This window comes from Stegodyphus dumicola, chromosome 8 (assembly GCF_044657685.1).
Source record: "Stegodyphus dumicola isolate Sdum_Otavi_A_Nest chromosome 8, ASM4465768v1".
Lineage (NCBI taxonomy): Eukaryota > Metazoa > Arthropoda > Arachnida > Araneae > Eresidae > Stegodyphus > Stegodyphus dumicola.
The window spans coordinates 59,012,729-59,301,086 of NC_140775.1; the positions used below are offsets into that span (position 1 = coordinate 59,012,729).

Consider the following 288,358-nt stretch of genomic DNA (forward strand, 5'->3'; position numbering starts at 1 on the left):
ACCAACTAAGACAACGTTTGACTGCCTTTGCTGCATTCGAAGAAGTGATGGAAAAACCGTCAATTGTGTTAAAGGGGAGATGAAAGAGAGCCAAGAAAAGATGTAAGAGACCGTCAGGCCCGTTAAAAAGATATGAAAAGGAGCCAAGAATCTGTTGAGAAAAAGTTGCAAGCTATTCAAGAAAGATGGAAAGGGCCGTCAAATCAGTTCAAGAAAAGTTTGAAGCAGATCAAGAGGAAATGAAAGGAGAAATTTCCTCCGTAATAGAAAACGAATTCGAACCTATGGAAGACAGAACTGACACGGTTGATAATAAAGTTGAAGAAATTGAAGAACTAGTTTCTGCTGCAGTACAACAAATCGGACAAAGAGTTACTGTTGTTGAATAATAAATCGGAGAAAGGGTATGCTAGCAAACAACAAATCAAAGAGAAAATTTCTATTGTAGAACAAAACCATTTGGCGACATTTTGCTTCGGTCCCTGTGTAACCGTAATTGGTACTGTAATTGAATAACTATATTTGATCCATAAACTGTAACCGTAGCCGGTCCTCATATGCCATCTAGTAGTTTCTAGAAATGGAAGGTACTAAGAATTTTCGACGGCTGGGGGGAAACAGTATAAGACTGAACATAGCATCAGCTCTCAGTTTTCATTTAGAGTTGACTGATATATGTTTGGCAGCTTGTACAGCTTGATATATATTTGAGTACTAATATACGAGTTTAACAGCTCGTATGTTTAACAGCTTCGCTTTTTATATGCACTTTGCATTGCATTGGGTTTAATGATCTTAATAGTTTGAAGTGTGACTGATTGCACTCTGTGATACCGTGAAAAGCTGTACTAGTGCTTTTGTGGAAAATTCTAGAACTGTATAAGTTCTAGAATTTATACAAGAATTTTCTAGAATTTTAAGTTCAGAATTTTTACTGTCACTTCTTTCTTTCCATTTTTTCCTCCAGAATGCAAATTAGCTCTCATGTATTTAAGTGGAGGTTTGGGATTGTGAAGTCAGAGAGTGTTCTACTTAGTGAGGGTCACGGTACTAGGATTGTTATTCTAAGTTGTTAAGAGTTCATGTCTTCGGCCGTGCATTATAATTGCCGATAGTATTTCACGCCGGTGAAGGTTTAAGAGCCAAATTCGAGGTTAATTTGCGTAGCATCTGGGTATTTGATATTTGGATTTAGTTTTGCAAAGCTTCTGTGGTACTTTTAAGACTTGGCAAGAAGTCGCTTACACTTTTATTGAGGATTACTTAGAAGTTACATTGAGTAAAATGTTAATTCCTTGCAGTGTTTTGGACAAAAAGGGTCTTTTATTCTGTCCATACTTATTTTTTCCATACAGATATCACACGAAAAAATCGTCCAAAATGGACTCGGGAACGGTGAAAATGGGTATTTCCGTTGAAATATGATACCCAGATTTTTCGCGATTGCAATACGTCCTTTATTCAGAACAAGGAAGAAAAAATATTTTCACATATTATTATTTTTTTCAAATATTATGCACGTCTAAGAGTTTAGATTATGTGCACGTCTAAGAGATTAGATATGTGTGGGAGGTTGACTGAACTTAAAACGAAAGTAGACAAGAAGAGTTCCAAATTCTCAGGGGAAAAGAATAATGTGTCATTGTGCAAGACGTATGTTTTTATAAGAATAATGAATAAGCAAACAAAAAGAACAAAGGAGCTCGCAAATTAGAAATAAATTTAACAAAGGGCATGTGCGAGCGCCCTAAAGCTCATAACTGGTGACGAGTTTTAAAACGCTATCAGTATATCAAGTAATGCAACAATAAAAGCAGTATTTTCTTTCTTTTCTCCCCCCCTCTTTTTTTTTTTTTTTTCTTCAATTGTTGATATATTTTATCACTAAGTATTATCTTTCTGCGTAATGCAACCCATCAATACTGATCTGTTTTAATATTCTCAAATCAAAAACTGATTAAGGCAAGAGAATGGGCAGTCACCATTGATAGTATTCGATACGCCTTCAATCGAAAAAATAAAAATGGCTGAGATCAAACTTAATATCACCGGAAATGCAAAACCAAGTCAGTCAACACCCGTAGAAGTAAGTTCTTCGACATTAATTGATTTTTACCTAAAATGCTTTAAAAATGTGTTGTATCCATATTTCTTTCTAATCCCGCAGGAGTAGTATTTTAAAAACCATAATGTAACTCTTTTTTTTATCTTTTATAAATAATGCATTTTTTCATATTTTTTTTAATTAATTGCTTTTAAACGTTGCTAAAATTACAGATTATTTACATAATTTATGTATTGCATTTCTCGATAAGAAAGTATATTAGTTTGAAAAAGTAATAAAAAAATTATAATTTAATTCAGTATTGCAAAATATTTGTAACTTCAAGTGTAATTTTAGACTCATGTTACATTTTTTTGCTAATTTGTGAGGAAATTATGTGCAGGTTTTGAGATGATTTTAATTTTAAAACACATTTGAATGTTTTATTTTGATATCTAAGGAAAGGCCTTTTATATGAGCAAAGTATCCCACCATGCAGGCATTTTAGCCTCCTGTAAACATACATTAAAATATATATACATAATAATTGCTTTTTTTAACTGTCAAATCATAAACTTTTATAAGAATAGCATTGAACATTATCCTAATCAGCTGTTTTGCTTAAGTTTTTGGCATTTCTAATAGTATTTAACCAAGTATTCAAATGAACCCATGCATCGGATTTAATTGAAGTTGTTTTATGTATCAAAAGATTAAAGAGATTTTATCAAGAGATTAACATAATAAATTTATAAAGAGATGATTTGTAAACAGAGGCAGGCAAGAAATTATTAATAGCATTTATAGTGTTGATTGATTGCATATTGTTTGATTATTTTGCTTTTGTTTGATTATTTTTGAAAAAAAGCCGTGTACTCTGCATATTTTTCAAAATATTAATATGGTAAATTTATCTAGTTGTAGAGAAATTAGGTAATTTTTGAAAGCAGGAGAGATGAAGAAGGAGCTATGCCCTCGCCGAGACTCGAAACACGGACCTCTCGAATACACGCCAAGCGTGCTGACCACTACACCACGAAGGCATGCTAAGAAGGTGGGAGAAATATCTTATATACTCCCCCTTTTAAAGAACGACTGGGGATTAGGTAAAGTACGCAAACGCCAAATCCTGTTGGTGGAGAATCATCCACCCTTTCAGTTCGAGCGCCACTGTAGAGACATTAGGTTATTTCGAAGTAGGGGCGATAAAAAATGAGCAATGCCCTCACCAGGACTCGAATACGCACGGAGCGTGCTGACCACCAAACCGCGAAGGCATACTAAGAAAGTGGGAGAAATACCTTATAAAGTGATAATTTGTAAACAGAGGTAGGCGAGAAATTATTAATTGCATTTATGTTATTGACTACTTACATAGTGTTTGAATATGCTCCTTTCTTTCTGACCTGAAAATAGAAAAAGAGCTGTGTGCGCTAAACATGGAATGAATGTTGACATTCTTCCTGTGTGTGTCTTTATGGTGTTTAATGGTTAACACATTCTGCTAACAAATAGATCTATACCTTGATTCCCAGCTGAAGTGCTTCTGATTTCCTACGTTTCTTCTCTCAAAAAATCTATACAAGTAAATTTTAATTTTGGAAACTTTTCCAAAGCATGGTTTCGCTATTGCAAAATTTTTTAATCTTTCTATAAGTTGATAGTTAGAAAATGAGAATTTCCTTTAGAAGACTGCAGTGATTAATCTCGTCTCTTAATTTCGCTCAAACAATTTTTATAAGAATATTTTGAAAATTTAAACATGTTATGCTCAATAACTTTCGTAAATTTGTATATGCAATACCTCTCATAAAGATCCAAGGAAATATTTCATAACTGTAGGCTATCTTTCTATTAAAATATTAAATGATTTAAAAATTAAACAAAACTTTGAAAACCATTTTAGGCCATTCGTTATGTCAGCTAGCTTTGGTTTGTCACCCTTACAGTCAATCACGAAGATGGTTTAATGTTGGCGACAATTTTCTCAAAAGACAGTTCTACCGCAAACCTATTTTAGCAAAACAACAGGAAATTTTCTGCTTCAGTAGTGGATCACCTTGTGTATGGATGGATGTGGGAGGTCGCTATTACGTCGGATGATATTGCATCGTTGTGACGCTTGTCTTGATGCTGTAATCATTATCTTCTTTTAACCATTCTCTTCAAATTCAACCCATGAATTCTACATCTCAGTGAATTTTTGTCGCAAGGCAGCGCAAAGACCAATTAAGCATTTTTAGACCTATAATTAAATCTTTAAAAAGCTCATCAATTCGAAGAAAATATTATAAATAACAGGGGAAAAAGTATTGTTTCAAAAATTAAAATTTCAAATTTCCTTTACCAGACTAACTTTGCTCATTTTATCAGCCTTTCAAATGAAATAATTGAAAATGTTCATAATTTATTTCTCTAAGCATGCAGGGCAATGAAACCTCTTGTAGCAAAAATATCGAAAAGTCAAACCCATCAGTATCACTGGGAACCCAAACCAAGGCCTTCCATTTCCTATCTGAATATATTAACCACTAATACCTCAAGAATGCATGGAAAGAATGGTTTTAATTCTTTAGAGCTATTTCCTGAAATTTTTATAGTACTACGATGAAATAGTCATGGTACTGCCTTTTCAGGTGGGGGGATAACACACTGTGTGAACGGATTTTTCGTCCATAAATTAATTACATTTTTATAATACTAAAGCCTTCACATACACTGCTCGACATTGAAAATGCAACACCAAGAAGGAATGGTCAGAAATTTATGCAAATTTTAGAGTAGGCGCACGTCACTGAGTTATGCGAATGATGATAAATGCGCGCGTGAAGTGAGATATAAGGGAAGGAACGTCCAGAATGGGAAATATTCGTGTCGTTATTTCTCCAGACGAATTATCGAAGAAAGTTGGTTTTTGTCCCTGAGGATACGTGTAATAGGACAGAATGGCCAGGCCGCCGTCAACGAAGGCAGTTCCAGTAGATAGACGATTTTACGTTCCAGCAGTTCCAGCAGATAGACGATATTGCAAACACTAGAATTTTCCTCAAGTCGAAGCCTTTTATTCTGTAACACCTTTTCATACTTAAAGAAAAACACTATTCTGAATCGACACAGATCTAACGCCCTCTATTATCTAACTTTATGTACAGAATATGTATCTACAAGTTGCTTTGTGTGCAGAAAATTTAATTCTTTAGAAAACAGCAAAACTTTGTTGTTTAGTAAAATTCCTATGCTATTTATTATGCTTAGAAGTATAGTCTTAATGCTTAGTAAATCATGTGGAAACCAGGTTTAAATGAATAATTATGAATTCGAATTTGGCATTTGAGTATTATTATATTTTAGTGATTCCCTAAAGGACTTTTTTATTAGTAGACTGTTGTAAAATATGCAAAGTAAAGCAAAATAAAAATGAAAAAAAAAGGTAATAGTAAAACGTAAATTAATAAATAATTTTCAATTGAGAAATGTAAACTCTTATATGCAAATACGAGTAGATTTAAGTTTAAAATGAAATGGAGAAAAACGGAATTATTGGAGTTCACAAACGATTATCTCTTACTTCCTTTGCTTTTGAAATCTTACGTAATGGAAGAAACACAACCATGGCTAACTGCCATGATTTTTTAATCGCAAAGCATTTGACAATGTTATCAAATATTTGGTAATGCTCATGATTATTAATCTTCACTCTATACTTTTACATATCGTTAAAGATACAGAAAAAATACTCTGATAAGGATAAACCTAAAAACCTATATGCATAACATTGATGGAGAAAGAAGGAAGCATTTCAGTCCATTAGTTAAATAGGAAGTACCTGCCAATGAAACTGTTAATGTATAACAAGACATTTCTTGTGCGTAAACTGACAAGTACCGCCGGTTGAAACCACTACTTTCCACGATTCGAAGAAACAAACAGATAACTATTTTAAGTTTTTACTACAGATTAATAGCAGCCAGGTTTACGATTGCATCGATCCATCTCGATTTCGATTTCGTGGGTGAATAGTTCACTAATAAAATCTCTCAACTGTCATTATATTTAAGGAAACTACTGGAGTTATTGACAACAGACCCACTTATGCTATTCAGCTCTACACTGACAGTAGCAGGAACAACAAATGACTTCAACGGCATTTGAGTTTTCAATTAAACTTGCGATACTGCTTTCGAGCTAAAAAGAAAAAAAATTCCGATTATTGCTCAGTCTCTCTCTTTCCTTGAATTACAGAGTGCAACAACTTAATTCCAGAATATGTATATAAAAAATGTTTGAAAAATATAATGTGGAATTATACAGTTGTGATGTTGGGAGGCCCCAACTTGTCAGCAACAGTAGTAGTGACTGCTATGAACTGGAAATTACACAGACTCTTAGGAAGAGTTTAACTCCCTTTTTATTTCACTTTAGAAATCACAGTTGCGTTCGCTTGACGCTCACAAACTACGCCGACCCGGCGGTGTAACAAAAATAGAAAAGTACAACTAAAAATAAATGACAGGATGCATAACTAACGAAGTCACTATCTACGAGGCTCTATAATTGTAACTATCTTAACCGCGTTCTAAGATACAGCTGAGATTCAGCAAACTTTCTGATTAAGAATTTGAAAGATTCAACGAACTGTCGAAATAGGCACACAGGCCGAAACGCGCAGTTCTTAAAACTTTCTACCAAGCAACCTTCACGCTCGTGATTCAAGAAGCACACCTACAATCTCGTTTCCCTTCTATTTAAACTCAATTACTTCTGCTAAAATTTGAATACTCTGCGCGTTCTACTACGATTTACATACTCTGGCATTGGCAATTCTAGGGAAAAGTAAAGGCTTGACAGGAAAGATAGCTTATACTTAAAACAAATGTTAGTTAAAATAAATATAAACCCTACATTTGCCGCTGCCAGAATTTGGTAACTTGGAAGCAGGTCCTAGAAACGACCTGTTGAAAAAGTTTCCACATTCTGATCTAAAACTCAAGAGCCGCGTTTACATAAAACAAACTGTTTTCTCAAAAATTAGAATCATTTCTGTAGATACATAAAATTACCATCTCTTCTTACAGGATCCTTTCTGGTCTTCAGCAATCAATCTTTTCTCTTCCTTCCAGCATCTGGAAGGAATAAGTATCAGTATCTTCTAAATACATTATGATTTACACTTTCTTAACACTGGATAAAGTTTTCGTTTTCGATCCTTTTATTTTCCTTAATTAACTGCTTAATTCACATTCATTCAAGTATTCAAACATGAATTTAACTTTACCCTGGCTCTCCACCATGTGTGGTGTCAAACGGGAATATTCGTGTTTTTGTATTACAACACTTCCCCTAACCACAATGATTTGTTAGAATTCAACGACCAAATAGACACACCTTAATCGACATACTGAAACTCGGTGAGCTATGTTTAACATTCTTAAAATTCAAGTGTAGGTGGAGAACCCTACAAAACACATTCATTCTAATCCCCCCTCATTCATCTTTAGACATGCAGGCTTTCGCTCTAAAGCATGATTTTATCTATCGTTTAATACTTAAATTTGAATTCCTTTCTTTTGAGTATTTACTTTTAGCATCTAAAATTTTATGCTTCCAGACTAAATTCTACTTTTACATAACTTTCAAGTATTTACGTATATTTACAAAATTCTAATACATATGATTTTTACAATTTACCATAAAATGAATAAGATAAAAATAAAGTTTTACTTCACGCTTTCTTCGCCAAGCTAGCGGCACTGAAACTAAATTTTTTATTAATACAAGAATACGAAGTTATTTTACTTTCGGCCAAATTTTGGCTTTAACATAACAGAATTAGTCTTTCGACCAACAGGAACTGCTTGCTCTTAGATTTTACACTTAAAGAAAATAATGCTTTTGCCTTAGCTAAATAAAGTAAAACAAAACTAAGTCTCAACCGAGACAAATTGACTTCCGTCAAAACATAGAACTTCGTATTTACGCATAACATTTCGGAACAAAAGAAAAAATTTATAGAAGATTTTAACTTATCTTTGAGTTTTCGATGATTGGAACTCCGACATTCTTTTCTGGCAGAACTGCTCCCACGTTATAGGTTTCATGGACGTCAGTCTTCTCCTTAACGTCCTCCGAGTGTCGTCCACGTTAATTTTTCTTTTTCGCCCTCTGCATGCTGGCCTCTTGGAACTGTAGTCTTCGTGTTCCTGTCTTTTCCGTTTTGCCCCTGGACGGCTGGTCTTGGTGGCCTCCGGTCTGGAATCTTGCTTGAATTTCTTCTGTTGGTGCCTATCTTTTCGTTCCTTCTTCTGTCTTTTTCTTGTCGTGAACGGCGGCCTTGTTTGCTCCTGACTATCTGGCCCTGGAAGTGGTTTCCTCGACGCCGACTTTCTACTGTGGAAAGTTGTATCTGGTCTTTTCCTATTTACCAAAGCTTCTTTACGCGGCGGCGTTGATTTCTTGCATTTCTTGAATGCTGGAGTCTGACGATTTTCCTTCCTTCTTTTCGGGACCCTGGAATGACTTGTAGAAGGGCTAGGTTCCTCTTCTGTTCTCTGCTTCTTGGGTGGTGGAGCGGGTGGCGTTACTTCTGGACCTTCCACTTCTTTTGCGCTTGAGTCCTGCAAGAAACTTTTAAGGATTTCAAAATCATTTTGATTATAATATTTTTTCACCTGGTCGGGACTTGCTTTACAGATTTCCCCTCTCTCGTTCTTAAGGTACAATATGACTCCCTTGAATTCTTAAATTACATAGGGGCCTTCAAATTCTGGAGCCAGTTTTGCAGTGAAATTGTCTGGGGCACTTGATAAAGAAAATTTCCGTTTTAACACTTTATCCCCAACTTTAAAATCTGCTTCACGGAGTTTTCGATCATAGTACAGTTTCTGTCTATTTCTTGCCGTATCCAAAATTTTAACAGCCTGATGAATGAGTTTCTGTATATCTTTTTGTTTGAATTCTTCCTCTCTTTGTTGCACAAAGAATAATTTATCTAGTGGCGTAATTAACTTCCGTCCTAAAAATAATTCTGCTGGAGTTTTTCCCGTAGTATTATGATTTGCTGTTCTTAAAGCATAAGCTAACTCATTTATGTAGCCATCCCAGCGCTTGTGATGTGTGCTAACATAACTTCGAATTATTTTTAAAATTTTTTATTAACTCTTCCTGCGATGTTTGCCTGTGGTCTATACGGAACCATTATGATATGGCGTATGCCAAGTCCAGTGCTAATGCTTTCAAAAATTTGGCTAACGAATTGTTTACCGTTATCGCTAATGACTTTTATCGGTGCACCGTATTTTAAAATGTATCTGTGTAAGAATGCATCTGCGACTGTTTTGGCTGACGCGCGTTTAAGTGGAACAATTTCTGTTCATTTTGAAAAATGATCTACAATTACTAAAAGAAAACGATTTTTATTTAACTCACTCTGGGGGAAAGGACCAAGAAGATCTGTGCCTAAAATTTCATTCGGAAATGTAGCGCGAATGCTATTTAAGTACCCGGACGGGCTGTAATTAATATCATTTATTAATTGACATTGATTGCAGGACCTGACATACGCAGTTACTATTTTGTATAATTGCGGGAAATATACCGCCTCGCATACCCTTTTTAAAGTCTTTCTGATCCCTAAATGACCCGCTGTTTTCGCGTCGTGTAATTCTTTCAAAATGCTTAATCGAATCGAGGCTGGGATGACTGGTTTGTATTCCAGATTTTCGTTTGTTGTTTTCGTATAAAATAATAAATTATCTATTATTTCATAGTTTTCTGCTCTACTTCTTATCGCATCGATATCTGTATGTTCAAAGCTTTCGGGGTCTTTCAAATATGCATAGATACTTCCAAATTCAGGATCAGCTTTCAGTTCAGCAATAATTGTATCTCTAGAATCTAAAATTTTTGAAGTCAACAAAGCGCATTTAAGTTCATTACCTTCATCGTCCAGTTTTATACGAGAATGTGCGTCAGCTACGTTGTTTTCCTTACCCGGTTTATATTTTATTATTAAATTATATGCTTGGAGTTTTAATGCCCATCTTATTAACCTGGGCGTTAGGTTTTTCCCCGAGTAAAGTCTACCAACAGCCGCATGATCCGAAAAGACTTACTGGCGCTTTGCCGAAATAAACTCGAAATTTGTGTACAGCCATTAATACGGCTAATGTTTCTCTCTCTGTAGCTGTATAATTCCTTTGCGTAGAGTTTAAAGTTAAAATGCCAAAGGATGGCCATTTTGCATGAGAACCGCACCTACGGCCTAGTCCGACGCATCTGCTTCAACTTCCAGGTTTTCGTCCCCTTCCGGGAATTTCAAAACAGGGGCATTGATGAGTGCTTCTTTTAACCTTTCAAATGCACTATTTGCCTCTGCTGTCCACGTAAACTTACTTTTCTTTCTTTTAATTACTAACAACGGTTCAACAATGTTCGCAAAATCTTTTATGAACGGCTGATAATAAGAACATAACCCAAGGAAAGAAGAAAGTTTCTTGGCGGTGTTGGGAGGTGAGAAATTCTTGATGGCTTTTATTTTTGAATCCTGATTTCCTATACCCTTTTGCGAAATTTTATAACCCAGATATTTAAGTTCGCGAACTTGCATTTTGATGCGTTAATTGTAAGACCGGCCTCTTTTAATAATTTAAAAACCTCTTCTAAATCTTTAATATGTTGTTCCAACGTACTACTCGTTATAATTATATCATCTAGATAGATTAAAGTCGATTTTCCTAGGACAGGCTTTAGAACAATGTCCATAGCTCACTGGAATGTTGACGGTGCCCCACACAACCCAAAGGGCATGCGTAAAAATGCATAAGTGCCCGATTTTGTGATAAACGCGGTTTTATGTATGTCTTGGGTCTCATAGCTATTTGATAGTAGCCAGACGTTAAGTCCAACGTAGTCATGTATCTCGTAGACTTAAACTTTCTAATAATTTCCTCTACAACCGGCAAAGGGTAAACTGGGAACTTAGTAACACGATTTAGTTTTCTGTAATCGATAGCAAACCTCCAAGCCTTTTTATCCGAAGGAGGAAACTCGTTCTTTTTCCCACATAGTATGACTGGACTCGCGTACTCACTATTTATGGGCGTTATTATTTTATTTTTTAACATCTCCTGAATATGTTCTTCGATGATTACGTCTTTTTGTTTGTCATAACGATATGGTTTAGTCCTACAAGGTTTTTCGGCAGTTAATTGTATCTGATGCGTAACTATTTGACAACTACCAGGCTTTTCTGAAAACAAGTTAGAAAAATTACTCACCACTTGCTGGATGGCTTGACTTTCATGGTCATTCAGATGGCTAAGGTCCACTTGCGGTTGTTCCACAGGTTCCACCACCCTCTGGTCCATCTCCAGCACAACGGAACTGTCTTGAAAATTCAATTTAGCCCTCGCGGCCCTTAAAAACTCCATACCTAAAATAAGAGGATTTTGCAGATTCTTCACTACAAAAATTAATACTTTGAGGCTTTCCTCTTTTACCTGTATGTTTAATGATAATTTCCCGATGCAGTGACAGGTTTTTCCTTGCGCCGCTATAATTTCCGTATTTTTGTTTTAAATAATCGTACCCTATAAAAATTCTTTTTGAAGAATGTTTCGCTCATAAAATTTCCTTCTGCTCCTGTATCGATGAGGGCTTCTACTGGTACATCGCCAACCAAGACTTGTATAATTGGTAGATGTGAGTTTTTTACGATGACCGTATTTAAATGTCTTTTTGAGGTTTTTTTTAAAACTTCCGGGGTTTGGACCCTCGCTTTCACAGGCCCCTCTACTCGTTTAAAGCTTTCCTTTCAAGTTCTGCCTTCTGGGTACGCGGATGTTTGTTTTCGAATTTTCTTTTTGGGCCTTGACTTTCGAGGTTCGATGAGTTAGCTTGATAGGTCTTTCCCCCATAAGAGCGATTTGTGTTTCCGGTCTGTTGATTTGAGGATTGCCTTCGGTGACTTTGAGAATACGATGCCCTTCTAGCTTTTTCCGCTATTCTGCGATTTTGGAACTTGACCGCCAACTCGAAGAGTTCCTGCAAGGTGCTTGGGTTTCGGATTTCGAAGTAATCTTGGACAGCAGGTAGTAATCTTGGTAAGATTATTTCAATAATCTCTGCGTCGGGTTTCTTCCCATACAGCATGTTTATCAGCTTAACTTTTCGCAGAATGAAGTCCGTCAAATCTTCTATATTACATTGATAAAAACTATACAGTTCGGCTTCTAGCTTTGCTCGGTATTTCACTATGGGGAAGGCCTTTAATAATGATATTTTGAAATTTTCAAAGGTACATGTTTGGCCTCCGAATTCCCCTAATAAAAATTTCCCTCTATTCTTCACCATAGTGAGATCTGTCCTCTTAGTGCAGATGTGGCAATGGCAACTTTTTGTCTTTCAGGCACAGGGTATAGCTAGAAAGGATTTTCGAGGCCTTCTAAGAATATCGCCACCGAATTTTTTCTGTCGAAATTGACGGTTGGCTTGATTGATGCTCTCATCGTCTGGACCATGTATCCAAATCCTTCTAATTGGTTCGCCATTTCTTGTTGTTGGAGTTGTACAGGAGCTTCGATCCAGTTTTCGGCCATTTCAGTTCGTAAAGTGTTCGGGCGCCAATGTGATGTTGGGAGGCCCCAACTTGTCAGCAACAGTAGTAGTGACTGCTATGAATTGGAAATTACACAGACTCTTAAGAAGGGTTTAACTCCCTTTTTATTTCACTTTAGAAATCACAGTTGCGTTCGCTTGACGCTCACAAACTACGCCGACCCGGCGGTGTAACAAAAATAGAAAAGTACAACTAAAAATAAATGACAGGATGCATAACTAACGAAGTCACTATCTACGAGGCTCTATAATTGTAACTATCTTAACCGCGTTCTAAGATACAGCTGAGATTCAGCAAACTTTCTGATTAAGAATTTGAAAGATTCAACGAACTGTCGAAATAGGCACACAGGCCGAAACGCGCGGTTCTTAAAATTTTTTACCAAGCAACCTTCACGCTCGTGATTCAAGAAGCACACCTACAATCTCGTTTCCCTTCTATTTAAACTCAATTACTTCTGCTAAAATTTGAATACTCTGCGCGTTCTACTACGATTTACATATTCTGGCATTGGCAATTCTAGGGCAAAGTAAAGGCTTGACAGGAAAGATAGCTTAAAACAAATGTTAGTTAAAATAAATATAAACCCTACACAGTTATGAGTTGAGTGCTTTAAAAATACTTCATTTAGCATCTGTTAATTGTTTAAATTACGTTCCCTCTTTATTGAAGCAAACTTAGAATTCATTTTCTGAAATACTGTTGAGTACATCTCTATAATTTTCTTGGATAATAATTATATTAGAAAATTTTCGTCTTTCAGAACAACTTTTAATTTTGGAAATAGTCAAAAATCAGGCGGAACCAAGTGAGAAGGGCAGGGTGATTCAATTTGCTTATTTAGCCAGAAAATGACCCATGAAGAACGATCTGCGTAACTGCGTATACAACGTACAAAATATAAAAAAAATTAGCAAAGTTTTTTCCTCGAATGATTTGCAGTTTTTCAGCAATTAATCTCACACCTGATCATTTGTCGAACTACAACAGCATATCTTGCACTTTGTTAATATTATCGTCCATTATAAATAATTATTGCATTCACCTTTGAATGCTGTCATTGTGCAAATGGTAGCATGTCCAGTAAGCATGAGAAAAATCTGTGGTTTGAATCCCGGCGTCTCGCTTCCTGTTTTGAAAATTATGATGTCTGTAGAGTGATGCTCGACCTAAAATGTGGAGAATGATAAAGCATCATACGCGAATTTAGTCGACTGTATCTTGTGCATTTCTCAAGTTGCCTTTTAAGTAAGGAGGAATATAAACAATCATCATATTTCCTACAACCCGCATGTGTTCTCATTGCGTATTCTAAATCGCTGAAAACGATCTTTTTGTGAAGCCCTTTTCTTTGTCCTAAACACATGTTTATATTGCTTAATAGTTAATCTAGCTCTGCATTCATACGATTCCATCCTACGTGGACTCCAGTGACAACGGCGTCGATTATAAATTAACAGCGGGGGGGGGGCACGGAAGAGAGGCTGACCAAACAAAATTCAGTTTGTCTGAAATTCCATAGCACACACGCTTTCTAAAGCCATCATCTTTGAGTCTTGGACAGCAAAAGGAAAATTTTCGCATGTCTGGGCCTGGTTTTTGATTTTCTGAAGATGTGCGAATTAGTACATTTTTTACACAGTTTCGAGCAGACCTCGCATAATAAGCAGCAATTTAGTCAATCCCCATCAGCTCTGGATATTCTCAACGGTGTTCAGATAATGAAATTCCTCCTGTTAGATATTGACGAACAAATAATTCGAATGACGAACGAATTTTGAATTCATTCGAGCATGGAAATGTTAAAGAAAACTATTTTTGAGTTTCAGTATCTTTCTGGGTCAGCTTCTGTGTCAGGAGTATTCTGAGAGGATAGAAATGCAGAAATCTTTTCTACATATTTTCGAGCAGTTGGCGACATTTCATTTAAGCGTAGCTAAATGTTAAAATTTTATTTTTGAATCCTTCCTTTATGTCCCGCTTCATCACGTAGTCGCTAAATTTAGAAGTTTATGCAAATTTTAGAGTAAATGCGAAGTTTAATTGAAAGTAAGAATCGTTGCCAGCATTAAAGTGCTGCTAACAAATTAAAATGTGATCACTAGATTGTTTTTTTACGGTTTTTGGTAAGCGTGAGTTTAATTAGGGTCATGTTGTCTGATCCAGTTAAGAGGAGCACTGGTGTCGTAGTCAGTTAATTTGTTGCTAGTGTAATTGGAGCGCTGGTGTCGTAGTCTCCTCGAGTAGGAGCGCTGCTGCCGTTGCCAGTTAATTTTTTGTTCCTTCAAGACAATAGTTCAAGTTTACAGTCAAATTTTAAGTCACAAATTTTAAGTCAAGAAGACTTAAAATTAAAAAGACAGGTAACATTTAAGTCAAGAAGGCTTAAAATTTGTGTTTGTGTTTCTTTAAATCCACAAGAGGGAAAAAATGAAATTAAGCTAATATTTTATATTTTGTATGTCTATTACAGCCAGAGTCAGTTTAAACTGAAGACAATAACTCAGCTCCGACGAACAGGTAACGTTTAAGACTAAAGTACTTGGTATAAGTACTCAATTAGCTAGAACAATACCCCCTTGAAATGTTATAAGATTTATAAAAGAGAAGTGATAGCGATGATATTTCCCCGATAGGAGATGAAACCAAATCTGGTAAGATAGAAATGAGCCAGATACTTATTTATGATTAAGCAGAAGATTTGCAAAAAAAGTCATCTCATTCTCAACTAAGAGCTCCGCAAGCTTCACACGAACATGGTTAATATATTCTCCCAAATTAGTTCATGATTTAGAATGACTCCGAAGCTCATAATACAGTCTCTAACCACCACTGTGCTCAAACTTATCATAGCCTTGACTTTCTTAATAAGGTATAGGAGACTGAATTATTTTTAGCTGCAAAGAAGAATATTAACAACATAACATAATATTTTAAATTCGAATTATAGTCAGATTTGTGAAAGGGAACCTCCGAAAAGAAGTCTATAATACACATGGAATTAATATTCACCTAGAAATTAAAAGATTGTTTCTTTTCTCACAACTCGAAATATTTTCTTTAAACGGTATCATCATTATTGTTTGTGTTTCTCAAAGCATTTTAACACATTAATTCTAACTCATTATAAAATCATTTTTAATCCTTTAATTATTCTTTTCTTGCGTTCAAAGTAAATTTTTGAGCATAAAATTTTCAGTTTTGACAGAAGTTGTTTGCAGATAACTGTTACATTATTGTGTTTACATACAGCGTTTTTTGGGAAAAATCCTTATCGATAGATAAGGATTTTTCCCAAAAAACGCTAAAAAAAGGGTAGATAAGATAGGATAGATAAGATTTAGGAAACAAATATATACATTAAGAATAAGAATAAGAATCATTGCTTTGTAAAAATATTTTTTTTTTGACTCAAAAATTACTTTTTTTTATTATATTGAAAAGAACAGTTGATCATACGTAACTAATGTATGATCAACTGTTCATTGATGAATCAGGGTTATATTTTAACGTAATGAATTGCAATGAAGAGTATCATTTGATTTTCTAACCAGTTATATTAAGTACCTTTCCTATCAAACCTCATTTCGTTTTTCTGCCAGAATGCAAATTTCCAGCACTCGCGATATTCAAACTAGGTAAGAGAAGGAAAAGGATTCTGGAGGGTGAAATCGGAGCGTGTTCTACCTGCTTAAAGACTAATTTTGATTCTCTAGCAATTAGAATTCTGCGGCGTTGCGGTATTCTTGCTCTTAGGCTTGTTTAACAGACATCGAATCAGAGCTAGCTTGCGCGATAGTTAAACTGTTAAGCCGTTAGGCTACACTTAACTTCATCAATTTTAAAGTTATTCACTACCTTTTGATTTTTGGCTTTTGTAGGCACGAGTTGCTGCTGACCGTTAAACTTTATTTGAGTTAATAAAGAGTTATATACACTCTTCTCCTTATATTCGGCATTAAAAGACTTTGTGATAATGCACTAACAGTCTTCAACTTCGCGTATATTTTATTTTATGATATCTAGGAATACACGATGTTACAATATATCAAGCGAATATTTGAAGAAAGTCATGTTTTCCCTACCTAATCATTTTTCAAGTAGAATTTTAATAAAAAAGCAGATGTCTTCATTGCATTTCTAGTAACATCTTAAAGACTGAAATGAGTATTTCATTACCATATTTGCACCTTCTGACTTCAGTTTAGTAAAACGGAAATATTCATAATTTATTACGAAGAAAAATTTATACATGTTATACTTTTGTTATATTTTCTGATTGATTTTCCTACCATTTTCTTCCTATGAAATTTATTTACTAGTCCAGTGCTAACATATATTACAAATGTTCGCCTTCCCATTGCATTTCATACCTGACAAATGCTTAGTTTAGAAAATTTTACTTACTTAACGTTTTGTATTACATTACTGAGCCGTAATGTATGTATAAGCACATAAATTGCATAAAAAATATACAGTTCTCATTAATTTATTTCAAATGTTTCTTCATACTCAAAACCTTTTCCACTAATTTTAAAATATTGTTAAATGGAATTCCAGCTTTTATAAAAATCTAGCTGCGGCTCCTGAACTTTCCTAATTTGTTTTAACCTAACGGCGGCACTTTCCTATTCGACATTGGCCGTTCCTAAGGTCAGAAATGGTGGCCATTTTATTGTGGAGGCAACTAAGTGGCCACCATTGCCTCCTATGAAGAGAAGAACAATTACAAAACCCCGACTTCTTCTGGATAGTAATAGATAATAGACTTTCCTGGCAACCACACATCTCTTCTTTAAAGTTAAGAATCAATAGACTGACTACTTCCATGCGATTAACAACCTCGTTAAGATGGGGGTATCCCATGTCACTTGCTTAGAATATGGTACAAGACAGTGGTGGAAAGAATTATTCTGTATGCACTTGCTATTTGGGGAACTAACATCTCTTCCCAAATGAGACGTTTACTACTCTCTACACAGCGACACCAGCTTCTTCTCATTTGCAAGGCTTATCGTACCACGTCCACGGCAGCCTTACAAATTATCGCAGGCATGCCTGCCGCCTCTGGACTTGTTAATTGAACGAGAGGCTGCTGTGGTTAACGTAAGCAGACTACGACACACCTTGAGTCTCTGGGGAAAAATTTATATCCATACTGATTATGAGCATCACATACCGCAAGCTCCCTGCCACCCTGCTAAAAATAACCTTGTGGACACTATCTACTTTAATAGAGCACAGGACTCGGGATTTGCAAATGGTGTTTTCACTGATGGCTCTAAATCTCCAGGGAGGCACGGGAAGCGGATTCTGTATACTTTCTGGAGGAGCTTTAACGTGTGAGTGGAAAAGAAAGCTCGCTTCTGAAAACTCGGTCTTTCAGGCGGAGCTCATAGCAATCAGAGCAGTTCTTCTCCACCTGAAGAATAATCCCACAGTGCCCAATATCATCTACGCAGACTCAGCCTCAAGCCTCGCTGCGATAGCTGGAATTCGTTCTCGCAGTCCTATAGTCAGCAGCATTAGAGACATCCTAACACGCATGCCTACTTCGCAAAGACCCTCACTCATCTGGGTGCCGCTTATACGGGATAGAAGGAAATGAGAGAGCAGATGTTGTCGCAAAGGAAGCAGCGGATTCATCCACTTTGCGAGAAGTCCCGACTCTTAGGCCAGTCTCGGATCTAAAGAGTCGGACATTCCATCAGCTCCTAAGAATATGGCAAGAACGTTGGGATCAAGCCTCCACAGGGAGACGTGTTTACAATCTCATTCCCAAGATCAAGACAACAATCCAAACTAATAGCAATTCCATGACGTATTTCTTCACTGGTCATGGGCCCTTTCCTTCATACCTCTGCCGCTTTGGCTTGAGAGAGAATGGTAACTGTGAATGTGGGGAGGAGGGTCATCTAGATCATTTTGTGTTCTCCTGTCCACACACAGCACTTAACAGCCTCAAGAAACCAGGAGCTAGATTCTGGCCAAATTGGTTCCTGAATTTACAAAGTAACAGAGTTGCCCAGCGGAAACTGAAAACAATAATTGACTACTGCACTAGCAATTACTCTTCTGACACTAGAAGATAGTAGTCATAAAAGTCTATGTAAGCTAGTTCAATATGTCAGCAACAGAGTATGTGATATGTATATTCAATATGTAATTTTGTATTTATGCTGTGTCAGGTTCTCATACATAAAGTTCGTACTGTATCTGAACGCTGTAATGTATCTGTACATGTTTATATCTTTTATTTATGGTACCTAATTTATACTAAGGATCACGCGTACCTCAACGGCATGCTTCTTGTAAACTTTAACTATCATGATAAAGTATATGTATGGGTGTATATATCATTATGAGTGAGAGTATGTACACTTTTATTAATTTCGGAATATCTATGTATGTAAGTGTGTACTATATATCTGCATACGAGTTTGTATTCATATGTATATACATATATTTTGATTGTACTCTTCTTCAAGTGCCTTGTATGCACATGTTTATATTTCTTTGTATATTGTTGTACTCTTCTTCAAATGCCTTGTATGCATATGTATATCTCTTTTTTGAATTTTATAAATGTCGTCTGCTCAGCCGGGGCTGCGGCCTGGTAGCTAGTGGTTGACTCCCGCCTAGTTGGTAACCAATTCTGCATGGATATATCTATACCTGGGTCGGAAGCCAACTCAGCGGTTTACCTCCCTAACCATCGTACTGTCTGGGCTTTTCTGAATTCTAATATGCGGCTCTTTCTGTCAGGGAATTTAGCCCTATCAGCAAAATACAAATAACTAAATAGAAATACTTGCATGAAATTAGCTGGGTTCACTCTAGGGATCTGTACGGAAATTGTTCAGCATTTATTATGATTATTCCGAACATTCTGTCTTATATCTTATGCTATTATTGTTGAGCTCCTTTCTTGATCTTTCTCGAAGCCCTTTGTGAAAGATTCGTCAAGACTTGCTGCATAGATAGGTATGAAAAAAAATAATGTTTCTATAGATATAGTACATATCATTGTTGGTAGAGAATGACTATTGTCAAATCGAATTCTTCAACAAAAACAGATAAAAAGTACCGAAACTGTTGATACTGGAGCTAGTATCACTCCTGCCAATGTATATTGAAAAACAGAATAATATAACAAGAATAATATAAAAGTAATTGAGAAGATCTGAAGGAAAAGAATAAGCTGATACATGCTTTCTTCTCTGTATTTGAGTATTAAAATTTAGATACACTTAAGCGCTGAAATATGAAATAACGTATTTAAAATAATGACAGAAAATAATCACAAATAAACAAAAAATATTTATAAGAAAACCTTCTATTTTACTCTTTTAAAAATCGTACAACAAACTTTCCTTAAAAACAGTTTTTCTTTGGTACTTCAGACTTTTATTCTCTTTAATTTCAAATTTTAATCTCTCTTACACTTGGTCATAAAATACTCGTGCATCATTACATTAACGTTAGTGCGAAAAAAACATATGCATTGATTTCATGAATCCTTATAAATATAAAATTCATTAATTTCGCACAAAATGTAAAATAAAAAAAAAAAAAAACATATTCGAAATGAAAAATCTGTATTTCTAGTGCACCTGTTCGCCTGCAGGACTACGTATGTTTAACAAATATTTGGTAGCTGTAGGCTTCACAGTCCTTCCGTTCTTCATTTTATATTCAGTTCTTCAATTCATGACAATTTCTTCATTTTATAATAATAATAGAGATTATAGCAATATGTAGTAGGAAGAAGAAGGAAGAAAGAAAAATACAAGATAGCTCCTCTTATAACGAATCCTCGGATATAGCGACCGGACCTTTTGTTCCCGCCCTATTTTCTGTATATTTAATGTTATTTTATGAGTTTATTGCTCTAACAAACCTTCAAAAGTATGAAAACCGGGTATAACGAACTGTATGGATATCTTCGACTGAAATCTTTAGTGTTTTTATATTTTACCATAATTTTGGTATAGTTTAAACGAAAGATTTGCTAATCCTTAAAATCATCCACATTTAGGGCGTTAGAGTACACTACGCATCCTTAAAGGAAACCCCTTTTTTTACATTACTTTTCTTTTATCTTCATTCTCCCTTTCCTCTATGTTCGAAACAAACCTTTTCCAAGAGAGATGTGAACACAATTTTAAGAGAACGAGGGTACAATAAGCATATCTTAAGACACCACATGACGTTGAATCAAAGAACAGGAATAAAAATCTCTGATTCAAACTCCTTGATTGACCTATCAGATAGAACTCTGTTCTAGTCTAATGCATTAATGGAAATTTTAAAACGCCTGTTATTCAGGGAAAGAGAAAGTAATGAATCATATGAGCTTTGGAGTATCCAATTTGTTCTTTTTTTACGGAATGAAATTTTGATCCTTATTGGTTTATTTGAGTACAATTGACCTACAAATTATACGCTTTGAATAAGGCTTTTGCATTTTTTAGGCCTTTCGCAAGGCACACGCTGCTCACCATTCAAATTGCTACACCAGGAAATGGCGGACTTTTATTTATTTAACATACACTGTATCTGAAAGAAAGACATGATTAAATTTTCAGATGGCTTGGGATACACAGAATGCAGAACGCAGTATACAGAGCTGCCCCTCTGGCAACAGGAACAACTGCAATCCGAATGGTCATCGAAGCGAACTGAACTTATAGCAGATAGAATTTAATAATTTCATTCCATGCGGCTTCTACCTTAAACCAGAGTTCACCAATCTTAGCGTTTGGTGAGTAGTGGCTTGCCAGTCTCTCGGCAACCCTTGACCACATATTCTCAGCTGAGAGATCTGGACAAAATGCTGGCCAGGGCAACAGTCGAACACTCTCTGTATCGAGTAAGGTCAGGATAGGACGGGCAACATGCGGTCGTGTATTATCTTGTTGAAAGATAGCGCCAAGCTAATCTCGAAGACAGGACACAGATGAGCCTTAATACATCAGAAATGCAACGGCGGCTGTCCAAATTGCCGACTGTAGTAAGAGGTGAATGGGGTGTGTGTACTCAGTGACACCCCACATCAAAACGCCAAGTGCTAGGCGCGTATGACGATGACGAATGCAAGCTGACAAGGTTAATTCTCCTTGATGCCCTGCCACATGGATACGTTCATCATGATATTGTACTCAGAACCGAGATTCATCTGAAAAGAACGATGCAGTGACACTTCTGTATCCAGTGTCGTCGTTCGTCATGCCACTTTAAGCGTGCCTATTTCTACTGAAGCTTCAAGAGGAAACCACAAAAATGATTGTCATGCTGACAGTCCGTGATGCTGCGGCGTCATCACTGCGTACAGATATTTGTCCTGCACACGAGCCAAGTTCCTGTTTCAGCGTTAATGACGTAGCTGTACGATGCCGCAAGGCCGAGAGGATAACAATTTCTGTCCTCTCGAGCCTTAGTGCCTTGCTATCCTGAGCGGCGTTCAGTATGGCCCTCTTAAACCCACTGACTCCATATTTATCATTCAGTCATGAGATTCCAACCAACACGAGCAACAAGTCATGGAACGAATAATCGTAGTTCTGACAGGCTACGATCATGCCATGGCCGAATTTCGAAATGTACTGCAAGGAGTTTCTCTTTCTTACCCAAGGCGTAACACGACTTTTAAAAAACAACCAACATTCAAATGCAAATTCCAAATGAGAAATTGGTGCAGTTTCATATTTATACACTGTGCAGATGGCGTTACTGATTCTGCTTTGTGCGATGCGCTAGAATGATAATTATTTGAATATTCCAGTATGTCTCTTTCATACAAAATTCGCTAATATTTTTGTTATTGATACTTAGTGTTTTTATGGAAATAATAATAATAAATGGTCAATTATAGAGAAGAATTAGAATTATAATATTTATGCTAAAGAATTTATAATACGAAATCATTAACCTGAAGTAAAAATGGAAATTAATTGTAATTAAGTGTTAATATGATTTTTAATTAGATTTATTTTAATTAGATTTTTATTCTAGACAATGTTATTTAGTTTTATTTTTTGGTGATTCTTCATTCATTTTTTTTTTTACGTTTTTCTAAGCAAATTAATTTTTCTTATCGAATCGGATATAGCAAACCACCAGTAATAGCGAACCAAACTTCCGGTCCCTTGAAGTTCATTATGTCTGAGTTTAACTGCGCTTATTTTCTTATATAAGAGTATACAAAAGTTCTGGAATAAACCTTTCTTAATGAATCAAATTTATAATGAAATGTTTTTAATTTCAGATAGCGAGCAGTCCAACAGAGAGTACGCGGCACACTCGTAACAAATCAGTTCAGTGGGCTGATTGGGAACTACAAGATGTCATGGAATTCTGTGCCGAAGGACATGCAGAGAAACTTGTTGATGACGCCTGTCAGACCGAAACAGAAGTGAGAATGATATTTTTTCTAAGCATTTCTATTTCATTCTGGATATGTATTTTTTCCGTTCTCTCTAGTAGGGATTAATTTTTACGGTTCTTGTTAACATTATGATTAAAAGTGAATCCAAGATCATCGTACATAAATACCTTTGTTCTAATATTCCCAAAATAATATTTCATATTTAAAGAATGCTGCGATTGAGATAAGTATAGATTTCAGTACCTGAAGTAAATGTGACACAAATGCACAAAATATTCGTAAAGATCTATTTAAGTTTTAATAATTAGTATTATTAATCTTAAATGTGCACTTTAAATCATATTTTTTTTACAATAAAAATTGTATTATTGTACGAAAAATATTTGCTTAAATATTTTTAATGTATTTTTTAAATATTTATTAATATATTTTTCATATTTTTATTAGTTAAAATAATTTCTTATTTTTTCTTACAATAATAAAACAATGCCAATATCGCCCCGAACAAGTGGCTTCTATAAAAATTAATATAAATTTTTATATTGTTTCCGCGCTTTTCTCACACAGCCATTCAATCAATTAGCTCTGTTGAATACCCAATAACATCTGATATTTTGCAATGTCAAGAATTCCTGAAAACTTTCACTTTAAAGCGGAAAAAAAAATCATTCTCTCGTGGATGTCTGGCCATTGTGGCTTTTGGGGCAATGAACAAGGAATTTCCAAATGAGGTGCCACTTACTATAACATCCTAATGCAGCCATTTCTTATTAAAGGATTAAACTATTTTTTAAATAAATTATTTACATCTAATATCTCACGAGATCTTCAGACTCTACAGCCTTAAAAGGTTGAAGAATATTAAGTCCTTCTCTTATTCCCGATAATCCAAGACACAATGCAGTTACGGCTTTCCGTCTGTCTACAGGACATGATTGATTTGTCGTTCACCTGCATCACATAGGCATTTCAAGCGATTCTATTTAGCTAGTTTGTGATTCTGGAGAAGAAATGGACAGCGACCACCTGCTCCGATGTGGAGCTTTTCGTGCTCTTACAGAAAAGTCCAGATATTGGGGAGGCAGCAACGCTCTTTAGGCAATGACTTCGGTCTTTTTGTAATTTCTGTTTTTTGTAATTTATGTTTATAAGAATTTATGCCTAGCCATTGGAATAAATAAGAATGCCTAGCCATTGGAAATAAAAAAATAAATGTATTTTTCACACAGAAAAGATTCCAACTAGTAAAATAATATGTATTATTTAATTAAAAACATTTTACAGCTTTGAATGCAAAATTCGAAGAAATAAAATGCATATAAACATTGCCAAATGATTAAGACGAATGTTGTTTTATTCAAAACGAAAATCTTATTCTTATAGTATTAACCCCATGATAGCTTAATTTAATTTTTGCTCGTACTTCAAAAGAAAAAAATACACTATACGGACAGCTTTTATGTTGCAATTAGTCCTTAAATTTGCTTTCAGAAATCTAGTATTACATCAGTCATGTACGTGGAAGAATGATCTAAATCGCTAAATTAATTCCTACTCCGACAATTTTTTATAGAAAGGCATGACACTCTGTGTTTTTAATTCTAATTTGTTCAGTAGCTGGAATTTTTACGCTTTGAAAATATTCAAAAAGTTATGTATTATTCTTACAGAGCTGACCCACACATAGTATTCATCAAATTCTGCAGTATGGAGTTTTGTAAATAGAAATTTATGCCATTTTTAAAGGTAAATAAATAATGAGGGGAGAAAAACTCAAATTCCATTGTCATAAAAAATTTGAGCAATTAGTGTTTTAAAACTATTACAAGTATAAAGTTAAAACACTTCATATTTTATAACATGACATATTTGCAACGAAAATTTTGATGACATAAAAAATTATTATTAGAACGTTTGCGTTTTTAACAGAATTTGTATTAATGAGCTTAAAATTATTGTGGGGAGTAGTGGATTAAAAAATTCATTGCCAAAAAATAAAGTCCATAACTATTTCTTTTTTTTCGAATACTCTATATGTAGAATGCTCTGTAAATAAAGCAAAATAATGCAATGTACGCAAGCCAAAATTTAAAAAAAATTATTTAAAAAAGTTAATTATTAAGAATAAGCTATTCATTTCCTTAAATTCAATGTCTTAATTTCTTTCCGATCATGTTGAAATGATATGGATGGGACATTATAACTGATGACTAAAATGCAAATCTTTATCATCATGATCATAAAAGTTCTAATTACGCATAAGATAAATGAAAATAATAAAAACTTGTATCAGAATATTGCGATAAATATTTAAAATGAGCGAACTCATTGCAGTTAGCACATGCTAATATCGTATTAAAGATGACGTAATAAAATATAACCTCGCATGTAAGGTTTGAACCTATTTTAAAGCTTTTAAAAAGGAAAAAAGAATGGCTTCTTATACGATAAGCTCACACATATACTGATATTTTAAGTTTGATATGTCAAAAGTAACCATGATTACGTATTTTAATGTAAAATTAAATTACAGAAAAATTACATATTATATTATTATAAACTTACTTTTGGTAAAACCTATAGCTGGAAGTATTTATTTCAATGAATACTTAAACTATTCAACAATATATCATGTTTTGGTTTATTTATTTAGTTATGACAAAGTACATTAAGGCTAATTTGCCTATCAGGAGAGATGCCTTCGCTTGGAATAGTACGATGTGCTAAATAAAACATTAAATTGCCTTTAACTACTATTTTTTTTTCACATTGATGAAGAGTTAAAAGTATGAAAAAAGAAACTGAAAGCTTTTATTTTAATATTTTTAGCCCTACGTGAAAGATGGAGCGATGCCTTTAATAGACAATCTAATTGAAACATCCATGGAAATCAGGTACGACTAAAATATGTCATTTTTGAATTTAAAAAAAATTAAATGCCGCATAAATTTGTTGTTGTGATTTATCTCTCTTTTCTGACAATAACATCAGAACAAGCCCACGAAATTCATCGTGTCAAGGAGTGTAAGATTGCGCTTGTCATTGGCAAGAGACTTGAGCACCGTACAGGTGACAATACGACTTTGCTCATTTCCGTCCCCAATTTTGATGGAGAAAACTCCGAGGATGGTCGAGTCCGAGGGTCTTCCAACCCTCTTCCCCTACTAGCAACCTCACAAGAGGGCATACGGCTCGTCGCATATTCAGAGTGCCCCCATGAGGCACAAACGCTATACATTTACAGACATCCATGCTTCTCCTGGATTCGAATCCGACCCTTCCGGTACGGTAGTCAGCGTTACTAACCACTATCCCTGTAGTGGCATAAATTTTCACTGCCTAGGCCTGTGATGACATAAGGTGGTTTCACTCTAGTAGCATAAATTTTCACTGCCGGCACGCATAAATTTTCACTTGCTTAGGCCAATAATTTTATAAAACGTGAAACGTTGTCCTGTCAGTAGTTGTAAGTTTTATAAGAGCAGTTAGTTTTTAAATGCTGCTCGAAAGCATATAAAAATTTAAGGCATAATTGCAGAGTTCCTTTAATGGGATATATGTATTCTATCAACAGCTGATACTGAAAAACAACTTTCTATCAACAGCTGGCATTTGAACTTCTGATACTACTATCGGTATTATTCATAAGAATACTAGTTGGGCCTCCCAACTGTCATAGTCTCGTTAACTATTATATATGGAATGTTCTACAGCGTTGCTCAACAATTTGTACGACATCTTATATTAATTAACCAGTAATTGTGATTTCAGGCTTCACTATAACTTCTCCTTTCCGTATGCAAATTCCGTAACACTAGTATGCAAATGGTTGTCAGTATTTAAGCTGAATTTTTGTTTTGAGATAGTATTTCTGGCATCCCGTGCGCGCTACGTGGTTAATTCCTACCAGTTCCAACAGTTCTAATTGTTCGGCATTGAGGTCTCACACTGATTCTGACACTTTAATTCTGGGGCGCCGATAGAGTTATTGAGCCAGTTTCCAGTGTAATATTTAATTTAGTCTTTAACTACTGCTCAAAATTCAATTTAAATTTGACCGTTCTATTTATTTACATCACTACAAGCTGTAGCTATTGTAGCACAAGAGCGTACTCTCATTTTCCTACTTCTATTTAAATGAAAAAGTTACTTTAATCTTTTTAAGACTTTGTCGTTGCTCGCAGGCATATAAATAATTCTCTTCAAGTCTGTTAGGGTTATGGAACTTAAGTAGTTTCAATAAATCAAGTGTAATTCTATAACTTCATTGCGCTTTCGAAGTCGTTTCGTCGTCTTTCTGTTGTGGTCTATCACATATTATTTATTGCATTAGAAATGTCAAAAGCATTTTCTTTTCTAGCTCAGATGAAGTCACATTTACGATGACCAGTCATCGAGACGACAGGTAGGATTTAGAAAGTCATCGGCGTTAGTGCATGGCTAACAAATTTCTGGGGTAATTTATGCCTGATGTAGGCACAGATTAGCATTTAGAAATTTCCCCGAGATTTAAGGGAATTAAAATAACTAACTGTTGCAACTGTCACTACGGATCACACATTCCCAATTTAGACAAAGAAAAAGATGGACGAATTTGTATCGAATTAGATGACAGGTTAGAATTTTTCCAATACCATTGAAAAGGCGACGCATTGAGAATTTGCAACGTCTCTGAAACATTGGATTTTTCATTTACTACCAATCTTAGCTACATTACTTTACACCCTTGCTATTACGTTGTAGTACCCTAGAATACCGAAATTCAGCTTAGCTCTTTCGTACAAAAACGTAATAAAGTAAAGTATTAAGATACAAAAACTAATTAATTCTGTCATTCATTTACTCAGATTTGCAATAAAACTACATAAGTATTTCCGCCCACGAAATATTTTATACCAAGGAACTGAAAATTTTATGTTTTCTGATAATTTGTTGTTGTCGTACACACAGATACTTTAAATATATTCTTTGAATTCAGTATAACTTGTGAAATTCCGCATAAAACAGGTACTTTATTATACTCTATCAAACCACTTACCAACCAATGCTTTTTGCAATGTTGGTGTTAGCGCAAATTCCTTATTATTATGGCTTACATAATTTTGCCTTATAACATTCTCGGATGCCTTAGATCTGAAAATCAACTTACCTCTCTTGAAGCCGAATGATTTGCAGTCAGATTCTTATTAATTCTTCCTGCATTTCCTATTTTGCCTACTTCACGATAACTTGGATATGAAAATAATTTAGAAAAGATTTGCATAAATATTTCGACATGTGCGATTTAGGGATATTCATATATTAACTAACATCATAACACACTGTTTCACTAATGAATTCATTTATACATCGCCCTCCAAAAGCTTAGGAACAGCATGTTTTTGAAGGGTCACCATTATAAAAATGTCAGTAACATTTAAATTCACAGTTGATATGCATGATTGTAACGAAGTTTAATAAAATATATTCAAAAACAATAGCTAACACTTTTATTTTATATAAAGGAACACATATAGGAGTTGTAGATAAAAGGCAAAAATTGTAAGTTTTGTTCACGCGTATTAATCTTCAATTATTATTAGCAATTTCGTTGACAATATCCAGAAGACTTTATCAATGTCCAGAAGGAGTCGTTTGCCAGATTCGTTCCAAGAGGATGGGGCGATAGGATGGATGGAAATGGGAATGTCAGAACCTGATGCTGCTAGACGTCTCAATGTCTCGCAGTGTGGTCCACCGACTATAAAATTAGTTTGAATCCGAGAATTCTGTTCTAGAAGACATGTTCAAGGCAGATATAGAGTTACAACACGTGCGGGAGATCGTTATTCAGCTCTTTCGGCCCAAAGCAGGAGTAACATTACTGTGCCTCAGCTCATGGCACATCATTTAGTGGCAACAGAAACAAGAATCTCAGCTCCTACAGTGCGCAGACGCCTGCACAATACAGGTCTGTATGCAAGACGCCCAGTTGTTTGTGTCCCCTACACCTGGGGACACAGAAGTGCCGGTTTATGTTGGGCAAGAGAACACGTCTCCTAAACCAGTTAATAATGCGCGTCTGTTTTCTTATAGACGAGTCCAGGTTCACATTGGAGAGTGATTCAGGTCGTCAGCTGATCTGGAGAGAACAACGTACCAGATACAACCAATCCCACATTGTGAAAGGCACAGTTATAGAGGTGGTGGAATAACGGTTTGGGTTGGGATCTCTCTCTGCGGTCACACTGACCTGTATGTGTTCCATGGAGGAACTTTGACCGGTGTGAGATATCAAGGCGATATCCTTGATCAATATGTTTGCCCACATGCAGCTGCTATAGCAAATGGAATGGGCAGCTCAAGCCACACAGCTTAATCCGTTAGAGCGTCTTTGGGACTATAGGAGACATGTGCTGCTTTAAGTCCTCCTCCAAGGTCATTAGATGAGCTTGAACAAGAATTAGTCCGTGTTTGGTCGATGCTTCGCATTTCTCTAACGGACAACTTAATTGACAGCATGGAACGCCACTATTGCCAATGTATTATAGTTAGGGGTGGACACATCCCTTATTAAAACCCATTTTTGTAATGTTACCTCACCATGTTTCCTCAAAAGAACTGTGATATACTATTTCTCCAAGGCTGAATTTCTCTGCCAAGAGTGCAATTTTGAGTTGTAATTCATGTGTGTGTTGAACTTAAGAAACATTCTAAGTAGCATTCATTAAATAATTGTTGAGATATTCATAAATCTATTCTCTAGTGTGTAACTAAATAATTATTATGTTTGATGCAATTATGTCGAATTTCTGTTATAGTCAAGTAAAAAAAAAAAAAAAATAGAACTTAGGAATGTGTGAAAATACTTATTTACGATATATAAAAATAATCTTTTGGCTAAAAAAGTTATTTTAATTTCCATTTAACGTAATAAATAAGTTATTATATAAATTCTGAAAAATAATTAATTTACATACTTTTTTACAAGTGTCGCAAACTGGGCATACTGCCAAATAAACGTTTATTTAAATTTTAAGACAAATAATTCATTTTGTTGACATATGCTGCACAGATAACAAACAAAATTATAAAGGTTAAAAAAAATTATATCTTCAAATTTTCCTTATAACATTTGAAGTTTATCCTTACATTTTCCTTCTACTATTATAATCATAGTTTTCTTGTTGTTGCCGGATAACAAAACTAAAAACTAAATCATCAGAGCTTTAATCAGGGACCTTAGAATACTTACAGTGGATCACATTTATTTACGAACACTGTTTATTTTTTTTTAATTAATTTGCATAGATCTCGCCCTAAATATTGCAACACAGACTTCAATTTGTTTTCTGATATATTAAGTTGTATTTATTTTAAAACTTGCTTGTTGTGAAATAAATATTGTTGAATGCGTACAGGTTCGTAATAGATTGAATACGCACAGCTCCTATAATAGGTTCATAAAATTTATTTCATCGAAAGAGACAAAGAGTTCTGGAACTTTCCACAAAAATAGTCTTATAGCTCTTCCCACTATCACAGAATACAATCATTAGTAAAGCTAGTAAAAACGTTAAACGCAATGCAATGCAAAGAGCATGTAAAAATAGTGTAATTTTTCCTAATAAATTATTTTTTCTCTATTCTAAGAGCGTATTTCTAAGGAAACGTTAAACACAACGGAATGTAAAGTTTATGTAAATATTCTACAAGTTTTTCTCGTTTATTGTTTTTTCTCTATGCTAAGCCTTGCTTGTTGTAAATTAAACATTCTTGAAATATTCCTTGCAATAAAACAGTTTGTTCAAAAAGTGTTAATTTTTTCCAATTGCAGGCACTTGCCTGTAAAGGCATTGGCCACTTCTAAGATCAAAAGTGGCGGCCATTTTATTGTGGAGGCACCTAAGCCGGTCACCGTTACCTCCTACGAAGGGACAGACAGTTTTACATCTATGGCTTTTCCGGAATTCGAACCCGGGCCTTTCGGTATCGCGGTCAGGCTCCCTTAACCACCATACCTTCTGGGCGGCAAAAAGCATTAAATAGTAATTCACATAATACTTCAGATCGTCAAAAGTTTTGTTGAAGTGATTGGATAGGCAATGCTTCTTGTTGTAATTTTTTGTTTTGTGAATATGTCAAGAAGCTAAAAATCAATGAAAACTTCTGTTAGAAATTGATTAAAACGTCTTTTTAAAGATGGTAAAAGTACTTGAAATATGTAAAACCTCCTTGATATAAAGCATTCGACTATCTGTGATGCAATAAAATGATGCAAATTGCGTGGAACCGTTGAAAAATGACCTGAATTTCGGGCCACATTCCAAGCTGACACCTAGAACTGCATATTTATCCTATGGAAAATCAAAAAAGAGCCAAAAAATAGTACTGTAAAATATTCAGCATATTTATAAGAATGGTTTGCAATAAAAGTTAACTATGAAGTTTTTAGAAGAGTTATTCAGGGCATATGGATACATTAGGCCAGGGGTTCTCAACCGGTGGTACGCAAGAGAAAAATGCGCAAAAAACCAAAGGATTTTTAACTATTAAATTCAAAAATTCAATACCCTAATATCCTGCATTCAATACCCTAATATCGTTCATTAAATACCCCAACAACCCAACATTTCATAATTTGTAACACTTTAACGAATTTTTGTTTAACAAACTCAACGATTTCAAAGCGAGCACTGATAACACTGTACGAAAAAAAAAAAAAAAAAAAAAAAAAAAAAATCTGAAATGTTTCAGATTTTAAATTACGTCCAAAGGGGCGTTTTTTAACATTTTGTGTGTTACCTTTTTTTATTAAATATCATGTTCCTCGCACTTAAACCATAAGATCCAGTGCAACAGCAATATCGCAAAATAGTTTTAAAACGAGCATATCTTTAGAATTTCCGATACAGAGACTCACGCGCTGGAGATAAAAATGTTTTTTCTGCACAACGTTGCCATTGCTCGCTTTGAAATCCTTGAGTTTGTTAATCAAAAATTCGTCAAAGTTTTAAAAAATAGGAAATCGATCATAAAACAAATTTCAAATTTCAAATTTGGTCTTCCACATGCTCATATTCGTTGGAGGATTACGTTATTCAAAATTCGATGACTCTATGTATCGTTGTTTTATCACAATACGAGAAATATACATACATTTATGCAGATTTTTCATTATTTAATTTCTTCAAATATAATGCAGGACTCTAACATTTTGTGGCAACAGTTTGAAAAGTGAACCGACATTTATGAGTCCGACGCAAAATGCCAAAACGAAACTAATAGTCCTTCGGGATTCAAATCCCTTTGGACTAAAAAAAAACCACATTTTTAACTCCAGCGCGCAAGACTATGTATCGGAAATCCTAAAGATATGCTCTTTTAAATAGTTTGTGATATTGCTGCTGAATAGAATTTTATGATTTAAGTGCGAAGAACATGATATTTAATAAATAAAAGTGACACGCAGAACGTTATTAAAACGCCCTTTTGTGCGAAATATAAAATCTAAAAGCTTTCAGAATTTTGTTTTTACTATTTATAATCAGAAATTGAACAATAGTCATTGTAAAATGTAGTGGTGGTACTAAAGGTTTTTAATTTTTGTTTAAATGGTACGCGTTAATTAAAAGGTTGAGAACCGCTGTATTACGCGATCAGTAAGAAGAAGTTCTTTGTCAACAAGAAAACAACAAAAATACTCTTGGCATTCGCAAAATCTATAATAAGCAACGTTTCGTCATATTGAAAAAATAATTAATAAACCTCATATTAAGATTGTTTCAATATGACGAAACGTTGAAAGTCAAAATTTAATCTTTTCTTGTCAGGTAAACGAATTAATATATGGCAAAAGCCGAATTTAGAATTGTATTCGAGAAATCCATTGCCTATGGTTATGCATGGGAATAGAAGCATAATACTTTGGGGATGGTTTATTGCTTTGGAAATAAGAAAGTTAATGTTTATGAAAAATAATGAGGATTAATATAAATATATAAATATTCTTAATGAAAAACTAAAAGCACTTTCAAGAAAACTTAAAATGCAAAATACATTCAAGTTCTATCAGGATAATGATCCTAAAGATGAGGCCACAAATATTCTCTTGTGGTTGTTATACAAATATCTTAAAATTAACAAAACTCCTGAATATTCTCCGAATTTAAATCCTATCGAAAAGGAATGAACTGAAGAAAAGAAATAAAAACCTGATATTTCTTCGAAAGTTTTACTAAAAGGAATTTGTATGTAGAAATTCAACATTTTTATGAGAAAACATTTGTTTAATCCTTGCCAAAACGCATGAAAAGTATCATTTTAGCTAAAGAATACTCAACGAAATATTGCATGCCGTTGTTTTTATGTGTTTATTAGAAATTAACTGTCTGTTTAAAGTGTCCGAATACTTATGTGAATTCTTTTTCGGAAATTTTTGAATAAATTATTTTTTTTACATTTTACTTCAAAAGTTCTATAAAAATCAGCACGTTTTAAACTAGAGGATCAATAACGTATGCGAAAAAAATCAAGTCATTTTGCTAATATTTTTAGTAGATATTTGTAAATAAAACAGAAAAACAGCAATGTCCGAAATAAATGTGAGCCGCTGTCTATTACACTGGTGTAACATAGTATTATACTACTTAACCGAACTTTCATATTTGCATATATAATTTAACCTTTTAATTATGTTAAATTTACATTAGTACTTTAATATGAGCAAATTTCAATCGTAGATTCACACTAACTTTATAGAAAAACTTTACGCCTTTCAAGGAAATTTAAAATAAGATATTTCGCGCAACATCAGAGAATATTTCGTGAAATATCAGAATATTTTAGTTCTTTCTAAAAAAGGGATTCATTCCAGTTTCTTTTTAAAGAAGGGTAAAGGAATTTCAGAACTGCTAAATTGATACTTAAATATAACCTTTTAAATGGAGAAATATATTTTGTACCTATGTTATATCTTTTATTGCAGTTGTATGCGATGTTTCCTTATTAGCTGTAAGACAAATAGCCTTCGTGTGTTTTTTCAATCCAGTTATAATTCCACTTATTTGCTACTAACGATGTTTAAGTTCAAAATCAGAAGTTGATGTCTATCAGATACGTCGAATTTTTCAGTAAAACCAACATCAGTCTAAGTGAATAATTTTTAAATTGCGCATTAAAATACAATCGTACTCCCATTCTTGCTTCTACTGCAGTTTTGGTTTCAGTTACCTGCAGTTTACTGTATCTGAAAAAAAAATTGCAAATTAAAGAACTATGTGTTTTATATGGCTTGAAACAGGCATCACTTGAGGAGGACCGTAGCACAATGAAATACAGCAGTCCCAAATAGTCTAATCTTGTTTCTCCAAGGCAATCCTGACCACAAACACAAATGTACATTCACGATTCTGAATTAATGAGCAATTGTGAGCCCAAATGTGTCTACTTTTATTTTTTGTGCAATGTTTGGACGATAAGTACGGTTTTATTCCTCCATCTTTCTTGAAACTGCATGGAACAACATAGTATATAAAAAATATGCTTTCACGAAACAGAGACAGTACATTATTAAAAGAATTATTGTACCTTTCTTTATTAATCTGTTTAATGTTGTTGAAGACCTACTTAAAAATGTTTATCAATTAAATTTTATTTATGGAGATTACATAAATACCACGTTATATGCAACTATTGGTATATTACAAGCAATTTCGTTTAACTGCACTATTTCATGGAATGTATTACTCGCGGCTACAAGCACGCAATCAAATTTATTTTCCATATATTAGATTATACCATGATTCATTAAAAAAATAGCCCAGTTTCAGTTAAAGAAATTTAAGACGTCGTTTTTATTATCATTTGTAGTTCCTTGGCTTCACGCAGTTCTCGAAGTCCGTCTCTAATTACCTGCACTACGATGGAAGAGGATGATGAAAAGCAAGCAGCTCTTTCCGATCTCATCACCCACTTGGAAGACACGGCTGCTTTGCTAAGAGAGTATCTACTTCCCCCGAAAGAAGACTTTTCAGGAAATGAAATCACTTCTGAACAGACAATATTTTTACTCAAATACCAAATTGTTTTGGTTCTTTTTATACAGGTAAATTGCATCTATCTTAGAAACCATAAAAGGAAGGGGGAAGACGTTGTTTTATTGATTTGCTAATTTCTGATCAAACATGAGTAAAAGCATTGGTTTTGCAGAGAAGATCTAATATATTTAATAATTACGTAATACATTGTTGAATACTGATTGGTCTAATTTCTAAAAATGTTTTGCAATTTGTATTAGCTAAAACTGTAAAGTTTTGATTCTTTCTTAAAATCATAGTTTAACTTTCAAGTTATGAACAGAATAGACTATTTCTTGGTAACTGGTGAGACATCATTACACCCCACTTTTCTCTAAATAGAATAAAATATTCAAACTTAAAATTGTTTATTGACCTTCCTTGCAAGCAGAGTTAGGGAAAATAAAACTTGCTGCAAGCTTCACTCTAAGTCGATGAACCGAACTCAAAATTTAGCTCAAATGGCTTAACACTTAAAAGCAAAAAGCAAAGGTAATAGGTATTTCAGTCGATATTGCCAACAACTCAGGATCTTGGATTGTTAAGAATCAAATGGACTTACCCAGATTCTTAACTCTAATCGTCTATTTCATTTTACGTATATTCAACAAAAGGGATACGGATGTGTTGCCAGAAACCTCAAAAAGAAAGCAGTATTCAGTGTCAGTTTAACTCTAAGTCTCATTCTTCTAAACTCGTTACATCTTACATACAAAATTTATATATATTGCAGACAGGGAAAAGTGAAATAAGAAATAAACGGAAACGAAAATTCTTTAGCTAAGCTAAAAGATTAAAATTATTTTCTTTAAATGACTGATTGCTCATTTTAGTTTTTTTTCTCGCTTTCCATAAAAATATATATTCAAATAACATGATTTTATTGCAAAGAAAAAGGTAATTTCAACAAGGACAGAAGGTGTATCCAGTTTCCTACATTAGACTAGTGGTCTCCATACGGGTTCATATTAGAAGTATACCAATGTAGTAAAGTGTCCCAGAGCAAATTAAAGTACAATGTACAATTTAAAATTTTACGTGTCCGAACAACGTAACCTGCCTGCAAACAGTATTTTGATATTTTAATCTCTTTTGTTTTATAAAAATAACCTAAAAATTTTCAATGTCATACTTTTTTAGAAAAGCAAGATTTTGCCACATCTGAATTCTATTCGATCATTTTTACTGTCATCTATGAAAGAATAAATAAGAATTGTAAAGTAAAGGAACAGCAATTTCATTTGTAATTTATTGACAGATTCTGTGTTGTCTATGTTGCCCATGATTAACAATAGGAAGTGTTATTTTTTCATTCTTCATGGAATGAAAATACATTGTTCTAAAGACAAGATACAAAAAAACGAAAGCTTTATCACAGAATTATGCAAATTCCAGAATATATACAGAGAAAAACAAAATGCAAATTTTTGCTATTCCCAGCTAATTGGCATAGTTTGGAAGTTTGATTAAATGAAGAAGATAGTTAAGAAATCCTTAATCGAAATCAGAAATCAGAAATCGGCTTTTAATGCTGCTTCCTATGTCACAATAAAGATTAAATGATGAAGATGGATTTCAGACGCTAATAATAACTTTGCGTCGAAATTATGAGTTTACTAAAAGTTTCATCATAAATATATAAGTAGTGCAATTATGCAGCAAAAACTCAAAATAATATGCGAGCTCGGATCGACTTCGGTGAAAACAGGTGGTAGAACATTGGGTTGCTTGTGGGATTGAAACTGAAGCACTGAGGCGAACCTCACAAACGTTGATGCATCGAAAGTCATGTGACCCGACAACGTTCTGCGAGAAACGTAAACAGATTTTTACCCAGTTTATGTTCGGCTGGCTGAATTTGCAGTTAAAATTTTCTGCAAAAACTGCCATTAATATCAAATTAACGTCGTGAACGCTTTCCATCGTGTCACTCCAGAGTTACTTGAATTAATAAAAGATACAATACGGTATTCAATGATTATCTCCTTCTGTTTTGACAGTGATGGTCAGGATACATTAAAAAAGTCTGGGACCCTATGCCCAGTGTTCTTTTAAGAATCTTTAACGTCCACATGCCTAATGTCGCTTTCATATGATAAAAAAATATTTGTAAAGGACATAAGTCCACAAATGATAAAAATATTTGTGGGTGAATTTAGGGGCCTTATTAGGGGCACCCTAAAATCTGAGGCCCTAGGCCGTGAGTCTAGGATATAATCAGACCTTGATTCATTACCGACAGATTGGAGGCAATAAGGCAATCGGTTGATCCTTCTGCCACTAGTGAACGTCACATAATCAGCTGCTGCACGATGCAATATCTGTGGCCGTTGATCACTTCTAGTATGCATAAGTACACTAAAGGACAAAACTTCATTTTTCAACATGCAACCATGAAATTGTAGAAAAAGGCTTCGTGTGATCAGTACAGTTAAAAGCAAACTCAGTGGAAAGGTAATGCATATGCAGATATGAGCACCAGGACGTAAGAGGGTACGTCAATGCATGCAAAATGCGAGGATTTAGCGCGAGCAATTCAAAGCAGCTTGAAAAGAAGAAGGGTGGGTGCATTTCCAGACATTCTTCTGCAAGGGAAAGTGAGACTGTATGTACAATATTGCTGCAAGAAAACAACAGGTTGTCTTAGCCGTCAGGACATTTAGAGCTACGGGACACCTACCTGTCAAGACATTTAGTCAACAGGTTACTAAGCCGACAATGACGTTTAACTGACACTTACCCAAAAATTATTTAAACTATCAATTACAAAATTTCTCGACTACTCCATAAGTCATTTTTGGTACGTGGTAGAAGTATGACTAGGGCCGTAGCTTGACGTCTGTCACCCGAGAATTTGGAACTGATAAAAGTATTGTTTCATGAGCTTGAAGATGACAGGTACAGCTGGAAGAAAGGCTGGTGGTGGTCTGCCAAAGAAAATAATCAAGATCAAGATCGTATATTTCAAATTTAAGGTAACAACTACGTACGAGTTTTTGCCTATAATTCTGGTAAGGGGTCCGTGACACTTAGCCGACGGGACACTTATCCGACACCAGTTAGCGGACAGGACATTTAGCCGACACTTAGCCTACAGGACATTTAGCCGACACGGACACTTAGCCGACACGGACAGTTAGCCGACAAGACATTTAGCCGACAAGGACACTTAGCCGACAGGGCATTTAGCCGACACGGACAGTTAGCCGACAGGACATTTAGCCAACAAGGACACTTAGCCGACAGGACAGTTAGCCGACACGACAGTTGCCGACAGGACATTTGGCCGACACAGAAACTTAGCCGTCAGGACATTTAGAGCTACGGGACACCTACCTGTCAAGACATTTAGTCAACAGGTTACTAAGCCGACAATGACGTTTAACTGACACTTACCCAAAAATTATTTAAACTATCAATTACAAAATTTCTCGACTACTCCATAAGTCATTTTTTCACCTATCAGTAAAATTCACTCTTCGATTCTTAAAGATCTCATAATGGCTATTAATTATTGTGTTAATTTAACATTGTTTGATATGTATCGTGCTGTTTGGTGTACATTGGCCAAACTGAAAAAGCGCTGAAATTTCTCGAAAATGAATAAAACAAAACCTTAAAGAATATTTTACTTCTAAATTAAACATTATGCACTAGTTTAGGGCTATAAAGATTAACCTAAGTAAGTATTTTAAGCGAGAGGCGTGCTCAATAAAATGTTACAGAATTTTTATCTCAAGAATGGTGGCATGAACTGCAAATTATAGAGGTCACAAATAATTTATACCTTTGCTTGTCTTAAAAATTCACTTTCTTTTAATTTTTTTAATAACAAAATAAAATATATTTGCTAAACTAACCCTCACCACTATATGTTTCCATAAAAAGTATAATTCAAGAATAACAATAATTTTTATTGCGTCATTCAGATTTTCTAATCAAGCGACGCAGTCGCAGTGCAAGTACCTAGGCCTTACCCTGTGTATAACATGTGAGGAGTGAGCATATCTCTTTCTGCAATAGCATAAACATGGCAATATTTGATGCGAAGCATACAGGTGCTCTAGAAAGAGCAGTGATGAAGAGGAAAACGAAAAGATAGTAGAAAGTTCATGATGTAGCAATTATAGTTAATGGGCATAAGTAGTATTGGATAGCTGATTGAAGATTTGTCTTGCAGAATTCCGCATGTAATTAGAAAAGTTCTTTCAGAGTATTCAGATTTTTTATGACAGGGAAAGGAAATTTCATTAGTGGGAGGAGCCAAACGATTTCGTAAAGGAAACAATGTAACATGATGTGATGTGTAAAATAGTAATGAAACGTAAAGGTATTAAAAATTTGAAAGCATTTGGAAGAGCGAGATTGGAAAAGATTAAGTAAACAAGAAAAATTATTAATGATGTGAAAGTGTTCAAAAGAACCCAGTTGATTAAATGAAGAAGCTTTATGGATAATTTTTGAAGATCTCACATTAAAATGTAATTGAGTGACCGCCGTACTTAGCTAAAAAAATTCTTTTTTCCTTTCGAAATTTCATTCATATTCCCTGACGAAAAATTTCAGCGCTTTATTAATTTCGTCTATATACACCAAACAGTACGATATATACATAGATCTTATAAGAGATAGACTAACCCAGTGGGCGGAGCGTGCGTCGCTCACATGTCCGCAAGAAAGAGTAGGGATGATCTGGCTTACTTTAACACGGAAACCTATGGCGTTTGTATAACATAACTGTTTTTAATTATTAAATGTGATACGTTGTATAAGTGATGAGATTATGTTTAAGTCACAGTGTTTGCAAACAAGATTTAATATATCTCATAAAAGTCCTTTTTACTGCATTTTGCGTATTTCTAAATTCTAAACGCAAAACTTATGAACTTATCTTTGTGAACAAATAACGTAAAATTATAATGCTGATAGCATATGATGCTTTGAAGCAAATAAGGTAAAATTAAACAAGATCTGATAATTTTCTTTGATTTTATGAGCATTTTCAGGCAGTAATTTTTAAAATTATTATAACATAACAAGACGATCATTTATGATCATTAATTATTAACATTACAAGATGATTATTTATTTTAGTAATTCATAAAATTCGGAGCATAAACTTTTTTGAGTGTAATGAGGAAAAAAACAAAGATAAACTCTGGAAGCACTCAGCAATATAATTTTATATTACGCCCAAAGGAGCGTTTTTGTAACGTTTTGCGTGTTACCTTTATTTATTAAACATCATGTTCTTCGCAAGTATACCACATAAAATTCAATTCAAGAATAATATCACAAAACATTTGAAAAGGACATAACTTTAGAGTTTCCGCGCTGGAGATAAAAATGTTATTTTCTGTACAGGGTTGCCATTGCTTGCTTTGAACTCGTTGAGTTCGTTAATCAAAACTGCGTTAAAGTTACAAAATTTGAAATGGATAAAAACAAATTCGAAATTAGGCCGTCCAGGTGCCCATGTTCGGGTGAAGGATTACGTTATTTAGAATTTTATGGTTCTAAATTCTGTTGCCTTTTTTCACAGTGCAAGAGAAATATACATGCATTCATGCAGATTCTTCATTATCTAATTTCTTTAAATATAATACACGGCGATAATATTTAGTGGCAACAATTTGCAAAGTGAAACGAACATTTATAGTGAAACAAAGCAAAATGCCGTTTCGAAACAAATAGCTTTTCTGAACTGCCGCCCCTTTGGGCTAATGAAATAAATTAACAATAAATAAGAAAACTTATGCAGAACTAGACATAAATTTAAAAAAATAATCACTAAAAATACTAGCACAATTAATTATTACAGTTAAATACAAATTTTAACATTAGAATAAATGCATAAAAATTATTAAGTGTTAAAAGTGTTAATCACTATGATGTATTAGGAAATATTATTGAAATAAAACTTCTTTGTAGAATATTATGCTATAATATTCAGATATAATTTTAAAAGAGCAGTACAAAGAAGAATTTTAAGCAAAGACTTTCAAAAATCCATTTTTTCGATTTTAGTATTTTTTACTTATTTATACCAATAAAAAACATAAAAATTGTAAGAGAAAATTGTTTGTTTGAATTTTTCTATTAGTTCAGATTTAAATTATTATTTTTTAAAAGAAGGAGATACAAATTTCCTTACAGCATAGGAAAACCTAAAAATATATCCAGACCTGAAAGCATGCAACAGCTTTATAATTATTTAGAACATTAATCATGCTTGATGAACATGCTAAATTTTTAAAAATCAATCTCAGTTTCAAAAATAAAAATATCTAAAAATTCTAATTTGTAAAATGAGTCGCTATCACCAGCTTTTTCTTGAAAATTATACGCGCTGCATACTCCTCCGGATGTGGGCAAGGTGACAGCCGGTAATATGACAAGGCAAGAAACAAAACCCATTTGGGTTGGTCTATTTCTTATAAGGTCCATGGATACATATCAAACAATGCTTAATTAACACAATAATTAAAAGTATATATGAGATTCTTAAGAATCGAAAAATGAATTTTACTGATAGTGAAAAAATAACTTAAATATTGATCTTACGGAGAAGTCGAGAAATTTTGTAATTGATAGTAACTTTGAATAATTATTGGGTACGTGTCAGCTAAACTTTATTGTCGGCTTTGTGTCCTGTGGACTAAATATGTTGACAGTTAAGTGTCCTGTAGCTAAATATCTTGACGGCTAATTCTCTGTGTCAGCAAAATGTCATGTCGGCTAACTGTCCGTGTCGGCTAAATGTCCTGTCGGCTAAATGTCCTGTCGGCTAAGTGTCCTTGTCGGCTAAGTGTCTTGTCGGCTAAGTGTCCGTGTCGGCTAAATGACCTGTCGGTTAAGTGTCCGTGTCGGCTAAATGTCCTGTCGGCTAAGTGTCCGTATCGGCTAAGTGTCCGTGTCGGTTAAATGTCCTGTCGGCTAAGTGTCCCTGTCGGCAAAATGTTCTGTCGGCTAAGTGTCCATGTCCGCTAAGTGTCCCTGTCGGCTAAATGACTTGTCGGCTAACTGGTGTCGGTTTAGTGTCCTGTCGGCTAAATGTCCGCGACCGTCTGGTAAGGCCGAAGGCCGCGCACTTTTGTTTAAAATTGTAAAGGTGCATTTGCGCCGCGCCCTCAAGCGATAAATGGTTGTGGTGGCGAAAGCCTCGAGGTCGAGCATTTTTTCTCTGCATCGTAGTTGGGAAAAGTCCTCTTACTAGTGGCAGAAATCCTCTCTGTAGATAATCGGAGATTATTCGCCAGAGCCAGTCACGTGGGAGGTCACCTTTTCAAGAACTGATCCTGTGAGGTGCTACTTGAAAACAGATGAACTGTGAAGCGAAATTGGATGAATTTTTTGAAAATAAAATAGAGTCCAATAATTTCTGCATGTGTAATGGGGATATTCACATCTAGTCTTCATTTTCTGCGATTTGAACTAGGCACATGGCTGCTTGGAATCCTGCTGTTAATTTTTCAAAGGTAGTCTTCGCTTTTTTAATTTTGTCAATATATAAATAACAGTTCCAAGGAATTTTTGAACTTTTTCGTCTCGAAGCCAGGCGACTGCTTCATTGAATTCTTCTGGGATTGTGACTTTGCTAGATTGAGATTTCTCACTGTAGATTCTTCTGGGGGGGTTCAAATAAGAATAATAATGGTGTTTGATGACCAATATATCATGCTGAAGACGAAAAGAGATCGAAACAAGACAGTGGGCAACACTGCTCAGCAACCGGACCACAGGTGTCTCGTTTAACTGTGGCCAAACGACTTCATAAAGATGGCCTATTCTCCTGCTATCTTGAACTTTGCCTAACCATTGACAGCAGCCCATTGGCAATACCGTTTACACTGGTATTGAGAACACAAAGAATGGACATCTCATCAATGGAGTAATGTCATCCTCACCGATGAGTCATTCCAGTCTGACAAACGATTCTCGGACTAGTTGATATAGAGAGCGGTAAGGATCCCACTAACATCAGGGAAAGAGAACGTTGGGGTGTGTGTTTTTTGGAGGGGTATTATGGAGCTCCACAATTGCACGGATGGAGCTTCACATTTTTGACAGATGTTTTCATACAAAAGATCATTACTATGATGAAGTTATTCTACCCCACATTCATCTTTCCTGGAGGTCCCTACTTTGTTTCTATGGATGACTATGCAAGCCCATACGGGACTATTGCTGTTGAGGAACTCAAAGTGAGTGAAAATAGCCGCGGAATGGATTGGCTAGCATACTGTCTTGATTTAAATAAAATCAGTATTAAATCAGACTGAATATGTGTGAAATACTTTGGGGAGAAGCCTGCCTGCACGATCGTATTCTCTGGAGGACACCAGGTAACTGAAACAGATTCTTCCTGAAGAATAGGAACTCTTACCAAGAACTGTTAGATAATTTGGTGCTGAGTATCTACGGACAATAGAACGCGACCATTGTAGTTAGGGAAGATCATTTCCCATACTAAGGCTCTTTGGCTTGTTGTTATCCTTCTTGGCTAGACAGTGTTTTATACCAACACTATTCTGTCAATAAAGCATTTTTCAAATCATTCCGTATCGCATGCGCCCTATTCATTTTTTTTTTTCTGTTATTATACTTTTCTCATCCTTTTAGTATTACATTGTGCCCTATGGTATAAATTTCGTGTGTGTCCAGTTGATGTTTTGCGAAATTAAGGCTAAGATGAAAGAAGATCTTTAAGTTTTGCACACTACTATATGTAATGATGGTATGTCGAGAAGGTGCTTCATCCCGCTGCACTACCGTATCTTCTGGACGTAACAGCGTCGCATAGAATAAAGCGCAGATTGTATAGCTACAATCAGCAAGCATACATTAAAAATTCTCTGTAGCACTTCTTTGACCATCCCTTTCTAAAGATTTCATGTCAGTGACAAATCTGTAACATATGACTGGTCGAAGAATGAACGTTCTGCTACCCCTTCGTTAATGATGATGAAGGGGGGAAACTTTTCTTATTAAAATAAGGATTATATGATAACCCAGAACAGAATTCGAGTGCTCATTGAATCAATGCCTCGTCGGAAATAACATTTGTGTTATAAGTGGTAACAATATAATTTATTAAACTTTTAAGGACGTGAAATCATTTGAAATAATAAATTCTTTTTTTAATTTGCAGTATTTTTTCATGATGTTGCATTTTTTCGGAGCAGCTGTGTATCCTGCCAGATATTTTTCTTTTTTGCTTTGAATATGAAAGATTCGCGTTTGCCTTTCTGGAAATGAATATTATTAAATCAGAATCAATATAAAATTGAATTCAACATAATTTTGATGTTAGTTATTCTATGCCAGTAAATTATTAGCACTTCATTTTATAATTTCGTATCATATATGTTTTCCAGAAAAGCAATCACTTTTTATAATAGAATTTGATTACTAAGATGGAGTATGATGTTCTTTGGTTATTTTTCAAGTTAATGTTATTTACTTTTTTCTGCATTATTTTCAGCTGGTCAGCATTTTAATATTAACACTGTTTGATCATTTGACTGACAATGAAAAGCAGACAGGGTATCACATATTAGTGAGTATGCATATTTTAATAACAATCTAGTTTCTTTTCCTTTGTTAAAAAGAATAATACAATAATCATAAGAGTAGTAAAATCCTATAAGAAAAAAGACAGAAACATTTTTAAATAGTATTTCGTCACATTATAAATCAATTGTTTTAACCGAAAATAGTTCATGTTCATGGTTTATGCTCAACTCTACTGGAAATATTTATTCATATGGAAGTCCTGATTTTTTAATGTCACTCTTATATATATATATGTATATATATATATAATATATATATATATATATATATATATATATATATATATATTATTTTGACTCAATAATAGTCAATAAACCTTTAAATCAGGATAATCTTTAAAATTCCTTAAACCAGGACAATCTTAAGACGCAATAACACGCCGAATAAATACTAATTCAGAAGTCAAACAACGAAAATCAGCGTTATATTTACAAAATTTTCACAGGACTAGTTTCGATGGTTTTACCGAACCACCATCCTCAGCTGCAAAACCTTGTTGTTTGACTTCTGAATCAGGAAAATCTTTTAAAATCTTAAGGGCAATCTTTAAAATTCTTTAAATCGAGACAACATTCAACACTTTTTAAATCAGGCCAAAAGTTTCTGTTGTGTAATTCAAATAATACATTCTTCAAAATTACAGTTTGTTACCTAACGTATCAAGACTCAAATTTTGAAGCATTTATTCTCAATGAAAACCTTTATTAAGTGTATTTTTGAAATCTCTGTTCACAAAGAAAACCTGTATTAAATGTATTTTTTTAAATTTCTGTTTTTTTTTTTTTTTTCATTAAACAAATCCATTTTTTCAGACGAGGAGTTGCGGTGCTATTCTACAAATACTAAATATGATGCTAGTGTCATTTGCAACAGGTAATTTAAGTTATTGCAAAACATTTTACAATTAATATTTTTTCCATCGATATGTTCGAAAATTTCATAAAATTGCTCAAGTTAAGTCGAAAAAAATTAAATTTTTAATTATTTATAAGTAATATGTGGCATTATAAACGTCTTTTATTAATTACGATAATGGTGCAAATATTCATTAACGTCTTCGTTTGGATACATTATAAATCACAATTACAAATATTATAAATGAAAGCAATTAGGTATATTATTAAAAATTTAACACCGCTTTATATCTTAAATACTTGAACACACACAAGAATTACACACGGATTCACTAAACTACACTAATGACAATTGAACTATATACAATGATTGAGGTATTTACAACGTAGCTCGTTATAACTATCGGTCCCCATTAACCTTTTTCTTATGCAGACTTTGTCCAGATCTCTCGCTCAAAACTAATTTTCAACCACTCCCTGATAAAGTTAGAACCCCCTACGCGTCTCATTGACTGACGTCACCCATGTCTCACACTCTTGTAATGCCAACACCTGGTAGATGGGAAATAAATATTTTGCTAAGACTAACGTAATCCTCCTTCCCAAATTTCCAGTTTTCGTTACAAATGCTTCAAAAAAAAATATCAAAAATAACTCAAAATTCGAGGAATTTTTTTTTCGCTAATAAATGATTAAATGTCTCAACTACTAATTTTTTACAAGTATTTTTAAATAGAAAAAATCTCTCTTCCTTGTTAAAGGGGGAAAAGTTTGAAAGCTTTATAAATAACTGAAAAGAAAAAAAAAAAAAGAAAAAAAAAAAAAAAGGAAAAAAAGAAAAAAAAAAGAAAAGAAATGAAAACTTTTGCCAGCAACTTTTCAATAACTACATTTTTGAAGATAAGTTTAAGAAGAATAAACGCACAAGGCTTGAAAAATCTAAAATTCTGCTTGGGGGGAAAAAAAAAAAAAAAAAAAAAAAAAAAAAAGTATATTTTGTTCATCTTTGTTTAACTTTCCCTTGATATCACTAGTTGGCATATTCTATACAGATTAAAGTGCTAAAGTTAAATTCTACTTATAAGTGTTAGGATATAAAAAAATGACAAAAATGAAATTAAATTAAAAAAAAAAAGCAAATTTAAGAAGTGAACTGAATAAAGGAATTAATTGAATTCATAACTTATAAGACAAAGTTCTTTTTCTTACACCTAGAAGGTGCGAAGGTATTTTCAATATAGGGTACGTATCAAATTAACAATAAAATATTCAGTTCAATAATCATAAATGATCCGAAGGATATTTAATGTGTTAGAAGAGTTTATATATATATATATGTGTGTGTGTATTTATATTAAAAAAATTTTTTTAGCTGTGCTGTCGAAACAAATGCTGAAATCCAAAGTGGAAGGAAAATTAATGGCACAGACATATCTTGCAACTGTAGTGACATTTGCAGGCCTTTACTTCATGATATATCGAATTGATGTAAGAATGGATTGGTTTATCAAAATTTGCACGCATAATGTTTATAAATTCTAATGTTATAATTAATTCTTTAAAAAAAAATCTTCGTAGACATATTACAGCTTAAATTATGAACTTACTTTCAGCATAATTAGCTTCTATTCGTAAGGGTAAAAAGGCAAATATTTTATCCTTCGAATAATGTCAACTTTTATTAAGATAATATAAATTTATCAAGAAATGCAAAGCAGAATTTTGTAATTTATACCACCGAAATAGAAATGTACTGTTGACCAAAATTAAGAGAATTTTCGCATTTAGTGATTTATCTCCAGATGCGAAGGGCGCGTTTTAATGAAATTTAGTATTCACATAGGTTGATATAAGGAAAATATAACGCAACCATGATGCACGCAGTCATGATGCACACAGTCCTGTTGAATACAGCCGAGCTTAAAGTCACTGTACACTGGTAGTTTGGCCCGGTTTCGAACCTTTGGCTGGCTGCATAAGTCATCACTTTCGCCAAATGTAACGTGGAAGCCTCTACAACAGCATCCCTTCAGTTAAGCAGATAGCGCTTCAGCTGTTTCGCTTTAATCAATTAAGTTCGAGAATTTCGTACACACGCATGATCGGATGCAAGGCCCATCGGCACAAGAACTCTAAAATACATGTTGCACGATTGTGGGAAAAATGCTAATAGAGGGTGTTGTCCGTTTTAACAATCACACAGCTTTCCCAACGTAGCTTTATACCAAAAATGAGGCAGTTTGTAAGTTTCTATGACAGTCGGTCCTTCTTTCGCAACAGTGCTTTTACGTTCTGGAAGGCGAAAATCGAGTTGCAATAGCGAGTTTCCTCCCAACGTGTGTTATGAGGTTTATATCTGGAAATCTGACTGGCCAAGCCATCTGGTTAACATCCTCAATTTCCATCAAATCACCCACCAAATTAGCTCTTACATGAATGAGCATTGTCATCCATAAAAATGAACTGAGAGACTCCTCCTCCTTTAAAAAGATAAACACATGACTAAGATTTTTTTTTTTTATGCCTGGGAGCAGTTATGGAACTTCTATCAAGGACGTGAAGCTTTATGAGTCTGCGCAACATGATTCCTGCCCCAGGCTATCAAATTTTCTCCGCCATTCCCTTTCTCGGATGTTAAGAGAGATAGCAAGTCTCTGATTTCCTCCAGGTGAACGTGGTCAATCCTGAAAGCTGAACCCAGACTCATGTATAAAGAAAATGGTCTCCCGTTGACGCTTGATTCAACTCGGTGTTCTACGTGTCATGTTAAAAGGGCTACAATCATGTTAAAAAGGCTACGTACAAAAATTGGATGTAGAAAGGAAAGGGACGTGAACAGGAGAAATCGGATAAACCTCTTGTTCGTAGTTTCAGGGCTGCAATTTGCCTTTCGCTCATTTGTATGGACGACAACTCTTATTCACATAAGGGGAATCTGGATTTAAAGATGATTTTCGGGGAAGTTAGAAGAATATTGAAAGATGAGTTAGGTAACCAAATCTTCAGCCTAAGCCTTAGAGAATATGTCTGAGACGCTTTGGGGAGGGCAACACCAACTTCTCATCTCTCTTCCGGAACATGTAAAAAGCATTGTTGCAGAAGTGGGACTGACAGTTATAGAAATTCGTAAACTACCTCATAATTAGTATGAAGTCACATTGTGAGAACTGAATGACTGTTAGATAGGATCATATTCTTTATTAGACCCTTTTTCAGTTCGATCTGGAAATTTAGATTTTAGACCTTCCTGCTTGATGAACCTTACGCCACAACTATGTATGTGTATCATGATTGTTGCATACTGTATTTTTTACATTGCATCACCTTATGTCCGTGCCGAATTTCATTAAAATCTGTCCACCAGTTCTGGAGATAACCCGAAAAATGAAAATGTGAAAATTATCTTATTATGTTAAATTATCTTATCTGCAGCACTTTAGCTAATTTTTATGACCTTATAAACAAATATCTACAGGTAATTTTTATCATCATATATTTTTAGATGAGCAGATTCATGCATACATACATATACAGGGTGATTCTAAATTATTTTTACAAATTAAGAGGGGTAATAGTACTCATCCAGATGAGCAATAATTACCACATAACATAAGGTCGCATTCCACTCTGAGAGGCAGAAAAGAGAAATATTAGAATTCCAACTTGAATTTAAAACAGTGTTGGGAAAGCGAAAGAACAAAACGAACAGTTGCACAATCAGTTTAGTGAAAAACTCACATCGAGTGCACAAAACAGATAAAACTGAAAACATGGCGTTCGAGTGTTAATTCGAGCTCAGACTTTGATGACAAACACTGAAATGCACATTTTTTGTTGGCAAGGTCTCAACGTCGCAAACGATTGCAAAAAGTTAATTATCTAATCAAGGACTGAATATTATCAACTAGCTTCAAATTCCGCTGTATGCCGAGATTAGCATGAAAAGTTCATGCTGTATTCCGGCTGTCAGAACTGTCCCATAGAAGGGTGCTTCAAGAAGAATGAGTGCAGCATAGTAAATCCAGGAGGGTAGGATAGAAGATGGCGGAGGGGGGAAAAATCTGCTACCTTGGATACTTGATATCAAGGTAATAATAGTTCCCCCCAATAGATAATTTCCCCCTAATAATTTAGATAATTAAGGTGTTGCAATTGTTTGCAAGGTTGAGACTTTGCCAACCAAAGATATGCATTTGAGTGTTTGCCATCAAAGTCCGAGCTCGAATTAACACTCAAAAGCCAAGTTTTCAGTTTTATCCATTTTGTGCACTCTCTGTGAGTTTTCACTAAACTGATTGTGCCACTTTTGGTTTCATTCATTCACTCTCCCAACACTGTTGTAAGTTCTGGTTGAAATTCTAATATTCCTCTTTTCTGCCTCTCAGAGTGGAATACGACCCTACGTTCTATCATAATTATTGCTCATCTGGATGAGTACTATCCCCCCTCTTAATTTGTAAAAACAATTTAGAATCACCCTGTATTTATGTATGTATATATATAAGCAAATATTAAAACATTTTTAGAGTTCAAAATTGCAGATCTTCCTTGTTAGTCTAGCCAATAACCAACAATACAAATAAAAATCAGCAGGTGCAAAAAAGCAGAATTAAATTACTAATATTTCACAGTATGATACCAGAATCTGTGAAAAAGTTAAAATTGAATCACTATGCATCTTTGACTGCAATCTGACCTCACAGAAAATATAAAAGAATAACACAAAATATTTACAGCCCCAAATTACCAATAGCAACTGGTACACCTGTGATGTCAAGTCCAAGATTAGCTTAGAAATTAACATGCCCCTTTTATTTCAAAGTAGCTTTCAGTTTCACAGAAATACTTGTATACTCGTTTGAAATTCTAACCATGGCATACTTGAGGATTATTTTCATCTTCCCATCATATAAAGTAAAATTATATATATTTTTTTAATTATAAATTGCAACAAAAAATCTGAGCTGAACTCAAGCTAAAACTACATTAAAGATACTAGTTGCAGATTTACTTAAATGGTATTTAGATATTAAAAACTTATAAATTTCTCAGACTAATGCCAGTTCTTGTTTACAATAACATCAGATGCATACTTGTTAAATTTGTAACCAACTAGTAAGAATAAATTAACTAACAGAGTAACCAGAATAAACATTTGAGCACTTGTTTTCAACCAGAAAATCTACCCTTTTCATCTTTAAATAATGTTAATGTGCATTTTTCTTAAAATGAATGTCCTAACATTTTAAACTATTAAACTTTATCAAAAAGCATCTTGTGTCAAATGTGTGATAAATGTAACGCTAATAAAGAAGCCATGGGCTGTAATTTATACATATATGCACACCATTTAATTTTAAAATGCCAATTTTAACCAATATTTTGATGATATATTTGACTTTTTATTCTATAATAAAATTATAATCTAAGATTCTTTATTTAATATTTGCTATTTCAAAACTTTTAGGTAATCTGGTTTCAAAATTCAAAATCATAATGAGTTCTTCAAGAGAGAAGTCGTTTCTAACTATTCACATTTTTTTTTTTTTTTTTTTTTTTTTTGTAGCCAAGAAGTTGGGAATTTGGAAGCTCAGACAAAATGGAAGACAAAATAGCCCTAACTCAATTCATAAAAATGCTATACCTGTCTGTATCTGCAGCAACTTTATGTGGTAAGAAACTGTATGTGTATTGTATTTAAAAAATTCCACACACAAAAAAATAATCTGATGGTAAATATATTAAAAAAAAAAAAAAAAGAAAGAAAGAAAGAAAGAAAGAAAGAAAATTTTACAGTTAGTAAAATAATTTTAATGAAAGGTAGCCTTTCAAAATCAAAGGAAAGATATTTTGATTAATTATAGCAACAGGATAGGGATACTTTTGTCAAAAACTTTCTGAATAAAACTATACTTCCAAAGGCATACTTTTAAATGAAACTAATAACACACAGGATGTAATAAGAAGTAAGGTATACGAATATTTAAGTTTTATTCATAACATTTCAAAAAGAAAAGTACTGAAAATTAGCCATGTAGCCACATAGTAAAAAAACTCAGAAATGAATAATTTAAAAAAACTATGCTTTTGATTTTCATTAAAATATGCAATCTATTGTTTCCCAGTTTATAGAATAATCCCAATCAGAATTAATTTTATAATATAAATTTTGCATATGGGCAATCAGAAAATTTTTCTGAAAAGGCAATACAAGCCTAATAGGCATTCATACTGTTAGACATATACACTGTATTTCTATTAGACCTTGTCTTTCATCTCTCGTAAAATCCCAATACTAGCCAAGTAGATATGATCACAGAATGTAGTTTATCCCATCTTAAAATTATGATTTCAAATGGTAGAATGAACTGATAAGGGTTTTTACAGTCTTCTTCATGTGTATCATGACTTTGATTAAGTCCTTTCTCTAGGTGCAGGTAATAATTAGTATTTTGCCACAAAATTTCCAATATCATACAGTTAAAAAATAAACATTCAAATCAAAAAGTAACTCTACTAAAGACATTCTCAAGACTTTTCTTTCCTTCTTTTTAATAATGCAGAAGTCAAAATATTTCTTTCTTTTCAATACTTATATTTTAACATCACAATCCACTTATTTTTAGGTGCAGCTAACATTCAACCAAATTCTTGGTATGTAACATTAATATTATGCTTTCAGGTAAGTAATGCAATCTTTAATTTTATGTGAAAACAAATATTTGTATATATTTCTTGCAATGGACCATGAAGAACTTGAAAATTCAAATTACTACTTGAAAACAAGAGCTAAAAATAGAATTGGTTAATATTATAAAAAAATGACATAATAGTGCTGATGGATTCATTATTAAAAGTCTGAAAACTACCAACATAATTGGTAGCCTAATAATTATTTACCATCAATTAAATCATGAAAAGATAAAGATTCAATCAAAACATAACCATAGACTGTTCATCAAACAGGTAACACTCTAGAAGGCAAAATTTTATGTGCAACCAGAAAAAAATAAAATTTTGATTTAATTTATTCATGAACAAATGCTATTAAAAAGTAATCTTAGAATCCATACAATAATCTTGATACTCTTAAATATGAAGGCTGACTGAACAGTATTACAATTAGAGAAAGCAGCTATCAAGTTGGCCATTCTGATTTCCAGCTTGGTAAGATTTAAATTTTTGAAAGTGTTTTATGGTCCTTTATAAGTATAACATACATAATAGGCAGTTTAGCCTAAAAAACACCCTTTGAAGATATCCCTTATGTGCTTTGGCATGTTCAAATAAAGAAACATATAATGGCCTGTAAGAGAGCTGTTTCATGGGGACAAAGAAGTCGTATGCTTCCATCTGTTAGATGATTCTTTTCTCTCAGCTTTATCTTAGAGAAAGATGAGAATTTTTTAGGTTCCACCAGTGTACATTTATGCATATTCATGTTAGTTTTAGTTATATGTCACAAAAGACATTTGAATTCAGGCTAGAAATATTATACAAATCACAATTTTTGTTACTCAGTGTTCGTATTTGCAAAATAGCAATATAAGAAATCTGCATGTTGAAATTAAAACAACAATTAACTAAATGGAAATAATAAAAGAATTCTAAAAAAATAAGATTATTGCTGCAGAGAGATGCGTGATACATAAGGTCTTAAGCTGTTATCATCCTTCAAAATTTAGTAACTGTACATAATTTTGACAATGCTACATAAGGTAACTTTAACAATGAATTTTCTATTGTTTTTTTTTTTTTTTTTTTCAAGAAATCAGCAATTTTAAGAATTTTGATAATTTTGTGATGCAAGTCATTTCACATAGTAGCTAGGATTTCATTACTTGGAAAAAGAATTTTTTTGTTTCTCAGTTCTTAAGAAATTTTTATTTCCTGAATATTTTGCAGAGATAATTGACTTAATTTAATTTGTGTTAAATTTTGACAAGAATAATCATTTTCTAAAATTTGATGACAAAAAGACCATTTATCCGTTTTAATAAAAAGATGTCACACAATGATGTGTTAGCATTAATATTAAGCTAAAGCAAATGTAGGTATTCAAATGCTAAATTCCAGAAATTTATTACTATGATTAATTCATCAGTGAATTTATACTGCTTTCAATACAGAAGAGTTAGGATAACTTACTGTGTTATAAATTGCATTTTCTAAAGACAGCTATTAAAAATCCTTCTAACCTCTTCAGCTTAATGTACTTTGTATTATATATCAAATAGACTGGCTTTTGATTTTAGTATCAATGGAATCCTATCATATTCTTTTTCTCCTTCACTAAAATTTCTTACTTATATATACAGACATGCCCCTTTAAACTGCAGATTACAGATTAAAACAGTTATATTGAAATCCAAAATATTTTGCCTAGCAATATTTAAAGAACCTTGAAAAGAAAGTATTACATATTTAAAATATCCTTACAGTTTATTATGCCATGGATGATCATTAAGCAATTAGAGCAATTTGATTTCACATTTAAAATTCAGCAATTTAAGTAATTTTATTTCACATTTAAAATTGAAGCTGTCTAAAACTGAAGTATAACATGACTGCAAGAAGCAATAAAGACAAATCTATCAACTTGTGTATATGCAAAACTGCTGTAAACTTTACAGTCAGTTTTTAAAATATGAAAAGCCTTACATATAAAGCATTCAATAAATAATAAAAACTCAAGTTAAAAAAAGTCTGATAAAATTCTATTCTAGGCTTAAGAATTTATAAGGCAACTATTTCCAGGAATCTACAAAACTCTAATGGCAGACCAATGCCATAGCATATCAAGATAAGTTGTAATCACAATTTCATGTTACAAATTTAGGTCCATGGAAGGGTTTTGCCTGCAAGAGGTTTGAGTCTGACACAAGTTCCAACTATATTGTTTACTTGCAATGGGTTGTTCCATAAGAATTGATAAGAATTCCAAAGTATTTACCTTTGTAATATTTTTTACTGAAGACTATATATGGCATGATTAGACATAGGGATTTAAATGGTAAGTATGCAATAACTGGAATAACATATGAAAAGGAAAGTGCGGTTGTTTTCTGGTTTGGGAAACTGCAAATGAAGGAAACTATGGATCTCAAGACTGATCCTTGTAGTACCCATTTAGGACAGACAAAAACTTACAATTAAATATAATGTTAATGCTTGATACCATTTTTATGTACTTCATTAGAAACACTTCATTTGAGAACATCCAATCATTTCAATCTATATTATGTTTTGCTTTATTAAATTCAACAATGCCAAAGTTTCAATTTTTTATCAAATTGATCGATATATGCAATGATTAATGATGAATTAAGGATTTGGGTCATCTGGGAAATATACTCAATTTATACCTGGCATTTCAATGAGTCAAAGATGATTTAGTAAACACATATACATTTCACATGTAAAGAAGCTAATATTTTAATGATAAAATTACCTAGACATTTATCCAGCAAGTTACTGTCCTTTTGTTTATGTTAAATCAATATTTTTCCTATGCATATTGCTCTAAATTTTGTAAGTATAAATAGTGTACACAAAAATATTTAGAAATTTTAAACTATGACAATTAAGTATAATGACTGAATTGAACTAAATATACAAATTTTATAGTGATTGAAAAGATTGAATTGAACTAGAATTACTAAGTATTATGTTTGACTGAATTTTAAAACAATAATATATATAATATGTGGAAAATTAAATATGGCTTGTAACTGTAAAGATTAAAAACTTCTTGAAGTAATCAGATTTATTTTAAAAGAAAATATAGTTTCAACATTTGAAAATGGTTTTGAAATACCTGCATTGAACAAATAATTAAAACCATAAGTATATGAATCTGAAAATAGATACTGCACACATTTTTAAAAATTATTTTATTTACACAAAATACACTAAATGAATTCATGTTTGTTACCAAAAAACAAAAAATTAGTTGACAAATAAATTAATTTGCATTTTCAGAGTCTACTCAATTTTGTGTATTTTGCATCTATTTTGGCACAAACCATTGGAAACTACCACAGTTACACAGTGCAAGTTCGCCGATCTAGTTCTGTAAGTCGACTAAAAGCAAGATAATATTCAACTTTCAAGGATTTTTGTAAAAATATGTAAATAAACCATATGCTTTTCTTAATTTTTTTTATTCTTATAATAAATTACATTTGAAATACAAAAGAATAGAGAAAACAGCATTGTGCTAAAACAGTTTCAAATACTTTTATATACATCAATCAAATCTTGAATTATACAAAGTTTAAATCCTTGATAAGCATTAGTAACATATAAAGTTATATTTTTATGAATTTAAGTATTTAGGTGAAGCAGTTATTGCAAATGCTTTTTAATTAATCTTCAAATAAAATATATTATGTAATAATTATAATTTTACAGATATATGTATACATAGATCTAAAAATTTAAAACTGTCTTCATACAGCACAAATCACAAAATTTTGCAACATCAAAACAACTTTAAAATACCAATATCATCTTTGAAAAATAATTACCTTATTTTTTCCCCCCCATTTTGAAATTTTTTATACATTTAGATTTCTAATTGCATAGAAAAGCCATTTGTAATGCATTTTTAAAGTTATCATAATTTAAAAAATTTTAAATATAATTACACCCTTTTTGAATTTCTTACAGATTTGTACAAAATAAATAATTCTGGAATAAAGTGTTTGCCTATAACACATTTACATTTATCACTTTTGGTTGCATTGATAAACATCTGCTTAACACTACAGTTCTAGCCAAATATGATCAGCTAGCATAAAGAATTTGAATATTATACTAAGGACAAGATATCTCAACTTTCAGTATGTAAAGCTGCAACAAATTCTTCTAATTTTTCTTGTATCTGACGCACTCTCTCTGCAAAGTAATGAAAATTATTATTTTCCTTACTTCATTCTTCAAAGTTGACATAAAATACTTTTAAAAGATAGCTAGCTTTCAGTAGATTTCATGTTTTAGAACTAAACATAAAAAAAAAATGAGAACTTACTTAATTCTTCAGCTAGCACAACTCTTCTTCCAGTAAGTAATTTCTTCTTTTTGTCAGAATCTTGACTATAATCTTCTAAAACTTGCTTAATTTCTTTTTCAAGCCTTCGAGCTATTAGAAAAGAGATGAAACAATTTCTATGTTAAATAATAAAGATTAATTTAAAATAAAGAACAACTGTAGAAAGTCAGTTATTAAAATTAATTTGGGGTTAGCATGATAAGTATTTAATAATTTGCAGGGAAAACATTTTTTCACACCCTCTGGCTCCCTCTCAAAAAACAAAAAATAAAAAAAGAGAGAGAGAGATCATGCACATAGATATGCATTAAATAATTTCACATTCAGTGAAAATCACTAATCGTAACTTGAAAGACAATACAAAATAAACAAAGTAAACTTTATGAATTAACAGCATCATAAAGTTCTGAACTATAGACTTTTAATCATATTATTACATACTAAAATTAATTCTTCGCAGTCTAAGTGCTGGTGATGCTATTACACAGGAAATAACAAGGTATTTTGTATAAATGTGTAAAATATATTACACAGGAAATAATAAGGTATTTTGTATAAATGCTATAAAATTTTATATCATGATACCACTGCAAAAATATACTTTATAACAACATTTGATTTCATTCCAAAAATACACCAAAGCTAAAATTAAGAACATTATTATGGATACTTAATCACTTTTCATTCTTGTGCCATATTGTGAGCAAAAATAATAATTTATAACAATTTTTGTATTCTAATTGATTATATGAATTCAAATCAGCAGTCAGAATTATTACAAGTATTGCATTTATTAATTTAAGATAACCTTTAATTACGGTGAAATTAAGGCATTTTTACTTAAATTTGGCTTTTCTCACAAAACTGCAGAACTCAAAAGCACACTTTACAGGAGATAAATGTGAAAGAAAATTACGGCAGTGGTGGAGGAGGATTACTAGAATCCATTTCTTAAACGATCCGAACCCGAATTATATCATCTGAACTTTCTGCTTCCTCATCATTACTAGAGAATTCTGATAAAGAACTTTAAGGACTATTAGAATCATTTATAGAAAATTCAGATTCGCTATCTGATCCAATATCAGAATTATATTTTGTTATAAGCTTTTCACTGCCACCCATCGTTCTTTTATTTCACGAAAAAATTGGGAAGTAATACTATTCGCAAAGCCTAATACAATGAATACGTGCAAACAAACATGTTGAATTTCTTCACCTAATGAAAAGTTGTAAAACCTATCTTATCTATCTATCTATGTAAAATCTATTTTTTACAATACAATCCCTCCTGGACTACTAGAGACATCTATTAGAAACACTGCAAAGTAACAAATGTGAAAAAGCCAGGAAAATTAGTGGATTAATGTAGGAAAGTACACTGCCTGAGCAGTGTACAAGCAAATAAAAAAAAAGGCCCTTTTCGCAGCACCCGAAATAGTTAAGTGGTTAACATACAAAATAAAAATAAAATTATTTCAGGTACTTAACATATAAAATAAAATTTAACCTATTAAACTTTCAGTATTTATTATTTAAAATTTTTATAATATGGTTACTATCAACAACTTGCGGGCAATTAACTAATAAAAGAAATTTAAAATAGCAAAAACAGAAAAAGACAAATATTTAATTTTGACAATAATGACCAAAGAAAAGTTCTTTATAAAATGTATTTAAAGTCTGCTAATTACCTGGATGTAAAATAGCTTATTATCAAAACAAATGACATAATATAAAAAGCATACAATTTCCAAAGAAGCACTGATTAACATACAATATGAAAATTAATTAAAGCCCCCCCCGAAAAAAAAGATGACCTAAAACAATATCATCGACATATTTGCTAGTGATATATGATAAGTTCATCAGATAGAATCTCTTCAAAACAAAAAGAATCCCTTTCCCTCCAAAACATTTTTGTTAAGAAACAATTTGTGGAGTTCTATTCACATAGAAATCTAAAATTTAACTACCTTCTGCATTCATTATTTGCTGCCTTAAAGCATTAGAAGTAGTCTGCAGCATTCTCTGTATTCTCCAGAATAAGACAACATCACTGCAATCAATCTGAAAAAAATCAACATCATCTTCTAATTCATGGAATAAAAAAAATCTTTATCAGATTAAAACCACTCGCACTTCATATATAATTCAGTTTTTCTTTAAAAAAAATCTGCCTAACCATTAATTTAAATTTTAGTGAAAATTACAGTTTATTGCAATTTATTAAGGTATATTTAAGTAAAATACACTAAAATACGGAATTCAATAAATAACATGCATTAAACATTTATTTAAAAAACATGTCTAGAAATATACAGTAATAAGATGCAAACTAAGTGTTCAAGCCTGCAATTTCATAATACATTCACTAAAAAGCTATACTAGTTAACAACTTATTTCTTTCTTCACATATGGATGTCTGTTATGAAGGTTTGTTGTGTCTGACAACAAATGTTACTATATTAAAATAATAATGGCACCACTGAAGAGAAGGCAATTTACACATGATGCTTACTTGAATTACAATTTCTAATAGAAATCAAATTAATGCAGGATAATTTAGATATTTTCTGGCAAAGTGGTGCAATATCATTACTTCCGAGGACTGAAGAAAATGGTCTGACAATATTGCTAACCTACATGACATTTTTGTTAGGAATTTTTTTATTAACTCTACAATGGATATAGTTTTGACATTAGATATTAGATACCTGAATTATGTGCAAACCCTGCATGCATTCTAGGACTAAGGACATTATCTACAAAATAAAGGGTACATCTCTCACTAAACTGGAAGAATGCAGAACAGCAACCTTTCCCCATGAAGCATCTGCAATTTGTAGTGTACAGGATGGAACTAAACCATCATTTAAATTTTCTTTGTGCCACCTATACAGCGCACATTGGTTCATACTAATTAAAAACAAAAATATTCGAGCATCCCTCGTTTTTCAAAAATAATAAGTTATTGTTGAATGGCAAAAAGTTAACACCTTTTTGATGGAATTTCTTCATAATCACATCATTTTCATATATTTGTCATGATTTTCCTCTTCTTATAGCATTATGTAAATGAAAGAAAAAAAGTAACAAGATTAAAAAATTTTAAACAGTTTGCTGCCTGAATAAGTGAAAAACTTACCTACAATGTAGCTACAAATTACCTAAATTTTAATAACCAACTGGCTGAATTAAAAATAGTTTAAGAACTGTTTCTTAAGCATTATTCTGGGGGAGGGAGAATCTTTCCTCTCAAACAAAATGTCAGTCATTTTTGTGAAATTTACTTAGCAGACTTTAAAAAAACATTTTTACAGATGCCAATATGCATTAAAAAAAAAGATAATTACAATAATGACCACCCCTTAAAAGTTATCAATCTTTCTCCTTTAAATTCAAAGTTAGAAAAACATTCAAATATTTTTCAAAGTTGGCAATGACTTTCAGATATTTTTAAATACCTTGAAAATTTCATTAAATTTTAAAAGAACCCCAAAAGATTCCCTAGATGAAAAAATATTGTTAGTAAAACACTACAAAAGTCCACTATTTATCTCAGTACTCATACAATGAAAATAATGCAGTAAACACAGTTGTTATATATTCATACAATAATATATACTATATGTTAAAAACACTTACATAAGTTACATTTAGGTTTCAATAACTTAGACTAAAGGTAATAAAAATACAACATGGAAACTACTTCATATTTAAAGATTGCTCCTTTGACAAAACCAAAAAACTATAACAATTCATGGTCTTTTGATTAATCATTTTTCTTATGAAAATAACAGAATTTTATTCTTTTCTCTCTCTCTCTCTCTATATATATATTGGGTTATCTGAAATCTTCTGTGGGTTTTTTATATTAACACAAATGAAGTGGTACAAAAATTTAAGAAAATTTCTTTGAATCACCTAAGCAAAGTTGAAAAAGTCTTGTGAATGTACGGGGTAACACAAAACATCCCACCTACACTCAAAGAGTTTTTCTCTGGTATTGTCAAAATGAAAGGCACCTTTATGATTCATCAGTTCTCAGCGTTTGCTTCAATTTCTGCTCTTAAAACTGCCACTTAAGAGCAATATTTTTCTGAATTTGTCTGATTTGAGGTAACAATTTATAGTGTACAGTTCCTTTGTAAGCTTCCATACACAAAGCATTACTTTTGGGGATGTAGCCTTCCTTTTAATGTTACTAATGTTTTTTTTTTTTTTGGTTTACTTCATGATCTTTTTTCTTGCAGTGTTATTGTATAATATTGTGGTAATAGTGATAAGGAGCACGCCTTGCACCCCTGTGTGGGTGCCGATAAATATGGCAACCCTAGGTAGAAGAGGAGAGACAGGCCGTTTGAGGAGTAATATGCATATTTGAATTCTTGAAATAAAGATAAATTTTAAGTGTAATATATCTGCTCAAAGTTCTTGAAGAATACAGAGAGAAGATTTAATGCAATATAGGCAACTAGAATTCCGTGGGATCTATAACAATTACCACATTGGTGACTGGACTTCGCTAAATCAGGCCATGTGAATAGTTCACAAGTAATTTAGATTTTGACAGATTGCCATCTCAAGACCTCTAAACCAGAACTAATCGATTTTTATCCTCCGAATCACAGATGAGTAGCAATTATAGTTCATTTTATCATTTTGTTTTCTATTTATTATTCATATTTTATTTTCTGTAGTAGAATTTTTACTTTCGTTTTGGCTTAAACATTGCACAATGTCTCATGTATATGCCGCCAAAATTCCGGTTTATAAACAGATCAGACCCAGCTTTATGGTTTGTTATGTGTGAAAGTACAAATATTGCATCATTAGTTCAGGATTTACTTATGAAACCAGACCCAACCAATCCTTATACAAAGCTTAAAATTGAATTAATAAACTGATCAGGAGAATCATCTCAGCAAGAAATTCTCCAATTATTATCTAGAGAGGAATTAAGCTCTCGAAAACCTTCGGATTTGCTTAGGAATACGAAACAATGAGCGGAATCCTTAAATGTTATTGATAACCTAATGTTAGAATTATTCCTTCAGCAGTTCAGTCTATTTTGGCAGCAGTTTCCAATTAGACAAAGTTGCAGAAATTGCCAAACAGAATCTTAAAAGTAAATCCAACCCCAGGGACTTATGCAGTTTCTAGTACAGTCGATCAATCTATTGAGGATAAATTGTTTAAGGAAATAGAAAAATTAAACAAGCGTATTGATCACATTTCCCTATCTCAAGATTGCTTGCCAAATCGTGGAGATCGCAATAAAGAAAGGAGCAGTTCCAAAAAGATAGATTATTCTGTTTCCTGGTATCATAGATATTTTGAAAAACGATGTAGAGAAGACAAGTGTATCAAAACTTGTTCATGAAAGGGAAATGAAACCAGCAAAGAACAGAAGTGACTTATTCTTTGCCTCAAATTTCACATCGCCTGTTCATTTGTGACTGGAGAACAAACGTCTCATTCGTGGTTGATACCAGCTCTGACATGTCCTTACTTCCAGCAAACAATTCACAAAAATGAAACTCTATCCAACAAACACTTCTCTCTGCTAATTCTTCAACTATCCATGTTTATGGTCAAAAAACACTTTCTTTGGACTTCAAATTAAGATGAAAGTTTGCTTGGACTTTTCTTATAGCAAATGCACCCATTCATGGAGCAGATTTCCTCTATTTCTTTGAATTGGTGCCTGATCTTAGAAACAAATGTCTCAAAGATTTAAAAACAAAGTTTCAGACTGTAGGCTGCGTGAAAAATCCAGATATTTATTCAGTAGAAACTGTCTTCAGTGACACACTTTATCACAAAATTTTAAAAGAATTCCATCCATTGCTAAATTACCAGATCCTAACCAACCTGTTAAACACAACATTGTTCACCATATCATAACAAAAGGTCCACCTGTGGTTGCGAAGCCTCATCGATTAGCCCCAGACCACTTAAAAACAGCAAAGCAAGAATTTCAAACTATGATGCAACCAGGGCATTTAAGACCGTCAAGAAGCAATTATGGATTCCCACTTCACAAGATTCCAAAAAAGGGGAACTTTGGAATGGAGACCTGTAGGAGATTATCGTACATTAAACCCACAAACGATATAAAAAAAATACCCTGTTCCATGCTTAGCTGATTTTACTGCCTCATTACATGGTACTAAAATTTTTAGTCATGTTGACCTGATCAAGGCATATCATCAGATACCAATCAACCCAGCCGACATTCACAGAATGGCCATATGTACACCATTTGGTTTATTCGAAAGTACCCATATGCAATTTGGTTTATATAATGCATATGCAACTTTTCAATATTTTATAGACAAAGTTCCACGAGATTTAGAAGGTGTTTATGCTTTCGTCGGCAACTTGCTCATAGCCTCTAAAGATTCTGAGGAACACTGCAGGCATTTAAAAGCTTTATTTTCAAAACTTCAGGAATATGGACGTTTCAAAATGCGCCTTTGGCCAAACATCTATTGATTTCTTAGGTTTTTTACCTAAGAAATCAATAGATTGTGAAAACGGGATTGAACCTCTTCCTGACAAAGTCAAATGTATTTTAGATTTCCCTTAACCTACCACCCTCACTCAGCTTCACCAATTTTTAGGCATGTTTAACTTTTACTGATGTTTCATACCTAAAGCAGCATGCATTCTTTCTCCTTTAATAAAACTGTTAGAAGGACATATCAATAAAAATAAACCTCGTTTTCGTGTTAAGGATTCATCCTCATCATTAAATTGGAATGAAAATACTGAACAGCCCTTTATTGCTGCCAAAAATGCCATTGCTCAAACTATCCTTTTGAGACACCCTATTCCTGGAGCCCAGTTAAGCATTTGGGTAGATGCTTCAGACTTTGCTATAGGGGGCACTCTTATGCAGTTGACTCAACAAGCATGGGAACCTACAGCATTTTTTTCTGTGAAACTAAACAAAAGTCAACAGAAATGGTCTACATACGATAGGGAATTATTTTCAATTTATTCTGTGATTAAGAAATTCCAACACATGTTAGAAGGCAGAAATTTTCAAATTTATACAGGTCAGAAACCGTTTTTAAGCAGAATCCTCACAAATGTTCACCTCGCCAATTAAGCCATTTTGATTTTATTTCTTAGTATTCTCCCGATATAAGGCATGTACAAGGTCCTAAAAAGGTTGTTGTTGAAACTCTTTCGAGAATCGAAATTGATTCTAAAGCAAAATCTCCATTACTGGATTTAAAAAAATTTTCCGAAGCTCAACAGCATGATCTGGAGATACAAAACCTTCTCAAAAACAATACATCATTTTGAAGATGGAATTCAAGCTGTCCCTATACTCTGATGGTAACATTTTTTGTAACATCTCTACTGACGTTCCTTGTCCATTTGTGCCAAACTTCTTTCGCAGATTCATCTTTAATCATCTGCATATTCTATCACATCCAGAAATTGCAGCTACTACAAAACTCATTTGTTCTCATTATGCATGGCCCGATATGAAATGTCACATAAAAAATTAGGTGAATTCCTGTGTTTCTTGCCAACAATCGAAAATAACCAAACACACTAAAACAACATTGGGGACATTCTCTCTCCCTGATGCACATTTTTCACAAATCCTTATGGATATTGTTGGCCCGATACCACCATCAGAAGGTAACATGTACCTTTCGAGTCTAATAGATAGATTTTCCAGATGACCTGAAGCGATTTTCAACTCATCGATATCTCGTTTTGGCTGCCCATTGGTTATAACAACTGAACAAGGCTCTCAAATGAGATCTGCAATGTTTGCAGAATTTACTCACATTTTGGGAACAAACAAAATCACAACAACAGCCTAACATTTAATGTCAAATGGCCTTCTTGAACGATTTCACTGTCATTTAAACTCCTCTGTGAAGGCTCATGAGACCAATAACTAGACTGAAACACTTCCAATTGCTCTGCTTTGTATCTGGACAGCCATTAAGGAGGATCTGCAAACATTTTGTGCAGAACTGGTGTACGGCATGACTCTCAGGCTGCCTGGTTGATATAACATCATCTAAGATACCTTCATACAACACACAATTTATCACCAATCTAACTGCATAGAATGCAACAATTAATCCCAATAGCGACATCTGCACATTGTCAAGTCAAGTATCATGTAAATTCAAACCTGCAATCGTGCACCCATGTGCACTTACGTATCGATCACATAAAGCCACCGCTGTACCAGCCATACTCAGGTCTGCACAAAGTGCTTACCACAATGGGCAAAACTGTCACAATTGAAATTAACAGAGTTAAATCCACTGTGTCCATAGACCACATCAATCTGGCCTATTTGCTTTCAGACTCTCATTTACCTGAACTGAAACCAGACTTCATAACAGTTCAACAAGATAAATCTAATCTAACAAACTCTAACACATGAATTGTCACGAGATTGGGAAAGTATGTGCACTTTCCAAAGAAACTTGCTTCTTATATTAAAATTTAAAAAAATGTTTGAAATTTGCTTTTTCCCATATTTATTAATATTTTACTTTTATATGTGTGCATATTACCTAGTCATGATGTTGAATCTCATTTTGAGTTTTCTAATTTTATATCCTAATTTTGTATTAAGGGGGGAGGGAAATACTTGACAGCACAGATCCTCTTCAATATTCATCTGATGCCATCAAAAGAACTGGGAGGAAACTCTGTGGTGATAGTGATAAGGAGCACACCTTGCAACCCCGTGTGTGTCGATAAATACAGCAACCCTAGGTAGAAGAGGAGAGACCATACCTGCTGTTCGAGGAGCATTATACATATTTGAAGTCTCAAAATAAAGATCGATTTTAACTGTGTAATATATCTGCTGAAAGTTCTTGAGGAATACAGAGAGAACATTTAATGCAATATAGGAAACTAGGATTCCGTAAGATCTATAATGATTACTACAGTATCCACTTCTCATTTCTAATAATGAGATATTTCAAAAAAAGTGATTCATATTTTTTTTTCAGCAAACAACTCCAAGCATATTCAGCTCTGTGAAAGTATAGAGTGCCCACATATCTTGGCAGCTTACATACCTAATTTTCTTCAAATTACCATACACATACATATTTTTGGAATTTTCAGTCTTTCTGATAGTAACATGGATTGTCAGCAACGGTTTTTTTCTTAATAGGTCCTTGTTTGCAAAGCATGTTTGTCTAAAGTGGGCATAATCTTCGAAACTGAAATTTTAAATTTCTCCAAACGTTTAACCACATGCATTTTACAAGCAGTCTGACTAGCACTTTTTCTTTTTTAAAATAAGAGAGCAAAATTAATCAAAAATGAACTTTTGAGTTTTCTATTCTTAGCACATCACTAACAAAAAGTTACATCATAACAACATGCTAGAATTACATAATATGAGCAGGAAAAAACTAAACATCCATTTCAATCAAGGCCTCTCATTATCAGTGATAACAAAAATTAGAAGAAAATGCACTGCAATCTGAAAACCACAGAACTTTTTGGATAACCCAATCACATTTGCTTGTTTCTCATTATTTCAACCAAAAGACTATATTAATGTCAAATTAATTGAAGGCTCAAGACAAAATTTTGTATGATGAAAAAATTAAAGTAATTTTTATTGATATCAGATCTACTATCCCTAAAACTATTAAGTGGTACAAATTAAAAAACAGTATAAGCTTGTAAAATTTAAATTTTGCAGATGTGCAATTTACAGATGACTGCTACTTAACTGCTTATAAATATACATTTTTGAGCTTGTTAAAATAAAACTTACTTCTGCATCTAAACTTTGGTGATATAAATAAAATGCTTTTTTGCAATCGGTGGCTTTTTGTAATGATTGTTCTAGTAAATGTTTTCGTTGTAGAGGATGCCATACTTGTTTGATCTGAAAAATATTCATACTTTCTTAAAGGAAGACTTTGGAATTATAATAATTTCATTTTGTTAGCTGAAAAACATGAAAAACAAAAGATCTATGAATTACATTTACAGAAAAATGTAAAATATGAAAGATGCAGATCAACCGAAAAAAAAATTAAAATATGGACTTCTGAATATACTCCATTGAATTAATCAAGCATAAAAGTACTAAGTGATCTACATCTGACTGTAATGATTCATAAATTGCTATAGTTAAAAATCATTTTAAAATGTATTTTCATTCATCATCTTATAATTTACAAGCCATATATCGAACAAATCATTTCCAAAGACACAGCTCTTAAAAAAAGGAACATTTTTTGTTAGTTGCTATTAATATTTAAGTAGCAAATATGACATTTTTTCACATAATATTAAAGAGGAAATTTAAAACTATGTTTTACACAGTTTAATTTGATTACCACTATTAAATTACACATATTGCATACATACGATTTTACTAACATAAAACATCTAAATGAGAGAGAGATATAATGTAAAACAAAGTATCAGGCAAAGTATATTTATTCAACACATTTCTGCACTAAGCTGTTTAGCATTACAAATGGAATAATAAAATAATGTAAACAGAGCAACGCAGCACAATAAATGTAATATTTTACAGTAAATTTTCTTTGAAGCAAAGATGCATTTAAATTTAAAAATAAAGAATCTGTATGTGTATTCATCACACTGCGGAAAGTTGGTGGTACCTAGAGCCACCAAATTGTGAACACATGTAGACTTGAACATGTGTACCTTATAGCTAAAATTTTGAATTTTTGATCAACTCAAAAGATTTAAATGCAATGTGTTGCCACTACCCAAACCAAATATTTTTTATCTTTTATGCACTAGTGTGTAGCAATTTGGCAAATGTATGCTATTAATTTTTCAAATTTAATCTGTTACTGATTAAAAAAAACTAAGAGATTGAAATATGAAAAAAAGCATTATATAAGATTTTTTTTTTCTTTAATAATATATTTGATTGATTTAAATAAAAATACATTTAATTTATGATAAAACTAAAATTTTTAATGTTTATGCAAACTTATGCAGTTTTTTAAAAATTATAAAAGTTTATATATATATATATATATATATATAGTAAATAATTGATGCAGAACCATCTTTCTTTTAAAATTTTTATGGCCTTTTATAATTTTGTGAAGGCAGATATTTCTTTGAGCTGTCATACTGTAATTTTAAGACTTCGGATACTAAGTCTTGTATAGCTCAGCCCACACTATAATTTGTTTTAATGCACAGATACAGATATACAGATGAGATTCAGTATTTATTATGTTCAGCCTACCCTGTCTATCCTATATCTCATGACATATTGTTAAGTGTATTTATTTATTTATTTATTTTAATTTCTTTCAGTGTTCTTCAAAGGAGATTTGCCAGATTTCATTGTGCAGGTAAAGAAAACAAAACAAAACAAAAAAAAAGGGGGGGAGTTTTACGACAGAAATAATACATATATATATTAAGATTGCTAGAGAATACCCCTTCTGTCCCTCATCATTGAATTCTTTAATAAAAACAAATGAAACAATCAATATTTGACTAACTGTACTGCTAATATAGACTAAAAGACAGAACATATAAAAATAATATAAACGAGAAGATCTGAAAAAAAGAAGCTGATCCATATTTCATTTGCTGTATTTAATTGTTAAACAATAAGATGATTTTATGCACTGAAAAATAAAGCGCTTTTAAACACTTTTTTCCACTTCTTTTCAAAGCATAATTTAAAGCAGCTGCAAGGTTAAAGGAATAATACAATAAGCTAGTATTCATTACAGCTTACTATATATATATATATATTTGCATCAAAAATATGCAATAGTTATATGGAAATTATTGATTAAATCAGGTAGTTAAAACAACACTTTTGGTTTATTATCAAAATTTACACTCATGGAAAATGAAGTTCCAGGTAACATACTTTATTTTATTACTGTTTCAAGGTCACAGGTAAAAGATGTACATGAAAAGCCATTTCAAATTTGAAATAAAGATACATTAATAATTGCTGTAGTCATCACAATGCTGAATGCAATCATGCAAATGTGCATGCAATGTGCTGTACAGGAGCTATATGTTATTTTGTGTGATGGCGTTCCATGCTTTCATCAGCAAAACCAGAACAGTCTCTGTTCATTGTAGATGATGCTGGATTCGTCATCCAATCGTGTCCCATATCTGCTCTATGGGAGGAAAGGCTGGGTAATCTTACATGTCAAGGCAACAAGACAACACTCTGTAGAGCATGTTGGGTGATAGCAATGATCTGGAAATGAGTGTTATCCTGCTGAAAAATGCCCTCTGGAATATTGCTAAAAAATGGCAGCATGGTCAGCAAAATCACTAGAATGATGTACAAATGTTCTCTCAAGGTGAGTGGAATAATGATGACAGAGTTCTCACTATCACAGGAAATTGCTCCCCTGACTATAACTCCTGGTACAAGTCCAACATGTTGTTGTTGCTGACAGTTTGGTTCCAAGTGCTCACCTGGGCTCCTTCAACTAACATACGGCCATCACTGGCACTAAGACAGAATCACTCCACCCTCCAATGAGCTCTAACTTGACACTACTGAAGTCGCTCATGGTGGTGATTTAGATTACTATAGGGCATCTGGCTTCGAACTGTCCCTCAAGTAACTGATTTGTTACAGTTTGCTGTATCACTCTGGTGCCAACAAAAGCTCAAATCCAAGAAATCTGCTGCAGATGCAGTGCAATGTGCAACAAATATGCAATGCATATATATGGCAGCTTGAGTGATAGCACATGTGCAGAAGACTGTGGCCTTCTTGAGACAGTACCTTTCTGTGAGCACTGATGTCAACATGTATGCACAATGGATATACCCCTGAAAATTTTTCTCCAAAATTGCAAAAAGAAAATCTATCTTCTTGTAAACCTTACAGTGCCTCATTCAAACTCAATAAGCTGCAGCTGCTACCTTCTTCGTCTCTTCAAAGACATTCTTAACTCATATCTCACTCACAATGCCTAGTCTGGAAAAGTTTACATTGCATATTCAAAGTGAAATGCCACACTTATTATGCGAAATTTTAATAGATGTCCAAACATGCCTCCCAAATTTCATTCTTGCTGGGATTTCCTTTTCCATCAGTGCATTTATTTAATTCTTATAAATTATATTGGCAGCAATGATTAAAATCATTACAGATTTTTCTTTTTTATAACAACTATTTTAGGCTGCCTGCATAAGCAGTTAGTATATTTAAATAACTACATTTTACTTTAAAATGAAATAGTTTAATGTGCTTTTCTGAAATAATTACAAGGCAGGAGAAACAGCTCTGAATATATTTATAGACTTATTTCTATTTTCAACAAGTACAAGCATTTCCAAACTTACTAAATCATAATCAGCTTCTATATCTGATGCTTGAAGATTCCGTTTAATTGTTGTAAGTTCATCTGCAGTTAAGGAATGACTTTGGGTCTAAAGAAAGAAAGAAATGAAAAATTACTTAAAATATCACCATTAAAGAATAAAATAAAAAAGAATACAACATTTAGTGATTATGAAATTATTCATATCAGAAAACAATTCCGACATCTGTGAGGTTAAGAGTTTAAGTACCAATACAAAATACGTAATGATCAAATTGCTTGCATAATACATCAATTCAACTGTAAAATAAACACTAAATAGGCGAACACTATAAAAAGTAAATTTATAGTCAACTTGGTTACTAGCTTAATTAGTTTGCAAATTTTAATTAAATGATGATCAAACAACAACCAGCAAAATGAGATTTTGATAAACAATGGCAGACGTGAAGAGAATTAATAACTGATAAGGTATGAATCCTTCCCCACCAAAATAAAAAAACACTATACAGTGCATGTACAAACTTACACAAATTTATTATACTTTCATTTGAAATATAATTGCTACATATTTAACAAAACAGCTGATGCTAAATTTAGCTTAAAAAAGGCAATTAAATAGTACATTAATCTCAAGAATAATAAAAATATTTTTAAAAAAAACAATATTTTGTTGAGAAATTTTGGCAAAAACAATTTGTTGTCAAGCGCAAGAAATAGGAAGAAAACTTCTACACACTTCTAAATTTTCCTAGAATCATGGAATCATATAGAAAGTTAGATTTCACTATTGATTTTTTTAAACTAACCAAAGTACAAATATTTGCATCACTTAAAACACTTCACCAATTGGAAGTGTATGTTCACAACCAATGGTTGCTAAAAGTGAAAACTTAAGTGGGCATTGTGAAGGACATATTTTCATGGGCTAAATGTGTAAAGAAATCCCAATTTCAAGATATATTCTTGAAATATAGAAGCGTTTGTTCACCATCTAAAATTAATTAACAAAAATATGAGGATATGTGAGATAACACTTCAGTATTTTTTAAGGAAGTTTTAGTTTATATTAAAATGGGAAAATTTCTTTTAGAACACCAGGATTTTAATCCAACACATTAAGAGAAACATTATTAAAACAGACTGAAATATATTTCACACCTATCTCTAGAACACTCTAATACTAAGCAATCTTCTTAAGACTTTACATAAATGCACAAATCATATATAAAAAGAGAGAAAGGATTTTTTTTTACTTTCATATGTAACCAAAAAAATTATGCACAGCAAAATTTTAAGAGCAAGAGATAATATAAACTCACATTATAATGCGCCTGGGAAAATAACTTTTCTATTTCATGTTTAACACTAGACCAAAGTTGTTGTTCTGGCGTTTTACTAACCCAATGCCACCAGCGCTCTGAAAATGAAGGTCCTTCCATCTCAGATATATAAGCTTTGGCTGCAAGAGATAGCTAAATAAGGATTCAAATAAGTACTAAAACTATACACAACTAATGAATTACTTAGAATTCAAAAAGCGAAATAGTACAGACAGATAAAATCAGACATTATAAGAAAGAACTTAAATTAGTATTTTAGACAATTTCAACAACACTACAAAAAATATTTACTAAACCCACATCCGATTAAAATTACATGCAATTTTTTTTTAAATTCACATTTATTAGACTTCCTTATTTACATTTATTGTTACAAATATCTTTTATGAATTTATTAACAACTGAAATTAGAGCTTAAATTTAAGATCTTAAACTAAAAATTTTAGGTGGCTAATCAGACTATTTCCTAAAATTAGGAATGTTTCTTCACTTGATGAACAAAGTTATAATTAATAAACACAGAACAAATCTAACATTAATTTAATGCTAAATTTTAAAGCAGTTATTACATGCACTTTGCTTTTACATTCATATTTAATATCAACCAACAATACATATATTCTTAAAATATGATTTATACTTATAAATGTTAGCCATACTTTGCATTAATCTATCCTTTAAACTAGATTCCAAGAATTTTACAGCACTATCCCATTGCTGTTTATCAGGAACTGCTCTGTCTTCAAGTGCATTTAGTTGAATGATACGCTGAAATGAAAATTATTTTTAAATGCAAAAAATGTTTAACACCTAGAATAAATAAACCAAGAATGCATTAATAACATAATGCTATTGTAAATTTCATATATTAATTAAAAATAACAGTAAACAATTTTAAAAACATACATATTTTTAAATCACAACTTGAAAAAAAACCTATGATTCATCTCCATGTCTGCACATTCACACTATATTCTCATCTAAACTTTAAAGTCATTTCAAGAATTTTACTGAAAGAAGATGCTGAAGAACAGCATTTAGTCTTAAAAATATGAGTAAATATTCCCATTATTATAAATCATGTTTTGGTTTTGTGTAAATTTCTTTTACATTCTCTGTTCATATAAACTCATTTATCTTTATAGTTATACAAAAACTGTTTGCAGCTAGTTAGTAGTTATGAGAGCATTTAAGATACTATTTAAAAAATTTAAGACCCTGGTGAGAAAAGTAGCAATTTTTTATCAAAGTTCGGAACTTCTACAGGGAATAAGAATGACAGTATGAGAAATCCTGCAAAATGTAAAACTGTTTGATATAATTTTCAATAAATAATTTGCATAAAGTTCTAAAACTGAAAATTAGCATTCTACTGCAGAAAAACAAGTAAAGTAATTAAACAAGTAGTAAGGAATGCATGTAGTTAATTAAATGGAATGTTGATTACCGAGAATAAGGTTACTTTTTTTCTTAATTAGAGTTTCAGTTGAAGTATATTTAGTGATATTTTTGGGCATTTTTATTCAATAAAAATGCATATAATTTTACCAGGAAGTATATTTTGTAATTTAATATGGCCAAATGGCAAATGAGTCTGAAATTCAGCATATAACAAATTTAGACAAATTAACATTAAACATGTTAATATTCAATTATAATTTAGGAACATTTAGGAAAGACTTAAAAATTCTTACCAACATATCAACAGCTTTCCCCTCCCATGAATGTTGTCTTATTGCATCTTCAACAACAGCAGCCTTTAAGTTATCAAAAAGATCATCATGATCTTTAGATGTTTTTGATTTTTCTAATATGGTTCCAAATTCTTCTTGTAATGTCTCCCATCCAACCTAATAACATGCATTTTAATTATATACATAAAAATTTCAATCTTGTACTTTCGTATATTAAAACAGAATATTGCAGAAATCCACATAATTATACAAGCTTAAAAAGAAGTAGCATATAAAGATTATACTGTTCTCAATATATATTTAGAATATTAGTATGATACATAATTTCTTAAAAGAACTAAACATGATAAACCAAAATTAGTCATTAGAAAGAATAAAAAATAGAAAATTTAAGATCATAATTAAATAAGTGATAATAATTAAATAAGTGATCTTTACAGACATACCTTCTTTTAAAAATAAAAATTAAAAAAAAAAAAAAAAAAAAAAAAAAAAGAGTAGTAATGTGACAGATATGGAAACTGTTGATGGCATATTAAATGGAACCACTTATATTGACAATTTATAATTTTAAATGCTATTGTCTGCACATTTGCAGAATTTATCTCCCAGGAGGAAAATGTTCTTAGTATCAATTAAAATTAGAATCAGACTGGTTCACACAGACACTTCTGCATAGCTTCACTATAATCAAATTTTATAGTTTATAGTTATTAGGTGAAACTAAACTAGGAATCTTGCATAGATTTACTACACCTTAATCAAATTCTGAAGTTTATTTTTATTAGATAACTCCAAAGAAAAAGATATAACATGTAAAACAGCACCGATTACAGAAGCTCAAGCAGTATGAAAAATTTTTATTTATCAAAAAATTTTTCTTTGGTTTGAAGACCAGGTACAGGATTACATTTTGAAAAATAGATGTTTAATAATTGTAATTCTGTCATAGGCAAAAGGCAAAGAAGATTTCAAATATGCACTGTTTTCCATTTACATACCACAATGCTATTTATTTTTAACTATAAATAAAACAATGTTTTAAGTACTAAGAATTACTAATTCAACTCAAAATTAGAATTTTTTACCAATATTTTTGAAAGGTAGTATCAGAAATAACAGCAGATAATTTGTCAATAACAATTCTTCTACGAATATCTTGACAGAAAACATGGAAGAGTTATGTGCAGATTTTAGTTTCAGGGTTATTTCTAAATGTTGTGGATTCCTTCACAAGAATTGCAGAGAAAATAGGGGTTGAGTGGTAGGCATCAGTAAAAACCAAACAATTAGATAGTGAATAAAGGATCTTTTTCGTCTTCTGTGTATGTTACAGAGAAAGTTTTCTGCTCCTTTGATGAGATGCAAGCCTGGGGGGCATGCCTAAGGATCAAATGCACACTTGAAACAAGACTTCTTTATCTGAAAGCCTAGATAATTTCATCATAAGAAGTAAAAGGATGCAGCAACTTTGTTAAAAAAAGAGGCTTCACCTGGAACACGGCACCATTTATTGTTTAATTGGTCCTTGGACTGTACAGCAAACAGAAGATTAGACAAACGTATTATTTTCTTGAGAGATGTTTTGTTGGGGCATGAAATTATCTTGGAGAATTCCCATGGCAAATGAGATGAGAAAATACTCTAGTCGCCCTTTCTTGGGATAATGTAGAAAATTATGTGCGATACTCAATTTTAATTGGTTTAAAAAGGTCGTGATGGACAATGATTGACCAATTAAGTTTCATGTGAAGCATGCTTGTGCTAGATGATGACTTTTCATTAATAGTTAGGTATGGAATTAAAGAGGAAAGATTATGCCCCCCAAAAGGCTTTTTTGGGTTTTTTTAGACTTTTATCTTTTGCTTTGAGCTGCATAAGAATTTAGCAATATGAAGAAGAAAAGAAAAAAAGGGAAGAAATTTGTAGATACTAACTAGAGAAGGGTGTGAAAGTGGAGGAGGGAGAGAGAGTAATGTGGTGATGATTCTCGAGCTTGTGGGAGGTTTAGGAGAAATTACTGAAGACTAGTGGCCCTCGTGATCAGCTGTATTGAATGATTTAGAGTTTATGAAGGAGAAGGACATGCAACAGAAGACAATGTGAAACGATGATGTGGGTGGTGTTCCAATCACAATGCATTGTAACGAAAATTAATACTGAATTTCTGACTCTAAAAGTGATGATCAACCAAAATTTTGTCTTTGGGAACCATTCTTTAATGAGTGAAGGAAGTAAAAAGGAGCATGAGCATTCAAAAATCCTGATTTAGTAATTTAGAATATTGGCCAGGTACTGACAGATGACGTGCCATTGTGATGATCCAGCCATTGTGTTCCAGTTTATGAAGTATTATAAAGAGATTGTTCTGTATGGGTACTAACTAGTGACTTAGTATATCATCCTTTAGCTGATGAGGGGTAAGGATCCGATCGAGCGTTCCTGTCTACAAAGCGTAATATGAACTGATGTTTAGCGGGGCAGAAGAAAATGGCTTCAATTTACAAAAATTTTAAGAAAATTGTGACTGTGTTAAGAAAGGTTACATTAATTCATTTGCAGCCTGACCTTCTGTGTGTTATCATTCAGCATCACATAAATATATTTTAGATTCCCGAAGTCTGCTCATGTAAGTACTTTACTGTCTCTTAGTCCGTAGAGTTGATTATGTAAATCTGAATTTTTTATGTAAATATTTATTCAGGAGTTTAGGATAAAGTCTTTACTGGTATGTAGATTGTGATGTTTACTATGCCGATGTGGTATTTAGGGACTTGTATAAAAAATGAATATTTTCATAACTAGAGTTATGTTTCCTATTTACACAGTTTAGTTAAAGAATCATAAATTGTGTTATGCTAACTGAACCTGAGGTTAATTATTTATTATTTGTGATAGTATTTGACTGTGTAAATAGTCATTTGGATGTAAGATTAATAATTTTATATTTTTACCACATTTTCACACATGAATATTAAACCACTAGAAATGTCCTACACAGCAGAAGTTTGCTATTAGAACTTAAAACAAAATTTTAAAAAAATAAAGAAAGAAAACACTTACATCAACACATTTTTTGGGTAGCATTTCATCCGCCCAATGTTTCAGTTTAATATCCACAGCAGTATTAAAGGATCTGTAATATGTTATACTTTTACTTAATGCTTTTATGCAGAAAGAGACTGTGAGAAAATACGTCAGTATGAGGTTAAGAAAGAAGCTTCAAATAAAAAAACATACTCTGGACTGCCAGCTTGCCATGCCTGGACATATATGTTTTCAAAGACATAAACAGACATTTTTTTCCACAGTTCTTTAGACAAGGTTTCTTCCCTAAAATTAAAATTAGAAGTAAGCAAATTATATAAACTTTGCTTACACCTTTGCCTATACACTGCCTACTACAAACTTTGCCTATACACACACAAAAAAAAGTTCCCATTAATTTTTTCGTATTTTTCGTTTTTAATGTACTTTCACCATTCTGTTTCAAATAGTTTTTGGTCTTCATTAAATAAGACAGAGAAGTATGCATAAACAAATGCTTCAAGAAGTTAATAATGTTGTTCAGAAAATAATACTAAAAATACTGAAAAGTCATTAATATATTATAATGCATTATATTAAATAAATCTATATTTATTACTATATAATTTATAATATATTTACACAATAAATAATTTAAAATAACTGAGATTAAAATATTTTTAAGGATATAATCATAGAAAGTTTGAATTTCTTTCAGACCCAAAATGAATTACTATTAAACAAAACAGTTCCATAACTTATCCAAATAAATAATATCTTGACTGCATATAAGCAGGCCCCGCTCCAGTATTTCTGGTGCCCTAAATGATCAATGAAAGCAGTTGACAGCAATAATATTTGTATTTTATCTTTTTAAACTCAGTTTTTCCTTTGTAAACGTTACTTTGTTTTCTTATTCTTTTCTTTTCTCTAATGATGTAAAAATTATCCCCATGGACAGAAGGTTGTGAAAACATATAACTAAATAAATCATTACATAAATCACGATAATAAATTATGTGCAAATGAATTTACGAAGCACTAATACTCAGTAGTAACTTGTGCGTTAAATAATTTATTGCTATATTTTTCTTGTACAGCATTTATAAAATGTAAAGGATTAGTAATCTGTATGTTAAATAAATCAATATTTTCTTGTTACAGGTATTCACTAACTCATGTTTATCAATATGGGGAGAGGGCCTTTTTTTTTTTTTTTTTTTTTTTCTCCAGAATACATAAAAAATAAACCATAAAGACAATATTCAGGAGCTGAGTAGTAAATAAAACAAGCAATTAAGTATTTTTACAATAAAACTGCTTTTAATTTTCTGTTATCAATTCTGTATTTTTCAAGTACATTACAGTCATATCATAAAATAATTTACCAATGCTTTGGAGAAAGCTGACTAAGATTAATAATTTCATCTAAAAGTTCCCCTCGAGCTTTTTCAAAAAGTTCATCCTAAAAAAATTAGATAAAATAATTTTAATGCATGAATAAAAATAGTCAAAATAAGGAGAAAGGAAATACAATCAACTTATAATACTGATTAGCTATAAATTTCAGCAATAAAATATATGAAGAAATTTAATGCAGCTGTATAATATTAAGAATAGTACACATAAAGTTATCATAATACACCATTTTAAAGATATAATCTGAATCTCTGAAATATCATTTAACAAATGTAAAATTTAAATTGTAGCAAGACACACATCATAGAAGTAATGCCATTATTATATTATCCACTAACATAGTGAAAAATTAAAAAATATTAAACTAAATATTCCTGCATTAAAACTAAATATTCCAAAGCTAAATAACCTAACTCCTAATTCCTTTGGTTTTAATACTACATGATCAACTCCTGACAGGATAAAAATATTTTTTGATATATATATATACACAAATTTAGCCCCCCCTTTTTGTGTGTGTGTGCATGTTTGTGCTTTTCAGCGAATTTCAAAATGTTAAAACTGGAAATTCTACTCTCACTCCCCCCCCCACCGAAAAAAATTAAGACTACAAAGAAACAATCAATAGCATTAACAAATAAATTAAGAAAATATTATCAGAAAAAAAAGTTTTTTTAAAATAAAACTATATAAGGTGTCTACCTTATATAGTTATACATTATATAAGAAAAATCAAAAACAAGCAGTCTTTCAAATTTCATTATTCTAATTAGATTTTTAAAATTATGGAAAGGCGAACATGTTTACTAATACATTTAAACTTTTATTACGTTCTATATAAATTAGTTTTCCTAAACTAGAAACATATAGTAGAACAATTTGATTATCAATGATGAAAAATTTACAAGCTTTACAAAGAATGTGTGACTAAAAACGAATAAACAGTATAGCTTGGTTTACTTGTTTACAGCAAAGAACTCTAGGACTATCTGCCTAAGGGAATGAATGCTTTCGTGGAGAACTTTCTAACATAAACAGCCTGGAAATATAAAATTTTCAATTCATATGATATAATAAAAGATGGGTATGGAAAATACAAGAAAATCGATTCTCCTAAAAGCTGATGATGACTATAATGCAATAACTGATGTTCACGATACTTCAAAATGGCTTGCATATCAAACAAAAGAAAAAAATTATTTTCGAGTAGATTGAATATAGTAATGTAAATTATACATATATATATATATCATCATCATCACTGGAAAAGACATTGAACAAAACTTAGACAGTCTTTCTCATATGCATCTTGTTACTATTTCTCTTTGACAACTTAAAACACAAATCATATTCTCTGCTTAGCCTAAAACTTGAGAGCATTTTTAATCTAACAGCTTAATTATGGAGCTAGTAATAAACCACCCGTGATTTGAGTTTACACAACAAATTTAATGCTCAAATGATCAAAGTAAAAAGAACATTATAACTGTTGTCGATGATCATTATTCCAATACTATTCCACCTAAGTAACCCGTAAACCACATGAACTGATCTCACACCATCACCTAAAATAGTAGTTATGCTGATAGCATCTTTTTACAAATTACTGCAAAGATCATATTTATTACAGTGCTTTCTGACAGTTTACACCAAATATGCATGTACCTCTATCCTACCCAAATCTTCATGTGCACATATAGAACTGATCTAGTGAGGGAGAATAAAATGTAACTACCTGAAACAAGAAACAATGAACTACCTACTCAACTTTGAATCACTTTTTGCTTGATTGCAGCTAATAATAAGCCTCTAATCTGGGTCCAAATGAGTGAACTGGGGCTCAAACATCAAATGAAATTAAGCATGAAAGACAGCATCATGGCATGCTCTACATCTTCATTGCTGGCAGCTACAGGAATGCATTGAACTTGGAAAATCAGACACATAACTTCTGCTGAGACTTACTATTTCTAAGTAACCAGAAATTCATGATTTTCAAAAGTTCTTTACATCAGGGACTGACTAAATGATCATGACAAAAGTGTACTTTCACGTTTTCCCAATGAACCCCACACAACAAAAATTAATAGCAAGAAAAATTTCTCTATGCTGCATGTTTTATTTGATTTTCTACTGATCTTGGTCTTAGTAGATGTACCCTGTCCTTTTCATTAAATTTCCTTAATCAAGCATGCAAATTATAATAAAAATGCTGAATTTGAAATATAGAAAACAAGGTTCTTGGGGAAAAAAACTAAGAAATTTCAGAAGATTTTCCCTGTTGTATAGTTACAGCATTAAAAAAAAAAAAAAAAAAAAAAAAAAAAAAAAAAAAAAAATCCGTATTCATCTTACAATGCATGACTTCAGGTATTGAACTATTTATAATATAATTCTGATGTAAAATAAATTAATATTTAAGTAGCTGTTTCAAATTTTATGTCCTTTGGCTAATTTTAATTTTGTAACTTTTTTACACTGAGAAAATCCTGAGTAGGGAAGAACAGCTTTTATTTGTCAAAGTACTTTTAAATATATTGAAAATAAAATTATTAATTTATATGCATACTATTGTGTAGATAAACTTAGTAATGAATTATTTATTGATATGTAAAACAATTATATACAAATACTAGTTTATTAAACACTCGGTGAATTTTCATACAAAAATTCTATAAAAATCTATTGAAGATTAACAAAATTTAGATTAAATAAAATTTAATCTGAAAATTTATGCTGAATACCACAAGGAATATGCACTTTTTAAGTTTCTTTAATTCAATAAATTTCATTTATTGCTGGGCAATATTTTCCTTAGCTTTCTTTTCTAAACATTAAAATTAAACACTGCGAGATTCGGTGATCTGCCAGGAAATGTGATTAAAAACCAATGAAAGAGTTGGCAACTATGCTATACTGAAATGGTTATAGAAAGTCAGACTAATAGTGCACCATTTGTAACCCACTTTTAATCCTTTATAGTCCTATATTTAGCATAAAAACCAATGAAATCCATAATTGAAAATCAGGCAGGGGGGAAGTTAATTGGCTAATACTTAGTATTAATTCTGTAAAATTTAAAAATTTTCAGAAAAATTTATTTAGAGAAGTACTTTTAAGTCAGAAACCTCCAGCAGCCGAGCAGTACAGCCACTGAACACTGGTAGTTCAGTCCAAGGTTCAAATTCCACAAATGAGCTGGCTGCATGGGTGTTTTCATGGTTATCCCCATGTGTAATGTGTATATGAGCCAGTTTCCCTTAGAAAGTCCTCCGAGAAGGCATCCCTGCCCTAAGCCAAACAGCCCTTGAGGCTTTGCCATAATCACATAAACCAATCCAAACTTTAAGTAAAAAAGAATGGAAGTAACTGAGAATATGAAGTTCCAAATGAAATTTTAAACCCTCCTTTGAATGGAATACTGTTGGCATTTTTTATCAAAGTTATTAAAATGATGCACCAAAACATTTAAAAAATTAACACCTCCCTTCAAATTTACTTTTAATAAATGTAAGGTAGATAAATTCTATATTTCTATTATTTTCAAAATTTCTATATTCTCAAATAGAGAGAAAAGGAGTGTAGAAATAAAAATAAATAAAATAAAAATAGGAAATGGAGGGAAAAAAATTTCCTCTCCCCCCACAAAAGGTAATTTATACATTTATTTAGCTAGAATGATGCACAAACTGAGTCACATAAAGATACTTGGAAAAAAAAATTTATTACAAATGCAAATTGCATATAAAATTAAAAATATATATTATATATTATAATATATATATATAAATATGTATATAAAATTAAAAATATATATTATGATAAGACAGTAGATTGCCAATTAAAAAGTGTAAAACTATCGATGACATCCATGGCTAATCTAACAGCAGTTAAAAAAAAAAAAAAAAAAAAGAAAAGAAAAGAAAAAGGGAATACATAACCCATATTACAAATATAGAAAAACACTATTAAGAATGTACTTGCATTTTACAGCTGTTTACTCAGGAGAATAATATCATTTGATTATGTAAAATACATCAGCATTCAGAACAAGAACATACTTTAAAACAAGTATAAGAATGTTTCCATTTCTATTACTTTTGCACTTAAATAGGGGTGGATGGGCATACAAATAATGGTTATAAAATTAATTTATTTCCATGATTCAGCAACTTATTTTTAATATATGTTTTTTTATATATTCTATGCACAATTAAATTACATTTTGCTGTGGAAAAAACAAATCCTAAGTATTGGGACGTCAAGTGCTATTGTTACTATTGTCATGCGCTAATGTTCTATTGTTACCCCACGTATTTTCTTTTCCTTTTCGTATTTACCACAGAAATTTTGCTTTATTTTGATGGCTTGTAATAGTAACTTTTTCCATCATTTCTGAATAAAGAAATTTCCATTTTTTAAGGTAAGGCTTGGTTAATCTGCAACCTGATTAATCATAAAAGCAACACTTAAATATAAAAAATTTCAAAAAAAAATTCAGATTTGTCAAATATCAACAAAATGAGATATACCCTATCAAGTTCTCGAAGACGTGGAAAATTATTTTTCCACTCTGCCTCTAAGTTGAAACGAGCAGCTGAAAAAATTGTACAGAAATACTTTAAGCAAAACAAGCAAATAAGAAAAATTTTATAACAAAAAGTTTTGAAAAAATTACAGTAGAAATTGCAATCTGTCTATATAAACATAAGGTCTACTTATATAGATTATCACAGCATAATAACATACAAATAGCAGTCGAGGACACATCTGAAAGTTTCATTTGCAAGAAAATGAATATTTAAGAATTCCATTTGTAGTAAGCAAAAAAGAGGTGGTAGGTGTTATCTTTTTGCTAAATTAAATGATATTCATATATTCAGATGTCTCTTAACAGTTTTATATTGAATCAACTTTATACTCTAACAAAAAAACTTTACATTCATTCTACTGAAATTTTTATTGAAGATAAATTATATACGATTAGAGGTTTTATTCTTTACTTACATGGATGATCAACTCTTATGTCATAGCTAAAAATCAATCTGTAGCTAATTAGTAGATACGTACTGACATGACACAGGTAATATATTACCTTTTAAGAAATGATACAGTGAATTACAGTACACACAGACATAAGGCAAACAATTTCTTAAGCTAAAGAAGGGGGAAAAAATCTTGCATAGAACTATGATAAACTAATACATACACTCTTATTTTAAAAAAATTTAACTTATGAATATGAGACAAATCCATATTACTCAACTGAACAAACTGAAACAAACAAACAAAAAGAAAAAAAAAAAAAAAAAACTTTGGATAATTTTTGCTTTACAAATTAAAAGTACTGAAATTGCCGAAATATTATCGATACTGAAAATATACTTTTGAAAGAAAATGTATTTATAATTATGAAAAAAGTATTTCAGTAATTCTATAGGTTACTACGTTTTAAACAATGAAAAAAAATCTGATACTCTTCTGTTATTGGGACCAGATTCAGAAATGTACGTATGTGCATATATATATGTACATATGATCTTAAATTCACTTAGTGCGAAATCGAGTTATTCTACTAATTGCGCAATAGCTGCAAAGTAAGTTAATAATAATTTATTTACTAAGGAAATATTGATTATATTATCTCCTAAGATTAATTTTAGTAGAATTAATCTAAAAAGAGTGAATTCATAGTTAGTAAGTTTAATTCCGAAAATTGTTTTAAAGTAACTTGAATGTAAATTGTTAAAAATGTTTAATGGGGACTTGAATTAAATCATGAATAACAAAATTTCAATTGTAAAAAGAAATTAAATTAAAAGCAAGTAATCATTGCCAGTGATTGGAAATTAGTTAACTTTTCAAGGGGAACAAACCAACTCCCGTTCAATGAACAATAATTAAGAAATAAATACGAAGGTGTTTTGTCCTTTACTCAAGTAATAAGGCGATGCCAAATTGGCAATTTAAGTAAGGCCAAATATTTCCGTGAATTGAAGGGATCAAGAACCAATGCAGAGCACTAAAGAACTCATTCTGATTAAGCATATTCACTAATTCAATTTTGAGTAAAAAGCAATTTTATGCAGTAAAATTGATAAATTACTTGAGTAACTGTCCCCCGACACCCTCATGTTTATGCATTTTAATTCAAAACTATTTGTAAAAAATTAAACATTGGAAATTTTCATTATGAAATAGAATTCAAAGTAATTGAAATAAACATTAAAAATTATGAAATATAATGCAACTTTACGAAAACAAATCAAAATATAAAAATTTTAATTTAAAATATATATAATAAGAAATGGGAATGTACATGAAGATATAAAAAGCCAGAAAAAGCATTAATTAACTTAACGTTCTTTCTAGTGGGAAGTGGGCAAAGTGTTCTCTTCACGTCTCACTCAGAAGGGTTGTGTTTCCGAAATTCTTTATCGGCAGTGGAGGCTTTGAATTATTTCAGTCGGCGAAACTTGTGTGAAGTAATTTATGGGAGAGGGAGTGACTAGGAATGCTTGAGGGACGTATGCTGTGGAGTTCTTATTTGAGTGAAACCATCTGTTAATATTTTTTAATATACTAGTGAATGGAAATTAATTAATTTCTGGCTAATTGTTGTGTCGTAATGAGGAAGAAATTAAGAAAAGGAAAAAAGGAATTTTCACTGTCAAAGAGCTATTTGACAGACTAAAGATTATGAAATAGGCCCATTTTTTTAGTAACAGCATAAGTCTGAAGACAATTAGCTTTTTACATTATATACATCTTTGTAATTACACTATGTACAAATCCGTCAACTGATAGTCATCCAACTTATACCGCCTTCTCAGGTTTAGGAACAAATTATCATATCCCTATCAGTTAAATGATTTAGAGTATTTAACGCCTGCTCTTTTAAGGCAATGGTTAATAAATTGATTAGGTATTAGATTATTTTTGAGAATTTTAATAAGGAGCAAAATTTTGTGTTGTAGATCTATCGTATCTGTGCAGATATTTTTAATTCGTTGTGTTTGATTTATTATTGTACCGTTAATTACTTTTTTGGATATGTTGGAATTCCAATTTATTAATTTGTTAGTATTGAAACTGAAGTTTCTTGTTTTGTCAAAAAGTAAAATTTTTTTGTAGTTAATGATTTTAAGATCGAGATAGTTTATGTTATTTTGTGAATTATTAGTTTTATTAAGTGTAAGGCAATTTGGATAAATCTCGGAGTATTCAATTTTATTAAAATTATCAATTGTAATAAGACCATCAATATATCTGTAAGTGTGCTTGTAGTAATTTAATTCTTGTGGTTGTAGATTTTTCTGCAAGTTAAATTCTTTGATAAATAAAAAGATATCACAGAGCGAGGTACTGGAATGGGACCCCATTGGAAGACCTCTGACTTGTTTAAAAAGTTGATTTTGAAATTTAATGTAGTTATGAAAAAGTGTGCATTTTAGGTAGGTTTTCCAATTGTTAAGATTCATAATCGTGAGTGTATCAGGGAAGAGTTAAGGTAGACTAGTATAAATTTCTTCTAGAGGAAGTGAGGTATATAAGTTTTCAAAGTCATAGCAATTAATGTCTGTATGTTAATTGTTTGAATGGCATTAATGACAGGAGTGTTATTATGGATGATCCAGCAATAATTATGATTAGTGTTACAATCGTTGAAAATAAATTTACAGATTTTTTTAAGTTGAATTGAGAAATAATAGTCTACATTTTTCTTGTAATTATTAGTTCCATTTGCTATAAATCTGAATTTTACTGGTGTTTTATGGAATTTGGGAAGTGCATAGTGGTTAGTAAATCTGTTGTAGCTTGGATTTAAAGTAATATTTAGTTTCTTATGAAAAGTTTTAATTCTGTTTATTATAGATGTTTCTGTAAGGTTTGCTAATTGATAAGTAGTTGCGTTGAAAAGTTTTTATGAATAATTTCTGCGTAGAATTGTTTTCATATAATGCTAAAGTTATTATTTGCTTTATCTATTTTTGTAATAGTAAAAATTTTTTTTAAATTTTTAGTATCTGATGTAAGTTGTGACCAATATTCAATGTACTTTTAAACTTGAGGTGATTGATTTCAGAGGATTTCAGAGGATATGCATTGAAGAATTTTATCTTTCCATTTTAAAAAGGTATCTATAGTAAATTCATTTGATAGCTTGCTTTAAGTTGATGTTGCTTTCGAAAGTCTTGCAACAGTAATTTTTAGTTATGTTTCTGACTGGTCTAAATTTTGCACCATAAGTAATTAGTGTTTTTATTTGATGGTTTTGTATGATATTCAGGTTGCCAGTAATTATGTGCTGGTGATGAGAATCTACGTAAGTACTGTAAACTGGTGACTTGCAATGTCATTCTGCTGACTCATCTATTTCATGGTGGTTAGTTATGAACATATACATCCATATATACATGCATACAATTACATTTCTGAATCCGGTCCCAGTAACAGAAGAGTATCAAAAATCCTCTATAGTAAACTTCCCTATAAAGTGAATTTAAAATGCATTACATTGACATACATTTGGTAAAATTCTTGATTTGTGGTAACCTATTTTCCTTTCCCTTTCATTGTGCATGAGCAGAAAAAAATGGTGTGTCAATCATTCTTTCAAATAATTTTTAAAAACTATTCAAACTACATTTAGCATTTTATAGCTTATGACAAATATGACAAATTTCAAAATGTACCAATACATAAATTGTCATTTTTTACAGATATGCCTAGAAATACATCTACTTTAAGGTGATGGCAAAAACTTTATAAGTTAAAATCCCCCCCTCCTTTTTTTTTTTTTTTTTTTTTTTTTTTGAAATATTCACAAAAATTACTAAAAAATACAAACTTTAAAAATAAATCAGAAAATTGCTGCAAATTTTACTTGGATCGAACATATATTTTGAACTGTGAAAGAAGGAATTAATTTTTATAAAAAAAGGATACAATAATATATATATATAGCAAATTCAATTACCACTGAGGAGCTAAAATTTTGACAAGCTAATGTTTTGAAAACTACTCGTGCAATTTTTACAAAACTCGGCAGTTCAGCATAATTCGAGTCATAGAATTGAAATATGGATAAAAAATTGGTAACATATCTCAGAAAAAGTTCGATTCTGTGCCAACATACTTATGTTATAATAATGTTATATATATATCTAATATATATTTTAAGCCGTGCTTTCGATACGCGAAGAATGCAAATTAAATTTCATCAATCGGTCCAGTAGAATGGGAGATATAAAATTGTCCCCTCCTTTTTGGGGGAAGGCACAGTGTACTTCCACTAATCACCATATTTACCACACAATGAAGAACAATTTAACTTTTTTTATTTTATATGTTATTTAAAATGCTATAATGAATAAAATAATTGATAGAAGTGCTAATAAAAGTAAATGATATTCGATTATCTTCATAGCATCTATCTACTTCTATTAATGACAATAAAGTACTTCACATGCAATCACTGATAGAAATAGAACAATACGTTTCAAATTTACTGAAAATTATTCATATAGTGTTAAACGTTAGATTAATATGAAAACAAGTATTTAATTATGAGCATATTAACAAAATTCAAACTTTCATACCTTTAGATTAACAAAAATCAAATTTTTATACCTTTAAACAAAATCAAACTTATTAACAAAAATCAAACTTTATACCTTTAAAAGCATCAGCTTGCTGTTCTGCAGAAGCTCTAACCATCTTCCAAAAGCAATCAGACACAGCAAAACTGAGATTCCTTGTTGAACACTGAGATGCATTAAGAATGCCACTTCTGTAAATGATTTTGCAGTTATGAAATGTGATGCTTATGGATCATAATATGTTCATAATATACAGATAAAGAAATTCATGTCTCAGCTTGATAGTAAACTAAAGAAGCTTGATAGTAGCTAAGATCAGCTTAATAGTAAACTAAGAATGATCAGGAAGAGCAACAACAAAATCCTCTAAAAACCCAATGTGAGGAAAGAACATTGGCTACATTATATTATTATTATTGTAATAAGCATTCACCATTTTCCAGTCTCAAAGTAGCATCCAATGTGGAGTGCCAATTATAACCGAGATGCCATAATTCTGTTGGGGTTAACAGCTAATTAAAAGAAGCACTACCTATACAAAAGAACTCCACTTGCATTTTTAATTATTTTTAATTATAAAACATATCTAAGGACGTTACAATTAGACACATAAAACTTATCAGTACCAAACATTTAAGGTAAATAATATTTAAACATTTAAGTCATAAAAACTCTCAGGGAAGAACACTATGTTTAATTCCTTGACTCCAAGCTACTGACACACTGACTGAAAATCTATTGTCTCTTAGGCTATCATTCCCTCCGACGGCCACTAGGTGGCACACTTGAGAGCCATATGGTTACACCAAATAATATTACTTTAATGGAAAAGTTCCTTTCTCTCTCTATGCACATGATTAAGTACCAGTGCTTTATATGATAGTAGAGAAAGTGTTAAGTATCAGTTAGAACACTGCACTAATCTATTTTCTTTTTCCTCTTTCTATTTAAAAAAACAAATAAAAATAGAAATTTTTTCCTCATTTTTTGAAGATAAAAGGTAAATCATCAGGTATTTTCTAAGCTAAAAAGAAAAGTAGTTAGAAAAAATTTAAATCCCCAATGATTGTAATCTTCACTGATTAAAAAAGAAATTCCACAAATAATACAATAAGATTTATTACACACATAATAAATAAAAAAACAACTTCTACAAAATTTTAAGCTAAGCTTTTGAACTAATTTAACAAGAAAATAAACCCTACCCCCTCTAGCATTTTAAATCTCTAAAACCAATTTAAAATGGAAGTAAACTACATCAAGAAACTACCAGAGAATATAACATAGTAAAATGTTCAAAATCCAGTATCATCAGAACTTCTGCAATTGTGGATTTTGGAAATTTCCAGATTTTAGATAATCAGTTTAAATATAGTAAGACTGACAAGCAGAAATTACAAAAGTAAAAATGTTCTTTATTACTATTTCTTTAAGAAAGGTATTTTGCATACAGAAAGACATTTTTCGAATCATTACCATATGAAATCAAAATGCAACTCAAAGACAAAATGGCAATATTTTATGGATTTAAAACCATATTGCAGATATTTGCCATTCCATTACATTGTCATCACAATATATATTCACAATGTAATGTAGGACTTTATTTATATCCTCTTCATTTAGTATCTATCATCATTTATCACCTTCATTTTATATTCCTTTAATCAGAAGATGCTGAGCTCTTGGTAACTTTTAGGCGAGCTTTCTACAATTTTTATTTTTTACTTATTTTGCAGCATATTGCGCAAGATGTTTTCTTGACCAAAATTGTTATTACTGCTTTGCTTGATAAATTATATATATATATATATATATATATATATATATATATATATATATATATATATATACATACATCTCAAATCCTTCAGATTAGTGGCTTTCATCTGCATCAAGAAATGTGGCAGCTCACTATTTGTTATCTCAAGCATTTTAAAAAATATATGCAGACACATCCTCTCATGATCTTGCAAAGCCCTACACCAGATTTTATATTAAAATATTTTACAGAATTCTCGGAAAGTCTTATTGCTGCACTGATTTTTTAAAAACTAATATATCTGCATTTCAGTGCATGCAAAATTCTGATTAATAATAATAGGCAAGACAAAATAATAAGCTACTTCAAATCAGAAGTTAAGAAACATTAAATTTTTTTATTTTATCTGAACTTAAGTTCATTGGAATATAATGCAACTTTCCTAGTTGTTATGCCAATTAAACTTGAACAAACAGACAGACGGACAGGTGGGCGGGCACACAGGAAGACAGACAAACAAATACACAATAAGAGCAATATTTCACTCTAAATAAATATGTTTTGGAACTTCACTTATTTTTTGAAGGTCATACAGAAAAATGCTATTACCCAAAAACCATTCAAAGGGCAAAATCATGTTCCTGGTTAATATAAATAAAGCATTAATCCATGGATTGTCGGGTGTTTCAAGAGGACATGTGGGAATCTCAGTATGGGAGATAACAACACAGCTGTTTTTCTCAAGTATTATACTCTTCATTCCTAGGCTTTGTGAAGGAGGGAATTTTTTTTTTCCTCTGGTGATTTTTAGGTCTGGGTATTAAGATTATTCCAGATATCAGACATCTAAATTTCAGACTTTGCACTGTACCAATATACTTCCATACAATACAGAAATATTTAAACCATAATTTTAGAATTAGAATACATATTTAAACTAAATAAATTTAAATCAATGCAGGAAAAAAAAGGTGCACTACAATAGGAACATAAAACCTGAGAACCTTACCTCAAGTAACTGGAATATTTTCAAACTTTAGAAGCCTCCAACCCAACAAATTAAGCAAATAAGAGATTTGTAACTGTGCAATAAAGCATGAATAGGACTACAGCTCAAATCAAACAAAGTCACCAAACAGTGCAATTTAGTGTCAACAATGGATAAGTGTTATGACACAACCTACTCATAAAATCTTTGCCTTGATTTATATAAATCTGACTAATTTTAAGAAGTTGGTTTAATTTTTGTGAAAATAAGTTAATTGCTATTTAGTTTTTTCTGAATCACATAATATAAAAAAAAAATTAATTAAAATTTGAATTTGATTTCTATGGAACAATATGAAGTAAAGTAGTTTAAAAAATTTACAGCATCCTGGCAAATTCGCAGCATTCTGTCTGAAATGTCTTTTTTATTTTGAAATCTCACAAATATACAAGTTCATAACAAATTTAATTAATTTTTTTTTATAATTTTTGACTGGAAACTTTTTCTTCCATTCACTTGGCTTTTCTACCATGAATTGCATTTTTATATGCTCTATTATCCAGAATTTTCGTCTATCTGGACTTGCCATTTTCCGAGCTTTATACATAGTCAAGCTTTTACTAAATTTATTGAGCACCAATGATAATGATTGATTTTTTTAAGACAGTGTTTCTCAAACCATGGTCTGCAGACCACAAGTTGTTCTTAAAGCCTGTCCTTAAGGTGCTATAGTGAACTGTGCATTTGTAATTTAAAAATTATAATTCAATTTCCATTTACAGGCTTCACTAAAATAAAAACAAAAGTCAGAAATTGACCTGACATACATGTCTAGCTCAGACTTAAGCTTATACATCCAAAGACAGAATAACTGTGAAAAAGTTGATCTCATTAATGTGAGCAGCAGCATTTAAATATCATCCAAACTCAAATAACCTTGAATTATTATAAAAAAATATAAATTTTCTTCAATACATTTAATAGCAATATATAAAATTATATTAATTTTAATAAATTAGATTAAAAAAATACACTAGTAGAAATACATGCTAAAAAAATTGTTTTCAATTAGACTATAATAAGGTGATCTGTACAGCATTCTAATGCATAAAATTAATCCCCACTTGGTAAAACTTGAGAAGTGCTCTTTTAAGACATTCATTTAATAATTATTGAAATGTTTGCAAATTTTACTAAGAATGATTTTAAAAAATATTGTTTCTGATATCAAATAATATTTATGGTATCTATATGCAAATGTCATTGCTTATTAACAATACCTGCAAAGTTTAGAATTCTTGAAAAACTCTTCTTCATAATTTTTAATGACATTTATGTTGTCGTCTTTACCACCTGCAGAATAGAATACAATTTCAGAAATCTCAACAAGTAATTTACCCATTAGTTGATTCAGACATATTCATACACCATTTTGATACCTTATTCACATATCTGATGTGATATACAAAGTGAAGCTTTTTTTATGTTGAGCATAGTAGATAAAATTCTTATCATGATTAAGCACAAATACATAAGGAAAAAAAAGGGCAACATTTTAAAAAACATAGGGCTATACATAATGCAAGAATCTTCCTCAACCAAAATATGAAATCTTTTGAGGTTTGTATTTTTTTCTTTCAGCATATTGTAGTAGGTTGAAGTGAACATGATTATTTAATTTGCTGCAACTGTCCGCCTAGATCACCAAATCTCGTATCATGTTGACACTATTGTTTGGCAATATGTTGAAATAACAGTGTTATTCCCACATTTGTCCACAAGTCCAAATGATCTCAACCATACTCCTTTATGCATAAACAGCAACAAAATAAATACTGATGCATATAAGTCAAAGTTTGATCTTTGTTTTAATACTGTTCACGTAGATTTAAAATCACACACAGCCCTGAAAATAAAATTTAGTTTCTTTTGAATTAAAATTTATTTTCATATTATATATTGCTAGTTAATCTACAACAATCTGAAATTGTACCAATCATTTTGAACAATTAAATAAAATTTAATCTTCTTGAAACAGAGATTTATCCTGATTGTGCAAACAAAAAAATTCTGAGAAAGTAAAAGATCACATCAGAAAAATTTAGAACAGCAATTTAATATTCATAAAAAGCTACACCTTAGTGCACTGAAAAATTTTAATATTACCATGTCAAAAACAAAAGGTTCATAATAAATAATTAATCTAGTGTTACAATAGCTAAATTGTGAAAATTATGATATGCCATAAAAAATTAAATGCAATATGCAGCTACGATGAAGCTATAAGCACATAAATTCTAGTATACCAGTAAATTTAAAATACAAGCTTTAAAAATGCAATTTAAATAATTAGGCATATCAAACACACAGTAGAAAATGATGATTTTTATATTTTAAAAGTATAAAAATTTTAATTTTTATCAAAATTTTTATCCTCAGTGCATTTTAGTTCTCATATTTTACATCAATGTGACCTTACTTGAAAAATGAAATTATCCAAGTCTTAAAAATTTTCAAGTAAAATAAATACATAACACTGAAAAACGTTTATTGCAAAAGTTCAATAGCATGCTAATCACCAAGCTTGCTTCTGAACATGAGATTTACTTATTATACAATCTGCAACCAGTCACACATTATAACACAAACATAAAGAATCAAAAAATAAAAGAATTCAAACAGGATATCTTGATTCTCAGGAAGAACATTTTGAGTCAAGAAATATAACCAAAGACATCTAAAGATTGAAGATGTTTCAAAAATATTATGACCAACAAACTGGATATATTAAAAAGATATAACTTTTTAAATCACATGAATATAGCTGCTTAATATACTAAACAGCTTTCTGCATCAATACTTATTTAGTCGAGCAAAACAACTCCAAATCACAGACAACAGAAACTGCAAAAACTACTACTTCTTGTCACTAAACACAGATATATACTTATGTCTGACAGCAAATTTTCTTTGGATACAATTAAGAAAGCTATACGCTGCTGCAGGAAGTATTCAGTAATTAGTAGTAATAAGACAGAAATCTTATTATAAATCAATATGTATTTGATCTGAAGATATGCAAAAATAATTTTGATTTCTTACATACTGTTAAGATGAGAGCCAAGCATCTCAGAATATCATTGAATTGTACCAGACTAATTTATAAAAGCTCTTCAAGGAAATTATTAATCTTATAATCATTAATCAAAAATTCAGGTTCAGCTTCAGTGTCCACAATCACAATAATGAAAAATAGTTCTATTCGAGTATCAATGAACTGCACAGTTCACATCAACAAGTATCATTGCAAGACATCTAATAAAAGTCAGTCACACATTATACACTGATAGTCTCTGACATAAGAATGATGTCTCTTATTGCTGCTTTATGAAGTATCCCTCACATTATTCTCTAACAAGATAATTAACTAATATTTACCAAACACATTCAAGAAAAGGTCTCGATATTTTCTTGGCTAGTACTTATTGCATGAGATCTAATTAGAAAACTGTAGTCTTACCTTAAGCTTCTGTGGAACAATATAAGAACAAAGTAAATTCAAAGAGTTTCAAATATTATAGGATACCAGGACACCACTTATCAAGATATAATAATCATATGACAAATCCTGTAGTTATTGTCTTGACATGCTAATCATACTCAAATGTGTACTCATAGACAACACATATCTAAAATAATTATTAGCTTTATAACTTAAATTATTATATTAAGCCAGAGTGGGATACTGGGCAATTTGGAACACATAATAAAAACAGCCATCCTCAAATTTAAGCCAGAGTGGGATACTGGGCAATTTGGAACACATAATAAAAACAGCCATCCTCAAATTTAAGCCAGAGTGGGATACTGGGCAATTTGGAACACATAATAAAAACAGCCATCCTCAAATTTAAGCCCAGTAGAATTTTAAAACTGGAAAAGTAACAAATAAAAATGATTTTATAATAGGTATTGAAAAAATAAAGAAACATTTTGACTTATTTAAAGATGTACCAATATTGCTATTATTAAAAAATGAAGAATCAGTATATGAATTTGTCAAACTATGGAAAGATGGAGGAAGCTAGAGCCATTAGATTTTGAACACACCTAATCCTGCACCTAAACACATGCACTTTGAAAGTGGATATTGAATTTCAATTTTTTCATTTATTTTATATTTTATTTAACAAATTTTATATTAAAAAAGATTCACGAAATTAATGCATAGGTTAATTCAGGAAACAATTGTTATAATTATGCATGCATTTTTTAAGGCATCCAGCATGAGAAATTAAAATTTGAAAATTGTATAAAATAAAAGTCTGAAGTACCAAAAAAGTTACTTTAAGAGAAGTTTGGTATAGTATTTTTTTTAAATGAGTTAAATACTATCCAAACACATGCACTTCGAAAGTAGAATTTTGAATTTCAATTTTTTTTCATTTATTTTATATTTCATACCAATTTAACAAATTTTATATTAAAAAGATTCGCAAAATTAATGCATAGGTTAATTCAGGAAGCAATTGTTATAATTATGAATGCCTTTTTTAAGACATCCAGGATGAGAGATTAAAATTTGAAAATTGTATAGAATAAAAGTCTGAAGTACCAAAAAAATTTAAGAGAAGTTTGGTATAGTATTTTTTTTAAAAGAGTTAAATACTATCCAAACACAGGCACTTTGAAAGCAGAATTTTGAATTTCAATTTTTCATTTATTTTATATTTTATACCAATTTAACAAATTTTATATTAAAAAAGATTTACAAAATTAATGCATATGTTAATCAGGAAACAATTGTTATAATTATGCATGCATTTTTAAGACATCCAGCATGACAGATTAAAATTTGAAAATTGTATATAATAAAAGTCTGAAGTACCAAAAAAGTTACTTTAAGAAGTTTGGTATATTTTTTATAAATTAGTTAAATACTTATCAAGCACTTTTATTTTAATAGTAACAGTATTTATTTTATTTTATTAAGTTATCAAACAGTATGCATGTCAGCCTTTGCCTGGTATGCATTCAATTTAATAACTTAAGCATGCCAAACTAGAGATGAGGTACTGGCTTGTAAATACAATAAGCTGCCTAATATTGAGGATCTTCTTCAGATATATTTTCATTTTTGAAGTTTGAATTTTTGCATAAAAAGTGCAGCTTAAATTCAAAATAGTACAGTACATGCTACCTACTTTATGAGAGAGGTTATCAAATTTTTTTCACGATATTTGATACAACTTCATGGGAATAAGTACAATAATAAGTAGCATATAAAAAAATCTGGAAAGCACTAAAAAAATATTTTTTTCAACTGAACTAACTAAACTTCAGATAAGAAATAAACTTACCTCGTCCAGTGACAACAGCAAAATACCCTAAAGCTTTCATTGGAAATAATTTACCATCTAAAATCTTCTTTATCTATAAGTAGGGGGAAAGAAAGATAACTTCAAATATGGTTCAAAATAACATAATATTAAATATTCAATTCCACGAAAAACTATACTTAATCTTCATTTTTATATTTTTACAAACTTACTCATGATTTCACATTTTCATAATGCAGGAACGCAAATTTAACATGATTTCACAATGCAGGAAAAAACTATACTTAATATCCATTTTTATATTTTAATAGTTATATATAATATTTTAAATATAAAATAAATTTTATAGTTTATATAAATACTCATGATTTCATATTTTATAATTCTATAGATTTACTATAATTATGGATACCTGCTAGTTTTTTTTTAAAGAAATGACTCAGATATTATAAGATATTCTGAAAGTATACAGGTAAAGCTCAACCAAATAAAGATATCAAATCATAACTGTGGTATTTAATCACATGGAAAATAAGAATATCACATTATTTCACTGTATGTGGCTGTAAAGGGTTGGAGCAGTTCACCATGCTTTTGTGAGGTAAAAGAAGGAAAAGTAATTATGGTGTTCAGTGTCAGAGGAATGAATGATGATGATGTTCCAAATTAAAGAGGCAGCTCATTAAATAAAAACCTAAAAGATGTATTACCCTCTTAATTTCATGGAATTCACCTTCATATATCAGGGGTTCATACACATTTTTGCACGTGGAAATTAAGGACATTCAAGGACTATTAATGAATAAAATTACGGACCTAACAGCAAATGGAACTGAATAATTCAATTACAGATATTATCTATGCCTGAACTTCACTTTTGTATTTCCACCCTAAGAATAAAACAGATCAATAAGTAGAATGCATTACATTTAACGCATTTTAATAAATTAATTATAAAAAAATTTGACAACATCAATTTTGTAAAATTTACCCAATAACATTAATACTTTACACTTATAATAGTTGAACATATTTTAAAGATGATTATGGACATTTTTTTTTTTTTTTTTTTTTAAGCTTTAGATTTGCTGATCAGAACAGACCTGAATGCCCAATGCTGGCTGGCATGGTTGGTAAGTTTTTAAAGTTAGTTATGCTTTGTCTGTCTGACAAAGTTAGTGTCATAGCTTTGTGGAGAGTTCCTAAAGTTGTAGCCTAATAAATATATTTTAAGGTTCCAATAAGCTACCAAAGCATCAGAGGTGATTTATATATATATATATATATATATTCTATTTTAAGTCTCACTAGCTGTAAGGAATATGTTTTACATTACTTTTTACATTTTTGTATTGTATCTTGTGACCACAGTAAGGATTAATGAAAAGCAATAACTTGCTTTAACATGCAAAGATAACTTTTAAGGGTGAGCAATTAGTTATAAATAATTAAAGTAGACAGTTAAATACCCTTAGTCATTATATATTTACATGATCACTATTAAACTTTATTTACATTTTTTTAAATATTTTTTAAAGAAGCACTATTAAAATCACAAACTAATAACATTTCACAATTTAAAACACATGCAATTTAAAACATTGGTTCTTAAACAATATTATGATATTTATACATTAAAAGCTGCTAAACATAAAAGTTTTGTAGACACAACACACTACAAAATATTTACGAGTATTTTTTTATTTTTTATTTATTTATTTATTTATTTGACTAATTCATATTAGTTTGCTTCTCTTTAAGCACCTTTTCTAACAATAAGAAATTTGTTTCAATTAGTTTTTGCTTCATCTCCAAACTTGTCAATGTTTTGACAATAAACCTATGAGATTTCACTTGATCTGGTAAAAGTTATAGTCCCAAACCCCTCACGCAAAGTAAATTATCGTCATGTCTGAAATTAACTACAAAATAGGATAAAGGTTAAAATAAACATCTTTATTTAAACAGAACTCAGAACATAATTGCACTTGACATGAAGCAAATAATCACCATGTCTGAAATTAGAAAATTTAAATAAAATGAGTATAATAATATCCAAAGTATAATGAAATTATATGCAAAGTATAACAATATCCAAAGTAGAATAAAGGTTTAAAAAAGCATCTTTATTTAAACAGAACATAAATGCATGTAATGAATAAAAATAAATGCATAACATAAACATAAAGTCAAATTCAGATTGAACTAGAAGTCAGACTACTCATTTTATAAGCTAGCTCAGTAACTCTATCGCAGTAATAAATTCAAATATCGGCAGCGATAACGCAAAGCTGAATAATTACAAATTACTGCAGCTTACAGGAACTAATGCAGCATGAAGCAGAGACCAGAAACACACTGTCTTACAATCCTAAATCCTCAGTTTAAGTACCATCTAATCAATTTGCATTCTGGTGAAGAAACAGGAGAAGTTATAGTAAAGGCTGAAATTATGAAGAACTAGTTAATTTACATAATAATAACTGTACATATCTTTGTAGAATCATTTTCTTTCTCTTTATGTATTCAGTTTCTTTTCTCAATAAATTTCCTCTTCGTTTTAGAATTTTTGGATTTAATTAAAGATTTCTATTATTCTAAAATCTACACGTATTTAGAAGATATAAAAGAAGCTGCTAATTTTATTTCTTCAGCAACATGAACATTAGGAATAAATCTGAAGTGATGATCAGGGCAGGTTACAGAGCCGGTGTGGCAGAATTTTTAGAATTTAGTGTTGCACAGAGAAGCAAAATCCAGAAAATGGCAAAACTTTTAAAATTTAGGACAAGTACTGGGAGTAGAATTTAGGGAGGCACTATACAGCAGAATTTAGGACCCACAGAGATTACATCAGGTGGGAAAATGCCTAACACTAGCCCAGTGTATGATGCATTGAGATATATAAAATGTCCTGTAAATTGTAGTTTTCAAATTTTTTATTAAGAGGAAAATTCCTTTCTATAGATGTCTGTCCATGTGACAAGATTAGAAGCATTTTTAATACTTCCCATGCTTGTACCTAGTGAAAAGAATAAAAATAAATGGAAGATAAACATGTTAAGCTAAAGACTTCTAGAATCAGAAGTAAAACATTCAAATATATGTTTGCATTATTTTTTCATAAATTCTCCAAAAAGTGAGAAATTCGTCACAATTTTTTTATAAAACACATTTATTATGTGTTAGTACCATGAAGACATTTTTCATTTTGTTACACTTTTCTGGAATCTTTTAGAATGATATGTCTGTAAATCTTGCCTTCAAATCCTTCTAAACTTTCCATGTAGCAATGTCTAAAATCGGAAAGAAAAATTACCTCTACCAATTCCCTTACAGCAAAAAGCCATAAATTTCTTTTAAAAAATTCATAGAAAATAAAAAAGAAGCACACACATATATATATACACAGAGAATGAGGGAAAGAGAGAGAGATAATTTCTTATGGAGCCAGATAGCACTCCATACAAGCTGCCCATAATGTCACTAGATTCACCAAATACCTTGTATATTTTCAATTATATTGGTCAAATTATACACTAAATTGTTCAACTGAGTTTAAAATTCAGTTTCATGCATTTTAGATAAGAATTACTGCTGTACAAATTAAAAAGCAAGAACAAAACATAATTTTTGTAGCAATTTCTTTTTACAGATCATAATTACACACAGATTTCTTCTTTAAGACAAATTCTTATAAATTTTGATAAACTTAAAGCACCATAACATTATTAAGGCACTCATGCTGACAACAGAAACAATGGACAATTACATTAAAATACAACAATTTTAGACATTTTTTCCCATAAAAAATAAATTTACTATAAAACATATAAGATAACCACACATAAAAAAGATATATAATAAAATTCCCATTGTTAGATTTAAAATTACTAGAATTTCAATTTCATTTATGCGTAAATATGTGAAAACTAAAAGCTCTTTGATATAAAGAATAATAACAGTTTAACCTTCCCTTTTGGAAAGAACATAAAAACTTGCAGCATAAAGTCTTTTGAAACTCTCCGTAAGTAGCTTAATAATACTAAATACATTTAACATACCCTTGTCGGATCAGCCAGATTTTGCTCCGCAAGGTCAACTTTTGTTAGAACAAAAATTGTTCTTCTCCCAAGAGGATCCATTTGACTGACCAAATCTGTCACAATACTGCGTTCAGCATCAACAGATCCATCTGAATAAATATTAATAATTATTCTTATAATAATAAAGGCTACTGAAATTTTTTAGAATGACAGAAATAAAGTATAATTTGATAATCTATGCTCAATCACATTAACAGTGCTATAAAATTTACCAAATTTACTTTTAATATGATTTCTATCAATATTCTGAACTTCTACTAAAATAACAGGATAATTTAAACATATGAAGTTACAAACTTTTCATTATGTCACATACCTTGTATGCACAAAATAATAGAATTTGGATTGCTCATGTATAGTTGAGTCATTTCTCGAATTGCTTCCCTTGTTCCATCCATCATGTCAGTGGTAACTGTCTATAATAAAAGATTGCAAAATTATAATTAAATGCATTATTATTTGTAATAATCTTCGATTCGGAAACAAAAAAAAAAACATATAGAAAAGACTGTGGAAACTCTAACAATAAATATTTTATAGATATTCAAAGAATACATATTTTAATTACTAGCTTTTGTGTTTTTATAAGAACAGTTTATCAAAATTGCTTTAATACAGAATTTTTAAAATGTTACAACAGTGTGTTGAGCAACAGAAAATGTGCTCAAAATAACTTCTAAGCAAATAATGAAAGTAATGAAAAACATACTACAAAAACTTTAATAATTAAAATTATTATACATTCACCTAGCATAATCACATTTCCCTAATATGGAAAATATATTTGTATAAAGGAAAAGTTACCTTGTGCAATATAGCAGATACTAGAACCCTCAGTTTTTTTATTTAAAAAAAATACAAATAATACATGTAAGAAACACTAGTAATAATAAATAATAATTCAAATAACTTAAGTAATGTAACTAAATAAACTAAAGCACCAATGATAAAACATTGAAATCTTGCTCATTCAATGAACTGGAAAATCTAATCATAATGTGCTTTACGTGGAGCTGTAAATAAATTATTATTTAATGAAAACATCTTTCCTATGCACACATTATTTTTAATGTGGTGCAGTAAGTAAACATAATGATTAAGATAAGAAAAAAGTGAGTCTGCCTTTAATTTACAGCAGTCTTTAAAGTTTTAGAATTAATCTTGAGAATTGAATTGGTTTCATGAAACCTAAGTGAAAATATTATTGATTCATTTTTTGAATGCTAGATGTAGTGGAAATTTTTAGTTTTAATGATTAAAAAGCAAGAAAGCAAAGTAAGTAGTTTTTGTTGCAGATTTTCAGTCAAGAGAGCAGTCTTGAGTCAAATTATAATTTTAATGAATGATAGAGAAAACAGAGGGGAAAAAATATTAAACTACCCATTCAAACTTATTACAAATTATAACAGAATCCAAAGTAGGCCCATTTTTTTTTATAAATGATAGAGAAAACAGAGAAAAAAATTATTAAACTATTCATTCAAACTTATTACAAATTATAAGTTTTTCCTTAGATTCTTTAATTTAAGGTTGTTAATATATCCAGCCTATATTGCTGTAAATAGTTCCGATGTAACCTTTCATGGAAAAACAACAGCTTAAATATGCAAAATTAGATTGACAGTTTCAACTTAGCAAGCTCTTTTTTTAGTAAAATTATATGAAATTTTGTTATTTTTTAGTATTTTAATTAATAATCGTTTGAAAAATCTTAAATGCCATTGCTGTTACTTTTAATTCTTTTGGTTTGATTAATAATAATGTTAGCTATGAGTTTCCTGGAGATATTTTGATTTGCAATTAGTTTTACAGTACTAAAACTGAGTAGTCTTCTTTTATTAAATATTTTTTGTCTTGTAATTATATATTTGTAGGTCTAAATAATCTGCTTCTGCATCATTATTTGATTAGTTTTAAACATTTTGGATAAATGTCTTATTTTTGTGTTTCACTGCTGTATATACATGTGTATACACATATACAGCAATGAAACAAATATATATATATGCGGCGAGCTTTCTACAATTCCTAATATACTTAATTTTGCAGCATATTGCACAAAAAATTATCTAGACCAAATTGGTTTTACAGTTCAGAAGTCAAACAACAAAAATCAGCGTAACCGCCAAATCACCAAACTCATAAATCTGTCATATTACATAAAGTCCTTAAGAACATTCCTGATGAGGAGATAGCATCACCTCATGATTTCAATTAATATCGCTGACTGGATGAGCACCATGACGCACACATATCTATAAATAGGGCTTCTCCTCGAGGTGCAGGAGGAATGCTTGTGAGATGGATGCTAAAATAAACGTATCATTTTATATTCCAAAATTTGTCTCATTCCTGTTGCCCCGGCTGCACAACACAAATAATGTATGAGATTCTACATTTCATATATAATATTCAAAGTATTCAGTAGTCTGTAAGATAATATTGAAGTGAGTAGTAGTAAATAGATGACATAAACTCATGAAATGGGAAAAAAATGCAATATGGTATCACACAAGTACTTTTTCTTCCTTAAGATTTTCTTTCTCACATTTTCTCCCCCCTTTTTTCTAAAGTTATATCACACAAATACAGCACATAATAATGCAACATACAAACTATATGCTTGTTTACTGTTTATATAATTGGCAAGGTTTTTTTCAAATGTATCTCATTGAAGTTTCTGGAGCAGCAAAAATTTTATAAAGTTTTACACTTATGAAAGATAATGATACTCTTTAATCTCCACATAATTAAAAACTAAACTGTAAATTTACATCAAAATTCCACTGCCTTTCTTTTTCCAAAGTCATCAAATTCCACATATACTAAAATGCTTTAAATGGGGGGGGAGAAGCATTCAGCATTAAAATATATTTATTGAATTTTAACACATTACCAGCCGGTAGCCTATTAATCGGTTTTTTATCGCCAACGCCTACCGACCGATCGCCTATTAATCGGCTTTTTTTAGGCAATGCCTGCTGACCGATAGCCTATCAATCGGCTTTTTTTCGCCAATGCCTACTGGACAATAGCCTATTAAACACTTTTTCTTTGGGGCTACCAAAAAATATCGGTAGACATGATGATAAACAATTGCCATTTGCTATATTATCTGCGTTTTGTTATTAGTATTGAGGTACATTGCTCACTTGCGTTATGTGTGTTGCTTTCATAAACTCCCACATTTTCACACCATTTTTTAAAAAATGACCGTTACTTTATTAAACATCTCTTTCATTGTGCATGCGTAAAGCATACATTACGCATAGTCAAAATTAGAAAATTGCAACCAGAAAACTATTTGATGCGTATTCGTGATATTTATAATGACGAGGAATTTGATTTAAATCATATCAAAGACGAAGTACATCGAGATGAAATGCTACATTTAGTAAGGAATTATAAGCTGAATAAAATAAAAACATCTGTCCTGAAGATAAGAATAAGTGCTGACAGATCAACTTCCAGTTCATTGCGTGCCGCGATGCCCCCCCCCCCCCGCAGAGCAGCATGAAATTGATAAACGGATTTCGGAATGGTTAGAGAAACAAAGGATATGCCTTTATCCACTTTTTGCAGCAATTCCACTTTTTGTTTGATGGACATCAAAACATGCTTTCACTTTGTAGATCCTTTGGCAGCTCCAGAATCAGAAATTCTTTTTGACATAATCGAAAGTTCAAGCTTACTTTTATAAAATTGCTCTAACAGTCTGCAAAAAATAATAAGCCGGATCCAACTCGAAGATTAAGGAACAACGCAATCTGCAACATTAACTGAAATAGATAATTAGATAATTTTAGCTTAGCTTATACCATCCGTTATACATTAAAGGCGCATGTGTAAATGCATAATGCATTTATGCATCAGAAAATTTGTAGCTTTGAGGTCCGGATTATGGACGTCCGAATTAAAGACTTTTGACTTTATATTAATGATGCTTGCTCTTTTAATACCCCCACTTTTTTTTGGAGGCAGTACTGTAATTTTTGTCCCTGGTTACTTCGTTTACAAGAAAAGCAGAATATAGTAATAAATTCACAACTTTAGTAGCAAAGGCAGCTCTAGTACTCTAATTACCCCAATTTACATTATATAAATTTAGATTGATTCCCCACTAAGAGCATCATAGTCTCATTAACAGAATAGTCGATAAAAATTTATCATTAAATTTTGAAATGAAACACCACAATGACATTATACACAACACAATTACATATATATTTCTGTATGATAATACTTTTTGCCCCATTTAAAAATCAGCCCTCTGGCTAAGTCCATTTATCAGATCTGAAAAAAAAATTTTTTTTCCCCCTACTTATTTATTTACACTTTTTTTGCCATAAAATTTACAATAAATGGTGCAAATTTATGCTGCTCCACTTCAAAACTGTATTTTTAAATCTGATATCACACAGCTTTTTCATTTGCTATGGATAGCATTATGCGACTGACTTCTGGCATTAATCCATTATCTCAGAATCTGGAATCAAGAGGCTCATAATAATATCTACTAATGCAATTTACTTATGTGAAAGTTTCTTTCTCTTAAGTACTATTAATAAGTTTACTTATGTGAAAGTTTCTTTCTCTTAAGTACTATTAATAAGTTAAATATTATAGAGTCCATACTATAAAACAAACTGAAAAGAAACCTATATAATAAAAAGACAAATGAATAAACTTACACTTATGACGCCAGGTAGATCTACAAGCACCATCCGTTGTAACCCAGGTCCTTTAACTGTCATTGATATAACCTAAATGATTTCCAAAACAGGTAAATAAAATATCTATTCACTTTAATAATCAATATTTTGGTATATTACAATATGATAAACTTATAAGGATTAACATGATACCTTAAATAATACAGCATAAATACGGATTTTTAGAAAAGCAATACCTCATTACTAACAGTTCTGCCACCTTCAACACTTTTCTTCATACGAATTTCAACTTCTCTTCGCAAATCAGCAAGCTAATTTGGAAAACAAAATTGAAATAAAATTTTAATAATTACTTACATATCTACACTTCAATTACATGAAAAACAAAAGAAACACTTTATGCTGTTTTATTGTTTTTAACAATTAATAAGAAGAATATTAAAAGAATATATTGAAATAACTAATATTTCCCATACCTATAACATATAATACACTACTATTGCACAATTTGAATAGCATGTCAATGTGATTAATTAACCTCCCCCCCCAAAAAAAACCTTGACCCCCCCCCCCAAAAAAAATAAATAAAAACAGGCTACATTAGAAAACTTACTGTTGTTACACTCATTAGGGTTTACAGTTCTACTAATTCTTCTTTACTTTAAAAACTCAGATCAGAGAGAGAAAAACTTACAACACAATATTTAAATATGCATGTCATATTTTACTCAAAATAATTTAACAGTTAGCTAATGCTTTTTAAATAATTAGAAATTTAAAAATTTAGGTATTTTCTGATTATCTGCACACCTCATCAAAAAGTCGTAAGAAAACACAGTAAAAACTCGAGTAACCAAAAAGCTCAGGTGAATACTAGATATGTGAAATTCCAGATCATTCAGCATATAAAAAGTGCAATTCACAATAGAAAAGCTACATGACTGGATGAAGCAATTTATGGTCTAAAATTATAAAGCAGTTATTTTATCTGTATCAGCTTAAATATCAAAACTTACATTTAATATTATGTAAGATTAGAAAAAAATGCATTTATATTTTCATACACCTTAAACATATGAAAATAAAGCATCTTATCAATTATAAACTCTGTCAACATAAAAGCTAGTGGAGATGCCTTGAAACTTGCACCAATAATTTCAGCAGAAAGGAAAAAACTGATCACTTTTTAATTTAGTTACATAATCAAGATATACGAGTTACAGATATAGCATATAAAAACTTAAATCTCTTGTCATAATTTTTCACATTGCATTGTCATTGTTTATCCATTTCTAAATAAAGTCACATATTATGCTCATTAATGCAAATCATACTTGACACCAGGTTTCTAGGAAAAAAGTCCACAGGAATAATGCTCACAGAAAAATGCTCACAGGAAAAAAGTCCACACAGAAATATGCCCACATGGAAAAATGCTCACTTAGAAATATGCTCACACAGAAGTATGCTCACATGGAAATAAGCCCACTGATAAATAATTCACACAGAAATATACCTACATTAATGAATCAATAATTAATCGATTTGAACATCATACACCTACTTGAATTTTCTAAAGAAAATTTATATAAATTACCAAAACATCTATGGTATATATTTCAAAAACTTTATAACTTATGTGTAGATTCAGTTGCTACATAAGATTAACAAATGGGCCATTTTGAATTGAAAGGAGAGAAGAAAGGAAGTAAACATGAAACAGAATTATACAGTAAAAAATTATTATAATTTTAATTGTTAAAAAAATAAAAAAATAAATAAATATAAGTTACACATTTTTTAATATGAACATTTAGAAGAATAATGAATAATGAATGAGAATTTAGAATGATTATTTTATTTAAATTACTTAAAATATTTAATTTTATGATCGATTTCATCATAGTTTCTTACATGATTCACGATTACCAAATGTAAGTTTTTCACGTTTTCTTTTTTTACTTCAGTACATCCTATATTTAGATTAGCTAATAACAAACGTTGAGAGGCTAAATCTTTTTCAGTCCCTCAAATAAAATCTACATACTGGGATGGCTACAATTAAATAATGAATTTAATGCGTTATGAGAGCCTTCGCCACAATTTGTGGTTTTAGGAGATTTTTCAAAGGCTGCTTCATAATGTTCAACTCAGAAGCATCATCAAAGTGCCTAAAAATGTTAATTTTATTTCTAAAATTTTAAATTTCTGCAGAAATTTTACAACTTTTTTGGCTCAAAATTTGAATAACTACCTTCAAACATCAATTTCTATAGATACACATCAAAAGTATGCAAAAATAGAGTAAAGAAACGAAAATTAATTATTAGCAGTTACAGGAAAAAAGTGCTGTACAGGGGCAGTGGTATAAAATATTACAGTACATGCAAAATTTTACTACAGTTTTCATGTTTTTATTTATCGGCCCTGAAAGGGTTAATGTGAGCATTTGTCCGTGTGTACATATTTCATGTGAGCTTTTTTCCATGTCAGCATATTTTTAAGTGAGCATTTTTCCATGCGAGCTTTTTTCTATGTGGGCATATTTCCTTGTGGGCTTTTTTCCTGCAAGTTTTTATACCTGTGAGCATTATTCTGCGAGTATTTTTCCTGTAGGCATTTTTCCGGTCACCGACACCAGGGTGCCATAATTTTGTAAGAACTGCTCTATGTTCTATTCTATTTAATGAAGGTCCCAATTTTAATTGCTTTTTCAATATGCCATTCAAATACCAATAAATTAGTTCTACTTATCAATAATTAATTGGGTTTATAAAAAATCAAGGTAGAGATTGTATTATGACATCATGCATTAAATTACACTGTATTTAAATTGTTTAACTGTTTTTCACCAGTTTTTTTTTAATAGTTTTTGTTTTATAAAAAATACAATATGGTATCACACAAGTACTTTTTCTTCTTTGTGATTTTCTCCCCTTCTTCTACAGTTATAACATACAAATACAGCACATAATAATGCAACATACAAATTTATATGCTTGCTTACTGTTTATATTATTGGCAAGATTTTTCTCAAATGTACATCATTGAAGTTTCTGAAGCTTCCGGAGAATTATATGTTCGTTATAATATAAGCTTTAAGATGGCTTTACAAGCCTCTCATTTTCTTCATTTTTTTAAGAAGAAAAAGCTTAAGCTTTTAAAAATTTAAAAATAATATGGTTTTTCTAGGTTTCCCTTTAACTGAATACTATACAGTGAGGCATTTACTTTACTGATGAGGCAGTGTATCATGTTACCAAAAAGCATTTATATGGCAACTCACAAGTCGCCAAAAAGTGTTTATATGGCAATTCAGATATGCACATAGCACACATGTTTTGAGTACACTACTTTAAAAAAAAAAAAAAAAAAAATCTGATCAGTATTTCTTTTTGCATATTTGCTTCCATCATAATGAATTCTAATTTGAGTTTCCCACCTGATGGAAAAGAAAGTGTTGCATTTCTTTAGAAATATGGCAATTTGACAAACAATAAGAATGCAAAAATTCACATCTATGAAGTTGCACTTTTTAAACAATAAAATTTTATGAAAATGCAATGCGAAAAATTGTAAGCAAAGCATTACAAACAAGTTGGTAACTAGTTTGAAGATAGACATTTTATGTTTACAATAGCTGGTCATTTGATTTATTATTAGATAAAGAAACATATGCCTGTGAAATTCTATGAAGAATTAGGATTATCCTCAAACACAACTATTAATTGGTGTAACTACCTTTGGGAAGGAAACATGTCTTCTGTGGAAAAAGAATAATGTAAGAAACAGGCAGCAATAAATACACTATTTAAACAAATGTTAGGATACCCAAGCAAATATTTCTCTCCATAATCAGCAATGAGTTTGTGAATGTTCTCTAAACTTGCTAATAAGTTCTCAACTTTTAACAGGGATTGCAGCAAAATAATCAAAAAGTACCTAATTTAGATTTAGCAGCTAAAAGAAATCTGTACTATGATCTAATGAATTATTGCATATTTTATTTGAATGTAGGATTTGAGAATTCACTTCAGCATGTATCACACATTATTACACTGCCTTTTCTGAATAAATTTGAATTCCTGTAATAATGAGGAGTGAAAATCTCATTTAAAAAAATTCCATATTATATAAGAAAATTAGGCCTCAGAACATAAGATCAACATAAGATTTCTAAAAAATAAGCAGTCAGAATAAACATCAATCCAATGATTTTCTCTTCTAGACTTTTCTTTGCTTAAACAGATAAAATGGTAAGTGCTGGACATGAAAAACTACAAGTTCATCACCAGTACAACTTTACACATTCTGATATGGGATGGCATGTGCAAAATAATGTCAGGCCCCTAGTAGGATTCCATGATAAGCTCTGGTAAGAGCAGGATAAATTCTTGCTAAACACCAAAATACACAACTAAAGCATCAAAGGGAAGTATATATTATATATCAGCATGGCACTAGGCGCAATGCTTATGGGGTCCTGAGGTCACGAAAAAAATCTCAGTGATAAAAAGGAGTCACGAATGAAAAAAAAATAAGAAGCTCTGCTCTAGTATATAGTAATAACCATGAAAAAGAATGCACTTTTTAAAAATAATAATAAAATCAGTGACTTATTTCATTAGATGAAATTTAAGATTAATTCAAAATGAAATATAAAAAGAAATAAAAAAAAGCAAACTGCATTAATATATCACCATTTTAAATACAACATACTTCACTTTCTTTGGTTAAATCAAACTCTCTTGAGCTGTCTTTAAAACATGCAACATGATAAGGACCTTCACTTAATGTAACTTTAACAGGAGCTCTTGTCATCATTTCTCCAGCACCTCTGTTAAAAAGGAAGGAAGAGATTTATTTCTTTTTAAAAAAGAAAACCTGTTTTTCATAATGTATATATTTATGTATCACTAGCCATTAATAACAATAAAATAATACAATCTAACCTTGGAAAAATGCGAGCTTGAGCAATCATTTCCAGAACACTAGTTTTACCAGAACTTTGATCTCCAACTACAACTACCTATGAAAAAAAATTGCAACAATTTGTATAAATAGTACATTTAGTTTACATTTTAAAGTAAAATATTTTGCACCAATTTTACAAAAATCATATACTGAACTTAAACATTGAAAACACATAAAAGAATTCAAATAATTTTATAACATTGGTTAATTCATAACCAATGTTATAAAATTAACGAATACAGCACTGAAAGAAAAATAATTTCATATATAATTTTGTATATACAGGATTAGCATTAAATAATGAGGTGCATCAAAAGTAATTTTGTTTTGAAATCAAATATTTAGCAAAATGAACATACTACAAATAAAAGTATGACCCATTACCTTTGACTGCTTTCTTTTACTGTCTCCCCACCCCAAAGTTGTTTAATCGTTGGGAACGATACATTTTAGACTACTTTGAAACACCATTGTAAAATTAAAATTTTTAATTAAAGGTAGCTGAACTATTTTTAAAAAGACATGCTATTTTAGAAAAGGCAGGGTAACAATACATATTCCTGACAAAACCTAACCTGGGGGCAGTGTTACGTTTTTGGACATCCTTTCAACAAAGTATAATATTTTATGTTTCAGCTATTTATTTTATGTCAACATCAGACAGTGTGGAACTTTGAATGCAAGGTTACAGTTTTCTTCCTTTGTGTGAGTTTCTTCGCTGCAGGGTTTCATGGCAACTGCTTGTATAGTCAATTCCCAATCTTGTTTCTAAGCATGCATTTTAAAGAAATTCTTTTGCATTGAAAAAATTCATAAAATTCATTATAAATTTAAAAAAAAAGAAAAATTATTAAATTTTTACTTGTCATTTCAAAATTTTACTGCCTATTTTGTTATTTGCATTGTAATTTATTTTAATTTGCTGCTTAGCACTTACAAGCATCCTATACAGTTTATGATCTTAGTGTGTGTATTTATACCTGGTTGTAACGAAAGTTTTCTGCCAAAAAACATTCTTAATACAGTTAGGAAAAAAACATGAAAGCAGTACCTTTAGTCCGGGTAGTAATCACCACCCAAATCTATGATTCTCTGCCAACGTTTCAGTAATTTTACAAAGCCTTTGGCCCAGAAGTGGCCACGAGTTCAAAAACAGATCAACTTCATTTTGAACATCCTGTGCAGAATGGAAGATAGCACTAGCATGATGTAGCTCCAGGTGTGAAAAAGGTAGAAGTTTGAAGGAGTGATGTTGGGACTATATGGTGGATGTGGCAAAAGACCCCATTCGAGTTTGTACAGAGTCCAGCCCATGAATGCAGACACAAGTGGTCTTTCATTATTTTGATGGGACATTACCTTTTTGTGCCAGAGCTCAGTTCAATATTTTTCCTTAATAGCAGCATCAACATGGACTAGCATCTCTCTGTACACATTACTGTTGAGAGTTTTACTTTTTACCAGATACACTCTGTGGATAATACTACATCAGTTCCACCAGATGCAAAGCATGATCTTTTTGTTACTGCACTTTGCGATGCTGCCGATGGGTTAACCAGGTGCAGACCAAACCCCTTTTCAGCATGGGTTGTTGAAGTAAATCCACTTTTCATCACAAGTGATGATATCCTCCAGAATATTGTCCTTAGGTTGATATTCAAGCAGATTAGTGCATACCCAAACATGTCTGTTCTTACCTGCTTGAGTCAGCTCATGAGGCACCCAGCGATTGAACTTGTTCAACAAATTTATGCCATGCATAGTACAACTAATGGACATGGCACTAAGGTATAACTCATTAGCATGCTCTCAGTTGCATACTGATCTTCTTCCATAAGTTCTCACAGGTGGACCTCATCAACATCAGCAGCCCGACCAGAGCACTCTGCTTCTTGAATGTCATAGTCCTTGTTTTTGAACTTTCAGTACCACACCTTCACAATGTCATATGATACAACAAACAAGTACCTAAAGCTATACACATGATTTGGAGACAGCTGACTTTTTACAACAGAACTGTAAAAAAATGATGGTTCTAATCTAGTAGTGTAATAGTTCAATTTCCAACACCTTGTACTTAATTTTTTTTTTTTTTTTTTTTTTTTTTACAAATTTCACAATGCAGTGTTCTAAAGCAAGTCTCTTTTTTTCAAATGCCAAAAAATCTTCTGACAAAATGTGATTAAACATGACAACGTGAACTATTTGCGCAGATGATATTTGTGGTGGCAGGAAACTTTTGTTAAAACCTGATAGACATCATACATGTTTGTAAAGCAGATAGTGCTTGTGTGCTTTGCCATAATTGAATAATTCATTCATGTCTGCAAATTGAGCTCTAAAATCGATTTACATAACATATCCAGAACATGCAACATGTTGCTATTCTGCATATCTGTAAGATATCTGCAAATCAACAGATTTGTGTTACAACAGGCTGAAAGTGTTGCCGAGTCTGAGCCATTATCATCTATATCATTTAAAGAAATGCTAGTATTCTCAATTCAATCATAGTCTGTCATCTGCTTCTTTCTTTTCCCATTGCTCTGTTGTAAGGATTGCAGTAACAAGATAGGATAAAAGCATAAAGCATTACTAGATACATTATATAGATAAGAAATATTCTATAGTGTGTGAACTTCAGTATTTAAAGATGTATAAGGTGCCTTTAGGTTTCAATGATCCAAAAATTTAATGTTACAAAACGTGAAATTAACAGTTAATTATAATAATGTAAAATTGTATTAAACAGAAACATCAAGGGGTCTTTGACTGCTGATTTGGCCGTGAGGTAGCACTGAACTGAATAGTTGATTTTGCATACATTTGTGGCAACCCTGTTGCACTTTGTGTTTAGAATTGCTTCAAGAACTGACAGAGTCGGTAATAATAATTTTGAACTCTATTGAGAGTATTATAAAATAGTTAACATGTTGTAAATCAAATTTGTAAATAGTTAGTTTGTGTGTTGATTAAGTCATATATTGAAGTGATTTTATTGAACCATGTTTACGGTAAGAATTACCAGACGAACCTGCTTGGAAGTGCTTCCAGGAGAATTAACCTCATTTGAATTTTTTTTTAATTTTAGCTAACCAAGTTCAAAAAGTAAATTATTTTTATGAAGGTAATATGTCACTAAATAAAGAATAAAAAATGTTACTTAAAAATATGACTTACATATGTGTGTTTTATTAATTTTATTCATTGCCATTCTTAGATCATTTATTGCAATATGGGCCCCACCGAAGTGGATTTTAAATAATTTTTCAAAAAATATATTTCCATAATTATTAAACTTTAACTATCTTAATTTCTCATTCATTATCAACAATATGTTTTTCTAATTTTTTTACAAGCTGCAGATTTAAAAAAAAAAAAAAAAAAAAAAAAAAAAAAAAAAAAAAAAAAAGACAACTTGTTGATTTTATAAACTAAAGAGTTTTTTACATAGCTTTGATAGTACAGTTTTTATTTTGTGAATATGAAAGCTTAAAAATATGTATTTCCCAAGTTAAAATAAGAAAATATTGTAAATGACTAAAATGGTACCAATTATAAAAGCAGATTTTAAAACTTATTTTTTTGTGTAGGAATGATTTTTTAGAAATGATTTCTGAATTCCCTTGAAACTTGTTAGATCAAAATCTGTATGGAACAAATTTAGATATACTACATTCATGGATAGTCTTGTAAATGCGGATGAGCGTTTGGGTATATTCTACAGGTATCCACTAAACCAAAAACAAGAGAATTATTTAGATAAAATAAGTAGAATTGTGATAAAATAATTCAAAAATAGAATTAACGGTATCGGGCAAAGAAAAATAATGTTTTAAAAAGGCAGATGTGAGGTATGCAGTTTAAATTGTTACCCTTGGCAAGTGATCTTGAGTGTTGTAACTAGAGTCATAGTCACTTAGCTCATCAAGTACTTCAGAATACATATCAATAAGTGACTTCTGGAAATAAAGAAATATTGTGGTTGTGAACAGCATACAGATACACACATCTAATTAAAATTAAAACATTATTCCAATATATAAATGAGTTGAAAAATCAGTTAAATATTAAGAATATTCTCAGAAGCATGAAATTTACCTTAATTTTTCTAACAGGCTCTGATTTCAAAGATTTCAGCATAATTTGCTTTCGTAATTCTTTGTTTTCCTTCTCTAATCGCTCCACTTCTTTCTGGTATTTTATCTATAAAAAGAGAATTATATTAAAAGGTAGCAATGCATTTAAAACAAGCTGTAAAAAACATTGCAAAATTAGATTTATACGATGTAAATGGCAGTATTTTGTTAAATATATTAAGTAGTCAAACATCAAGAAATAAAAAAACTGCATTCAAGAATTAAATTCTTATTTTATTCTCTACTTCAGCACCCCGGAATTTACTTACTTGGTATTTGCAGTTTGCATAATCTTATAATGATGGGAGGGGACAAACTTAAGAAATAAGCATTCATAAATTATCAAATGTATGCTAAGAATAGGACAGAGCACAGCAAAATTTTTCAGCTCAAAGATACATAGTACTGTCCTTTTTTTATCATCGGAGTCATTAATATAAAATCAGAAGCAAAATTAAATATCTTTCATTTTTATATAGTACTTCAATAGAAGTAAATTACTTTTACTTACTTACAATAGAAGTAAATTACTTATTATGCTGAATTCTCTTGAAATTATGTGCACACTACTTTTTCATTGCTCCATCTTTTCAGGCTATTTGTAAAAATTTTTTACACCTATTTGCATGAGAAACACACACAGCTAATCTGTAATGTAGCATCCAGTACATTTTGCTTTAATGCTAGAAATGTTCCATTTCAAATATTTAACAATAATTTTTATATCGATTTATATTATATGAGCTTACACATAGTGTGAGATTTTATTTACAGGTTTTTTTTTTTTTTTGTATGTGTGTGTGTGTGTGTGTGTGTGTTCATTACAGAATTTTATGTTGTAAAAGGTAGTTGAAGGTGGAAAATCTTAGATTCTGTAGAAATTAGTTTATTAATCTAATTTATATACTATTTCAATAACTATATGAATTATTTATTTACACTTTATCAATGGCTGTCACTTACATACAATGGACATGATTTCATTTCTTGAGTTTGGAGAGTGAATTACTCATTTCATTTTATTTACTTAATTTATCCACTTTTTTTCTTTCAAGTGAAAAGCAAGAGCATATGCTTCTGAAATATGAACTCACACAAACTCACTGTTCTTCTTCATAGCTCTCTGTTGTAAACTCCTCTTTGTTTCAATATTTTTCAAAACTTTCCCCCTTGCTATAGCAAAAAATATCAGAATATATACACTTGACTGAAAGTAGGCTCTGAAAATCTGCAGAGTTTGAGTTTTCTGGTGAATAAATATAACCTTCATTTTTATTCCATACTTGCATTCTTTATTTGCTTAATTACCATATTGCATTTTTTAATAATTAATAATTTTTTAATAATTCAGTTTTAATTATGTGTTTAAAATGGACCTAAGTAAATAAAATTAAATAAATAATTCATGGTCCAAAACTCAAAATATGAAATCATGCCTATTACATATAAGTGACAGCCAATCCCAAAGGGTAAAAGACAGTTGTTAAAATAGTTTACAAATTAGATTTATAAACTAATTTCTACACAGTCATTATTTTTATTTTAAGATTTTACCTTAAATTAAATACTGTAACTTTTGCTTCAGAGAACTGCTTATGAAAAACACTTATTTATGTACAGAAAGATAACTATATAAAGCCAAATATTCTGCATCAAAGTATGTAACATATGGAATTATAAATATCTGTAAAATTGCAATAATGCTGCAAACATTCAGAATTATCAATTGAATATATTATTAAAACACTGAAAACATGTTTAAAGTAATAAACGCAATTTTTAATATTAAATTGGTACTCCATTATGCACCTGAAACACTTTTTGGTGCTTGTGAAAGAGTAAAAAAAAAAAAAAAAAAAGAAAGAAAGAAAGAAATGCTGAGATCCAATAGTAGCACCATCTGGAGACTATGTATATGTGTGTATAAACAAGAATAATTATATATGCATACATGTATTATTACAATAGTACCCTCAAAATGCATGGCAGGTGTATAATGGAAAAGTACCATTAAATTATTAAGAAATGCATTTCTTGCTCAAATCAATTTGACATTTGACAGCTAAGTAATTGTAATTTAAAAACATATTTCAAGTCTCATGTCATGACAACATTTGTCTTATTATGTAAATGATAAATACATGACAGTGGCAGCTAAAAATATTTGAAGACTTAGCTACAGAAATTTCTTTAGTTCGAAAAGAACATGAGCATGAAATACTTACTTGCACATTAATTAGTTCTTCTTGTAATTTATCAATTCTAGTTTTTTCCTCTTTATCTGAACTAGATGAACTACCACTTAGAGGAGTGGAGGTGGCAGACATAGCTGTGTGAAGTGCCATATCTGTAAAAAGAAAAATTCTCCATTTTTTTTAACTTATAAATTAAAATACATTATATTGGCCAGCCAAGTTAATATAATTTATGCTACATATGTATATATGAGTCATAAATTTAAAACAACTTTTAAAGTTGAGTAGAAGTCTATTTATCCAAATCTTTTTGGGCCTAATATAATTCAGACAACCATACAGAAAATAAATTTTATTCTGGACAGCAGAACTCAAAAAATTGCATATGCTATCTTCCAACTGTTTAAGCCCAGTAGCAGATGAGGCGTAAAACCACTAAAAACTGGTAATTTGTCTTATATGCAAATCTCTACAAAATGGCTCACTGCAAAGGAATATTTTAGGTTTTCTTCATACTTAATAAGAAAACGAGAGAGTTTCTCTTAAAAATCCTCCACGAAAGCATCCCTCATATTAGGCATGAGTTTTTTTGTCACATTCTGAACATTCCTATCCAACCTCTAAAGAATTAAACATTAAAATGCCATAAGATCTACTTTTACAAGCAACATATGCCTCTCTTTCTTTCAAATAAACACTTCTTTCTAATCTACAGTCTCATCTTGAACCTGGAATGTTCAGACAACAGGCTTTCAATTGTGAATGAAAATGTATGCTCGTAAAATGGTGCAGTCACTAAAAATTCCTTTTATACTAAAAAAGAGCTTCAAGCTACAGAATTCATTAAATAAATAATTTATTCATAGATTTTTAATGTTTACATAATGAATGTGAAAGTATACCAAATTGTAACAAATTTAAGCACTTTGATTCTCTGAAAATTTCACAACTACATTTAAAAGAGTTGTACAACATACTACCAAATATCATGTCCAACAGTATAATTCAAAACAAGGCAAATAAAAGATATAAGGGGAAAATCACCAGATCTATGATTGATACATCTCGGAAATAAAAAATCTCCGGTCTTTCCAAAATGTCAGTTTAAAGCACTATTTTATTAGATGTATGAATGAAAATGATGTATGAATTACAAATGGAAAAATTTATATTCTAACATGACAGATTGAAGGGGCAAATTACAGATTGAAAATTGCAATAAAACATTAACATTAAATTCTAAAAGTGTTCATAAAATAGTAATGAAAATAAATACTTTTTCATGAAATCTTATGAAACTTTTTATTGCAGTTAAATACAATATTTATGTATGTTACACCCAAGTTTATAAAATCTCATTCATTATTAATAATTATTATTCATTTTAAAATTTATATGACTAATTCAAAGAAATAATACCACAGTAAATATGTTTTATATTTTAAAAATTACCTGAAAATGTGAAACAGAAAAAGTAAATTTGTGCAATTTTTTATCTATCACTAAATATCATGTTAAAAACATAACATTACTTATTGAGATTTCTCCAGAATTAAATACTCTATTAAATATTATATCCGAATGAGCATTTCAGTTTTTGCATTTAGCATCATTTTTACATAATAATTAAATTTAGATATTAGTGCTTGTATTAATTTTGCAAATTAGCAATCATAAAACTTGCTTCCATACTACAAAATTACTAGAACATGGTAAGTAGACAGGAAAATTTAAAAGGAAAAAAAAATTATACCTGACTTGTAGTTCAAAGTAACTCTCTGAAAATTAAAATACTTTTACTGAGGGCACAATTATGTTTTATTACTCAGCTTAATAAAAAATGCAAAATTAATTGCATTTCTTTTTAAACTGTCATGAAGGTAGAACATTTTCAGGCACAGTAAAAGTATAATATCCGTAATAAGAAATTTTAATACAAGCATATAAAATAATAAAAAAAAAATCCACAGACCTAATGGCAAAGGTGAAGAATAGTCTCCTAAAATAGCAAAACCTATTAAAGTAAAAAAAGTCCCAGTATAAAAGTTAATACATAAAATGCATCTGAAGAATAATTGCAAGTTGAAAACCATACATGCAATTAAATGTTTACTTTAAATTTAAAAAATAAATAAATAAAAATAAGAAATTAAAAAAAAAAAAAAAAAAAAAACACACACATGCTCTGAGCAAATCTGGTAACATATTTAAAAATACCACAAATTTAACTGAAAGCCAAAGAGCTGTATTTGAACTGCAGGGCAGATATATAATACAATCAATAAAACTACAATTCTTATATGAAACTCAGAAAATAGAATTTGTATTAACTGCAAAGGAATCTCGATTCATGTACTAAGAAGATGTGAAATTAATTCTTTTTAGTTATTTGGGCAGCTCATCCAGGCTTTCATAATTTTACAAAAATGTGTATGAACTGATAGCAAATGACAAAGGCATTTCATTATATTAATATAATTAAAGGCTCAAAATAACAAGAAAAAGTTTTTAAAAAATTTCTTCAGAAAAAATTATTTTCTTTTATACTTTTTTAAAATATTATACTGTTACTTATCCTTACTTTTTTTTCGGCCACTTACAGATCTATATTCAACAATTAGAATACATAGTTCTCTTTCAGAATAGATAAAACTAATTTTAAAATTTGTTTGGAATTTCCCTTCATAATATAGTATAATTTTATTCTATATGCTAACAAAGCAAAAACATTTAAATTTGAAAGTGAACAAGATATGCAAATTAAAGTATAACATAGGGGCTTGATATCACTTGAAAAAATACAAAACTTATACACTTTTATTGAATAACACAAATAATGAACTAAGAAAAAAACTAATTACTGAATGTATTGAATATCAAAATATTATGAATCTTAATATTTTTAACTTTCTGTAAAAGATTTAAATAATAATAATAAAATAAAAAAGCAAAGGTTGATAGAATTAAAAGTGCTATCTTTACATATAATAAAAGAAAGAATCTGTGTGTGTGTGTGTCTTTCATTTGCGCTGCACGTAAGCTAATACACGCACGGCTACAAAATCTCGTACATACGTGCATCTAGACAAGAGACAGTGCTACTCGAAGTGATTTTTTCAAAATTCGAATTAGATTTTTTTTTAATTTTATGTTTTGTGGCGAAATCGCATCATTTTGAGATATAATGGGCTATAGGAAAGCGAGATTTTACTCTACACACTCCATTTTCACATCGTCATGAAACATAGGCACTTACAAACTTAAAATAAATATAATACAAACTTAAAATAAACTTGGTTGTAACTTAAAATAAATTTCGTGTTTCAATAAATCGATTAAAAATGTACAGTTTATTTTTCTTTGATTTTTGGACATGTTAAACTTTTATCCTTGCGACTGCTTTTACAAAAAGAGTTTTGGAAAAATGATATTTTGTATTTTTAAAAATTTTTTTAAATGAAGCTTCCAAGTACACTTCTCTCATCTTTAAAAATGTGATTTTGGCAACAATTTTCCTGTCTTATTGTTGTTGAGAGATTTTTGATGAAATCGCATGATTTTGAATAGTTTCATTCTTTTAGAAATATGGGTTTGGCAACAATTTTCCATCGTATTTCTTATGTCACTGTTTTTAAGAGATTGGCATATTTCATTGCCATTTTTATATATATAAAATACATGTTTATTTTATTTATTTTTTTTTTAATAAAGTTGTTCTGCAAAGTAAAATTCTGAGTAGAAATTTATTTATTTATTTATTTTTTAGTTGCTTTAATGTTGTTTTTTGCTTATTTCGTTGTTTGCAAGATATTGAAAAGTTTTGCATGATTTTTTTTCTTCAACGGAAAGTTGGTTAATTTTTTTATTAGGATAACTAATATTTGTACTAAGGGATATAGCTTATTTGATTGCAATTTTTTTCTCTTGAAAATATAAGATAAAATATCATTAATTATATTTTGCTTTTCAAAATTTTTTGTTTTTTGTATTCTTTTATGTTATTTATTGCTCATTTCACTGTTTTTAAGATATTGAAAAGTTTTGAGTGATTTTTTTAGAAAACAAAGTTCTTAACCTCCTTTATACTATTTGAGTTCTTAAGAGTTTGCAAAAGGAAGTTGGTTAATTTATTTATTACAATAATTAATATTTGTATTAAGGGATATTGCTTATCTCATTGCAATTTTGTTATACATAATAACTTTTTTTATGAAGTTGTTCTGCAGAGAAAAATTCTATGCAGTTTTTAAATTCAACGTTTGGTGTTCCCTTCAGCCATTTTTCCGGTACATTTAAAAGCCAGACGAAGGCTGGCAGCGAAGCTGCTAGTGTTAAATAAAGCAAAGTATCACAGAGGTATCTGCATCTTGAAAAATTTTTCTTGATGCAATTTAACTACACTTGTCATACATAAGGAAAATTACATTTCTTTACATGTATAATGTATAACAATAAGCATATATATATATATTGTTATATATGTATTACAATATGAATATGCTTTCAGAAAAATTTAATTGATCTTCAAATTAAAAGTGCTTAATACATAGCTCATCACACAGCACACATTAAATGAATTCTTCAATTTTCATTACACATGAGAAAAACTGCAAAAGCTACATGCAGCCAATCTATGTAGTCACTGGGAAGAGAACTCAGGATAAAGTTCAATGACTTTCGTAACTCAGTTAGAAGTAAAAATTTAAAAAATTAAATTTTGGTTTAAGTTATGTTGTTTATACTAATTATGAACTACAGGTGAAAAAAAGTAGTCCAGTTCCAGTAGTAATAACGCAAAATGGACAGCATCTTTCTGACACAATGTATGAAAAAAGAATGAACAGGACAGCAAAACAAGATTTGAACACTGGTTTATTTCACAACATCAAGTTTCTGGGCAGACAGATAGAGCCTTCTCTACACAGTATGGCAACAGTACTGAAAGCAGCCTTATTTCCCATGGCTCAGTGTATGATTAGCTTTGCAGGTTCCTTTGCATAGCTTTACAGATTCCTTTGTATAGTTCTCTTAATGCCCAAACTTTTTCAAAACAATATTTTATACTTGTGTCAAAATAATTCACATCTTACAGACCCAAATATAATAATATTTCTCCTTGAAATGCCTATGGTGATGTTTTATTGCCATTAATATTTCACCAGAAGGTCAACAGAGAAGCCTAAGAACCACAAAACTTCAGCTTAAAGGAACTTTATTTAACATTAAAAAAAAAAAAAGTAAAGCACACCTCGCAAGAGCTAACTATTTAAACAATGGCATATATGAGTCAATGCCAGACGACCATAAACAGGCAAAAAAAAAGTGAGCGGTCACAAATAGGCAAGAAAAGGTGAGAATAAGTCTCAGCAAAAAAGTTCAAGTTTTTAATCCTTGTGCTGCGATGTGCACATATACAAATTGCACAGCAAAGATGAATGTTGCCACTAACTGCAATTAGGATTTCGACCATGTACACTTCTGTAACTATATCCACCTTGTAAGTGCTGTTTAAGATTAGGGATGAAAACCCACTTTCATAATTAAGAAAACATTAGGGATGAAACACTTTCATAATTAAGTTAAAAGAAAAAAATTTACTTATTTTTTCTTGATGCACAAGTTTTGGAAGTACAAACACTTTCATAATCAAGTTAAAAGAAAAAAAAAAAAAAAAAAAAAGTACTTATTTTTTTCTTGATGTACAAGTTTAAGGATAACTTAAGGTACATTACTCAGATCATTCAACAGAAAAATGTTGGTGATTCAGTCTCATACTGGGCCTGGTTTATCAAATCCAATTTTCTTTATTCATTTTCAGTAGAGTGTGCTCTCATTTTTAATTTCAAATGATATTTTGAAAAATTATTCCACAAATACATATTCACATAATTACATTTATACTTTTTCCCAACTTTAATTTATTTTCCTTTTGAATGCTGTGTAATAAACATGGCTGTAATGGTAAAAGAGTTTAATGGATTGTTTAATATTGGGTTTTAACATAAATTTCCTGCCACCATAAATATCATCTATGCAAACAGTTCGCATTGGTATGTTTAACCATACTCTGTCAAACGTTTTGGGCATTTGAAAGAAAGAGACTCGCTTTAACACTGTGTTGTGATATTTGTAAAAAAATATCGGTATCATTAAATACAAGGTGTCTGAAATGGAACTATCACACTACCTGATTAGAACCATCATTTACTTCCAGTTCTATTGCAAAAAGTTAGCTATGGAATAGCACCAAATCATGCATACAGCTTTAGGTACTAATGTTGGATCATATGACACTGTGAAGGTTAAATACCAAAAGTTGAAAAACAAGGACTACAATATTCAAGAAGCACAGTGCGTTGGCCAGTCTACTGATGCTGATGAAATCTACTTGCGAGAACTTGTGGAAGAAGATCAGTATGCAACCACTTGAGATCTTGCTAAGGAGTTAGACTTTAGTGCCATGTGTACAGACTCGAACGGGATCTTTTGCCATACACACCATATAGCCTTGACATCATTCTTTCTTCTACCTTTTATCACACCTGCAGCTACATTTTGCTGGTGCCCTCATCCATTCTTCACAGGACGTCCAAAATGAGTTTGATCCGTTTTTGGACTTGTAGCCACCAAGTTTCTGGGCCGAAGGCTTTGAAAAACTACCATAACAAAAAATCATAAATCGTATAGATTTGAGTGGTGATTACCACCTGCACTAAAAGTATTGCTTTCATGACCCCCCCCCCCCCGCCCTCGCATTGGCCAGTCTACTGATGCTGATGAAATCCAATTGCGAGAACTTGTGGAAGAAGATCAGTATGCAACCACTTGAGAGCTTGCTAAGGAGTTAGACTTTAGTGTCATGTGTACAGACTCATGGTCTGTGTACAGACTCGAACAGGATCTTTTGCCACACCCACCATATAGCCCTGACATCATTCTTTCTTCTACCTTTTATCACACTTGCAGCTACATTTTGCTGGTGCTATCTTCCATTCTGCACAGGATGTCCAAAATGAGTTGGATCCATTTTTGGACTTGTAGCCATCAAGTTTCTGGGCCGAAGACTTTAAAAAACTACCATTACAGAAAATTATAGATCATAGTTGGCAGAAAATTATAGATTTGGGTAGTGATTACCACCTGCACTAAAAGTACTACTTTCATGACCCCCCCCAACTTTATTAAGAACGTTTTTTGATGGAAAACTTTCGTTAGAACCAGATATATTAAAACTGTATATTAAACTGTACCAGATATATTAAACTACAAAAATAAAGCATGTATTTTTTAATTAAATATATTTTAGATTATACTTAAAAAGCTTTTAAATGCATATCGTGAAAACTGGGGAATGAAATTTCCACACTAACCAAGCAGAAATTTTTCTTTTCTCTTTTTTTATTTCATAAAAATTTGGTACTTCCTGATTAGCTGCCCTCCCTCTTGCTGAAAAACATGAAAAAAGTATACATGAGACAAAGCAGTACATCATAAAAATAGCTATATGGCCAGGATGTCTTTACTGCTTGGGCATTAGTAAGCGTAACATGTCACATGCCTACCAGCGGCCAAGTTGCTCAACACTGGAAGTTCAATTTAGGTTTGAATCCCTGCGAACAAGCTGGCTGCAAGAGTATTTTTGCAATTTTCCCATTCACAATATAGATAAAAACCATTTTAATTAAAAAGTTCTTTACAAAAGCATCTTTCCCCTGCTAGGCTTTGCCATAATTAAATAAATGGAAACCATGATGTCACCAAAAAGTATTTATCAGGGAATCGAGGTTTTGGTCAGTGCACAATTAGTCTGAGCAATTCTCAGATGCTTATTAACTTAACTGTTTCATTTCCCTACCATATTATGACCAAAAATAAGCATATTTTTATGGAAAATTCTGTAATCTAATCGATTACATGAATTCAAATCAGTATTCAAAAGTGTTACAAGTATTGCATTTATTGAGTTAAGGTAATTTTTAATTATGGTGAAATTAAGGCATTTTTACTTAAAGTTTGCTTTTTTATGATGAAACTGCAGAACTGGAAAGAACCCTTTACAGGAGATAAATATGAAAGAAGTAAATTTGCTGTGAAAAGAAATTGTGGCAGTGGTGAAGAAGGATTACTAGTATCCATTTTACAAAAGTTCTGAACCTGAATTAGATCATCTGAGCTTTCCGTTTTGTCATCATCACTAGGGAATCCCAATAAAGAACTTTCAGAATACCAGAATCATTTATAGAAAATTCAGATTCCTATCTGATCCAGAATCAGATTTATATTCTGTTATGATGCATTTACTGTCACCCATCGTTCTTTTATTTCATGACAAAATTGGGAAGAAATACTATTCGCAAATCCTAATACACTCAACATGTGCAAACAAACTCACTGAATTTCTCCACATAATGAAAGAATCCCGTCGAATAGCCTTCCAGGAGATTGGAGTAAATATAGCCTTCCAGTTGTGTCGTAGTGTCCGGCCAGCGTTTGTGAATCCCTGAACATTGTTCTGGATAAAAATGAGGTATCCAGACTGGGTGAATCATTCTGTTAACTATTCTTGAACTGGGTAAAATTTATCGTACGGTACCCCTTGGCGAATTATTTCTTTTTTTGATGCCAAGATCGGCGCCAGGAGGGCAAAATTTCAAGATGGCCACTACACAAAACCAAAATAAGAAGTCAAAGACTTACACAAACTCAGTGTCCATGCACACATCAACCTATTTTCACTTAAAAAAAAAATCAGAGAATCGCATAAAGTAGGCATTGCACACTGCCTTTTTCCATGCACACATTAATCTATTTTCACTTAAACAAAATCAGGAAGTTAAAACTATCATGGTAACTAGAAAGAATTTGCCGCTGTCCTAACACACAGAGACGAACAAATAACCAAAAATACACAGAGAGAAATAAATAACCAAAAATATATATTTCCTAACATAAAAACATTAACACCCAAAAAAAGTTACTAGAGTGGGCGCGTGGGGTATCACATACCCCAATATTTAAAATACGATAAAAATAGTTTGATTTAGTTTTAAAGCTGTTTTTCTTGTTCTCATGTATTATAAATACATGAATAATAATTGGGTTTCAAAAAATTAATTTCCAAAATAATCTTAGAGTTCACATTTTAAAATTAAGATAAATGAAAATAATAAAAAAATAAACATCATGCCTCTAAGTTTCATTGCATCTCTAATACACAATGCTTATTTCATTTCTTTACACTTTGAATGAAATACATTCATGTGCTCTTGGCACAGAATGTTTTCACATTTTAAACATTGCATTCACGTTCTTCTGTCGCGAGGGCAATTTATCACATCTTTCATACTTAGTTGTTTCGAATTCGTTTTAATTCTTCGTTGAAACTTCTGCTTTTGTTTTGCGTGCAGTACGTCAGTTTCTTGGTAAAGTATTAATCTCTGATCTTTGTTCAATACTTTTTTTCATTAATTGTAATGCTAAGGCCTTCAAAAACAGACTTCTGTTTCTGGTTGGTGGATTAGCAGTTGAATGTAATATAATTCATGCATTTATTACAGCAACATTCAGTGCAGGAAAGTATATTACCATTGGCCACCTCCTTGTTCTTCTGGCAATTGAATAATTTGCTGACATTTCATCTCCCCATATCCAGTGCTCCTTTAGTCTATTATAAAAACATATAATTCTTGATGTTTTATTTTCTCCAATAGTATCATTTATAGTATGATCGTTATATAATGTTGAAAGCATATGAACAGTTTTTCTTTTTTTAGGAACATAAGGAATTAATGATTTATCTTTTTCAAAACCAAAACAGTGTAGAAAATATTCCTAGTTTCATCTTTAGTTTCCAAAATGCAATCTTCATCGCTTTCAAATATTTCTAATAAATCTCAGACAGGCGTTGCATCTCCAATTCATAGGGAGTCATTCTTTATACCATAATGCGGTTAGAAATTTTTAAGAATTTAATGTCAAGTACTTTAAAATCACTCGCGAGTAGAAATATTTACTGTTACACTCTAGAAATAAATTTCTGAACTAAATATTCAGTCAGAAAAATACTTACACAGACAAGTTTGGGCGTGTGTGATACCCCAATTCCAACAAAATACCGATAAATCTTTTTCTGAAACACACAGACAAAGAAAAAGCGGTTCTGAAAGTCAACCACAACTAGAAACTCAGCTACTGAATGCAGCACAGAATTTCAGTTTCACAAGTTAGGAATATTCTACTTTTATGTAGGGGTGGGGTATGATACACCCCACATGCTTTCCTGTGGGTTAAACAACAAAAATTAACAGAGATGAATAAATAAATGAAACGTCAATTTTTTAACGTAACTTTTTTTCACATACATACGTTTAGACTTGCCACCACCATCTTCCAGGTAAGAAATTCAATTAAATTTTTGGTCGTTTCGGCTCATCCGCTGTTAATGGCGGATAAATTTCATATCTTTACTACACACTGGACATTCATATCCAGCAATTAAACCGGCTTTCATGCAAAAATCAAACATATTTCATCCCTCATACAAAAACCTCAAATTCACAATTTCATTATGATCAAACCCATCAACATTCATCCTCTTACTCACCTCAGACATACGGAAATGATGATACCCACAGCAAAATAATAGCAAGTTCAAAATACAAGACCATACCATGCATGTGCAAGCAAACATAGCAATTGAAAACAGTGGTAAGAACCAAAAACCCGAGTTCATACAAAAGGGTTACTACTACAATAGCCAAAATCTAAATTTATCACAACACGTTTGGCGATATTCGCAGAAATAACCACTTTTTAATGGAAAAAAAAAAAAAAAAAACAAGGCTAGTTTCGCCAACATTATCAACATTAGGGTTACCACAAAAATCTATTTCGTGCAGCGGTCTTCCATATTTCACGAACAACCAATAAACCTTGCCAATTTTTTCAGAAAGAAACCAAGAGGTACTGTACGATAACGATTAGCCCTTGAACTGTAACCTTGCGGGATTATCAGCAGGTTTTCTTAAATCAAAATCCTCTTTGGCTACAGTGTTTATTCATTTCAGACAACTCCTTTTATGGCAGCCTGCTAAACACAAAAAGCCTCAAAACTGATTTCATTTGAATAAGAATTTCATTAAAATGCTTTCATTTCACTTTGATAAAGCTTTATTGAGCAATTTTTTTAAACTTCCCCCATGTAAAGGTCTACAAATGCTGTTCACACATATTTAAGATGATTTTCATTGTATTTACAGAAAAATTTTATTTACAATTTTTGTGTATTAAAGGTTCCATTTTGATAACCGTTATTCTTCACTATCTTTCCACACCATAATTTCCAAGAAAATAAAGCCTTTTTTAATGGTGGAAAAGGTATTTTATTCCATTCCTCTTGAACAGCTTTCTAAAGTTCTAAGAGGGTTGTAGGAAGATATCTGGACAATCCAATTTAAAGTCCAAAAGCAGAAAGATTCATGGAGCATCATCAGGAGATTTGGTATGGATATGAGTGAAGGATATGGCCTTGATACTTGTTTCTTGTTAAATTTTTTACAGGTAATTAACAGTGGATGTTGATGTGCAGCTGCTTGCTTTGCATAGATGCAGTTCTACTGATTGATGGCACTGTGGGAAAACAGAAGACGTTTGATATTTGAAAATTGGGTATAAAATACACTCATGTCCATAAATTAAGGATAATTCAGAGTCACGCGGAAATCGAACTCTAAAATAAATATACCACCAGTAAAATCACTAAACACATCTTCAAGAATCGTATGCAAATTTCAGGAAGTAACCAGATGACACCGATGGTACGTTACAATGACGAGAGTGTAAGAGAGTGATATATAAGGAATACAGGCAAAGAAGTAAAATTGTTCGCAGGCGCTTTATAAGCATTTCAGTGCAATAACCGAATAGTTATGACACAAAGGACACATTTGGATGATTTTTTACGGGGTAGAATTATTGGCCATCTGGAATGTGGGCGTACCCAACTGGAAGTATCAGACGAACTTGGAATTGCCCAGAGTGTCATCTCCAGGCTTTGGCAACGATTCCAATATGATGGTAATGTGAGTAGACATTACAGCACAGGTGACCCCACTGTTACAACGCCGAATGAGGACCGGTATTTGACAGTTACTGCCAAAAGAAACAGGCGGAGCACAGCCTCAGACCTGTCTCGTCAGCTCTCTTCAGCCACTGGTAAGACAATTTCAAGGCAGACCATCTACAGACGCTTAAGGCAGATTGGTCTATATGCTCGTAGACCTGTGAGATGTGTTCCACTTACTGCAACTCACTGTCGCCTGTGGTTAGCCTGGAGTAGAGAGCATGTATTGTGGACATCGCAACAGTGGGCTTGTGTGATGTTTTCCGACGAGTCCAGATTTAGCTTGCAGTCTGATTCTCGCCGGACTTTCATATGGAGAGCTCCAGGTACCCGTTACCACCAAGAAAACATCATTGAACGACACTGTTACGGTGGTGCAGGAGTGCTCGTTTGGGATGGAAGTATTCTGGGTTCCAGAACTGACCTGCATTTTCAAATTGGAACGATGACAAGCCAAATCTATCAGAACGTCATTCTGGAACAACAAGTACGTTTGTTTCGGGGTGCCATGGATGCACAATTTGTGTTTATGGATGACAACGCCCGTCCTCACCGTGCAAACATCGTAAACGAATGCCTTCAATCGGAGGGTATCACCCGTATGGACTGGCCAGCATTCTCACCGGACTTGAATCCAGTAGAGCGCGTGTGGGACATGCTTTGCCGACGAGTTGTAGCCCGTCAACCTCCTCCTACATGTCTACCGGAACTTCAGAGATCACTGCTTTTTGAGTGGTGTAATATCTCCCAAGATCAGATCGATAATTTGATACTCAGCATGCCTAGGCGTTGTACGGACTTTATTGCATCGTCTGCGAGACATACAATGTATTAATAATCATACCAACCATGTAATATTGGTTTTTTGTAGATAGGTTTTTTTTTGTAATTTGTTCCAGGGAGAAAAAAATCACTATTTTTTTTAATAATATCAAACATATAGCATCTTTTTTTGCTCTTTACCTTTTGTTTAATAAATAAGCTTTACAAATAAGTCAAATTTGTTTTGCTTCTAACTCTTCCTTTGCTCGATTTTGCATTATCCTTAATTTATGAACATGAGTGTATATTGCTGATAATATGTGGAGTTGACCTTAGCCCTTTTCTCCACTCTCTTTATTTTCAAATCTCTTTATTTTCAATTTGTCGTTATATCCAAAACCAAGCAACAACCCTAAATCCCTTTTAAAAACTTTCTTTAGATTCTCTGAACTATGTTTAAAGATTTTTTCTCTTGTTTGATGATAATAAATAGATCTTTTTTTATCACAGTTATTTAAATATACCCAAGATTTATCTATTGTGACAATACAATTTCCATTTTTATCCAAATAATTGTCTCGTAGAGAATTCTGCAGCGCATTCTGTTTTCGGCAATATTTCATGGAGAAAGATGATGCACATTAAATTTTTTTCATCTTTTTTTAGATTCAAATCAGCATTAATAATTTTGTTTACAGTTGACACTGAGCATCTTTTTGACTTTGAAGATTTTTTCCCCCCTTTGCAACATTTGAAACATTAATTCCTTGTTTCTTGGATACCTATTTTGAACAATTTTTCTCTTTGAATCCAAACATTAACCTTTTTCTCCCTCCTTAGCAATATTATCTATTGTTGCTTTAGAAACCGAAAAATCATGGTTTTCACAGCATTTTTTAATAACTAAATACCAATAATTTTCTTTGGAAAAAGCATAAACATAGCCTTTCCTCAATTACTTCTTTGTAAGCACCATTTTGCATGAAAACAAAATTGTCAAACAGCAGATGATAATTTACATTTTCAAAAATATAGCTGAAGTTAAAACCAAATTTTCCAAGTAGGTAGTTTTTTTAATAGCAAAGCAAGGTCTAAAAAATGTGCAAACATCCTCTGTATGTGTTTGAACTACTACAGCAAGTAGCTAAGCCATTATTAATTTTGAATTACTTCCAATTTGTTTGTGCATGAGCAAGCAGCACTGTCCCTAAGCTGAAAGTGTAATGAGTGAGTGGCATGAGAGGTAATGGTTGGTGTGGGGCTTTAGGTGTTCTATGAAAATCTGAGCAGTAAAACATAAAGATGTGTTTACTGATGTTTCAATCTATTGACAGAGTCAAGAGACTACATAAATGAAAGGGGCTCTACTCTTATATGTGTCTTAAATATCACCAAATGTGGTGATATGTGTTCTGCGCTGGTTTTTGGCGTGACTGCGTGTTGTATGGCAAACCTGTTGACATTGAAAAATCTTTTGGTGGAGTGGTTTAATTAAGGGGCAGTGAGTATTTGGAGGTGTGGAATTAGGATCTGGGAGATTAATATTAGTGGCTGTGCATGATAGAAGTAGGGAAACGCTAATTCAGTGTATTAAAGAGTAGATTGAGCCTGGTACAACTATTTTTTCGGATGGATGGAAATCTTATAAAGATTTAGGAAAAGAAAGTTTTGAACATTTATTTGTGAAACATAGTATGAATTTTCTGGATAGTGTGTCTGGCTGTCATATAAGTAGGATAGTGATTACGTGGTGGCATGTTAAAGCGATATGAAATTGGTATTTCTGCTGTTCGAAAAAGCATTCATTCATGGTAAGTGCATTTTATCTTATTCTTGTTCTTATTTTGTAGAATGTTATGTTCATTGTTTTTTTAGTATGAATTTCTGTTGTTATTGTTGTTTTTTGAATTGACTGAAATTTATTTTAGTTTATTTTGTTTATTAGTGCATAGTGCCTAGATTGTGCAATTTGTAGATATTTTTTAAGTTGAAACAGAAAGCTGTGTACATGGTATTCTTTGAAATTTATTGTTGTTATGTTAATTTATTAAAGCGAGGTGTGCGTAGTTCGCAAATTCATTTGTTGCCTAGATTGTGCAATTCACAGACGTATTTTTAAGTTTAAACAGGATGCTGTGTATATGGTATTCTTTGAAATTTATTGTTACGTTAATTTATTAAAGCGAGGTGTGCGTAGTTCGTAGATTTGTTCATTGCCTTAATTGTGCAATTCGTAGATGTTTTTTAAAGTTAAAACGCTGTGTACATGGATTCTTGTCAAATATTTTTGGTTAGAAACTTGACGTTTTTCCTACCTAAATTTTTTGTTTTTGTTTTGGATTTTTAGCTTAAATTGTGTGTTCAAAACATGGTTTTTGCATGTGCGAAAACCATGTTTTTGGAGACATTTTAGGCTTAAAGTTCGAAATGTAGACAAAAAATTTAGAGAGTAATAGGGCAGCAAGGAGTTTCTCACCAAAAATGTTTGGCGAGAAATTTGCCGACCTGAGGGCACATATAAGAGTAGTTCCATGAAAGGTTATAAACACAATTCAGCAAAACTGAACAAACTTGCATTAACAAAACTTAGGGAGTGCAAAACCTGTTCCATTAGGACCTAAAGCAGCTTATGCCAACAAATGTAAAAAGCATGAAAGATTCTTATGAATGGAAGTGATATTAATTGTAAGCTATACTTAATTCAGATTCCTATATTTATTTGTTTCTTAAAAATTAAAAACAGGTATCTGTGAGACAAGTGTAAGACAAACAGCATTTACAGAACAATTCATTACATTTCTAGCAGAATATCTTGAATGTATTTCATTCATAAATACCAGGATTTATGTCTCGTACAGAAAATTTCTCTTTGCCCTTCATGAAGCATTTTAACAGCACTGACTCATCTTACATCTCAGACTGTCTTACACTCAGATTTCAATAAAGTATTCCTACTCATATTGAAATAAATTTACATTTCTCTTCCCCCTCCTGTTCTGTTTGAACACCTAATGATTGTCTTTTAATGCTGCATATTTAAAAAGAATTAAAATCATCAAACTGTAGATCTACTAGTTATGAATTAAAATCATCAGATGACAGATCCACTAATTGCAGATTAAAACCATGAGAAATGTAATGACATTAATATGGCTGACGTCACTAAATTTCTCATGGTCACTTAGCTCCTGATAATGACAATTAGATAACTTACAGAAAGAAATAAAAAAAAAAAAAAAAAAAATCTACTAACTACATAACATCTAGAAGCTTAAGAATTACTTTCAAAATATGATACAGAATTAATTTATACAGTGTGTCCAGAATTAAAGATCACTATTCCAAAGTTGCCTACAGGTGAACCCACTCATCAGACGACTGTGAAATTTTGCGGTTGGTCTTCTGCAATGATGGGATGAGAATGACTTTCAGGGAAAAAATGTTAGTTACAAATATCAGAACTCCTCTGTTATTTGGATCAGATTCAGAAATGTATGTATGTATGCACATGTGTGTGTATGTACGTATATGTGTATATGTTTGTTTTTAATGCACACACATACATATGTATATACATACATATATTTCAGAATCCGGTCTCAATAACAGAAGAATACCCAAATATCGCCACAGGAGGGCATTGTATTAATAAATAATGCATGTACAATAGTTTTACAATTTTATAAATTTTATTACATGTTTTATTGATAGCCATAATTTTCAGCTACCATCCGAAAACACAAGATGGCATGTTTCACAGTTGACCTAAGTGTGTGCAGAGAAATGCTGAGTATGTGGTGTGAAATGCTGGCTTTAAAATAAGGTAAAATTCTTGGATTGTTGCAATTTACCAGATGTTTAAAATTCCTTCAAAGCCAAAAATCATGCGGATTGTGGTCTGAGGATCCGGAAAGCTACATGAGTGCCAGCTAATGGCATGGTAAAATGACATTTAGGAACATTCATAACACACAGTGCAATGTAAGGAGGAGCTCCATCTTGTGTTCATTACCTAACAGAAATTCATATCACTGCCCGGTGATCAAGCATGTCACTGGACCTGTAGAACTGAACTCCTCGGAAAAATATGGACCAAGAATAAATTATGCAGAAAATCCACATCATGCCATCACTTTAGGTGAATGCAACAGAACTCTAAGTATTCTAGTGCTCATGATAAGTTCAAAATCATGTGCAGGCAACCATTGCACCAGTGAAAGTATGTAAAGAATATCTAAGGATATTCCACAAGATGTCATGGTCAGTTGAAAAAGGCCTATCCAACACCTGAGCTACACACTGGATACTGGTGCTAGCCTGAAAGTTTGAAGCTGTGTCCTCTACAACCAGTACAGGTTGCAAGGTTCACTTCAGGTGGTAGAAAAATGTTTTTTTCCTCCTCCAAGGTGAACAGTAAACAACTCTGCTTCTTTAAATTTCATTTTAATTTTAGAAATTTTCATACAGCAGCTACCTCAGAATTACTGTTTTGTAAAACAATTTCACTAACAAAGTGCAAACTTATCGTTACTGTGAGCAACAATCAGATTAAAAACAAAATCTCTGCAAATGTTTTTAGGTTTTGTAACTTTTGCTACATAGTGAAAAGAAATATTTCTATTTTTACTACATGTTTTCAAAGTAAAATGGCCCTCTAATGATGCTATTTGTAAATATTTTTTTTTCGCTGACAGATATTTCTATTTGTTCATTAAGTCCACAACAAAATTTAATGCTTTTCTGATGATTGGTTCCAACTCTAGGCAGCTTTGAAATAGGGTTCTTTAACTCTGAACATACTGTACATAAAAGAAGCAGATATTAAATATATATATCAAGAGAAATAAAACATATTAGTCTTACCCTCAGCCACTGCAGTAAGGGGATCTCCATCTGAAGCATCATCGCCAAATAATTCCCCCAGGTTTTCAATTCGATCAGAGAGGGTAGATAAATGTCTTTTCACCCATCCTTTTTCAGGTAATGAAATTTGATTTTTCAAGTCTAGAAGAGTTTCTCGAAATTCATCCATTTTCTCAGATGGGGGGAGCATATCTGTTATCCAGCTGAAATCCGGTAGTTGTTCTTTCCATTCATCATATTTCTGAAATTTACATAAAAATTTGAGATTGTGTAACCTTAGCAATCCAAAATTTTCTTAATATTACAAATTAATAACAAAAGACTCATTAATGGTACTGGAAGAAGGTTGCAAAATCTCATTTGGTACTCGGAAAAAACATGGGAAATGACTTTCAGTTATGAGATCATTAATCTACTGCAGAAGACACTTAAAAGAACGGGAAACACAAGATAGTGAATCATAATTTGAAGCCTCACTTGCAGAGAATGAGACTTTATTTCATTAAAATCACATTACTGCTATTAATGATCAGCATCTGAGCATTACTAGAAGTACTGGATTGTACTTAAAAAATTGGTTTGATTGAAACTGTATTCATTTAAGTTTTCTGTTCATTAACGTTATATTTCCTCATGCCATAAATTTCTTAAAATATTATGGGATAATGATTATATGGTAAAACAGAAGAGATAAAAGTGTATATATCAAATGATTTGAAAACAGTATTAAAAAGCCAGAATAAAATATCAATAGCCTGTTAACACAGTAGTTTCTCTCTGGTGAAAAAGAATTTTAACCTTATGATTTTTTGTCATTCAAGAAGATAGAAGAAAGATACCAAATGTTACTTATCTGGATCTTGTCCATAAATGAGTATAACATAAGGAAACAAAGAGTTGCTGCAAGCTGTTTACATAATGACTATAGAGTAATTCCTGTGTGCAAGCTGTATGCATAATGACTATAGAGTAATTCCTGTATGCAAGCTGTATGCATAATGACTATACAGTAATTCCTGTTAAGTAGCTTAGTTTACTTCATACACAGCTGATTGTAAGACATTTATAAATGAAACATACACAATTATATTACACAATCTGGATTTAAAAATACAGTAGTAGAAATCCATTAATACCTGAAATCCACATAGCCTTCTCGATGTCAAAGACTAAATGTGGATAGTTTTTGCAATTTTTCAATTTTATTGGCAGCAGATTTCCTCATTCAGTCTAGAAGTAAGCTATTATACTTTATTGATATTCACTTTTATGACTGTCACCAGATAAACATTTTGTCAGAAGTCACTAAACTTATATCTACATCTAATGATTAACTTTGTGCTGCTTTAATTGAGAAAGACTGTCATAAATGCAATTCTGATACTCTTCTATGAATATGAAAGGAATCAAAACAAGTGCAAGAGTGTAAAATGTTTACATCATGAATAATATATCTCACATTGTGATTTAGCATGTTTTGATCATATATGTAATAATACTAATACATGTAGTGTATGTAATAATACTAATACATGTAGTAATACTAATACGTGTAATGTATGTAATAATACTAATACATGTAGTAATACTAATACATGTAATGTATGTAATAATACTAATACATGTAGCAATACTAATACATGGAGCATATATTAGCTTCTTCAGCATATACTTTCAATTAAAAAAAAAAAAAAAAAACTGTATCTTTTAAGAGAAATTATATGCGATAAATAAGCTGCTGATTAGATAATTTAGTTTAACTTATTAATTTTGAATCAGAAGAATTTCATTTCATTTTTGAATTTAACCATATCTACACTGTCAAAATCTTACACTACATATGTTTGTAATACTGTACGGCACAGATTACCCTTTCATAAATAAGTACCATCAGTAAAATTTGGCATTTATACTTTGATTATCAAAAAAATTTTTAGTTATATTTTAAACCACTTTTCTCATTCTGAATTTATACTAAAAATTGTATATTTTGTGTGGATCATAACAGGTAGCTGATTAATCACTGATTTCATTAAACAGCAATATATTATATATTATAATCTATGATCCCCATTATTAGAGCATTTTATTTAAAACTGTAGACTTCAAATAAATACAGTCAAAAGTCTTTAATCCGGACTCATCGGGACTTCGACGATCCCGGATTATCGATTTTTCCGGATTATAGATCATCAGTTTAAATCTGGTAAGATGTCATACAGAAATTATAAAATTAAAAATATGAAACCGTAATTTATAAAATAATGAGCAATTATGATCTAAAGGGTATCAAAATTTACAAAAAAAAAGAAGCTTAATATTTATTTGTTTACTTTATTAAACATTTCTTCAACGTGCGCATGCGTAAAGCATACATTACGCATAGCCTAAATTAGAAAATTGCAACCAGAAAACTATTTGATTTGTATTCGTGATATTTATAATGACGAGGAATTTGATTTAAATCATATCAAAGACAGAGTACATCGAGATAAAATACTACATTTAGTAAGGAATTATAAGCCGAATAAAATAAAAACATCTGCCCTGAAGATAACGATAGTGCTGACAGATCAACTTCCAGTTCACTGCGCGCCGCGACATCCCCCCCTCCCGCGCAGAGCAGCGTGAAATTGATAAACGGATTTCGGAACGGTTAGAGAAACAAAGGATATGCCTTTATCCATTTTTTGTAGCAATTCCACTTTTTGTTTGATGGACATCGAAACATACTTTCGTTTTGTAGATGCTTTGGGAGCTCCAGCATCGGAAATTCTATTTGACATAATCGAAAGTTCAAGCTTACTTTTATAAAATTGCTCTTACAGTCTGCAAAAAATAATAAGCCGGATCCAATTCGAAGATTAAGGAACAACGCAATCGTCAACTTTAACTGAAATAGATAATTAGATAATTTTAGCTTATACCGTCCGTTATACATTAAACGCGAACGAGAAAACGTATTCTGCGCTTGCGCAGACGCATATGCGCAGTCATCAAGGTCTTGCACGCACGCGTAAACGCCTATGCGCATGCGTCAACGTGGCGCATACGCAGAAAGATTTTAGCTTTGAGGTCCGGATTATAGACCATTCCGGATTATGGGTGTCCGAATTAACGACTTTTGACTGTATTTTCTTAGAGAAGTTTATAATAAATATTAATTGAGTATTTATCACAAACATCTTTCTTATATTTATCTTATCTGCATCTTAAAATAATTATAATTAATTTCTAAAGTGTGCTAAAAATAAAATATTGAAATTATAAATATCTTTTTCAGTACATAGAATATAAGTAGGGAGAAACATACTGAAAATGTGAAATCCCATAATCATATTACAGTAACTAGAAGCAATAAGTTAATTATATTGATAATTTTTTACAGTTTGTAATTTTAGTAAGATAACAGGTAAAGAGTTCTGAAACAATAATAAAAAATTTTTTAAAGAATTTCATAGTACTATTGACGCTCTGCTTCGAAACAAGCATACTCTGACTCTTTCCTACTTTCATGTTTGTTGCCAGCTTAGAGTTATAACATATTTATGGCTTCTGATCCAGACACATTTTTCATGCGAGATTTTGATATGAAAATTGAGATAGCTTTCATTATTTGGAAGATTGCAAACAGCTGTCATTAAATTGTTTCAGGATAAGAAATTATATGTAATGAAATGCTATGTTCAAACAACTTCGTCTTTGTTTTCAAGTTGGAATAGTTCTTGGATGTAGAGTTAGGGTTACTATTACAATTTCAGCCTACATTTCAAACCAACAGTTATGTTTGATGAAGACTTTTTCCAGGGTCAGCAATAGGCATTTTGCCAGCTTATGCAATCTCTACAAATCCTAAATTTTGCTGCCCCCCCCTAAATTCTGATACCCAGGGTCTCCCCTAAATTTTGTTGCTGGGTGCTTCCTGAAATCCAAAAATTTTGAAGCCCAGTGTGACTGTGCTATCTTTCATGCCTCCCTCGCTGCTATCCCATTTTCAAATTTTTAACTTTCATTATGAATGTAATTAAAACTAGTACTTCATATTTTCTATCACAATGGTACCTTCAAAATACACTCACGACTCTCTTTGCGAGTATCAAAAAAAATTAACAAACAAAAAACAGAACTGTGTGATTAATTAAGAAATAATGATTTCATATTACCTGGTTAAACGTGATAAACAAAAAAATGTGTCTTAAATTCCAATTAACACAGAAAACAATATATTCCTTACACCAGCAGTGGTTTGCTAATTTTGATGACCATGGTGATGCATCAAACTATTCTGCCATCTTAGATAATCAATAATATTTTTTATTTCAATTTAATCATCTATTTATGTCACACCTGCCATCCTCTGAAAGGTTATTGTTAGAAAAGCATTAACAATATATTATCTTGTTAAAATTTTACGCCATAAAAATTGATTTATTCTCATAATTTTAGATGACAAAAACCAATAATCAAAATAAAAGCAGTACTTAATTATTTAAAATGCACATGCACATTTTTGCGGCCTACAGAAACAAATTACTTTAGAGGTTGGAAACCTCATGGCTCTTACAGCTGTTAATAATTAAGAACACAACATGAACAGCCGTGTTACAAATTAGCATTCACCCCTATCGCCGTATTTTCTTCCTTTCATCCCGAACCGAGAACCAGCACCTATCTACGAAAATATTTCTATCTATTTGTTGTTAAAAAATTAAGAAAAAATAATAATAAATAAGAGAAGAATAATATAAATCTGCAAATGCGAACAACGACAATGATAATTCAACAAAATGAATGCAAGAGGAATGGTTGCAAACTTCGACAAAGCGAATAGGATAAATCCACTGGGTTACGAGCTTTGAACTATCGCCAAAGTTGGCGATGTTTACATATACCGGGTTCTCTGTGGAAGTGCTTCCAAGGCAATGTTAATAATACAAAATTTTAATTGGTAAATCATATATAGACATTATTAACATGACATGACTTACATGATCAAAATACTGATAAGCAAGATGATTATAAGTGTGCAAACCAAATGACTTCTAATCAATTCAATTCATACTGAACACGGATTTTTCTCAGGAATTCATCACAAATCAGTTAACTGCAATTAATTTTTGGTACAATGATTTCGAATAAAAACAGCTCAAAATGAGGTCACCATTTCCCAACTGTTTTGAGTTGTTCTGCACCTTAAAATAGATGACTTCTTGTAAGACCTCATATTCGTAATAGGCATAGAAAAAAACTGCTAAAAATCCATGCAAGCAATTTAATCAGTTCTTGGATCGAATTGTTGAAGTTGAGAGGACTACAACAATTCAATGATCCTATCAACTGATGAAACTTATCTTTTTAATTACATTCTTTCTTAAATATTAATTACATAACTAACACAACAGGTTTTATATTCATTCTTAGCATTATATGTATTTGATACGCATGATTACTGAAACAGATAATGGGGAAGCAAGTGTTTAATAATCACCGTACAAAAGCATGCAGACGAAATAACAATGATTTAAAAAAAAAAAAGTTAGACTCGTAATACCTTAGACAATTGTACACCACCGCCGACGGCTGATCCTAATATTATGTATCGAATTTTTAAGGCACCCTTGAGCATGCGAACTACAATAGATACATTTCTTTTACCATAAAATGTAAAAGTCAACCCTCTCAGAAGATGACTATTAGGAGACTTGCGAATAAATGTTGAATACTTATGATTGAAGCTTTTTAAGCAAATGGAGCTATGTTTGATGAACTTGTTTCCACTCATGTTTTAGTGAAAATTTAAATTATATTACAGCTGATTTAAAAAAAAAAAAAAATTAGTTACAGAAACTTCACTATCCACTATCACTCACTGTAGATGCAGTAATTGCAATAAAATACAGAAACGCATATTGTAAACATGGTTTAAATACATGATATGCATCCCTGGAACATTACTATAATATCATCAAAATTGTAGAAAATGTTAACAAGCATCAAACACATGATATTCGGTTTTCACCAACATATTTAACTCAAACGCCGACAGACAGACAGAAAAAGTAGACAGAATGTCTTGTTTTGCACCCGCTAAGCCTTTCTGCCCTCGGAGCGAAAAATCAAGCTTATACGCGAAGGAAAGGCAAATAGAAAGAGAGCAGAGATTTAAAGATAAGATCCAGAACAAATAACAATTATGCGCCCAAGTAAAATACAGACGGTGAAAGAGAATTGGGAAGAAAACTAACCATTAATGTCTCCTACATAGAACTACTAGAGAAAAAGAAGCCTTTTACCAAGACCAACTAGATGTCTACCAAAAAAGAAAACGTTAGTGAACGTTAGTAAAGAAAATCTCTCTGGTTTACCCGAGGAGATATGTGCGTTTGCAGACAAGGTGTTAGGAAAAGGTTGGAGTCAGCTATTAAACAAGGATTGTTACGATGCGGAGGATTATCAACTCGCGCTTCAGCAAGTTCTGCTTCTGAATGTTGCAGTTCATGTAAATGAGCAGTTAACGGAAGATGATCTCAATACATTATCCAGTGAGGAAGATAAGCAAAAACGTCTGGATATACACCAAAAAAGGAGTGGAATAGCCAAAAGACTGGCTTTGTTATTTCAGGGTAAGTGCGACGTTTTTAGTGCCCAAAATCCTAGTATTGTAAATTTATCTTGTGATAAGTTGAATGTGAATGTTGTTAAGCATATCCCTAAGATGCAGGTTATATCTACTATTAATTCTGTTAACTGTAATGATACTATATCAAGTGTAAAAAATGTTAGTGATAAATCTGGTGCAATTGCACAAATTCCTAGCGGAGAAAAAACAAAAATTTTGCTTAAACGGCCTTCGAAAAAAGGAAAAAGATGTGTGAGCGAAATTCAGGATTCAGAAGGCTTTACACAGCCGCGTAATACGGCTCGGCCTGCTAAATTAGTCAAAGCTAATGCAGAAATTAATGTTAGCAATAAATTTGATAAGCTAGGTGAAAATGCTAATGCAGATAATACTGCCACTAATAATGATATGGAAGTTAGTGAAGAGAATGAGGTTATTGAAATGCAACAACCGAAGGTGAAACCGATAATTGTGAAGCCTCCAATTAAATTTTTGGATTTCTCTAAAAAATTGAGGGCTGAAACTAATTTAGACTTTGCAGCTAAAGTTACTGGTGAGTTTTTTAAAGTTTTTCCGAAAACGGAAAATGATCACCGTCAGATAACAAAATATTTGGATGAAAAAAGTGTAGACCATTATTTAATTACCAGAAAGATGGATAGGCCCATCAAAATAGTTATAAGAGGTTTACCTATCGATTGCCCCTCAGATGACATTTTTGAGGAGCTGGTTAATTTAAAGTATAAACCTCGAAAAGTTACCCAAATGCACAGAACCAAATCTAAGGCTCCTATGCCTTTGTTTCAGGTTCATTTAGAGAATGTACCAGGGGTGCAATCTATTTATGATGTTAAAAAACTGCTATGTTTCTTTGTTGAAATACATCCTTATAAAGTGCGTGGAAATGTTGTGCAGTGTCACAACTGCCAACACTTCCATCACAGTAGTGAAAATTGCAAACTACAACCAAGATGTGTGAAATGTGCAGGTGCACATCGTACTGATAAATGTAATGTTAAAAAATTAGACTCTCCTATTTGTTGTAATTGTCTGCAAGAAGGACACACCGCCAATTATCGCGGATGTCCGAAATTCCCCCGACGCATAGTCGGAAATAAAACTGTGAATAAGAGTGCAAACTCAGAAAATGTAAATAATGGTGTTAAAATGCCTAGTACTTCTAATGCAAACTTGAGTTATCCTGCTGTTGCCTCCGGGCGCAGTTATGCTAGTGTAGCCAAGGGTGACGTTCAAAGATCTGTAAATACTGTTAATAATTTTAATGTTGATATGCATAAACAGACTGTCAGCAGTGGTGGTGCTGCTAGTGCTACTGTTGGTTCGGGTATGTTTATGGACTTTCTCAAAATAATCAAAGAGGTGTGTGATGTTTTTAAAGGCACCACAGTTATGAATGTTTTTCAAAAAATCTCGGCAGCCATGCCTGAACTGCGGGCTGCGGAGCATTCAATCGATAAGTTGTTTATATTATTTAATGTTTTTGACAGTGTGTTTTCCAATGTTGAATAATTATGTATAGTGTAAACAATAGGTACTTAAGTATTATTACTTGGAACGCAAATGGTTTGTTCCGTAAGATTAATGAATTGCGGGATTTTGCAAGTGAGCACAGTCCCGACTTATTTTTCCTACAAGAACACAAGCTTGACCCTAAAATACCATTGTGTGTGGCAAATTACTATACCTACAAGTCGCACAGAAGTACTACCGCTCCTCGCCCACGTGGAGGTGGCACTGCACTTCTTGTCAAACGCTGCATTCCCCATTATCACGTGAACATTCCACAGCTCTCAGCCGTAGAGGCCACAGCTATCTGCATCACAACAGACATTAACACTCCATACACTTTTGTCTCCACCTACATTCCTCCCATGAGACCTGTGGCTGTCGTTCAGACAGACCTTGAAATTCTACTCACACTTGGTACACATGTTATTATTGGTGGAGACTTGAACGCAAGACACCGCGCATGGAACTGCTACACTTCTAATGCAACAGGCAGACTGATTTATTCCTTGGCCGCGTCGGCACGGTTTAAATTGGCAGTTCCAAGTACCCCAACACGGTATGCTGCTGGGTCCACCGCAATTATTGATTTTTTCTTGTTGCGGAACACCAGTTCTCCACTGGATATTTCCGTACTGGACGAACTTTCAAGTGATCACAATCCTGTTAGGATTATTCTGGACCTCAGCAGATATACTACATCAGACACCAGGGCCTTTCGTACAGACTGGCAGGTCTTTGCCAAAGCCCTCTCCAACACCCAGTACACTTTACCCACGATACACAAGGGGAGTGACATTGATAGTTTGGTCAAGGACCTCACTGAAAATATACAAAATGCTTATGCGAAAGCACAAGTTGAAGTTAAACCTGGTATGAAACACAAGCCTCAAGAGCTCAGATTATTGATTAAAGAGAGAAATGCTGCAAGACGAGCGTATCAACGCACCAGACACCGTGATGATAAAAGGAACTTCAATCGCCTGTGCGAAGCGGTCAAGTTTCTCACAAATAAACTCTCACAAGATCGCTGGACTAACTACCTCAGATCTCTTTCTGCAGAGGATAACTCCTTATGGAAAGCAGTGAAGAGGTACAAAAAATGCTATAACGCCATTCCGCCCCTTCACGGCCCTCAACGGATCCATTACACCGGAACTGAGAAAGCAGAACTTTTAGCTCAGCATCTGGAATCTCAATTCTGCACTAACAACATTTCAGACTCAGACACTGAACAGCTTATTGCTGACTTCCACTCCAATTTTACAACACAGCCATGCACAGACAACATTATCTCAGCCATGCCATCGGAGGTCTGTCTCTATATCATGCGAATTGCGAAAAGGAAGAGCCCTGGAGTAGACAGTGTCACAAATGAGATGATCAAGCACTTCCCTGTCAAGATAATACTCTACTTCACCAAGTTAGTGAATATCATACTACGATGGCAATACTTCCCAACTTGTTGGAAAACTGTCAAGATTGTCCCTCTGCTAAAGCCCAACAAGCCTGCGACTGCTCCTGAGAGTTACCGACCAATCAGTTTGCTAAGCTCAATTAGCAAAATCGTGGAAGCAGTTATTCTACATAGACTAAACATCTTCCTAGATGAGCAGAAGATCCTCATACCCTATCAGTTTGGGTTCAGGCGTAAGCACTCGACAACGCATCAACTCTACAGAGTTGTTGAGTTAATAAGCAGTGGGATGCAACAACATCGTGTCACTGGTGGACTTTTCTTAGATGTCGCCAAAGTCTTCGATAGAGTATGGCTGGATGCCCTCATATACAAATTACACAAGCTGGGACTCCCAGGCTACATCACAAACATAATTAAATCCTACCTAACCGGTAGACACTTTGTCGTTCATGTTTCAGGTTCATTATCCACAAACCGGCCCATACGGGCTGGTGTTCCACAGGGATCCCTTCTAGGCCCTACCCTATTCAATATTTACGTGAACAACATCCCCACTACACACAACACAACACTAGCCATGTATGCAGACGACACAGCGATCCTTACGCAAAGTGCATTTGTTAGTTCAGCAATACAACAGCTACAACACCACATCCACTCGCTAGAGACTTGGCTGACCAAATGGAAAGTCAAAGTGAATGTCGACAAGACACATGCCATACTGTTTACTACTAAGAAGAATTTCCCGACTCACCTGCAAATGTATGGTGTGGACATCCCCTGGGTCAAGCAGGTCCCTTATCTTGGGGTGATCCTCAGTAAATCTCTTACATGGAACCCACACGTTACACATATTCTCAGGAAGTTTCGAGCTAGTAAAGCTTCACTCTTCCCCTTAATTGCTCGAAACAGTGTTCTATCTATTCATAATAAGTTGCTCATTTACAAAACCATGTTGCGTCCAATTCTTAGTTATGCATGCCCCGTCTGGGCATACTCGTGCAAAAGTTTGAGAAGGCAGTTACAAGCTGCCCAAAACGGGGTATTGCGTATGATATGTAATGCCCCCTGGTACATTCGGAATAGCCAGATTCGTAAAGAGCTAAGAATAGAGGATCTTTGTGATTTTTATTGCCGCCTATCTAGGGCATTTTATGATAAACAGGAACTTCTGGACAATCCTGTGGTTGTTAACTATTGTTATGATACTAGGGACCCCAATTTCAGTAAGCGCCCAAGGGCGATCCTAAATGTTAGTAATGTGTAATTTTGTATATGTGTTATGCAAATTGTTGCTCAAATTCTTTATTGTATATTGTTCTTTTTTTTTTTTACTAGTGGCACTAAGGCGTCGCACTTCGTATTTTGTTTCTCACATTCAGTTACATTTCTCATAATTCGAAACTTTTATCATGTTATTCGATGAGGGGTAGGGCTATGGCGCCCAGGCACCCTGGTGGTTAAGCACCGCAGTTCAACTTCCATTGGTGATCCGGACGTGATTTGAACATGCAACCGTCTGATTTGGAGTCAGAAGAAGAACCCCCTTTCCAGATTTTTTGGTATTATACAAAAAGAAAATCAGACGTTCTTCCTTTTTCTTCTAGAAGGCTGAATATTGGCACTCTGGCGAAAAGAATATCGCATGCGACGAGTTTCGCAGATGGCGCTTCATTAACGCAAATGACGTCGCCACAAACCCCGTTCCTAGTGATAGCGTTATACCTCGTAATCTTTCAGGTATGCAGGAAATCTCATCTCACCCTTCGTTCAGCTTTTGCGTTTCTAGAACGATTATCTTTGAAAGAATGACTGTCTCTAGGAGGTGGCGGTGAGATTTTGGAGTTATCAAATTCATGTGTCTGGAGATTTGTTGTTATTACATCTTTGAGCTTGAAACATGCTTTCAGTCGATCTATCGATATCCTTTCAATTTTATCTGAAACTTCCACATCGAAACATTTCTCAAAACTTGTTTAACTAAATATGGTCCGAGATAGGAAAGTTGAAGAGAAGATGAAATTATATTATTATAGATGAATACGTGTAAACAATTTTCTAAGTCCTTGTGTACCATTTTTTTAATGGCTGGTTGTTCGTGTTGATTTTAGGTTTTGTGACTTTGCAATTTTCGTATAAAATCTGAATGCGTAACAGTGGAGGCATAACTGAAAAATTCTCCAAACAAACCGATTGGTGTACCGTACACAAGTTCAGCAGAAGAACAATGGAAATCCTCCTTAATAGCGGATAGAATACCAAGAAGAATCAAGCGTAGAACATCAGTCCAAGAATTTGACGTTTGCGGGTGGAATTTTATGTTTTCCAAGGTTCGGTGTTGTCCTTCAATTAAACCAGCCTTGAAACCTAGGTATTTGCTCAAGGATCTGAGGAGTTGGCTGTTAAATTGTCGACGTTGGTCAGATGTTATCTTCATCGCTAGTGAGTGGCAACAACTGGTCATGTAAAAAAAACACAATTTTCGTGCACAAGTGCTTAGCAAATTGTTCACACGTATTCATCTATAATAACATAATTTGATCTTCTCTTCAACCTCCCTATCTCGGACCATATGTAGTTAAATAGCGTTTTGAGAAATTTTTCGATGTTGAAGTTTCAGGTAGGATATCGATAGAGACAGTCTCAAAGAGGAAATAACAACAAATCTCCAGACAAATGAAGCTGATAACTCCAAAGTCTCACAACCACGTCCTAGAGGCAGTGATTCTTCCGAAGATATTCATCCTATACACACGAAAGCTGGACGAAGGGTGAGATTTCCTGCATGCCTGAAAGATTACGAGGTATAACGTTTTCAATGGGAACGGGGTCTGTGGCGACATCACTTGCGTTAATAAAGCGCCATCTGCGAAACTTCTCGCATGTGATTTTCTTTTCGTCAGAGAGGCAACATTCAGCCTCCGAGAAGAAAAAAGAACAATGACAATGTACCTAGGCCTGGATCTTTAGTTTTCTTATTGCTAGAAATATTTTTTTTTCTTTTTGAAATCTTGTGTTGCGTTTTTCTTTTCTGACACCAGTTGTTAAGCTATTTTCTTCCTTCACGTTCGTACGAGTTCGTGTGGATTTGGAGTGAATAACGACGACACTTGATGAAGTATCAAAACACACTTTATTGGCCAGTATTGTCAGGGCAGCTCCAAAATACGTTTTACAGTTGTCGATGAACTACTATAAACACGATCAGCGACACAGCCTTCAGGTTATCAGGCTATCACGGTAGAGACAGCTTCACTGCAAAGCATCAGAGCACAGCTCCCGACTCTGCTCGGTCGTCGTTCTCGGAACTCCACGTACTCTCGAGACTCTCCACGCTACAACTCGAGATGCACTCGACGACGCACAGAGAACGGCTCCCGACTCTTCGGCTTCTGACACACTCTCTATACGAGGCACACACTCTCGCCCTCTCGATGAAGCACACACTAACTGACTGTGAACCAGCCGCCTAACTGACCGAATATAGCTTTTGGCTGGTGTTCGAGAACATTCTGGGCTAAACCGGTAAGAATTCGTTCAGGAAGGCTCTCTATCCGTCCATGGCAATAGACGATTTCTCGCTAAATGTGTCAACCCCGCCTTCCTTGTTATTTTATGGCAGCCCTAAAACTGCTTTGCGGGGAAACCATCTCACCGCGCCTGTACATTTCGTAACGCTTGTTTTGCGCAACACTTGCATAGGTGATTCCAGATGTGGTAGTTGATGTTTTAGTATTAGCTGTTTTGATTATTTTGATTTTATCATCGGATTTATCACTAGCAGGCTTGGTTGGGTTGACACAGGGAAATTTCAGACACCCGTGATAGTTCGCTGTGTGCCCGTTTTATAAAGAGTTGCAACACTTAACGTTGTCAATCCTTTTCGCCAAACGATTTTCTGTTTTATAGGGCCCAGCACACTTAACGCATCTGGGCTTGAGTTTGCACATTTCAGAAGAGTGACTGAAGTGCTGGCAGTTTCTAATTCCTTACTCCTAAGTTAAACTCCTAACTGCTTACCCTTACATGCAATGAACGATGTATCAAATATTGGAGAAGTCCTATTGGAGAAGACTTATCACCTAATCATGAAGGCCCTAATGTGCTGTTCTAAATATATAGTATGTTGAGTGAGGTGTTAACAATATTTGCCTATACTTTGTAAAAAGAGGTATTAAAAAAGATGTGCGGGATGCTTCGCTCCATTAACTGTCGCTCCTAAACATTTGTTTCTCATCAGAGGAAAAAATGGAGCTAAAAAAACTTCTGATCGGTAGTGGGGCGCTTTGACTCTTTAATTGTGCTTGAACTAGTTAATAGCGCCGGCAAAGCCGAAAGGGAAAAAAGGAGGGTTCAGCTTGATAACAATTTAAAATCTAGTTAAAAAGCTAACTTTAAGATAAGACAGGAAAGTAAAATAATAACAAAAAAAGTTTATAAAAATAAAAAGCGGGAAGACCAAAAGTGAAATACAAGGTAAAATGCTTGCTTCTTCTATGAACCACAACCCTACTAAAAATGCCCCATAGAAACCAGTAAAAATTTTTATGGGTACCCATAAGATTTTATGGGTTTCTATTGACTTTTACTGGTTTCTGTTGGTCTCTGTGGGTTTTTTTTACTGGTTTCAAAATGACCCATAGAAACCAGTAAAACTTTCTACTGGTACAGTCGGCCACAAAAGTATTCGAACACCGGTACCCATTCAGAAAATTTACTTTTCCGTTGAGAAACAAAATTGTCTCCAGAGTCTATCTTGGTTCGATAGACAAAAAAAAAAAACAAAAGGATGGCTCATGTCCAAAATTGGCTAGGTGCATGAAACAAAATACAACATGACCTATCTGGGTGAGATGGGAAACAAAAATGGCTGCTCACGTAATCCATTATTGCGACCATAGAAAACGCAAAGTGTCGCTGCGGCTCGTCTCGGTTCGCGAAGAGTGAAAACCCAAAACGGTCTGCAGTGTCTATCTTTGTTGAATGAGAAAACAAAAGGATGGCTCATGTCCAGTTTATTTAGGTGTGGGAAAACATATAACGTGACCTATCTGGATGAGATGTCTCCAGCGATCCAGTATAGACTTTTTCCCCATCTGCAATAGATGACATCTATAAACAATTCCATTGAAATCTCCTCGAAATATAAGAAACAGCTAGCTCGTGAAATTGTAAAGTATTCCCAAAAAATTCCATTTCTTGAAGAAGGAAAAACACCCTAGCTGCAGATGAGGTAGAGAGAGAAAAAGCATGTTGCACCATGGAGAGCCCGCACGGTTCTGAACAGAAAACGTGGAATGCTTTTATAGAAAAGAGTTGAAAGTGAAAGTAAAAGCCGATTGGAAATTTTTCAATTGGTTGCCGACTGGGAAAAAATTTTCAGAGCTCAGAAAAAAAAAATCTGAGATGTAAAAAAAAAAAAAAAAAAAAACTTTTGTTAATTTTTATCATGTCTTCTAGACATGATAAAAATTAACCCTACCCCCCTTTTGTGTGGGAATGTTGTCTCACTGTTTCTAAAAATAGACCATGACTCATTCTAGGAATTATATGTTTTAAAAAGGATGAGTTTAAAGTTTATAAGATATGATAAGTTTTTAAAAAGGATATGTTTTAAAAAGTCTTTGGGTTTCTCCATTCCAAAGTAAACAAAGTGAAGACATCAAATTAATAGAAAAAAAGGAAGAGTTTTTTTTTTTTTTTTTTTTTTAAAGCTCTGGAAATATTTTTCCAATTCAACAGCCAAGAAATATTTCCAACCAATACAATTTCATTTTTACTTTCACTTTCAATTCATTTCTTATATCTATAAGAACATTTCATGTTTCTGTTCAGATCAGTGTGGGTTGTTCAAGATGCAGCAACTCTAATCCATCCCACAACCAAGAAAAAAAGATGTTCTTTCATGAGATGTTCTTTTGGCTTTCGAAAACAATGATGACATGATGATTGTAATACATTTCGGTTCTCATGTCCCATGCTTGAACACAGAATTATTTCCAGAACTCTGAAAATTTTTCCTAGTCAGCTCGATAACCCAGCTTTCGTATATTTATTTTTTAAGCCACTCGAGTTTCGACTTCCCATCCGTGTGTGCTGTGCATTCAACCTGGAGACACATTCCCTGAGCTCTAAGAAAATGTTTCCCAGCCCACTCAATCCCTGAAATGGATTAAAAAAAATTCTTTCATACATTTTTAAAGCTCAAGAGTGTTAGGTGTCAAGGAAAGAACCTTTTTTTCCCCTGAGCTCTAAGAAAATGTTTCCCAGCAGACTCAATCGCTGAAATGGATTAAAAATAAATTCTTTCATACATTTTAAACCTCAAGCGTGTTAGCTGTCATGGAAAGAGCCTTTTTTTCCCCTGAGCTCTGAGAAAATGTTTCCCAGCAGACTCAATCGCTGAAATGGATTAAAAATAAATTCTTTCATACATTTTTAAAGCTTAAGCGTGTTAGCTGTCATGGAAAGAGCCTTTTTTTCCCCTGAGCTCTGAGAAAATGTTTCCCAGTCCACTCAATCGCTGAAATGGATTAAAAATAAATTCTTTCATATATTTTTAAAGCTTAAGCGTGTTAGTTCTCATGGAAAGAGCCTTTTTTTCCCCTGAGCTCTAAGAAAATGTTTCCCAGTCCACTCAATCGCTGAAATGGATTAAAAATAAATTCTTTCATATATTTTTAAAGCTTAAGCGTGTTAACTGTCATTGAAAGGGCATTTTTTTCCCCTGAGCTCTAAGAAAATGTTTCCCAGTCCACTCAATCGCTGAAATGGATTAAAAATAAATTCTTTCATACATTTTTAAAGCTCAAGCGTGTTAACTGTCATGGAAAGGGCCTTTTTTTCCCCAGGCCACTCAATCGCTGAAATGGATTAAAAATAACTTCTTTCATACATTTTTAAAGCTCAAGCGTGTTAGCTGTCATAGAGCTGCAGATGAGGTAGAGAGAGAACAAGCATGTTGCACCATGGAGAGCCCACACGGTTCTGAACAGAAAACGTGGAATACTTTTATAGAAAAGAGTTGAAAGTGAAAGTAAAAGCCGATTGGAAATTTTTCAATTGGTTGCCGACTGGGAAAAAATTTTCAGAGCTCAGAAAAAAAAAAATCTGAGATGTAAAAAAAAAAAAAAAAAAAAACTTTTTGTTAATTTTTATCATGTGTTCTAGACATGATAAAAATTAACCCTACCCCCCTTTTGTGTGGGAATGTTGTCTCACTGTTTCTAAAAATAGACCATGACTCATTCTAGGAATTATATGTTTTAAAAAGGATGAGTTTAAAGTTTATAAGATATGATAAGTTTTTAAAAAGGATATGTTTTAAAAAGTCTTTGGGTTTCTCCATTCCAAAGTAAACAAAGTGAAGACATCAAATTAATAGAAAAAAAGGAAGAGTTTTTTTTTTTTTTTTTTTTTTTTTAAAGCTCTGGAAATATTTTTCCAATTCAACAGCCAAGAAATATTTCCAACCAATACAATTTCATTTTTACTTTCACTTTCAATTCATTTCTTATATCTATAAGAACATTTCATGTTTCTGTTCAGATCAGTGTGGGTTGTTCAAGATGCAGCAACTCTAATCCATCCCACAACCAAGAAAAAAAGATGTTCTTTCATGAGATGTTCTTTTGGCTTTCGAAAACAATGATGACATGATGATTGTAATACATTTCGGTTCTCATGTCCCATGCTTGAACACAGAATTATTTCCAGAACTCTGAAAATTTTTCCTAGTCAGCTCGATAACCCAGCTTTCGTATATTTATTTTTTAAGCCACTCGAGTTTCGACTTCCCATCCGTGTGTGCTGTGCATTCAACCTGGAGACACATTCCCTGAGCTCTATGAAAATGTTTCCCAGCCCACTCAATCCCTGAAATGGATTAAAAAAAATTCTTTCATACATTTTTAAAGCTCAAGAGTGTTAGGTGTCAAGGAAAGAACCTTTTTTTCCCCTGAGCTCTAAGAAAATGTTTCCCAGCAGACTCAATCGCTGAAATGGATTAAAAATAAATTCTTTCATACATTTTTAAAGCTCAAGAGTGTTAGCTGTCATGGAAAGAGCCTTTTTTCCCCTGAGCTCTGAGAAAATGTTTCCCAGCAGACTCAATCGCTGAAATGGATTAAAAATAAATTCTTTCATACATTTTTAACCTCAAGCGTGTTAGCTGTCATGGAAAGAGCCTTTTTTTCCCCTGAGCTCTAAGAAAATGTTTCCCAGTCCACTCAATCGCTGAAATGGATTAAAAATAACTTCTTTCATACATTTTTAAAGCTCAAGCGTGTTAGCTGTCATAGAGCTGCAGATGAGGTAGAGAGAGAACAAGCATGTTGCACCATGGAGAGCCCACACGGTTCTGAACAGAAAACGTGGAATACTTTTATAGAAAAGAGTTGAAAGTGAAAGTAAAAGCCGATTGGAAATTTTTCACTTGGTTGCCGACTGGGAAAAAATTTTCAGAGCTCAGAAAAAAAAATCTGAGATGTAAAAAAAAAAAAAAAACTTTTTGTTAATTTTTATCATGTCTTCTAGACATGATAAAAATTAACCCTACCCCCCTTGTGTGGGAGAATGTTTTCTCCCTGTTTCTAAAAATAGACCATGACTCATTCTAGGACATTCCAAAGTAAACAAAGTGAAGACATCAAATTAATAGAAAAAAAGAAAGAGTTTTTTTTTTTCCAGCTTTGGAAATATTTTTCCCATTCAACAGCCAATACAATTTCATTTTTACTTTCACTTTCAATTCATTTCTTATATCTATAAAAACATTTCATGTTTCTGTTCAAATCAGTGTGGGTTGTTCAAGATGCAACATCTCTACTCCATCCCACAACTACGAAAAAAAGATGTTCTTTCATGAGGAATTTTTTTGGCTTTCGAAAACAATGATGACATGATGATTGTAATACATTTCTGTTCTCATGTCCCATGATTGAAGTCAGAATTATTTCCAGAACTCTGAGAATTTTTCCTAGTCAGCTCGATGAACCAAATTTCGTATATTTATTTTTTAAGCCACTCGAGTTTCGACTTCCCATCCGTGTGTGCTGTGCATTCAACCTAGACACACATTCCCTGAGCTCTAAGAAAATGTTTCCCAGCCCACTCAATCGCTGAAATGGATTAAAAACAAATTGTTTCATACATTTTTAAAGCTGAAGCGTGTTAGCTGTCATGGAAAGAACCTTTTTTTTCCCTGAGCTCTAAGAAAATGTTTCCCAGCCCACTCAATCGCTGAAATGGATTAAAAATAAATTCGTTCCTATATTTTTAAAGGTCAAGCATGTTAGCTCTCATGAAAAGGGCCTTTTTTTTCCCAGCCCACTCAATAGCTGAAATGAATTAAAAAGAAATTCTTTCATACATTTTTAAACCTCAAGAGTGTTAGTTCTCATGGAAAGAGCCTTTTTTCCCCCTGAGCTCTAAGAAAATGTTTCCCAGCAGACTCAATCGCTGAAATGGATTAAAAAAATATTCTTTCATACATTTTTAAAGCTCAAGCGTGTTAGCTGTCATGGAAAGGGCCTTTTTTTCCCCAGCCCACTCAATCGCTGAAATGGATTAAAAATAACTTCTTTTATACATTTTTAAAGCTCAAGCGTGTTAGCTGTCATAGAAACTGAAATTTATGTCATGGTTTGTGTCTCACACGTCGTCAACGGTATGGTTTGATGTGAAAATTGAAAGCCCGGTATGAAAAATCTCTTTAAGTTCACTTTAGAAGAAGCTGTGGGATAGAGAGATTTCGTCATGGAAAAATGTCTTTTAATGTCTTTCAATGTCAGTCATGGGAAAATGTCTTTCAATGTCCGTCATGGAAAAATGTCTTTCAATATCATGACATCTCTTTTCAAATAGGATTGAAGGATTTTTCTTAAACTATGTTGAAATCTTGATCCATCCAAATTACAGATGGGAAATTCTGATCCATGGATGGATCATCCAATTTCGCTAGAACCTGATAAACGGTTGCTGATGAAATCCAAACGAAAACCCTAGCTTTTCAAACAGGAAACATTTTCCCCTAAACGTATTAATGATTTCTATTCTGTGAGACATTAAAAAGTGGAAAGAAACTTGTGTTCACAGAAGCTCTTTCTATAAGAGTGGTCCTAGGTCCAGATGAGATAGAGAAAGAGAAAAAGCATGCTGCACCTTGGATAGCCCGCACGGTTCTGAATAGAAAACGTGGAATACTTTTATAGAAAAGCGATGAAAGTGAAAGTAAAAGCCAAATTGTCTTGGCTGTAGAATTTTCAGTTGGTTGCCGACTGGGAAAAATTTTTCAAAGCTCAGAAAAAAAAAATTTGAGATGTAAAAAAAAAAAAAAAGAAAAAAATCTTTTTGTTAATTTTTATCATGTCTTCTAGACATGATAAAAATTAACCCTACCCCCCTTTTGTGTGGGAATGTTGTCTCCCTGTTTCTAAAAATAGACCATGACTCATTCTAGGAATTATATGTTTTAGAAAGGATGATTAGGTCATAGTCTTTGGGTTTCTCCATTCCAAAGTAAACAAAGTGAAGACATCAATTTCATAGAAAAAAAGAAAGATTTTTTTTTCCAGCTTTGGAAATATTTTTCCTATTCAACAGCCAAGAAATATTTCCAGCCAATACAATTTCATTTTTACTTTCACTTTCAGTTCATTTCTTATATCTATAAAAACATTTCATATTTCTGTTCAGATCAGTGTGGGTTGTTCAAGATGCAGTAACTCTACTCCATCCCACAACCAGGAAAAAAAGATGTTCTTTCATGAGGAATTCTTTTGGCTTTCGAAAACAATGATGACATGATGATTGTAATACATTTTTGTTCTCATGTCCCATGCTTGAACTCAGAATTATTTCCAGAACTTAACGTATATTTATTTAAGCTACTCGAGTTTCGACTACCCATCCGTGTGTGCTGTGCATTCAACCTGGACACACATTCCCTGAGCTCTAAGGAAATTTTCCGAGCCCACTCAATCGCTGAAATGGATTTAAAATAATTTGTTTCATACATTTTTAAAGCTCAAGAGTGTTAGGTGTCATGGAAAGAGCCTTTTTATTCCCTGAGCTCTAAGAAAATGTTTCCCAGCCCCCTCAATCGCTGAAATGGATTAAAAATAAATTCTTTCATACATTTTTAAAGCTCAAGAGTGTTAGGTATCATGGAAAGAGCTTTTTCTTTCCACAGCCCACTCAATCGCTGAAATGGATTAAAAACAAATTCTTTGATACATTTTTAAAGCTCAAGCGTGTTAGCTGTCATAGAAAGGGCCTTTTTTTCCCCAGCCCACTCAATCGTTGAAATGGATTAAAAATAAATTCTTTCATACATTTTTAAAGCTCAAGCGTGTTAGCTGTCATAGAAAGGGCCTTTTTCATCCCAGCCCACTCAATCGCTGAAATGGATTAAAAATAAATTCTTTCATACATGTTTAAAGCTCAAGCGTGTTAGCTGTCATGGAAACTGAAATTTATGTCACGGTTTGTGTGTCACAGGTCGTCAACGGTATGATTTGAGGTGAAAATTGAAAACCCGGTATAAAAAATCTCTTTAACTTCACTTTAGAAGAAGGTGTGCGATAGAGAGATTTCGTCATGGGAAAATGTCTTTCAATGTCTTTCAATGTCCGTCATGGGAAAATGTCTTTCAATATCATGTCATCTCCTTTCAAATAGGATTGAAGGATTTTTCTTAAACTATGTTGAAATCTTGATGCATAAAAACCACGGATGGGAAATTCTGATTTATGGATGGATCATCCAATTTCGCTAGACCCTGATAAACGGTTGCTGATGAAATCCAAACGAAAACCCTAGCTTTTCAAATGGGAAACATTTTTCCCTAAAAGGAGAAATGATTTCTATTCTGTGAGACGTCAAAAATTGGAAAAAAGCTTGTGTTCACAGAAGCTCTTTCTAGAAGACTGGTCCATGGTCCAGATGCAGTAGAGAGAGAAAAAGCATGCTGCACCCTGGACAGCCCGCACAGTTCTGAACAGAAAACGTAGAATACTTTTATAGAAAAGTGTTGAAAGTGAAAGTAAAAGGCCAATCGTCTTGGCTGTAGAATTTTCACTTGGTTGCCGACTGGGAAAAATTTTTCAAAGCTCAGAAAAAAAAATTTGAGATGTTAAAAAAAAAAAAAAAAAAAAAAAAAAAAAAAAAAAAAAAAAAAAAAACTTTTGTTAATTTTTATCATGTCTTCTAGACATGATAAAAATTAACCCTACCCCCCTTTTGTGTGGGAATGTTGTCTCACTGTTTCTAAAAATAGACCATGTATACCAATATACTACAAAACGGACTTGAACGCCTGTTCTCAGTATGTAGCTATACAAATTTGAAGGTAAAATTAAAAAAAAGACATCTTTTTGGGGAAAAGGGAGTAAATTTGTATAGGAATATACTACAAACGGAATTTAAGGCCTGTTTTCAGTATATAGCTATACAAAATGGAAGGTAAAAAAAATTTAAAAAAAAGACATCTTTTTTTTCGGGGGGAAGGCAGTGAATTTGTAAAGGAATATACTACAAACGGACTTTAAAGCCTGTTTTCAGCATATAACTATACAAATTGGAAGGTAAAAAAAATAAAAAAAAGACATCTTTTTTTTCGGGGGGGGAAGGCAGTGAATTTGTATAGGAATATACTACAAACGGACTTTAATGCCTGTTTTCAGTATATAGCTATACAAATTGGAAGGTAAAAAAAAATAAAAAAAAAGACATCTTTTTTTTTTCGGGAAATTTAGTGAATTTGTATAGGAATATACTACAAACGGACTTTAATGCCTGTTTTCAGTATATAGCTATACAAATTGGAAGGTAAAAAAAAATAAAAAAAAGATATCTTTTTTGGGGAAAAGGAGTGAATTTGTATAGAAATATACTACAAGAACATCAAGAAAAGAACATCATGGGTCCAAGAATTGAAAGTAAAAGTCCAAAAACGAAATGTTAACGACTGGGAAGAAAATTTTCAAAGCTGAAAAAAAGATTAAAAAAAAAAATTTTTTTTTTTTTTTAATGTGTTAAAAGTTTTCCAGAGCTCTGAGAATTTTTCCCAGTCGGTTTCTAGAAGCAACTCGTTAATGTATTTAAACCACTCGCGTTTCAGTTTTAGATCAGTCTGTGCTGTGCACTCAACGTGGATACACGCTTCTCACTCTCCTGGGAAGAGCTTCTGTGAAGGTATGTGAACATTTTTTTCTTACTCTTTTGTATTTCATAGACTACAAATATTTATTGAGTCACCCATTTTATAGAAATGTATTCTTATTTCCTTTCAATACTTTGAGGTAGGGTAATACTTTCCCCCGTGCTACTGTTTTTGCTTTTCAAGGCTAGAAATGTTTTACTCAATAGCTGTTTTTATAGAAAACATGCTATTATTTCGTATACTGATATATTTTGTGAAATTTTAACAAATTCCTTTCAAGAAGCCAAGATCATGTGATCCACAGCTGGCTACACCCGTCAATGTAATCGAATCACGATTGTTCCATCCTATACTGATATATTTTGTGAAACTTTAACAAATTCCTTTCAAGAAGCCAAGATCTCGTGATCCACAGCTGGCTAGACTCGTCAGTGTAATCGGATCACGATTGTTCCATCCTATACTCATATATTTTGTGAAACTTTAACAAATTCCTTTCAAGAAGCCAAGATCTCGTGATCCACAGCTGGCTAGATTCGTCAGTGTAATCGGATCACGATTGTTCCATCCTATACTGATATATTTTGTGAAACTTTAACAAATTCCTTTCAAGAAGCAGAGATCTCGTGATCCACAGCTGGCTAGACCCGTCAGTGTAATCGGATCACGATTGTTCCATCCTATACTGATATATTTTGTGAAACTTTAACAAATTTCTTTCAAGAAGCCAAGATCTCGTGATCCACAGCTGACTCCATTAGTCAGGAAAAACGGATCAGGATTTTATCAATCGTATACTGATATATTTTGTGAAACTTTAACAAATCCCTTTCAACAGGGCAAGATCTCGTGATCCATAGCTGGCTAGAGCAGTCAGGATCAATGGATCACGATTGTCCCATCGTATACTGATATATTTTGTGAAACTTTAACAAGGCAAGATCTCGTGATCCACAGCTGGCTAGACTAGTCAGTGTAATCGGATCACGATTGTTCCATCCTATACTGATATATTTTGTGAAACTTTAACAAATTCCTTTCAAGAAGCCAAGATCTCGTGATCCACAGCTGGCTAGACCCGTCAGTGTAATTGGATCACGATTGTTCCATCCTATACTGATATATTTTGTGAAATTTTAACAAATTTCTTTCAAGAAGGCAAGATCTCGTGATCCAGAACTGACTCAATCAGTCAGGATGAACGGATCACGATTGTTCCATTGTATACTGATATATTTTGTGAAACTTCTTTAACAAATGACTTTCAAGAAGGCAAGATCTCGTGATCCACAGCTGACCAGACCCGTCAGAATTAACGGATGACGATAGTTCCATTGTATACTAATATATTTTGTGGAACTTTAACAAATTGTTTTCAACAAGGCAAGATCTCGTGATCCAGAGCTGACTCAATCAGTCAGGATTAACGGATAACGATTATTCCATTGTATACTGATATATTTTGTGAAACTTCTTTAACAAATGACTTTCAAGAAGGCAAGATCTCATGATCCACAGCTGACTAGACTTGTCAGAATTAACGGATCACGATTGTTCCATTGTATACTGATATATTTTGTGAAACTTCTTTAACAAATGACTTTCAAGAAGGCAAGATCCTGTGATCCACAGCTGACTCCATCAGTCAGGATAATGGATCATGATTTTTTTTCAATCGTATACTGATATATATTTTGTATATTTTGTGAAACTTTAACAAATCCTTTTCAAAAAAGGCAAGGTCTTGTGATCCACAGCTGACTCCATCAGTCAGGATAACGGATCATGATGGTTCCATCTTATACTGATATATATTTTGTCAAACGTTAACAAATGACTTTCAACAAGGCTAGATCATGTTATTCAATAGAATTGTTCAATCGTATACCTGGCATATTCTGATAAAACAACAGAATGATCCAATTTTGAATACGATCCGAATATGTTTTTATAAAATCCATTTCATATTTTGTTAAACGTGAACGACTGACTTTCAAGCTGGCTGCATGGGTGTTTTTTTTCGTGGTTTTTCCCCATGTGTAACGTGAATACGAGCCAGTTTCCCTTCCAAAGTCCTCCACGAAGGCATTTCTTAAGGCAAATAGCCCTCAAATGCTTTACCGTCATCCGAATCGACTTGACCTCTCTCCAAATTTCACGGTGTCATTTGAACGATCGAGTCGGCTGTTGGAAAAAAATGTCTGACAGCTGAAAACAATATCTCCACACACCTTCACAAAACCTCTTTCCAGGAGGAAGAAGCGTGTATTCAGCTCCAGTGCACAGTACAGACTGATTTAAAGCAGAAACGCGAGTGGTTTAAATAGATGAGAACCCTCTATAGAAATAATTTGAATATATCTGGTTTTGTGAATCAAGCCGACTGGGAAAAAATTCTCAGAGCTCAGAAAAAAAATTCTGAGATGTTAAAAAAAAAAAAAAAAACTTTTTGTTAATTTTTATCATGTCTTCTAGACATGATAAAAATTAACTCCCTTCTCTTTTTGTCTGGGAATGTTATCTCACTCTTTCTAAAAATAGACAATGACTCATTCTTTCTAAAGAATAGAATTCCAAGAAAAGATTGGATGAGTCATGGTCTATTTTTAGAAAGTGGGAGACAACATTCCTATACAAAAGATATTTTTATCATGTCTAGAAGACATGATAAAAATTAACAAAATGATTGTTTTTTTTTTTTTTTTTTTTTTTTTTTTTTACATCTCAGAATTATTTTCTGAGCTCTGAAAATATTTTCCCAGCCGATCTCATTTCGTTTTTCGACTTTCACTTTCAACTCTTCTCTTTTCTATAAAAGTATTTCGAGTTTCTGTTCAGAACACTGTGTGGGCTGTTGAAAAGGCAACACGTCTCCCTCTCTACATCAATTGGGAATACAAGATGTTCTAAAGAAGATTTCTTTGAGAATCTCTTAACCTTTCTAAACTTTAGACGAGCTAGCTGGATATTTTTTCATTTCTTTTTCAAGTATGGGTTCAAAAGATTCTTTTAAATAGTTGCAAGTAAGACGTTGTATCATTTTCTGTTGATCATGAATCTATTAAAAAATTTCAATGCCTAATTTTAGGGCTACCTATACCCGGCATGATTCATATGTTTTACTCTACATTTTAGATGAGACCCTCTCTTAAAAACACTATTTTCCTATTCAGAGTTGAAATGAGTTTCTAAAAGCATGATTCTTTTAAAAAACATGTGTGTTTGTGTAGGTGTGGTGGGACGGTTAGATTTCTTCTCTTACGAGATAGTCATCTCCACCCTCTCGTGGTCGCTGAAATCTCGTGATGGCTCAAATGAAAAGAGTTCATTTATTTTGACTCACAACCACGTTATATTTTTTTGGATATCTCCTCCAACGACTCGTGGAACTCTTTTCCATGAAATGAGGTATGTTTAGCAGTGCACGCCCTCTGAAGTGAAGCTCGGAATACTTTGAGAAATCCTGTCGAGTGGATTATGAAACCATTTTTAAAGGACCTCAGAGAAACACCCATGAAGACGATACCAACGTGTCGTTTTTCAGAAAGCATGAAGGTGGTTCATGGTGAGAGATGAGATGGTAAAATAGTTTTTTTTTTCTTAGAAAGTTGAAAAAATGGAGAGTAGAAAGACACAGTCTCTGTTTTTCGAAACTGAGTAGGAGGGTCATTTTGAGATGAGCTGGAAAATATTTTCTGAGAGATTTGAAAAAAAAATTTTAAAAATAAAAAATATATATATTATATAATATATATATTATATAATATATATATTATATAATATATATTATAAATACTTTTTGTTCATTTTTATCATGTCTTCAGACATAATAAAAATGAACGACATCTCTCTTTTTTCTTTGAAACCTCTTTCAACCTATCTTGTCCTGTTTCTCAAGTAACATTTCTTTCCTGAAAAGCTAATTTCTTTAGAAACCTAAGACAACTCTTTTCCTGAAAAGCTAATTTCTTTAGACACGTAAGACAACAGGTAGAGACATCCTTCGAACCAAAAAGAGAGTAGATATCCTTTTGAATAATGTCGAATAGACAAAAGACGGCTAGCCATTTCAGTTCTATGCTTTTTTTTCCTAGGGACGATCCACGAAGGGTCCTCTTTTGTCCACGAAGCGTGGTTCACCCATGAATTAAACACGTAGACTCGAAACTTTCTAACATCTCTACCTCCACGGTGCAGTTTGAAAGGAAGGTGACCCACCCATCACCCCAGCTATGAAATGAAACGTCAAAACAGTGCACACGTTCTAGAATAAGAACCCTTGTAGACATTTGGGGGCTCTACAGCACAGACTCAACAGAAACAAAACGATAAAAACTTTCATAGATCCCAGAGAGTGGATGTGCTTAAAAATAAGGTGATGTCTCGTCGATCAAATCAGCTGTAAATAAATGTCTAAGAGCTGTGAAGAATGGATGGCCTACCTTCACAAAAGCTCTTTCTAGGAGGGAAAAGTATGCATCCAAGCAGAATACACAGCACAGACTGATGTTAAGTCGAAACTGGAGTGATTTCAATACACAAGTATGAATTCGTTCTAATAACACTTTAGATAGGTCTTGTTTGACTCATTGAGTCGAGGGGGAAAACATTGACGTGTTGCTTTTCCAACAGCCCACACTGTCTGAACAGAAACGTAGAATACTTTTATAGATAGAAGAAGAATTGAAAGTGAAAGTAAAAAAACGAAATCGGATCGGCTGGGAAAATATTTTCAGAGCTCAGAAAAAAATTCTGAGATGTAAAAAGAAAAAAAAAAAACAATCTTTTTGTTAATTTTTATCATGTCTTCTAGACATGATAAAAATTAACTCACCCTCCCTTTTGTATACGAATGTTGTCTCCCACTTTCTAAAAATAGACCATGACTCATCCAATCTTTTCTTGGAATTCTATTCTTTAGAAAGAATGAGTCATGGTCTATTTTTAGAAAGAGTGAGATAACATTCCCAGACAAAAAGAGAAGGGAGTTAATTTTTATCATGTCTAGAAGACATGATAAAAATTAACAAAAAGTTTTTTTTTTTTTTTTAACATCTCAGAATTTTTTTTCTGAGCTCTGAGAATTTTTTCCCAGTCGGCTTGATTCACAAAACCAGATATATTCAAATTATTTCTATAGAGGGTTCTCATCTATTTAAACCACTCGCGTTTCTGCTTTAAATCAGTCTGTACTGTGCACTGGAGCTGAATACACGCTTCTTCCTCCTGGAAAGAGGTTTTGTGAAGGTGTGTGTAGATATTGTTTTCAGCTCTCAGACATTTTTTTCCAACAGCCGACTCGATCGTTCAAATGACACCGTGGAAGTTGGAGAGAGGTCAAGTCGATTTGGAGGACGGTAAAGCATTTGAGGGCTATTTGCCTTAAGAAATGCCTTCGTGGAGGACTTTGGAAGGGAAACTGGCTCGTATTCACGTTACACATGGGGAAAAACCACGAAAAAAAACACCCATGCAGCCAGCTTGAAAGTCAGTCGTTCACGTTTAACAAAATATTAAATGGATTTTATAAAAACATATTCGGATCGTATTCAAAATTGGATCATTCTGTTGTTTTATCAGAATATGCCAGGTATACGATTGAACAATTCTATTGAATAACATGATCTTGCCTTCTTGAAAGTCATTTGTTAACGTTTCACAAAATATATATCAGTAGAAGATGGAACCATCATGATCCGTTATCCCGACTGATGGAGTCAGCTGTGGATCACAAGACCTTGCCTTTTTTGAAAAGGATTTGTTAAAGTTTCACAAAATATACAAAATATATATCAGTATACGATTGAAAAAAAATCATGATCCATTATCCTGACTGATGGAGTCAGCTGTGGATCACAGGATCTTGCCTTCTTGAAAGTCATTTGTTAAAGAAGTTTCACAAAATATGTCAGTATACAATGGAACAATCGTGATCCGTTAATTCTGACAAGTCTAGTCAGCTGTGGATCATGAGATCTTGCCTTCTTGAAAGTCATTTGTTAAAGAAGTTTCACAAAATATATCAGTATACAATGGAATAATCGTGATCCGTTAATCCTGACTGATTGAGTCAGCTCTGCATCACGAGATCTTGCCTTGTTGAAAACAATTTGTTAAAGTTCCACAAAATATATTAGTATACAATGGAACTATCGTGATCCGTTAATTTTGAAGGGTCTAGTCAGCTGTGGATCACGAGATCTTGCCTTCTTGAAAGTCATTTGTTAAAGAAGTTTCACAAAATATATCAGTATACAATGGAACAATCGTGATCCGTTAATCCTGACTGATTGATTCAGTTCTGGATCACGAGTTCTTGCCTTCTTGAAAGGAATTTGTTAAAATTTCACAAAATATATCAGTATAGGATGGAACAATCGTGATCCAATTACACTGACGGGTCTAGCCAGCTGTGGATCACGAGATCTTGGCTTCTTGAAAGGAATTTGTTAAAGTTTCACAAAATATATCAGTATAGGATGGAACAATCGTGATCCGATTACACTGACTAGTCTAGCCAGCTGTGGATCACGAGATCTTGCCTTGTTAAAGTTTCACAAAATATATCAGTATACGATGGGACAATCGTGATCCATTGATCCTGACTGCTCTAGCCAGCTATGGATCACGAGATCTTGCCCTGTTGAAAGGGATTTGTTAAAGTTTCACAAAATATATCAGTATACGATTGATAAAATCCTGATCCGTTTTTCCTGACTAATGGAGTCAGCTGTGGATCACGAGATCTTGGCTTCTTGAAAGAAATTTGTTAAAGTTTCACAAAATATATCAGTATAGGATGGAACAATCGTGATCCGATTACACTGACGGGTCTAGCCAGCTGTGGATCACGAGATCTTGGCTTCTTGAAAGGAATTTGTTAAAGTTTCACAAAATATATCAGTATAGGATGGAACAATCGTGATCCGATTACACTGACGAGTCTAGCCAGCTGTGTATCACGAGATCTTGGCTTCTTGAAAGGAATTTGTTAAAGTTTCACAAAATATATCAGTATAGGATGGAACAATCGTGATCCGATTACACTGACGAGTCTAGCCAGCTGTGGATCACATGATCTTGGCTTCTTGAAAGGAATTTGTTAAAATTTCACAAAATATATCAGTATACGAAATAATAGCATGTTTTCTATAAAAACAGCTATTGAGTAAAACATTTCTAGCCTTGAAAAGCAAAAACAGTAGCACGGGGTAAAATATTACCCTACCTCAAAGTATTGAAAGGAAATAAGAATACATTTCTATAAAATGGGTGACTCAATAAATATTTGTAGTCTATGAAGTACAAAAGAGTAAGAAAAAAATGTTCACATACCTTCACAGAAGCTCTTCCCAGGAGAGTGAGAAGCGTGTATCCACGTTGAGTGCACAGCACAGACTGATCTAAAACTGAAACGCGAGTGGTTTAAATACATTAACGAGTTGCTTCTAGAAACCGGGAGCTTCTAGGGAAAAATTCTCAGAGCTCTGGAAAACTTTTAACACATTAAAAAAAAAAAAAATTTTTTTTTTTAATCTTTTTTTCAGCTTTGAAAATTTTCTTCCCAGTCGTTAACATTTCGTTTTTGGACTTTTACTTTCAATTCTTGGACCCATGATGTTCTTTTCTTGATGTTCTTGTAGTATATTTCTATACAAATTCACTCCTTTTCCCCAAAAAAAGATATCTTTTTTTTATTTTTTTTTACCTTCCAATTTGTATAGCTATATACTGAAAACAGGCATTAAAGTCCGTTTGTAGTATATTCCTATACAAATTCACTTAATTTCCCGAAAAAAAAAGATGTCTTTTTTTTTATTTTTTTTACCTTCCAATTTGTATAGCTATATACTGAAAACAGGCATTAAAGTCCGTTTGTAGTATATTCCTATACAAATTCACTTATTTCCCCGAAAAAAAAAGATGTCTTTTTTTTATTTTTTTTACCTTCCAATTTGTATAGCTATATGCTGAAAACAGGCTTTAAAGTCCGTTTGTAGTATATTCCTATACAAATTCACTGCCTTCCCCCCGAAAAAAAAAGATGTCTTTTTTTTATTTTTTTTATCTTCCAATTTGTATAGCTATATGCTGAAAACAGGCATTAAAGTCCGTTTGTAGTATATTCCTATACAAATTCACTGCCTTCCCCCCCGAAAAAAAAGATGTCTTTTTTTTATTTTTTTTACCTTCCAATTTGTATAGCTATATGCTGAAAACAGGCTTTAAAGTCCGTTTGTAGTATATTCCTATACAAATTCACTGCCTTCCCCCCCCGAAAAAAAAAGATGTCTTTTTTTTAAATTTTTTTTTACCTTCCAATTTGTATAGCTATATACTGAAAACAGGCCTTAAATTCCGTTTGTATACAAATTTACTCCCTTTTCCCCAAAAAGATGTCTTTTTTTTAATTTTACCTTCAAATTTGTATAGCTACATACTGAGAACAGGCGTTCAAGTCCGTTTGTAGTATATTGGTATACATGGTCTATTTTTAGAAACAGTGAGACAACATTCCCACACAAAAGGGGGGTAGGGTTAATTTTTATCATGTCTAGAAGACATGATAAAAATTAACAAAAAGTTTTTTTTTTTTTTTTTTTTTTTTAACATCTCAAATTTTTTTTTTCTGAGCTTTGAACAATTTTCCCCAGTCGGCAACCAAGTGAAAATTCTACATCCAAGACGATTGGCCTTTTACTTTCACTTTCAACACTTTTCTATAAAAGTATTCTACGTTTTCTGTTCAGAACTGTGCGGGCTGTCCAAGGTGCAGCATGCTTTTTCTCTCTCTACTGCATCTGGACCATGGACCAGTCTTCTAGAAAGAGCTTCTGTGAACACAAGCTTTTTTCCAATTTTTGACGTCTCACAGAATAGAAATCATTTCTCCTTTTAGGGGAAAATGTTTCCCATTTGAAAAGCTAGGACCCCTCGTTTGGATTTCATCAGCAACCGTTTATCAGGGTCTAGCGAAATTGGATGATCCATCCATAAATCAGAATTTCCCATCCGTGGTTTTTATGTATCAAGATTTCAACATAGTTTAAGAAAAATCCTTCAATCCTATTTGAAAGGAGATGACATGATATTGGAAGACATTTTCCCATGACGCACATTGAAAGACATTGAAAGACATTTTCCCATGACGAAATCTCTCTATCCCACACCTTCTTCTAAAGTGAAGTTAAAGAGATTTTTTATACCGGGTTTTCAATTTTCACCTCAAATCATACCGTTGACGACGTGTGACACACAAACCGTGACATAAATTTCAGTTTCCATGACAGCTAACACGCTTGAGCTTTAAACACGTATGAAAGAATTTATTTTTAATCCATTTCAACGATTGAGTGGGCTGGGGAAAAAAAGGCCCTTTCTATGACAGCTAACACGCTTGAGCTTTAAAAATGTATCAAAGAATTTGTTTTTAATCCATTTCAGCGATTGAGTGGGCTGTGGAAAGAAAAAGCTCTTTCCATGATACCTAACACTCTTGAGCTTTAAAAATGTATGAAAGAATTTATTTTTAATCCATTTCAGCGATTGAGGGGCTGGGAAACATTTTCTTAGAGCTCAGGGAAAAAAAAGGCTCTTTCCATGACACCTAACACTCTTGAGCTTTAAAAATGTATGAAACAAATTATTTTAAATCCATTTCAGCGATTGAGTGGGCTCGGAAAATTTTCTTAGAGCTCAGGGAATGTGTGTCCAGGTTGAATGCACAGCACACACGGATGGGTAGTCGAAACTCGAGTAGCTTAAATAAATATACGTTAAGTTCTGGAAATAATTCTGAGTTCAAGCATGGGACATGAGAACAGAAATGTATTACAATCATCATGTCATCATTGTTTTCGAAAGCCAAAAAAATTCCTCATGAAAGAACATCTTTTTTTCGTAGTTGTGGGATGGAGTAGAGATGTTGCATCTTGAACAACCCACACTGATTTGAACAGAAACATGAAATGTTTTTATAGATATAAGAAATGAACTGAAAGTGAAAGTAAAAATGAAATTGTATTGGCTGGAAATATTTCTTGGCTGTTGAATGGGAAAAATATTTCCAAAGCAGAAAAAAAAAACTCTTTCTTTTTTTCTATTAAATTGATGTCTTCACTTTGTTTCTTTGGAATGGAGAAACCCAAAGACTATGACTCATCCTTTCTAAAACATATAATTCCTAGAATGAGTCATGGTCTATTTTTAGAAACAGGGAGACAACATTCCCACACAAAAGGGGGGTAGGGTTAATTTTTATCATGTCTAGAAGACATGATAAAAATTAACAAAAAGATTTTTTTTTTTTTTTACATCTCAAATTTTTTTTTCTGAGCTTTGAAAAATTTTTCCCAGTCGGCAACCAAGTGAAAATTCTACAGCCAAGACAATTTGGCTTTTACTTTCACTTTCATCGCTTTTCTATAAAAGTATTCCACGTTTTCTATTCAGAACCGTGCGGGCTATCCAAGGTGCAGCATGCTTTTTCTCTTTCTCTATCTCATCTGGACCTAGGACCACTCTTATAGAAAGAGCTTCTGTGAACACAAGTTTCTTTCCACTTTTTAATGTCTCACAGAATAGAAATCATTAATACGTTTAGGGGAAAATGTTTCCTGTTTGAAAAGCTAGGGTTTTCGTTTGGATTTCATCAGCAACCGTTTATCAGGTTCTAGCGAAATTGGATGATCCATCCATGGATCAGAATTTCCCATCTGTAATTTGGATGGATCAAGATTTCAACATAGTTTAAGAAAAATCCTTCAATCCTATTTGAAAAGAGATGTCATGATATTGAAAGACATTTTCCCATGACTGACATTGAAAGACATTGAAAGACATTTTTCCATGACGAAATCTCTCTATCCCACAGCTTCTTCTAAAGTGAACTTAAAGAGATTTTTCATACCGGGTTTTCAATTTTCACCTCAAACCATACCGTTGACGACGCGTGAGACACAAACCATGACATAAATTTCAGTTTCTATGAGAGCTAACACGCTTGAGCTTTAAAAATGTATAAAAGAAGTTATTTTTAATCCATTTCAGCGATTGAGTGGGCTGGGGAAAAAAAGGCCCTTTCCATGACAGCTAACACGCTTGAGCTTTAAAAATGTATGAAAGAATTGGTTTTTAATCCATTTCAGCGATTGAGTCTGCTGGGAAACATTTTCTTAGAGCTCAGGGGAAAAAAAGGCTCTTTCCATGAGAACTAACACTCCTGAGGTTTAAAAATGTATGAAAGAATTTCTTTTTAATTCATTTCAGCTATTGAGTGGGCTGGGAAAAAAAGGCCCTTTTCATGAGAGCTAACATGCTTGACCTTTAAAAATATAGGAACGAATTTATTTTTAATCCATTTCAGCGATTGAGTGGGCTGGGAAACATTTTCTTAGAGCTCAGGGAAAAAAAAAGGTTCTTTCCATGACAGCTAACACGCTTGAGCTTTAAAAATGTATGAAACAATTTGTTTTTAATCCATTTCAGCGATTGAGTGGGCTGGGAAACATTTTCTTAGAGCTCAGGGAATGTGTGTCTAGGTTGAATGCACAGCACACATGGATGGGAAGTCGAAACTCGAGTGGCTTAAAAAATGAATATACGAAATTTGGTTCATCGAGCTGACTAGGAAAAATTCTCAGAGTTCTGGAAATAATTCTGAGTTCAATCATGGGACATGAGAACAGAAATGTATTACAATCATCATGTCATCATTGTTTTCGAAAGCCAAAAAAATTCCTCATGAAAGAACATCTTTTTTTCGTGGTTGTGGGATGGAGTAGAGATGTTGCATCTTGAACAACCCACACTGATTTGAACAGAAACATGAAATGTTTTTATAGATATAAGAAATGAATTGAAAGGGAAAGTAAAAATGAAATTGTATTGGCTGTTGAATGGGAAAAATATTTCCAAAGCTGGAAAAAAAAAAACTCTTTCTTTTTTTCTATTAATTTGATGTCTTCACTTTGTTTACTTTGGAATGTCCTAGAATGAGTCATGGTCTATTTTTAGAAACAGGGAGAAAACATTCTCCCACACAAGGGGGGTAGGGTTAATTTTTTTAACAAAAAGTTTTTTTTTTTTTTTTTTTTTTACATCTCAGATTTTTTTTTTCTGAGCTCTGAAAATTTTTTCCCAGTCGGCAACCAAGTGAAAAATTTCCAATCGGCTTTTACTTTCACTTTCAACTCTTTTCTATAAAAGTATTCCACGTTTTCTGTTCAGAACCGTGTGGGCTCTCCATGGTGCAACATGCTTGTTCTCTCTCTACCTCATCTGCAGCTCTATGACAGCTAACACGCTTGAGCTTTAAAAATGTATGAAAGAAGTTATTTTTAATCCATTTCAGCGATTGAGTGGGCTGGGGAAAAAAAGGCCCTTTCCATGACAGTTAACACGCTTGAGCTTTAAAAATGTATGAAAGAATTTATTTTAAATCCATTTCAGCGATTGAGTCTGCTGGGAAACATTTTCTTAGAGCTCAGGGAAAAAAAGGTTCTTTCCTTGACACCTAACACTCTTGAGCTTTAAAAATGTATGAAAGAATTTTTTTTAATCCATTTCAGGGATTGAGTGGGCTGGGAAACATTTTCTTAGAGCTCAGGGAATGTGTCTCCAGGTTGAATGCACAGCACACACGGATGGGAAGTCGAAACTCGAGTGGCTTAAAAAATAAATATACGAAAGCTGGGTTATCGAGCTGACTAGGAAAAATTTTCAGAGTTCTGGAAATAATTCTGAGTTCAAGCATGGGACATGAGAACCAAAATGTCTTACAATCATCATGTCATCATTGTTTTCGAAAGCCAAAAGAACATCTCATGAAAGAACATCTTTTTTTCTTGGTTGTGGGATGGATTAGAGTTGCTGCATCTTGAACAACCCACACTGATCTGAACAGAAACATGAAATGTTCTTATAGATATAAGAAATGAATTGAAAGTGAAAGTAAAAATGAAATTGTATTGGTTGGAAATATTTCTTGGCTGTTGAATTGGAAAAATATTTCCAGAGCTTTAAAAAAAAAAAAAAAAACTCTTCCTTTTTTTCTATTAATTTGATGTCTTCACTTTGTTTACTTTGGAATGGAGAAACCCAAAGACTTTTTAAAACATATCCTTTTTAAAAACTTATCATATCTTATAAACTTTAAACTCATCCTTTTTAAAACATATAATTCCTAGAATGAGTCATGGTCTATTTTTAGAAACAGTGAGACAACATTCCCACACAAAAGGGGGGTAGGGTTAATTTTTATCATGTCTAGAAGACATGATAAAAATTAACAAAAAGTTTTTTTTTTTTTTTTTTATATCTCAGATTTTTTTTTCTGAGCTCTGAAAATTTTTTCCCAGTCGGCAACCAATTGAAAAATTTCCAATCGGCTTTTACTTTCACTTTCAACTCTTTTCTATAAAAGCATTCCACGTTTTCTGTTCAGAACCGTGCGGGCTCTCCATGGTGCAACATGCTTTTTCTCTCTCTACCTCATCTGCAGCTAGGGTGTTTTTCCTTCTTCAAGAAATGGAATTTTTTGGGAATACTTTACAATTTCACGAGCTAGCTGTTTCTTATATTTCGAGGAGATTTCAATGGAATTGTTTATAGATGTCATCTATTGCAGATGGGGAAAAAGTCTATACTGGATCGCTGGAGACATCTCATCCAGATAGGTCACGTTATATGTTTTCCCACACCTAAATAAACTGGACATGAGCCATCTCTTTTGTTTTCTCATTCAACAAAGATAGACACTGCAGACCGTTTTGGGTTTTCACTCTTCGCGAACCGAGACGAGCCGCAGCGACACTTTGCGTTTTCTATGAGCGCAATAATGGATTACGTGAGCAGCCATTTTGTTTCCCATCTCACCCAGATAGGTCATGTTGTATTTTGTTTCATGCACCTAGCCAATTTTGGACATGAGCCATCCTTTTGTTTTTTTTTGTCTATCGAACCAAGATAGACTCTGGAGACAATTTTGTTTCTCAACGGAAAAGTAAATTTTCTGAATGGGTACCGGTGTTCGAATACTTTTGTGGCCGACTGTCTGATTATACTATTACAACCACGAAATCTCGAAATGGATGGGTTTTACAGTTGACTACGGTAAGACGCAGGGAGACCTGTCATCCCTAGCTCCTCCTAGGAATTCTGAAGATACTATTACAACCCCCAAATCTCAAAAATGATAGGATTTACAATTGACATCGAGTCCCGAAACCAATCGAGCTGACCCTAGAGAGATTGGAAAGTAAGATGGATTCGATGGGAGGGAGATTATTCTTCTTTCGGGATGGAAACAATATTCGTACTACTTTTCTTTCAAGAGGGAAAGGGGCATCCAATCCCACAACCTGTTGAGTGGACCCTAGAGAGGTTGAAAAGGCAGACAGATTCGACTGGGGTCGGTTTCGGATTAAAAAGAAGAGCCGTTCCGCTTTTCTTCCAACATGGAAAAGGGTATCTAGTCTCACAACTTACAAACGCATCTTCTTTCAAAAAAGTTAGAAAGGATTTTAAAATAGGTTGGAAACTATTTTCTTCTTCAAAATTCGGAAAAAAACAACAACATACGCTTGGGTTCCAAAAAAACAGTTAAAGAAGGCTAAATGAACAGCCCGTCTAAAGTGAAATTCCGAAGAGAATAAATGGGTAAGGACTCATCCATCGAGTTGGCTGGGCAATGGTTTTTTTAGAAATTGAAACGGTCCACAAATAAAAAACGTGGTAAACAATATCAACAAAATGGTAAAGCAAATCTATTGAGCTGGTCTCTCAAATCTCACCCCGCAAAATATTTTAAACGTAAACAAGTCAACAACATAGTAAATATCATCAATAGAATAGGATAATAACATCGGCTAGAAGCGGAAAAACCTGTCAGAGAAGCAAAAACACAAAAGAGTGGAAGAAAAAACGTTAACATACCTTCACAGAAGCTTTTTCCAGGAGAGAGAGAAGCGTGTATCCACGTTGAGTGCCCCGCACAGACTGATTGGAAGCTGAAACACGAGTGGTTTAAATAGCTAAGTGAGAATTCTTTCTAGAAACAATTTGGAAGTCTTATTTTGATCATCGAGTCGACTGGGAAAAAATTCTCAGAGCTGAAAAAAAAATTCTGAGATGAAAAAAAAAAAAAAAAAAAAAAAAACTTTTTGTTAATTTTTATCATGTCTTCTAGACATGATAAAAATTAACTCCCTTCTCTTTTTGTCTGGGAATGTTGTCTCCCACTTTCTAAAAATAGACCATGACTCATCCTTTCTTAAGAATACAATTCCAAGCAAAAGAATGGGTTGGGATCTATTTTTAGAAACGGTGAGACAACATTCCCAGACAAAAAGAGAAGGGAGTTAATTTTTATCATGTCTAGAAGACATGATAAAAATTAACAAAATTTTTTTTTTTTTTTTTTTTTTTTTTTTTTTTTTTTTACATCTCAGAATTTTTTTTTTCAGCTCTGAGAATTGTTTCCCAGTCCACTCGATGATCAAAACAAGACTTCCAAATTGTTTCTAGAAAGAACTCTCACTTAGCTATTTAAACCACTCCAGTTTCAGCTTCAGATCAGTCTGTGCTGGGCAGTTCACCTGGATATAGGCTGTTTCCAGCCGACTCGTTTTAACTTTCCCATTCAACTCGTCTCTGATCTATAAAAACATTCCGAGTTTCAGTTCAGTTCGGAACGGGCTGTTGGACACGCAATACAACAAGATGCTTCTCCTCCAGACCTGGAAAATACTTCCCTATTAGGAAAATAGAGATACGTAAAAGAATAAGCTGTTACGTTATTATTGATTCCATCTCCTTTTTAGCTTCTTCTCGTATGTGTTTACGATACTTTGTAATTTTCATAGAACGTTTAATGATGGTTTAGGAAGGATTAAAAGATCGATACGGGAAATACTTTCGAAAGAATCGTTTTAACCTTCTCGAGCAACTATCTAATCTTCGAGGGAAAAGGGGGCCGGCAATAACCCAAGCAAAAAATTCATACAAAAATCGATTACGTTGATCCCATATATTGGACGAAGCCAATTTGTTTTCTGCATAATGTCGTCGAAGATCTGTTTCGTTCAGAAGTTTTAAAATTTCAGTTGCTTTTAAGTCAGTTTCAAGAATGACAAGAATAAATAAAGCCATCTCTTCATATTCATAGCAATCTATAACTATTTTTCTAAGTTTTTTGAGGTCATCTAATGTAAGCAGAGGACCTTGACATCTTTTAATATTGGATTGTTTTGTTTTGGATGTTCCCATTTCTCACTTAACAAGCGATACAAAAACCAGAGTTTATTCTTCACTTGATTGCGCGATTTCTTCTTTACTTCAGTTAGATACTTTTCATATTCCTCTAATGCTCTCTTATAATGATATTTAATGCCATCACCATGTTTTCGATACCAGTCATAGAATTCATTAAAATAAAATTCATAGTTAGTTCTTGTTGCTTCCGAAATATTCATACGTTTAATAATAATTTGACATTCCTCCATTGTCGGATTTGGTATGAATACTGTACTGTCATGCTTGTGTCTATGTTTAGGAAGAGAGTTTTCCAAACATTTCATTCGTTGGTATTCCCTCTCTTTGAATCGAACATTTGGATCTCTTCTCCTTTCTCGTAATCCCCATCGATTTGCTTCTTTTACTCTTTCCAATGACCAATAATGTTTCATGTAGGCCTTCTTTTTCCTTTTCCTTTCAGATAAAATTGTGGATTCCTCATTATTCATCTTGATTCGAACCCTTCATTATTCATTATTATCTATGTTATTTTTGATTCCGTCTTATATTTTTTTTTAATCTAGTCCTTTTTTGGTACCTAAAAATTAAATTGATTAAAAAAATATAGGGATTCTATAAACCTTTTGAATATCCTTTAACCGTAAAATAGAAAAGAGAATAAAAACCTAACTCCTTTCATATTAACCTATAACTAACTAACTCCTTTCATATTTCTGAGCCGAGAAAAAATTCTGAGTCAGAAAAAAAAAAAAAAAAAAAACTCTTCCTTTTTCTTTATTAATTTGATGTCTTCACTCTTTTGACCTTGTAGAATGTCAAAAAGTGAAGACATCAAATTAATAAAGAAAAAGGAAGAGTTTTTTTTTTTTTTTTTTTTCTGACTCAGAATTTTTTCTCGGCTCAGAAATTTTCCCAGCCGATCCGATTTCGTTTTTTTACTTTCACTTTCAATTCTTCTTCTATCTATAAAAGTATTCTACGTTTCTGTTCAGAACAGTGTGGGCTGTTGGAAAAGCAACACGTCAATGTTTTCCCCCTCGACTCGATGAGTCAAACAAGACCTATCTAAAGTGTTATTAGAACGAATTCATACTTGTGTGTTGAAATCACTCCAGTTTCGACTTAACATCAGTCTGTGCTGTGTATTCTGCTTGGATGCATACTTTTCCCTCCTAGAAAGAGCTTTTGTGAAGGTAGGCCATCCATTCTTCACAGCTCTTAGACATTTATTTACAGCTGATTTGATCGACGAGACATCACCTTATTTTTAAGCACATCCACTCTCTGGGATCTATGAAAGTTTTTATCGTTTTGTTTCTGTTGAGTCTGTGCTGTAGAGCCCCCAAATGTCTACAAGGGTTCTTATTCTAGAACGTGTGCACTGTTTTGACGTTTCATTTCATAGCTGGGGTGATGGGTGGGTCACCTTCCTTTCAAACTGCACCGTGGAGGTAGAGATGTTAGAAAGTTTCGAGTCTACGTGTTTAATTCATGGGTGAACCACGCTTCGTGAACAAAAGAGGACCCTTCGTGGATCGTCCCTAGGAAAAAAAAGCATAGAACTGAAATGGCTAGCCGTCTTTTGTCTATTCGACATTATTCAAAAGGATATCTACTCTCTTTTTGGTTCGAAGGATGTCTCTACCTGTTGTCTTACGTGTCTAAAGAAATTAGCTTTTCAGGAAAAGAGTTGTCTTAGGTTTCTAAAGAAATTAGCTTTTCAGGAAAGAAATGTTACTTGAGAAACAGGACAAGATAGGTTGAAAGAGGTTTCAAAGAAAAAAGAGAGATGTCGTTCATTTTTATTATGTCTGAAGACATGATAAAAATGAACAAAAAGTATTTATAATATATATTATATAATATATATATTATATAATATATATATTTTTTATTTTTAAAATTTTTTTTCAAATCTCTCAGAAAATATTTTCCAGCTCATCTCAAAATGACCCTCCTACTCAGTTTCGAAAAACAGAGACTGTGTCTTTCTACTCTCCATTTTTTCAACTTTCTAAGAAAAAAAAACTATTTTACCATCTCATCTCTCACCATGAACCACCTTCATGCTTTCTGAAAAACGACACGTTGGTATCGTCTTCATGGGTGTTTCTCTGAGGTCCTTTAAAAATGGTTTCATAATCCACTCGACAGGATTTCTCAAAGTATTCCGAGCTTCACTTCAGAGGGCGTGCACTGCTAAACATACCTCATTTCAGGGAAAAGAGTTCCACGAGTCGTTGGAGGAGATATCCAAAAAAATATAACGTGGTTGTGAGTCAAAATAAATGAACTCTTTTCATTTGAGCCATCACGAGATTTCAGCGACCACGAGAGGGTGGAGATGACTATCTCGTAAGAGAAGAAATCTAACCGTCCCACCACACCTACACAAACACACATGTTTTTTAAAAGAATCATGCTTTTAGAAACTCATTTCAACTCTGAATAGGAAAATAGTGTTTTTAAGAGAGGGTCTCATCTAAAATGTAGAGTAAAACATATGAATCATGCCGGGTATAGGTAGCCCTAAAATTAGGCATTGAAATTTTTTAATAGATTCATGATCAACAGAAAATGATACAACGTCTTACTTGCAACTATTTAAAAGAATCTTTTGAACCCATACTTGAAAAAGAAATGAAAAAATATCCAGCTAGCTCGTCTAAAGTTTAGAAAGGTTAAGAGATTCTCAAAGAAATCTTCTTTAGAACATCTTGTATTCCCAATTAATGTAGAGAGGGAGACGTGTTGCCTTTTCAACAGCCCACACAGTGTTCTGAACAGAAACTCGAAATACTTTTATAGAAAAGAGAAGAGTTGAAAGTGAAAGTCGAAAAACGAAATGAGATCGGCTGGGAAAATATTTTCAGAGCTCAGAAAAAAATTCTGAGATGTAAAAAAAAAAAAAAAAAAAAAAAAAAAAAAAAAAAAAAAAACAATCTTTTTGTTAATTTTTATCATGTCTTCTAGACATGATAAAAATATCTTTTGCATAGGAATGTTGTCTCCCACTTTCTAAAAATAGACCATGACTCATCCAATCTTTTCTTGGAATTCTATTCTTTAGAAAGAATGAGTCATGGTCTATTTTTAGAAAGTGGGAGACAACATTCCCATACAAAAAGAGAAGGGAGTTAATTTTTATCATGTCTAGAAGACATGATAAAAATTAACAAAAAGATTGTTTTTTTTTTTTTTTTTTTTTTTTTTTTTTACATCTCAGAATTTTTTTTTCTGAGCTCTGAGAAATTTTTCCTAGCCGATCCCATTTCATTTTTCGACTTTCACTTTCAACTCTTCACTTTTCTATAAAAGCATTCCACGTTTCTGTTCAGAACAGTGCGGGCTGTTGATGAGGCAACATGTCTCTCTCTACCCAAATCTGGAACCATAGTCGCGAGAGAATATGAGACTAGAAAAAATAGTTTAACTTATTGATTTAAAAAATGTCCCATGCTAGAACTCAGAATTATAATCAGAGCGGGGCTTTCCAGTATCCAGTGCCAAGATTTTAGATTTGCCATGGTGACATGTTCCCAAATTCATAAATTCTTCAATAATAGTCCCCTTCTTTGACAAATGGCTAAGAAATTCTTAAAGAATATCATGAGATTGGGTAAAGAGAGAGACTGGAGAAGATATCCAAAACACATCTCGTGGAGATGACTATCTCGTAAGAAAGAAAGCTAACCGTCCCACCACACCTACACAAACACACATGTTTTTTTAAAAGGATCAAGCTTTTGGAAACTCATTTCAACTTTGAATAGGAAAATCATGTTTTTAAGAGAGGGTCTCATCTAAAACGTAGAGTAAAACATATGAATCATGTTGGGTATAGGTAGCCCTAAAATTAGGCATTGAAATTTTTTTAATAGATTCATGATCAACAAAAAATAATACAACGTCTTACTTGCAACTATTTAAAAGAATCCTTTGAACCCATACTTGAAAAAGAAATGAAGAAATATCCAGCTAGCTCTTCTAAAGTTCAGAAAGGTTAAGAGATTCTCAAAGAATTCTTTAGAACATCTTGGATTCCCGATTAGGGTAGAGAGGGAGACGTGTTGCCTTTTCAACAGCCCACAGTGTTCTGAACAAAAACTCGAAATACTTTTATAGAAAAGAGAAGATTTGAAAGTGAAAGTCGAAAAACGAAATGAGATCGGCTGGGAAAATATTTTCAGAGCTCAGAAAAAAATTATGAGATGTAAAAAAAAAAAAAAATCTTTTTGTTAATTTTTATCATGTCTTCTAGACATGATAAAAATTAACTTACCCCCTTTTGTATGGGAATGTTGTCTCCCACTTTCTAAAAATAGACCATGACTCATCCAATCTTTTCTTGGAATTCTATTCTTTAGAAAGAATGAGTCATTGTCTATTTTTAGAAAGAGTGAGATAACATTCCCAGACAAAAAGAGAAGGGAGTTAATTTTTATCATGTCTAGAAGACATGATAAAAATTAACAAAAAGTTTTTTTTTTTTTTTTTTAACATCTCAGAATTTTTTTTCTGAGCTCTGAGAATTTTTTCCCAGTCGGCTTGATTCACAAAACCAGATATATTCAAATTATTTCTATAGAGGGTTCTCATCTATTTAAACCACTCGCGTTTCTGCTTTAAATCAGTCTGTACTGTGCACTGGAGCTGAATACACGCTTCTTCCTCCTGGAAAGAGGTTTTGTGAAGGTGTGTGGAGATATTGTTTTCAGCTGTCAGACATTTTTTTCCAACAGCCGACTCGATCGTTCAAATGACACCGTGAAATTTGGAGAGAGGTCAAGTCGATTCGGATGACGGTAAAGCATTTGAGGGCTATTTGCCTTAAGAAATGCCTTCGTGGAGGACTTTGGAAGGGAAACTGGCTCGTATTCACGTTACACATGGGGAAAAAACACGAAAAAAAACACCCATGCAGCCAGCTTGAAAGTCAGTCGTTCACGTTTAACAAAATATGAAATGGATTTTATAAAAACATATTCGGATCGTATTCAAAATTGGATCATTCTGTTGTTTTATCAGAATATGCCAGGTATACGATTGAACAATTCTATTGAATAACATGATCTAGCCTTGTTGAAAGTCATTTGTTAACGTTTGACAAAATATATATCAGTATAAGATGGAACCATCATGATCCGTTATCCTGACTGATGGAGTCAGCTGTGGATCACAAGACCTTGCCTTTTTTGAAAAGGATTTGTTAAAGTTTCAGAAAATATACAAAATATATATCAGTATACAATTGAAAAAAAATCATGATCCATTATCCTGACTGATGGAGTCAGCTGTGGATCACAGGATCTTGCCTTCTTGAAAGTCATTTGTTAAAGAAGTTTCACAAAATATATCAGTATACAATGGAACAATCGTGATCCGTTAATTCTGACAAGTCTAGTCAGCTGTGGATCATGAGATCTTGCCTTCTTGATAGTCATTTGTTAAAGAAGTTTCACAAAATATATCAGTATACAATGGAATAATCGTTATCCGTTAATCCTGACTGATTGAGTCAGCTCTGGATCACGAGATCTTGCCTTGTTGAAAACAATTTGTTAAAGTTCCACAAAATATATTAGTATACAATGGAACTATCGTGATCCGTTAATTCTGACGGGTCTGGTCAGCTGTGGATCACGAGATCTTGCCTTCTTGAAAGTCATTTGTTAAAGAAGTTTCACAAAATATATCAGTATACAATGGAACAATCGTGATCCGTTCATCCTGACTGATTGAGTCAGTTCTGGATCACGAGATCTTGCCTTCTTGAAAGGAATTTGTTAAAATTTCACAAAATATATCAATATAGGATGGAACAATCGTGATCCAATTACACTGACGGGTCTAGCCAGCTGTGGATCACGAGATCTTGGCTTCTTGAAAGGAATTTGTTAAAGTTTCACAAAATATATCAGTATAGGATGGAACAATCGTGATCCGATTACACTGACTAGTCTAGCCAGCTGTGGATCACGAGATCTTGCCTTGTTAAAGTTTCACAAAATATATCAGTATACGATGGGACAATCGTGATCCATTGATCCTGACTGCTCTAGCCAGCTATGGATCACGAGATCTTGCCCTGTTGAAAGGGATTTGTTAAAGTTTCACAAAATATATCAGTATACGATTGATAAAATCCTGATCCGTTTTTCCTGACTAATGGAGTCAGCTGTGGATCACGAGATCTTGGCTTCTTGAAAGAAATTTGTTAAAGTTTCACAAAATATATCAGTATAGGATGGAACAATCGTGATCCGATTACACTGACGGGTCTAGCCAGCTGTGGATCACGAGATCTCTGCTTCTTGAAAGGAATTTGTTAAAGTTTCACAAAATATATCAGTATAGGATGGAACAATCGTGATCCGATTACACTGACGAGTCTAGCCAGCTGTGGATCACGAGATCTTGGCTTCTTGAAAGGAATTTGTTAAAGTTTCACAAAATATATGAGTATAGGATGGAACAATCGTGATCCGATTACACTGACGAGTCTAGCCAGCTGTGGATCACGAGATCTTGGCTTCTTGAAAGGAATTTGTTAAAGTTTCACAAAATATATCAGTATAGGATGGAACAATCGTGATTCGATTACACTGACGGGTGTAGCCAGCTGTGGATCACATGATCTTGGCTTCTTGAAAGGAATTTGTTAAAATTTCACAAAATATATCAGTATACGAAATAATAGCATGTTTTCTATAAAAACAGCTATTGAGTAAAACATTTCTAGCCTTGAAAAGCAAAAACAGTAGCACGGGGGAAAGTATTACCCTACCTCAAAGTATTGAAAGGAAATAAGAACACATTTCTATAAAATGGGTGACTCAATAAATATTTGTAGTCTATGAAATACAAAAGAGTAAGAAAAAAATGTTCACATACCTTCACAGAAGTTCCCAGGAGAGTGAGAAGCGTGTATCCACGTTGAGTGCACAGCACAGACTGATCTGAAACTGAAACGCGAGTGGTTTAAATACATTAACGAGTTGCTTCTAGAAACCGACTGGGAAAAATTCTCAGAGCTCTGTAAAAATTTTAACACATTAAAAAAAAAAATTTTTTTTTTTTTTAAATATTTTTTTCAGCTTTGAAAATTTTCTTCCCAGTCGTTAAGATTTCGTTTTTGGACTTTTACTTTCAATTCTTGGACCCATGATGTTCTTTTCTTGATGTTCTTGTAGTATATTTCTATACAAATTCACTCCTTTTCCCCAAAAAAGATATCTTTTTTTAATTTTTTTTTACCTTCCAATTTGTATAGCTATATACTGAAAACAGGCATTAAAGTCCGTTTGTAGTATATTCCTATACAAATTCACTTAATTTCCCGAAAAAAAAAAAAGATGTCTTTTTTTTTATTTTTTTTACCTTCCAATTTGTATAGCTATATGCTGAAAACAGGCTTTAAAGTCCGTTTGTAGTATATTCCTATACAAATTCACTGCCTTCCCCCCCCGAAAAAAAAAAGATGTCTTTTTTTTATTTTTTTTACCTTCCAATTTGTATAGCTATATGCTGAAAACAGGCTTTAAAGTCCGTTTGTAGTATATTCCTATACAAATTCACTGCCTTCCCCCCCGAAAAAAAAAAGATGTCTTTTTTTTAATTTTTTTTACCTTCCAATTTGTATAGCTATATACTGAAAACAGGCCTTAAATTCCGTTTGTAGTATATTCCTATACAAATTTACTCCCTTTTCCCCAAAAAGATGTCTTTTTTTTAATTTTACCTTCAAATTTGTATAGCTACATACTGAGAACAGGCGTTCAAGTCCGTTTGTAGTATATTGGTATACATGGTCTATTTTTAGAAACAGTGAGACAACATTCCCACAGAAAAGGGGGGTAGGGTTAATTTTTATCATGTCTAGAAGACATGATAAAAATTAACAAAAGTTTTTTTTTTTTTTTTTTTTTTTTTTTTTTTTTTTAACATCTCAAATTTTTTTTTCTGAGCTTTGAAAAATTTTTCCCAGTCGGCAACCAAGTGAAAATTCTACAGCCAAGACGATTGGCCTTTTACTTTCACTTTCAACACTTTTCTATAAAAGTATTCTACGTTTTCTGTTCAGAACTGTGCGGGCTGTCCAAGGTGCAGCATGCTTTTTCTCTCTCTACTGCATCTGGACCCAGGACCAGTCTTCTAGAAAGAGCTTCTGTGAACACAAGCTTTTTTCCAATTTTTGACGTCTCACAGAATAGAAATCATTTCTCAGGGTCTAGCGAAATTGGATGATCCATCCATAAATCAGAATTTCCCATCCGTGGTTTTTATGCATCAAGATTTCAACATAGTTTAAGAAAAATCCTTCAATCCTATTTGAAAGGAGATGACATGATATTGAAAGACATTTTCCGATGACGGACATTGAAAGACATTGAAAGATATTTTCCCATGACGAAATCTCTCTATCCCACACCTTCTTCTAAAGTGAAGTTAAAGAGATTTTTTATACCGGGTTTTCAATTTTCACCTCAAATCATACCGTTGACGACGTGTGACACACGAACCGTGACATAAATTTCAGTTTCCATGACAGCTAACACGCTTGAGCTTTAAAAATGTATGAAAGAATTTATTTTTAATCCATTTCAACGATTGAGTGGGCTGGGGAAAAAAAGGCCCTTTCTATGACAGCTAACACGCTTGAGCTTTAAAAATGTATCAAAGAATTTGTTTTTAATCCATTTCAGCGATTGAGTGGGCCGTGGAAAGAAAAAGCTCTTTCCATGATACCTAACACTCTTGAGCTTTAAAAATGTATGAAAGAATTTATTTTTAATCCATTTCAGCGATTGAGGGGGCTGGGAAACATTTTCTTAGAGCTCAGGGAATAAAAAGGCTCTTTCCATGACACCAAACACTCTTGAGCTTTAAAAATGTATGAAACAAATTATTTTAAATCCATTTCAGCGATTGAGTGGGCTCGGAAAATTTTCTTAGAGCTCAGGGAATGTGTGTCCAGGTTGAATGCATAGCACACACGGACTCTTTCTTTTTTTCTATTAAATTGATGTCTTCACTTTGTTTACTTTGGAATGGAGAAACCCAAAGATTATGACTCATCCTTTCTAAAACATATAATTCCTAGAATGAGTCATGGTCTATTTTTAGAAACAGTGAGACAACATTCCCACACAAAAGGGGGGTAGGGTTAATTTTTATCATGTCTAGAAGACATGATAAAAATTAACAAAAAGATTTTTTTTTTTTTTTACATCTCAAATTTTTTTTTTCTGAGCTTTGAAAAATTTTTCCCAGTCGGCAACCAAGTGAAAATTCTACAGCCAAGACAATTTGGCTTTTACTTTCACTTTCATCGCTTTTCTATAAAAGTATTCCACGTTTTCTATTCAGAACCGTGCGGGCTATCCAAGGTGCAGCATGCTTTTTCTCTTTCTCTATCTCATCTGGACCTAGGACCACTCTTATAGAAAGAGCTTCTGTGAACACAAGTTTCTTTCCACTTTTTAATGTCTCACAGAATAGAAATCATTAATACGTTTAGGGGAAAATGTTTCCTGTTTGAAAAGCTAGGGTTTTCGTTTGGATTTCATCAGCAACCGTTTATCAGGTTCTAGGGAAATTGGATGATCCATCCATGGATCAGAATTTCCCATCTGTAATTTGGATGGATCAAGATTTCAACATAGTTTAAGAAAAATCCTTCAATCCTATTTGAAAAGAGATGTCATGATATTGAAAGACATTTTTCCATGACGGACATTGAAAGACATTTTCCCATGACTGACATTGAAAGACATTAAAAGACATTTTTCCATGACGAAATCTCTCTATCCCACAGCTTCTTCTAAAGTGAACTTAAAGAGATTTTTCATACCGGGTTTTCAATTTTCACCTCAAACCATACCGTTGACGACGTGTGAGACACAAACCATTACATAAATTTCAGTTTCTATGACAGCTAACACGCTTGAGCTTTAAAAATGTATAAAAGAAGTTATTTTTAATCCATTTCAGCGATTGAGTGGGCTGGGAAAAAAAAGGCCCTTTCCATGACAGCTAACACGCTTGAGCTTTAAAAATGTATGACAGAATTTGTTTTTAATCCATTTCAGCGATTGAGTCTGCTGGGAAACATTTTCTTAGAGCTCAGGGGAAAAAAAGGCTCTTTCCATGAGAACTAACACTCTTGAGGTTTAAAAATGTATGAAAGAATTTCTTTTTAATTCATTTCAGCTATTGAGTGGGCTGGGAAAAAAAAGGCCCTTTTCATGAGAGCTAACATGCTTGACCTTTAAAAATATAGGAACGAATTTATTTTTAATCCATTTCAGCGATTGAGTGGGCTGGGAAACATTTTCTTAGAGCTCAGGGAAAAAAAAGGTTCTTTCCATGACAGCTAACACGCTTGAGCGTTAAAAATGTATGAAACAATTTGTTTTTAATCCATTTCAGCGATTGAGTGGGCTGGGAAACATTTTCTTGGAGCTCAGGGAATGTGTCTCCAGGTTGAATGAATGCACAGCACACACGGATGGGAAGTCGAAACTCGAGTGGCTTAAAAAATAAATATACGAAATTTCGTTCATCGAGCTGACTAGGAAAAATTCTCAGAGTTCTGGAAATAATTCTGAGTTCAATCATGGGACATGAGAACAGAAATGTATTACAATCATCATGTCATCATTGTTTTCGAAAGCCAAAAAAATTCCTCATGAAAGAACATCTTTTTTTCGTGGTTGTGGGATGGAGTAGTGATGTTGCATCTTGAACAACCCACACTGATTTGAACAGAAACATGAAATGTTTTTATAGATATAAGAAATGAATTGAAAGTGAAAGTAAAAATGAAATTGTATTGGTTGTTGAATGGGAAAAATATTTCCAAAGCTGAAAAAAAAAAACCTCTTTCTTTTTTCTATTAATTTGATGTCTTCACTTTGTTTACTTTGGAAAATGAGTCATGGTCTATTTTTAGAAACAGGGAGAAAACATCCTCACACACAAGGGGGGTAGGGTTAATTTTTATCATGTCTAGAAGACATGATAAAAATTAACAAAAAGTGTTTTTTTTTTTTTTTTTTTTTTTTACATCTCAGATTTTTTTTTTTTTACATCTCAGATTTTTTTTTCCTGAGCTCTGAAAATTTTTTCCCAGTCGGCAACAAAGTGAAAAATTTCCAATCGGCTTTTACTTTCACTTTCAACTCTTTTCTATAAAAGTATTCCACGTTTTCTGTTCAGAACCGTGTGGGCTCTCCATGGTGCAACAGGCTTGTTCTCTCTCTACCTCATCTGCAGCTCTATGACAGCTAACACGTTTGAGCTTTAAAAATGTATGAAAGAAGTTATTTTTAATCTATTTCAGCGATTGAGTGGGCTGGGGAAAAAAAGGCCCTTTCCATGACAGTTAACACGCTTGAGCTTTAAAAATGTATGAAAGAATTTATTTTTAATCCATTTCAGCGATTGAGTGGACTGGGAAACATTTTCTTAGAGCTGAGGGGAAAAAAAGGCCCTTTCTATGACAGTTAACACGCTTAAGCTTTAAAAATATATGAAAGAATTTATTTTTAATCCATTTCAGCGATTGAGTGGACTGGGAAACATTTTCTTAGAGCTCAGGGGAAAAAAAGGCTCTTTCCATGAGAACTAACACACTTAAGCTTTAAAAATATATGAAAGAATTTATTTTTAATCCATTTCAGCGATTGAGTGGACTGGGAAACATTTTCTTAGAGCTCAGGGGAAAAAAAGGCTCTTTCCATGACAGCTAACACACTTAAGTATTAAAAATGTATGAAAGAATTTATTTTTAATCCATTTCAGCGATTGAGTCTGCTGGGAAACATTTTCTCAGAGCTCAGGGGGAAAAAAGGCTCTTTCCATGACAGCTAACACACTTAAGCTTTAAAAATGTATAAAAGAATTCATTTTTAATCCATTTCAGCGATTGAGTCTGCTGGGAAACATTTTCTCAGAGCTCAGGGGAAAAAAAGGCTCTTTCCATGACAGCTAACACGCTTGAGGTTTAAAAATGTATGAAAGAATTTATTTTTAATCCATTTCAGCGATTGAGTCTGCTGGGAAACATTTTCTCAGAGCTCAGGGGAAAAAAAGGCTCTTTAAATGACAGCTAACACGCTTGAGGTTTAAAAATGTATGAAAGAATTTATTTTTAATCCATTTCAGCGATTGAGTCTGCTGGGAAACATTTTCTTAGAGCTCAGGGAAAAAAAAGGTTCTTTCCTTGACACCTAACACTCTTGAGCTTTAAAAATGTATGAAAGAATTTTTTTTAATCCATTTCAGGGATTGAGTGGGCTGGGAAACATTTTCTTAGAGCTCAGGGAATGTGTCTCCAGGTTCAATGCACAGCACACACGGATAGGAAGTCGAAACTCGAGTGGCTTAAAAAATAAATATACGAAAGCTGGGTTATCGAGCTGACTAGAAAAAAATTTCAGAGTTCTGGAAATAATTCTGAGTTCAAGCATGGGACATGAGAACCGAAATGTATTACAATCATCATGTCATCATTGTTTTCGAAAGCCAAAAGAATTCCTCATGAAAGAACATCTTTTTTTCCTGGTTGTGGGATGGAGTAGAGTTACTGCATCTTGAACAACCCACACTGATCTGAACAGAAATATGAAATGTTTTTATAGATATAAGAAATGAACTGAAAGTGAAAGTAAAAATGAAATTGTATTGGCTGGAAATATTTCTTGGCTGTTGAATGGGAAAAATATTTCCAAAGCTGGAAAAAAAAAATCTTTCTTTTTTTCTATTAAATTGATGTCTTCACTTTGTTTACTTTGGAATGGAGAAACCCAAAGACTATGACTCATCCTTTCTAAAACATATAATTCCTAGAATGAGTCATGGTCTATTTTTAGAAACAGTGAGACAACATTCCCACACAAAAGGGGGGTAGGGTTAATTTTTATCATGTCTAGAAGACATGATAAAAATTAACAAAAAGTTTTTTTTTTTTTTTTTTTTTTACATCTCAGATTTTTTTTTCTGAGCTCTGAAAATTTTTTCCCAGTCGGCAACCAATTGAAAAATTTCCAATCGGCTTTTACTTTCACTTTCAACTCTTTTCTATAAAAGCATTCCACGTTTTCTGTTCAGAACCGTGCGGGCTCTCCATGGTGCAACATGCTTTTTCTCTCTCTACCTCATCTGCAGCTAGGGTGTTTTTCCTTCTTCAAGAAATGGAATTTTTTGGGAATACTTTACAATTTCACGAGCTAGCTGTTTCTTATATTTCGAGGAGATTTCAATTGAATTGTTTATAGATGTCATCTATTGCAGATGGGGAAAAAGTCTATACTGGATCGCTGGAGACATCTCATCCAGATAGGTCACGTTATATGTTTTCCCACACCTAAATAAACTGGACATGAGCCATCCTTTTGTTTTCTCATTCAACAAAGATAGACACTGCAGACCGTTTTGGGTTTTCACTCTTCGCGAACCGAGACGAGCCGCAGCGACACTTTGCGTTTTCTATGAGCGCAATAATGGATTACGTGAGCAGCCATTTTTGTTTCCCATCTCACCCAGATAGGTCATGTTGTATTTTGTTTCATGCACCTAGCCAATTTTGGACATGAGCCATCCTTTTTTTTTTTTTTTTTTTTTTTTTTTTTTTGTCTATCGAACCAAGATAGACTCTGGAGACAATTTTGTTTCTCAACGGAAAAGTAAATTTTCTGAATGGGTACCGGTGTTCGAATACTTTTGTGGCCGACTGTACCTATAGAATTTTTGATGGTCTCTATTGACTTTTACTGGTTTCTATTGATCTCTGTGGGTTTTTCTTACTGGTATCAATTGACACCCATACAACCAACATTCAATGGGAGAACTTTGTACTGGTTTGTATAGGTTTATATTGACTTACTGGTATCAATATAATAATAAATCTTTTGTTGGTTTATATGGGTTTGTGCTATTTTTTTATCTGACGTTAATATACTCCTTGTAAACAATAAAATTAACAGAATGAAAATATGATCCCTTTAAGATCGCCAAAACAACCTGGAAACGCAGGTGGTCGTTTTAGAGAGGGTTTTTACTAAATATGCTTATTTATTTGATTTAAATTTTTTTCGGAAACAATAACAGTAATCATATACATCACACACAACGAGGTCTCTCCAAGGCGACCAGCCGCAAATAAAAATTCATCTTTGTAAGTGGTCGCCTTAGAGAGGTGATGCTCAATACCAATATAATCTCACGTTCTCAGAGATACGTTTATCTTTTAGAGGTGGTCGTCTTAGGGAGATTGCATCTACGGAATGAATCTCTCTAAGACGACCAGACACACTTGCAGACTTTTCTTTCTGAATGGTCGCTTTACAGAGGGAATATTCAATACCAAAGTATACTTATGTTTTTAGAAATACTGGTTTCTTTCAGAGGCGGTCGTCTTAGGGAGGTGGTTTTTGCTACGAGTTGGTTCTCTGAATACACACACATAAGCACTTACATTTCTGATATTACAAATAAACACCGATATCAACCAACATCTCTTTAACGCGAACAAGTTCATTCACAATCGCAAAACTTTTCTCCCTGTTAACGCTGACGTGAAAAAAAAATTCCCCCTCCCTCCCCCACTCTCAGAAGTTTCCCAAACAAGCAATATGGCGCCGCTCTAGTTATTGTTGTGTGATGGTGGTGTTATTTTCTTCGTAGTTGTAGTAATGCAGTATATTATTTACTAGGATTTACTGTATTACAAATTTTACTATGTTTTACTGTTTAGAAATTAGTAATAAATAATAAAATACCAGCGCTGACTATGAATATACCACTAAAGCCATGCACGTGTAATCGTGTCTAATGTTTGAGAGAACGTTGCTGATAACTGACTAGTTGTGAAATGGAGTTTCTGAGCGTGAAATTGATTTTCTGTCTTTACTTTTATCCTGAAAAACAATGTGCTTAAAGACTGAAAAGTGATAATTTCAGGCTTGATAATTTGTTTCAATGTGCAGATGCAGAAATGTAGTTTTTGCATTCTACTGAAACTGTATTTTGGAAAATTTATTTTTTTGATTACAGTTTAGAAATACTTTTTTAAAGCTTGTTCATGTAGATGCTTTATCACTTGAATACTATGTACTAATAAATTTGAGCATACCTTACTTAAAAATGATCTTGCATGATTCAATTTTGAATTTTTCGACTAATGTGATGTGGCCGAGCAAAAAGAATGTTTTTTTATGTTTTAAAAAATGTACTAATTATATTTCGCGAGCAAAAAAGGTAAGTTTTATTAATGAAATAAACATTGAAGTATTTAATGTGTTTATTACTTATTGAATGGGGTAGACAAGACATACAAGCTTAAGGAATCTTTATTCCACTACTAAAATTATGTGAAAATTTAGATGATCATAGTAGCTTACATTGTTTTTCCTTTTTGGTCTATTTTTCTTTACAAGTATGAGACTAGAACCACATTTTTACATTAAATATTTTGTGCTATTTTGTTAAAACACATATAATCATTTTTATGCATACTTTAATTTTCATTATTATTAGTTTGATGAAGAAAATTTCAAATGTGTTTTTCATAAATTGCTTTTGAAATAGAAATAGATTTGTGAATAAGATTTATGTAATATTAAATGTACTAGTCTTGGGAGTATAAAAAGTGAATTATTTATTTGAAAAAAATTACATTAAGTTGAAACCTCATATAGTGGTTATTTTCTTAAAGGACCACCTCTGATAATGACACATTTGTCAGGACAATAATTAAATAACAGGACTTAAAAATCATTCATAGTTTTGTCAGGCTACAGGAAAATGGCATTATCTCGAATTGTGGAGTTGATTGTTTTAGGAACGTTTTGCTGTATAATCAATTGACTTCGGTGTAGTAATTTTTACGTGGGTATGAATTTTGCAGAAGTAATTGAAAGTTTTTACGAGACATTTAAAACCAAAGCTCTTCGGATCATGAGTCTTATAAGGGCACTGTTATAGCATTGCTTTCAAATATAGTTAGAGTAATATTTAAACATTATTTTCGGAAGCACTTCCACAGGGAATCCGGTTGTTCTCTGCGAATGAAAACCCATATAAATAAATCTTCTGTACAGCCTTATACAAATGCAGTTAAAATTACTGTCATTACAATTAAGCGAATATAGCCACATTTGTTTACAAAAAGTTATTATTGCTAAATACTGCACTATATCGATTTCATTTAGCATTGTAATTTCAGAAAATGCTCGGCATGAGGTATTTTTATATTATATAATCTACTGTCAAAAACAATAGCTACCTTTTCAGTACTTTAAATTTTACTATTGAGAATTTTTATGGTTCAAAATAATATTTCTATACATTATTTCAAGTATTCTTTCTATAATAGAAATCTAAATAACTTGCACGTAAAACACTGACTCAAATTTATTCCAATAATGCATCGCTTTAATTAAATTTATGTTCCTTTGAGATGATATATGAAAAATCTTGTGTAATAATAAATTATTAATATATATAGGTAAATGGTATTTTTATATATTTTTTCGGGTAAAGTGCAGAATCGCCCACTTATTTATTTGGCACTTTGTACAAAAGTAAAAGGAATTGGATTTTTGTCAATTTTCTTTTGACTTTTTAAGTGAAAATAGGTTGATGTGTACATGAATAAAGTCAAAGGAGTGCACAATGTCATTTTTGTGCAATTCTGAGATGTTTTTTTAAGTGAAAATAGGTCGATGTGTACATGGATACCGAGTATATGCAATTCTTAAAAACACGCCAAGCAGTGGGCGATTCTACACTTTCCCCATTTTTCTATAGGAATTTAGTTTCATTAAATTAGTTATTTAGTATAATTATGTGTATATGAGTATATTCATACTTATTCACATAGATGGAATTTTTACAGTACAAAAGTTAATCTTTTTTACATCAAGAACTACATATACTATAAATACCCATTATGTTATAGATTTTATTTATGTAAAATCTGTGGAAGATTATATAGCACTAAAAGTGAGATACGGAATAAAACATTATACGCTATGAGATATTTTCTTAATTCCCGAACTGTGCGTTGAGAATTGGTATTTGTTGAAACTTGTAAATTTTTTAAAATTCATTTTGTTACAATATAATTTATTGTATTTTGGGTACTATTAAGTTTATTATATGTTATCTTCATGTTTCATTTATCTTTTGAGAGATACAGGTAACATTCAAAGTATTGTAATAAGGGGTCGACACAGTGTTTGTATATTATTATTTCTTCACTACATTATATTCTTGGATTCATCCTTTCTTCCACGCAAAACATCTATGTGTATGCATGTCATAATAAGCTGCAGGGTGTTACTATCATTGGTAAGCGAGCTTTAAGGGGATAGCAAGTATGCTAAATTTGAACTCTATGTTAAGTTTCTAATTTGCCAAGTCCCGTATTCTTTTTGTTTGCTTGTTAATAATGTTTCTCTTCCTGAAAATTTGGGTTTCTTCTAGTTTTGTTTTTTAATTTGGTTTAGTGCATTGTAGGTAACTTAAAATTTAAGCAGATGCTAGAAAGTACCATCCTTTGGCAATACATTTCTCATTAGGTATCAAATTGTTAAACAAGCTGATGTGATTAAATACAATTGTTTAATTTCCCAATTAAAGAACTGAAATACAAATATATGCAGTGAGGTACAGTACTATATGTATATATTTATAATGAAATCAATAATATATATACAGTCAAAGTAATGATTCACAACCATCAAAAGAAATGATATTATATATATATGTAATAGATTCTGTAGTCGAATACAAACAGCTGAATCCGTAATGAACAGCAAGAATTTTGATGGCTTGGAGATGTTGAAACTCCAATCCACAATGAATAAGAAATTTGGCAGTTGAGGTAGATTTAATTCAACTTTTCTTTCAGCAAATATGTTGCAGCCACAAACAAGTTGGCACATTATTTATGCCTATTCCAAAAATTAACATTTTTGATAAATGTGTAGTAAGAAACAAGGAGCAGACAGACTGCAATCCAGCTAATACAAAGCGTAAAAAGCAAATGTGTTATGTTAAGGGTGAAATCTTAATTCAGACCGAGTTAATTTTGGTTCTCGATGCATTTTTACTCGTCTTTGATAGTTAATACTGCTGTAAAATTACTATTGGCTGTTTGAGTTTTAGTTTCTTTTACAACATCAAATTATGTAAGAGTCATATGACATGAATTAATCTCCAAATGATGCAGTGCAGAAAGATTACTGTTTTTAGAATAGAGAAGGAAAATTAATTTTACGCTGCTAATTTAATCTTTTGCATATTCCTTATTTTTCTTACATATGTATATGTACATTTATCATTCGATGGTTGTGAATCATGACTTTGGTTATTATCTTTCTATTCATTTTATTTTCAGAATTATATAAAGGTAGTTTAAAATTTTGTAAAGAGAATTTATACAAATATTTTGTAATATGTTTATAGATATTGACATGCATTAAGAAGGACGGGCTCGTAGGCTTCTAGATATTTTAAAATTTTTATTTATTCGCATTGAGTTTTATTTAAAATTACTTTACATGCTTTCTCCGCAATTTAGTTCTGTACATTTCATCAGTGCTAATTATGCACTTCTGCTGGTTTATGTTTTTATGGAAATTTGATTTACAGTTCTATTTTTGTGTATTGTTTTTTATAGGGATTCTGTATATGGATACCCGTTCTATGCACGATTCTATGTATGGATACTCCATTATGGTATAATGCTATTGGTTCTGTTTATGGGTTTTGTGCAGCGATTTTTCCAAGAGGTACCTTTATAGGTCTGTGGATTTTTTTGTAGTGGTTTTTACAGGATTTGGCATATGGGTGCCTGTATAGGTGTACATGCTTTTGTTTACTGGTTTTTACAAAGCATTACCCTACGGAATATCCATTTTTTTAATAGAAATTTGGCCAATGGATATGCATATAAAGTTTTGATTTTTGGCTATGGGTTTTTACTGGGATTTTGTTTATAGTGCCTACAGTTCTACAGAGATTTGGCCTACTCGTAACCGTACAGTCGTACGGGTTTCCGTTTACAGGTTTTTTATGGATATTTCGCCTACAGGTACCTATACAGCAGTGCAGGTTTCTTTCAATGGGTTTTTATGGGTATACGGCCTATGGGTACCCGTACAATCGTACGGGTTTCTTTTTATTGGTTTTTACGGGAATTTGGCCTATGGGTACCCGTACAAACGTACGGGTTTCTTTCTATGGGTTTTTACGGGGATTTGGCCTACAGGTACCCGTACAACCATACGGGTTTCTTTCTATGGGTTTTTATGGGGATTTGGCCTACGGGTACCCGTACAGTTGTACGGGTTTCTGTCTGTGGGTTTTTACGGGGATTTGGCCTACAGGTACCCACAGAGCTGTACGGGTACCCGTAGGCCAATTCCCCGTAAAAAATTTTATGGGTTTCTACGGGGCATTTTTAGCAGGGAAGAGCAACAAAGAAACAGAATATCAGAGAAAACTAGATTTTCATACATTTTAGAACAAAGCAGCAGACAAAAATAGATACGCATACATAGTTTGAGACCATATTAGCCAAAAAAAGGGGGTTGGAAGTATCCATATTCAGATGCGTTCGAAATAAATAGCAATAAGCGTAAACACACAGTGAAAGCTTCAGATAAAGGCATTAAATGTTTGGAGTAAATCACGAATTGTTGCGAAACCACATAGTCCTAAAACGCGGAATTTGAGAAGCGGCATCGATTTCTAGGAGAAACAGTAAAGAAATAAAATTTGCATGAATATGATCAAGAAAATATCACCTTAAACACTTCCACTTACGATTTCAACAATCATACAGAAAAAAAGAAAAAAAAAAAAAAAAAAAATCTGGCAACAAATCTCGAATGGACAAATAAGCTTTAGAAACGGTGTTAATTTTTATGGAGCAAACAATCTTCCCTGCTAAGAGAATAAAGTTTTTAAATCTAAGTAATGAAATTTTTATATAAGAAATAAATCGCTCCACTTATTCCTAAATTCAAAAAGCAAAAATTTTCCCTCTTCTTCTTTTGCAGCATATGCTAAAGTCACCGAAAATGAAGCCCCATTTAAGACGATAGGGGCAGATCGGAATATAAATAATCGGATAGCGTCAGTACAGACGTTGTGCAAAAATGAACTACACGCATACAGAAAGTTAAAAAATCGTATTGAGATCACAAATGCTGAGCAATAAAAGCTAATATAAATGAATAGGAAAGGAAAATATACTACCTTAACCATGGGATTTCAGATTATATCCATAAAGGATTCATTAAATTCTTGAAAGGAACAAAGATATAAACAAAATATTATCTTCTTCTACAACTAATGAAGAGCAACAATGCTCGTCAGCGTTGTTAAAATAATTAAATAAATAATTACAAAAGTCCGAACTTTCAGAAACAGAACGTTAAGTAAAGGCAATCCAGTACCAATTCCAAAACACGTCAGCACCCTTTGCTATCCTCAACCCCTCCAACTCAAACACCGAAAATTTCGGAAGGTTGCAGTTTAATGCGCAAACTTTTGCGTGTTTGAAATCTGCTAGAGTTTTATTAAGATAGCTAGGAGGTGTGTACAATGTGTTCGTTTTATAATGCTAAATTCTAGACAAAAATCAAAAGAAAATAAAGTCATTTTGCCCAAAGAAGATGAATCATAATTTTGAGGGTAAAGAGTTATAAACTCCCTGATGTTTTCAGCTGGGCAAGGGAAACGGAAGTGATATCACAATTTTTCATAAAGTAACTGCGTCTACGCTGCTTTTATCGAAGTGACGCAATATTTGGTTGGAAGAGAGCGTGTTGATACATTTTATCACTTGAGGCAGATATCAAAAGTATGATCTATAAATTCTTTTTTCTTTTTCCATAAATTTCATATAGATGTTAATCCGTTATTTTTCAGTTTTATGATCCTCTTCTGATTTTTTACTTGAGGTAAGTATTTCATTTGCCCATCTTCTGTTATGTTATTTATTTAGGTGTCAAAAATATAGTTAATTTAATCATAAAACCATGTTTTTAGTTTATTTAAATTGAAGGCGGTCAGGCACACGAAGTTTACCTGGTAGAGGAATAGAATATCCTTATGAAGAGCTTTCTAAAGGAAACTGGCATCTATTAATAGAATCAATTTCTGAAAGAAGTCAGGATACCCATTTTGCAGAGACTTTGTTCATTTGAATGGCATGAGGAAAATATATGACAACATGCATATGGTCTGCTCATTTACTCGAATTCGAACCCGGGTCAAACTGTCAGTGTCAGCAATTTTATCCATTCTGTTGCTGGTGGGCTTCAGTACTTTTAGTAAGGATTATATTACAAATAAGAAAATCAGTTTGCAAAATTTATAACAAACATGTTTAATCTTTATGATATATTTTTTTTCCCAAAACTGATCCATGTAAATTTTATGTAAGAAGGAATTTATATTTTTTGCTTTGCAACTTAAAATTTTTTATTATTTTTTCGTTTTAAAAGTTATGTATGTTTTGTATTAATTAGTCTTCATTTGCATTTTATTTCATTTCTCTGTTTTATTATCAAGAATTTGAGTAAGGAACTAAGATTACTAATGCTCTCAGCGATAATTTTTCATTTTCCAAATTGTTTTTTTGCATGGTGGTCTCTATTTTTTTCAAATGAAGAAGAGTGAAAATGAAACCGATTCATTTTAAGGAAAAGTTCTTTTTTTTAATGAAGGAAATGTTTAAGATAATTTTTAGCTGAATATAAATTTAGGGGAAAATAATCATAATAAGAGCAGTGATCTGAATATATTCCCTTACTTTTAAAATTTTGATACATAGGTGGAGCAATCTGAAGATCTTATTGAAAGATGAGTTTATTGCAGTGCTTTGTTTTAAAAATGTTATACTTTTAAAAGTGACAGCTTGTTTGGATACTTAACTCAAGCAGAGGTTCATAATTCCTGTGTCGGAAAAGTCATCTGTATTTCCGAATCAGTTCCTCTTGACTGCATCTACGCAGGTAGATCCAAAAGTTTCCGACCTCAAATACTTCTAAAAAAAGAGAGAAAACTTTAATAGTTCATTCTGGAGTATAATTTGCTGCTGTTGTTCTAACTTTCTCACCTGCCTGACCATAATATTAGAAGTCCAAGTACACGATTGTGTTCATCATTGGCACTGGCATCGTATGGGTGATATTATGACTTTGCCCAGCTCCATTCCAATTTTGTAAGATAATCCCTTGGAGGATGGGTTTCTCACTAAACTGCATTTCTCTATGCTACAAGAACATTATCTGATACGACCAAGTAGCAGCAAGCTCCTTCGACAAGTCTCATGTACTCTCTGACAGGTGAGGTCCCTGTTATGATCCGAGACCACAATGCGCGTTCGAAAAATCAGTCCTTAATGTGTCCTGCAGTTCAGCTGTGAGACTTGGTGTAACAAATAAGCTTCGCAACTAGCTGCATCCTTCATCGATCTTTGAGCTGAGTGATCTACTACTCAGAGTTATCATTTTTATTAGTATGGATTCCTGACGGGTTCCTTTACATTCAGTATATGTTAAAGAGCATCCCAGTTGATAGAGTGGTTAGTGACCGAAACGCCGTCGCATGGACCTCCGACCTAAGGTTCTATACCAATCAGAGTTATGGCCGTGCGACGGAAAAGAAATCTACCATCTACCGCCGGCGGCATTCACTGAATCAATGATAGTAATATTACAAAGCTAAATCGAGAATGTCATCTATACATAATTTTTACATAATAATCCATATGAAAAATAAATATACAATTAATCATTAGATTGTCATGGATAGGATCTATGTTGTAGAGAGTGGAACTGATAATATATTAACCGGTTTTTAAACCTATGTCTTCTTCAATACGTCATAACTTCATGTTCTTATCAGTTACACACCTAATGATGTGTGTCCGTATTATTTTTGCAGTTATCCACAGAGTAAGCCAGTCACATCAGTTCAGGCAGTTGATAGTTCTTATAGCTAAAAAATATATGATGTTGTGTAGGCTATTCTATGTTCACTTTTGTTAAGTTCATCGTTCAAGTAAATACTACTTGTCCACTTCGATACATCATAACTTCGTGTCCTTAACAGTTTTTACACCTCATTATGTGTGTCCATAGCAATCACGAAATCACTGTGTCGCAGTTATCCACAAAGCAATCACGAAATTGTAGTTGGGAAGTTCATTGTAACATGTACATTGTTTTACTATTACCCACAGAACAAATGTTTTGTAAATAATAACTTGGCTCCCAAATGATAAAAAAAAAAAAAAAAAAAAAAAAAAAAATAATTCTTAAATTTTTTCAATACAGTTCTAAATTGTGCGAAACTACAGATTTGTTATACAATTCCAGTAAATATTCTAAAAAATATAAAGCACATATTCTAAAAAATTTTGTTATCTATTCCATTACATGTAGCTAATTATTTATAAAAAGGCTACAATAATACACAATTTCTTCAAAGCTGTTAAAATGTCTAATGGAAAACAGGAACTAATTTCCAATTATAATAGACATAAAATAGATAATTATTCAGTACATATTATTTACTAATCATCATACCATAAAAATACACATGTTTCAAATGCTGCAACTAATTTTTCATATCAGTTAGAGTATTTATCAATCAATCATACTTCAAATGTACATGTTTAAAAAAAAACTGCAACTAATTTTTCATTACAGTTAAAATAATAAATTTTGACTATACAATTATAAATAACACAAACAATTTCAATCTATACAAATTGACAGGTATTCCTACAATATAAGAGCAAATATTCAAATATAGCTAATCATTCTTGTAAAATGGCTATAATAGTGCCCAATTTCTTCAAGTAACTAAAAACATCTACAGAAAAACTGGAACCAATTCCAAATTGTAAAAAACACGAAATAAAAAGTTATTCAGTACATATTATATACCAATCAATTATACCATATAAATGCACATGTGTCATGCTGCAACTAGTTTTTTACAGTTAGTATAGTTATCAATCCATCATACTATATAACTGCACGTTTCAAATACTGCAACCAATTTTTCATTTCGGTTACTATATTCCAATTTGCCAGCTAATAAAATGAATCAGCTCTAAGTTGAATTGGCTGTAATAGTTCACAATGCTTAAAATAGTTAAGAACACTTACTGGAAAACAGGAACTTATACCAAATTGTGATGAACAGGATATACAGAAGTTATTCTGTACAAGGCTTTATAATTCTAGATCCTATAAAAAGCTACAAAACATCCTCTGACTGCCGTAGCGATTGGCCCGGTTTCGAATCCCGGAGAAGGCATGGTTGTAACTGTCCGTCCCCCTACACAGGAGGCAACGTGGCCGCCTATTAGGTGCTTCCATAATAAAACGGCCACACTTCCAGCTCTTGCAGCGGCGCAAGGCTAATGGCTATTAAATAAAGCGGCCAGCCATTAAAACATTTATATAAAGAAGGTACCTCATGGAAATCAACCACGAAGTTAACTGAAGTTGCAAGCTCCCTGTAGTTATTTCTTCAAGCAGGTTCTACGAGATATCGCACTTGCTAGGCGAACCACCTTCTTCTCTGTGAGCCTAGCATCGGATCCGAAAATCCAACACTTCCCTCCTGTCATCGTGATGCGACTGGGATTAAGTAGGAGCGAATGCGGGTACGAAACTGGTTGGGATTTGATAAGTTTTATCAAATTCAAATTTTTCTGCGGTTATCGCACCGCTTAGTGATACGCAGTACAGTGAGGGAAGGCTAACCACCCTCCCCGAGATTTACAAATGGATTTTGCCAGTTGTTTGAAGGAAGAGGATTCATATTTTGAGACCTATGAACGCAAGCACTCTGATTCATTTTATATGGGATCCTATTTCATATTTTCCCGGTGTTTAAGTCACATTCTAATATCAGCAAACTTTACTAGTTACTGTGACGCTTGTTACAGAGGTGATGAATTTTAACAAATTTGAAAAGCCATTTGGAAGATGCTCAAAATCCTTCTTTGGTAAAATACTTTACCATACTAAATGGGGAAAATTTATCAAATTGTATTATATGGGATGTATAAAAAATACTTCAGATGATCTCACTAAAAACTGTGAAAATACGTCTCGGGAAATTTGTATAAATTGTCCAAAAAATTCACTCCTCTTGCTCAACTGATCAGTAGGAAGAAGATGAAAGTGCAAATTTATGTAATAAAACAGAGCACACTGCTGTGCACTTGATCACGAGCAACAAATTTTCATGGTTTGTCAAAAACATCTTCTCTACTGTTAAATACCTTCATGATAAATCCAAAGTTTAAGTTTGTCACAACATGTTTGTGTCTGAAAAATGAATTTTTATACTGCAGGTTAATTAAAGTCAGTCAAATGTTAGAAACTTGCTGCTGCATACCCTGTTATTATGTGTTTCACAAGTTCCTACATTCAACACTCTCAACGAGCGTACGTACACTGCGAGGGGGGGGGAAGAAAAGAAAAAAGTGGGACAGTTCCCTATGTCTCCCATTCTACTTTGCCTATGCATCTCCCGCCTGGGCCTCAGTTCAAAAGAAAGATTTAAACAAACTTCAGAAAACTCAGAACAAACTACTGAGAATGGTCACAAGTGCCCACTACTACGTTTCAAATCAGACGCTGCATAGAGACTTAAAATTAGACACTGCAGAAGAGTATCTGCATAAAGAAAATGTAAACTTCTTCAAGAAAGCACAGGATTGTAGTCATATGGTTGATGTAAATGTATTAAATTACGTTATTCTCGAGGAAGATTCTATGATTAGACCACTTGCGGCCCAACACAATCGGGACTTGAATTTTCCAACATAACCTGCCTCTCTGATTGTACATATGTAATTATATTTTGTATTTCTATTGTATTCTTACCGTAATTTTGTATCTGATTAATTTCATATTTCAGTATCCTATGTATCATAATTGTATATAGTTGTATCATTTATGCTTTTATATTCACCATTGTATTACATTCAATATGTTTTGAATTATTTGTCTGATGTGTTTCTATAATTTAATTTATGCAAAAACACAAACAGTTTACAGTATCCTCACAGCTTCTGAATTGTGCACTTCTCGTTGCTCTTGCCTCTCAAAAGCTTTGCGACTCATGGTCGCCCCCTGTTACCACCTCTGACCTTACCAAATTGTCATGAAGATTAATGTCAAGTGCCCACTGAGCTTTATTTTCTTGAGCCGGACAAATCGCGCAATGTTTCAGCAATAACCGTACAGACCAGACCAGATTCCTAGCATGCCTTCGGGTGTAGTGGTCAGCACACTGAGCCGGTATTTCAGAGGTCCGTGGATCGATTCCCGGCGAAGGCGTTGCTAATTTTTCATCTCTTCTGCTTCCAAAAATTACCTAATGACTCTACACATTGAACTGCGTATTCATCGAAATTTCATGATTGCTATTCTGAGTTTCAGTTATAGTGTATAAAAGATTTCTTATTCTTTTTGCCCAAGTTGTTGTTCTTAGAACATTCTTGCTCAATAAATTTTCTCGTTAACAATTCTAAGGAGATCTCTTCATACGTTGTGCCTCATTATTTGTTTACTTAGGTTTGATTCTAGCTCTCTTCTCCATCCAGATTTATTATTACATTTAAGACTTTAAATATGTGAGTAACTTCAGTAATTTTTTCTAAAAAATTAACATCACTATAAAATTTTCTCCTTAATTTAAATTTCAAAATGACAGTCTTCCTTTATACACTATGAGACTATATATGACTTCAAAGTATGAAATTTGAAAAGCTATTTTATTATGTAAAAATAATATATGTACACTCTGCGGAAAAAAAAAAAAAAAAAAAAAAAGACACAGTTCTATATTTCTCGTTTTACTGAGCCGATTGACAAAATTCAAATAGCGTTTTTCATATCTCGAAAACGCGACTTAGGATATATACTAGATTTATATATAGCATTGTTTTAACATAGGTATTCTGACACAATCGAACTTTTTCTGAAATAACATACCAATTTTTTTCCATATTTCGATTTTACGACTCAAATTTTACCAAACTACCAAGTTTTGTAAAAATCGCGCGAGTTTTTAAAAAATTATCTCTCAATTTTAATTTAGTATATATTTATTAATCTCTCTCTCTCTTTATTAGGCATACTTGATTCCTTCTTCCAGAAATGGAAATTCAGGCTTACTCCAAATGTAACTCGCACATTTTTTATGATTTATTTTCTAAATATTTTTCAAAATAAATTTTGTATTACACATGTAAAATTTTTAACATCATCCTAAAGTAGATATATTTCTAGGCACACCTGCAAAAAATTAGTTTTTTAATCAAAATTTTCTAAGATATACATGAATTTACATATTGGAGCGTTTTGAAATTTGGCACCTTTTTTTTGAGAGATAATAATGGTAAACGATAATACGCACTTTGTTAAAATTATTTGAAAGTATGACCGATAACTTTTTTCCGCTCGTCTACAATGGAAAAAAAAAGGAAAATAGATAGCTATAAATTAAGAAGTTCGCCAAGTAAATTATTCTTGACAAAAAGTGAAAAAATACGCCAAGATAAATTTTTTAATTTCTCCGTAAATTTCGCATCAAATTTTACAAAATTTAATATTTAGGCATAATTTGAATCGTAGAATCGAAATATGAAAAAAAATTGGCATGCCATTTCTAGAAAAAGTCCGATTTTGTGTCAAAATATGTATGTTAGAACAATGCTATATATAAATCTAATACATATCTTAAGTCACGTTTTTGAGACAAGGGAAAACACAATTTGAATTTCGTCAATTAGCCCAGTAGAACAGGAGATATAGAACTGTCGCTCCTTTTTTTTCCACTGTAAAAAATAAGCATATTATAAAATAATTTTAGAGCTTAATTGAGGGTATATGATGAAATGTAACCTCCTATATTTGGTATAAAATTCATATTAATGTTTGGTGAAATAGGGTTATCATCCTTGACCTTTGATAGTTAGGCCTCACATCTGTTGCTTTGTTTCTTCATAGACCCACTAAGATTTTATAATATATGCACCTAAGTAAGCATATTTATTAATTTAATAATTTCTCCTTACACATTTTTTACACTTTTAGTAGGAGATAGAATATGATCATCATATGAAAAGGCTTCTTTCAAAACAAAGTAATAAAAAGACACCTAAATTGTAGTATTCCCTTCACTTGGCTGTCAGTAATCATAATACATGGTGGTAAGACAAGAAGCAAAGTTAAATTTTAAATGAATTTATTTCCATAGAATTTGGAAAAATAAACTTTCAAATCATAAATAAAATTTAACAAGCAGTAAAAACGAGTAGAATATTTTTTTTTAAAGTTTCTATTACCTTCAGTTTATAGATTTCCTCATAATCAATGATTTATACAAGTGCCTTTTTATGTGCTTTGCAGTCTTTGATATAATAGTATATATTTTTCAGAGTATATTTACTTAAAAATACATGTGTTTATGCTTTAACATTTACCCACATTAAAATAAAGGAAGATCACATTTATATGTCAGCATCTCTAAAACACTGCCCATTAGTATAGAAATTACACATAACAAGCACTTATCTGATGGCTTACATATTTGCGTAAATTTAGCATTGAAATATACATATGTAATAAGATGACTTAAAGTAAGCTGCAATGGACTGACTATGGTTCTCTGCATTAATAATACTGGGGAGCCTTTACTGTGTAGTTAGAAAGACAATACTTGAAGGAAAAATCTGTAGAGAGATGTGGCCGAATTGAATATAATTTTTATTGCTCGATAATAACTAATTATCGAAAACATATTTGACATCACACAATGATCATGGGCGCGATATGCACCCACAATTTTATATACAGTATCACATTTCAGATTTTATCCAAAATGGAGGCTCACCAAGAAAAGGTTTGGGTTTAGATAAGAAAGGTTTCAGTTTTCGAAATTTTGAGTTCAAATTCCGAATTAATCATTAACGTTACAAACTATGGTTAAATTGAATTTGAGTATTTATCTAAAAAAATAAAAAGAAAAACACATACAAAGTTTTTTTAATATAAATTTATTGAGAATTTAATATTATAACTGTATATAAAATGACATGCAAATGATACTTTCTCCAACATTACCCAATATCAGAAGTTAAAACTATTTCTAAAACAGAGATTGCACATTATTTAACACCACCAAACATTCCAAATTCTCAATTCAGTTCAATCATATCACAACATGGTCCTACATATAATGTGTAGGCAAAATCTGCTGGAAGCCCCACTCTAAAAATTAATACATCGTTCAAGAAAAGTTGAAAAAAAAAAAAAAAAAAATATCAAAAAAGCAAGAAAAATGCTAAAAGAGGGGGGGAGAGGAGTGCACAGTTTATCTAACATTCTTCATTAACAGGATACATTTTTAACTAAAACTTCTACACATTTTTTATTTAGACAGTAAGTTTGTATCACTGATATTAGATAACTGGAATAAAATGATGTAATAAAATAATTCTTAGAAATTCCATGTGGGTGGAAGAAAATAACTAAATTCTACACAAAAGCTAAGTATTCCAATATCGGAGAAACGAGAAAACTTAGTTTTTGAGGTATATATGTATTAGTGACCCCACCTTGGCATTACTTGGCGATTTTTTACAGAAGAAACTTAATCATAAAAAAATATTTATTGCATATATACATATTTTGTTTTAAATAATTTTATACTCAGAAAATCAACCAATAAACATACTTACAAGCAGGATTTTGTTTCTCCCATTTTAATGAAAATTTCGCAGTGATCACCTTAAGAATAGATTAAATGCAATTGTTCTCTTTAATGATTCCACAGGAAAATATTGTGCATATTTTGGTAGAGATTTTATCACAATTTATTCCATTACAAGCAAATTCCACAAGCACATATTTTAAAACTGGGCTTACGACAAAAATATTTTATAGAAACCACTAGAACTTAAAATGTTATAAAAAAAAATATATATATAAAAATGCCCATGTTACTTGTTAAAAGAGAAGTTTAATGTGTGTTTGCTTGAAGATGTGTATGATTATAGGCATGATTGCTGGATTTTAATGCATTATGAAAATTTGACGATTTTTACTAAGGTGGTTACGATAATATGTCATATTAAGATAAAGTGTCATATAAGTGTTGCTGCTTTAATTTAAACTGATTAAGAATATAATAATTAATTTTACACGAATACTTCAGGTTTCAGGTTTTAACTAAGTCAACATTTTACTTAAGTTTAGATGCAGCAATAATGCTTACATGTTCCTCAATTTCTTTCTGATTTTATATGTTATTTTCATTAATTTTCTTCATTAATGAGATTTAGTCTTAGATACTATATTAAACAAAAGAAAAAAAAGTTTTAAAATGAAATCAGACTCAAAGTAATTTCTGCAATATACAAATATTCAAAGAAATTGAAGAAACTAAAATTTAACATAAGTGAATATTCAAAGAGTTACTTAAAAAATAAAGCCAAGAGAAAAGTCAGTCTATCAACCATAAAAATTACAATAACACAGATTAAGTGAATTATTAAATCCACTTAATAAGAGTACTGAAAGCTGCTACTAATAAAATTTAGTAATAAATTTAATTCCATTATCTTCGTACTTTTAACATCAAAGAGAGGGGGGGGGGAATAGGAATGTAACAAATAATAAAAATAAATATAAACAAGGAAAAAAGTCTGAAAGATTTCAGATTTTACATTATGCCCAAAGGGGCGTTTTTTTAATGTTTTGTGTATTATCTTTATTTATTAAATATCTTCACACTTAAACCATAAAATTCAATTCAAAGGCAATATCGCAAAATAATTTAAAAATGAGCATATCTTTAGATTTTCCGATACACAGTTTCACGCTGGAGATAAAAATGCTTCCCCCCTCCTCCTCATATAGTGTTGCCTTTGCTTGCTTTGAAATCGCTGAGATCGTTAAGTGTTATAAAATATGAAAAAGTGTTACAAAATAAGAAATTGATAATAAAACAAATTCCAAATTAGGGCTTCCAGATGCCCATATTCGGTAGAGGATTACATTATTCAAAATTGGATGGCTCTAGGTACCATTGTTTTATCACAATGTGAGAAACATACATACATTTATGCAGATTCTTCATTATTTAATTTCTTAGTAGTTGTGTTTCTGATATTTAGAACAAACAGGAAAGTCAGAAATTAAAATTATAGTTTGAACAAACAAAGAAATCTTTCCCTTAAAATATATTTTGAAACAATAGTTATTTATTTTGATGCAAAACCTTAAAATGTTAATCTTCTTCTATGCTAAATTTTGGATAAACAGTATCAATATGCATCTTCTAAAAACATGCTACTATTATGTTAACAATGAAAGGATGAATATCATGCTAAATAAAAATTTTAAATTGACACAATACTGCTTTTTCTCTCTCCTCTCCCCTAAAAGTTTCAGGAATAAATCATCACATAGATATTTTTCTCTTCTCTAAAAATATATATCAATATAAATAGATGACATAGTACCATCTATTGCAGGCAACAAACAAAAAATGTAATATAAGAATACAGCACAAAAGCTAAAGATATACAGTCTGAAAAAGTACTACACTGGCTTCGGTCTTTCACTTTTGCACATTATAGTATAAAAATTATTCACATTTTTAAAAAGAAATTATACCCATTTTTATGCTGATTTTTATTCACAGAGTACAACATATACAGGGTTCTTATATTTATATCTTGTACTTTTGCACTTATACAGTAAACTCTCAATACTTTAAATCGATATGACTTGGATTTTTACTTGTCTTAAAATTTTCCTTAAATTCTGAATTTTTAAAGAAATGGGTAACTGGGAATATTTATTGTCTTGCATATTTCTTCTCTAACTAACTTCGAATTCCAAAAGCATTCAGTTTTTATTTTAATACATAAAATTACACTTTGTTTTTAATCAATGCATACTACTACAAAATAAAAGCAACTTTTTGAACAATAAAAAAGCCTGGTTTATACCAGACTAGTAAGCCTAATTCTCTAACAAATCAAATAAGAAAACATGTGAAACTCACAATGGCATGACATATAAGAAGTAGAGAATAAATCCAACTTTAAAATTGTATATGCATTTTGTGACTTGTGTATAAGATTAAACATAAAATAAGATTAAATGATAAATAAATAATATTAATTAAAGATTAAAGGAAGCTGGATAAAAAATATAACTCAAACTTTGTCCAACAATGAGCAGCACAAATAAAGTTAAGAAAACTTCACTGTACACCTTTCAGGTAAAACCACTGTTAGACATTAATGTAAATATACTATACAAGCAGAGTATTTCTGAATGGTAAACATTGCCTTAGCTTTAACTAAAATGTGATAATAAACTGCGATACAATGAGTGCATGGACACTCACTTTTCCTGGAGATAGCAAAAAGATTTGCCCATGCTTTCACGTTGCGGAAGGAAAAAGGAGAACCTCTTCGATCTCGATCAGCTGACTGTGCCCATAGCACACACATTTGCCTTTTTTAATGTAAGATATTTGACAGTAACTCTATAGTACCATTTCTTAAAAATTAAGATAATTAGGTACCAACAGAAGGCCGAACTCCACTTTACAAATAAAAAAGTTTCTAAGAAATTTGTGTAAATTGCATGTAACAAAAATTACTATTTGCTGATACTAATCTTCTTGACTACTTTGAAATTAAACATAAAAAGGAAACTTCACATTTTCGAAGGAAATTTTTTAGAATAAAATACTGGCTCACACATGGTAGTAAAAATATTTGATAAGAGTGATGAAAGTTTCTTCATGCCTTTAGTTAAGATATTTGAATATGGCAAAACACATGAGGGCTATCTGCCAAAGCCCATGGAGAGAGATGCCTTTGAGGTAGATTTTCTAAAAGAAACTGGCACATATAAATGTTAAACATGGAGAAAACTACAGAAACCATCCATGCAGCCAGCCCATTTGCCTGGGATTGTACTTTCTCTATCCAGTGGTCTTAACCACTCAGCCACTTGTGATGCCTTTTTCATGTCTTTGCCATGATGTATTAACAGTAATGAAACCGGTAGTGATGATACCAATGCAGACAAAGTTTCAACAATGACAAAATACTTCAAATTACCCATGAACTATAGTTTAAAAATATGTTTACCTAGCTTTGTTATCAATGCCATATTCAAAATTGCAAAAATACATGTCAGTTGAGATGTTTCATTTATTAAATTCAATAATAAGGATATTTTACCTTTGTTAAGATTTTTTTTGGCTATACACAATTATTAATACTTACATAACTTTTAATAACAAATAGAAACACTTCCTTAAATAAAATATTCATAGATTTTTGTTTACATATTAAAACACATAAGTGACATATACCATTTCAAACAGGTAGAGGAAGATGACTTATGTATTTAATATTTAATAAAGAACCTTATGCCATTCTTCATAAAACCTACATTTTAATTCATAGATTATTTTCATGATCTAAAAAACTGTAAGATATCAAGCATTTACTGTATGTTACCATATCCTCACATGTATAAGCTGCACTTTTTCACAAGAAAGCAGATGAAAAATTTAAGGTGTGGTTTATACACATGAATGATTATAAATAAGTATATACAAACATGTAAGCAACAGAGCAGTACATATTTAATGACTGAATATAAAATCCATTGTTGTTGGGTGAATATTACATACAATTACACATGTTTAATTGTTGTTATAGGCCATTCGAAGGAATATGTTCAGACAAATGATTTAGCTATGATGTACATTTTAAACTGTGAGCTTTCAGATTCTCTGAGGAAATTGGTAAATGAGCTGTAGTACGCAACTTTAACATGCATGAATTCAACATGTGATAGTAGAAAAAGCAGAAGAATAAACTTAAAAAAACAAGCAGGAAAAGGAAAGTATTTCATGGAAAAATAACCACAGTTGGAAGATAATGTTTTATTATACTTGACTGAGAAAATAAATTATGGTTATGCTGTAACTATTGATATGATAAGCTTCCAACCTTGTGAAGAAACTGGTTGGATAGAGATAAGCTATGATTTTTGAGCAAGTGCAGAATGGTGTGCATGTTTCATGCATAGGAATGGCTTGTCACTAAGTCGTAGAACAACAGTTGCACAATGTCTCCTGGCAGACTTCGACAACAAAATTTAATTTCAGAGATACATTACTCACAAGCAACAAGGTAATGAATATATGTTGTCTGAACACCCATTTACTGGGACACGTCTATGTATAGAGCACCAAAAGGATCACATGCAGTTCAAATCAAGACTGCAGGTTGTGAGAAGTAGCGATGTATGATTATGTTAGCTGTTATGGCTGGCAGAAAACTGCCACTGTACATTGCATTAAACTGAAACACTATAGCCTAAGACATATTGAAGTATATATGAATTTCCAGGTATTGTTATGCATGCATAAGAAAAGAGTTGGATGCAAGAGGATCTCATATTGGACTGGCTAGAAACAGTTTAGAATAAAAGATCCAGTGGTTTGCAGAAACCTAAGAGCTTGTTAGTTTGGGGCAGCTTTTGATGTCACTAAATCTTCAAGTGAAGGAGAAATTAAATGAATTAGAAACTGATGTAGCTGTGGTTTCCGAAGGCCTAACGTCTATGCTCCAGCCTCTTGATAATACAGTTAATCACTACTATAAAAGTTTATTCTGTAGACTTAATAATAATTGAATAAGCATAGGAAACCATTATCTTATACCAAAAGGAAAAATCAAACATCCCAAGTGTTCAGTGTGTGCCTGAATAAGATTCTGGTAGCCTGGGAAGGTATCAAGCTTGAAACAGTAATTAAAGGATATTTGAAGTGCGGAATATCCTATGATCTAGATATCTCTAAGAATGATATGCTGTGGGACACCAGTACTAGCAGCAGTAGTACAGATAGTGTAGTCAAGAACTCTAGTGGTACTCACAGTGACGGTGAATAAGAGATACTAAGCACAAAAATATGATTCTTTTGACAAATAATAAAAATTTTGTCTTACTGTGTGGTGAGCACTGTTTTTATTTTAGTAGCTTTCACACCCTTAAAAAAAAAAAAAAAAAAAAAAAAAAAAAAAAAAAAATTGTAGATGGTAGACAAGCTATCCTCAACTTAATCTCAAGAAATACTTTTTTTTCAAAACTAAAAGTAAAAATTAAAGGTGAAGACTTACACATGTATACGGCTTACACACATGAAAATATGGTATTCTATTACACACATAAATCTAATGTATAATTAGAGCACAGATTTAGTAATGTTTTGAAAGCAAAAGTTTACTTTGCAAAAAGCATAATATTTACAGCACATAAAATGACTAGTATAAAAAAAAAGTAAGAGGAAATATTTGAAAGTTTCAGAATTATTCTTATGATATATAAATTAAAATTTTCTAATACTGAAAGCTGCTGGTATATAAAAATTATCACAGAATTTATTATTATAAATGCAATAAAGTATTATTTACAAAATTAAAATATATGAAGAGATACAGAATAGCAATAAAAGTAAATTTGTTACAAAAACAAGCAAAGTAAATAAATATTTATTCTCTTATTAATATCATATAAAAACTAGTCATTGTATATGTACGTGTCACAGTTTGAAACTAAATTTTAGTTAGTGTCTTATGGTCCAAAACATCCTTTATCAATCATATATTTATATAAACTGCAACAAATTTGAGAACTTATTTGTTTTACTGTATTTTTTTAAGTCAAAAAGTAATTTTCTTTAGTACAAATATAGATTTTTAGTCTTTTAAACAATTTCAATTGCAAATTCTATTTCATATGAAATAAAATTTTTTACAACATGCTGAAACTTTCAGTTGAACTGAATTTGCTGAGATGTTTAAAATAAATGTATGATTTTACTTTACATTCAAGATTTATTCTACTTAATTTGAATTTTGATATAATTATAATATGAATATTACTTTCATATCTAATTTTTAGATTTATTATCATAATTCATAATAATTACATTTTTTATATACAAATAAAGATAATGAATGATTTTGAAAATAAAAAAATAAATTTTCTTAATGTATTGATATTTATCTTTTGTTTTCTATATTCATCATTCTGGAAGTACAGCATTAAAATGATAACACTAATTGCTTATTAATTTTAGGAAATTTCATCAGCTAACATAATTTATCAATTACTTACTTGAAATATAATTCTATTATTTAATCAACTATCAAATTTTCTAACTTATTAATTGTAAATTAAGAACAACTGTATATCACCTATGTATACTAACTTTTAGAAAAAAGCTTTAATATGACAGAGTTCTGTAGCAATTACTGCATTCCTTGATGCTACATTTTTCAAGTTTGTATACATAAGCACATATGTAAAAAAAGACATTATATTTTTGAAATCAATTTCTTCTGAAGTAATTTGCATAAACAAAATAAATATTTAAAAACTTAAACTCATCGAGCAAAATTTAGAGTGAAGCGATCATTAAACTCTCCTAATAAACATTATAATATTTAACACAGATAAATCAAATTCTTTTCCTTTTTACAGATCTCAAAGTGCACATTTCACAGGAATGATATCGAATAGTTGGTTGGGTTGCTTAACACATTTCGCTTTCATTACAACTTTTTATATATAAAACACAAACAAAATAATTTTACCAGAAACAGTTACACATTATATTGTTAACCTTTAACTGTTCAAAAATAAGAGAAAAATCTTATTTTGAACTTTTAAATAAATATGTAAATTTTACTGAATAAACAATTCTTTATATATGGAATGGTAATATCAAATACAAAATTAATATACTTTTCCTGATGAAATTCAAATTCAAATTATGAATTTTTTTAATATTACACATTTAAAATAATGTAGAAATAAATTTATTTCAAATAGATTCAGCAATTCAAATTCTACGTTATGAATATTTTAGACGCAAATTTTTCCATAAACATCTGATTTAAGGTGTTTTCAGAATAATCTACTTTTATGATTTTGGAAATACCTATTCATGAAATGCTCAGAAAAAGGTAAAACTAAATGAGAAGAGGTTTTCTCTTCCTTAATTTAAATATTTGTAGCTTAAAATGAAAACTACAGATACACTCAATTTATTACTCTCATTTCCCAATATGTAAAACATTACAAAATGTCTTAAGACATTTATGTTACATATGAAAAACATTCATGCTAAGATAAGAGTAATGCATACTCTATTTAAAAATAGTATGTTAAATCTCAAAGGAAGAAATAATTTACAAAATAAATTATGCAAAGATTATATAAATATATAATTTCAAAACCTAAGCATACACTACTCTTTTTATCACAACAAATGGAATAATAATTTAATAGATAAACAGGTACCATATAATTACTAACGGACAGCATAATTTGTAAAACAAGTTCAAGAAAAAACAAAGGAGGTAAGAGAAAAATTTTGGTAAAATTTGAAAACATTTCAGCTAAAATATAATCTGTTGAAAATGTATTTCTATGTTACATAAAGAAAAAAATTACAGGCATGAAAAGAATAAACAATTACATGTTTCTAAAACAGACAGTAATAACTTTTTAAAATATTTCATTCAATAATTTGCCAAAGTCATCTAGCTTTTAGTTTTACTAAACAGGTGAGTTTAAGTGAAACAAGTGATCAACCTACAAAACCTGCAGGATACAAATTTTTTATACTTCATTTCTATATATTTAGTAACGCAATATATAAATATACTACAAAAAATAATAGACATAACTGATTACAAGCTCACAAAGCTGTAGATGTAACTGGATTTATTCCATGGACTAGCAGAGTTGGAGGTAAATTAATAGTTAATGCATCTAATTGCTGTAGATACTGCAACTGATCATTAGGAGTTTGCGGTGGTGGAGGAAGATAAATAAAAATCACTGAAGTCTGTTGACTGTGCTGTTTTATCATAGTATTCACACCTGAAATATACCCCATATTCACTTGACCTATATCAGAATCATCAACTGAGTCCAATAATGCTGTTACATGATCCCATAAAATAATACTTATACTAGCATTGACTCTTAGTAGACGTAACATATTTTCCCATTGCTGTTGGTGGTATAAAGAATTTTCTGAATGTGCACTTACACACATGAAAACTCTAATTACTGTGCAAGACTTCCATCCACCAACCATATTCAAAATACAAGCAAGTTGCATAATGAACTGCCAGCAATTATCAATGCAAGTTGCTGACTTTGGATTAAAAAAGTTGATGGGCCAAAGATCCAAATATTTTCTCTTTCCTTTCCTCATTAAACCCTTTTTATCCAATTTATGAAAATGTCGAGCAAGACATACATTCTTTTGGAGGCAGAATATACCATCCCATATTATCTTTACATATTCCTCTGCTGAAAGTGATCGCCCATTAGACTTTTCCCGAAGTTCCAAGAAAACTTGATCCTTCAAGATAACCCTTTGGATATCACTGAATGCAGAATCTTTCTCAAAGAAATCTTCAGGCTCAACTTCATCATAGAAGCCTAAAAGAACAGTATTTGGCTTCATGGCTCCAAGACCTGAAATTCTTGCTAAGTGATGGAAACCTTCTCTTACTGTTGGAGATAATGTTACTTCAACAAAAGCTTTAATCTAAAATAATAATAATGATGATAAAATGATTTAAAACATTTAAATCTGTAAAGATTAAACAGTTAATGAGTAGAAATTAAAAAATGGTAGGTTATTTTATTAATGTAATAAATAAAATAATATATAACCAATACAAAAAGTAACTCAACATTGCATAATCAAAAATCTAAAAAAGTACTGCTTGAATTTTTTCAATAACTTTTGGAACAAATAAAGAAAACATCATAGTTAAAAGGTATTAAAGTGGTCAGTCAGATTTGTTAAAAAATGTATTAAAAAGTTTTTTTTTTTTTTTTTTTTTTTTAAATGGTCAGACACTTGCTTCTTAAATACCCACATGGGATTGCCAAACCTATCAGCCATTTAACTGTATCATAATTGAGAGTATTACCCTAGATGCATAAAAAAGGGTGATTGACATTACACCCATGAAGAGGGAGCAAAGACAACACATAAATATTCAAGCTTTATGAAGAAATCAAATCTACATCATTGGCTTTAGGCAAGAATTCAGCCTTGGCTAACTACTACATCATCCAGGGCAACAACCTCAAGACATTAAGGGAATAAATGCATAGACATATCTCATTAGTGAAATGTTTTAACAGTTTAAAACAGTGATTAGAAACATAATTTTCTCCAATGCTGTTTGGAAAATTGTAATATATATGAATAGCTATACCACCATATGTTAAATGATGAATGACTTCATTCAACCCCTTCTACTTAGCATTTTGCAATATTTCAGGAGCAAAACTTTGATTTTTCTGAATCAAAATCACACTCAAGTACATATAATTGTTTTCGTTTCCATTTTCTGTCCATAAATTACGATATAAAACAAAGAATTCGAGTAAAGAAATTTAAAAAATGACCTTCAGTACTTTCCTTATAAGTGGCCAATTTTACTAAGTTCCAAGCAAAATGAGCTAGCAGAATGAGAATTTTATTTGTTTCTGCCAAAGAGGGCAGAGACAGTTCCTGCTAACATTTGGTAGCCATGAGGAGTCTTTGCTTTCCGTCATCTGTCACCCGCCACGCGCGATGCAAATATTAGAGCAAATTCCTTCATGAAATTATCTATGAAAGTACTCATTCTAAAGCAGAAAACCCTCTTATTTTTTTGTTACCTATATTCTGGCACTTTTGCCAAAGCTAATCAATGCATGAGTTATTAGCAGTTACAGCATGCTTGACAATTGCAAATTATTCATCTCTTATATTATTAGATTATAATCTTATATTTTTCTGGCATATCAACAGATTTTAATGTTACATGTAGGGGGAGGGAATTCAAACAGAAAGTTCAATAGCTCCGATCCATAACATTAAGAACTTAAATTAACCCATGATATATTACATAATATGATGCTATAACATTGATGAAAAATTATTAGTGAAAATTATAGAATATCTTTCAAGGGAATATTAATTGTAAAACTGCATGAACTATTATAAAAAAATGCTCTTATGTGATCATCTGGTACTTTGAATTCATAAATTTTCACACGTTAAAAAATGTAAGTATTACAGAAGTAAACCTAAATACTTACTTTTAGCTTATCCAAAAGTGTCAACCATAATGGATATTCTTCAGCCACAGGATCTGATAAGAGATTATCACTGATTACTCCAATCTTCACATGCCCAATCACATATAAGCCACTCTTTTTTAAATCATTAGCAAATAATATCAGTGGCAAACATGATCGGGGATTAGCAACTAAAAGTAAGAATTGAGGTCTCCAAAATTTTACGTGATCTTTTCGACTATCCAAAAGCAGCAGATACTTTCGTACCTAAATAAATAACAGAAAATATATTATTAAAATATACACAAATAATATGCACATTCATATTTTATTATTATCTTGACATTAATATACACACTTTTTGGAAGTATTTTTTCAGACTTTCATTAATATGAAGAACAATAAACAATGATACGACTGTACTGATACAACATAAAGGTCCATTAAAATTTATATACAGTAACACAAACAAAAAATTAATTTTTTATTACAGTGGTAAATAGAAAATTCCCACATATTCTAAATAACTGAACTGAATTAAAAGAATTTAATTTAGAAAAAAAGAGGAATGCAAAATTTTAGTAAACATTAGTTATTTTCCTAAATAAGTCATGCCTGCATTTAGAAAATGTTTCTTCTTAAAAAAGTTGAATTAAATATTTTCTATTGTGAGTGAAAAACAATTCCTTGGAGTTCAATTTTATGCAAATTGCTCTGCTAGTTCATTTATTTAATTTTTTAAAATAAAATTCTGAAATCTATAAAAATCTTTTGGATCCCTCCATATATAAGATAAAATAATTATATAATTGTGTTAATAATAACCATCTTAATGTAAAAAATTGCTGCTCAATCAGTATTAACAACACAAAAGCAAATAAAGGTAATTTTTAACACTATTTAGGAAAGCATAAAGAATGCAAAATAAAAATTAGAAGGGAGGAATCTAAAGAAGTTAATTAAACTATTTGGATTCATTATCACGTAGACAAATGTTCATACCTGATTTATCAATGATGTGAATATAACAAAAATTTAAATGGAATTATTTAAAAAAAAATCTAAAGAATGCATGATAATCTTTGCATTTAAATAGAAGAGAAATATAAAAGGTATGTTACCTGATGAAATATTAAAGCTTGACTAATAGATCCCCATCGTACAGGAAGAGATCTCAGATGTAAAATTATAACAAGCAACAAACACATAATTATGGATATTGCAGCATACAGAGGGCTTATTACAAACATCATAGTCATACATCCTAAAATGCCTATCACAGTTGTGTGCCAAGAGAAATACTTGAAAGATGGCCTAAATGATACAAGAAAACAATCTTAAAATTTATTAAACTAAAAGTACTTTGTTTTAGAAGGCACAAATAGATAACTTTAATAGATGTTTAAATGACATCATCACAAATTATCTATCTATCTATCTATATATATATAACGATAACAGGTGAAGATAATGTTATATATATAATAATAAGTTGAATATTCAATTGCATAAGCTATTGAGTATCATATTTGCTCTTCTCTATTTGCAGTTCATTATACAGTAAAAAGTCTGATCTGGAACTGCCAGGACTTCGGTGATTCTGGATTTCATCAGTTTAAAAGTAGTAATATGACATCTAGGCACGGCACCATTGAAGTTTCACTTATTTTAAACCTTTTCTTGGGAGGTGGGGCACATATGTTCTACTTAAACAATAAATAAGACTAAAAAAATAATTTTAGTATGGAGATTTAAATTTTGCTACTTAATGTGGAATAAGAAAGGCAAACGCTGTTTATTTGTTCTTCTGTTCCTTGATGATTTGTCAGACAGAAAAATGCTAACCATTTCTCTCCAATCATCTAAGGGTCAAACATGTGATCCTTGTTAACATTGATACAATGCTAATTAATGTATTTTCATTGGCAGCAATGTGACTCCCTAGTCAGCAGGTGTTTGAAAATGACAGGCAGGAATCTCAGTTTGTCAGAAGAAAAATTACAGTTATGGCATGCTTCCTTCATTTTGTAGAGTATTATATTTCCCAGCCCTAGACTTTGTAAGGGGTGGGAGAAATTTAGTTTTTTAAAATTTTATTAATTTTTTTGGTTAGGATATCAGATCATTTCGGATATTGGATATCTGGACTTTGAACTTCGTACGTTATTACTTTACAGGTTAAAATATAAATGGCAATGCACAAAAGTACATAGTAAGAGTATTTACGGAGCACACTATCTCAAGTGATAAATATGAAGTATTGGAAAGGTATTAAAACTGCTGCAATAAAGTTGGAACAAAATCACTAAGAAAAACACAATGTCACTCAAAGCCTTGAAATTTCACTCTAATGAGGTATCGTTACAATACTTCCAAAATTAAGTGCATTCTTATATTGGAAACCATGTAATCTACCACTTTTATTTATTTATCACTTCTTTTTTTTTAAATCCAGCATTTTATCGCATGTTTGAATATGAAAGCTACTGAATTTTTTTTTTAAATTTCAAGAAGCTTCTGTTATTGTGTTATGAAACTACTCAAATTGGCTAAAGCAAAGAATAAGGGCCACACCAAATTTGACATCTGATAGTCATTTATCCTGAGAACCCTATTTATTTTGTTATTGCATAATGATTTTATTTTGGCAACTTTTTTTTTTTATAACTGAAATTAATATAATTTAACAGTTATACAACACTAATGTACAATCTATACAATGTACACAACACCAAACTTGTGCATTTCTGTTTTTTTTTTTTTTTTTTAAACATTAAAACAGATCACTATGCGCATGAGGAGAACAACAGTAAAGTATCATACAACACATTGCTGGCCATTAAAATTGTAACACCATGAAAAAGGAAATACAAAAAAGATATCTATTGTAAGTAAACAGGATGGCATGAAGATAAAATGATTAAATTTGTAAGCAGTTGGTAGGTTTATAGGCATGTGAAATTAGTAGAAACAGCTGCTATCGTTGGCAGCTAAAATGACCCTTACCCGGTTAGGCACACAGTGGAACTACGCTTGAATGATAGAGATGGGCAACTAATTCTTTGCTGCTTCAAGGTCTGTGCCACTTCTTCAACTGTATTAGCTGGAGAGGGGTGGGGAGGCAGTCTCCCAGCAGCCTATGACCAGATGTTGTCATTGGGTGACAGATCTAGAGACTGTGCAGGCCAGAGAAGCAATCGAATACCCTGTGTATCGAGGAAGGTCAGAACACGATGTGCGACATGTGGTCTAGCATTATCTTGTTGGAAGATGGCATTTGGCAGGCCTCGAAAATACGACACAGTCACTGTATGTAAGACGTCAGAAATGAACAAATCTGCATTCAAATTACCATCGATCTGAACTAGAGATGTGTGTGTCGTGTACCCAATGGTTGCCCAAACCATCACACGTGCTGATATTGAATCAAACGTGCTGATATTGAATGCAAGCAGGCAATATGCGGTCTCCTCAGAGCTCTCCAAACATGTATACGGCCATCAGATTACTGCATGCAGAACTGGGACTCATTTGAAAAGGCAACACTGTGCCACTCCTGTATCCAGCTTTATCATCTGCCGCATCAAAGTCAGCATATGTCTCAATGCTGTATTGTCATGGGATGCCAAAATAATGGTCACCTGTTGATAGTCCACGGTGCTGCAAACGTCGATGAACCTTAAGACCTGATACTGGGTGTGCTGCAAACATGCCCATTTCCTGACTAATGGTTTGTGATGTGGTCGAACGGTTTTGCAGGGCTGACCTTACAATATGTCTGTCCTCTCTGGCTTCAGTCATGGGAGGGTATTGAGATCCTGCATGCCATTCAGTATGACCCTCAGCAATTCATTGATTCCATATTCGCATGACAGTGGTTGGATACAACAACCTTCGATGTAGACTGCACCAAAAAAAAGAGGGAGGGACAGTTCTATATCTCTTGTTCTACTGGGCCGATTGAGGATATTTAAAATGCATTTTTCATGTCTCGAAAGCACAAATTAGGATACATATTAGATTTATGTATAGCACTGTTCTAACATAAGCATTCTGACAAAAAATCAGACTTTTCTGAAATGACATGCCAATTTTTTTTTCATATTTCAATTCTACAACTCAAATTATGCCAGATTGCCAAGTTTTGTAAAAATCACATGAGTATTTTTAAAAAATTAGCTCTCAAAATTTTAGTTCTTCCATGTTAATTGAATTTGGTATATATTTATTAAACTTTTTTTTATTCTTCCTTTCACATTTAAAAATTTAGTTTCGTTCCAAATAAAATTCACTGTTTTGTATGATTTATTTTTAAAATTTGTATTTAAAAATAATTTTCAAAAATTTTTCGAAAAAACTTTTGAATTATAACTTATAAAACTTTTAGCATCATCTTTAAGTAGATCCTATTTATAAGCATACCTACAAAAAATTTCCTAAGATATATGTGAATTTACATTTTGGTGCATTTTGAAATTTGGCATATTTATTATAAGCGATAATAACACCAAATGTGGTTTACGCACTTCGTTAAAATTATTTGAGAGTATGAATGACTTTTCCCCCTTCCTGATGCTTTTGAGACATGAAAAACGCAAGTTGAATTTTGTCAGACGGTCCAGTAGAACGGGAGATATATAACTGTCCCCCCTTTTTTTGGTGTGTGCAGTGGACATGATCTCTGAACCAATGTACATCAATGAGTTTTCCAACTTCATTCAAATTTCCTGATTGAATTGTCAGTCAGAGCTACATTCAAGGTTTTTGCCATGATGGAAATTTTCGCTATTCAGTGATAGAAGCACTATCCAGAGTTTTAAATATCATTATAGAAAGCAGATGGTTTTAAGCATTTTGGAAAAGTATGTCAAACACATTGATTATAACATTTCATTTCTTAACCAAATGCTAACATTAGAAAAGTCTTAGTAACTTCTTACAGACTCATCAATCCTCTGAAAATGTTTTGGTATGTTGATCTGCAAACAGTATTGAAGAAGATAAAAATGAGGATTTGGCTCTCACTAAGTGAGTAAAAAAAAATCGTTTTAATATTTTTGAAATATGACACGAAATTTTTCACTGATGCTGTGATAATGTTGTTGCATGCAAAGATCCAAGTGATGAAGATATTGAGACAGAAATTAAAATGAGGAATGCTGACATCAAAGATTCTTCTGATGTTGATGAAAATGACCTATCAGTATACCAAGGATGTGATGCATTTCATTAAAAGTTTTGGAACTTACGGAAGTTTACGGTCCCCTTGGCACCTTGGTGAAAAAGTTAAGTTTGGTGCGGCCATATTTCTACGATTCCTTTTAATATGTTGTCAAACGCATTTTGTCGTCTCAATGCCTTTCTCCACATAAATTATGCTACGTATGATTGAAGAATGATGGCGAACAGTGCCACTTTGTTTATTTCGCCACTTCACAGAACCCAAGAGTCTTTCGATTTTTTGCGCGTATACGCCTGTAGTTGGATCCACAAAATAGTATATATAGTTTATAGTCATATGATGATAACCTGCTTTTTTAAGATCCTCAGTTTTATAAGCATGCTAACTGTCTGAATAAATTATGGATCCCTTCTATGTATTCAACTATCTTGCAACATCAGCATACTTGCATCTCTGTTCACTAACTGAGCTACAAAACATTACTCACTTTCAGGGCATATCCACTGCTGGGCTAGAATCCTCTCTTCATTGTTTTTCTGTCGAACAAAGAGGCTTTCATTGATTTCTACTATTTTCTCAAAATCGTGCTGTCTGAAGGAATCTGAACAACATGCTACTCTCACAAAATTATTGTTCCAGACAATAATTTTTTTATCGCTGATATTTAGTTGCTTTTCATATCATGAAGTGAGCTCTTCAGCCAAACAGCAAATAAATTCCAGTATTGTTGCAAATGGAATTCTCGATCCACAAAACCAATTATCAGATCGAATGCCCATATTAAGTTTGCAATTCTTCACATTGTACTGCCATATATTTGCATAGATGTAGACATTTATTTTGTGACTATTTTCACAGGTTTGATTATGAGACAAAATACCTCTTTCCTGAAAGAAAACTACAGAATCTTTTTCATTCCTAGGTAAACTGCAACTAGTAAACATTTTTGGTACAGAAAATATTAAAACGAGAAGCAATTAAAAATTCACAATTAAATAACATGTGGCTCAAAGAAATTGCAACAATTCCGAATTCAGTAAATAACATGATTTAACAAAACTGCAACAGTTCACAGAATTAATGATCTGTCTACGGTTTCCAACTATCACTGGCAATTTCCCACAGGAACTATAAACATCTGTAATACCAAAGGTTTTTATTCACATAAATTGTAGAATCTTTTCAATTTTTGGACTAAAATACGGATAAAAGTTTCCAGCAATCTGCATCCTGCCAGCGAAAAATTAGATTATTTTTGTACTCAAAAGTTTAGTAAAAGTTAAGATAAATTCCTTATTATTTTTTGTTTTTCTTTTTTTTATATTTACATGGATAAATGAATTATTTACAGTTATAAATGTGTAATTTGAGGGAAGGATTATAACCAGGATACTTACGCTAAGTAATTTATCATGCAAAATTAACATATACTGAAATCAGAAAAGAATGGCCAACAAATTTAATAACTATGCATAATAATAATTGTAATTAAATCTTTATATTATTTTTTAAAAGTACATTTACTTTTCATTTTTTATAGCAGAAGTTAATCAGTTTTTTGGGTACTCATCATTCAGGTTTCGCACATATTTATGAGATAATCAATTTTTCTTTTTGATCTGGATATAGCGAACCAAACTTTTAAAGTTCTTCACAAAGTGTTTGACTGTACTCATATTTTCAGGAATTTTATAGCTTTTATATGTACATAATGCATTACTTAATGATTTAATTGTTGTATGCTTCTATTGTGCCTAAATTAAAATGTACCTTCTTACAATTTTCTATGCAAGAGTTAAATTAGTAATCTTCATTTCAATGTCTTAGTGCTGCTTTTAAGGACTTAATTTTATTTTAACTGTCACATGTAATCAAAACATAAATTGGCAATACTACACTAATATAAACAAAATTAAAGATTAATCTCAAATTTCTTACCTAAAATTAGGTGCTGATGCTAACTCAAGAGCTAGGCAGGCCAGATTGGTAGAAAAATATGACAAAAGAAAGAATACTGATGTAATTTGTGCTATTGTGTTTAATGATCCAATCAAAAGAATGAGCTGTAATCAAAATCAAATACTACAATAAAAAATTACCAGATCTCATAATATTAATTCATTTTAACATGCATAAAAATAAATTTTCAAATCTTAAAAATAAACAAATAATTTTAGATAAATTCTGAAAAAAGGAAATTTATTTAAGATGAATACGAAATAAGCGTAATCATAAAGAGTACGATAAACCCTTGCCAAACATGAGGGTTATGTCATAAACACAATGCATGTACAGCAAAATCATGATCTGCAAAGTTTATATGGAAAAAAAAAAAAAAAAAAAACTATAGTTCAGATTAAGGAAGTATGTATAATTTATACAAACCTAAATATTATTGAAATTAAAAGGGAAAAATGAAACAAATGTTAATTGAAAGGATTTCTTTAACAATTTATTCAACTCTACTCAACTTTTGAAATTTGTCCAATTTTCTTGGCTTTATTTTCAATCAAAAGGAATCCTTTAAATTTGCTGATGACATCTGATTAGAAGTGATGAAAGCAAGGATTCATTATTGATGAAGCCACTTGTTCTTATGCGAATTAAATCACATCTATGCTATGTGTTATGTCGTATGTTGATTTTTTTCCAAAATGCCTTAATTCGTCATGGTTTCTTTTGACTAGTGCTTTATCTGGAGAGATAAAAGTATGCCTAACATAACAGACTTTAATGTTTTTATCATTCCTTGATTCACTAGTTAAATTAAGGAAGTAGCTTTCTGTGAAAGAAATAAAACATATACATTTAGATGCAAAGTTGCAAGGGCTTCAGTACTGTGTCCTGAAGCATTATCGAAAATTAGAGTTTTCAAGTTTTGCTGTCCTAAGTAATGTTTGACATCTTAATGAATGAATTTTCAAACCAATCATTACAACAAGGCTAATACTCCACAGCTTAACCGTATATAATTCAAATTCTCGCATTGGACAAATTAAACAGAGACAGTTAAGATAACACATATATATACAAAACAGTGTTCTGCATGGGTTACTGTATTATTATTATCTTTGACATGTATTTAATACATTATTATCATGTATTAATATACTAAGATACACATTTAATATATTAAATTAGATTAATTTAAAATCAATCAATTTGGACTTTAGTAGTATTTCACAATTACTGAACTTAATAAGAATAGGTTTATGTATTCATTATTCATATTTTTCTTTAAATTAATTTTATACATACTGCCCATTATATTATCCCTCATTACACTGATGCTAGGCTGAGAAGTTCCTCCTGCATAAGAAGTCAAATTTATAAAGTTCCCCCCCCCAAAAAAAACCCTCAAAATTTCAAGATTGATTTTCCCTGATATGAAGTTCCTGCTTATTAGATTCTTTTATAAAGAACTATAACTATTTCCTGCATTTGTGCTGCTTTTCAGCAATTTAGGCATCACTTTAACATAAGTACATTTAATCCATGATAAACAGTTAACATAATAACAGCAAGCAATGATAAATTAAAAATATATAATTCAGCAAATCTTAAAGTAAACATTACAATGTAACTAACAGCTGTTAATATTAAAGGTAAATAATAATTAATTTTATTTTTCAATAATCTCAAATACATTTAAAATTTGCAAAAGCTATAACAGTCTCAGCAAAATATTTTATTTCTACAATAGAAAATAACAATTCCTAAATTCAAAGAAAATATACCTGAACAAGAAACCAAGCTATAAAGACTGCTGCAATAGGATTACCAGCGCGTGTAAATTTTACAACAGGCATTAGTAATGGACCTAAAATAAATTGATATTATTAAGACACATAAGTTTTTTAAATAAAAATTATATAAAAAATTGGAATAACCTAATATACATAAAAATTTAGAAAACAATTCTCACCAAAAATTTCATCTTTAGCTAATGCTTCTAAGACCCTTGAAGATCCAATCAAATTACTTAAAGAAGCAGACAGAGTTGCACAAAATAAACCAATGGCAACCAACGGCGGATATAAATTAATGTACTGCATGTATAAATAGTTATTCTTCATTAAAACGCTAAAAAAAATCATGATTACAATATATTAAATAACTGAAAGAAATCTCAATAAATATATGCATGCACACTTAACACATGGCTTGTTATTAATAATAAAAATAATGAGAAATTAATAATATTTGGGAAAACTTCTTAATTCAAACAATAACTAAATATTAGTTATTTAATTAATTCAATTAATTAATTTAATTATAATTCAGTTAATAGCTTTGTTGGATCAAAGCAAAAAATTAACACCGATAACATAAAATACATCTAAAATGAAAGGATTGAGCAAAAGTATTATGATTTGGGGAGGGCGGAGTCTTATAACATGAAAAGGCAACAATACAGTAGGTGCCGCTTAATGTGATCATGGTTAATCTATTATTCAGGTGCTGTTATCAAATTACTGAAGTCCCATCCATTTGTATAAGAAACCATGGGAAATTTTATTGCTTATTATGATCAAAATATGAAAGAATGAATTCCTTAAACTGAAGTACTTTCAACAAACCAACGATAAAATTTTCGAATAAGGTCAAAGTAGAGCACTGAAATAGCTAAATGATACAGAAATGTCACCATGTAAAAGATGAAGTCACCAAATAGTTTGATTTTGAGTGAAGTTAACAAAGGAACCTACTTTCAAAACTGTCAAATCACCTGGACCAACAAATTTAATGCAGCTGAATTCTACATAAACTTAATTGTTTTGGGCCAAAAACTTTCTTTGCCGTGTTTTGAGCTTTAGATTGTTATAATATTCTGTGTTAGAAAGTAGTCATTTTGTTAACCTCTTCATTTTTATCATGGAGATTAATAGCATACATAATGATCAGGAATAAAGACCCCTTGTTAGATCACTACGACCAGTTCACAAAAATGAGTCAACAGAATGTACCTTTTAAGTTAACTCTTACTCAATCCTTCTTATGGAAGATTTTATAAAATCATGAAGATAATATTTGCAGATCAAAATGAAACTGAAATGTAAACATGAAATGAATGCATAGTGGAAAATATTACAATGTTGAGAAAGCAATAAAGGTTGTGATTTACAAATGCTCATGAAAAAGATGTAGAAGTCAATAGTCCATTTGATGCAGCAGAAAGCTGAAGAGTTAGCTGTAAAAGATTAGGAAATAATAATTAAGAATGAGGATGTTCAAAATAGTTACCAGAATCATTATGAGTAGTTCATACATGAATGTTTAAGCAACAGCTGAAGATAATCTACAACTAATATCTTTTTTCTCCTTAAAATGATATGAAGATATTAATATGTTTCTAGTTATATTTATATTACATTAATTTAACTCCATAGATATTTTGATGAACATTTTCTTCTCATAATTTAATGTTATTATTTGATCAATGTTATCAAAATAGCAGTAGACAAATGTGATCATATTATGTGACACCTACTGTATCACACATTACTGATTTATTAAGATGGTAACTTGGAATAAAAAGCATGCAGTAAGATGTTAAACTCAAGTAATTTAAGAATAGTTCAAGAGAATACTAATTTCATATGAAGTCATGCCTTAAGTTTTAATTACAATACTTTCAAGTTTTAAAAATATATCTTGAAACAAATTACATAAGACTTTTTTTTTTTTTTAGTTTACAGAACATATGATGATTCATTCACTATATTTGCTTTCTATATAAACTTTTCACAATACTTCACTTCCTTCGGTCTGTTTAAAGCTGCTCAAATATTTTGGCCTGTTATGAGAGTTAAAAAAAATCATCCACATTTCTGCCATAACACATCTTTAAATCTGTAACACTGTCTTCGACATATGCATGCTTACAGTTGCCTGTGTAAATAAATTCTGCTCTGTATTGCATCATTTTTCTTGCTACTGTAAAAAGGTAAACATGGCCTCTCCTCTGCTGGTATGCATTATGGAGGAATAAAAAGCATAGATCCAATTTCTTTGGTCCAAGGCATGTCAGAGCTTATTAGTAGCCTGGTAAAGCTATTGAATACTAGTAATTCAGATCGGAGTTCAAATCCTGGCAAATGGGCTGACTGCATGGGTGATTTCATTGGTTTCCACATCTGTAATGTGGATACACTGCAGTTTCACTTAAAAAGTCCTCCACAGAACATCCTTCCCTTTGGCAGATACCACTATGTGTGTTGTTGTAATCGAATGAAAAAAAAGGTCTACCATGGACTGAAATTCATTGGAGGCTTTCAACACAACATTCCATTCATCAGAACAGCATTTTTTTACTCTTTACCAAATGCAGAAGTTGTATGAATGGATCAAGAAATTTAAAAGTGATCAGACAAGCACTTGGGTTTCATAAAATCTGTATGAGGTGGGTGCCAAAAAAGCTTACTGCAAAACACAACACCATCAAAACTATTAACCATAACCCTTTTAAGAAACTGGAACACCATCTTTTACAACTCTGTCTCGATTATCACCTCTTTGGAATGCTGAAAGACGCTTTAAGAAGTCACTGATTTTCTATGGAGAAGAAGTGGTGAACAGATGATTGTTTGATTTACCAAAACTTTTTGCAAGCTTGTGGACTGTTGGACCTAGTGCACTGCAAAGGAAGATAACTGCACAGAAAAATTACATACTTGCTTAACCTGAACTTTTGAGTAAAAAAAATTGAAAAAACAATAGTGTGGATAACTTTTGACCCTCCCTCATACATATCAGTTAATAAAGTATTCTTTCAACATGATAAATAATTAGACCAGTGCAGCGTGTATCACAAAAGTAAAATTTACTACTCCTCATTGCTTTTTATTCCCTCTATATGAATATTCTTTGCTGCAGTTGTCTAGGGTTCGTACATATTTCCTTACATGAAAATTAAGGACTTTTAAGGACCATCAAAGAAAAAATTAAGGACCTATCAGCAAACAAAAAAACAAATAGAATAAAGCAATTATCCATACAAACTGACTTCATGCTTGTAATTTCACTTTAAGAAACTAACAGAAGTGTGTATTATGCACTATTATTAAATTCACTTTAATACTTACCATAAAACAATTTTGAAAATTAAACTAACTCCCTACAAGTTATGAAGTAGATAACATTAAATTAGGAACATAATTTCTTTAAAAACATGTATAAGTGTATTTTACACTAATAACACTCACTATTTTAGAGATTTACATGATTATTATTAACTTATTTGATATTTATTTACCGTAATTTCCGGAAGAAAGGCCGCATCAGCGTAAATGCCGCACTTGAGAAAAATGGCAGGAAAAAAATTAAAATTACACAGAAACGCCGCAATAGATTGCGCGTGACATCGTCGTGGGCCGTATAGATGCAAAAACTCAACCTAAGTCCTGATATATGACATACCAGTTAAGAAAAATGCATGAAATGAAACCATAACTCAAAAATAAATTAAAGGTAAGAAATGTATAGCTTCTGTGCCGTTTAGAGACATTTTCAAAAATTTTCCGCTCCCTTCTTACTTAAAAACTATCCAACAAGTACTTGTACCCAAACTGATGGGATCTGTATTTGGCAGAATGCCAAGAAAAATCCATTCATGCTGAAGGGTAAATATGTCAGAGTTCGTTATTGCGAGGCAGGTGGAGTCGTGTCTGCCTTTGAAAAAAATTGCAGAAAAGGCAGGGGTGGGGAGAGGATGGGTCCTGGAAGATTCATTGAATAGCAGAGAAGAGAGACTATTCAAACTGATGAGAATGTTGATTTGAAAGGGGGAAGAATGTTATTGTTCTGAGATCTCATTTAGGGTGAATAAGGCATGTAGGTCCGTTCAAGGGAAAGAATGTAAACAAAATAACGTTCACAAAAAGCAACTGAGTGGTCTTTTGTGTGGGAATAGCACCAGTCTATGCACAATGCCAAACTATGTACAAATGTTGTAATGCCAAACTATGTACAAACTATGGCCATCCAAACTATGTACAATGACCATCGTAGGAAATATTTTATTTTTAGTGCACCTAAACGCCGCATGGGTAGAAACACCGCACCCGCTGAAAATTTAAGTTTTAAACACGTAAACGCCGCGGCGTTTCTTCTGGAAATTACGATAAACACAGTCAACTACTATTATAATCACAATGTAAGAATATTTTGCAGATTAAAATAACTGATTTGTAAACATACAATTTATTTCCTTGGTTTTTTGAAAGATACTAGAATAATAAACTGTACAATAAAAGATACAAAACATTTGTGCTTTTTTTAAATCTGAAATCTTTTCAGCTATTTTAACATCTAATTTATTTATGTCTATTTCCTTTTCTTTAACTATTCTTCTAAGTTCATTTGCTTTGATAAACACATCAATGTTCATGCTGGTCTCAGCTTCATCTGCTAAAGCATCTACTTCTTCATTAATATCTTTAATGTCCCTTTGAAGAAATTTTTTCTTCTGCTTCATATAATCAATTTCTTCCTCAATGATATTTCTTTTCCTCTTTGAATTTTTAGATTTCGTTAAAGATTTTTGTTCTTCTAAATACTGCATATATTTAGATCTTGCAGAAGCTGCTGCTAATCTCATTTCGTTATTAATTTCAATATTAAGAACAACTCCAGAAAATTTTATGTAATCAAATACTGTGCGTTGAAAAATGTATGATGAGTCACTTAAATTTTCAATTTCAATTGCTTTATTTACAGAGAAGCCCCTTTCCACAGAGGCCTGTCCATGTGACAAGATAAGAATCATTTTCACTGTTTTCCATATTTTTGAATAGTGAAAATCATGAAAATAAGAAGTGAGAAATGTGTCAAGAGAAAGATTTTGAGGATCAAAAGTAGAAAATTCATGTAAATTTGTCTTAACTACTTTGTCTAGAAACTCTCCAAACTGCAGCAGAATTTCATCCCAATCATCTTGTAAAACACGTTTATTCTGCATTAATACCGTTAGAACTATTTTCATTTTGTTCTGGGCTTTTTCTGGACTTTTAACCATCAATCGCGGGTCTATACAAGATGCATTTCGAATAAGAGAATAATTTATTGGACATTTAGACATTAAGTGTTGTACTATTGTTAAGACACATTGTTGACCTTGTTTCAATGCAAAACTTTCAGTTTGTGAAATGTCCTTCTGGCGGCATTTATCATTCATTAACTGCTCAGCAATGAATCCCAAATAAATTTTACTTTTATCATTATAACAATTTGGATCATTAAAATTAAATTTATAAAGATTTTCTCCTTTAGTTATTTTTGAATATTCTAGTTTCAAAATTTTAAAGTGCTGAAGGCAATCATTTACAAGTTTTAAGATATCTTCAGCAAAAAAGGGAATAAGTGGTTTATCACTTTGATAATATTCAAGGAAAGGCAATACTATTTTCGACAGAGAGAGATAAAAATTTAATTTTATAAGAAATGTTTTATCTTTAGTTGCCTCCAAAATATTTGAGAAGGATTTTGATGAATTTTTTTTAAACTTCCCCATTTCAACTTCTTTAATGTACAGTAGCAAGTCATCCCATATTTCAATGGTTCTTTCAATTGCTGGGACATTTTGCAATCATCGGTAAAAGCAGAACTTCACAGGTAGCTTTTTTAAGCCAGATATACTTAAAAAATATTCACGTCTTGCAGGAGAATCTTTAAAAATCCAATATAAGGAGGATAAGAATGATAGAATGTCCCAGCCAGTGGATGACATCCTATGCTTGAAAGCACTGTTAAGAATGTGTAAACCACATGTCCCTGATGTCAAGCATTGAATGTTATATTCCTTTGTCAAGTCCTGTTGCAATAAATCATAAAATTTCCAGTTTACTGCAGGACCATCCATCGATATTTGTAAGAGTTTTTTTGACAAGTCTAGTTTTTCAACACATTCATAAAATTTGGATAAAATAATTTCACTTTTTGCATGCCCTATAAATGCAGATGTAAGGTACTGAGTTCTGACCTTATTTTCGTGATGCCAGTACCTCACATAAATATCTAGTTGCTTCTTTTGATTTGTCAGATTAAGAGTCTCATCAAATAGTAATGTAAAAAACTCAGCATTTTTACAATGCTTTAGTAACAAAGTTTTAAAATAAGGGCCAAGACCAAAATAACAGATATAAAAGCACATTTCTTTTCACCACATGAAAACTATTTTGTAATGGAACTATCCGGGAACATTTTAGTGAATAAAGGCCCAATATCATCACACGATTTAAAAGAATAGTGGCTTTTGATGCACTTAAAAGCCCATAATATTTCTGCATCTGGTAACTTCATATTTGAAAAGAAAAGAATTTATTTTATTATTTTCTACACTTATTGTTGTTGAATTAGCAGTTACATCTTTTCCTGAAGTAGATGGTTCTTCTAACTTGACAAAATTCATGATACTGTTAGAAGAAACTCTGCAGTTGAGAAGGAAAAGATGTTTTGCAGCTAAAAGGGGCATTACATGCAAGGCATTAGTAAAATTAAGTATCGCATATATATGCATATAATGTATCGATATATATATATATATATAATAAGAAATATATATATATATAAAATAAGAAATGTATACTGAAAGTATACATTTTTTACTATATATACACAGTACAAATTCCGAGATCCGGACATCCAATATCTGGAATGATCTAAAATCCGGACCTCAAAGCCACCACCAACCAATTTTTTAGGGCTTTTTTGGAGGGAAGGGGTATGCTTTATGCATGCGCATTAGATTTTTTCCCTCATCATAAAAAAACATGTCGGAAATCCCGATTCTTAATCTCAGTTTGGCACTAAATAAAATATCTCATTATTGAAGAAATAATTACTTTAGCATAAATTTGTGTGATTAGTAACTTGACTCCATAGCTGCGTATTTGCTTGGCATAATCTCAAACCGAAACATTTGTTAATTTTACACCAAGATTATCCTTGATGACAAAATTGCGAATCATTATTTATTGTATTTTGCTTTCATCACCGCATGTTTATCAACAGATGACAACTTGAGTAATGACTCAGGCAGCGACGCCAAATAACAGAGTATTATCCGATTACAGATTTAAGTTTAATGCGCTAAAATGTTGACAAGGGGAGATTTAAGAGAAATTTCTTTCCTTATGCTAAAAATAGATTTTGTTAATGATACTCATAGGACAAACGATTATATTTAGTGCTATCTGAATTAAGAATAACTGATTTGTTATTCACATAAACCAGAACCAGTGCCAGAGCTCGCATGGCTGCACCAGGCGGCAGAATCTAGGGAAGTTAAACAGAAGTTTTTCATTGCGACGACAATGCCCCAATCATCAATCAATTAACGGAGGGCGAAATCTGTAGTATGGTTCTAAATCCAGAAAATACAGTTACCGATAGTGAAGAAAGTAACAGAGAGGTTACTGAACAAGAAAAAATTTTGATTGACAAGTTATTCGGAATTCTCGACACAGCAATTACAGGACTTGAACAATGGAACTTAATAACTCAACAAGAAATTATATGTCTATAGTATTAGTCTAAAGTATCAGCAGATAAAACAAATCAAACAACTCACATTGAAAGAAATGTTTAATAAAGTAAACATATAAATATTAAGCTCTTTTCTTTTGTAAATTTTGATACCCTTTAAATCATAAATGCTTCATTATTTCATAAATCACGATTTCATATTTTCAATTTTATAATTTCTACGTGCCATCTTAGTAGATTTAAAATGATCTAATATCCGGAAAAATCTCAAATCTGGGATCGCCGAAGTCCCGACCTCGGACTTTGTACTGTATAAATAAATATATATATATATATATGGAATGTATATTTTCAGTTAAACTTCTACCCAATAACTTTTTCGTAATTCATGAAAGTTAATTTTGCGTCTAGTTAATTCAGGAAAATTAGTTTCAATTAGTTGTTTTCAGCTTTAAAAATACTAAAAAAATTTTAATTAGTTAGTTGTTTCCAACTAATAATTGTATCGCCATTAGCAAAAATAATGCATTACTATCAACAGCACAGGATTAAACCAAATACTTAATTGTCTATTGCAGCTTCAAAATGTATTTCCGAACTTCACTTTTTCTCGGCTAACGTTACCGAACTTGTCCTTGGCGACCTAAAATCGAAATGCAGCCAACAGATTTCCCGCGAAATCGATAACAGACCCTCTGCAGAAATAAACTCATAATCACGATATCCCATACATATAGTATTTGAAAAAGAGAATAAACTCCGTAGAAGGTGATAAAAATTAATTTATGGCTTAATTGAAACAAACACAGAAATTAAGCTAAGCAAAACCGTGTAAAAACAAATTGAAATGATAAAATGAAACTTAATTTTCATGTGAATTTTCAGCGCTGACTCTCCCATTATAGAAATTTAAATTTGTTTCAAACAAAGACCACATTCAGCTTTATAAGGATTGTCATCCATCAATATCCAGTCTTTGAAGTCAGCTTGATGAAGCCACAGTTTATTGAAAATGCACTTTCCAGGCATCTCGTTCCTATTGGCGTCGGAAGGGTTGTGGCCTTCCAGGTTGGGATTGCTCTAATTGGCAAATATTTTCAGAATCCCCCCTCCTTTTTTTTTTCTCGAGCACCTTCATCATCACTTTCGCCTCAAGAACTTCCGGCTTCATGCTTTCGTCACAATCTGCCTAAATTTATGGATTTCGAAAGATTGGGTGAATAGCCAATCAGACACCGATACTTTCGTTCGGGTAGCTAATTTTTTTTTTTTTTTTTTTAATCGTTTGCAATGCAAATCCGCCAACAGATTGGTTAAGAGCCGTGTAATTTTAATTCCATATTCATGAGAAATCGTAATTCACACTTAGAATGGCAATAATTAGAAATGATAAGAAATGTCAAATGAGCAAAATTAAGGACCGTTTATTCATTTTGGCCCAAATTAAGGACTTTTAAGGGCCAAAAATCATTTTTTAAAAAATTAAGGACTTTTAAGGACCGTACGAACTCTGTTGTCTTAAAAATAACATATGCTTACAAACAAAAGTGCTTGGAAATAAGATATAAGTAGGCCTTAGCAGATTTAAATTTAAATGCTCTATGTGCCATATTAACTGCAGTATAGCAATAGCATATCCAATGCATCTTTCACAACAAGGAACTGAGATAATTTTTATGGTTGAAAGAAATGTTATAAGCTTAAACACTACACTATCAGACATTTTTTTAAAGCAAAATATAAATTTCATCATTCTTTGATATCATACTGATGTACAGATTTGACAAACACTTTGAAAGCATATTAATTAAAAAAATCATCAGTATGATGCAGACAATATTTACCTAGAACAAGTAGCAGCAGAAAGGAAAAACAATATGATATATGTCACAAATGTAAATGCCATGGCAGTAAGTGTCCCTTTTGGTATAGAACGCCCAGGTTCTTTTAAATCCCCTACAAAATTTTACATTATTAATTTTTAAATCTCACAATACTCAAACATGAATAATATAAACTTATTCTCTAGATCATTAATAAAGATTAAAATTTGACTGATATATTCTAATATAGGGAAACAAAAAATACAATAATACCTGATAAGTAATCCATTAAATAAAATGTACTCTAGCACTTACATAGCATTACATCTATAATAAGTATATATGATATGAATATTTACAGAATGATTTTAAATATGGAAATAAAATTTCTATGCCTATTAAATAAAATATCACCATTAATGTCATTTGCATTCATGAATTTGTTTGTCAGCTAACTAGTAAAGACAAAGGATTCAAGGGCTATCTGCCAAAACAGTGACTCAATCAAGACCTTTTTAAGGGATACTATAAAAAGCTTATGATACACATAAGAACAATAATGAAAACATTTAATTATCATGTTTCACCAATAGTACAGAACACATATTCCACTCTTTTACAGTTTTAGTCACTTAGCCACCAGCGTGAGCTGTACAATTTAAAGGACTGGATATTTCAATTTTGCAAAGACAAACAGCACTGCATAAATTAGCATGACTATCAGAACAAAATAGGAAATTCGGTACTGCCATTACTCTTATCAATTTGTTAACAATTAAGGCTTTCCTATTTTCTCATTATGAGACGAAATTTTAAAACTCCTGGACACTACAGCTGTTACAAATTTAGATAACTCATGACAGCAATATAAATTAATTCAGCATTAAAAGGCCAGTATTCTTAATATAGAAACTTTTTATTGAAAAAAATGAAACATTAAATATGAAAATTTGGGAAGAAAATATGGTTGCTTAATCTTCATTAGTTTAACTAGTTATGTAGCTAGTAATTTAATACGAATCAAAATACCTGTGTTTCGAGAAACAGGAAAATTATTTTGATGGAGCGAAATGCATAAACTTTTTGACAGCTTTTTTTTAAATATAGAACTCCTGTGTTTTCTCTTAAAATTCTTCAAAACATGATTACGAAATAATGTGACAGAATACATAATTTATCTTGCAGTACTTTTTTAAGGTAACTGAAATGATTTTGAACAAAAATAAAAAAAATTGATTGATTTTGTTAAGGCACAGCAAGTGAAGGCTATCTGCCAAGGAAGTTATGCATCAGCAGAGAATTTTTTAAAGGAAACTGGCCCATACTAACATTACACATGGAAAAAACCATAAAACCCCCCATACAGCCAAAATATTCACCAGCATTTTAATTCTATGTAGAAGCCCTAGCATTTTACCCACTTAATCAATAATAGGCTAGATAGCACATCTTAACCTCTTTCTTTTCATAACATAAATTTGACAAAACTTGCATTGGAAGATTTACAGTTCAATTTATAATGATTAAAATTATAAATTATACAATTTTAAAAAAATCAACTGGAATTTGATTATAATCTAAATCAACTAGACTTTTATTCATTTTTAAGTTTAAAATATTGAGCTAGCTGTTTATTTTAATTTATAACTATGTCCTAAAAAATATGAGTGTTAGGTTTTAAAGATTTTCAAAATTTGTTTCTTCATATTTTTGATAACGTCTGCAGAAAAACAACCAAAGGCATACTCATAATATTATTGATTTCCAGGAGAAGAATGTTTAATCCAATCATAGAAATCCTCATGGTTATGACATATGACATATTAAAGATGAATTTTAATACATTCCATCAAAATGTCAAGTATAAAGAAAAAAGGGAAATTACAAAAATAACGACTTTTAGAACGCAATTACTAAAAACTTCTGAACTATGATGGAATAGTTCTAGATTTCTATGGACCTACATACTTATGTGTAAAAATAATTATTAACCTGAAATTCAGCAAAAGGAGCCATAGATTTCAACATGAAATGAATATATAAAAATTTTCAAACTTTTGCTGGAAATAATCTTTGGAAATCAATGATATATTGTAAAAGAAAGAACATAATATGTGGCATCAGGTATCAAATGAAATAATTTTTTGTACACACAGAAGTCCTAGAAAACTTGCTCTAAAAATTTATAATTAAGTATTTAAATTGAATACAAACACATAATTCTTGCTATATTAAAAATGCATTTAGTGATTTAAACATTATTATAATTCATAAAAAGTTTCCAGTTCTTGTGTGTTATCCCGAACTGGTAGCTTTGACAAGTTCAAATGTAATCCATATAGCATTCTTAGTGTACTTCATTTGCTACCAAACTATGGTGATAACTTGATTAACATAATTTTCTATTTTTGGTGAATATCATGTACGTATCTCCTGCTGTGTAAATTAAAAGCAGTTGTTAGAACAGTAGCAATAAATACATCATACAGCATCTATTTTGCTATTTGTTAAATTTCAGAAACTTTTAAAGAAAACAATTAATCACAAATTTGGGAAAACTGTTTCACATCTCAACAAGCATGCTGAAGGTTAATGATATGATTGCAACAAGAAAGCAGATATTTACTTGACAAGTTATAGTTACTCTTGTTGTCTACTGAAGGTTTTGATATGGGATGGAAGAAAATTGTATCAAATTTCCTACCCACTATCAAAATCTAACTGAATTTTCAGTATCTATATGTGGAAGACTTGAATCTAAAATCTAATTTGTGGAACTGATAACAAACATGTAGAATCAAAAATAATTTCAATCAACATAGCTCGTATCAAATTTTTAAGGACTAATAATATTTAAATGAATTGTAAAGCCAATAAGTTTAAGTTTTTACAAGTTATTTTGCTATTGATTCAGACCTTTTTCAATTTGCACTTTTCCTTATTTCTAAAGTTTAAGAATAAAATACTTTATTAAGAAACTTTGAAGTACACAAGTTAAAAATAAAAACTTATAAATTTGGAAAAGAATTTTACATTTTATTTTAATGAGAATAACATTATGGATCCCATGTACTACCTTGTTGCAATATTATGTGTAGTGCATAATGTGGGTAGCATCATTACTGAGATTCACTATTAATTTGCTTTAAGAATAAACATATACTTATATACTTAAACTATACAGAAAAGTAAAGTTTAAATACCAGACATGTTTGCTCCAGCCATGATTCCAGTTACACCACTAAACATCACAGCAAAAACTGTAGCAAAAGTTGTCATTTTGCCAGTTGTGTAATCTCTCCCATAATTTTCTAATAAAGATAATAAAAATTATTATACACAAGAAAATGCCTATAAGCAGCACTTACAATAAATTAAACCTCATTTAATTTCCAGGCTCCAGATAAATATAGTTATTTGTACAATGTCCCTCACTTAATTTCTGTCTTCATAATACATGCTGCATAAATATTAACTCAAGTATTCCTGCCCCCTTTTCTTACTGATTTTATCGTACAGAAACTGAGAGGGAAAAATTAATTATTATGGAAAAACTATGCATTCTTACTGTAACTGTGTCCTCCACAATTTTTAGTATCTAAAGCAGAGTTTCTTAAACTTTTTTCAGTCGCGATCCCTTTTCATCACTGAAATTTTTTTGCAGCCTCCAGAACCCCAAAATATTTACAAACATTTTGTGGGACCCATAAGTATTGCACAAATCTGACACACGAGTGAGTGAAACTGTCAATTTTTTCACTTGTACTGTAACATACTATTGTAGTTTTAGGTCATTAACATTAATTTCTAATTTTAAGATATAAAAAAAAATTCGAAGGTTTTAAATAAGTAAAGACAAAATGACAGCGTCACTTGTAAAGCAAGGAAAATGAACGTTTATATTACAGAAAGAATGCGTCAAAATGTTTTCATTTTTTTCTTTGTCTGCATTGTCTTATCTTTATCTATTTTCAGACACATTGTGTAAAAATATTTGGTAATTGTAAAAATATCATAATAAGTTGAAGAAATATCAAAACTGCTAAAATTTTTGGCGACCCATGCTACAGGTTCCGTGACCGCCTTGGAGGTTACGACCCACAGTTTAAGAAACCCTGGTCTAAAGGATACTGTTAAGAGTAAAAACATAACAAATGAAAAATATTCATGGTTAAACTACTAGTAACTATCACAATATTTATTTAAAAGAAACCTACATTCCAATAATGCTAGTAAAATTACAATTAGCAATTATAACAAAAATGCATAGTAATATTAACAATACATTATGTAATGAAATATCCTCATTTCTATTTCTCTGTATCCTTCCATCTATTAGGTGCCTCCATAATAAAGAGACCTCTGCTTCCGACCTTAGTAGTGGCCAAGCCTATAAACAGTTACAGCCTGGCATTGGGAAGGGGAGAACAAATTCCCTGTATTCAGACTGTCTACTCATATTCAATATTCTTCAGATTCATCAACAGCATTATATATGCCTGTTTTCTTGAAGCTCTTCCGTATTATTGTTTCATCAATCAGAGCCCATGCACCCAAAATTGATGTGCAAGTGAATTAGTAAGATGAACTCAAACACTATGTGGATGATTCCATTTTAAAATTTAGAGAAGCTCACTTTCTGAACACCTTGAGAAGGGGAAAATTACTTCAGTACCTAGAAAAAAAATGTTTTGAATCTCATGCTAAAATAACTAAGGGGGGAATACATGAGTAAATATGGTATATGTGTATGTAAATATATATATACACATACACACATACAGGATGATTTAAAATTCTTTAGACAAATTTTAAGTGTGCATCAAATAAACAAAAAGCAGTTATTTTTTCAATACGACAAAGCATCAAAATTATAATGGGCATCCACTAAAGGGAGCTCTTTGCAAATAAATCAGTCGAAGTTTACACTGTAGGATCATTTAAAATGGAAATGTTACAAACATAGGATACAGCACTATAATCATACAAATCTGGTGAAGATGTTTTATTTATGAGAAAGTGAAACAAAAAAGGCCATGCACTGTCATCAGATATTTGAGCTTCTGCATCAATGATTATGTATAACAAGGAGATTTGAAGTAAAGAGACATAGTGGTTGAGAACGAATGGTGCATTCACCTGTCACAGAAGTGATCATACACAAAGCTGAATATGACCCAAATATAAATACACAAACTACTTCTCATAAGTTTAATATTTCACAAGTCAGTATGTTTCACATATTGCAGGATGAATCTTTATACTCTTAAGAGATGAAACATATTCTGGTATTCATAAGTGGAGGCTACCCCTGAGATTCACATCTGCACTTAAATTTTTAGTGCAGCGTAGACTGATTTTCAAGTTTTTAAAAAAAAAAAAATTTTTTTTTTAAGCTTCATTTTTAAGGGATGGTATCGTGAATGCACACAAAACTGGCACATGTAGGCATATAAAAACCCGCAAACAACAAGGCTATATGGTTCTAACAATATTTCATCAGTTACATTTAGGCAGTAATTGTGGGAAATTGTTTGTGAGGCTCATAGATTCTCTGATAATAGCTCAATGAAACTCTACTTATAAATAAAAATAATGTTCTAATAATTACCCAAAATCAGCGTTTATGATTGTAAAGTGTATTCTGCACATTGTTACATATTGTTTTCATTTACTGCATTTTAAGCACTAATTTTAGAGTGTATCTTTGGTACTTACACAATATCATAACCAACACAGTAGAAGTTGCTAAATTTTCAGAATGCATCAAACTCTCACAAATTATGTATATAACAATTTTTCAGTCAAGCTACATTGTCATTTCTTGCATGCTTCAATATTTAAGTGTTCTTCTGTCGGGATCATGCTGAAGTACAATACCAAAGTTATGTGGGATGCTGAGTTTATAGAAATCTTTGATTTTTTTATAGTGAAAACAGATAGCTTTGTAGTCAGTAGAACCCAGGTACACCCATGCATTGTATTTTGAATAGCTAAAGTGTGTTTTCTTTTAATAAGTTGATAATGTTTACTGACTTATGATAAATATCAACAGTTTAGCAATTTTGCTGAAGAAAGTTGCTAGAATTGTCTTCTTACACCCTGATAGGTAATTTTTATTGAATTTAATGATGACTTAGATTACAATTCTTTTTCTTCTGTAAAATATCACAAAACTGCAACAAGGTTGTTGCATTAACACATACTTTTGTGTAACTGAATTTGCAGTTATGTATTTTATATTCAGTTATGTATGTTACATTATTTTTCAGTTATATACATTATATTATTTCTTCTTGCTAATTTGGAATAATTATTTGAACAGATCTATGCAATGTAAAGAAATTTTAAATATTATCTATCATAAAGCTACAAAATAAGAAGGATGCCCATTTATAATTTAATAATTTAAATAAATTTTTAATATAAATACATTTAAATAAATTTTAACAAAACTAATAAAGTAAATTGTAAGAAATATCTACAGACTAAAGAGCAAGATACTGATACAGAACTAATTTATACATATTTTATATAAACAAAATTCCATACCCCAAATATTACTGGTGAATGTATGCCAACTAAATCCAGTATATTCAGCCTGAGTTAAGTTCAAAATGGTATTTTCAGCAGGAATGGAAACAAAAAATGGATGCACTGATAGAAAACTGATAAGGACAGAAACAGTACTGAAAATTACTATGAAAAATATGATAACAGATGTGCGTGCAAACATAGATGCTCCAACAAGGCACACAATCAGGTTAAAAAAGTTTAGACAGGATCCAAAGAGAAAGTTGTACCATTTTCCACCAGGTAAAATAGATTCCAAACTTCCTAAAAATAGACATAATTCAAGTGTAAATTTTAGAATGTAGCAAATCAGAAACAAACTTAAAACACAAACATTGTGATATAAGTATTCATTTTTATGCAAGAATTTTATGAATGAGAAATCTGCTTTAATAAAAAAATTTAGCAAAAATACTTGTTTCAATGGTTTATTTTAAAAGCTACATTATTTTAGTCAGAAGGATTACTGATGCTCTTTCCCTCTGACAATTTTAAAACTTGTATCCCAAAATATGATATGGGCATACTAATACAAATTTGCAGAAGGAAAGAATTAGGGATTTTTTTCATTAAAAACTGGGTACTAAAAAACATAATGCAAGTTAAGTTAAATTAATTCATACACAAAAAATACACATAAAAAATACAAACTTCTTTAAAAGAAAATATATTTCAAATATACACATTGTTTTATTTTTTAAGCTGCAATGGCACTACTTACTGTGAAAGACATGGATACCTTAATTCTCAAAGTGTACTTTTGGTTTAATTTTCAGGTATAATGTCATGGCCAAAGAAGGCTTGAGATTGGAAATCAGCACTAAGACAACAATGATGAACAACTATTGGTAAGCATCTTAGTAATTTCACAAACTCCAAAACCTGATTCTAAACTATTAAATAAAGGTAGTGCTTTTAAAAGCCACACAGCCATAACAATGGATAGTCCAATGCCTGAGTTTAAAATGCATAATTTGCTTGATCATTCGAGGTATCACTGTAAAAGAAGATCTAAAGATCACATCTTGGCACTTGAAGAATAGCAATGAATACTAACTTTTTTAACTTTTTGTTTGGTGTTATCTATTAGCGGATATCATCATCTAAAATCTCAAGCAGCATTCTCTAACAATTATTGGTTCTAACTACCAAATACAGATGGCACCATTAGACCAACAATGGTGTATGGCAACAACAACTGAGCTGTATACTTTTTCTAAACTTTGAACTTTATAAACATAAAAAATATGTATAGTCTATTCTGATTTTCATGGATCTGTTTTAAAATACAATTTAAGAAAAAAATCTTATGTCATTTAAATTGAGACATTTTGAAATCCTGCATTTAAAAATGAGATATGGCCAAATGTTTTTAACAGTTTTAGTTAATATCAGTTTTTAGTTTAATATGAGTGGTGCAGCTGGCATATTTTTGGGGTGGCATTTGCTCCTTGAAATATAATGGATCTTTGGGGTAGAAAGAATAATCAAAATGTCTTAAGAATATAGCAAAATTCACTACAGTTATATGAGGTGACATGTGTCATGGTGGACTGCAACAATATTATAATATGGGGGCTGGCTAATATTCAGATTATAAAAGGCACTAGCTCCTACTCAGGTCATGCATATGTGAATACAACTTCACATAGTCTATGTTACCTACAAGATAAATCATATAAGGCAATCAGTTTATTGTTTGGGATTTGACTTCAGGTTGAACTACCAGTATATTATCCATTCAATCATTAGAGAGGTCAAGAATCAAGAGATGCTGAATTTTGATACAAAACTGAATTGAGGAGAGAATTATTTTAAACCAGACATAGTATTTAAAGAAATTAAAAGGATATTTCAACAGCTTTACTTTCTTGCTATGCCTTCCTTACTCCATTGGAACTTTTTAATGAAATGACAGTTAAATTATGATCTTAGTGATATATATATAAAGAAAGTATTTCATTGAGAAAGAACTATTTCAGAACTTTATTTCTTAGCTGGCTGGGAAGGCAAAACTGGAATGTGGAAGCTTAGTGTCTCTGAACTTTCACAATTTATTCTAAAATACAGTCTTTGAAAAGTCAAAATAGAATTAGAAATATTCTAATTCTACTTCAAATTTTTCTTGCTGTTGCTTAAGTATGAGTTGTTGTGAGAGTAGCTTCTTTAGATACTAATTAGTTAAGAACCACCAGAGACCTAAAAATGAGCATCTTGTATTTAACAAATACTTTACAGAAGAGCAACTGGAGTAGTGAAACAAACTACTAGAATGTTATCATTGATTTTTCTAATAGAAAAATAAATAAATAAATAAATAAATAAATAAATAGCACTTTAAAATGTTGCAATTCTCTTTCTAAAATGAAGCTTTTATTTATTTTCCAATATGTTGTTCTGACATTTTACAGATTTCATTTTTTTAGCATGCATTAAACGGGGCAGCAAAAGCTCTATTTATGCCATTGTATCACATACTGACCACTAAAATTTGCACCCACCCTCAAATCACGTTATCAAAAAAAGTTAAACCAGTCCTTTCTGTTCTTTGCCATTAAATCAATGAAATAAAGAGTTCTTTTATGAAAACTTTAAATTAAGAAAACTTATGTTCAAGATGAAAGCAAGAATCCATTGAAAGAAGTTTAGTTCAAATACATATTTGTGAAAAAATTTATAAAAACCATTTCAATTACAATTACGTGGCAAAAAGTGATGTCAAATAAAACCTACTTAAAAGTCTACATGAAAGTCACATTTTTTTGTTAAACATTTGTAACATATTATTTTATTTGTGAAGCATAATGTATCTTATGTTTGTTCATGAATTTTTAGTTATATAAAATGCTTAGCTTAAAATAACTCTGAAAGTTGTTCTATTGTGAAAAATAAAACAAATAAAAACAGTGGCCATAAATCACTCCCACTTTTTATTATATCTTCTATGTCAGTTTTCAGACTGATGCAGTATATTCCTTATAAGTGTTAACAATATGCATACTTGATGGCTACAAGACTCCTAATAAAATATCCATCATCTGAACAGAGGCTTAAATGCAATGATTTCATCATTGCTTATAAATATCAATATTACATTCATTTTTATTCTTCAAATGCCTTTGCACAAAAGTAAAAATATCACAATCTTAGTTCAATGACGACCAAGCTGCCAAAAAAATCAATAATAGAGAAAACTCTCAAAAGACATTAAAAAAGTAAGACATAACGATAAAATTCTTGAGCTAAGTGCTTTTGAGCTAAGCTTGCTTGTATATTTGAAAATTTAAAGAAACTAATTATAATGTTAAGAACTAAAATTCTAGCATATTTCAGAGAAGACTGCATATTTTATTGAGAGGGAAAGGAAGGTTTTTTGAATATTATAATTTTTAAGATGAATTTTTTTCACAGAATACATAAATATTGCACAATCTCAATGAAGATATATACAACAACTGATATTATTACTTTATATCAGTTGTTGTATATATCTTCACTGACACTGTTTATATGATTAATGTCTTCTCTCTTTCTTATTATTGTAACAATAGAGAAAACCAGTTATACCAATAAAATAAAATAAAATCATCTAGCTCCAAAAAAATATTTCTTAAGGGCATCACTTAACATTTAGAACAGATAGAAAAATGCTACTTCTTCCCATAACCGCTTCAAGTGCTGAAAGTGTGGTTATTGCTAATATCACTCAATATAATATCATAGGCCATGGTGTGATTACCTAGCCAGCAGATGTTTGAAAGCAATATATAAGAATCTAGTTAGCCAGGAGAAAAAACTGTTTTTTTATGGCACATATAGTTTCTTTTAATTAGTATTCTTCATTCCTAAACTTTATTGGAAAAAAAAAAAAAAAAAATCTTTGCTAGTGGTATGGCCAGTGGCTCATTCTGGATATTGCATATCCCAGATTTTGGATTCGGTACTGTATACAAAATACTTCCAATGAATAGAAAACTTCATATCTCTGTATGAATAAGACAATGATATATTAACTGCTCCCAAAAATAATACAGTCGAAATTCGTTAATCCGGACTCGTCAGGACTTCGGCGATTCCAGATTATAGATTATCAGTTTAAATCTCGTTAAGATGGCATGCAGAAATTTTAAAATTAAAAATATGAAACCGTAATTTACGAAATAAAGAACAATTATGATCTAAAGGGTATCAAAATTTACAAAAAAAAAAAAAAAAAAAAAAAAAGCTTAATATTTATTTGTTTACTTTATTAAACATTTCTTTCAATGTAAGTTGTTTAAGTTGCTTCGTTTTATGTGATAATACTTTCTCTTTAATTCTATAAACAGACATAATTTCTTGTTAGTTACTGTTCAAGTCCCATAATTGCTGTGCCGAGAATACAGACTAACTTGTCAATCGAAATTTTTTCGTTTTCACTAACCTCTCTGTCACCTTCTTCATGTCTTTATCCATTTTTTGCAGCAATTCCACTTTTTGTTTGATGGACATCGAAACATACTTTCGTTTTGTAGATCCTTTGGGAGCTCCAGCATCGGAAATTATATTTGACATAATCGAAAGTTCAAGTTTACTTTTATAAAATTGCTCTTACAGTCTGCAAAAAATAATAAGCAGGATCCAATTCGAAGATTAAGGAACAACGCAATCTTCAACATTAACTGAGATAGATAATTAGATAATTTTAGCTTATACCCTCCGTTATATATAAAACACGCACGCGAAAATGTATTCTGCACTTGCGCACACGCATATGCGCAGTCGTAAAGGTCTTACGTGCACGCGTAAATGTCTATGCGCATGTGTAAACGCTGCGCATGCGCAGAAAGTTTTTAGCTTTGAGGTCCGGATTATGGGTGTCCGAATTAATGACTTTTGACTGTACTGCTTTGAAATTATCATCAGATTCAGAATCATTAAGTATTCCTACTCAATTTTCACATTATTTGCTTATATTTCTAAACTTATAAATCATCTCCTTTTTCTTTTATTTGCACTTTTCAAATTGCTAAAATCAATGAAAAAAGAAATAGAGAGAAAATTTAAAGATAATTATTTTAATTTCAGTTATAAACAACTTTTTATTTTACTTTAACTTAAAGCAATATAAATAAAGCTTATTATTTATTACTGATTAATTACTTTATTATTTTATAACTGATGAAAAGAAATATTTTGCACTCTTCATAAACGTACAGTTTTTTCCTCATAAAATTATCGTCAAATAAACATATTTTCAATTGCAAAACAAAAGTACTTTCGCAACTTTCTAAATTTAGTGAGTGACCTAATACTTCCATTAATAGAAAACTTAATGGTTTTAATTGTATCATTAACAAAAAGCAAGGACATAAACATCTGAATTCTGTTGCTACGCTCGTATATACATATTAGTACAATCATCTTAACTCTTTCGCATCGAGAGACGACCAAATCTGTTTTCAACAAACATCGAAAACGCCCGTGTTTACGAATTTGTCTTGGAATGGTTTTCCTTTCCCCCTTTTGCGGTTTCATCCATTCATCCATTGTGCGCAGTTTCACCTTAGGGCCGGATTGCACCTGCGAACGTCAATAGCTTTCCGTATTTCTCCTTTATTTGCTTCAAAAGAATGATTGACATGTCTTTTAACAACTCGCGAAACCAATGAGCCATACACTAACGTGGAGGGGAAAGAACTAGGTAGAAAATAAACGAGGCATTCGGGCGGTTTGCCATTGCCTGAATGAACGGGCGCTACGGGCGATTTCGATGCGAAAGAGTTAAAAGAAGTCACCAAATTTTTAAAACGTGCCAAACTCGGGCAACTATGCACGTAACAATTCTTTGATTTAAACAAGTAATGTAATCATTTTTTACACATTCTTTTGGTTGTACTCCAAATTCTAAAGTTTTTTTTAATAGATAAAACATGATATTTTTGCTCAAATTCAATTTAAAAATATTCACTTGTGAGATTTGCAGCAGAAGGAGGTTAGGTTAGGCTATTTAATTACGGCAAAGCCTCGAGGGCTATCTGTCTAAGGGGAGGGATGCCTTTGTGGAGGACTTTTTAAGGGAAACTGGCTCATATACACGTTACACATGGGGAAAACCACGAAAACACCTATGCAGCCATGCCGTTCGCGGGATTTGAACCTCGGACCGAACTACCAGTGTTCAGCGACTTTACCGCTCGGCCGCTGGTGGGCTGCAGCAGAAGGAAGTAAGGTAAAATTTCTGCAGGAATACAGTATTAGGCCACAAAACTGTTAAAGGAAACAATTGCTTTGAATCTATTCTTAAAGTGACACCATAAAATTTCCATCAGAATAAAAAAAAATAAAAATAAAAAAAAAAAAAAAAACACAACTTGTAAATAGGCTTCTTTTTATATATTTTTGGAATCAAATATATAATTTAACTGCAAAGTAAATGTAATAATATGCCCGTATGTAATACATATTTTTTTAGCAATCATAGATCTTTATTCCTTTTCTTCTATTAAAAAATTGTTAAGCTGTGCCACAGAGATTGCACTTATACATAGCAGAACATATATGGAAATGCTCTTAAGCAACATGAATATACTAAAATCATATTACCTGAAGGTCCAAAACTATCCACTAAACCTTCCACACAACCAGCAATATATAAAGCACTAGAAAAAATATTTGCAAGAAAGAAGAGTGTACCAATACTGCCTCCAAATTCTGGTCCAAGAGCTCGACTAATCATAACTTTGAATTATGAAGGAAATAAGTCACATCAATACAAATTATATTTATACTTTAATTAAAAATACAAAAATTAACTCAGGAAGCCAGATTAAAAATTAAAGGAAAAAAAAAAAAACATTAGATTAATACAGATTTAAAAAAGGAAAAACAAAATTTTTTTGGGGGGGGGGTGGTGCAAAAAGTGGCAAAAAAATTTTTGTTCTTAAGGAAGAGGGACCTATGCTCTAGAAATCAATATAGTTTTGTTCAAAATCTATGCCAACCTAAGGTTTCTTTTTTGCTTACTCTTAAATATGAAAATGGCATGTTTGCCTTGCCATTCGAAGGGAGACATTATTTCGATGTTTATTCCCATTACCTTTCATACTCTAAATTTTAACACAAGTGTGACTAACTGCATGCATTTATATTGCGAATTACATAGCATTTTAAACACCCAAAAATTACATAGCATTTTAGAGACCATCTCAAACTTCTCATACGATATTGCCAACCTACCGAACTTTAAAAAAATTAGATATTTTTTTAAAAAGAAAATGGAAAAATTTTCTCTTCAACGTTCAAAAATCACAACTTCTGCTAATTAATAAAAAACGCATAATGACTCCTGCTAGAAGAAAACTTAAAATTTTCAATATTATTGTACCTGAAGTTAAAAAAGCTACTTACCTCGGTGTAGTCCTGAATAAGCAATTCAAATGGAAAGACCATATTATTAAAGTCAGAAGCAAAGCTCACACAGTAATGAACAATCTTGCACCCGTACTGGGTAAATACTCTAAACTGGATCTTTCCCGTAAAAGACACCTTTATACGGCCATTATTAGGTCAATTTTTTCCTATGCATCCCCTGCTTGGGCTACAGTTACAACTAAAGACCTTTATAAACTGCAAGTTCTACAAAATAAGTTTATGAGACTTATTACAAATGCACATTTTTATGTGTCAAACGACACTCTTCACAGGGATCTTAAACTGGATACTGTTGAAAAATACCTCCATAAAATGAACAAGAACTTTTTCGACAAAGCCTAACAATGTGACTTTTTACGTCATTTTAAAGTTTTTGATTATCTTCCACTGAGAGAGGACAGTTGCATCAGACCTTATGCAGCTCACTTCACCCGTGACGATAATTTTACTACATAGTTGGCTTTCACAAATTTTCCTGTATATAGTGTATATATGTTATTTTATCATTTGCATCTCTTTATGTGTCTTGTATTTGTATTGTATGTAATATGTTACAATATCTGATTTAGATAATAAAACTTTTCTCAGACCTATTCTCATATTTTAACCACCTATCCATCATGAAACAACACTACCAGACACCAACTTGTATTTAGCCTCTCCATGCGCGTGGCTTTCTTGGTTTTCTTTCTTCTTGTGACGCTGGTCGACGCCTTCTCACTCCTCAGCCAGACCGTTCAATGTCTTGTGCCCTACTGGGAAACTTTGTCAGAGAACCGGCAACGTCGCGCGCTCAACAGCGACAGCCCGGCATATATATATATATATATATATATATACATATAATGTTGTATGAACTTAAATCCATTTAGTGTGAATACAAGTTATTATTAGTATATATAAATTTCTCAGTGATGAAAACAATTTTAAACCAAAAGTGAAGTGATTACTAACCAAAAGTGAAGCCACTAATGCTTGAATGCAAATTGCAAAAAAATACCTGTATGTGAAAAGCATCCTTATTTTTTTTAATGTTTTATAAAAAAAATTAATTCTGCTATTATTGTTTATAAATAATAATTTCAATATGTAGAATGTAGATAATAATTTCAATATGTAGATAATGACATATTTCTTATGTTTTATGAATATGTTTTTAAATTCATGAATAAATTTTTTAAATTGCAATATTTTGAATTGTATAGAGAATTACAATATCAAATTTTTAATAAAACAAAGCAGCTTGCCACTCAACTTTACTTACATAAGCGCCATCTATATAATTAGCAGAACACACTTACATCACTTAGGAAACACTTTTACAGACCCCAACGCTATATGGTAGGTAAGTTAGAATTAAAACTTACTATTTACTTGCTTTTAAGTATTTTTTATGTAGTATTTAAGTACTTTCTAGATATTTAATTATTTTTTTAAAGTATTTTTTAGTATTTATTGGTTTTTATAAATTATAAATTATGAATTAGTTCTTTTTAGTTTCTTATTGGTTTATATAAATTATGTCTAGTTCTTTTTTGATTGATATGCGTATTCATGTCGGGGAGGTTTCTGTAGACAAGGGTTTCTAAAATGCATTAGTTTCTAAATTAATTTTTCTGAAAAATTTAATTAATTTTTTTTTTTAAATTTAATTTAATACTAGACTTTACATTGCTTAATTCTCAAAATACTTCATTATTGGTATTTTCCTTTTAGACCTTTATTTTAAATGCTAATTTCTCAAGGTACCACTTTATTGGTATTTCTTTTTGGACATTCTTCACTATGTATTTACTTTTAGTTTTGACTTTTACCCTTGCCTGCATGAATGACGAAACACGAACTGAATGATTGTAGAGTTAGGTTTGGAAGCAACTTCCCCTTGATAAGTCTGTCTCCTGCCTACTCAACAGTCATTCACTTATGCATTTTTAAAAAAATTTTTTAGATTATTTTTAATCGGTGAATTTATTTTCCTGGTTTGGTTTTACACTTGATTTACTTATGCTATCTGAATTTAAATGATATTGTAGATTAGTTCAAAAATTAAATCTTTTATATGTTTGCACATTTTTTAATTATTTTAACTTTAAATTTGCTTTTTACATATATACATGTTTGTTAAAATTTAAATTTCATTCCTTGCAGCAATGGTGCAAAGAATTAATTAAATTTGTATTTAAATTCAATTTATTCTTTTGAAACAATTTATTGTAAACATTATTTACGAACATCTGCCTTTCAGTTATGCAGAATTGAAAAACTGCAATAACAAATGATACACATTACAAACATATTACATTTCTTTAATGAAATAATGCAAGGAAAGTCATCTGTCTGTGATTTTAAAAGAAAACAAAAATATGAAATCTTTCAGATTATATATTAAGGCCAAAGGGACATTTTTTCATTTCGAGGGCACTTGGGCTATGCTGCTTTAGGCTAAAAATATTTAAAAACAGCATGTTGTTAGAATTTCCGATAGACAGTCTCGCATTGTGGAGATTAATATATTTTATCCCATACAGTGTTGTCATTGCTCACTTTGAAATTACTGAGTTTTTTAATCAAAAATCCATTAAAGTTTTACAAAATATGAAATGGATAATAAAACAAGTTTGAAATTCAAAATTCGGGCATCCAGAAACCTGAATCCATTGCTGGAGTGGAGGACTATGTTACTCAAAATTTGATGGCTCTAGATACTACTGTTTTTTCACAATGCAAGAAACATATATAGATTCATGCAGATTCTTCATTATTTAATTTCTTTAGATATAATACAGGGTGGCAATATTAAATATAATAGAGTACAAAGTCTTTAATCCGGACTTGTCGGGACTTTGGCGATTCTGGATTAGGGGTTTTTCAGGATTATAGATCATCAATTTAAATCTGATAAGATGGCATGCAGAATTTATAAAATTAGAAATATGAAAGCATAATTTATGAAATAAAGAGCAATTATGATCTAAAGGCTATCAAAATTTAAAAAAAAAAAAAGCTTAATATTTATTTTAAAGTAAGTTGTTTAAGTTGCTTCGTTTTTTGTGCTAATACTTTCTCTTTAATTCTATAACAGACATAATTTCTTGTTCAGTTCCACTGTTCATCCTGTAATTGCTGTGTCGAGAATACCGACTAACTTTGTCAATCAAAATTTTTTCATTTTCAATAAACCCTCTGTCACTTTCTTCACTATCGGAAGCAGTACATCGAAACATGCTTTCGCTTTGTAGATCCTTTGGCAGCTCCAGAATCGGAAATTCTTTTGACATAGTTCAAGCTTACTTTTTATAAAATTGCTCTCACAGTCTGCAAAAAATAATAAGCCGGATCCAATTAGAAGATTAAGGAACATCGCAATCTGCAACATTAACTGAAATAGATAATTAAATAATTTTAGCCTAGCTTATACCATCCATTATACATTAAACACGCACGTGTAAACGTATTACGAGCATGCATAAAGGTATTATGTGCATGCGTTAGCTTTGAGGTCCAGATTATAGACCATTCCGGATTATGGACATCCGAATTAAAGACTTTGTACTGTACAGGGTTTCTTTAAATATATTTGGTGGCACCAATTTAAAAACTGATTGAATGCTTTTAGTAATTCAACGCAAAATGCCATTTCGAGACTAAGAGCCCTTCTGGGCTAACAACATTTAAGCAATTGCTCAAAATGTGAAATTTATACCTATTATAATCTGATACTTTAAAAAAGTTTAAGCTAATCTTTTTCTCTCTTTTGGCTTCCTTCCTAAACATGGTAATGATTGTTGCAGAAAGTGTTTAAATCAATGGAATGGTGTAACTAGGATTTCCAGTGTCTGGGAATAATTGAAAAATTTGCGCCTCTTTCTGGGTGCCAAGAATACAAAACATTTCAGTAAAAAATTTCGTAGCATCAATTTGGCGCTCCTGGATGCTGCGGCCGGGTACAGATGTCCCCTCTTGCCGCAACTTAGCTACGCTATTGGGTTGAATCCTTTAACTTGCTAAAATCCCTTAATTCTCTCTATAGTATGATGACATAGAAGTCAGTGTTGACAGCACACATTTCAACAGTTGATGAAGGGAAGGTTGAAATTTATTATGACCCTGAAATATCTATTTTAAAGTAACAAATTACAGTGGCAGTCACGAATGGGGGGGAACCTCCTCGATCTTGGTTTGTACTCATTGACTGATGTGAACCACTGCAGATGCACATCATATTCACTGGAAGCATGTCACATTAAAATACTTGATAACACAATCCCTTTATGATTCAGGCACTGTTATCAATGTACAAATGTAGAGGGAGAAGTTGAAGACCGACTTTAAAAAGAACAGAGACAAGGCTTAATTCTAACTGTAATTTTCTAAGTTATAAAAATTTGGTAGGCTTAGTTCCCTTTCTTTTAAATTAGCCTAATACAGTTAGCATATATGAATTTAATATTATCATGTTTACTGATTCATAATATTTAACAAGATAAAGCTTCTGTTTATCAAAATCACAAAGCAACAGAAAGTGATAGCTTTGATTATTAAAGAGTTACTTTCTTTTCAGTCTATATTTTTGCTTATATTGAGCTGTAAATTAAAAACAGTTTTCATAAAAAGGATACAGTAAGCTCCACCTCCTTCAACAGCTCCATTAGTAGAAATAGCACAAATAGACAAAACAGTAGAGACTAAAATAACATATGATAAAATAGCTCCTGCAAGTGTTTCCAGCAGACCAGCATGACCCACGATAAAACCTGAAATGATTTTTTTATATATTTAAGAATACACAAGATATTTATAGATATGAAGATTTTGATAAAAAAAAAACCTGATGACAATGCTCAAGAAATATTCATAGAAAAGATGCTGATGAACAAAATTTAACTGAAAGGCCATATCAGTCATATCAAATCAATTCTGAACATGATAGCACAGAATTGCCTCGAGTTTAAAATTTTATCATAAAGAGAATAGAGAGATGCATACGTTTAGAACAGCTATGAGATTCCAGAATTCCAGTATGGGTGAAAATAAAATTCATAAAAATTAAAGGTGAAAATTGAAATTGAGATGAAAGAGATGAATCTTCAGAGAATAAAGGCATTAGGTATTTTGCAACAGAAAGCAATGATGAAAAAGAAAACCATTACTGTGTGTCACTTGAAGTAAAATACTTTTGTCAATCACATGCATTTTTAATAAATGTATATGATACATATGATAATATGTAAAATGATGCATTGTTCGCTTTTACAGCCTAACACTGCTTCTCATGCCAGTTTTATTAAAAAACATATAACAGGATAGAATCTGTGGAGTTAATACTTTTCTTCCCTTATCAATAACCTCTTACAGACTTTCCATCTGCATAACTCAGTATTTCTTAAGAATCTTACTACATAGTTATATAAAATTTAATTACATAAATAAAAAATACATTACTCAGAAAACAAATACTTTGAAGCAAAACAACTACCTGCAGGCTTTCAATTTGCATAACACAGTATTTCTTAAGAACCTTACAATGATATTGTAAAATTTAACTGAAATAAAAAATATGCTACATAGAAAATAATTATTTGAAACATTATTGAACAATTATTTGAACAAAACCATCTGAAGACTGCATAACACAGCATTTCTTAACACTTTACCGACCGATCGGCTATTAATCGGCTTTTTATCACCAATGCCTACCGACCAATAATCTATTAATCGGCTTTTTATCGTTGACTTCTACCAACCGATAGCCTATTAATCGGCTTTTTTTCGCCAACGCCTACTGACCAATAGCCTATTAAGCGCTTTTTCCTTTGGGCTACCAAAAAATATCGGTAGCCATGGCGATAAACAATTGCCATTTGCTATATCATCTGCATTTTGTTATTAGTATTGAGGTACATTGCTCACTTGCGTTAAGTGTGTTGCTTTGATAAACTCTCACATTTTCACATCATTTAAAAAAAAATTACCGTTCACGATGAGCGAAAAAAATGGTACTGGAGAGTTTTATTTAGATGATTATATCAAATTGTCCTGACAGGTCCGTAAAGTGTTAAGAATCTGAATTTAATATCACAGACTGTTATCAAATAAGGATTGCAAAGTTAAACACATGAAAATAAAAGTTAGTTAACGATATGATACATATACTATAATAAATCATCAAAAAATATCATTATCACACTATTTGACTCTTGCTTTCACATGCAACTCACAGTGGTAGAACTGATTCAATAAGAAAACAGTTTTCTCAAGAGGTGAAAAACTTTACTGTTCAGTGCACTCGTTCTTTTTACTCTCACAGCAAAATGGAATGCTCATGTGCTGAACTTATAACATTACACTAGATGCAATGATTCATTTTTGAGTTCCCAGGGAACCAGCTTAGCCTGATGGTGCATTCCTGAACATCTGCCACTTACTGGAATCACTCGAAAAATCTAAGCTTAACTGCCCACATGCATATAGAATAGATTAAATTCACTATCTTTACATTAGTATGACATTTTTTGTAAAATTTAGATGTACAATAAAAAATAAATTACTTTGAAATAGCTGTTTTGAAACAAAATATCTCGATTCATATTAAATTTACCTTTGTCATAATAACCACTCATTATAATGTTTTTTACCTTAAATCATTAAAACTAGTATCAACTGTAATATGCTATACAAAAAAGCAATTTAATCTTCAAAATCGGTTAAACAAATACTAATTTTATTGAATTTCAGTACCATTTACAATATCTAATTATTCATACTTACCAACTCTTAAAAATAGAACAGCACTGAACATTGATAAAGAAACAGGAACAAATACTCCAGGAAATGTAGTAAGACTCCTCAGACTCGTACTATTACTTGTATTGTTTGTAGTTATACTTTGTGACTCCGAACTGTTGTCATTGAAACTGCATAGGAGACGAACATTTCTCAGTAATGGAGTTTTATCATTCAATCTCTTTTTAGGGGCAATACTGATCTGGGAACCATCACCTGGATCTGGTTCAGATACTGAGTTGACTGATTGTTCCATTTCCTTACCTAAAAATTCAAACAAATATTACAAGGGTGGTGGAAATCAAAATTAAAATAATAATAATATGAAAATGTAAGAAAAATATCTTACACAATAACAGAGTTACAGCAAATGGATTTTTTTCCCTACAGAAATCTTTTATTATTCATCTATGCTACCATATAAACATGATTATGTTTAGGTTTATATAGTTAATACGTATTTTCTAAGTTACTGAATTTGACAATTTGAAAAATTACAAGCTTAATCTTAAAATGTGGGACATAAATTGGTTTGAAGATAGTTGTACCTCATTTATATGCATTTGGTTTACAACAGCTATTTGCTTTATTTATTGTTGATGTTATCAAAGTGTGCACAGTTCCAATTTTGTGTTGTTCTCTAAAAACAGATTCATGTGTACATGCAAAGAGTTACAGCTACAAAGATTGAAGAAGGTACTTTCTTGGAAAATGCACAAGTTTTATTGCTGATGTTTTGCTTTTTTAATTTTATGACTTTTTCTTTTATGGAATTCTTAGAATGTTACCATTTTGAAAATGGCTGTATTCTTAAATGGCAAAATATTACGCCATTCATGTATTTGTGAATGTTTTACAATACTGGCAATGAATTCGCAACTTTCAATGGGGGTTACCAATAATCAGAAAGTACCAAGAAATTTACAATAGTACACCCTTCAAAATACATATCACTTCAAAATAAAATTGAAAAATTAAGAATTATACTGGAATGAAATTTTTTTAAAATTAATAGTGTACTGTCAGTATTGACATATTAATGGTATAAGATGGATAAAATACTATTTTGCAAGAGAAACAAAGGTTCCAGCCATTTTTTTTTCAAAATGGGCTATTTTATTTATGGTATATTCTTTAAAATATGAAATTTTATTATTAAAAAAAATCTTACTTTTTATAATTCTCTTAATCTTTTGAAAAATTGCCCATTCCTCATCAACAATTCAGAAAAAAGTTAAAATTTTCTTGGACCATTTTTCATTTCCCTGACCTTTTAGGATTTTCTAGCTGATTAGAAAATTTAGCTAGCAGTTATTGATTTTCTGTTTCTAAATTAACAAAAGTAATTTGATAGAATTCCACAGATATAAATTATGTATTTTTCTTTTTGATCACAAGGAACAGATACTTTTACATTTAAAGAATTAAATATACTCATTAAAAGAAATTTTCTTCTAGAAATTGTATAGTGAAATCTACCCCTAAAAGAAGTTTTACTTTTAGACAATAATTTGCATTAATATATGCTATCTTTTACCACACTTAAAATTTCTAAATATAAAGAGAAAATTAAACTATTTTAACATTTTTTTTTTAGTCTAATTTTCTTGTCTCAAGTTCCTTTTTCATTAAGAGTAAATTAGATTTACATATACGTATTAACAGAAACAGAATAACTAGGAATGCTTAACATAAATTTAAAATAATAGTATAACAGGTACAAAACAGCTATGAAAAGTGACATGAATACAAAGAATTAAGAGATAAAAGCTTATCCACTGGGGTTGTACTTGCAATACAATATTTGATAGTTAAGCTCACATGACTCAGTTAAAACTGATATGATGTCTCCAATTTCATAACAACCATATTTGTTTGAAGCAGTAAGAAGGCTGCTTACAGGAAAGAATGCATTCATGGGAGAATTTCTAAGTGAAACTACTTAATATTCCAATCTGTCCAATTGACTGGATCTGAACCTTGATCAAATTACTTGTTTATCTGAATGTTTCTAAATGTTATGTAAACAAAAATATTACCTAACATTTTCCCTATTTTATGTATATTTGTGACATTATTGAAAGTCACAGTTCAGCAACACTGAAAAGTTTTATTTCAAGAAATCTCATCATCATTATGTGGTGACAATTAACTTTAAGTTTGAGGCACAATTAACTCTAAGGATATAAAGTATTTTCTCTCTCCTTACTGTATGCCTTAATGATGTAAAAGGAAATCATGTTTAATTTGGAATTGGAAAGTACAGAAACTGAGTCACTAGTGCAATGCTAATTTTTCATATTTCCTGCTTTGGTAAACCTAATGACTCTACAAGAATATCAATAAAGATTCTAAAAGTAATCAGTAACATGAAAAAATGAAAATACTTTTTAAAAATAGCAGAAAGATACATTATCAACTCAGCATATGAAATCCAAGCCATATCACACTGATTTAAAAAACTTGATTTAAATAATCTGTGCTTGCATTGAGAGAATAATCATTTATCTCAGGATTATCAAATAAATCCAAATAATCTGAAATGAAAATTGTACAAATCAACTTGACATATGAAAAAATGCCAATCAAAACATTATTTGACCCTCTGAGTGGCCAGCGTTTTCACCAAGAAAGCACAATTTTCCCAAAACTACTATGAGAACAAATTATTTTTTTGAGTTTAATGTAAAAACTCTCCTGGTATTTCATACCGAGATTTGTTTTCTTTTGATATATTGCCTTAATTTCTTTGACATATTTTAATATGCCCGTATATATACGTTCTTATAGATATTAAAAAAAATATTCAAGGCCGTATATATACGGCCTTGCCGCTTAGAGGCTTAATGCTAAAATAACAAACAGTCCTAAAAGCTCCAACTAATCAGAGCAAAACATATGAAAATATTTCTGGAATTATGATCATCAACATTTGTGACAGTTGTATTTCAGATTCCACTGCTGATGTTAGGAACTCGACTGGGATAGTAGCGATAGTGACTGCTATATTGAAAAGCCCAGGTTTGAATAAAACAGAAGGTATGGATGTTTGTAATATACAGTGTTCGTAAGGCATAGGGGCACTCCAAATATGTGGTGAGCTGAAAGTTCTCTCGAACGTTGGTGGTAGGCTGAGAGGGGTGGAAGACTTTAGGACCCTTCCCACAAGGTGCTCCTCATCCAAATTGGGGGTGGAACTGAGCAAAGTCATATTGTCACCTACTATATGGTGCTCAAGGCTCTTGTCAACGACAGGTACAATCTTGCACTCCTTGCCATGATAATTTCGTGGGCTTGTCCTGATGTTACTGTCAGATGAGTGAGATAAGTCCCATAGTGTTTTACACAACTTGATAAGTTATATATAATCTGAGAAAATATAAGATTCCTTATGAACAATTTATGTTCCTCCTTTTTTCCTTTAAAAAAAACATCTGAAATAAACATGTAATAATTAATGCTCTCAATTCTACAGGAAAACTGTACTCGAAAGTTTGAGGCTGTGATATTGCGTTAAGGTTACAGCAAGTTTTCTACATGGCTCACACTTTAAAATTTAAATGGCATATTTCTTGGCTACAGAATAGCTGAAACTGAACCTACCAAACTTGCAGACACAATGCAAAACTAGAAAAATTCTTAGTTAATGTTATGTGAATAGTTTAATATGAATTAATATAAATGATATTATATTACACTCTTAAGTACACTACATAAATTTTCAAATATTAAATATTATACTAGAATATTATGTCCTCCCCTCCCCAGGGATATGATCTATGATGACAAGTATTGATTTTAAATGCAGAAAATTGTCTTTTTTTATCCTATATGAATATGTACATTCTTATTCCTTGCGATTCATACACGCACCACGCAGAACACAAAACAATAGTCAAAGAAAGTAAAAAATTAAAAAGTAAACAAATTTTTCATCTGCTTGGATATGAAGTGATTTCTTAATAGTATCAATATTACGATATAAATATTTTCTTACCTTAATTGACGTTCCCTGAATTACAATTTCAAGATTTTAAGGATGAATGTAATGATTAGACAAACATTTTAATACACGTCAGTAAATAATTAATTTTTTTTTCTAATCAAATTGGACTGAACATGCTTCCATAAGAAGATTTGAACGAATGAATGAATCTTAAATGAATTTTAGCTGTTCCACGATTTGGCATTTTAAAGCCAGTGATGATCGCTAAGCTAGACAGATAAATATATATAGATAAGAAAATATTTTAAAAGGAAAATAAAACACAGTTATGTAACTTACTTCTTATTATCAGTCTTGAAAAAGAATGATAATCAAAGCTTATCAAACAGAAATATTACAGGTTAACAAACAAGGCAAAATGTTACTGCAAAAAAATCTGGATTGAAGATACAGTTATTATTACAGAATTCGGTGAATCACAACATAATTGCCAAACATACTATTTATTCTATGCTTGAGTCACACATATCAAGAAATTTAACAAAATTATTCACAACGTTTCACCACCTGCATCGATTATAAACAAACAGGTGTACGGCCCACATATTCAGAGGAAGTGAATCTCATAGACAGAGGAAGTACACAAAAATACAATAATTAGGTAGCGATTGAAACACGCCCATTATGTAAGTAGTACTATCTAGTTATAAACTGTAGTGAAAAAGTAAGAAATATAGATCACGTTCTTTTCCTTTTCTTTTAAAATAGTTTTGATTTTATAACTATTTAGTTTTGTGTATCAGAGCTTTGGCAACAGGTGATTTTCGTTTTTACGAGGGCAATCCCAAAAAAAAGGTCTCCTATATTTTTAGATATACAAAGAACCGTTTATTTTCTATAATTGCTACATCACTTTAAAGATTGAAGAATGCTTTATTTTTCAACATAATCGCCATTTCGGTCGATGCATTTTTGTAGACGCTGTGGCAGTTTTACAATGCTCATGTCTACCAGCTTGCCTCCATGCCCTTCAGGAAGCGTTGAACCTCATCATCGGAGCAGAACCGCCGTCCAGACAAATGTTCCTTCAACTTAGGGAACAGGTGGAAATCGCTGGGTCTCAATTCCAGACTGTAGGGTGGGTGTGTGATGATGTTCCAGCCAAAATTTTGCAGGAGATCGACGGTTTGACGGGCAACGTGAGGACGGGCGTTGTCGTGGAGAATGCTTACACCCTTGCTCAACATCCCTCTTCTCCGGTTCTGAATTGCCCTTCTGAGTTTCTTCAGTGTTTCACAGTATTTGTCAGGGTTGACTATTGTCCCAGCAGGCAGAAAGTCGACCAACAGTACCCCCTTCCTGTCCCAAAACACAGTTGCCATGACTTTACCAGCAGATCGTGTTTGCTTGAATTTTCGTGGCTTAGGCGAAGAGTGATGCCGCCACTCGCGTGACTGTTGTTTTGTCTCAGGTGTAACGTGGAATGCCCAGGTTTCGTCACATGTGACAATTGAGTCCAAGAAGTTGTCCTTTTCGTCTCCATAGCGGCGAAGAAATTCGTGGGAAGAATCAACCCGTTGCCGTTTGTGGTCTTCTGTCAGCATGCGCGGCACCCATCATGCACACACCTTCCGATATTGCAACTTTTTCGTTAAAATCCTGTGGATGGTGCTTCTGGAAACCTCAGGAACCAAAATGCAGAGAGCATCCAGAGTGATCCTCCGATCTTTACGCATGAGTTCCTCAACTTTTGCGATTGTCTCGTCGGTAATTGACGGTGAACAATATTTTGACTCTAATATTTTTGTTTATATTCTTTCTAACTGCAGCTTCTGAGTAATATTGCACGAGCTTCAAGCAGACGTAATCGTTTTCTTTACTCTATAGGTATTTTTATTCATTATATATTCATATTATTATTATCTATGTTTTGTAACAGTTTATGTTTCAGAGAATGGCAACATACATTGATGTTGTTCTTTTTAGAGAGTTAAGTGTAACTTTTGTTTTCATCATTTGAGAGTATGAGTAAAGAAATTATTTAATTATTGTAGAGTCATAAATAACTAAAGAGATATAGATAGTTATTTCCGAGTAATAAATAGTTCTTGAGGTAACAAATTTGGTGAGAATTTTTGAACATTTGGCGTCCGCTGACTGGACTGTTATCTGTAAGTAGAATTCTTTCGTTTATTAATAATGGATGTTTTGAAGTGCAAACGATCTCAATTTAGGAGATTGTTTACAAAAGCTTTAAATGATTTTGAGAAGAATGAAAATGATTTATCTTTAGACGGAAAAATTTCGAAACTTAAATTAGTTGAGGACAAAGCGAAACCTATGATTGAAATAGAACAGACTTATAGAGAAGAATTCATTAAAATTGGAAAAGATGAAACTGTGATAAATAATGAGTTTGATGAGTCAGAATGCTATATTGATCAGTGGAGAATGGTAGAAAGCAAATTAGTTTCGCTTCTAGCTGAAAAGGAAAACGGTTCTGTTGTTAATGAAAGCTTAACTAAAAATGCTACTATACGTTATCCTAAGCTTAAACTTCCGAATTTCGATGGGAATATTAAAAGCTGGTTAGGATTTTGGAGCCAGTTTAAAAAGATCGATAATGATCCCAATTTAGATGATCATGATAAATATGCATATTTATTGCAGTCTATGGAAAAAGGGTCATCTGCTGAAAAGTTAATCAAAAGCTTTCCGCCCGGTGGCGAAAGTGATAGTAAAGCTTTAGAACAACTACAATCGCGTTTTGGGAAAGAAGACCTTCTTATAGAAGTCTATGTTAGAGATCTACTTTCGTTAGTATTATTAAAAAACTCTCAGCAGAAATTATCATTACGAAAACTCTATGATAACTTAGAATCGAAACTAAGAGCGTTAGAAGTTCTGGGTGTTGCTAGAGATAAATATGCGGGAATGTTATATCCTCTGGTCGAATCGTCATTGCCGGATGATACATTAAGAGCATGGCAAAGATTCCGAGTTATTAATCGCAGTCAGAGAGAATCTGAAAGTAGTGAGCAAAAAGAGAAAAATGCGTCAACACATCGCATGGATTTAAATGGTTTGCTTTCATTTTTGATCGATGAAATTGAAGGTGAAGAGAGAGTATCTATAGCTACTCAGTTCTTTACTAAACATCAGACACCCAAGCCTGGGAATGCTAAACACTTTGTTTTCAAAAACCGTGGAGAATTTTCCAAAACACCTTCTGCTTCTACTCTAATAGCAACATCTGAACAAAATTCAACTGGATGTATTTTTTGTGCTGGAAATCATGCATCTGGTGATTGCGTTAAAGCAAGAAAGATGACGTCTGAGGAAAGGCAAAAAGCAGTTCTAAATAGTCGCAGTTGCTTTTTATGTTTAGACAGAAAACATGTAATAGCTAAATGTAAAAAACGAACATCGTGTGTGATTTGTGGGAAGAAACACCACATACTTTTATGTAGAAATATCCAAGCTGAATCAAAATCTCCAGTTCCTGTTAGCACGAATAAGGATGAAAATACGGATGCAGTACCTGAACGAGATGAAACCCTCGCCAATTTGGCGAGAACAACAAATGTGTTTTTGCAAACTTTAACGGTTACATTGAAAGGGCGAGATAGAAAGCGCCAGGCCCGTGCTATTATCGATTCAGCTTCGCAGAGATCTTATATTTTTAAAAGCACTGCAGATGAAATGAAATTTGAGAGTACATCTAAAGAAAGATTGAGCCATTCATTATTTGGCGGGTCATGTACTGATGTCATAAACCACGATGTTTTTACCGTGTTTTTGTCTAAAACGGATGGAACTTATCATTGTAACTTCAAAGCTCTTAGCCAAGATATTATTTGTGGAAGTATACCATCCGTTGCTAATGGCGAGTGGATTCAAGAGCTTAAAGAGAACAATATATCCGTATGCGACGATAGTAATGGACCAATAGAAATACTTATTGGCGCTGACATTGCAGGCAAGTTGATGACCGGAGGCATATAAGCAAAATGTACACTGCTAGGACAATGGCTTGAATTTGGCCAATGACAGTTCAGATGAGGGTCCCATTAGCTTCGCCCACATGAGTGACGTCATATTTCTGACGTTTGTTTACATTCTACTGTTCGGAGTTACGAAGTGCTTTTTTTGAATGTACATTTAGTTTTTCGGAATAAAAGTGTGTATATATGCGTATATATCTGTATATAACGATTTAATGTTTGTTTCGGAATATTAAGGATGATTCTACTGTTCCAATACAAAATTAGGTCTAGTCAGATAGAAGTTACTGATGGCTGGAAGATACATGTAAAGTGTAGTTTACAAATTATACTGCATATGGATAATCAGAAACTTTTAAGTGATAATGACTTAAATCATCTACTATATAAAATGTACCTGCGGGAATTAAACCAAGTGAAGTTAATGTTAAGTTAGTGAATCCAAGTGCTATTTTGTGTCAGTAATTAATGCAGTAAATATTTTGAATCAAAATGCCACCAATAACTATTGCAATGAATTGACATAGTGTGTGTCAAGAAATCCTTAAAATACATTTCATATATATCTATTTGAATATTTACAACATTAATTGTGCTTTGATTAAGAAATCAATATGCTTTACAGGATTCAATATGCTTTCTTAGAAATAAACTTCATTTCATTATTAGAACGTAAAGAGTATAAAAGAAAATAAAACTTCATTTCATTATTAGAACGTAAAGAGTATAAAAGATGAAAGAATGTGTCCACTCTAATGAACATATTGGAATGTAATTTAGCTGTAAAACTACTGAAGTTAAATGATGAACATGTTATTTAATAAGAACTGAATATATTTAAGATATGCTACCATCTCTGATATTTCAAGACTGTTGGATATGCTTATCTATGAAGATTAAATCACTATTAACTGACAAATTATGGTTCTGGTAAAGCATATATCATATTTGGAATCGTAGAAAGGAAGTTCATTATTTTTCTGAAATGTAAAGAAAATAATACTGAATAACTGTAAGTGCTTAGTGTTATAGACCTACTGAAATCTAATTTAGCTATAAAACTATGCTAAATGATGCTGAACTAATTTAGCTATAAAACTATGCTAAAAATGCTAAATGATGCTGAACAAAATTTAGCAAGAACTGAATTTAGTAAGATATGTTACCAGTAATGATATTTCAAGACACTCAAAAATGCCTAACAATGAGGTATCGTTACCTGTTCTAAGGTGTAATGCTGAATTGAATAAGTATACTTTTATTTCCAGGAAACATACCTTCAAGTGAATTGCTTGAATTAATCAAATTCAATTTTAAAAAAATCATTATTAACTGACATTATAGTTCTGGTAAAGCATATATAATATTTGGAATTTTCATTGTTCAGTATGCATTCTTAGAAAGGAAGTTCATTGTTTTGTTGAAATGTTAAGAAAATAATAGTGAATAACTGTTAAGTGCTTAGTGTAATAGACCTACTGAAATCTAATTTAGTTATAAAACTGCAAATGCTAAATGATGTTGAACATAATTTAACAAGAACTGAATTTAGAAAGATATGTTACCAGTTATGCTATTTCAAGACTATCGAAAATGCCTAATAATGAGGTATCATTACGTGTTCTAAGGTGTAATGTTGAAATGAATCCAATAAGTATACTTTTATTTCCTGGAAACGTACCTTCAAGTGAATTGTGTGAATGTGTGTTTATAGTTCTTTACATCTAGTTAAATACAGTGATACTTACATAAGCCAAAACTGAATGGATTAAAAAAATTATCTTAAAGTTGTATTTCAAATTTTACATTTTGTCGTATTAAAGACTGATTACCTGGGTTTCCACTGATGGTTGAACTTAATAAAATATGTCTTGAACAAGCAATTTTTTTTTTTCTTTTGAGAAAAAGCATTTAATATTGATTTTCTTACATTAGTATGTATTTTTAACTGTGAAGTTTGTGCATTTAAAAATTGTAATGACATGCAGATTATTATATTTTCATTTATTTCCAATTTCATTAAAAGTATTTTTTTACAATTTACTGCCTGATTTTATACATTATATGTATGAGTAATAAATAATTATTTTAAATATGCTATGTAACTTATATTGTGACCTTTATATTGAAACAACTTATATATGTATGAGTCATGCATCAACTCATGGCAATTGAAATCAAATTGTTAGTAAGAAATTAATGATAATAAGATGCATTGATGTATCTAATAAGATGTGTTATTGATGACAGTACATAAAATTAATCAAAATGTAAACTTGTAATATTGAAAAATTTCTCTCTTAAGTAAAATTATTGCCACTACATAATTTCAGCACAAACTAAATACTACAGTATATAAAAGAATACAGTATATTGCCTGTAAAATTAATGATACTTACAGAGTAACACAACCACCTTAGCTCAATTTGGATTTAACACATGAAAATGTAAAAATTATTCATTGGGTGCAAGTTGATGGTTTTCACAACTTTTCTTAAATAGATACCCAAATTATTGATATTTATCATAAGTTGGCTAAGATTATCAAATTATGAAAAGAAAACATACTTTAGAATTTGAAATATAAATTTTAATTATTAAATAAGGAAATAAAGCACGTTCATCTCCAAATCTTTCTGTAATTGGTTTGCCCTATTCTTTTCCCCAAGCAGTTTGTTTTTGCTTGAAAAAAAAATTAAATAATTTCAGAGACTCGGTATCACACAAACTTCAGCAGCATCAGCTATCTACCAAATGCATTTCCTTTTTCTTTCTTTTAGAAATTTTGTATTCCTGTAGAGTTTCCACTGTAGTTTTTTCCTTTGTTGATAAATTCCAAAGAGCATATTTTAAAATTAAAGCAAAAAATATCACAATTTGTTGAAACTTTAAAAAATGTTGAAACTTGAAATACAACACAAAGAATGTGTACAAAAATGGCGATATTGTGCTATTAAAGGATTGTTATGAGCATGGTTGCTAGAGTTTGGCACATTTTAAAAATTTGACGAGTTCTACTGAGGTGGTTGCAAGTAATAAATTAATTGCATTGTAATATGTGAATTTTTTTGTTAAAAATATAAAATTTTTGCTTACAATAAATATCTGAATATGCTAATTATTTATTTGCCCTCTTATGTAATTTTGATAAATTAGACACTATTTATTTTACATTATCGTGATTTCCTGTTATGTTTTTACCACCAATCCTCGAATTCCATATCACAGATTATGTTCTTACTGCATTAATATAAATATTAACAAGACATAGTGCACAATAAAAATTAAGCTTTATTTAGGAACTTTGCGCACACTGCCCGACAGCCTGCCTGTTTCGCTCTGCTCGCTACTTGTAAGAAATTTCTCCTCTAGGGTTGCCACATTTATCGGAGGGCGCAAGGCGCGCTCCTTATCGCCATCACCACAACATCAGTAACCTTCAGACTAATTTTAAATTTAGTTTCAGTGTGAATTTCTTTTGTTCTCTGCTTTCTTATGTTTAAATTGATGTCATGTAAAGCAACATAAAAAATAAAACTACCGTAATTTCGCGCGTATAGTCCGCGGACTATCTGTGTTTAAAATGCGAATTTTTGAAGCTGCGGACTATCCACCAGTGCGGATAATACGCTGGTTGTTCACGGTTAAAATCGTTGAAATTTAAAAAACACGCTGTCGTGAACTGCCGATGATCAAATATAAAAAAAGCGCGAGATTCCAAGAAAACATTCGTATGTATCGTATCGATAGTAAACCATACAGCATAGTGCAGAAAGAATGAGTAGTAGCAAGTAGAGCTCCTAAAATCCAGGCTGGCGCATCAAGCCATGCCAGGATATGAGCCAAAGAAAGTCTTGTATGAGCACTCACTTAGTGCAACCAGAGTCTTGTATCCCAGTGTCCTTCGCACTGCTTTAGCGCAACTGCCGGGAGGGGGAAAAGTAATTGATGCGTCACCTCGGTTTTTAGGAGCCATAGTAGCAAGTACCTGGAGTTAAAAAAAAAAAAAAAAGCGTGATTCGTTTACTTATAGCGTGGTTTGGCAACACCGAGTAAGTGGGGTCGAAAGTCACATTTCATTACTACTTATCACGAGCATAGCACGTTGCACAGTATTTTGTCTTTCATCTTCGATAACGTTGATGAAACATCGCCGGGAAAAAGATGGAAATAGAGAAGCGGGCCGTTATTGGTTTAATCCTAGTATTCCGTGAACACGGGATTTGGCTACTTTTGGCGACTTTATGATGAGTAGTTAACGGGTCATTCAAAGAAAATATATAGTTAAACATAGTATATACTATGTATATAGTATATATACTATGTGTGTATATACATATACTATGTGTGTATAGTATATATATAGACGTTCTTTGGATCATTTTTGGTGTTGGCGATAATTTTCAAAGTCGCGCCAAGGCTGCACCGTATACTAGGATTTTACCCCGTTATTTTGAAGTGAACGAGAAAGCGGTGAGAAATTGGCGCAAACAAAGGATGTGTTTAAAAAGCATGGGAATATTGCCGTTTAAAAAAACGTAATTTCGGACGTATAGTCCGCGGACTATCTGACGATTTTTGAAATATTTTTTATATAAAATCTTGTGTGCGGACTATACGATGGTGCGGACTATACGTGCGAAATTACGGTATTAAAAAAATATATGAAAAGCAAACAAATGAACAGATATGAAAATTTATCAGTTCAGTTTCATAGATATTCCGTATAATAAAACCCTAAGTTAATTAATAGGTGAAACTAATGAAATGTACAACTTCACATACAGGATCTGTCAGAAAAATACATAGAAACTTTATAAATGATATCTATATATTGGTTTCTAAGTTGAATTATCTTTATAATATGTAGTATGATGTTCGTACTCTCGCATATATGTAATACATGACAGTGAACCAAAATGGATTTGGAGGACTCTGAGAGATGTTGTGTAGTACAAGAAATTGGTTAGGCTAGAGGTCCTTCATCAAAAAATTATAGCAGAATGTGCAGCAGTCGCCTCAGACACATCGACTAAACATTGTTCAAATAGCTGCTCAGTATTGTGCTATAACTCTAGCTGTTAATGGCTACCGCTGTGACTGAGCAATCTAAGTAACTGTACAGGTACATATTCATAAATATTTTTATTAAACCTAGCATAGCCTCTGATATGTATGATTTAATTAAGTTCAATACTAAAGCACAAGAATTTTCTGCTAATCTTTGGAATATGGTAACAGGTAGTTTGGCGACATTTTGGTAAGGCGATAAATGTTACTAGCTAGAACTTTAGCAGTGTACATGGATAAAGTCAAGAGTTTGCGCAATGCCATTTTTGTGCAATTCTGGGATGTTTTTTTAAGTGAAAATAGGTCGACGTGTACACGGATACTGTGTATGTGCAATTCTTAAAAACGCGGCAAGCGATTCTGCACTTTCTCCCAATTTCACACCTAATTTTTGTCATGATTAAGCACTTTTGTTCCATAAAAGTTCTAGCATAAGCATAATTCGGCTAGCAGATTGTTGGAAAAAAATGTTGAGTTTAAAAAAAAAAAAAAAACTGCCTTTACTTCGTGAAAACAAAATGGCGTCAAAAAAAAAAAAAAAAAAAAAAAAAAAAAAAAAAAAAAACTAGCAGGTTGCTGTAGCAGAGTTGGTCGCCAAGTTACCATAATCCAAATATTAACCGAATTTTCTTTTATTATTAAAGTGTGTGCATTTTTTGATAGGCCGTTTATAAATATAGATGAATTTTAGTTTAATAGGACCGAGGGCCAGACAACCAGCACTTGAGTGGTAAAGTTGCTGAATACTAGATATTTAGCCCAGGGTTCCAATTTTGCTGAATGCATGGGCGCTTTCATGGTTTTCCTCAAGTGTAATGTGTTTAAGAGCCAGTTTTCCTTTGAAAGTCTTCAATAAAAGCATCCCTCCTGTTAAGTAGATAGCACTCGAGTGCTTTGCATAATTAAATAAACCAAACCAAACCGAGGGCACTAAATCATGCTACTTGGCGGTCAAAGGGATAATAGTAAGAACATAAAACAGTATTAAAATTAATACACTGCATTTTTGTGGATGCCAATTGCCTCGTATTTAGCACACATTTGTAATTAGCATCTATGTTCCCCATAGCCTTTTATCAATTGAGCAAAGGATCTTTTGTCAAATTTGTGACTATCATACATTTTTCTGTTAACTTTAATTTAAAACTGTGTAACCTCACGTTCCCTTAAGTCAAGGATGAATATTCCATAACATGTGAAGAAAACATATATTTATTTTCTCATATGTCGAACCTTTTTCAGTATTATACTCAAATATTAGACTTCATACTATATTTAAAGTTTATTATAAACATCAATAAAACAGAGCTTGATCTTTCCATTTAAAAAAAAAAAAAAAAAAAAAAAAAAAAAAAAAAAATCACATTACAGGAAATGAAATTTGAGATTAACACTACATTCAAATTTATATAATTTTAATTTCAGCTTCAACATTATTCATTTCCTAAATTAAATCTTAACCTGGACTATTTAGACATGTTATGCTCTACACTTCCTTCCCTACAAAAAAAGGGGCCCACCAGCATCAAGCGGTTAAGTCGCTGAACACTGGTAGTTCGGTCTGAGGTTTGAATCCTGCAAACAGGCTGGCTGTATGGATGTTTTCATGGTTTTCCCCATGTGTAATGTGTATACAAGCCAGTTTCCCTTAGAAATTCCTCCATGAAGGCATCCCTCTGCTTAGGCAGATAGCCCTCAAGCTATAAATTGCTATAAATAACATAAACCAAATCAAACCTTGCAAAAAAGTTAGGAACAGATTATCATTTTAACACAGTAAACTTTTTCTTTGTCATCACTTCTGAAACTGACTGCTTCTCCTCAATATACAAATTCTGGTACTGAACATCTTTTTGAAATGACAAGCTTTACACAAAATTAAAATCATGTAGAACTGCTGGTGGTCATCGTAGAGAGGGTTCACTGTATTTATTAAAGGTCAGAAATTTATTCAACTATTTCTAAAAATGTAAATTAATCAACAAAATCTGATATTAAGTACTTTGTAAGCATAATTAATAACAACTTCCAAGTTTGATTTAGTATATATGATTACAGTTTATTACACTAACGAATGTCATTTGCTTGACAGATATGAAGAATTTCTTTTGAGGAGCTGTTTTGCTTGGAGGGTTGGTTTAGTTTGTTTGATTATGGAAAGCATACAAGGTCTATGTGGGAGGGATGTCTTTGTGGAGGATTTTCTAAGGGAAAAACTCTCATATACATGTTACACATGTGGAAAACCAGGTAAGTGGTCATGCAGCCAACCTGTCCAACTGAAATCAAACTCAGATCGAACTATCAGCGTTCCAGTCACTTTACCACTCAGCCGCTGTTGGGCTGTGTGGGGAGGGCCATGAAGGTTAGGTTATTTCATTACGGCAAAGCCTTGAGGGCTAACTGCCTAAGGGGAGGGATGCCTTCGTGGAGGACTTTCTAACGGAAACTGGCTTGTATAGACGTTACACATGGGGAAAACTACGAAAACGCCCATGCAGCCAGCCCGTTCACAGGATTCAAACCTCGGACCGAACTACCAATTTTCAGCGACTTTACCACTCGCGCTGGTGGGCTCGAGGGCCATGAAGGAAAATAATTACATGCACTGAAAACTGAATTCTAAACTAAATGTATAAAGAAAGCAATGGAAATTCACTTATCAACACTAGTTCTTATTAAATTAAAATACTGCTTAAAATAAATTTATAAAGCTATTGAATGAAAATTTTCTGTTAACGTATTTCAGACATGTGTAAGGAGTAACAGATTAATTATTTCTAATATTATTAAGTAATTTTTGGTTAATCTTTGAATTATGGTAACTTGGCGATTTTTTGGCGACCAACCCTGCTACAGCAACCTGCTAGTTTTTGTTTGGACGCCATTTTGTTTTCAAAAAGTAAAGGCATATTCTTTTTTTTTTACTCAACATTTTTTTCGAACAATCTGCTAGCCGAATTACGCTTATGCTAGAACTTTTATGGAACAAAAGTGCTTAATCATGACGAAGATTAGCTGCTCATCCATGTACACGAACTATTTTCACTTAAAAAAATCCCAGAATTGCGCACACTCTTGACTTTATCCATGCACACTGCTAAAGTCCTAGCTAGTAACCTTTATCGCCTTACCAAAATGTCGCCAAACTACCTGTTACCATATTCCAAAGATTAGCCTAATTTTCTTATAAAGGAATTAAAAAATAAAAACAAACAAAATCTTCTTTAGAGAAATTATTCTACTATTAAAAATCATATACTACTGGAATTAACATCCCACTTTATCCAAAATTAAATAAATGCATTTTTAACTGAGAAATCAAGTTGTGCAGAAATATTAAATATGAATACATTAATTAATCTTAGTTATTTAAAAAAACTGAATGTGAAGATGGGAAAAATTAAGAGAAAAAAGCTTTGTAGACTATTTGCTAGGAAATCTGACATTCTGAAAAATGAATACATGCATACACACACTCACTCATACTTATATGTATAAAACACACAGATATTGATAGATATAATTCACATATGATTAATTATATATTGAAATATATATGTATGTGAGCATGCGTGTGTATACACACTCAGGCATATAGTGAAAAATTTTGTAATGTTTGAGACATAAATTTATATTCCTTCTGGAACAGTAAGGAAATAATACTTTAAAGGAAAATTTAAAAAATAGTGTCACTAGAACAAATTTACGTTGCAAAGTAAAAATGTTTTTCATTCAAACAACGCACTTCCTCACGCCGAATAACAGAATGCAAACAACGTCAGAATGTGACATCACTCATGTGGGCGGAGTTAATGGTGATCCTTATCTGGATTGTCATTGGCCAAACTTAAGCTGTTGTCCTAGCAGTGTACATTTTGCTTATATGCTGACCGGAGGATTTAAATTGCTTACTTCAGGCCTTGCTGCTATAGAAACAAAACTTGGTTGGACTCTTTTCGGGAAAAATGGTATGCGTGAGATATCGGACAATTCCGCACTGCTCGTCACATCCATATTGAATAAGGAAATATTGATATCCGATCTATGGTCTCTAGATTCACTTGGAATTCTAGATCCATCAGAGAAGAAAAGTAAACTGGAACTTCAAGAAGAAGCAAGAGATCATTTCTTGTCTACTGTAAAGGTGAACGAAGAGGGGCGTTTTCAAGTCAGCTTGCCATGGCTTGATAACCATCTACCGTTAAAAGATAACTATAACTATGCTAGCTTGGATACAGAGAAATGAAGTATGGGACGTAGCTGTAAAGAGATTAGCTTCTACAGTAAAACGACTAACAGCTGAGAAACTGTATGATGCTTATGGAGAAGTTTTTAGTGAATGGGAACAAGAAGGCATCATAGAAGAAGTACCAAAAAGCGAAATTGATGTAACATGCCATTATCTGCCACATCGACACGTAGTAAAAGAAAACAGTACTACACGAATCAGGCAAGTGTTTGATGCCTCGGACAAACAAAAAGGATCCCCTAGTCTCAATGATTGTCTAGAGAAAGGTCAGAACCTTATCGAACTGATTCCTTCAATTCTTCATAGATTCCGAATGAACAGAATAGGAGTTTCTGCAGATATACGAAAAGCATTCTTACAAATAAGTCTCAACCCTAAGGATAAAGACTATCTAAGATTCTTATGGTATAGAACTGATGGAAAACTGAAGTATTACAGGCACTGTAGGGTAGTATTTGGAGTTAGAAGCAGCCCTTTTTTGCTAGTTTCTGTAATTCACCATCTTCTAGAATCCACTTTGAAACAACTAAATGGAAACCCAAAGTATAAAGTGGATAATATTGAGCAATTGAAGAAGAGTTTTTATGTAGATAATTGTTTAGCGAGTGTGAAAAATGATTTAGAATTGCAACAATTCATACAAGTTGCTTCAGATACTTTAGCTACAAGAAAGCTAGAATTACGTGGTTGGGAATATAGTGACCCAACAGATAATTCCTCTAGTACCACAAATGTATTAGGAATGATTTGGGAACGATGTGGAGATTACCTTTGCCTTAATATTACTAACATCACCTACAATCTACCAGAAATTTTGACTAAAAGAGAGATTTTAGCTACTACACACAAAATATTCGACCCTTTAGGAATAGCTTGCCCCGTAACTCTTGCGCCGAAACTTTTACTTCAGCACTTATAGGAAGTTAAGTTATCTTGGGACCAAGAAGTTGATTCAAATTCAAAATCACAATTTTGTAAATGGTTGAATGATTTGCAGTGTCTGGAAAGAATGAGAATACTAAGATGCTTAAACTGTGATCGTGAGATTGAAAATTTCTCACTTCATTTCTTCAGTGATGCGAGTAATCTTGCATATTCAGCTGTGGCCTTTGTTCGAGTACAAACAAGAGATTCGGTTCAAGTTCATTTGGTGCAAGCTAAAGCGAGAGTTGCACCCAGCGGAAGGAAAAAGACAACAATAGCTCGATTGGAACTTCTTGGAGCTACAATATGTGCACGTTTAGCATCCAGCATAATACCTGAATTTCAAGCTGATGATATTTGTTTTTGGACAGATTCGTCTACTGTGCTAGCTTGGATACAGAGAAATAAAGTGTGGGACGTATTTGTTCACAACAGAATTAAGGAAATAAAGCGACTGACTTCTAGTGAATCCTGGAGGCATGTACCAGGATCACTGAATCCTGCTGATTTGCCCAGTAGAGGTTGCTCTGCTTCTTATTTAATTAAATCCAGATGGTGGGAAGGACCTAAATGGCTATATTTATCACCTGAAAAATGGCCAAAAGAAGATTTTAGTGCTGATGAAGAAGAAATAACTCTTGAGAAAAAGAAAAGGATTATTTCGTCCTTAATAAATCTTAATGCTAGTGAAATAGTTGCTACTAGATTCTCAAGTTATCGTAAGACAATCAGACTGGTAGCGTGGATGTGTCGTTTTCTTTACAACTGTAAACATCAAAACAAGAAAAAGGATGAACTTACTGTATATGAGTTAAATGAAACTGAGAATATCTTGACTCGTTTAATACAAAATGAGTCCTTTGATGGAATAGAAGATAAACGGATTTTAAGTCTTAATCCATTCATTGATTGTGGTATCATCAGAACTAAAACAGCGATATTTCAAAGCGAAGATACATTTGAGTTCAGAACTCCTGCTATTTTGCCAAGTGATCATCCTCTTATAAGAAGTGCAAAATGGAGAAGTCATAAGAGCTGTACAAAATCTTTATCCTTTGGAATTATCGACTGCCGAGGAACTTCCCTCGAAATTCAGTGGAAGTCAACCATGCGAAAATATTTCGGTAGAGCTATCAGGTTCAATGTTCCTTCTAACCTTCTTCGGGAACATACAAGGACCTGACTAGGAACAGAGAGCTTACTAAAGCTATGTTCACTAATTGTAGTAAGTAGACAGGATACAGACGAAGGGTATACAAAACCCTTTATTTTTCTCTATATACAATAACTTCCGTACTTCGGAATACAATGACCCGCCACTCGGGGTCTAACGTAAAAGTATAAAAAATAAAACTAAACTCTAATTTAACTCTAGAATAATACACGTGGAAGATTGGCCTTATAATAACAGGAAATGTAGCACGTATGTAGCACAGAGACTGTGAACACTACAATACGTTTTAATTTATCAAGAGGATTAAAACCTCTGGCCTGGAAGGCAAACAGCAACTGCGTAACTTCTAAGGTAAGCGGCCTGCGTTGACTTACTGCTTCCTCTCTTTCGCTTGGCATAAAGGCCACACTTAAATACTTGGCGTTCGCCAGACAAACTTTGCATAAAAACCTTCACGCTTATAATTCTGGCCGGAAGTAGAAAATAAGAAGTGATAGTAAAGATTTAAAATAAAATAAACGTTAGTAAAACTTAAGATCCTTACAGAGCAAACTCCAATTGATGATGTACCTGTAGAAACAAATAGAATAGTCCATACCCATTTAAAATCGCCCACGATAGCCAAATCAGAGAGGACAATTAGAGTTCCTCATCGATTGGACTTGTGAGAATAATGCTTAATTTTTTATTATTTTGCAATACTCAATCCCGAATTTCATATTGCAAGGTGGGAGGATGAACAATATTTTGACTCTAATATTTTTGTTTATATTCTTTCTAACTGCAGCTTCTGAGTAATATTGCACGAGCTTCAAGCAGACGTAATCGTTTTCTTTACTCTATAGGTATATTTATTCATTATATATTCATATTATTATTATCTATGTTTTGTAACAGTTTATGTTTCAGAGAATGGCAACATGCATTGATGTTGTTCGTTTTAGAGAGTTAAGTGTAACTTTTGTTTTCATCATTTGAGAGTATGAGTAAAGGAATTATTTAATTATTGTAGAGTCATAAATAACTAAAGAGATATAGATAGTTATTTCCGAGTAATAAATAGTTCTTGAGGTAACAAATTTGGTGAAAATTTTTGAACGGCCTCCCGCTCCTTTCTTCGTCATGAATTTCAGTACGACCGGCTGTAAACTCTCTACACCACTTGCAAACGTTTTTGACATCAATGCACGACTGTCCATACACTTCCGCCAATAGGCAGCGAATTTCAACCGGTTTAACACCTTTTGCGTTCAAAAATCGAATAACTGCGCACACTTCGCACTTGGCGGTAACGTTTATCGGGAGCTCCATTTCGAATGGCTGCCAAGCCAAGACTGAGCATCCGAGCGAAGCACCTGCGTGCTTATGTGGTAGCGGAGAAGGCACCACTCCCAACAGTGTTGCCAACAACCGTATTAAAACTTTCTCTACGTCCCCAAGAAATAGGAGACCTTTTTTTGGGATTGCCCTCGTATAGTTTTATCCTGCGCGATTATGGGATGTGTTTGACAAAGAGGTTAAGTGTATAATAAATAAACCTTAAAAACGTATTTTATTTTGAAAATGCAAACTGAATGCATTTTACTTACATTATACAATTTGGACGTGGATGGAATTCCATTGCGAAAGAGGAAAAAAAGAGAATAATGAATTTTATTGCAAAATTATAATTCAGGCACTTTCTTCGGCAGAAGTTATTTGAAGCTCATAGGTCGAGACTTCAGTTTTCTGGAATCTTAGTTTTACATAAACAACATACACTATACAACAACTGAACACACTGTTTCTGATTTTTACAACAATTACGATACAAACCCACACACTAACAGCATTTGTTCCAGTTCGACAGTCGGAAGTTCCTAGTTATACAAAAGTACTCAAGACTAAAAAAAGCGCGGCCTTGGATCAAGTCACCAAAAAGATGATTAAACTCTTTCCTATCAAGATAGTCTTCCTGGTGACCAAGATATTTAACATCATTCTTCGCTGGCAGTATTCCTCCAATGACTGGAAAACAGCATCCATTACGCCGATTCTAAAATCTGGAAAGCCTGCCTCTGATCCGACATCGTACAGCCCCATCAGTCTGCTGCTCTGATTGAGTAAGCTGTTTGAAGCAGTTCTTCTGAGAAGAATCCAGGATCAACTGGAGGTAAATAAGATCATCATTCCACAACAGTTTGGATTTAGGAGCAAGCAATCTACCACGCAGCAACTCTACATAGTATTTGAACACATCACTGCGGGTCTACAGACCAAAAAAGACATTGGTGGACTTTGGATAAACATAGGTAAGACTTTCGATTGTATGTGGCTGGACGCAATCTTTTACAAGATTCGCAATCTGGATTTTACAGGTTACATTACACACATAATTAAATCCTATTTTACAGTTAGACACTTTGCCGTATAATATACATTATACACGTCTTGCTATCTCAGCTGGCGTTCCGCAAGGGTCGCGTTTGGGGATCACCCTTTTTAACATTTATGTGAACAACATTCCAAGCACACCAAACACCACACTAGCGATACACGCTGATGACACAGCGATCCTTGCATAAAGCGCATCTATTAGCCCAGTAACACAATGGTTACAATCTCACAGCCACGCACTAGAGACCTGGCTTATAACGTGGAATAGCCAGATAAATGTTGATAAGACTGTAGCTATAATATTCAGTCAGAGAAAAAACATCACTGGCAATCTGCAGTTTTATGGATCAACTCTGCACTGGGCTAGGCAAATCCCTTATTTTGAGATGATCCTCACTAAAACGCTTAAATGAACCCTATACATTGCATCTATTATCCCAAAAGCTTCGTACACGTAAAGTTCAACTCTTACCCCCAAACTGCACGGAACAGCGTTCTATATATTGATTATAAATTACTCATTCATAAATCTATCTTGCGTCCCATGCTCTGTTATGCTTGCCCGGTCTGGAGCACTATCTCGAATCCTCCCATCAGTATTTACAATTATGACTATAGTGATGCTAGGAATAAGAAGCGATTTATGTCTATCCTCTCTAAGAGAATTATTTGTGAAAAATAGCCATTGTAATTAAGTTATAGTCTATGTTATCTACGAGGCTATTCAGAAAGTAACTTACGTTTCGTCACTGCGCGGTGTCAAGCTATGGCACTAGCATCCATAGCTTGACTTTAGAGTGTCTACTGAATCCTAACGCATCTGGTTGTAATAGTTGGCAGTATGCGTTTCCTCTGCTTTGTTCATTGTGAATGTTTGATATGTGTGCGGCAATAGATAATCCCGCCAAATGTGAAGTCCGATTAGTGATTAAATTTTTGTTCGAAAAAAATGAGACCAACTGAAATTTATCGGGAACCTTTTACGGCGTATGAAAACGACTTAATGAGTGAAGCCGGAGTGAGACTTCACTCACTATGTCCAGTGACATATTTTCAACATTATGCATAAATTTGACATATTTCAAACATTATACATTATGCATAAATTTTCAAACATTATGCATAATTGAAACATTGTGCATTATGTTTGAAAATGGCTACACTAATGCTCATGAAGAAGCACGAAGTGGCTGGCTAAGCATTTCTAATGCTGAACTGCTAGAGAAAAATCAACAAAATGATTCCTGAAAACCGCTGCTTCACAATTTTGGAGCTCTTATTAGAGTTTCCTCAAATTTTACGACCTTTGTTCCTTGGCGTTTTGACGCAAAATCTAGGCTATCACAAGTTTTGTGCCGGATACTGAAAATCTTTTCAGAACACCACAAAAAGCAACGCATGGCAGCAGCTTCGACATTTTTCGAGGCGTACCACGAACATAGTGAATCACTTCTCGATTGTGTCATAACAGGAGACGAGACCTGGGTTAAGTTCGTGATTTGTCTGTGAAACAATAAATATTGAGAGATATTGCAAAATATTAAAGAATTTAAGAAGAGCGATACAAAAGAAGCCTCGAGAAAAATTGGGTTCCAAGGTTTTTTTCATTCATGACAATGCACGCCCCCACACAGACATTCAAAATCGACGGCTCTTGGATGGTTTCTGACGGGAGTTATTCAGTCATCCACCGTACAGTCCAGAAGTTGCTCCTAACAGTTTTCACTTGTTCCCATACATGAACACTTGGCTCTCATCACAGCACTCTGACGATGATGAAGAACTGCAGGCAGGCGTTCATACATGGTTGAAATCTCATGCCGGAACATTCTGTGACGATGGAACTAGTACACTCGTGTACTGTTAGGATACGTGTCTGAATTTATTCGGAGATTATGTAGAAAAATAGTTGAATAATGTGCCTTTCAAATGTAAGTAATAAAAACGTTTACGTTCATTTATTCTTTTTTAATTCCAAAACGTAAGTTACTTTCTAAATAGCCTACGTATATTGAGAATTTTTTGTATTTATTATATCTCTATTACCAGTACCAGTTCTACGTAACTTGCACTATTATGTCACTCGCTCGTACGGCTTTCTGGTGAAGTTTGCTTTTCTTCATACGATTCTTTATTCGAAAATAATAACTAACCCATTTTTAATTAATTATAAAAAATTACTAACTCTTTTTAAGTCAATCTAAGAATTTAATTCGGAAAGTTAAAATTAATTATAGAGAAGGTAGCGCACTTCGAGCAGGCATCCTGGTATTTAAGGAGCAGCAAATCAACTAATTCCTATGGTAATACAATCTTTAACTCAGCCCAATCGGGCTAAATTCACCATTGCAGCCCCACACGCTTTAGCAACAGGACGGCGAATATTATCGACTTTCTCCTAATCAGGAATATCGAATACCCGACCTATATTGCAAGTGAAGATGAGCTCTCATCTGACCATAATCTGCTTATTACACGGATACTGCAATCAGTCACTATAGCACACCAGTCAAAATAGCCCTTATAACCAATTGGTGTAATTACATCAAACTGCAATATAATCAGGGAACGAGTTAGATGATGTAATTTAAGGGTTTTTTTAAGGCAGTGTGAAGGACATCAAACTGCCTTAAAAGATAACAGCAAAGAGGTTCCTGTCCAAAATAGGTGGAGAGATCCTACCATTCGTAACTTAATCAAACAACTGAACGCTGTTCAACGAACCTGGCAAAGAATGAGGTGTCTGGAGGAAAAAGCTAACACAATGAAGTTAGGTCTCTTACTAAACACCACGCACAGGACAATTGAGCCAGATATCTGGAGTCGTTATCTCAGGAGGATAATTCTATGTGGGAAGCGGTATTTATATATAAAAATGCCACACTGATATTCCGCCTCTAATGGCCAAAGCGGCATCGCATATACCGAATACGAGAAAGCTGAGTCTCTCTTGCAGATAACTACTCTTATCAACTCACCACGAACAACATAACAGATTTACATACAGAACAACTGATTTCGCGTACTATCATACAATATTTTTTCAAAACCACACGCAAACAACATAACTCTAGTTAAGCTCTCCTACGTAGTGAGTTATATCGAGAGGAGAAAAAAAAAGAAAGATCCCTGCCATTGACCACATTAGCAATAGGACGATTAAAAATATGGGCTCAGTCATGCTCAGTACATTTACAGATGTCATCAACCTGATCTTAGAGGCAGCCTATTTTGCCCTAGTCTGGAAAACGGCAGTTATTTCTCAGATTCTGAAGCAAGGAAAGCCGCCAGATCGACCAAAGAGCCTACTGCCCGGATTTAGCAAAATCACTAAATGTGTCGTTCACAAACATATCCTGGACTTCGCTGCCGACAATAACATCCTTATCCCTGAGCAGCATGGATTTTGTCCTCGTCATTCAACAGTACACCTACTCCTACGTGCTGTTGAAATATTTCAGAGTGACACTTTCTCGATATCTCAAAGGCTTTCGATCGTGTTTGGCTAGAAGAAATCACCTACAAGCCTATCACCCTGGATTTCCTAGGCTACATCATACAAATGATTATGTTCTATCTTACTGATAGACATTTTATCATTCTCCTAAATCACACAATTCCGCAAGTCGGCTATTTAATGCTGGTTTACCACAAGGGTCAATAATTGGCCCACTAATTTTCTTACTTTATGTGAAAGACATACCCCGCACTACCAACACTACACTGCCTATGTATATGGATGATACAGCGATCCTTGCACGAAATGCATATCTGTTTTCAGTTGCACATGAGCTACAAAACCCCATAACATAACATAACAATAGGGCGCTTCCTTCTTATGAAAAGAAGGAAAGGAGTTTAGGCAAAATTGCCCATTACTCTTCCGCCATTTGATCATTTAAGTTAAGGGATTTAAATGGTAACTCCCGTAAAAGGTAAATAATAAATAGATAAGATCTCAAACTGACACCAAATCTATAGTATCAGCAAAAGATCCCATCTCTAAGTTCAAGGTGTCGGCTGGATCGTAAAAACTTCCCTATTGGATGGAAAACCGATTCAATCCCTCCCAAACCACCAAACGCAATTCTTGACCAAACAAGAGTGCGATGGAGAGTCAAATAAATAAATAAATAAGGAGGGCAAAGGTGCATTCTCAAGCCAAATGGCCAGGTAGTGTATAAAGATTTGATATCATTATATTCCAAAACACAGCTATGAGAGGGAAATCCCTGCATAGTTTCTTTTCAAAAAAAAAAAAAAAAAAAAAAAAGAACTCACAGGGCGTCTCAAAGCTTGTTTCTTGTGGTTCCATATTCACCTTACCTGTAGGTGTTTAGTATACATCAGAAACCCTATTATGCCAGAGAGCCCTTTGTATAAAAGGGCTTGATCAAAGGTAATATAGGGAAACCCAAGGAATTTGTTTCTAGGGACAGAGAACACCGGACATCGTCCCAAAAAGTGAAAAGATGTTTCCTCTTCTTCTCCACAAGCTGGGCAGAGAGGAGATTCAACAAGACCACATTTGTGGAGATGCTTAGCTAGATAAGCATGTCCAGTAACAATTTGAATTACCTGGCGTAAGTTAGTTCTACTGAGGTGTATGAGTTTACCTGAAAAGTTAAGTGTACTGAGCACCAATTTAGAATGAGCACAGTCTGGAAGTTTAGACCATATATCATCATGTTTGTTCTTTATCCAGCTTCTTACTTCTTTTTTAACCGTTTGATATGAAACTGGGTAAAATGGTTCTGGGCCAGACATGGGGAGTTGCGAAGCATCTTTAGCTACTTTATCAGCTAGTTCATTTCCAGCAAAATCACAATGACCTGGGACCCAGACTAAATTAATGATATTATGGGCCTGAGCCAGAGAATTGAGATCTTGAGTACAGTTCAAAACACAGTTTTGTAACTTGACACGATTAGCCAGGGCAAGGATGGCTGATTGGCTGTCAGAGAGAATATATATATACTTATTAACTGTATTTTTAGCTAAGAGCTCCTTGGCGACCATATTGATCGCCAGAACCTCGGCTTGGAAAACAGTTGTAAATTTACCAAGGTATAGATGAAATCTAATGAAATCTTCTTCAGATCCCTTGGTCCTTATAATAGCTCCAGCTCCAGTGAAGTTGGATTTTGATCCATCTGTGTAACATTCAATTGAGCCTGTTGGAATTAGGTCAATTAGAGATTCTATCTCATTCCTTTTTGGTATATGAGTTGAAAATAGTTTATCTGGAACTATTGTTTTAGTAATTGCATCTTTGGGCATATAGATTATAGGGATCTCATTGCCCAAGTCCAGGCATATGTCAATGTGGCTTTTCAGGTGGCTTTTATGACCAAAACCTGTCCTTTGGCACCATGTGCCATTTTTATTCAATCTATACATGGCTTTAATTGCTTCTCCGCTCAAGAATAATTTCAAGGGTGGAATTTGCAGTAAAAATTCTAATGCAGCAGTAGGGGTACTATTTAAAGCCCCACTAATGCTTAGGCAAGCAAGTCTTTGCACCTTTTGTAAAATGTTTAAATACGAGCTTTTGTTAATAACATTAATCCAGACCACGCATCCGTAAGAAAGCATTGGCCGGACAATGGCAGTATAAATCCATAGAGTAGATTTTGGGTTAAGGCCCCATTGTTTACCAACGATTCGCCTACAAAGTACTAGAACATTTGTGGCAGTTTGTGCCTTTTCTTTTATATGGGTGATCCATGTAAGTTTACTATCCAGGTAACATCCTAGGTATTTAACGAATTCCTTACGCTTAATAATCTGGTGACCCAGATATAAATCTGCCAGTTTCCATTTCCTTCTCCACGTGAAAACTATGACCTCAGATTTTTCAGCAGAGAAAGAAAGGCCATTTGTATCACCCCAGTGTGAAACTTTATTTAAGATCTGCTGAGCTTGATTATGTAGGGTTCCGATATCGAAACCCTGTAATAACACAATAAGGTCATCTGCATAAGCCTGTGACATGCCAGGTTCCTCCCGTAGAAGTACTAAGAGTGAGTCGAAAACCAGGTTCCACAAAAACGGAGAAAGAATACCACCCTGCGGACACCCTTTAGTAATATCTCTCTTTACTTCATAGTCAGCGAGACTAACACAGATATTCCTGTTTTTAATCATGAAGATGACCCATCTAGTTATCATAGGGTGAATATGACTTCCAGTAAGGGCCTTATGTATTTTCTCGAAACCGATGTTATCAAAGGCTCCTACAATATCCAGTAGAATCCCAATGGCAAAGTGTCCGTCTATAATTGTCTTTTCTATTCTCCACACGAGTTGATGTAAGGCCGACTCAGTGGAGAAGCCAGGCCTAAAACCATGTTGGTCTAAGCCAAAGATATGTTTCAGATTATTATCTGACTGGAGGTGCCAGAAAATCAATCGCTCCAACAGCTTAAGCTGGAAGGATGTTAGCGTGATCATTCTAAAAGAGTTTGGTTTCTCATATGTATCTTTTCCTGGTTTAGGAAGAAACACACCTCGTGAAGTTCTCCAGACCTAAGGAACATATCCTAAAATCAAACTGGACCTGAATATGTCCACGAGAATGTGACCAAAAATATCCCAGCCTTTCTGAAGCAGAATTGGGTAAATGCCATCGTTCCCTGGAGATTTAAAGGGAAGAAATACATCAAGGGTCGCTTTAGCCTTTTCAAAATTCACAATTGTCTTGGCAAAATCCAGATCTAATGGATTATGAAGTAGTTCCAATGGATTTTCCTGGGGGTCAGAGGTGACACTTCTGTCCCCCAGATGAAAATTCAACATGGTATTCAACAGTGTATCCAAAGGGTTTATAGTATAACTGCCATCAGGTCGCATAACCGATGAGAGTTGAGACTCCTGAGATCTTTTAAGAATCTTATGTACTCTGGCAGTCTCATGGTAGGACAGAATATCTGTGCAGAACGATCTCCATGAGTTGTATTTAGTTTTCCTGATTTCACTTTTAAATTTCCTTTGTAGAATTTTGAAGTTAGACCAGTTAACTTCAGATTTATTTCTGACAGCTTTCCTGTGCGCTCTCCGATCCTCTAGGCGGAGGCTTTCAAGCTCCTTGGTCCACCAAACTCTCTTGCTAGGAGAGTACTTCCTTCGTTTGAGAGGGCATGATGCATGATAAGATTCAATAATGATATTTGTCAAGTTGTTTGCTTGAATATCAAGCTCCTCGACTGTACAATTATTGTCTAAAACCTGAAGGTTAATAACATTAGAAACCAGGAAATCCTTATAAAGGTCCCAATTTGTGTTTTTAATGTTTCTGAAATATTCAACTGGAATTTCATCTCTAATACAAAATTGTATAAGGCGATGGTCAGAAAGTGAGGGATTGTCACTTACATGCCAATTCTCAATAAGGTTATAAATATCAGATGAAGTTAATGTGAGGTCAATGACTTCTTCTCTTCTTCTGTTAACAAAGGTGGGGCGATTTCCCCTATTTACCCAAGTTAGGTTGGTATTCATTATAAATTCCATGAGTTTTTCTCCTCTAGGATTAGTATCAGAACTGCCCCATGACAGGTGGTGAGCGTTAGCATCACCACCAATAACCATAGGAATATTGTTTATTTCACAGAAGCTCACAAGATCTATAAATTCTTGCGGAATGTTAAGGTCATAAGCCATGTAAACTGAGCAAAAACAAATGTTTCCTCTCAGTGAACTGTTTATGTCCTTAATTACAATAGCAGTTAAGTCCTCTGATGTAAATTGGGATAATTTCATAGCCTTTATATTTTTAGAAATGTAAATGCTAGTTCTAGGTCTTTTATCAGGTCCCTCTGTCGAAAAGAAGTGCGCGTTCATGGGCCTACCAAGGATTTTACCCTTGTACACCCAAGGTTCTTGAATTAATGCAACAAAAGTGTCTTGCTTACCTAATTGAGCAGCTAAATTATATGAAGCTGCTCTGCTATGTTGCAAGTTTAACTGACTAACCTTAACCATTAAAACAGGTTAAATGAAAGAAAAGAACTTACCCTGAAGGATTTTAGGAGAGACTTAGTTAAAAGCCGCATCCTTAGCATACTACTTCAAAGGAAGTAGTGACAAGGGAGACCTATTCAGGTGTATTCTCCAGAGCCTCCAAAGAAAGCTCTGGTTCCGACTCCTTTTCGGTCTCCCTTTCTTCCGTCAACTGTTTCTTTGGAGGATCCCTGGGCGAAGGAATTGATTTCTCCTGTTGCCTTGGTTCCTTCAACTGTACACAGCCACGGGCACCACAAAAAAGTTTGAAATTCTGGGCCTCCAGATAATCCATAAGTTCATGTTCTACTCCCAGCACCAAGGTATTACCTCCGTCTCCAGGGATAACTGCCTTGATGGCGATCTTCTTAACATCAAGGCCCTTGTTGCAGGCATCAAGGAGCTTGATGTTATCTTTTGGTGACCTGTTTCCAGGAAACCAAGCGAAAAACCTCTTCATGGGGGTCTGTCTCCGGGAGCCATGGCATGATAACCTGGATGGTTTTCTTCAGGGCCGGGTAGATCATTAATTAAAGTCTTCAGGACGTCCACAGTCTCCTGGTCCTCACATGCAATGTTGAGGCCATTCGGCTGCAGGACTGTCTTGTGGACCCTGCAGGTGGTGATAGAGCCATCTATAATTCGATCATCAATTATAGAGGTGATGAAATCTGAATCCACCGATGTTATGTCTCTGGAATCATCCTTGCAGACGATTCGCAGAGTGATTGCCTTTCTTGCAGCTTGACTATATAGCCGTCGTTTCTTGAGGGCCATTTCCGGGGTGTCACCAGCAATACGTTCTCTCTTATGAGACTCTTCATTGCTTGGATGGTTCTTCCTCACCGGTTTGGAGGTTGCTCCAGAGGTCCCAGCTTTATCTGTTTTCTCTTTCGCTCCCTTCTCCCCAGAGATCGAGATTCCTTCCATGGCCCTCTCCAGTCGTTTCCGCTCTTTCTGGCGTTGCCTTTTTTCTCTTTTTTTATTTACAACCTCCATCATTGGTGACTGGTCATCGGCTTGCGCATCTGGCACAGTACTTCTGACAGAGGAGTCAGTATCCATCCCCACTGTGTTCAAGGCGTCCGTGTCCGAAGGCACATTCACCCTTTCACCAGCGGTTCTGGTTTCTGTAGTCCTAAAGAGAAGAGCGTCCGCACCCGAGGGTACATTCACTCCCTCAGAAGGAATTACAGTGGTTATAGTGGGGATTTCAGAAGATGCGTTTTTATCTAATTTTGTATTACAAGCATCCATTTTGGTATAAGATTGAAGGAAGGGGGAGAAAAATTCCTTCCGATTTTCTAAGAGCCAGTTTGGAGGGGCTAGCCCCAGATTCAGCAGCCAGTAGTGACCTCGGAAGAGCCCCCGCTCTTCCGAGGTCCTGCCATGACCTGCCATGCAGGACCCCACCCAGGCACCACCTGGAACTACAAGGCAGGCGAGATTATACACCAGCTGATAGAGTAGCCAGGACATGCTGGTTAGGCTGCCCCGGGCTCCTGTACTATCTGGCGGCCTGAGACGCAAAACTCAGCTTTTCTCCTGTATCCTCTACATGGCTGCTTCCTCCAAGACCCCTCCTCTCCAGATCAAAGGTCCTCGGAATTTCAAATCCTCCCCACAATCGCCGGTTTTCCCAGGGAAGAGCGGTCCGTTGGGTCGTCATAAGATTACTCATCATCAGACCGAACCTCATCCCACTGAACCCCAGTATGCCACAGGACTTTGTGACAGTTACCCATTTAGCACCACCCAGGGGGCACGTGTGACTTAAGGATAATCACGGACGCGGGTAACATTACCCCCCTACAAAACCCCATACATGCATTAGAAACCTGGCTTAAAATATAAAAGATCAAAATTAATGTGGACAAAACTGTCTCTGTGATGTTCACACATCGCTCCTTTCTCAGAGAGTACAACAAAGCCTCCACTCGGGCTTGAACTCAACTAATAAGAAATAAAACTTAACTAATACATAACTAAAAAGATATAGCCGAAGATATCAAAATTCTAAGTAGCTGGCCCCTAAATATCAACTACACTGACGAAGCTATTAGGGTCCTGAAATACGGCCGAGCGTAGTAATAGCTTAAAGAGAATGTAGCCTCAAGGAAAACGCGCGCTAGTCAGAATCTCTGGCTCTCTAACGAAGTCAGTGGAAACGTAAATATCGTTCTTACTCATTTGCATTAACCGCAATTCTAAAAACAAATTATGGTAGGAAATTGCAAAAGATAACTGTTAGAAACTTAGGATAATACTTACATATCTTATGATAATGGTTCAGTCCGGGAGAAAAGTTTAAAAAGGATTAAAATCTCTCCTCTTCCTTTCTTTCTATTCATGTTTCCTACACAGTTTTCACATTTGTTTTTCAGTTGTTAGGCTTGATTAGCTTATAACTTTTCTGACGCATATTACTTTCAATACTAGTTTTTGTGCATATAATTTAGGAAAAAATACCTAAGCCTCAGCTAAGTTTAATTATTTTCTGAACTGGCGATAGAATCTTATTCGATATGATTCATAAGTTACTGATGTAAATATATTTGAATTTCTTGCATTGCATAGAAAAAAGGTACAGTAAAATGAGTGATAGTTATTGCGAAAATTCACTTACAATAGATTCTAATCAATTGTAGGCCTTTCATACTGGCCACTGTAATAGAACGGCCGTTATAACAAGCCTCGACTGGCTTGCTAAAATTTCGAGCATGTTTTTCTTAAAATCTAACTGTTTAGATATTCACTTTCCAAATCAGAGAAAATATAAAGGGGGCAGACAACAGCAGCTATTTTGTATAAACAATGAATGTTTTCTTAAAAAATGAAGTTGGTTTGGTTTATTTGATTATGGCAAAGCAGTCAAAGGCTACATGTCTAAGGGGGATGCCTTCATCGAGGATTTTTGTGAGGGAAACTGTCTCGTGTACACTTTGTACTTGGGAAAAACCACGAAAACGCCAATGCACGAAAACGAAACCTCGAAATGTAACGGAAAGCTGTCACTACTCCTCATGGCCACTTCCATAAGAGGATTTTGTGTGAGTGACTTATCTCACTTTTCGACAGTAACAGCAGAACAAGTCCACGGAATTCATCGTGGCAAGGAGAGCAAGATTGCGCCTGTCGTTCGTAAGAGCTTTGAGCACTATACAGATGAGAGTACGACTTCGCTCAGTCCCCCCCTGTTTTGAAAGAGAGTATTCCGGGGGGGGGATGGGTTCGAGGGTCTTCACCACGTCCCCTAACACCATCCTCTAGATAAGACCTTCGGCTCGCCACATATTTAGAGTGCCCCCCATGACGCACAGACATTATACATCCATGCCTTCTCCGGGATCCAAACTAGCTATTCATCATAGCACGTTTATAAGTGTCCCGTTATAATTTAATACTTAACATAAAAGATTCTCTAGTTAGTATATAGAAAAATCACAAGAACTGCAAATAACTTTTTCAAATTTATTAAAATTTAGGTACATGAAAATGTGTAAATGGTAACTCTTACACAAATGTATACGTGGTAAAACCTGGACAATCACTGGAAGTTTTAACGGTATTTTATGCAAATTATGCCTAAAAATTCTTTTTTGAGCGTGCGGACGTTGATATTTGCTTTCAAATTCAGTTTAATTGTAGTTAACAATATGTTTCGTAGTCTTACCTGTATGCTGTGTGACGGCCATGATAAGACTTACATGATGTTGCTAACATTTCCTTGGCTTCAATTTTTTTTTTCATTCTTACTCCATCTATTCTATTCTTTCTGCAGTTTTAATTTTAAACTTAACAATGCACCACATTCTCTTTTCACATGTGTTACCTATTTCAAACTTTTATATATCTAATGGCTGTAGATCTTTTATTAGAGTGCATAATATTAAATTTATACCTAAAATGATACAGGAACATGAATTTGGGAAGAAAATTAAAAGGCTTTTCCTCTAAATTTTAAATCTCAATGCGACAAATAAAAGTGATCTTTAGTTTTGAACACATGAAACAGTTAATTATTTTTTAAGTAAAAAGCCATAAAATACTTCCTCAGGACAATATGGTCTCCACAAAATTTCTGAAACTAAACTTTTATTTGAGCATTTACATTAATATAAAAATAAGGAAACTGCAAAAATCTGAAATATATTAAGCAACTTTGTGAAACCTTTAGAATGTCCAACTTTGGGGGTAAGCCTGAATGTTTTAAGCTGAGCTGTGCGTAAAAGATTTATTTACATTTTTCGAAAAACGTTAACTGCAATTATTTTCGTTAGGACTCAAAAGGAAATATATATATATATATATTTTTTTTGAATTGCTAAAGTTTTACTTTAAATTTTTGGGATGAAAAGTCTCCACTTTTATTTTCTCTATGGAAAAACCCATGTTCATTTCAAAATGTAAGGAAAAATGTTGCATTTTGATTTTGCAAAGTACAAAAATTAATTAAAATTTTTTTAAGTCGGAAAAGTTCCACTTCTGTCTTTTCTAAGTTGAAAATATTTCCTCTTAAGCTTTTCAAAGATGAAAAGAATTCATTTCAACTCCCTTTAAGAGTAAAAAAGATTTTTTTTAACTCGACGATGTTTCACTTTACATGTCTTCTAAGACGAAAAAGTGCCATTTATATTTTTCTAAGGTAAAAACATTTCTCTTACATTTTTTGCGAAGATTAAACAGTTTCATTAAAATTTTTTAAGATAAAAAAACATAAGTTTAAATAGTTAAGAAAAAATGTTTTCTTTAAGTTATTTACTTGCTTTGTGAAAGATAAATAGAAAACACATTTGAAGTATTTCATTATTTAAATATCATTCTTAAACTATAACTCTTTTACTAATAGATACGGAGTACCCGTTTTACATAAATGAGAATACACGCAGTTTGTAGGTAAATAAAAAAATACAATAAGCTTCATATATATATTAAAAATTCAACTGTATAATGGAACATGTTCTCTTTATATTATTTAAAAGGAAATCGTTTCAGAATTATCCATATGAATCAAATCCTAATCTTGGTAAACAATTATTCAGTACATATTGATGCGGACTTGTGCATATCCATAAAAAAGTTTTTCATCCCTTAATAAAGGTACTCGAAAGATACGTGTAATACTTTAAGACATATTTCATTCAAATCAAATGAAAAAAGTAATGGTGCAGTCGCATGTTGGCTAAAGGTTGGTTGAACTCTATACAAGGGATAAATGTTGGATAAAATTTATAATCTCTGCTAAAAAGATCTTGGAATAATGTGAATTTAAAGTTTTTTCTTGTGGATATTTTCTGTACGAGTTAAAGACATTATGGATTTAGTGCATCTGATTACAAAGAATGAGTTCGAATACAATTATTCACGTATTGAACTCCTGAATAGTTATTTTCATGTAATAGTTGTAGGGTTTAATGAATATACTTCAATTAAAATTAGAATTTATAAAAGTGAAATCTGAAATTTCGTGTTTATTTTAAGATTCGTATCTCAGAAATTCATTTGAAATCATGAAAGAATCTCTCATCGTAATGATAAATTAAATAAAAGATTCTTGAGTGCATTCGTTTAAATGCCAGCCACATAAAAATAAATGTAACAGTTTTTGTGTTTGTTCCAACTAAATTTTGATAAAATGAATCTGTATTAGTTAAAGATGAATAGAAATGTATGAGTCTCGGTGAATTATACATTTAATTCAAGTACAACGAACTCACATCGCTATACATGGTATATAGTGAATTGATACCATATATGTGTTAACATACATTTTTCAAGTATGTATGTGGATCAGTACCTAATTGCTGTTGTTGTTGTGATTTATCTCACTTGTCTGACAGCAATATCAGAACAAGCCCGCAAAATTCATCGTGTCAAGGAGTGTTAAATTGCGCCTCTTGTTTCCATAAGAGCCTTGAGCACCATACAGAAGACGGTACGACTTTGCTCAGTTCCGGCCACAGTTTTGATGAAGAGCACACCGGGGGACAGCTCCAAGGGTCTCCCACCCCTCTTCATCTACCACTAACCTTTAGATTTTCGCTGCATATTTAGAGTGTTCCCATGCCGCACAGACACTATGAACTTTCAGAATTTGAAGTACTTGATAGTACTTGCTGAATTTTAAAGAGAGAAAAAATAATAGAAAAATTATAAATGAATTAGAAATTATAAATTAATTGTATTTTCATTTGTTATGGGAAGGTTAATATTTTTTATTTTACCAAGAAACCAGGAAGGCTATTATCACAATCTCATTTCATTCTCATAGAGTTTAAATCTCATTTCATTCTCATAGAGTTAAAGAGTTTGAGCTTTGAAGTAATATAATTTACTTAACAAAGATATATGAATTTATAAATTTGTTTTTATTTTGTAGAGACATTATGTAATTTTTTGAAGCTGGAGAGATGAAAAATGAGCTATGCCCTTGCCGGGACTCGAACCACGGACCTCTCGATACACGCCGAGCGTGCTGACCATTACACTACGAAGGCATGCTAAGAATGCAGGAAAAATACGTTACAGACTCTCCCTTTTAAAGAACGCATGGGGAATAGAAAACCGAATCGCCAAAACCTGGTGATGTATAATCATCATCATCATCCACCATTTTTTTTTTTTTTTTTAGTTCGGGCGCCAGTGTAGAGACATTAAGATTTTTGATTGCTGGAGATATGAAAAATGTGCAATGTCCTCTTATCATTACAAAACAGCCAGCGTTTATGGCGTTACTTAAAAGTAAGGAATTTAAAATTAAAACTAAGCTAAATCTTAAGTAAGCTCAAAGGCTATGCAGAAACGATTAGCGCGCAAGTTGTCTATAATCTATACTGGCCTAACAAGCACTATAGGTAAGAATCAGGCTACGCCGAAAGCTGACTACTAACGTAGAATTTCAACTAGTAACGTGACTTCTAGCAGGCGGAAAATGCTCTGGCTAAGAAATCTAAAACTTCCCTTTACCTAAAATCTCTTTCTATCTCATTTAAATGCCCGCGAACTAAAATTAGTATTCTAGTAGGAAAGCCGAAAGGGAAAAATGACAGTAAAGCTGCTTAACATAAAATAACTGGTTAATTAAAATAAATAAATACTTTATAAATTTCCAGTCTCATCAGAATTTAATTAAAAAATTAGTCCTTGTGTGTTTAAGAGTAAATAAATTGTCTAGTATCCTCAGAAAAAT

At 32.4% G+C, this 288,358-nt stretch overlaps 3 protein-coding genes and 1 pseudogene across 8 annotated transcripts; 1 reads left to right on the top strand and 3 right to left on the bottom strand.

Annotated features, from left to right (window-relative positions):
* The first annotated feature begins 1,926 nt into the window (after window positions 1-1,926).
* LOC118204601 (uncharacterized) lies at window positions 1,927-55,688 on the top strand. Of its 3 annotated transcripts, none has more exons than XM_035376910.2 (10): window positions 1,927-2,086; window positions 22,927-23,073; window positions 25,876-25,940; window positions 34,897-35,131; window positions 44,587-44,661; window positions 45,491-45,551; window positions 46,905-47,020; window positions 51,099-51,204; window positions 52,159-52,214; window positions 55,514-55,688. In XM_035376910.2, exons 1-10 carry the CDS (start codon window positions 2,024-2,026, stop codon window positions 55,628-55,630), a joined length of 1,041 nt encoding a protein of 346 aa, XP_035232801.1. In that variant the 5' UTR covers window positions 1,927-2,023; the 3' UTR covers window positions 55,631-55,688. The 3 variants fall into 3 exon arrangements, with proteins under 3 accessions (XP_035232801.1, XP_035232807.1, XP_085678018.1); XM_035376916.2 differs by having other exon boundaries at window positions 52,159-52,186; XM_085821892.1 differs by lacking the exon at window positions 25,876-25,940 and having other exon boundaries at window positions 1,928-2,086.
* Opa1 (Opa1 mitochondrial dynamin like GTPase) lies at window positions 55,409-138,986 on the bottom strand. Of its 3 annotated transcripts, none has more exons than XM_035376896.2 (27): window positions 138,472-138,986; window positions 132,921-133,161; window positions 117,147-117,173; window positions 115,205-115,326; window positions 112,942-113,046; window positions 112,716-112,802; window positions 108,819-108,895; window positions 108,586-108,703; window positions 104,103-104,177; window positions 103,885-103,956; window positions 99,510-99,609; window positions 99,152-99,282; window positions 95,109-95,181; window positions 91,029-91,101; window positions 87,074-87,189; window positions 81,929-81,993; window positions 77,366-77,442; window positions 76,191-76,283; window positions 76,014-76,086; window positions 72,951-73,106; window positions 71,916-72,024; window positions 71,236-71,375; window positions 69,936-70,022; window positions 66,379-66,492; window positions 58,562-58,655; window positions 56,565-56,675; window positions 55,409-56,431 (listed from the first exon to the last, which is right to left on the bottom strand). In XM_035376896.2, exons 1-27 carry the CDS (start codon window positions 138,700-138,702, stop codon window positions 56,367-56,369), a joined length of 2,832 nt encoding a protein of 943 aa, XP_035232787.1. In that variant the 5' UTR covers window positions 138,703-138,986; the 3' UTR covers window positions 55,409-56,366. The 3 variants fall into 3 exon arrangements, with proteins under 3 accessions (XP_035232787.1, XP_035232780.1, XP_035232794.1); XM_035376889.2 differs by having other exon boundaries at window positions 117,147-117,188; XM_035376903.2 differs by lacking the exon at window positions 117,147-117,173.
* Window positions 138,987-194,255: 55,269 nt separating this feature from the next.
* LOC146995857 (5.8S ribosomal RNA) lies at window positions 194,256-194,429 on the bottom strand (annotated as a pseudogene).
* Window positions 194,430-200,999: 6,570 nt separating this feature from the next.
* On the bottom strand, window positions 201,000-256,114 carry LOC118196171 (solute carrier family 12 member 9). Of its 2 annotated transcripts, none has more exons than XM_085821893.1 (13): window positions 255,708-256,114; window positions 251,408-251,686; window positions 249,259-249,393; window positions 243,812-243,946; window positions 237,206-237,490; window positions 233,857-233,964; window positions 230,675-230,786; window positions 221,272-221,429; window positions 221,084-221,166; window positions 219,285-219,409; window positions 213,286-213,478; window positions 212,186-212,431; window positions 201,000-210,632 (listed from the first exon to the last, which is right to left on the bottom strand). In XM_085821893.1, exons 2-13 carry the CDS (start codon window positions 251,676-251,678, stop codon window positions 209,769-209,771), a joined length of 2,715 nt encoding a protein of 904 aa, XP_085678019.1. In that variant the 5' UTR covers window positions 251,679-251,686; window positions 255,708-256,114; the 3' UTR covers window positions 201,000-209,768. The 2 variants fall into 2 exon arrangements, with proteins under 2 accessions (XP_085678019.1, XP_085678020.1); XM_085821894.1 differs by lacking the exon at window positions 255,708-256,114 and adding an exon at window positions 255,420-255,604.
* Window positions 256,115-288,358: the final 32,244 nt, after the last annotated feature.

Bases quoted from the DNA above. Each gene is read 5' to 3' on its own strand.
- LOC118204601 (XM_035376910.2), top strand. From the start codon at position 2,024: ATGGCTGAGATCAAACTTAATATCACCGGAAATGCAAAACCAAGTCAG. The intron at 23,074-25,875 runs GTGAGAATGATA...TAATATTTTTAG, and splicing joins CCTGTCAGACCGAAACAGAA to CCCTACGTGAAAGATGGAGC. The intron at 25,941-34,896 runs GTACGACTAAAA...TATCATTTGTAG, and splicing joins GAAACATCCATGGAAATCAG to TTCCTTGGCTTCACGCAGTT.
- Opa1 (XM_035376889.2), bottom strand. From the start codon at position 138,702: ATGAGTGGAAACAAGTTCATCAAACATAGCTCCATTTGCTTAAAAAGC. The intron at 108,704-108,818 runs GTTAGATTGTAT...CCTTTTTAACAG, and splicing joins CAAGCTCGCATTTTTCCAAG to AGGTGCTGGAGAAATGATGA. The intron at 91,102-95,108 runs GTAAGTTTATTT...TCTATTCTGCAG, and splicing joins TGCTGTTGTCACTGGACGAG to GTGGTAAAGACGACAACATA.
- LOC118196171 (XM_085821893.1), bottom strand. From the start codon at position 251,678: ATGGAACAATCAGTCAACTCAGTATCTGAACCAGATCCAGGTGATGGT. The intron at 243,947-249,258 runs GTATCCTTTTTA...CATAATTCAAAG, and splicing joins TGAAGGAGGTGGAGCTTACT to TTATGATTAGTCGAGCTCTT. The intron at 237,491-243,811 runs GTAATATGATTT...GTCTATTTTTAG, and splicing joins GGATAGTTTTGGACCTTCAG to GAAGTTTGGAATCTATTTTA.